Genomic DNA, 282500 nt, shown 5'->3' on the forward strand with positions numbered 1-282500 from the left:
CACCTCTAATCACTAGTATTTTGATAAAATTTGGTACAAATAAGTTTTATATGAATTAAAATCACACCCTGGAATTTTATGAGGATCGGTCCATATTTGACCCTAGTCGCCATATAACTCCAGTGTTTTATTTTTATCTATAAATTGCTTAAACATGTATATAGGTCGGCCATGTCCGACTGTACTTTCCTACTCCTTTTGATTTGTTGAAGTGTGTATGCATATATTTCCAAAATATATATTTTATAACCTAAAAAAAATCAAGAGAAAAATCTGTCACATACGATGTGTCACGTACGATATTTAAATATGTTCATTATAAAATTATATTAATTTATTTTTTTATTTAAAAATTATGGATTACTAATGAAAAATATGTCCCATAGTGTAAGAAATTAAAACAAAAAAGATACACCTACAGAATTCGCGCAGATTTTCGTAAATATTTACATGTACTTTAAAAACACTTCCGTTTTTTGTCACGTATGATATCGCCATATTTTAATCCATTTTGGAAAACAAGGTTCCGAATGGGATGATTCCTTTTGCAAATATAGTATTCTTTAAATGGAACAGAATGACAAAATTGTTTTCCAAGTACTCCTAATTTTACAAAATCTATACCACTCTGAAGGCGTGCGAATGTCACATACAATCGTATGGAATTGCCCATATGTATGTGTATTTTGAATTAGGTTTTTTAATCTTGAGACAAATTTTAAAAAAGAAATAAATTATGTAGCTACGATATGTTTTTAAGAATAAGTTAGATTGAAACTGTCCTTCATTATTTATAAATACTTTTTTTTTTAATTTTAACAAATAAAAAATATTCTAAATTGTGTGCATATTTAGACATTTAAAACATTTTTATACACGAACAGATCTTCCAGATCTTTCGAGTATTATATAACGAAAAATTTTGACTTCTATTATGACAAGATAGTGCTTTTAAAATTTACTCATATTTAATGTTGCCACCAAAGAATAAACTTTTACAGTCTGTTGGAATGTCCAAGAACTCTCTAGCTTACCTACTATTTCAAAACTTATCGCCATTTGTTAGAGGCAGAAAGCTGAAATTCCAAAGATTTTTTTTGTTATTTTCAAAAGTTTTTTTATTTATTAAAATTTTCAAAAAAAAATGCCAACTTAATCGGTTGTTGTATCCCAACATTGATAAACTTAACACGATGAAGCTTTACGTACACACGTAACTCCATAATCAGCCTCTTTTAAGTTGACAAAATGGTCTCAATTGTTTCACACACAATGTCGACCCAAATCATATAGTTCGAAAGACCAAAAATTTGAGCAGCATGTAGAGCGGCAGTCTTCTTTGGCAACCATCAAACGCGAATCACCAGCGGGCCAAGTTTCGCAATCAATGATATCGGCCAAGAGAATGTCTTGTCTGTGGGAAGAGTAATAATGAAATATTTAAAGGTTGTGCTGTTGTAAGGTTTTCGATTTTAAGGTTGGTAATAAACCGATCATAACTCCGGAATAAATTAATAAAATAAAACAAAATCTCCAAATCTCTAGTAGTAAATATTATTAATTAGTTTTTCAATTTAAAGTTATTTTAAATGTACCTGCTCATCAACATCAATTCAACCATCATTTATGAGTTTGGGGTATTTTTATGATCTCTACCAGTCAAAAGTAATCTCACTTTTGAGCTAAAATGAAAGATAACGACTACGATTGCTGTAGAAAAGCTACACCGGACATGTGCCGAGAAGATTTTAATAATTTATGTTCTATTTTTTCATGTTTTATATTATCAATTTAATAATAGTTCTGACCTGACACATGTCGATATGCGCATTTCCGATGCACAGTGTATAGAAATAAAAAAAATAGAGAAATATTCTGTAAATCTTTATGTATAGAGGTTTTCATTGAAATGTAATTGTATTTGTTATCCCAAATCCCTCAATTCTCAAAAAGTTTTGGAAATCACAAAAATTTACTTTTTAGTTTTTTAGCTATAATATCCATACCAGGGGCGGGGTTATCGAAAACCTTTACAGAATAATTAAGAACATATTGGGTCATCTAAAATGGGTTACTATAATTTGATATCGTCTATGCGATTTGAGAATTTTTGTCCTAAAGTTGATTATTAGATAAAAAAAATAGGCGTTTTTGGGATGGCACCTGGTCCCCTCCGTATTAAAAGTTTCGAAATATTTTTCATTTAAAATATTTCATGTAAAGTTAGTTAGCTTTTCAAAAAGTATAAATTCTTTATAAATCTTCTTAGAAATTTTTTGATAAGTTAAAAAGAGAGGTTAGAATGAGAAGTTAGTAGTGAAACACCATTTTACATTTTTTTAGCAATGAAAGCTTTGGATCCAGCTGGTTTAATATAGGCTGTGCTAATGCATTAATATAAATAACTGATTAGTAAGAAAACCCCCCTCATCAAGGTTATTTTCGATTTTTTAATAATCATGCATAAAAAGTTTTTATTTATTATTTATTTATTTTTTATTAAAAACTTATAAAAGACATGAAAAGACTTAAAATTATGTTTTGTTTTAAAACAAACCATTATCATCACTAGCTATAATACGATCTTTGTTCTCACGGTTTCATATACAAATGTTCATAAATTTCTCCATCACATCAGGTTTTTAAGATATTGTGTATAGGGCCACTGAATTAACGATACACTGTATTGCCGACAATATTACAGTTTTGCTTTATAACGTAGTTTTTTAAGCTTCACTTTGTTCCATTTTTCAAATTTTAGTTTAAATAAATAAAAACGTTTATTTCCAACTTGAAGCAATTACCAATTGGATTTAATTTCATTTGTCGATAAAGCCGTGTCTTACCTTATTCCCACTTTCTTGTTGCATTTACGTTCAACGTGGCAACTCCTTTTTACTTCATTTTCTCGCGCTATTTGTGATTTTCGCATTTCAATCGAATTTTGTGTAATTTTCAGTGGTTTTTTGTAAAAAATAATACAAGTATATGAAATAAGTGTAATATTAGTGAAATTTATAAAAAATTTGTTCAATATTTTGAGAAAATATGAAAAAAGTGAAAAAAATTTGTCACACGATGTGTTGTTGCCGAGGCTTCTTCCTCGAAATCGAAGCCTATAATTTGTGCTATACTAAATGGAAAATGACAAAAATCCATGGGACAAAATTGATACAGAGTTGTCCAAACTTATCAAGAAGCATTGGATGTGTGTAGGTAACAATAGGACAGGATGCAGGATATGTTTTCCTGTTTGTTCTCAACTGTTCCAAAAAGGAGAAACTTGTAAATGTGTCGGCGTTCTTTAATTGAAGTCAGTTAATGTTGAGTGAATTACTCATTTCTCGAACAATGGTAAGTCTATACTAAATTATTTCTAATGGATAAAGTCATTATACATAACACGCCCGAACTAAATTTTAAGGTTCGAAAATAATCTTAATTAATATTGGAATATTATTGAATGTAATTGGTTAGGGGCTGCAAAATGCTGTCAGCTTAAGGGGGTTTAAGACGTATGGTGATTCGAAACTTATTATCCAAATGAGACTCCTGGTTGTTTGGTCCTTAAAAAACGTTTATAACTTACCGCATTTGTTCAAACAGAATATCAAATTCCAACATCTTGTTTGTTATTTTAAAATAGTTTATTTTTTATTGTTAAAAATCTTCAAAACAAAGCAAATGGCAACTTAATCATACAAAATCATAAACTTAACACCTAAGCTTTACGTACACCACGTAACTCCTTATCAGCCTTCTTTAAGTTGATAAAATTGTTCAATTGTTTCACACGCAATTTCGACCAAATCATATAGTTCGAAAGACCCAAAATTTGAGCAGCATGTAGAGCGGCAGTTTCGGGATACAAAACGGTGGGACAACCCAAACCAGAGGGAACATTAAGACTAGACCAAACATCAACTTGCATATTTTCAGCCTTAAGGGGAGGACAATTGATGACAGGGTAGGTGGTGTTGCCCGAGAGGACAGGACCCAAACCATTGGAACGGCCAGCTACACAAATGAAAATGAGATTGTTCATAACACTTTCGTATTCACGCATAATGCGCAAAGATTCCTCGGGAGCTTTGTGGGCGGAGGTAACACGTAATTCGGTGTTCAAACCCAAACTCTTGCATTGATCGGCAATTTTTTCACAGTGAGCTTTATCGGAAGCACTACCCATAAGGATTACAACCAAATGATCATTTTTAGGAATAATGTCTTTAAGTTGTTCACTGACCCAAATGAAATTACGCTTGACGGTATCCAAATCGGATTGGGTGACTGAGGCCAAGTTACGGTAGACTTGTTTGTCAACCATTAAACGTTTGTCACCAGCAGGCCACAAACGCCAGGAGTCGGAATCAATGATATCGGCTAAGACAATGTTGCCTGTAGGGGAGAGAAATATAGATGAAAATATTGTAATATGAAATATTTTTTCTGATTTGAGAGAAGTTTTCTTCATCAGATTTTGAAATTCCAGTTGGAAATAAACAAAAATCTTACTAGTATAAAGAGAGCAAATCTCTTGGCGATATTATCAAGTAGTTTAACAATTTAAAGTTTGTTTTAAATGTACCTTGCTCATCAACACCAAATTCAACTTTCATATCGATTAAGGCACAATTTTTAGTGGCCCAGGCCTTTTCCAAAACCTCAAATACAGCCAAAGTCATTCTCTTCATAATATCAACTTCATCTTGACCTTTAAAAGGAATCACATACAAATTAAAACTTTAAAATATATTTCAAATTGTTTTTAATTAATCAATAACCTACCAATCAAGACACCATTGAAAGTGAATTTAGCGGAAATAATTTGTTCGTCCAACCATTGGGGATCATGATTGGCATCATCCTTAAAGAAAGTCTCTTGTTTGGGGGGAGAGAAACTATAAAATAAAGAAAATAAATAATTAATATTTGATATTGTTCGTTAAAATAAATCTATGCAAAAACAAGTAAGAAATTGCAATAGAATACCCTACCCACTAAAGTGGTGTAGGGTATAATAAGTTTCACAATTAGTTCATCCCAGTAGTCCAAAATCACTCTGTATTTTTATGTTTATTATCAAGAATAGCTTCTGGGACTAGTAGTCATTGAAGAATCTGAAATATTACATGTACACTTATTCCAGACTATCAAAATTCTAATTATATTTTGCTATTAAATGCTTGTTACTAATCGATTTTTTTATTTATGATTTTCATTATCAATTTGTTTTTGTTTTTATTGCATTTCATATTGATTGATGAGTTTATTTACTTTATTTTTTACATGTTTATTAAATTATTTCATCATCGTCATAATTGTTGTTTTTCTCATTTAAATGTTTTTAGCAATTCACCAATTGGGGGTAAATATTGCAAAAGGTCAGGAAAATTGATAATTTTATTAAATCTTATCAGGAATTTTTAATAGTTGTTTTTGTTTTTTGTTTAATAAAAAACAAATAAATATTTGTTTAGGCAAATTTACAATGTTTTTAAATAAGTAAATTTAGAAAAAATAATGAATTCTGATGGAAATGTGTTTAAAAGCTGAAATCGGAAATAGTTTCTAAAACAATTATTCAAAATCTAAAGTTTTGAAGTAATTTTGAGATTTTAGAAAACCAATTAAGAATTTTCACAAAATTCTGTTTCTATTGAACTTTAGTTTGAATTTAATTTCGATTTTTTTAGCGTATCTTAAAAATATTCCCTCTCCAGAATCATATCGATCTAGTGTCGGTTGTGACAAATTATGTCGATAGTCAAGCTGCTCTTAGAGCATTGGCAGAAAGATTGTAGAAATGCTCTTAGGGACATTATGAGACTGTTTACTGTTAGACTGTGTTGGGTGCAGGGGCACTGAAATGTGCATGTTAAAGAGGTTGCCGACGAATTAGCTTTACTAGGTTCGAACCTTGACATATATGATAGGGATAGAAGAGGGAAAGCTCCCATATGTCTCTATTATAGGTTCCAGTCCAGGAAAATATCAAAGTCCTTATGGCCAACACTTATGTGAGGCCTGTAGTGTTGTCGCAGTCTTCAGATTCTGGCAGGGATTTCATAGTTTTAAATAATTTTTGAATATACAATTACATATTTATATAATTATTAAGAAATCTCCAGAATCTAGAGATTATTTTATTAATTTAAAAAAAAATTATTGTATTTTAAAAAATTCGAACTTATGTTTGAAAAATTTTTAAAGGTTAAATAATCTTTTATTTATAAGAAATTATAAAAAAATTTTCGTTTAATTTGAGACCAATTTCAAACTCAGCATTTTTGCAAATAATTAAAAAATTTTAGTGTTTTCGAAAACTCGAACTTATGTTCGAAAATTTTTTACATTTTCCAATTTTGAATTTTAAAATTTTAAAAATTATTTTAAAAGTTTTTATGAATTTTAAATATTGTAAGGGAATATAAAGCTCTTTCACGATATTTTCGACAATTCGAACTTGTGTTCGAAAACTTTATAAATCTGTTAAAATAATCTAGAAATCATAAGGATTCAGAAAAATATTATTTTAGTTTTATTTGAGACAATATTTTTTTAAATTTTCTGAAATTCAAACTTATGTTCGAAAATGAGAACAATTTGATACATTTAACAATTTTGAACTTGAAATTGTTGTGAATTTTAAACTTGTTTAGTATAGTTTCGGAATATAAACTTTATGATATATTTTCGAAAATTCAAACTTATGTTCAAAAAATGTTTAGATATGAACTTCTAACGTGGGGTATCTTTGAAATTGAGACCCTCACAATCTATTGAGAAGTAAATTTTCCTTTTTTTCAAATCATTCTCAAACTTTCGCTATTTAAGAAAGACTTTAAGTTCAAATCCTTTTTAATATGATAATTTCACAAAGCTTGAATCTTAGGTTGTTGTTGGAGCAGCGAATCGTTCCGGTGCGAAGAAACGATTGTCGTGGGAACGTCAATCTTAGGTGGTTGGGTTCGTTAACGCCGTAGTTTTTGCGCGCAAACAGTTAAGTAGAATCGAAAGGACTCAGTTTTGACAGGACCACTCCATTATAGTATTATACAGTATTATATCCAGTCGATAGCAGTGAGATATTTGAGCAGGTTTTGGCCCAAATAACTCACCAAGGATATGAAGTAATTGCCAAAGGAATCTGTTTCTCTTGGCGGCTAGAGCAGGTCATTCGCAGATAAGATGAAAAACTGTTTCTTCCTCATAACTGTCTTTGCAATTGCGACAGTATTATTACTGCCAGCTATCTCCCGTCTATTTCGGGTTATAAGCTGCCTAGTGTGTTTCTCATTGAAAGAAGAGCACATTAACTTGGCCCCTCTACATGTGTACAGATTATTCCATATATTTTAAACTTTTTGGTTAAAGAACCCGAGGATACTACTTTTGATAGAACCCAAGGGAGTTGATCAGTATTCCCTATGCGCAGGAACCCATATTAGAGTAATATAAGACAAGCGACCCAGCCTTATGATAGTTCGTATCTATTAATTACTTTTTAAGGAAATTTAAGGAATAAGTGGATATTTAGCTTTTTGCTTTCAGATAATTTGTAGTCACTAAAACATTTCCAAATCTCTCACTATTTTTACACACAACTTAAATCTTTTACTTGATGTAGTTACTCAAAACTAAAATTTTCCATTTTGTACAATATGTTTGTCACACAGATAAACATACGATTGAATGAATAAGACAGACACACACATTATTAAAACTTACCGATAACCTTCTGGTACACCTGGGTTACGTTTTAAAAATGAACCAGTAGCCAAACGTCTGGTAACCCACTCAATGGGAACCATTTCACATTTTTTAGCAATGAAAGCCTTGGGTCCAGCTGGTTTAACGTAGGCTGTGTTAATACCTACAAACAAAATGCATAAAAATAAAAACAAATTAATCAGTTAAGTAATAAACACATTAACTTTTTATAAGTTTTCTTTACTCTACTTACCGGCTTCATTTAAAATCTGAAAAACTAAACCATTTGTGGTATTTGAAATTTCAGATTTGCCCTGCAAATCATGAGCCTTAACACCATCACCAGCTGTAATACGATCCTTGCTCAACAGCAAACATAAACCGGGATGTTCGGGTAAATCATAAACCTGTTTGGTTTTACCCTCAATAATAACTTTGCCCAATTTATAACCTTCAACTGTAAGAAGTTTTGTTTTTTTTTCAAATTTTGCTTTCCAAGATTAAAAGGAAAAAATTAACTTACTGCTGGTGGCCATGGTGTGTTAATTTGTTATTTATTTTATTTAAATTATTAAAAAAAAAAATACACGTGTTTTTCAACTTAACTCTTGTAGAGCACTTTTCAATATAAAACGTTCTAGACGATCGTTGAATCTGTACTGATTCCAGTTAGCACATGTGTATCTCTTTATTATTTACAATGTGTGTATATTTTTTTTAGTTGTTTCATTTAATTCATATGTTTGTTTTTGTTTATGTCTGGGGAAAGAGTTTAAGGTACATTTGTTGTTGATAAAGATGATTACTTTAGGTACTTTTTAATAGTAATTTTTTGTGTTAAAGATACTTTTGTAGATAATTTTTTATTTATAATGAAGATTACAAAACATTGCTATTTAAATATAATGGATTTAAATGAATATTAAGGCGTGTAAACCACAACTTGCCAATGAAATTTAATTTGGGATGAATTTTTATGTTTTTTTCAAATAGTACTTTTCGAAATAAATTTCATTAATAGATAAGGAAATGTACCTACCACTACTGGAATTTTCATTATGACTTTTTTATTCTCTTAGTTAAAATTATTCTCTTATTATGATTAAAGAAAGAGCACAAAAAACTTGTCTAAAAAATATTTTTAATGTTTTCTTGTTATTGTATGTATTGCCCCCTAATCGCGTTTTTAAAAAATAATGCGTATGTATATTTTTTTAATTACGTTTTTAATCATGAGACAAGTATTTAAAAAAAATGTTGAATGGAGAAAAATATACCATATGTGTTAAAGAAACTGAATAATCCGTTAGATTCAAAAGAAAATATAGACAGAAGAAACTATTGCCGATCTTTTAGGGTCTCGGAAATATTCTCAATGAAAGTCGAAAAGTAATTGGTCTACAATCCATCAAAATTTGAAATTAATTTTCATTAAAACTATTTTTAATATTAGTGAGTTAGTTAGTTAGTTAGTTAGTTAGTTAGTTAGTTAGTTAGTTAGTTAGTTAGTTAGTTAGTTAGTTAGTTAGTTAGTTAGATAGTTAGTTAGTTAGTTAGTTAGTTAGTTAGTTAGTTAGTTAGGTAGTTAGTTAGTTAGTTAGATAGTTAGTTAGTTAGTTAGTTAGTTAGTTAGTTAGTTAGTTAGTTAGTTAGTTCGTTAGTTAGTTAGTTAGTTAGTTCGTTAGTTAGTTAGTTAGTTAGTTAGTTAGTTAGTTAGTTAGTTAGTTAGTTAGTTAGTTAGTTAGTTAGTTAGTTAGTTAGTTAGTTAGTTAGTTAGTTAGTTAGTTAGTTAGTTAGTTAGTTAGTTAGTTAGTTAGTTAGTTAGTTAGTTAGTTAGTTAGTTAGTTAGTTAGTTAGTTAGTTAGTTAGTTAGTTAGTTAGTTAGTTAGTTAGTTAGTTAGTTAGTTAGTTAGTTAGTTAGTTAGTTAGTTAGTTAGTTAGTAGTTAGTTAGTTAGTAGTTAGTTAGTTAGTTAGTTAGTTAGTTAGTTAGTTAGTTAGTTAGTTAGTTAGTTAGTTAGTTAGTTAGTTAGTTAGTTAGTTAGTTAGTTAGTTAGTTAGTTAGTTAGTTAGTGCAAAAATCGAGTTATAGTGAAAAAAATAGATTTTAATAGAAAAATTGGTTTAATGAAAATTTAACATTTATTAAACTTAGTTCATTTTTTTAAAACATTTTCATCTTACACCTTACAAAATAGAAATAAAAAACTTCCCAATATTCTTAATGTTTTTGTATATTACAACATTTACATTGTAAATATTTATGTATTTTATTTAAATTAAATAACTTTATGTATATTGTAGTTATAACTACTATTATATTAATAATATTTTAAATATGTATAACAAAAACGTATATTGATAGAAATTTTGTATTATTTTTATGTATGTATATAATTATGTATAATTGTTTATATTGCAATAATAATAAATTTTAATTTAGCTACATTATTTTAGAACTACGGAAGATAGAAAATTTTGTTAACCAGAATTAATATTGCCTTTAAAATTTTGTTTATCTTTGATTTGTTTTTTTCTTTTTTTCAAAAAAATATTTTTTATATAATCTAAATGCTGCGTATAGATTTCCAACGTCTGAGTAGAAGACAGGAAGAGCTTAAACCCAAAGAAAATTGGCAAAATTCACTAATATTAATGTTGCGCGTAGGAATGTCTATTTTTTCTTTAATAATCTGAAATTATGATAGAAATATCATGTTAATAACATACTTTTTTAAGAGGAAAGCAATTGTTCATACTTTGTGCGATTCTGGAATTTCAGTAGGTGATCTGTGTACTAAAGTGCCATTGATGTATAACATATTGGCTGCATGTTCTTCGGGTAGCGTGATTTTTTGATATTTAAAACTAGCTTCTCGCTCCATACGTTTTAAAATTTCCACACATATTTTACTATTGCTAACGCATAAAACATCTGGGCCAGCCATGGTGACATAGTATTTAAGACATTTTGGACCACCAACCTATATTGAGGATGATAGTGGATGATAGTATTATGATTAAAAAAATTATTGAATTGCTCTGGTTCTAGTTCAATTCTAGTTGTGTTCTCGTTCTGTTCTGGTTCTGTTCTGGTTCTGTTCTGGTTCTGTTCTGGTTCTGTTCTGGTTCTGTTCTGGTTCTGTTCTGGTTCTGTTCTGGTTCTGTTCTGGTTCTGTTCTGGTTCTGTTCTGGTTCTGTTCTGGTTCTGTTCTGGTTCTGTTCTGGTTCTGTTCTGGTTCTGTTCTGGTTCTGTTCTGGTTCTGTTCTGGTTCTGTTCTGGTTCTGTTCTGGTTCTGTTCTGTTCTTTCTGTTCTGTTCTGATTCTGTTCTGATTCTGTTCTGAATCTATTCTGGTTCTGTTCTGAATCTATTTTGGTTCTGTTCTAATCTAGTTCTGTCTAATTCTCGCCCTCTTTGTCAAGATTTATAGAACATTCCGATTGTCATAGTTATTAACAATTATTGGTAATAGATCGAGTTTCCTTTTACCTTTATAGGCGTTACTGGATATTCGGGAAATGTCATAGCCACTGCTCTAGCGCCATCTTCATTTGTGTATTCGGAAATGCCCACAAAGAATTCTCTGCCTGAAAGTGAAAGATTTTAGCGGTATTAAAGATTAAACATTTTTAAATTCATTAATTATTCTATACCGGTAAATAAGACATCACCACCATCTAATTGTGCATTGGGATTGTCTATCACTTCTACTGGAATATCTAATTCTTTTTTTAATATTATCGCCATACTATTGGCCTGGAAATTGAAAAAGAAAAGATTTTAAAATATTTGTTTTGTTAATAAACAAATATACATACATATATTTCTTTAAATTATTAACTTACTTCTTTTTGTCTCATGGGATTATCAGACTTTCCTATTAAAGCCACACCATTACATATCACCGCTGACGTTTCCACGAAGACACTTTCTGGTAATTCATCATCGGGTGGTAATTCAATGACATCTAAACCGATTTCTCTTAATAAACTACAATATTGTTTGTGCTGTTCTTTAGCTAATTCAAGATTAAAGTCTTTTTTTGTTTTTAAAGAATCGGAGATTCTAAAAGTAAAAGAATGTAAGAATATAAACATTAGTAATTAAAACGTAACATAAAATACTTTAAAATTCGTGAAATTTTAAGATGATTTTCGAAATTAGAAAATGATAGAACTTGATAGATCTGATTTTTGACTAAAATTAAGAATTGTCACAAGAAATTTTGAAACTAAGATAAAAATGAGTCAAAAATATTCTGGAAATTTTGTTTTTTTTTTTACCGATATTAAATGCCACTGATCTAGTTTGTTTGGAAGATTAATTGGCACAAATTTACTGCAGGGTTAAGCTAAAGAATTATACATACTAATAATAGTTCAATTCAAAATTTTAACAAAGCTTTTATTATTGAAGTCTATTTATTCAAATATTATTTACTTATTGAGGCAACAACAATTGCTGCATTCAATTACTGTCTATGTGTTAAATAGATTTCTTTTTGCACACAATTTGAAATGAACCACATACAGACAGATACATTACTACAGTGTAACAAATAATTATTAATACTACTCTATATTTTTCATTACGTTCTAAAACTAAATGCAGTAAAAAAATAAATTTGTATGGAAAAACTTTTTATTTCATGTACCCGTTCTATTTTGACATTAAGACCAATGGTTTTTGTTTGAAATTGTCACCTTCTACTGATTCTGTAAAAGCATTTTGGTGTCTACAGATTATTTCAACAGTTATAAATCTAATGATCTATTCCAAAGATCCCAAACATTTGTTGTAACAGTTCAGTTCTAATTCCGTTCAAGTTCAGTTCTAGTTCAGTTCAAGTTCAGTTCTAGTTCAGTTTTAGTTCAGTTCTAGTTCAGTTCTAGTTCAGTTCTAGTTCAGTTCTAGTTCAGTTCTAGTTCAGTTCTAGTTCAGTTCTAGTTCAGTTCTAGTTCAGTTCTAGTTCAGTTCTAGTTCAGTTCTAGTTCAGTTCTAGTTCAGTTCTAGTTCAGTTCTAGTTCAGTTCTAGTTCAGTTCTAGTTCAGTTCTAGTTCAGTTCTAGTTCAGTTCTAGTTCAGTTCTAGTTCAGTTCTAGTTCAGTTCTAGTTCAGTTCTAGTTCAGTTCTAGTTCAGTTCTAGTTCAGTTCTAGTTCAGTTCTAGTTCAGTTCTAGTTCAGTTCTAGTTCAGTTCTAGTTCAGTTCTAGTTCAGTTCTAGTTCAGTTCTAGTTCAGTTCTAGTTCAGTTCTAGTTCAGTTCTAGTTCAGTTCTAGTTCAGTTCTAGTTCAGTTCTAGTTCAGTTCTAGTTCAGTTCTAGTTCAGTTCTAGTTCAGTTCTAGTTCAGTTCTAGTTCAGTTCTAGTTCAGTTCTAGTTCAGTTCTAGTTCAGTTCTAGTTCAGTTCTAGTTCAGTTCTAGTTCAGTTCTAGTTCAGTTCTAGTTCAGTTCTAGTTCAGTTCTAGTTCAGTTCTAGTTCAGTTCTAGTTCAGTTCTAGTTCAGTTCTAGTTCAGTTCTAGTTCAGTTCTAGTTCAGTTCTAGTTCAGTTCTAGTTCAGTTCTAGTTCAGTTCTAGTTCAGTTCTAGTTCAGTTCTAGTTCAGTTCTAGTTCAGTTCTAGTTCAGTTCTAGTTCAGTTCTAGTTCAGTTCTAGTTCAGTTCTAGTTCAGTTCTAGTTCAGTTCTAGTTCAGTTCTAGTTCAGTTCTAGTTCAGTTCTAGTTCAGTTCTAGTTCAGTTCTAGTTCAGTTCTAGTTCAGTTCAGTTCTAGTTCAGTTCTAGTTCAGTTCTAGTTCAGTTCTAGTTCAGTTCTAGTTCAGTTCTAGTTCAGTTCTAGTTCAGTTCTAGTTCAGTTCTAGTTCAGTTCTAGTTCAGTTCTAGTTCAGTTCTAGTTCAGTTCTAGTTCAGTTCTAGTTCAGTTCTAGTTCAGTTCTAGTTCAGTTCTAGTTCAGTTCTAGTTCAGTTCTAGTTCAGTTCTAGTTCAGTTCTAGTTCAGTTCTAGTTTCAGTTCTAGTTCAGTTCTAGTTCAGTTTTAGTTCAGTTTTAGTTCAGTCTATTATGTTATTCCAAAGGCACCAAACATTTGTTATCACTCTGTTGCTTTTGTAATTTTGTACACAGTATGTCTAGTGCCATTATCATTATTAAACACTTATCTACTCCCACAACAAGTAAAGGTGATGATGATATTAATGTTTCTTCTACACACCAAACACACTTGTTTATTGTAAATTAAGTGAAATATAAACTGAATGAATGAATTAATGTATAAAAAAAGATAGAAAACGTACAAACACCACACCCAAACTATAAAAAAATTCAGTGCGAATTAAACTACAATAAGAAAATCTAACTAAAATTTGAAAATCAAACAAAATGACAACATAAACATGCACACACACACACAAGCAAAAAGGAAATTGAATTTGAACTTAAATAGAATTAAACAAGGAAAAGTATAAATTGCCACCCCATGTGTGTATCTAATAACAATAACAAAAACTATAAATATCCTTATAAAAAGGGAAATAAACAACAACGCCCTATTGGCCTAGTTTAACTAGGAGCCTGGTACATATACTAACTAAAGTTAGAGCTTCTTCACTTAATACCAAAATAAAGTATGTCAAAATTGAACTTCTTGCCAAACTCTACCATAAAAAATCAATTTTTTAGTGAGATACAAACACACTAAAGGAAATTTTAACAAATATTATAACAATTTACCCAAAAAGTTTTTAGATTTTGTTAAAAACAGCAAAATGTTTATTATTTTTTATTTAAAAAACTTTTATTTAATTACGCACCTGGTCACTATGGCATGACTATATTTAAGCGTCATTTTTTTACACTGTTTAATATCTAGTTTATATTTTTTTTGGAATTTTTTTCCACACTTTTAACAAAACACTTGAAATCTAATTCTTTTTTTATAGCCCTTTTATGTTAATGTGTTTTTAGCTTTTAATTTAATAATTTTATAAAAATTTTAATTAAGAATGTTAATAAATATCTATTTGTATGTGGTATTTTTGCAATAACAACACAACGTATTTAAATACTTGTTATTTTAGTTAGTTTTTTAGCTCTGAGCTTAGTAAAATAAACACAACAATAATTCGACTGTCATCAGACATTTCACACAAATACTTTTGCAATTACTCTGTAAAGAGTATAAAAAATCTTGTTTATTTTCTCTCTTTTTTATTATTGGAGTGGTTGTATGTCTAGCTACTACTAAAGTACTTAGTGCTCACAGTTGTAAACAAAGTGTATACTTAGTACTAAATTTAGCGGAAATAGGAAATAATTTTGATTTGGTTAAAATTCAGTAATAAATCAAAATTTATTTTCTTAACTGAATCTAAAGTAATTCTTACAAAAATTTAGTAATCATTTATGGTTTTCTCATTATAAAATTTCAAATTCACTTTGGCACGGTCTACTGGCATGGACGTTAGTCTGTGTATAGACCTTAAATAAACCAAAAAAGTGAAGACTTTTCAGTGAATTCTATTAAACTGATGCGGGAAAGAGAACCTGAATATTCGATTCTATCTTTTTCTAGTTTTAAAAACTTCTACCGAATTCGTGATTTTAGATGATTTAATCTCTTAACATAAACCAAAATGATGTGAATCGATGAACTCTGGACTCAATCATTTCTTCTCGAACACCAACCGGTGGTTCATTCTAGGACATAAAGTGTGTATTAGACACGACATTTGGCGTGCTAAACCTCCTAACTGTCGTCTAACACAAAGCTTCAAATCTTTAATACCAATGTATGGATTCCAGGTTCCAGAGGTCTTTGTTGTTGTAGCAGCGTGGCTGGGTTGACAATCCTTGGTCGTTGTTCGTTGAACTCCGAGTCGTTCCGGTGCGAAGAACCGATTGTGGGAACGAGAAGCTCTTTGTCGTTGTTATTGTTAGGCAAGAGTATTCTGCATATCGAGGGACTATATTCAATAGTCTCTATCTAAAATAATACAAGTTTTCAGGAGAGCAAAAAAACTGTTTATTTCGCTAGTTCGTGAAGATTTTTTAATTTTTTCTTTTACAATATATTTTTACGACCATATTCTAAACCATTATATAAAAAGAATTTTAATTTTTGCATTATTTACAAAATTATTCACAAATTTATATCAGATAGAGCTTATTTTTCTACGAAAATGTTCATTCAACCAACAGATAGAGAGTTTTTCATGGAAACATAAAATTTTTATTTGAATTAAAATCAATAAATATTATATTTTATACAATTTAATGGAGGAAAAGAAACCAAATTGTTGAAAAAGCAACAGATTATAATGTTTTGGTCCAAAATCAATGTTATATGGTTAAACACGACAATAAAATTGATTTAATTAGTATCATAATGAGCGATATCTCAAAAACTATTAGACCGATTTTAAATATTTTGACGGATTTGTGTTCAGCATGTCCAAATTATTAAGAAGACTTGTTTTGCAACAGAAAATTATCCAAAGGGATCGAGTTTGAAGCAATTTTTGGATAAGATAGAGAGTTTTGCATTCAGAATTTTTCTTTTTTTTAAGATAGAGAAATTTAAAAAATGCTATAAAATTGCCAAAAAATATTTTTTTTTCTTTGAAATGTATATCACTGATGCGCGATAGTTTGCTGAATATTTTGCCATCAAAATCTCATTTTCATAAAAATGAGAGATAGCGACTATTGAATATAGTCCCTCGATATGATTCTGAGGCACTAACTCAACCATTTCTTCTCGAACACCAACCGGTGGTTCATTACAGGACATAAAGTGCACATTAGACACGACATTTGGCATGCTAAACCTACTAACTGTCGTTCAACACAAAGCATAAAATCTTTAATACCAATGGATGGATTTTAGGTTCTAGAGGTCTGTGTCGTTGTTCTAAGGCACTTGTTGATAAAAACCTGTAGTTTTTGCGTGATTGCGTTTGACATTTACCAGGTCGTCTTTCCTAAATCTTATCAGATCTGTCTCCTCGACTCTTTGTGCAATAAACTAATACCTATAGTTACACCTATTATATCATATTTTATTTATTGTCCTATTCAGAAGTAAGTCTGGATTGTGTTATTGTAACCCTTCCTATTGGATATCACTGGTGAGAAACGGACTAAAAACCCAGTCCTAATTGTGCTAGGTTTTGTATAGCTGACGTCTGAACTTCATGCGGATGTTTCAGGAAAAGTGATCTGATGATTGGAAAGAGTTGGCAAAAGACATATCAAAAGGAAGTTTAATAAACAACAATCCCAATACATGCCATTGGGTGTCGCTGAAGAAATTGGTCCATACATGGGTACTCGAGCAGAGAAGAACATGCGGATGTATCAGGAAAAGGGGTTTGGATAGTTGCAATGAGTTGGCAGGCTATATGCTAAAAGGAATTTTCTAGTCAAAAATATAATGTCACCTGAAATGCAAAAGGGCGTAACAACCAAATGCATATCATATAATCTTAGGGAGATTTTTCCTATAGAATTTCTGTATGCATAACGAGCAAAGGGATATAAAGGAATATGAATTAGAAAAGAATACGATCAATCTATGATCAGAAAAACAATATTTTTAATCAAAATGAAGAGTAGGATGACTCAAAATAATGATATTTTATTTTAATTAAATTAACTACAACTTACAGATAGATAAATTAAATTAAAACTTGATTCTTAACTCCACTGCTATCCACTTGTTTCATAAAACGATTCTTTCTTCCCTCTGCCCATTCCACAGGATGTACTCTCTTACGATGATGATGCATATTCGAACTAACTTTAAATCTTTGAGGGCAATGTGGACACTGATACAATTCTACACCGGTGTGCGAAGCTATATGTTCACGCAATACTTTAGGTTCTTTAAATGCCTTATCACAATATGTACACTTGTGTTTACGTTCCTTTTCGTGAACATTTTTCTTATGAGCTAAGAGAGTACTCTTGCTGGCCGATACTTTACCACATATGCTACAAACATATTCGTTTGAACTATCGTGTAATGCTAAAAAGTGACGTTTTAGAGAGCTGCGTGAATGAAGTTCAGCACCACATTGATCACAGGGAAATTTGGGTTTCTTATAACCAGTATGTTCCAATAAATGTTGCTTAAGTGCCGCTTTGCCATGTATTGTCTTGCCACACTGATCACATATCCAGTCATTATTATGTACGGCACGTGTATGTTCTTTCAATTGAAATTCCGAGACAAAAGCCTTGTCGCATTCTTGGCAAGCGAAATCTTTACTACCCGTTTCATGTTGTAGCATATGACGTTTTAAGGAGGGTTTCAGCGTAAACAATTTGTGACACACCTCACATTCATATTGTTCGGTATTTTCGTGTATGGTTTTCTTGTGTAGCTTAAGATTAGTTAGACTAGAACTAGTTTTGCCGCAAATATCACATTTATGTGTATCGGGATCTAAATGGAAACGTATGTGATCAACCAGCAAATAACGACGAAAAAACCTTTTCCCACAGCATTTAATATAACATCTAGTATTGTGTGTAGTTTTGAAGTGTGTGCGTAATTTTAAAAAGTCAGTTTCAAAAACACCACACAAGTCACATTCCAACTCTGGTTTCCATTCAGCTATAAGCATATCGGCTTCCTTACCTTTTTTATCATTTTGATTATCAGATTTTTCTGTAACTGGTTTGGGTTTTCGGCCTCTGCGGGATTTAGTTTGTTTTGTCTTTTTGCCAGATGATTTCAAGTCATTGCTTTCGTTATCTTCAGAACTATCGGATTTTATTAAAAATTCTGCAATTTCAACATGATGATCATCATCATAATTTATGGACATGGCATTATCTTCAAAGTCGTCATTATCACTTTCAACTTTTTCGTTTTTGATATTAGCAGCGTCATCACTTTTAAAGATAACATCTTCTTTAACCCTACATAAAGGCTCATTATCCAGCTCATCTTCCTCTTTAATTTCCACCGTTAATTGAATGATATTACATTTCTCTTGTAGTAGATTTCTTGTGTGTACAACAGTGGTCTGGAATTCATGGAAATCTTTGATGTGTAGCCAACATTCCTGGCAAAGTATCTTTATTTCATCGATGTCATTGCTTCCGACTTTATTTTCTGCAATTAACTTTATAAAAACATAAGTTATTTTTATTAAAATATTTCCTTTTTCTTTTAAGTTATAAATAAAAACTTACAACCGGATCAAAGTATTTAATTGTAATTTCGTAAATTTCATTACTTCCACCGGTTTCATTTTGCAAACTTTGATATTTATCGCAGGGACTACAACATAAGCTGCAGGATTTTTCTGCAGACATTTCTTAATTTTATTTATTACACTTATTTTTTTTTAGAGAATTGTAATTGTTTTGTATAATTGCAATTTTTCTTAATTTTTTTTGTTTATTACTTTTGTAAACAATTAATTTTTTATGATGTCAGTGATGACATCTCTTAAATCAGGCAGAGGTGGTGACTTTATTATACATAAAATCACCAATTGCCAAAATCGCTAGAATCGCTTAAAAAGGCCTAATTCTCAATTCTACAAAAAATCCATAAAATTCTTTATTTATATAGAAAATTTTTGATAAAATTTTATTTTATAGAAAATTTTAGATAGATCAAAGATTTTCAATAAATTTTCTTTTTTATCAGAAAATTTTAATAAATTTTCTTACAAAATTTTCGATAAATTTTCATTTTAAATAGAAAATTTTCGATAAATTTTCTTTTTTATTAAAAATTTTCGATAAATTTTTATTCCCTAGATAATTTTCGATATATTTTTTTGTTAGAAAAATTTCAATAAATTTTCTTTTTAATTAGAAAATTTACAATAAATTTTCTGTTTTCTTAGAATTTTTTTGATAAAATTTCTTTTTTCTTAGAGAATTTTCGATAAATTTTCATTATTATAAAAAATTTTCGATAAATGTTGTTTTATTTGAAAAATTTTCAATAAATTTTCTTTTTTTAAAAAATTTTCTTTTTTTATAGGACAATTTTCTTTTTATTAGAAAATTTCGATAATTTTTAGATTAGTAGATGTTTAAGTTTAAATTATTAAAAAAATTATCATTACTTTTTTAAAATACTTTTTCGGTACTATTTTATTCACGAACTAATTATAAGACAACTTGATTTTTAACTTGATTAATATTAACTTTTGGTACTTGTAAACGATTCTTTCTACCCTCTTCCCATTCCACCGGATGTACCTTCTTGCGATGATGATGCATATTGGCACTAACTTTAAATGTTTGCGGACAATGAGGACACTGATACAGATCCTGACCCGTATGTGTCGCTATATGTTCGCGCAATACCTTAGGCCTCTTAAATGCCTTATCACAGTAGGTGCACTTATGTTTTCGTTCTTCTTCGTGGACATTTTTCTTGTGTGTTAATAGAGCAGTTTCACTGGTAGCAACTTTACCACAAATACCACACACATAAATAGTCGTACCATCATGATGGAATGCTTCAATATGACGTCTTAAGGAATTACGTGAATTCAGTTCGGTGCCACATTGATCACAAGGAAATTTTGGTCTTTTAATACCGGCATGTTCCATAAGATGTTTCTTTAGAGCAGCTACACCGTGTATAGTTTTGCCACATTGATCACAGACGCGATCTACGTTATGTACTGTCTTGATGTGAGATTTTAGCTGGACTTCAAGTACATAGGCTTTGCCACATTCTTGACAAACAAAATCTTTACTGCCAGTAACATGCGTCAACATATGGCGTTCCAAAGTAGGTTTTTGGTTAAACATTTTATGACACACCTCACACTCGAATTGCTCTGTACTTTCGTGCATAATTTTCTTGTGTAACTTAAGATTGTATTGACTCGAACTGGGTTTACCACAAATATCACATTTATGCATTTCAGGATTTAGATGCAAACGAATATGATCCACTAATACATAACGACGGTGAAATTTACGCTCACAACATCTAATGTAGCCTCTCGTTTTATGCTGCTCTTTAAAATGCTGTCGTAATTCTTGAAAGGATTTACTAGTTTTACCACATAGATCGCATTCTAATTCTGGTTTCCATTCTGCTATAAATTTATCCGATTCTATACCTTTTTCTATATTACTGATTGTATCTTTTTTGCCGTCCTGTGATAAATTTAGTTTTTTTCTTCTTTTGCTAGGAAGTTTTTCATTTGTGAGATCATCTTTTAAGGCGTTTTCCGTATAATTTTTGGTTTTTCTACCTCTACGCGTTTTAGGTTTTTCTTCTTCCAAATGATTTTCCTCATTATTTGAATTATTCAGTCCATTTTCACTAGTTTTATTTTGTTCATCGGCTATTTTTGTTAGTGTTGTTAAGGGCTGCTCATCATCATCAATCTCATAATTATTATCTTCATTTATTGAGCCAGTATTATCTGCTGCCAAATTATCATAATCATCTTCTTCATTTATGAAAACATCTTCAAAACTTCTTTCTTCCTCCTCCTCGTCTTCACTGTTATCAATATTTTCTTTTCCAGCCCAGTGAGTTGTATCATCTTGAATATTTTCTGTTTTTATGTCCAATTCCAATTGCTTTATCGTATGACTTGTTTCTAGAGAATTTCTGGTGGTAATAACATTTTGTTGAAATTCATGAAAATCATTAATGTGTAACCAACAATCCTGACAGAGTACTTTAATTTCTTGTTCATATTGAGGGTTTGTTTCATCTGTAAGCAGCTATTGAAAGATTTTTTAATAATAAATAATGTAATTTATTTGTCTTCCATTTACCACTTACCATGGGATCAAAATATTTGACTGTAATTTCATAGATTTCATTACTATCTCCCACTTCATTTTGCAATAATTTATATTCACTGCATGCCGTGCAACACAAACTGCAACATCGTTTAATGGACATTTTTTTTTAACAATTGTTTATTTATAAGAATTTAATACAAAAAATGCATTAATTTGTTTTGATGTTATTTGTAAACAAATATTTAGTCAGTTTACCGGATTTACGAAAGTTTTACTGAGTTGCTGTAAAGTGTAGTAATGAATAGTTGAATTTAGTTGGATGTATTGTTACAGTGGACTATGTGGTTTAAAATTAGAATTTTAAGAAAATTCTTATTTTTAAAAAATTTTCGATAAATTTTCTTTTTTATGGAAAAATTTCGATAAATTTTCTTTTTTATGGAAAAGTTTCGATAAATTTTCTTTTTTATGGAAAAATTTCGATACATTTTCTTTTTTATAGAAAATTTTCGACACATTTTCATTTTATGTTTAAAATGTCTTTGAATTATATAGAAAATTTTCAATAAATTTTCTCTTTGTATGAAAAATTTCGATAAATTTTCTTTTTTATAGAAAAATTTTAAAGAAATTATCTTTTTTACAGAAAATTTTAATTTTTATAAAAAAAAAAAATTCGATAAATTTTCATTTTATATTTAAAATTTCTTTAAATTTTCTCTTTTAGGGAAAATTTTAGATAAAAGTCCTTTTTATATAGAAAATTTCGATAAATTTTCATTTTTATAGGAAATTTTCAATAAATTTTCTTTTCTATTTTTTTAGAAATTTTTGGATAAATTTTCTTTTTTATAGAAAATGTTTGATAAATTGTAGATTTTCGTTTTCGATAAATGGTATTTTTGAAAAAATTGAACATTTTTGGAACAATTCTCAATTGAAAATATGCCCAAAATTAAATTTAAGAAATATTAATACAATTGTATGTACATATACATATATTTATTTTTATTAAAATGCTTTTAAGTTTACGTTCATGAAAATAATTTTTGAATACTTTTTCGACACAATTTTATTGATGAACTAATTATAAAACAACTTTATATTTAACTTGATTACTATTAATTTTAGGCACTTCTAAACGATTCTTTATAACCTCTTCCCATTCCACCGGATGAACTTTCTTGCGATGATAAGTCATATTATGAGTATTTTTAAATGTTTCCGTACAATGAGGACATTGATAAAGATCCTGGCCGGTATGAGTTGCTATATGTTCACGTAATAACTTCGGCTTCTTAAATGCCTTATCGCAATAAGTACACTTATGTTTTCGACACTCTTCGTGGACATTTTTCTTGTGTTTTAATAGAGCCTTCTCATTAGTAGCAACTTTGCCACATATACTACACACATAAATTGTATCATCATTATGGAATGATTCATTATGACTTTTTAAGTTATAACGCGAATTAAGCACCTTGCCACATTGGTCACAAGGAAATTTAGGTCTTTTAATCTTACCATCTACGTTGTGTATTGTCTTGATGTGAGCTTTTAGCTGGACTTCATGTACATATGCTTTGCCACATTCTTGACATACAAAATCTTTACTACCCGTAACATGTCTCAGCATATGTCGTTCTAAATTGCATTTTTGATTGCAAATTTTGTTGCAGATATTGCAGATAAACTGCTCCGATTTTTCGTGCATAATTTTCTTGTGTGCCTTAAGAGTATATTGATTCGTAGTGGTTTTACCACAGATATCACATTTATGCATCTCGGGATTTTGATGCAAACGTATGTGATTGACCAATTCATAACGACTATACAATTTACGCTTACAACATCTAATATAAGCTTTAGTTTTGTGTTTCTCTTTAAAGTGTTTTTCTAATGTCTTAAAGGTTTTACAGGTCTTACGACATAAGTCACATTCTAAATTTCGTTTCCATTTTTCTATAAATTTATCCATTTCAATGCTTTTTTCAATTTTACTGATTGGGCCTTTTTTTGCATTGTCTGCAAATTTTTCTTCCTCCGAATCATTTTTCTCATTATTTAAATTATTCAGTTCATTTTCACTATTATTATTTTGTTCATTAGTTACTTTTGTTATTAATGGCATAAGAAGACCGTCATCATTATTATCATCTTCATTTATTGTGCTGGTATCTGCTGTCAAATTATAAGAATTATCTTCATAATTTATGAAAACATTCTCAAAACTTTCCTCCTTCTCACTGTTATCAATGATTTCTTTATCAGTCCAGAGAATTGGTTCATCTTGAACAATTTCTGGTTTTATATCCAATTCCGATTGCGTTATCGTATAACTTTTCTCCAAAGTAATTCTGGTGGTAATAACAGTTTGTTTAAATTCATGAAAATCATTAATGTGTAACCAACAATACTGGCAGAGAACTTTAATTTCTTCTCCATATTGAGGATTTGTTTCTCCTGTCAAGAGCTATTGAATATTTAAATTATTTAATAAGTTTTGATTTATTGTTATTCCATTTACCACTTACCATGGGATCAAAATATTTGATTGTAATTTCATAGATTTCATTTCTATCCCCCACTTCATTTTGCAACAACTTATATTCACTGCATGCCTTGCAACACAAACTGCAATATTGTTGTATGGACATTGTTTATTTAAAAAGAATTTAATACAAGAAATTCAATAATTTGTTTGGATTTTATTTGTAAACATTATACACGATATGTAAATATTTAGTTATCAGTTTGCCAGATTTACGAAAATTTCACAGAGTTGCTGTAAAATGTAGTAAGTAATAATTGGATGTATTTTTATGGTAGACTATGTTGTTTAAAATTTCTCAGTTTATAAAAAATTTTCAATAAATGTAGAATTTTAAGAACATTTTCTTTTTTTATAGAAAATTTTCGATACATTTTCTATTTTACAGAATATTCGCTATGCATTTTATTTGGATAATTTTCGATAAATTTTCTTTTCTATTGAAAATTTTGTATACATTTTCTTTTTTATAGAAAGCTTTTCTTTTATGAATAGAAAATCTATTCAAAATTAAAAAAATTATAAAAAAGTTGATGAGAAATAACAATACATTATCAGATTATAAGAAGAAAATTATAGAAAATGATGTATTTAAGAAATGTTTTAGATAAATTCTATATTTTAAAATAATTGCTAAATATACATATTTTTATTAAAATTGGTTTTAAGTTTACGTTAATAAAAATAATTTTTCAATACTTTTCACCACAATTTTATTCATGGACTAAAATTATAAAACAACTTGATATTTAACTTGATTCATATTAATTTTAGGCACTTCTAAACGATTCTTTATAACCTCTTCCCATTCCACCGGATGAACTTTCTTGCGATGATAAGTCATATTGCGACTCTTTTGAAATGTTTTCGGACAATGAGGACACTGATAAAGATGCTGGCCGGTATGAGTGGCAATGTGTTCACGTAACAAATGCGGCTTATTAAATGCCTTTTCACAATAGGTACACTTATGTTTTCGTTCTTCGTGGACATTTTTCTTGTGGTATAATAGAGCCTTCTCATTAGAAGCAACTTTGCCACATATACCACAAACATAAATTGCCGTACCATCATTATGGAATGATTCAATATGACATTTTAGATTATAACGTGAATTAAGCACCTTGCTACATTGATCACAAGGAAATTTAGGTTTGTTAATATCATCATGTTCCTTTAAATGTTTCCTTAGAGCTACGGCGCCGTGTATAGTTTTGCCACATTTGCCGCACATATGATCTTGTGCGTTGTGTAAAGACTTGATGTGATATTTAAGCTGAATCTCATGTACATAGGCTTTGCCACATTCTTGACATACAAAATCTTTACTACCCTTAACATGTCTCAGCATATGTCGTTCTAAATTGGATTTTCGTTTGCAAATTTTGTGGCAGACATTGCACACAAACTTCTCTGAGTTTTCGTGCATAATTTTCTTGTGTGTCTTAAGAGTATATTGATTCGTTGTGGTTTTACCGCAGATATCACATTTATGCATCTCGGGATTTTGATGCCAACGTATGTGATTGACCAATTCATAACGACTGTACAATCTACGCTTACAACATCTAATATAACCTCTAGTTTTATGCTTCGCTTTAAAATGCTTTTCTAATACCATAAATGTTTTACAAGTTTTAAGACATAAATCACATTCTAATGTTCGCTTCCATTTTGCTATAAATTTATCCATTTCTATGCTTTTTTCTATTTTACTGATTGGGACTTTTTTTGAATTATCTGCTAATTCTAGATTTTTGCTGCTTTCACTTGGGATCGATTTATTTGTGATGTTATATTTTAAAGCCTTTTCCGAATAATTTTTTGGCTTTCTATCTCTAAGTGTTTTTAGAGGTTTTTCTTTCTCCAAATGATTTTTCTCATTATTTAAATTATTCAGTTCATTTTCACTATTTTTATTTTGTTCATTAGTTCCTTTTGTTAGAGTTATTAATGGCATAAGAAGACCGTCATCATCATTATTATCTTCTTCATTTCTTATGCTAGTATCTGCTGTCAAATTATAAGAATTATCATCATTTATCACATTTTCAAAATATTCCTCCTTCTCACTGTTATCAATGGTTTCTTTATCAGCCCAGAGAATTGTATCATCTTGAACAATTTCTGCTTTTATATCCAATTCTAATTGCTTTATCGTATAACTTTTCTCCAGAGCACTTCTGGTGGTAATAACCATTTGTTGAAATTCATGAAAATCATTAATGTGTAACCAACAATCCTGACAGAGTACTTTAATTTCTTGTTCATATTGAGGATTTGTTTCTTCTGTAAACAACTATTGAAATATTTTTTAATAATAAATATTGTAATTTATTGTTATTCCATTGAGCACTTACCATGGGATCAAAATATTTGATTGTAATTTCATAGATTTCATTTCTATCTCCCACTTCATTTTGCAACAATTTATATTCACTGTATGTCTTGCAACACAAACTGCAATATTGTTGAATGGACATTGTTTATTTAGAAAGAATTTAATACAAGAAATTCAACAATTTGTTCGGATATTAATTGTAAACATGAAACATAATATGTAAATAAATATTTAGGTTTCAGTTTGCCAGATTTATAAAAGTTTTACAATTCAGAGTTGCTGTTAGATTGTAATAAGTAAATTTTGAATAATGTATTCAAGGTACCAAGATATATTAATTATAAGGTAGTGTTATCAGAACAGCTGATCGTTTTTTGCTATTATGTTCATTTTTCGCCGTGGTGTATAATTAATGTCAAACTTTGTTTTCATTTTGTTAATGTCAAACTGGTTTCATTTTGTATATGTGAATTTTGTGATTAAAGTGAAATTGTGTGATTAGGGCATATTTTTGTGTTTTTAATCTTTAAAAGATAAAACATCAGAATAAATTATAAACAGATTCAAATTTATAAACATTTTTTGTTTAATATAAATTCGCTTTGATTTATTTGTCAGCTGTTTTTGAAATTTTTCCCTTACAGCAAATTCGCCTTCAAGTGCAGGCACAATGTCAAACTACATATAAAAAAAATATAACCAATTCGCTTGGTATTCTGAATTCGCCGATGACACTACCTTATAAAATTAATATACCTTGCAAGGTACCATCATGGATGTATTGTTAAAGTGGGATTAATTTTCTCAATTTACAACAAATTTTAGTTTTTTTACAGATTGTATTTTCTATACAAAGAATATTGAAAAATCTCGATAAATTTTCCGTTTGTAGAAAATTTTCTTTTTTTAAAGAGAATTTTCTATAAATTGTCTTTTATATAATATTTTCGATAAGTTTTTTTGTTATAGGAATTTTGCGATAAATAAAAGAAATAAAATGTTATTTTTTGTAAATGTTTTAGATTTATTCTCTATCAATTGCAGATTTTCGATAAATTTTCTCTTTGACTAATACTTTACCCAGACTTAAATTAATTTTAATTTAAATAAGTGAAAAAGTATTTTACACTATTTTATTTGCTTTTACATAAAGTACATTTTAAATTAAAAATGACAAAGAATAACTTATACTTTCCGCTACAGAATATAATAATGTCGAATCTCCGTAAGCATAGAAAAACGTATACATATTAGTAAATAAGTTTTTCTATAAATTTAAAGTTAAGTAATTAAGTTTTCCCTCATCGGTAAATTAAAGTGTAATTATCTTAATTTCTATGTCTGGATTTTTAAAAATTATAATACAACTTGTTTCTTAACTTGACTAATATTAATTTTAGGTATTTGTAGACGATTTTTACGTCCCTCTTCCCATTCAACCGGATGAACTTTCTTGCGATGATGATGCATATTGGCACTCACTTTGAATGTTTGCGGACAGTGGGGACACTGATAGAGATCTTGTCCCGTATGAGTTGCTATATGTTCGCGCAAGGATTTCGGACGTTTAAATGCCTTATCACAATATGTACACTTGTGTTTACGTTCCTCAATGTGTACTAGTTTTTTATGATTATACAAAGCATTTTCACTAGAGGCCACTTTACCGCAAACACCACAAACATATATCGTCGAACCATCATTATGATAGGCAGCCTTGTGACGTTTTAAACCATTCATTGACTTTAATTCAAGGCCACAAACATCACAAGTAAATGTGGGACGTTCAATACCAGCATGTTCCATAAGATGTTTTTTGAGAGCCTGAAAACCATGAATAGTTTTGCCACACTGATCGCAAACACGATCAACATTATGTACATGTTTAATGTGTAGCTTAAGTAATTGTTCTGCAACGTAACCCTTACCACATTCGGTGCAGACAAAATCCTTGCTGCCGGTGGCATGCGTAAGCAAGTGTCTATCTAAGGTAACTTTTTGTTTGAAGAGCTTTTCGCATATATCACATTTTAATTGTTTTGTGTCTTGATGCATGACTTTTTTATGCAATTTAAGATTATGTTTTGTTGTGCTGGACTTGCCGCATATATCACACTTGTGAGTTTCCGGATTAAGATGCAATTGTATGTGATTGACGAGAACGCAACGACGAAAGAATTTCCGTTCACAGCATTTAATATAGAATCTTGTTTTGTGTTTCTCCCTAAAATGACTGCGTAGTTTATCGTAATTTGTAGCGGTTTCACTGCATAAATCACACATTAGTTCTGGTTTCCATTCGGCTATAAAATCATCCGACTTTTTAGCTTTTACCATATTAAAGGCCGAGCTGCCTTTCTCTTTCGTAGCGTTATCCTTTGATGGAGATTTTTTTCTTTTTTCCTTTTTTCCATCTATTTCTGTTAGGTTTTTAGGTTTTCTGCCACGTCTCGGTTTGGCAGGTTTTCCTAAGTCCTCCTTATTGTTATTTTCCCCTTCCTCAGTTGCTGCATCTTGAGTTACTTTAGATTTATCTTCAGCTGGTTTAGTATCCTCACTGCTTGTTAAGGATTCTGTATTGAAATTAACATTTTCCATTTCATCACACTGGTCTTCGTAGTCTTCATCATCATCATCATCGTCTTCGTCTTCATTGCTGTAGAAACGTTCTTCATCTTTATAGTTTGTACTAACATATGGCTGTTCATCTTCTTGTTTTACTTCTAAGGGTAATTGTTTTCCCATTACTACCGTGTCTTCCCATAGCATACGCGTTTTCAATACAGTTTGTTGAAATTCATGAAACTCTTCGATGTGAAACCAACAGCTCTGACAGAGCACCTGATTATGTTGCGAGTCGGAAGCGATTTCTTCTGTGAGTAGCTGTTTAAAATAAAAGTTTATGAGCCTTACATTTTACTGGAACATATTGTATTCTTTTATTTACCATGGGATCAAAATATTTTACTGTAATATCATAGATTTCATTACTTTCGCCCGATTCATTTTGCAATAATTTATATTCTTCACAAGTATTACAACACAAACTACAACATTTTTTTATAGACATGTTAAATAAACTCTAAATTTTGTTAAAAATAATTATAAAATGTTTAATATAAAGTACTTTTTATTTGTAAACAAAATTATTTTATGATATTGCCAGATGAATGATATATGTACATTGTAAATAGAACCAGAGTTGTTTTAGTTTTTAATACTTAAATCGACATGGCCACACATCACTAACAACACATTTAAGCGACACGGCCACACATCAAATTTGTTTGACTCAAACGGTAAGTTTTTTGATTGTGTTAGTGAAAAAACTCACATGTATATATGCGGTGTGAGTTTTTTACTAACATAATCAAAAAACTTACCGTTTGAATCAAACAATTTGATGTGTCGCCAAGGCGCTTTAAGCGACATTGCCACACATCAAATTTGTTGACTCAAACGGTAAGTTTTTTGATTGTGTTAGTGAAAAAACTCACATGTATATATGTGGTGTGAGTTTTTTACTAACACAATCAAAAAACTTACCGTTTGAGTCAAACAATTTGATGTGTCGGCAAGGCGCTTAAAAGAGGTTCAAAATGCAATTTATTTCAATACAAATTTTCGATAAATTACTTTTACTAGACAATTTTAAATATTTTTTTATAGGAAATTTTCAATAAATTTTCTTTTAATATACAAAATTCGATATATTCTGTATTTTTCTAGAAAATTTTCGATAAATTTTCTTTTTATAAAAAAAGTTCGGTAATTTTTCATTTTATCGACAATTTTAGTATAATTTCTCAATATACATAATAAAGTTTTATTTTATTAATTTTTCTGTTTAAAAAATGTTTCAAAATCCTAATTAGAATATTTTTGACTTCTACTAATAAAATTCCTCCTTTGATATTTCTTCCCAAAATGGATTATTAATACATTGTACCACTAAACACAACATGTGGTAACATTATTTATTATTTTTGTTTACAAACAAAAATGTTTCAGAAATTTTCCTACAAATGAATTGTTAATGAAAAAATACAAAAATTGCAATTTGTAAATTAAAAAATGTCTATAAAATTATGTTGCTGCTTGTGCTGCTCACCTAGCAATGAATATAAATCTTTACAGAACGAGCTGGGGGAATGCAATGAAATCTATGAAATGACAGTCAAATATTTTGATCCCATGGTAAGAAAGGACTAAATTTTCCTAAAAAAAGTATTTAATAACTTTTTGTGGGATTTCAGCTACTCACAGAGTATAATAATACAAAGTGTTCGAGTGATAATAAAATACTTTGCCAGGACTGTTGGTTGCATATAAAAGATTTTCATGAATTTCAACAGACCGTAATAAAAACACGGACATTGCTAGAAGAGACTGAAATTAAGCAGTTGCCATTGCAAATAAAATTAGAGGAGGAACAGGTTTGCTCTGTAACAAATGATAAAAATAAAGATGTGGCTCAAGGTGATGAAGAATTGAGACATTTTGAAGATATGTTAATAAAAAATGATTCAGAAGATGATGAAGACGCCCTAGGCGATAATGATGTTGGAGTATTTGATAATGAAGAAGATTATGATGACGATGATGAGGATGAAGATGATCAAAAACCTTTAATTGAATTAAGAAAACCTAAAAAATCTGTGAATACAACTGACGAAGACAACAATCAAACAGAAGATAAAAAACAAAATGTGGCAGAGGATGAGAAACCTAAAGCACGCAGGGGTCGCAAACCTAAAGATTTTAATAAAGAACAAGCGGTGGGCGAAAATGTTGACAATTTGGAAAAACCACCTAGAAAAAAGAGGAAACTGAATGATGCAGAAAAACCTAAAAAGAATTCTCGCATTAATTCCGGCTTAGAGAAAGGTCGAGAATCTGATGAATTCATAGCGGAATGGAAACCTTTACTGGAGTGTGATATCTGTAATGAAACATTTCCTGTTTTCGATTTGTTAAAAGGACATTTTAAAGATAAACATAATGCAAGATGTTATATTAAATGTTGTGAACGTAAATTTTATCGACGTTGTGTGCTAGTCGATCACATACGTCTACATATTAATCCGGAAACCCATAAATGTGACATATGTGGTAAACCTAGCTCTAGTAAATACAATCTGAAACTTCACAAGAAAGTTGTACATGAAGAAACTGAACAATTTGAATGCGAAATTTGTCATAGGTCGTTTAATCAAAAACCCAATTTGGAACGTCATTTATTAACACATGCTACGGGCAGTAAAGATTTCATTTGTAAGGAATGTGGTAAGGGTTATGTCCTAGAAGTTCAACTTAAATCACACATCAAGACGGTACATAGTGATAATCGTGTATGTGATCAATGTGGTAAAACTTTGCATGGCATTGGAGCACTCAAGAAGCATTTAATGGAACATGCTGGCATTGAAAGACCTAAATATCCTTGTGATGAATGTGGTGCCCAGCTAAGATCTCGCGGTAATTTAAGACGTCATAAAGCAGCGTACCATAATGATGGTTCTACCATTTATGTTTGCAGTATTTGTGGTAAAGTGGCAGCCAGTGAATATGGCCTATTGACACATAAAAAACATGTCCATCAAGAAGAACGTAAGCACAAGTGTACATATTGCGATAAGGCATTTAAACGTCCCAAATTTCTTCGTGAACATATTGCCACACATACCGGCGAGGATCTGTATCAATGCCCTCATTGTCCACAAACATTTAAGGTTAGCTCCAATATGCATCATCATCGTAAGAAAGCTCATCCTGTAGAGTTTGAAGAGGGCAGAAAAAATCGTTTACAACTGCGTAAAGTCGATATAACACAAGTAACTAATCAAGTTGTAATATAATTTATTTTAGTTTTTAATTATCATTTTTGTCATAAGAACCTTTTGCAAAAGGTTATTATTTGTATTTATATTAAGCCTAGTCTTAATTAGAATTATTTTTTAAATCTCTTTTAGTTTTAAAGAAATAAAAATTGAGAGTAATCAATTGGATGTTTTATATTCTGTTTTATGGATAGATAGATAGATAGATAGATAGATAGATAGATAGATAGATAGATAGATAGATAGATAGATAGATAGATAGATAGATAGATAGATAGATAGATAGATAGATAGATAGATAGATAGATAGATAGATAGATAGATAGATAGATAGGATAGATAGATAGATAGATAGATAGATAGATAGATAGATAGATAGATAGATAGATAGATAGATAGATAGATAGATAGATAGATAGATAGATAGATAGATAGATAGATAGATAGATAGATAGATAGATAGATAGATAGATAGATAGATAGATAGATATAGATAGATAATGCATACATACATAGGTATATTATAAATCAAGAAACAATTTAATAATATGCATATTGTCAAATTCTCACTTTTTGCATAATCAAAATCTGGCCACTCTGGTTGTTAAGTAAAAGTGACAGCTAAAGGCAAATGAATTGTTTACAAACAATATTTTTGTTTTTTAGAAAATTGAACACAAAATTCTCCTTATTTATATTTTTAATAAAAACTAAAATTTTCCAAATATGTCTATAAAATTATGCTGCAGCTTGTGTTGCTCTCCAAGTAGCGAATATAAAACATTACAAAATGAAGTGGGAGACAGTACAGAAGTATATGAAATTACTGTGAAATATTTTGATCCCATGGTAGGTAAATAAAATGTTTATTTAAAAGTCCTTACTATAAATCTGTATGTATTTGATACTTCAGTTAATTACCGACGAAGAATTCCCTAAATGTTCACAAGAACACAAAGTTCTTTGCCAGGACTGTTGGGTGCCCATTAAAGAGTTCCATGAATTTCAGCAGAATGTTATAAAGACACGTACACTGCTGGAGAAATCGGATATAAAACAATTGCCATTGATTATTAAAACGGAAAATGAAACTGAGCTGGATGAGGACAAAGAATGTGATGATGATAGATATTTTGATAAAAGTGACGATGATAAAGATGATGATTATGATATTGGTTTAGATGATATAAGTGTTAAAAATGATTTAAAAGAGAACTCAGTAAGTACAGATGAAGATGACGAGAAACCTTTAATAAGCTGGAAAACAACAAAAGTAGTTAATAATAAAACAAAAAATGATGCGAGTAGTAAAAAAACAGATTCCGACAGCACCATTCAAAAGCCTAAAGGAAAACGAGGCAGAAAACCAAAAAATGTAGCTAAGACAAGGGGAAAACGAGAGCAGAATGATAATGAAACTGAAAATACAGACCAGGAAGGAAACAATAATGATATAAAAACGAAAAAAACTAAATTGGATAATAATGTTGTGGACAATGGTGATGATGATAAACAAGAAAAGAGTAATTCTAAATTTAATTTAGAAAAGGCACGTGAATCTGATGCTTTCATCAGGGAATGGAAACCCATATTAGAATGTGATTTATGCGAAGAGTCCTCCACAAGTTTTGATAAATTGCGTACACATTTTAGAGAAAAACATAAAACTAGATTCTATATAAAGTGTTGTGAGCGTAAGTTCTATCGACGTTATGTATTAGTTAATCACATACAGCTGCATCTCAATCCGGAAACACACAAATGTGACATATGCGGAAAAGTAAGTGCTAATAAAAATAATCTTAAACTACATAAAAAGTTAATGCACGAAGAAATCGAACAACTGGAATGTGAGGTTTGTCATAAATTATTTAATTTAAAAACCTCATTAGATCGTCATTTACTCACCCATGTAACGGGCGATAAGGACTTTGTGTGTCAAGAATGTGGCAAGGGTTATGTGCTGGAAGTTCAACTTAAGTCGCACATCAAAACTGTACACAATGTGGATCGTGTATGCGATCAGTGTGGAAAAACTATACATGGTATACAGGCTCTGAAAAAACATTTAATGGAACATGCTGGCATTGCAAAACCCAAATTTCCCTGCGACGAATGTGGTGTCGAGTTGAATTCTCGTAATGGCCTAAAGCGTCATAAGGCTGCCTTTCATCATGACGGTTCAACGATTTATGTTTGTGGCGTTTGTGGTAAAGTAGCGTCCAGCGAAAGTGCTTTACTAAATCATAAAAAATATGTCCATGAAGAGGAGCGTAAACATAAGTGTACTTATTGCGATAAAGCCTTTAAACGTCCAAAAAATCTACAAGAACATATAGCCACTCATACAGGCCAGGATCTGTATCAGTGTCCTCATTGTCCACAAACATTTAAAGTTAGCGCTAATATGCATCATCATCGTAAGAAAGTACATCCAATAGAATGGGAAGAGGGTAGAAAGAATCGTTTACAAGTACCTAAAGTTGATATAAATCATGTAAAGAATCAAGTTGTACTTTAAAGATTGAATGTTAATTTTAATTTAAATATTTTATTATCTTTGCACTATAGTGCTAAAGTTTTGTAATAAAATTTAATAGAACATGTTTCAAATATTTTTAAAAAATTTATTTTATTTCACACTCTCATGATTATGAGTTCAAAAAAAAAAAACTAAATTTTTGACATTGAAATATAAAATTCTTATACATATGTATACCAAAAACTTTTTGGGTAAGTTCTAGGTCTTCGACTGCTTTTTCATTTTACAGATTCCTAATTGGGATTTAATATGTATTAAAAAGTACGGCATGCCTTAAAATGTAAAATAAAAATGTGCACCCTGTATTCATTCATTCTTTTCCTTTACGCTCCTATACGTAAATACAAAATTGTTTGTCATCATTCTAAAGTGAATAACACAAACACAATAATAAAAGGAAATAAAAAAATATACATTTTAGAAAAACTAATTTATTAAAATAAATGTAATTATTAAAATAGAAACCTAATAAAATATAACAGCAATTTATAATGTCCACAACATCTTTGTGTCGTTTGTGTATCTGTGACTATACGGAATGTAAAAGTTTATTCGATGAATTTGGTCAGGGAAATGAAGTCTACGAAATTACTGTAAAATATTTCGATCCCATGGTAGGTGTACAATTTCACATAGTTATTATAAGGAATCTCTTATGGAACAAACATTTCTTCCAGTTTCTTAACTCACAACAATATCCGCAACTCTCTATGGTTATTTGTATGAAATGCTGGCATCATATCAATGATTTTCATAGTTTCCAACAGACGGTACTCAATGCTCAAACAAAACTAGAGCAGGAATTTAAACAGATTGTTACCAGCATTAAATTGGAAGAAGATTTGTTAAATGGCTCTGAACAACCCTTAATTATAAATTCCCAAAATACTGAGGAGCAGGCTTTATATCATAATGTCTTTAATAATGTTTGTGTCGATGTGGAGGAGAAAAATGAAATATTTCTACCGGATTTAGATGTGGACGATATTAAGGATGATAATCCCTTTTCAACAGATGATGAAAAGCCTTTGTTAGATAGTTTACCCTTAAGCACAAGAAAAAAGCGCGGAAGAAAACCTAAAAAAGAAGAAGATATTGATAAGGATAACTCCAGTGTAAAGCGCACAAGAAAACCCAGAAATAAAAACAATACAGAAAATAAAACCCAGGCGAAAACCACCTTAAAACGCAAAGCAAAACCAAAAGATACAAATGATAAAATTCCTGCAGTTAAAACGGAAACTGAAACAGAAAATTCTCTAAAAAATGACGAAATCAATGAGCAAGATACTCATATCTCTTCAAATGAGGATGAAGACGATGATTATGATATTGAACATGATGATAATGATAATGATGACAGCGATAATAATCATCATCAAGATGATCCAGATGCCTTTGTTTCATCCAATGATAAACAGAAGCCGGGCAAACAAAAAACTAAAGAAATCGATGCATTTATTGCGGAATGGAAACAAGAATTGGAATGTGACATATGTAATCTGGCTTTTACAAATTTAACTTTTCTAAGAAAACATTTTAGCATAGAGCATCCGAAGCAGAAATGTTATGTTTCCTGTTGTCAGCGTAAATTAAAACATCGTTTTGATATAGTCGAGCACATACGCTACCACATAGATCCTAACACTTTTAAATGTAAGCTATGCGATAAGGTTTCTACCAATAGTCGTAATTTGAACAAGCATATGCACGAGAAACATACAGCCGAAGGTCAAGAGCGTCCTTTTGAATGTACGATATGCCAAAAACGTTTTGCTAAAAAGTGCACTCTCAAAACGCATATGGAAACACACGATACAGGCAAAGATTTTAAGTGTAGCGAATGTGGAAAAGGCTTCTCTACCGAACAACGCCGCAAGATTCATGAACGTATGGTCCACAATGTTGATCGTGTTTGCGACCAATGTGGCAAAACTATACATGGTGTTTATGCTCTAAAGCAACATATACTCGAACATGCTGGCATTAAAAAACGTAAATGGCCCTGTGATCAGTGTAATGCTGAACTAAATTCTCGTTCCAGTTTAAAACGTCACAAAACGGTGGCACATCATGATGGTTCTACGGTGTATGTGTGTAGTGAATGTGGTAAAATTGCTCCTACCGAGACGGCGTTACGTAGTCACAAAAAATATGTCCATCAAGCAGAGCGTAAATTTAAATGTACCATTTGTGACAAAGGCTTTAAAGTTGCCATTGTATTGCGCGAACATATGGCTACTCACACGGGAGAAGATTTATATCAGTGTCCTCATTGTCCAAAGACATTTAAAGTTAATGCCAATATGCATCATCATCGAAAGAAGGCCCATCCCAAAGAATGGGCTGAAGGAAGAATGAATAAACCGATTATCACAAAAGTAGACGTTAATTTGGTATCAAATGAAGTTGTTATTTAAAATAAAGGAACGCGACTTGATTATACTTAAAAATATATTTAACAAAAATAGCAAATAAAAGTAATTTTAATCTAAAATCCATGTTTTTTCATGTATGTGATTTACCCTTAGCAGATGAGATTACATCCGATAGATAGATAGGTAGATAGATAGAGAGATAGATAGATAGATAGATAGATAGATAGATAGATAGATAGATAGATAGATAGATAGATAGATAGATAGATAGATAGATAGATAGATAGATAGATAGATCGATAGATAGATAGATAGATCGATAGATAGATAGATAGATAGATAGATAGATAGATAGATAGATAGATAGATAGATAGATAGATAGATAGATAGATAGATAGATAGATAGATAGATAGATAGATAGATAGATAGATAGATAGATAGATAGATAGATAGATAGATAGATAGATAGATAGATAGATAGATAGATAGATAGATAGATAGATAGATAGATAGATAGATAGATAGATAGATAGATAGATAGATAGATAGATTAGATAGATAGATAGATAGATAGATAGATAGATAGATAGATAGATAGATAGATAGATAGATAGATAGATAGATAGATAGATAGATAGATAGATAGATAGATAGATAGATAGATAGATAGATAGATAGATAGATAGATAGATAGATAGATAGATAGATAGATAGATAGATAGATAGATAGATAGATAGATAGATAGATAGATAGATAGATAGATAGATAGATAGATAGATAGATAGATAGATAGATAGATAGATAGATAGATAGATAGATAGATAGATAGATAGATAGATAGATAGATAGATAGATAGATAGATAGATAGATAGATAGATAGATAGATAGATAGATAGATAGATAGATAGATAGATAGATAGATAGATAGATAGATAGATAGATAGATAGATAGATAGATAGATAGATAGATAGATAGATAGATAGATAGATAGATAGATAGATAGATAGATAAGATAGATAGATAGATAAGATAGATAGATAGATAGATAGATAGATAGATAGATAGAGATAGATAGATAGATAGATAGATAGATAGATAGATAGATAGATAGATAGATAGATAGATAGATAGATAGATATAAATATAATTGTTGGTACTTTAAAATAACAAGTATTAAATTTGTTCTTTGAAATATGTAGGTACCTCCTAATGTACATAATCTATAAAGATTCATTACAACCGACAGTAGCATAAGTTTTTCGTTTTTCCTTCCTACTAGTAATCGTAAACATAATATTTCTGTTAACAGTCCAGGGTGAGTGATTAACAAAAAAACAAACAAACTTAGTTCATTCTACTTCTAGTAGTAATTTTCCTTTAATTAGATTGGAATACTTAGAGGAATTCAATCCATTTTCGTAACTACAATGGCATCAACAGCATTATGTCGTTTGTGTATTTGTGCCCACAGTGAATTTAAGAATCTCTATGATAAAATTGGACAGGGGAATGAAATTTACGAAATTACTGTAAAATATTTTGATCCTATGGTAAGAAAAATGTTTTTATAGTTGAAGATTGCTTTAAAAAAACTTAAATATTTTTTAGTTCCTTAACTCCCAGCAATACCCGCAACTGTCTACGGGTATATGCATACAATGTTGGCAGCATATCGATGATTTCCATAATTTTCAGCAGTCCGTGCACAATGCACAAATGAAATTTGAACAGGACATTAACGAAATCGCAACTAATATCAAATTGGAAAACGGTTTAGCGGCAGAAATGGAAACCTCAAATGACAATATAAGTTTTAACGAAGATGGAACAAGAGAAATCTGTTTAACACAGTTAGATATAATAGAGGTGAAAAACGAAGATTCTTTCGCACTTGAAGAGAACATGGAAGATGACAACAACCTGAAAATGGATTTGTTGGAGGTGTTACCCAAACGAACAAGAAAAAAGACCAAACTAACGGAAATAAAAGATGAAAATAAAATAAATGTAAAACGTGTAAGACAAGAAAAAGTAGCAGCCACTCCAAAAAGAGGTCGAACAAAATTATCACGCAAAGCCGCAAAAATTTGTCAGGAGAAGTTAACAAATAATACTAAACCAAAAAACACAAAAATTCCAAACCATTCACAGAATTTTTCATTAAATTGTAATGAAAATGATAATGATATTAACATGGAAGATTATACAAAGATAGTGAACAAATAAGCAGTGAAAATCAGAACAATAATTCCAATTCATCAATTACATACAATGATGGTAATGAAAGCGATGATCCTAATTATCTTGCTGATCCGGATGCTTTTGTTTCTTCTAATGATAAACAAAAATCAGTTAAAGAAAAGCGACAAGAAATTGATGAATTTATTGCAAATTGGAGACCACTCTTGGAATGTGATCTTTGTCAAAAAAATTTTAAAGATCTTACCTTGTTACGCAAACATTTCATTTCAGAACATCCGAAGCAAAAATGCTACGTTACCTGTTGTCAACGTAAGTTAGTACAACGTGTACAAATTGTTGAACATATTCGATATCACTTAGATCCGAATACCTTTAAATGTAATATATGTGGAAATGTTTTTCTAACTAGCCGTAATTTAAATTATCACATGCATGATAAACATACAGACGAAGGTCAAAAACGTTCATTCGAATGCTCGATTTGTCAAAAAGGTTTTACGAAAAAAGGTGCTCTCAAAAAGCACATGGAAACACATGATACCGATCAGACATATAAATGTAGCCAATGCGAAAAGGGATTTTCCACCGAACAACGACGAAAAATTCATGAGCGTAATGTACATAATGCTGATCGGGTGTGTGATCAATGTGGAAAGACTTTACATGGAGTGGCTGCACTTAAACAGCATATGCTCGAACATGCTGGTGTTAAGAAACCAAAATGGCCCTGTGATCAGTGTAATGCAGAACTGACATCACATTCTAGCTTAAAGCGCCACAAAACTGTTCATGAAACATCAAAAGTTTATGCTTGTGATGAATGTGGTAAAATTGCTCCCACCCAAATGAGTTTGCAAAGTCATATACGTTATTCTCATAAGTTGGAGCGTAAATTTAAATGTACCATTTGTGATAAAGCTTTTAAGGTTCCTCATGTTTTACGCGAACATATGGCTACTCACACTGGAGAGGATTTGTATCAGTGTCCACATTGTCCTCAGACATTTAAAGTTAATGCCAATATGCATCATCATCGCAAAAGAGTACATCCGGTAGAATGGGAAGAAGGTAGAAGAAGGTGGATATATACTGGCAAATGATGCTAAATAGTAGTGGTGTGGTTTTATGTACATAAATATGTATGTATTTGTGTTAATTTTTTTCTTTGTAAAGAAATAAAAGGAGTTTAAATTAAAATGTGTAATTAATATAATTTTTAGTCGTTAGATTAGATTAGAGAGAGCCCTAAGCACTGCGACCCTATTTTGGATGCAGTTTTTTTGTCGTTAGTCTGTGTATAATATAGGCTAGGATCTAGTCTATAAAGGATTTTACATATAGTAAAGTCTGTTAAGAAGTTTTAGTTTATAGTCTAGTCTATAGTTTAGTCTGTAGTCTAGTCTAGTCTGGTCTATAGTCTAGTCTATAGTTTCGAAATTCGGAGCAACTCCATGAGGAACCACGTATGTATAATACCAAATTCCTTCTTTATTTTTACACCACATATAGTGTGGCATCTCCATATAGAGAATATGGCAACTTTGTGTTGTAACTTTTTGCATATAAATTAGGAAAGTGGAAAAATATTTCTTAAACACAATAAATTTCGATTTCTGCAAAAAATAAAAGAATGTCAATTAAATTATGTTGTTGTCTGTGTTGCACGCCATGTAAAGACTATAAATCTTTACAAAATGGTTGTGGAGAATGTAATGAAATCTATGAAATTACAGTAAAATATTTTGATCCGATGGTAATATTTGTCAATTTACTTGTGTTGTCTTTTTGTTTTGTTAACAAACTTGTGAAAACAATTTGTGTCTTTCAGTTAATCAGTGAAGAATACCACAGTAATATGTGTTCCAAAGAGAGGAATAGTAGGGTACTTTGCCTGGACTGTTGGCAACACATAAATGACTTTCATGAATTTCATGAAACAGTTATAAAAACGAGGTCAACGCTAGAGGACACTAGTTATATTCAGAATTCTCCATTGCACATCAAGCTTGAAAAAGAACAAGTGACTAATTTCGATACAGGTGATAGTGAGTTAATGGAATTTAAAGAAGTAATAATTAATAATGATATAGAACGTATCGAGAATCCCAAAGAGGAAGAAACAGAATTGGTTGATGATATAGATGACGAAGAACATGATAAAATTCCTTTAAGTGAGTTATTAAAAGAACAAACCTCTTTAAAATATAACAAAGAAAAGGATGCTTTAGACAAGGAATATAAAGATAAAGCTCATAGATTGCGAAACTCAAAAGTTAAAGCTAAAGAAAGCTCAAATTTAGAGTCTCAACCTAATGAAGAAGATGATACGTTAAGTGAAAAAAGGAAAAAATCCAAAGATTCTGAACATATTAAACGCCTTCATCCTGGCTTAAAGAAATTTCGTAAACATAATGAATTTATAGCGGAATGGAAATCCCAGTTAGAATGTGGTAATTGTAATGAATCATTTGACAATTTCGATTTATTAAAGATACATTTTAAGGAGCAACATAATGCCAGATGTTATGTCAAATGCTGTGAACGTACATTTTATCGTCGTTGTGCTTTGGTCGAACACATACGTCTACATATTAATCCGGAGACCTATAAATGTGATATTTGTGGTAAACCAAGTTCTAGTAAATATAATCTTAAACTCCATAAAAGAGCTTTACACGCAGAAACACAACAGACATTTGAATGTGAGATTTGTCAAAAGATTTTCAAGCAAAAGCAAAATTTAGAACGTCATGTGTTAATCCATGCTACGGGCAATAAAGATTTCAAATGTGAGGAATGTGGTAAAGCATATGTACTAGAAGTTCAACTCAAAGCTCACGTTAAATTGGTTCACAATGATAACCGGGTTTGTGACCAGTGTGGTAAAACATTGCACGGTATTGGAGCTCTCAAAAAACATCTAAAAGAACATGAGGGCATTGAAAAACCTAAATTCCCCTGTGAGGAATGTGGCGCCATACTAGCTTCAAGTACTAATTTAAAACAGCATAAGGCAGCTTATCACAGCGATGGCTCAACCGTTTACGTTTGCAGTATATGTGGCAAAGTATCAGGCAGTGAAAGAGGTCTAATGCATCATAGAAAATATGTTCACGAAAAAGAAAGAAAATATAAATGTCCTCATTGTGATAAGGGATTTAAACGACCGAAAGATTTACAAGAACATGTTGCCACACATACAGGTGAAGCTTTGTATCAGTGCGCAGATTGTCCGAAAACATTTAAAAAATCCTCGAAATATCATCATCATCGTAAGACTGCACATCCGCTGGAATGGGAAAAGGGTAGAAAGTGTCGAGTAGAAAAACAAAAAATCGATTTTGAACAGGTTGTAAAACAAGTGATAGTTTAAGGAATCATTTTAATAATATGTTTTTGTTCATTAATCAACATAATAATAACATGGATAAGCGTACATTTTATGTATTCTGCACTATAAACGATCAAAAACATTCCATTTAGAAAGTCTGAGAGTCCTGATAATTTTCAATAAAGCGGAATAAATATATCACTCTAAACTGCTTTTAAGTTTAAGATTATTTATTTGGAATTAAACAAATATTTTCTAAACTATTTAAAAATATAACTTGTACTAGATTTCAATCGGAATGATAATCTTGTATAATATACCCTAAACTGAAGTGAAATAGAACCGAACATGAAGTGAACTAGAATTGAGCTAGATGAGAACTAGAACTGTATTAGAACAGAACTACAACTGAACTAGAACTGAACTAGAACTGAACTACAACTGAACTAGAACTGAACTAGAACTGAACTAGAACTGAACTAGAACTGAACTAGAACTGAACTAGAACTGAACTAGAACTGAACTAGAACTGAACTAGAACTGAACTAGAACTGAACTAGAACTGAACTAGAACTGAACTAGAACTGAACTAGAACTGAACTAGAACTGAACTAGAACTGAACTGAACTAGAACTGAACTAGAACTAGAACTGAACTAGAGCTGAACTAGAACTGAACTAGAACTGAACTAGAACTGAACTAGAACTGAACTAGAACTGAACTAGAACTGAACTAGAACTGAACTAGAACTGAACTAGAACTGAACTAGAAACTGAACTAGAACTGAACTAGAACTGAACTAGAACTGAACTAGAACTGAACTAGAACTGAACTAGAACTGAACTAGAACTGAACTAGAACTAGAACTGAACTAGAACTGAACTAGAACTGAACTAGAACTGAACTAGAACTGAACTAGAACTGAACTAGAACTGAACTAGAACTAGAACTGAACTAGAACTGAACTAGAACTGAACTAGAACTGAACTAGAACTGAACTAGAACTGAACTAGAACTGAACTAGAACTGAACTAGAACTGAACTAGAACTGAACTAGAACTGAACTAGAACTGAACTAGAACTGAACTAGAACTGAACTAGAACTGAACTAGAACTGAACTAGAACTGAACTAGAACTGAACTAGAATTGAACTAGAATTAAACTGAACAAAGACTGAACTAGAACTGTTTTATCACGAATTGTACAATAAATTCTTGATGATTAAACTAACATAATTTTCACAATTTATTCACAACTTTCAATGGCACAATTCACTCTTATATCATAAAGTATTTCACTAAACATCGACCATTCATCATTAACAGGATTTGCTAGATCTTCTACAATGTTATATACACACAATTCACCATTATCAGTACCAACTGCAATGTGTTGTCCATCCTTATGCCATTTCAAACGATTTATAGCTGTATCTCCTTTAGTAGTTATCGATTTTGTGGGTTCTTGAATATCTTCATTAAGATTATATAAATCTATATGACCAGCACCATTGGCGGCAGCAAAAAGGGCTGGATGTATGGGTGACCAGGCCACATCCATAACATAATCATAGTTATTTTTAAAAGTGTGTAAAGGTAGCTCACCATCTAGTGACCACAATTTAATTGTACAATCTAAGGATGAAGTAAGAAATAAATTGCTAAAGTTCGTCGATGTAGCTTGATTATAGTGCGTGGAGATGCTCGTAATGGGAGCTTCATGTTTTTCATAACAATTAGTAATGCCAGACGCATAGCCAAAACGAAAAGCTGTTTGAGAAATTATGATGATAGATTCTTTATTTAGTTATTGTCGAACTTACCCGAATATACACAACCATCTTCAGCACCCATTACCATATTATTTATGCCATTCAATGGAAAATCCATACAATTAACTGCTATAGATTTTTTTACTTTTTCCGAGACATCTAATTGCAATTGCATAACATCCAAAGGCAAACCCAACATATCCAAACTCCAAGAACACATTTTACCATCGGACGAAATAGATATTATATTATGCGAACTATCATCATTATCAATTACACGTAAACAATATATAGGTTGATTATGAGCTTTTGAATTTAATTTTGTGCATTGTACCGGTATCGAGGTTTTAACACGATTGTCCCACAACACAATTTGACCCGAATATGTGGCTCCTATTATTAAGTTAGGATTGAATTTTGTAAAACAAATCGACATAACTGAACTATGACAATGGAATACATGTTCTGCTGTTTCTGGCTTAAAATTTCGATTCCAAATTATAACATCTCCTTCAGCATTTGTCGGAGTATCTGGCTAATATATGGAAATAAAAAATAATATCATTGAAGACTTTTTTTAAATTTATAGTTTACCTCATTTTTATAATATGAGGCAGCTATTTGATCAGTATTATGGGAGGACCAGTCTATACATGTAATACAACGTTTATCCGTTATACTTTTATCATAGAAATTTTGATTTAAACTTATTGGCCCCTTTGAATTGTTTTCATAATCCCAATCATTCTTTGTCCCACCAATATAGTCAACATATATATTTTTGTTCGTGCTTATAACTTTCTCCATGGCAAGACTAACGCGTTTTAGAGAATTTTGAAAATCTTCCGATAAAACTATTTCTTCTGCTTTTTCCACCATTATTTCTTTAAAAAAATAAAAACAAATAAGAGAAATTCTAGTTTTACAATTAAAACTTACTTTTGCTCTTTTCCTTTAAATAATTCCAAGGATTTTCTTTATCTATAGGAGTTAATGCAGGTGGCATATCCATTACTTTGGGTAGGCCAGGACTTAAAATACCAGGTGGTAAATTTGATGAAAACTTACACATCAGCTTCAAAGGTGATACATCATCTTGATATTCTCTGTCGTGATCTTCATAAACATTTTTTAGAGAAACTTTTAAACCGTAAAATTAAACATTATTAATTTTTTTAAAATTAACCTTAATATTCAAATATGTACTTACGATCATTATGTCTATAAAGTCTTGAAATATTAGTTTGAGTCTCTTTTGAATAAGTTGCAATCTCAACTGGAGGAATTTCGGTAATAGGCAAATTGCAACATTTCAATTTAAGCAATTTATCACTTAAACTATTTTCAAAAAAAGAAATTTAAAAATAAAACAGATTTAACATTTGAAATGAAAATTAAAATACATATGGATTTATTAAATATGATCTTAACTAATGGAACTAGAACTGAACTAGTACTAGAACTGAACTAGTAATAGAACTGAACTAGTACTAAAACTGAACTAGTACTAGAACTGAACTAGTACTAGAACTGAACTAGTACTAGAACTGAACTAGTACTAGAACTGAACTAGTACTAGAACTGAACTAGAACTGAACTAGAACTGAACTAGAACTGAACTAGAACTGAACTAGAACTGAACTAGAACTGAACTAGAACTGAACTAGAACTGAACTAGAACTGAACTAGAACTGAACTAGAACTGAACTAGAACTGAACTAGAACTGAACTAGAACTGAACTAGAACTGAACTAGAACTGAACTAGAACTGAACTAGAATGAACTAGAACTGAACTAGAACTGAACTAGAACTGAACTAGAACTGAACTAGAACGAACTAGAACTGAACTTAGAACTGAACTAGAACTGAACTAGAACTGAACTAGAACTGAACTAGAACTGAACTAAACTAGAACTGAAACTAGAACTGAACTAGAACTGAACTAGAACTGAACTAGAACTGAACTAGAACTGAACTAGAACTGAACTAGAAGCTGAACTAGAAATGAATGTGAACAAGAAAGTGAACAAGAACTGAACTAGAACTGAACTAGAACTGAACTAGAACTGAAAACTGAACTAGACTGAACTAGAACTGAACTAGAACTGAACTATAACTGAACTAGAACTGAACTAGAACTGAACTAGAACTGAACTAGAACTGAACTAGAACTGAACTGAACTAGAACTGAACTAGAACTGAACTAGAACTGAACTAGAACTGAACTAGAACTGAACTAGAACTGAACTAGAACTGAACTAGAACTGAACTAGAACTGAACTAGAACTGAACTAGAACTGAACTAGAACTGAACTAGAACTGAACTAGAACTGAACTAGAACTGAACTAGAACTAGAACTAGAACTGAACTAGAACTGAACTAGAACTGAACTAGAACTGAACTAGAACTGAACTAGAACTGAACTAGAACTGAACTAGAACTGAACTAGAACTGAACTAGAACTGAACTAGAACTGAACTAGAACTGAACTAGAACTGAACTAGAACTGAACTAGAACTGAACAAAAACTGAACTAGAACTGAACTAGAACTGAACTAAACTGAACTAGAAGTAAGCTAGAACTGAACTAGAATCATGATTTGTACAATAAATTCTTGATCATTAAACTCAAATAGTTTTCACAATTTATTTACAACTTTTAATGGCACAATTCATTATAATACTCACCTTATTTTCTCTTCAATCGTTTTTACTTTCAATTCCTCCAACTGTTCACTGTTAGGACTTTTCGTTAATTTATTTATTTCCTCCTGGATTTTATCAATTTCTCTATAAAATTTAAAAATTAAAATTTATACAAAATATTTTAGAGGTTTTAATAATAAACCTACAAATTATTTATTTCTTTAGCTTTTTCGCGTGTTTCTTTTTTTAAACGATTTTCTTCCAAATTTTCCTGAACTGACATTTCACGCATCAACTTATCATACTGTAATATTTGTCTTTCTTTACGCATTTTTTCTAATTTAGCTTTTCGTAGTTTTATTTGATTATCATATTTGCCAGTATATTTTGTCGAATTCGAATTATTTTCCATTTTATAATTGCTATTAGATTTATCGGAATAATTGTATTAGAAATTATTTACTTCCACTTGCAGCCACCTATAAACTGAACTTATATTATATACAATTTTATAAAATACTAGCTATACCCAGTGTGCTTCGCTACCCTCATCGTAATGAAATAAAATAAATATTATTGTAAATGTATATATATATCTGCAATATCAAAAAGTCCCCTATTTAAATTTATGTTTATATATTCAATATTTTAGAAAACTCAAAAAGTACCAATGAAGTACGAAAAAGTAACAAAAGACCTCTTTTATTTAATTTCATGTTCCTAAGTTCAATATTATAGAAAATTAAAAAAGTACCAGTTGAAGAACGAAAAATTACCAAAGGGTCCCCTTTTATAGATTCTCATTAACTCCGGGCTCCACATGGTTAATTTCATGTTATAAAAAACACAAAAAGTACCTTTTGAAGAACGAAAAATTACCAAACAGTCCTCTTTTATATGTTCTCACTTACTCCGGGCTCTACGTACTTAATTTCATGTTTCTAGGTTCAATATTATAGAAAATTCAAAAAGTACCTTTTGAAGAACGAAAAAGTGCCGAAAAGTCCCCTTTTATAGGTTATCACTTAATCTTGGCTGTACTTGCTTAATTTCATGTTTCTAGGTTCAATATTATAGAAAATTCAAAAACTACCTTTTGAAGAACGAAAAAGTACCAAAAAGTCCCCTCTTATAGATTCTCATTTACTCCAGGCTCTATATGCTTAATTTCATGCTTCTAGGATCAATATTATAGAAAATTCAAAAAGTACCTTTTGAAGAACGAAAAAGTACCAAAAAGTCCCCTTTTATAGATTCTCATTTACTCCAGGCTCTACATGCTTAATTTCATGCTTCTAGGATCAATATTATAGAAAATTCAAAAAGTACCTTTTGAAGAACGAAAAAGTACCAAAAAGTCCCCTTTTATAGGTCCTCACTTAATTCGGGCTCTACATGTTTAATTTCATGTTTCTAGGTTCAATATTATAGAAAATTCAGAAAGTACCTTTTGAAGAACAAAAAAGTACCAAAAAGTCCCCTTTTATAGTTTCTCACTTAATCCAGGCTCTACATGCATACTTTCATGTTTCTATTTTCAATATTATAGAAAATTCATAAAGTACCTTTTGAAGAACGAAAAAGTACCAAAAAGTCCCCTTTTATAGATTCTCATTTACTACGGGCTCTAAATGCTTATTTTCATGTTTCTAGGTTCAATTTAATAGAAAACTCAAAAAGTACCAGTCGAAGGACGAAAAAGTACCAAAAAGTCCCCTTTTATAGATTCTCATTTACTTCAGGCTCTACATGCTTAATTTCATGCTTCTAGGATCAATATTATAGAAAATTCAAAAAGTACCAGTCGAAAGACGAAAAAGTACCAAAAAGTCCCCTTTTATAGATTCTCATTTACTAAGGGCTCTACATGCTTAATTTCATGTTTCTAGGTTAAATTTTATAGAAAACTCAAAAAGTACCAGTCGAAAGACGAAAAAGTACCAAATAGTCCCCTTTTATAGATTCTCATTTACTAAGGGCTCTACATGCTTAATTTTATGTTTCTAGGTTAAATTTTATAGAAAACTCAAAAAGTACCAGTCGAAGGACGAAAAAGTACCAAAAAGTCCGCTTTTATAGATTCTCATTAACTAAGGCCTCCGCATGCTTAATTTCATGTTTCTAGGTTAAATTTTATAGAAAACTCAAAAAGTACCAGTCGAAGGACGAAAAAGTACCAAAAAGTCCCCTTATATAGATTCTCATTTACCAAGGGCTCTACATGCTTAATTTCATGTTTCTAGGTTAAATTTTATAGAAAACTCAAAAAGTACCAGTCGAAGGACGAAAAAGTACCAAAAAGTCCCCTTTTATAGATTCTCATTTACCAAGGGCTCTACATGCTTAATTTCATGTTTCTAGGTTAAATTTTATAGAAAACTCAAAAAGTACCAGTCGAAAGACGAAAAAGTACCAAATAGTCCCCTTTTATAGATTCTCATTTACTAAGGGCTCTACATGCTTAATTTTTTGTTTCTAGGTTAAATTTTATAGAAAACTCCAAAAGTACCAGTCGAAGGACGAAAAAGTACCAAAAAGTCCCCTTTTATAGATTCTCATTTACCAAGGGCTCTACATGCTTAATTTCATGTTTCTAGGTTAAATTTTATAGAAAACTCAAAAAGTACCAGTCGAAGGACGAAAAAGTACCAAAAAGTCCCCTATTATAGATTCTCATTTACTCTGGGCTCTACATGCTTAAATTCATGTTTCTAGGTTAAATTTTATAGAAAACTCAAAAAGTACCAGTCGAAAGACGAAAAAGTTCCAAAAAGTCCCCTTTTATAGATTCTCATTTACTCCGGGCTCTACATGCTTAATTTCATGTTTCTAGGTTAAATTTTATAGAAAATTCAAAAAGTACCTTTTGAAGAACGAAAAAGTACCAAAAAGTCCCATTTTATAGATTCTCATTTACTCCGAGCTCTACATGCTTAATTTCATGTTTCTAGCTTTAATTTTAAAGAAAACTCAAAAAAGTACCTGTGTAGAACGAAAAAGTAGCGAAAAGTCCCTTTATTATTAATTTCATGTTTCTATTTCAATATCATAGAAAACTCAAAAAGGACCAGTTGGAGAATGAAAAGTACCAAAAAATATCACTTGATACCGGGGTTCCAAATAACACCCCATTAGGATATTTAGTGTTTCTAAATTTAAAAATTTTATCTAAATTGGATCATTGTGGTTGAATAAAATCAAATTTCCCGTTTTTACCCCTTTTGGTACTTTTTTCCTCCCCATTAACGAAATAAAAATTCTATTCCAAAAAGTTGCAACATCGTAGTGGGAGCCTGTTATTATGTATTCATATGTATAAGTTAATAAACCAAAAACAATGTTTTATGAAAAAAGTACCAAAAATAGGTACAATTTTAACCCCTTAAACGTCCGAATATCCAAAAAGTACTAAATTCATATTTTTATTTTTTCGTTAAGTTATGAAGGAGTCAAAAATATTTTTTGAATGTGCACTGGTTTAAAAGATACATGGGGTGCGAAAAAAGTACCAAAATACAGTTTTTACCCGTTTATTCCATAAAGGGGCCGAATTTTAAAAAAGTACCAGACACCTGTCCGTTTATTTTTTAAATGAACGGCGATAAGCTTTAAACTGTTTTTGTATCTTTTCTAGTTTAGGAGATATAAGGTTACCGAATTTACCCGTTTTTACCCTTTTTTACCCCCTAAACATTCGAATTTCCAAAAATCCCGTCTTAGTGGATCTATTTGGCGGGAGACCAACCTCCTGTCCAAATTTCAGCTCTTTAGCTTCAACCGTTTAGGCTGTGCGATGATGAATCAGTCAGTGAATCAGTCAGTCAGTCAGTCAGTCAGTAACGTTAGAATTTTATATATATAGATAATGCAAAAACACTTGACTCAACGATTTTTAAATTTAGTTTTAAATGTGGTAAACATGTTCGTTATTTTCTCTTTTGTATTTTATTTATACGCGTATGAAATCTATTTTGCATTCAAGTATTGAGTTTGAAAATCGTTTGTGGTTTTCATAATTATGAAAAACTTCATACTTTTTAAATAATTTAAATTTTAATTAATTGTGATTAATAAATAAAATAAATTTGAAATGAAATCTACACATCTCTTTAAAAAGTTATAAGAGAAAATGTACGTTTTTGTAGAATTATTAATTGTATTTTTAGATAAATTACATTTGGTTATTCCAACTCAACTACTCGTAGTTTACTGAAATTTTTATAGTTTTCGGGGAAAATCGTTTTTGATGGGAAATAAAAGTGATCACAGATTTCGCTTGGTTTGTCTCTATCTCTTATCGTTACCGAGAAAAATGGACTTTTATGTTCTCACCTATAAAATTGGGGAAATAAAAGTGATCACAGATTTCGCTTGGTTTGTCTCTATCTCTTATAGTTACCGAGAAAAATGGACTTTTATGTTTTCACCTATAAAATTGGGGAAATAAAAGTGATCAGAGATTTCGCTTGGTTTGTCTCTATCTCTTATAGTTACCGAGAAGAATGGACTTTTATGTTTTCACCCATAAAATTGGATTTTTTCACTCAAAAACTTTATTTTTGGTGGGAAATAAAAGTGATCACAGATTTCGCTTGGTTTGCCTCTATCTCTTATAGTTACCGAGAAAAATGGACTTTTATGTTTTCACCTATAAAATTAGGGAAATAAAAGTGATTACAGATTTCGCTTGGTTTGTCTCTTATAGTTACCGAGAAAAATGGACTTTTATGTTTTCACCTATAAAATTGGGGAAATAAAAGTGATCAGAGATTTCGCTTGGTTTGCCTATATCTCTTATAGTTACCGAGAAAAATGGACTTTTATGTTTTCACCCATAAAATTTGATTTTTTCACTCAAAAACTTTATTTTTGGTGGGAAATAAAAGTGATCACAGATTTCGCTTGGTTTGCCTCTATCTCTTATAGTTACCGAGAAAAATGGACTTTTATGTTTTCACCCATAAAATTTAATTTGTTCACTCAAAAACTTGATTTTTGGTGGGAAATAAAAGTGATCACAGATTTCGCTTGGTTTGTCTCTATCTCTTATAGTTACCGAGAAAAATGGACTTTTATGTTTTCACCCATAAAATTGGGGTTTTCACTCAAAAACTTGATTTTTGGTGGGAAATAAAAGTGATCACAGATTTCGCTTGGTTTGTCTCTATCTCTTATAGTTACCGAGAAAAATGGACTTTTATGTTCTCACCTATAAAATTGGGGAAATAAAAGTGATCACAGAGAAAAATGGAATTTTATGTTCTCACCTATAAAATTGGGGAAATAAAAGTGATCAGAGATTTCGCTTGGTTTGCCTATATCTCTTATAGTTACCGAGAAAAATGGACTTTTATGTTTTCACCCATAAAATTTGATTTTTTCACTCAAAAACTTTTTTTTTGGTGGGAAATAAAAGTGATCACAGATTTCGCTTGGTTTGCCTCTATCTCTTATAGTTACCGAGAAAAATGGACTTTTATGTTTTCACCCATAAAATTGGATTTTTTCACTCAAAAACTTTATTTTTGGTGGGAAATAAAAGTGATCACAGATTTTGCTTGGTTTGTCTTTATCTCTTATAGTTACCGAGAAAAATGGACTTTTATGTTTTCACCCATAAAATTTGATTTTTTCATTCAAAAACTTGATTTTTGGTGGGAAATAAAAGTGATCACAGATTTCGCTTGGTTTGTCTCTATCTCTTATAGTTACCGAGAAAAATGGACTTTTATGTTTTCACCCATAAAATTGGATTTTTTCTCTCAAAAACTTGATTTTTGGTGGGAAATAAAAGTGATCACAGATTTCGCTTGGTTTGCCTCTATCTCTTATAGTTACCGAGAAAAATGGACTTTTATGTTTTTGGTGGGAAATAAAAGTGATCACAGATTTCGCTTGGTTTGCCTCTATCTCTTATAGTTACCGAGAAAAATGGACTTTTATGTTTTCACCCATAAAATTGGATTTTTTTCACTCAAAAACTTGATTTTTGGTGGGAAATAAAAGTGATCACAGATTTCGCTTGGTTTGCCTCTAACTCTTATAGTTACCGAGAAAAATGGACTTTTATGTTTTCACCTATAAAATTGGGGTGATCCCTCAAAAACTTTATTTTTGGTGGGAAATAAAAGTGATCACAGATTTCGCTTGGTTTGTCTCTATCTCTTATAGTTACCGAGAAAAATGGACTTTTATGTTTTCACCCATAAAATTGGATTTTTTCACTCAAAAACTTGATTTTTGGTGGGAAATAAAAGTGATCACAGATTTCGCTTGGTTTGCCTCTATCTCTTATAGTTACCGAGAAAAATGGACTTTTATGTTTTCACCCATAAATTTGGATTTTTTCACTCAAAAACTTGATTTTTGGTGGGAAATAAAAGTGATCACAGTTTTCGCTTGGTTTGTCTCTATCTCTTATAGTTACCGAGAAAAATGGACTTTTATGTTTTCACCCATAAATTTGGATTTTTTCACTCAAAAACTTGATTTTTGGTGGGAAATAAAAGTGATCACGGATTTCACTTGGTTTGTCTCTATCTCTTATAGTTACCGAGAAAAATGGACTTTTATGTTTTCACCCATAAAATTGGATTTTTTCACTCAAAAACTTGATTTTTGGTGGGAAATAAAAGTGATCACAGATTTCGCTTGGTTTGTCTCTATCTCTTATAGTTACCGAGAAAAATGGACTTTTATGTTTTCACCCATAAAATTGGATTTTTTCACTCAAAAACTTGATTTTTGGTGGGAAATAAAAGTGATCACAGATTTCGCTTGGTTTGTCTCTATCTCTTATAGTTACCGAGAAAAATGGACTTTTATGTTTTCACCCATAAAATTGGATTTTTTCACTCAAAAACTTGATTTTTGGTGGGAAATAAAAGTGATCACAGATTTCGCTTGGTTTGTCTCTATCTCTTATAGCTACCGAGAAAAAAGGACTTTTATGTTTTCACCCATAAAATTGGATTTTTCACTCAAAAACTTGATTTTTGGTAGGAAATAAAAGTGATCACAGATTTCGCTTGGTTTGTCTCTATCTCTTATAGTTACCGAGAAAAATGGACTTTTATGTTTTCACCCATAAAATTGGATTTTTTCACTCAAAAACTTGATTTTTGGTGGGAAATAAAAGTGATCACAGATTTCGCTTGGTTTGTCTCTATCTCTTATAGTTACCGAGAAAAATGGACTTTTATGTTTTCACCTATAAAATTGGGGAAATAAAAGTGATCACAGATTTCGCTTGGTTTGCCTCTATCTCTTATAGTTACCGAGAAAAATGGACTTTTATGTTTTCACCCATAAAATTGGATTTTTTCACTCAAAAACTTGATTTTTGGTGGGAAATAAAAGTGATCACGGATTTCACTTGGTTTGTCTCTATCTCTTATAGTTACCGAGAAAAATGGACTTTTATGTTTTCACCCATAAAATTGGATTTTTTCACTCAAAAACTTGATTTTTGGTGGGAAATAAAAGTGATCACAGATTTCGCTTGGTTTGTCTCTATCTCTTATAGTTACCGAGAAAAATGGACTTTTATGTTTTCACCCATAAAATTGGATTTTTTCACTCAAAAACTTGATTTTTGGTGGGAAATAAAAGTGATCACAGATTTCGCTTGGTTTGTCTCTATCTCTTATAGCTACCGAGAAAAAAGGACTTTTATGTTTTCACCCATAAAATTGGATTTTTCACTCAAAAACTTGATTTTTGGTAGGAAATAAAAGTGATCACAGATTTCGCTTGGTTTGTCTCTATCTCTTATAGCTACCGAGAAAAAAGGACTTTTATGTTTTCACCCATAAAATTGGATTTTTTCACTCAAAAACTTGATTTTTGGTGGGAAATAAAAGTGATCGCAGATTTCGCTTGGTTTGTCTCTATCTCTTATAGTTACCGAGAAAAATGGACTTTTATATTTTCACCCATAAAATTGGATTTTTCACTCAAAAACTTGATTTTTGGTAGGAAATAAAAGTGATCACAGATTTCGCTTGGTTTGTCTCTATCTCTTATAGCTACCGAGAAAAAAGGACTTTTATGTTTTCACCCATAAAATTAGATTTTTTCATTCAAAAACTTGATTTTTGGTGGGAAATAAAAGTGATCACAGATTTCGCTTGGTTTGCCTCTATCTCTTATAGTTACCGAGAAAAAAGGACTTTTATATTTTCACCCATAAAATTGGATTTTTCACTCAAAAACTTGATTTTTGGTAGGAAATAAAAGTGATCACAGATTTCGCTTGGTTTGTCTCTATCTCTTATAGCTACCGAGAAAAAAGGACTTTTATGTTTTCACCCATAAAATTGGATTTTTTCACTCAAAAACTTGATTTTTGGTGGGAAATAAAAGTGATCACAGATTTCGCTTGGTTTGTCTCTATCTCTTATAGTTACCGAGAAAAATGGACTTTTATGTTTTCACCCATAAAATTGGATTTTTTCACTCAAAAACTTGATTTTTGGTGGGAAATAAAAGTGATCACAGATTTCGCTTGGTTTGTCTCTATCTCTTATAGTTACCGAGAAAAATGGACTTTTATGTTTTCACCCATAAAATTGGATTTTTTCACTCAAAAACTTGATTTTTGGTGGGAAATAAAAGTGATCACAGATTTCGCTTGGTTTGTCTCTAACTCTTATAGTTACCGAGAAAAATGGACTTTTATGTTTTCACCCATAAAATTGGATTTTTCCACTCAAAAACTTGATTTTTGGTGGGAAATAAAAGTGATCACAGATTTCGCTTGGTTTGTCTCTATCTCTTATAGTTACCGAGAAAAATGAACTTTTATGTTTTCACCTATAAAATTGGGGTTATCCCTCAAAAACTTTATTTTTGGTGGGAAATAAAAGTAATCACAGATTTCGCTTGGTTTGCCTCTATCTCTTATAGTTACCGAGAAAAATGGACTTTTATGTTTTCACCTATAAAATTGGGGTTTTTACTCAAAAACTTGATTTTTGGTGGGAAATAAAAGTGATCACAGATTTCGATTTTTTCACTCAAAAACCTGATTTTTGGTGAGAAATAAAAGTGATCACAGATTTCGCTTGGTTTGTCTCTATCTCTTATAGTTACCGAGAAAAATGAACTTTTATGTTTTCACCTATAAAATTGGGGTTATCCCTCAAAAACTTTATTTTTGGTGGGAAATAAAAGTGATCACAGATTTCGCTTGGTTTGCCTCTATCTCTTATAGTTACCGAGAAAAATGGACTTTTATGTTTTCACCTATAAAATTGGGGTTTTCACTCAAAAACTTGATTTTTGGTGGGATATAAAAGTGATCACAGATTTCGATTCTTTCACTCAAAAACCTGATTTTTGGTGAGAAATAAAAGTGATCACAGATTTCGCTTGGTTTGTCTCTATCTCTTATATTTGGTGAGAAAAATGGACTTTTATGTTTTCACCTATAAAATTGGGGTTTTCACTCAAAAACTTGATTTTTGGTGGGAAATAAAAGTGATCACAGATTTCGCTTGGTTTGTCTCTATCTCTTATAGTTACCGAGAAAAAAGGACTTTTATGTTTTCACCCATAAAATTGGATTTTTTCACTCAAAAACTTGATTTTTGGTGGGAAATAAAAGTGATCACAGATTTCGCTTGGTTTGCCTCTATCTCTTATAGTTACCGAGAAAAATGGACTTTTATGTTTTCACCCATAAAATTGGATTTTTTCACTCAAAAACTTGATTTTTGGTGGGAAATAAAAGTGATCACAGATTTCGCTTGGTTTGTCTCTATCTCTTATAGTTACCGAGAAAAATGGACTTTTATGTTTTCACCCATAAAATTTGATTTTTTTCACTCAAAAACTTGATTTTTGGTGGGAAATAAAAGTGATCACAGATTTCGCTTGGTTTGTCTCTAACTCTTATAGTTACCGAGAAAAATGGACTTTTATGTTTTCACCCATAAAATTGGATTTTTTCACTCAAAAACTTGATTTTTGGTGGGAAATAAAAGTGATCACAGATTTCGCTTGGTTTGTCTCTATCTCTTATAGTTACCGAGAAAAATGAACTTTTATGTTTTCACCTATAAAATTGGGGTTTTCACTCAAAAACTTGATTTTTGGTGGGAAATAAAAGTGATCACAGATTTCGATTTTTTCACTCAAAAACCTGATTTTTGGTGAGAAATAAAAGTGATCACAGATTTCGCTTGGTTTGTCTCTATCTCTTATAGTTACCGAGAAAAAAGGACTTTTATGTTTTCACCCATAAAATTGGATTTTTTCACTCAAAAACTTGATTTTTGGTGGGAAATAAAAGTGATCACAGATTTCGCTTGGTTTGCCTCTATCTCTTATAGTTACCGAGAAAATGGACTTTTATGTTTTCACCCATATAATTGGATTTTTTCACTCAAAAACTTGATTTTGGTGAGAAATAAAGTGATCACAGATTTCGCTTGGTTTGTCTCTATCTCTTATAGTTACCGAGAAAAATGGACTTTTATGTTTTCACCCATAAAATTGGATTTTTTCACTCAAAAACTTGATTTTTGGTGGGAAATAAAAGTGATCACAGATTTCGCTTGGTTTGTCTCTAACTCTTATAGTTACCGAGAAAAAATGGACTTTTATGTTTTCACCCATAAAATTGGATTTTTTCACTCAAAAACTTGATTTTTGGTGGGAAATAAAAGTGATCACAGATTTCGCTTGGTTTGTCTCTAACTCTTATAGTTACCGAGAAAAATGGACTTTTATGTTTTCACCCATAAAATTGGATTTTTTCACTCAAAAACTTGATTTTTGGTGGGAAATAAAAGTGATCACAGATTTCGCTTGGTTTGCCTCTATCTCTTATAGTTACCGAGAAAAATGGACTTTTATGTTTTCACCCATAAAATTGGATTTTTTCACTCAAAAACTCGATTTTTGGTGGGAAATAAAAGTGATCACAGATTTCGCTTGGTTTGTCTCTATCTCTTATAGCTACCGAGAAAAATGGACTTTTATGTTTTCACCCATAAAATTAGATTTTTTCACTCAAAAACTTGATTTTTGGTGGGAAATAAAAGTGATCACAGATTTCGCTTGGTTTGCCTCTATCTCTTATAGTTACCGAGAAAAATGGACTTTTATGTTTTCACCCATAAAATTGGATTTTTTCACTCAAAAACTTGATTTTTGGTGGGAAATAAAAGTGATCACAGATTTCGATTTTTTCACTCAAAAACCTGATTTTTGGTGAGAAATAAAAGTGATCACAGATTTCGCTTGGTTTGTCTCTATCTCTTATAGTTACCGAGAAAAATGGACTTTTATGTTTTCACCTATAAAAGTGGGGTTTTCACTCAAAAACTTGATTTTTGGTGGGAAATAAAAGTGATCACAGATTTCGCTTGGTTTGCCTCTATCTCTTATAGTTACCGAGAAAAAAGGACTTTTATGTTTTCACCCATAAAATTGGATTTTTTCACTCAAAAACTTGATTTTTTGTGGGAAATAAAAGTGATCACAGATTTCGCTTGGTTTGCCTCTATCTCTTATAGTTACCGAGAAAAAAGGACTTTTATGTTTTCACCCATAAAATTGGATTTTTTCACTCAAAAACTTGATTTTTGGTGGGAAATAAAAGTGATCACAGATTTCGATTTTTTCACTCAAAAACCTGATTTTTGGTGAGAAATAAAAGTGATCACAGATTTCGCTTGGTTTGTCTCTATCTCTTATAGTTACCGAGAAAAATGGACTTTTATGTTTTCACCTATAAAATTGGGGTTTTCACTCAAAAACTTGATTTTTGGTGGGAAATAAAAGTGATCACAGATTTCGCTTGGTTTGTCTCTATCTCTTATAGTTACCGAGAAAAAAGGACTCTTATGTTTTCACCCATAAAATTGGATTTTTTCACTCAAAAACTTGATTTTTGGTGGGAAATAAAAGTGATCACAGATTTCGCTTGGTTTGCCTCTATCTCTTATAGTTACCGAGAAAAATGGACTTTTATGTTTTCACCCATAAAATTGGATTTTTTCACTCAAAAACTTGATTTTTGGTGGGAAATAAAAGTGATCACAGATTTCGCTTGGTTTGCCTCTATCTCTTATAGTTACCGAGAAAAATGGACTTTTATGTTTTCACCCATAAAATTGGATTTTTTCACTCAAAAACTTGATTTTTGGTGGGAAATAAAAGTGATCACAGATTTCGCTTGGTTTGTCTCTATCTCTTATAGTTACCGAGAAAAATGGACTTTTATGTTTTCACCCATAAAATTGGATTTTTTCACTCAAAAACTTGATTTTTGGTGGGAAATAAAAGTGATCACAGATTTCGCTTGGTTTGTCTCTATCTCTTATAGCTACCGAGAAAAATGGACTTTTATGTTTTCACCCATAAAATTAGATTTTTTCACTCAAAAACTTGATTTTTGGTGGGAAATAAAAGTGATTACAGATTTCGCTTGGTTTGTCTCTATCTCTTATAGTTACCGAGAAAAATGAACTTTTATGTTTTCACCTATAAAATTGGGGTTATCCCTCAAAAACTTTATTTTTGGTGGGAAATAAAAGTGATCACAGATTTCGCTTGGTTTGCCTCTATCTCTTATAGTTACCGAGAAAAATGGACTTTTATGTTTTCACCTATAAAATTGGGGTTTTCACTCAAAAACTTGATTTTTGGTGGGAAATAAAAGTGATCACAGATTTCGATTTTTTCACTCAAAAACCTGATTTTTGGTGGGAAATAAAAGTGATCACAGATTTCGCTTGGTTTGTCTCTATCTCTTATAGTTACCGAGAAAAATGAACTTTTATGTTTTCACCTATAAAATTGGGGTTTTCACTCAAAAACTTGATTTTTGGTGGGAAATAAAAGTGATCACAGATTTCGCTTGGTTTGCCTCTATCTCTTATAGTTACCGAGAAAAATGGACTTTTATGTTTTCACCCATAAAATTGGATTTTTTCACTCAAAAACTTGATTTTTGGTGGGAAATAAAAGTGATCACAGATTTCGCTTGGTTTGCCTCTATCTCTTATAGTTACCGAGAAAAATGGACTTTTATGTTTTCACCCATAAAATTGGATTTTTTCACTCAAAAACTTGATTTTTGGTGGGAAATAAAAGTGATCACAGATTTCGCTTGGTTTGTCTCTATCTCTTATAGTTACCGAGAAAAATGGACTTTTATGTTTTCACCCATAAAATTAGATTTTTTCACTTCAAAAACTTGATTTTTGGTGGGAAATAAAAGTGATCACAGATTTCGCTTGGTTTGCCTCTATCTCTTATAGTTACCGAGAAAAATGGACTTTTATGTTTTCACCCATAAAATTGGATTTTTTCACTCAAAAACTTGATTTTTGGTGGGAAATAAAAGTGATCACAGATTTCGCTTGGTTTGTCTCTATCTCTTATAGTTACCGAGAAAAATGGACTTTTATGTTTTCACCCATAAAATTGGATTTTTTCACTCAAAAACTTGATTTTTGGTGGGAAATAAAAGTGATCACAGATTTCGCTTGGTTTGCCTCTATCTCTTATAGTTACCGAGAAAAATGGACTTTTATGTTTTCACCTATAAAATTGGGATTTTTCACTCAAAAACTTGATTTTTGGTGGGAAATAAAAGTGATCACAGATTTCGCTTGGTTTGTCTCTATCTCTTATAGTTACCGAGAAAAATGGACTTTTATGTTTTCACCTATAAAATTGGATTTTTTCACTGAAATACTTGATTTTTGGTGGGAAATAAAAGTGATCACAGATTTCGCTTGGTTTGCCTCTATCTCTTATAGTTACCCAGAAAAATGGACTTTTATGTTTTCACCCATAAAATTGGATTTTTTCACTCAAAAACTTGATTTTTGGTGGGAAATAAAAGTGATCACAGATTTCGCTTGGTTTGCCTCTATCTCTTATAGTTACCGAGAAAAATGAACTTTTATGTTTTCACCCGTAAAATTGGATTTTTTCACTCAAAAACTTGATTTTTGGTGGGAAATAAAAGTGATCACAGATTTCGCTTGGTTTGTCTCTATCTCTTATAGTTACCGAGAAGAATGGACTTTTATGTTTTCACCCGTAAAATTGGATTTTTTCACTCAAAAACTTGATTTTTGGTGGGAAATAAAAGTGATCACAGATTTCGCTTGGTTTTCCTCTATCTCTTATAGTTACCGAGAAAAATGGACTTTTATGTTTTCACCCTATAAAAGTGGGGCCTTCACTTAAAACTTGATTTTTGGTGGGAAATAAAAGTGATCACAGATTTCGCTTGGTTTGCCTCTATCTCTTATAGTTACCGAGAAAAATGGACTTTTATGTTTTCACCTATAAAAGTGGGGCCTTCACTTAAAACTTGATTTTTGGTGGGAAATAAAAGTGATCACAGATTTCGCTTGGTTTGTCTCTATATCTTATAGTTACCGAGAAAAATGGACTTTTATGTTTTCACCTATAAAAGTGGGGCTTTCACTTAAAACTTGATTTTTGGTGGGAAATAAAAGTGATCACAGATTTCGCTTGGTTTGTCCTCTATCTCTTATAGTTACCGAGAAAAATGGACTTTTATGTTTTCACCCATAAAATTGGATTTTTTCACTGAAAAACTTGATTTTTGGTGGGAAATAAAAGTGATCACAGATTTCGCTTGGTTTGTCTCTATCTCTTATAGTTACCGAGAAAATGGACTTTTATGTTTTCACCCGTAAAATTGGATTTTTTCACTCAAAAACTTGATTTTTGGTGGGAAATAAAAGTGATCACAGATTTCGCTTGGTTTGCCTCTATCTCTTATAGTTACCGAGAAAAATGGACTTTTATGTTTTCACCTATAAAAGTGGGGCCTTCACTTAAAACTTGATTTTTGGTGGGAAATAAAAGTGATCACAGATTTCGCTTGGTTTGTCTCTATCTCTTATAGTTACCGAGAAAAATGGACTTTTATGTTTTCACCTATAAAATTTGATTTTTTCATTCAAAAACTTGACTTTTGGTGAGAAATAAAAGTGATCACAGATTTCGCTTGGTTTGTCTCTATCTCTTATAGTTACCGAGAAAAATGGACTTTTATGTTTTCACCTATAAAATTGGATTTTTTCACTGAAATACTTGATTTTTGGTGGGAAATAAAAGTGATCACAGATTTCGCTTGGTTTGCCTCTATCTCTTATAGTTACCCAGAAAAATGGACTTTTATGTTTTTCACCCTATAAAATTGGGCTTTTCACTCAAAACTTGATTTTTGGTGGGAAATAAAAGTGATCACAGATTTCGCTTGGTTTGCCTCTATCTCTTATAGTTACCGAGAAAAATGGACTTTTATGTTTTCACCTATAAAATTGGATTTTTCACTTCAAAACTTGATTTTTGGTGGGAAATAAAAGTGATCACAGATTTCGCTTGGTTTGCCTCTATCTCTTATAGTTACCGAGAAAAATGGACTTTTATGTTTTCACCTATAAAATTGGGGATTTTTCACTTCAAAAACTTGATTTTTGGTGGGAAATAAAAGTGATCACAGATTTCGCTTGGTTTGCCTCTATCTCTTATAGTTACCGAGAAAAATGGACTTTTATGTTTTCACCCATAAAATTGGATTTTTTCACTGAAAAACTTGATTTTTGGTGGGAAATAAAAGTGATCACAGATTTCGCTTGGTTTGTCTCTATCTCTTATAGTTACCGAGAAAAATGGACTTTTATGTTTTCACCCGTAAAATTGGATTTTTTCACTCAAAAACTTGATTTTTGGTGGGAAATAAAAGTGATCACAGATTTCGCTTGGTTTGTCTCTATCTCTTATAGTTACCGAGAAAAATGGACTTTTATGTTTTCACCTATAAAATTGGATTTTTTCACTGAAATACTTGATTTTTGGTGGGAAATAAAAGTGATCACAGATTTCGCTTGGTTTGCCTCTATCTCTTATAGTTACCGAGAAAAATGGACTTTTATGTTTTCACCTATAAAATTGGATTTTTTCACTGAAATACTTGATTTTTGGTGGGAAATAAAAGTGATCACAGATTTCGCTTGGTTTGCCTCTATCTCTTATAGTTACCGAGAAAAATGGACTTTTATGTTTTCACCCATAAAATTGGATTTGGTGGGAAATAAAAGTGATCACAGATTTCGCTTGGTTTGTCTCTATCTCTTATAGTTACCGAGAAAAATGGACTTTTATGTTTTCACCCGTAAAATTGGATTTTTTCACTCAAAAACTTGATTTTTGGTGGGAAATAAAAGTGATCACAGATTTCGCTTGGTTTGTCTCTATCTCTTATAGTTACCGAGAAAAATGGACTTTTATGTTTTCACCTATAAAATTGGATTTTTTCACTGAAATACTTGATTTTTGGTGGGAAATAAAAGTGATCACAGATTTCGCTTGGTTTGCCTCTATCTCTTATAGTTACCGAGAAAAATGGACTTTTATGTTTTCACCTATAAAATTGGATTTTTTCACTGAAATACTTGATTTTTGGTGGGAAATAAAAGTGATCACAGATTTCGCTTGGTTTGCCTCTATCTCTTATAGTTACCGAGAAAAATGGACTTTTATGTTTTCACCCATAAAATTGGATTTTGGTGGGAAATAAAAGTGATCACAGATTTCGCTTGGTTTGTCTCTATCTCTTATAGTTACCGAGAAAAATGGACTTTTATGTTTTCACCTATAAAATTGGATTTTTTCACTGAAATACTTGATTTTTGGTGGGAAATAAAAGTGATCACAGATTTCGCTTGGTTTGCCTCTATCTCTTATAGTTACCGAGAAAAATGGACTTTTATGTTTTCACCTATAAAATTGGATTTTTTCACTGAAATACTTGATTTTTGGTGGGAAATAAAAGTGATCACAGATTTCGCTTGGTTTGCCTCTATCTCTTATAGTTACCGAGAAAAATGGACTTTTATGTTTTCACCCATAAAATTGGATTTGGTGGGAAATAAAAGTGATCACAGATTTCGCTTGGTTTGTCTCTATCTCTTATAGTTACCGAGAAAAATGGACTTTTATGTTTTCACCCGTAAAATTGGATTTTTTCACTCAAAAACTTGATTTTTGGTGGGAAATAAAAGTGATCACAGATTTCGCTTGGTTTGTCTCTATCTCTTATAGTTACCGAGAAAAATGGACTTTTATGTTTTCACCTATAAAATTGGATTTTTTCACTGAAATACTTGATTTTTGGTGGGAAATAAAAGTGATCACAGATTTCGCTTGGTTTGCCTCTATCTCTTATAGTTACCGAGAAAAATGAACTTTTATGTTTTCACCCGTAAAATTGGATTTTTTCACTCAAAAACTTGATTTTTGGTGGGAAATAAAAGTGATCACAGATTTCGCTTGGTTTGTCTCTATCTCTTATAGTTACCGAGAAAAATGGACTTTTATGTTTTCACCTATAAAATTGGGGTTTTCACTTAAAAACTTGATTTTTGGTGGGAAATAAAAGTGATCACAGATTTCGCTTGGTTTGCCTCTATCTCTTATAGTTACCGAGAAAAATGGACTTTTATGTTTTCACCCATAAAATTGGATTTTTTCACTGAAAAACTTGATTTTTGGTGGGAAATAAAAGTGATCACAGATTTCGCTTGGTTTGTCTCTATCTCTTATAGTTACCGAGAAAAATGGACTTTTATGTTTTCACCCGTAAAATTGGATTTTTTCACTCAAAAACTTGATTTTTGGTGGGAAATAAAAGTGATCACAGATTTCGCTTGGTTTGCCTCTATCTCTTATAGTTACCGAGAAAAATGGACTTTTATGTTTTCACCCTATAAAATTGGATTTTTTCACTTAAAAACTTGATTTTTGGTGGGAAATAAAAGTGATCACAGATTTCGCTTGGTTTGTCTCTATCTCTTATAGTTACCGAGAAAAATGGACTTTTATGTTTTCACCCATAAAATTGGATTTTTTCACTGAAAAACTTGATTTTTGGTGGGAAATAAAAGTGATCACAGATTTCGCTTGGTTTGTCTCTATCTCTTATAGTTACCGAGAAAAATGGACTTTTATGTTTTCACCCATAAAATTGGATTTTTTCACTCAAAAACTTGATTTTTGGTGGGAAATAAAAGTGATCACAGATTTCGCTTGGTTTGCCTCTATCTCTTATAGTTACCGAGAAAAATGGACTTTTATGTTTTCACCTATAAAAGTGGGGCCTTCACTTAAAACTTGATTTTTGGTGGGAAATAAAAGTGATCACAGATTTCGTTTGGTTTGTCTCTATCTCTTATAGTTACCGAGAAAAATGGACTTTTATGTTTTCACCCGTAAAATTGGATTTTTTCACTGAAATACTTGATTTTTGGTGGGAAATAAAAGTGATCACAGATTTCGCTTGGTTTGCCTCTATCTCTTATAGTTACCGAAAAAAATGAACTTTTATGTTTTCACCCGTAAAATTTGATTTTTTCATTCAAAAACTTGACTTTTGGTGGGAAATAAAAGTGATCACAGATTTCGCTTGGTTTGCCTCTATCTCTTATAGTTACCGAGAAAAATGGACTTTTATGTTTTCACCCATAAAATTGGATTTTTTTACTCAAAAACTTGATTTTTGGTGGGAAATAAAAGTGATCACAGATTTCGCTTGGTTTGTCTCTATCTCTTATAGTTACCGAGAAAAATGGACTTTTATGTTTTCACCCGTAAAATTGGATTTTTTCACTCAAAAACTTGATTTTTGGTGGGAAATAAAAGTGATCACAGATTTCGCTTGGTTTGCCTCTATCTCTTATAGTTACCGAGAAAAATGGACTTTTATGTTTTCACCCATAAAATTGGATTTTTTCATTCAAAAACTTGATTTTTGGTGGGAAATAAAAGTGATCACAGATTTCGTTTGGTTTGTCTCTATCTCTTATAGTTACCGAGAAAAATGGACTTTTATGTTTTCACCTATAAAAGTGGGGCCTTCACTTAAAACTTGATTTTTGGTGGGAAATAAAAGTGATCACAGATTTCGCTTGGTTTGCCTCTATCTCTTATAGTTACCGAGAAAAATGGACTTTTATGTTTTCACCCATAAAATTGGATTTTTTCACTCAAAAACTTGATTTTTGGTGGGAAATAAAAGTGATCACAGATTTCGCTTGGTTTGCCTCTATCTCTTATAGTTACCGAGAAAAATGAACTTTTATGTTTTCACCCGTAAAATTGGATTTTTCACGTCAACAAACTTGATTTTGGTGGGAAATAAAAGTGATTCACAGATTTCCGCTTGGTTTGCCTCTATCTCTTATAGTTTACCGAGAAAAATGGACTTTTATGTTTTCACCATAAAGTTGGGCCTTCACTTAAACTTATTTTTTGTTGGGAAAGAAAAGTGATCACAGATTTATGGATTTTTCACTGAAAAACTTGACTTTTGGTGGGAAATAAAAGTGATCACACATTTCGCGTGGTTTGCCTCTATCTCCTTATAGTTACCGAGAAAAATGGACTTTTTTGTTTTCACCCATAAATTGGATTTTTTCACTGAAAAACTTGATTTTGTGGAATAAAAGTGATCACAGATTTCGCTTGTTTGTCTCTATCTCTATAGTTACCGATAAAAATGGACTTTTAGTTTTCACCCGTACAATTGGATTTTTTCACTCAAAACTTGATTTTTGGTGGGAAATAAAAGTGATCACAGATTTCGCTTGGTTGCCTCTATCTCTTATAGTTACCGAGAAAAATGGACTTTTATGTTTTCACCCATAAAATTTGATTTTTTCACTCAAAAACTTGATTTTTGGTGGGAAATAAAAGTGATCACAGATTTCGCTTGGTTTGTCTCTATCTCTTATAGTTACCGAGAAAAATGGACTTTTATGTTTTCACCTATAAAAGTGGGGTTTTCACTCAAAAACTTGATTTTTGGTGGGAAATAAAAGTGATCACAGATTTCGCTTGGTTTGCCTCTATCTCTTATAGTTACCGAGAAAAATGGATTTTTATGTTTTCACCAATAAAATTGGATTTTTTCACTGAAAAACTTGATTTTTGGTGGGAAATAAAAGTGATCACAGATTTCGCTTGGTTTGTCTCTATCTCTTATAGTTACCGAGAAGAATGGACTTTTATGTTTTCACCCGTAAAATTGGATTTTTTCACTCAAAAACTTGATTTTTGGTGGGAAATAAAAGTGATCACAGATTTCGCTTGGTTTGCCTCTATCTCTTATAGTTACCGAGAAAAATGGACTTTTATGTTTTCACCTATAAAATTGGAGTTTTCACTCAAAAACTTGATTTTTGGTGGGAAATAAAAGTGATCACAGATTTCGCTTGGTTTGTCTCTATCTCTTATAGTTACCGAGAAAAATGGACTTTTATGTTTTCACCTATAAAATTGGGGTTTTCACTCTGTGATCACAATAAAAGTGATCACAGATTTCGCTTGGTTTGCCTCTATCTCTTATAGTTACCGAGAAAAATGGACTTTTATGTTTTCACCTATAAAATTGGGGTTTTCACACAAAAACTTGATTTTTGGTGGGAAATAAAAGTGATCACAGATTTCGCTTGGTTTGTCTCTATCTCTTATAGTTACCGAGAAAAATGAACTTTTATGTTTTCACCTATAAAAGTGGGGTTCACTCAAAAACTTGATTTTTGGTGGGAAATAAAAGTGATCACAGATTTCGCTTGGTTTGCCTCTATCTCTTATAGTTACCGAGAAAAATGAACTTTTATGTTTTCACCCGTAAAATTGGATTTTTTCACTCAAAAACTTGATTTTTGGTGGGAAATAAAAGTGATCACAGATTTCGCTTGGTTTGCCTCTATCTCTTATAGTTACCGAGAAAAATGGACTTTTATGTTTTCACCCATAAAATTGGATTTTTTCACTCAAAAACTTGATTTTTGGTGGGAAATAAAAGTGATCACAGATTTCGCTTGGTTTGCCTCTATCTCTTATAGTTACCGAGAAAAATGGACTTTTATGTTTTCACCCATAAAATTGGATTTTTTCATTCAAAAACTTGATTTTTGGTGGGAAATAAAAGTGATCACAGATTTCGTTTGGTTTGTCTCTATCTCTTATAGTTACCGAGAAAAATGGACTTTTATGTTTTCACCCGTAAAATTGGATTTTTTCACTCAAAAACTTGATTTTTGGTGGGAAATAAAAGTGATCACAGATTTCGCTTGGTTTGCCTCTATCTCTTATAGTTACCGAGAAAAATGGACTTTTATGTTTTCACCCATAAAATTGGATTTTTTCATTCAAAAACTTGATTTTTGGTGGGAAATAAAAGTGATCACAGATTTCGTTTGGTTTGTCTCTATCTCTTATAGTTACCGAGAAAAATGGACTTTTATGTTTTCACCTATAAAAGTGGGGCCTTCACTTAAAACTTGATTTTTGGTGGGAAATAAAAGTGATCACAGATTTCGCTTGGTTTGCCTCTATCTCTTATAGTTACCGAGAAAAATGGACTTTTATGTTTTCACCCATAAAATTGGATTTTTTCACTCAAAAACTTGATTTTTGGTGGGAAATAAAAGTGATCACAGATTTCGCTTGGTTTGCCTCTATCTCTTATAGTTACCGAGAAAAATGAACTTTTATGTTTTCACCCGTAAAATTGGATTTTTTCACTCAAAAACTTGATTTTTGGTGGGAAATAAAAGTGATCACAGATTTCGCTTGGTTTGCCTCTATCTCTTATAGTTACCGAGAAAAATGGACTTTTATGTTTTCACCTATAAAAGTGGGGCCTTCACTTAAAACTTGATTTTTGGTGGGAAATAAAAGTGATCACAGATTTCTGGATTTTTTCACTGAAAAACTTGACTTTTGGTGGGAAATAAAAGTGATCACACATTTCGCTTGGTTTGCCTCTATCTCTTATAGTTACCGAGAAAAATGGACTTTTATGTTTTCACCCATAAAATTGGATTTTTTCACTGAAAAACTTGATTTTTCGTGGGAAATAAAAGTGATCACAGATTTCGCTTGGTTTGTCTCTATCTCTTATAGTTACCGAGAAAAATGGACTTTTATGTTTTCACCCGTAAAATTGGATTTTTTCACTCAAAAACTTGATTTTTGGTGGGAAATAAAAGTGATCACAGATTTCGCTTGGTTTGCCTCTATCTCTTATAGTTACCGAGAAAAATGGACTTTTATGTTTTCACCCATAAAATTGGATTTTTTCACTCAAAAACTTGATTTTTGGTGGGAAATAAAAGTGATCACAGATTTCGCTTGGTTTGCCTCTATCTCTTATAGTTACCGAGAAAAATGGACTTTTATGTTTTCACCCATAAAATTGGATTTTTTCACTCAAAAACTTGATTTTTGGTGGGAAATAAAAGTGATCACAGATTTCGCTTGGTTTGTCTCTATCTCTTATAGTTACCGAGAAAAATGGACTTTTATGTTTTCACCTATAAAATTGGATTTTTTCACTCAAAAACTTGATTTTTGGTGGGAAATAAAAGTGATCACAGATTTCGCTTGGTTTGTCTCTATCTCTTATAGTTTGATTTTTGGTGGGAAATAAAAGTGATCACAGATTTCGCTTGGTTTGTCTCTATCTCTTATAGTTACCGAAAAAAATGGACTTTTATGTTTTCACCTATAAAATTGGGGTTTTCACTCAAAAACTTGATTTTTGGTGGGAAATAAAAGTGATCACAGATTTCGCTTGGTTTGTCTCTATCTCTTATAGTTACCGAAAAAAATGGACTTTTATGTTTTTACCTATAAAATTGGATTTTTTCACTCAAAAACTTGATTTTTGGTGGGAAATAAAAGTGATCACAGATTTCGCTTGGTTTGTCTCTATCTCTTATATTTACCGAAAAAAATGGACTTTTATGTTTTCACCTATAAAATTGGGGTTTTCACTCAAAAACTTGATTTTTGGTGGGAAATAAAAATGATCACAGATTTCGCTTGGTTTGTCTCTATCTCTTATAGTTTCTGAGAAAAAAGGACTTTTATGTTTTCACCTATAAAATTGGGGTTTTCACTCAAAAACATGATTTTTGGTGGGAAATAAAAGTGATCACAGATTTCGCTTGGTTTGTCTCTATCTCTTATAGTTACCGAAAAAAATGGACTTTTATGTTTTCACCTATAAAATTGGGGTTTTCACTCAAAAACTTGATTTTTGGTGGGAAATAAAAATGATCACAGATTTCGCTTGGTTTGTCTCTATCTCTTATAGTTACCGAGAAAAATGGACTTTTATGTTTTCACCCATAAAATTGGATTTTTTCACTCAAAAACTTGATTTTTGGTGGGAAATATAGTAAAAGTGATCACAGATTTCGATTGGTTTGTCTCTATCTCTTATAGATACCCAGAAAAATGGACTTTTATGTTTTCACTTTTGGTGGAAATAAAAGTGATCATAGATTTCGCTTGGTTTGTCCGTATCTCTTAGAGTTACCGAGAAAAATGGACTTTTACGTTTTCACCCATAAAAAATTTGTTCCTGATACACACTACAATTAGTTTTGGATCACATTCGATTTTATTGTGATTCCTAATGTTTTCCACTGATATTTTAAGTAATCTATTAGATTTTGCTTAAGCCCACTTCAGAATTTTGTGTAGAAGAGATCGGATGGGATGGTCTAAACGCGATATGTAATAAAACCATCACACATTAAGAGAAAATACGGATGGACAATTTGACAGTTGTATGGCTCTCTTCATTTTTTGAAATGATTCAAAAAACAAGCAAGTCGCATTAGATCAGGTATGTATTTTTATGTAAACACATACAAAAAAAGTGAAACAACTGTTTCCATCTTACTTTGTTATTGTTTTATGCCAATCGTGTAAACACAAAAAATATAAATCATACGACTTTTATTCTCTTTTTTGTCATATGAATGGAATTTCATTTTACTTTTTCATTAGACTTGTCGTACGTAAAGTGTAATCGTCTGAAGGGCCCTTTAAAAATAGTGAATTCTCTCCTTGCATTTTCCTTGATTTTCAGTATTCAGAAGACTATGCTTTTCTAATCATTAACAAAAACTATACAAAAAGCTTAAGACTTAATAACATTTTGACTAGTTGTGATTTTTTTTTTATTTAGATCTTAATAATACGTAAATTCATAAAGTAAATATTATTAATAAATTTGCATCCTTAACTTAAAAGGGCCAATTATAGATTGCGATGTATGTATATTAAGTCATGCTCTAGTAGTATCTATTGGATTTTTTATTTATTAAATAAATAATGCACGAGTTTATTATGCCTGTCATGCTTTTATTAGTTTGTTTGCATTTTTTGTTGTGAATTGGTAGCAAATTTTGATAAGCTTTGAATATTCAACTAAATACTTGAAATTAAACTTATATTTTTTACGATCTGATAATTTGAATTAGGAATTTTTTTTAATTTTTATTAAAAATTAAGATATGCGCATATATGTATGTATATACGTATTATTGGTTATTATATCTATGATTTCTGTATACAAATATTAATGATTAAATAGTACTTAGTATAAATTGAAACGTAATCACTTGATCTGCAAAAGTGTTTGAATGAAAACAGGTTAATGAGCTATATTAAGCTATGACGAATCTTAAATACCCTACGTCACGTTAAAAGAACTCGGTTTTTATACCTTTCATCGTAAGAAGGGTATGAATGTCGAACTACATGAACACCTGCTATGTCGTCATTATTCCACGAAAGTCTTTTTCACACACAGGATGAGCTTTTGTGACGACTCACCAACTCACTTTGCACTCGAGCTAACTAACCTCTGACCATTGCTGAGATGTAAAAACATCACGCACATGGGATGCCTCTTTTGAGTTGACAACAGCACCTAGAGACGTATTCGGTAGTCCAAATACAAATCCATCAAATAAGCCGACGACTTTTTTCTTACTCACAGAGAACACACTGTGGTAAATCTGGTATAAACAGATTTTTCTCTGATCATACCCGGACAAGGAAGGAAAATTCAATGGTATCACTTGTATTACATTCAACCCAGCACACTTCTCATTCATCCAACACACTCATAGAGAACAACATCCGAGTGTTGAACCTAGGATCCACACTTTTTTTTGATTGCTTTAATCTCGAGATAGGCCCCACCCACAGTCATATGAATGACCAAAATGTTGTCTACAAAATTGTATGTGATATAAAGAGCCGTTATATCGATGTATTTTTGAGATAACTATGCTTTATGCTCTTAATGGGTTAAAGATTACTTTAAGCATAAATAACACTTCCGATTGTGCTGATATTTGTAAAACTCAAAAATATTCGTCCTAAATACATTCCTTAAACTTAAACTATACCAGTCGGTTTAGAATCACTGTTTGATTCGTTTAAGCTATGTTGTACGTCTATGTGTCCATGTAAACCTTGGGCGCACGCTCCAGGTCGCAATTTTTAATATTTTCCTCTGGATAAAGTTGAAAATGGTTGATATCGATTCATTATTTAACCTAGCCCCCCACCGTATATGACTTTTGAGCTCATCTTGTATCTAGCCAAATAGTGCCTCAACTATGTAGGTTGACCTTACTGAGTTTCATAATAATTAAGTCTCATTTAACCTTAGCTCTCATACAAATTCATCAGTAAATTAGTTTTTCGTCAATAAATTTATTAAATATCTTGGAACCATGATAAAGTTCGTATTTGGTATAGGGTTTCATATGTTCGGCCACGCGCGACTATAGTTTCTTACTTGCTTTTCTAGTAATTTTTTTTATTTAATGGACAAAACAACATTCAAATTAATGTATGAAATTATTACTTCAAATGTTATTTCAAAGAAGTAATAACAACGCACTCGTTTTTCCATTTTGAACAACTGGACGGATTGAAAAATTGGCTGATGGATTTTTGTTTTCTAACAACTTTAATTTCCTGCTATTTCCTTAACTTACTTTTATTTGTTAGATCCAAATTCAATCTAAAAGATAGAATTAAACTCTTTTTAGGAAAAAAAGAACTGAACTTAAGAATCGATAACTGAGTCTCATGCTGATAATTTCAAAACCGTGGAATAATTGTGCCATATTGGGATACCTTCGTCCTCCTCGAAATAAATTATTTTGCTGTAAAATTGTATTAATTCAATGTATCCGGTTTAAACTTTATTCAAGCTAAAGTTATCATTAAATTCATGTCTAACATCGACTTCTTAGAGCGGGTTTTTGAGATGGTAATCAAATGCCAATTAATAATTAGATTAGTTAATCTAAAAATAAATTGAATCTTATGTTAATCCCCTTTGATGTTTTTGAGTACAAGATTAAACTTCGCAGTGTTGCCATACAAAACAACAGAAAACTTCACTGTTTGTTATCAAAACAATGCATATTTTATAAAAAAAGAAGAAGACAATTATAAATTTAATATGAAAATTAATGAAAACTTAAATTAAAAACAAAAAAATTTATTTTGAAGTGTCCATAATTTATACTAATCAATAAATAGAACATTTTAATGTTTATATTTATAAAAATTTTATTAATTTTTTTGCATCAGCTGTTTACACTTTTGCATTTCGTGCTTAAGATTAAACCACCTCCATTGGGCGCTTAAACTTGCAAACAAAATTAACTAATTGAGTACTCAAAAACATCTTTCGAGGATTAATTTTAATTTAATCGCTAATCTTTCACCGAAAGATTGGCCCTTACTTGTTAAAAAATCGGTTTTAGTTTTTAATTATTTTCAACAAAATAAGAATGAAATAATTCCAAGTGAATACAATATCTGACAGGGTTTATTTATGTTTAGTGGCATTCTTTTGTATACCCTGTACCCACCCTCCCATACTGATTACACAATGTTGGGTAAATAAAAGCATTAACAACATTAAAAACGACTTAAATGTTCGGTACGTTTAAATTAATATCAAATTGTTTTAAACAAGGTGTATAAATAATGCAATAATTTTGTGCTAAATCTTATTTTTATTAATTTCTTAGTGAAACATATCATACATACATATCTATAATATTTTTAATTTTTATTAATAAACAACATATACATACATATAAAAATATACTCCCCATAGGGCACTACCAACAGCTGACTAAATGTTTTGTTTGTGTAAACTTATCAAAAAAAAAAAAAAAAACAAAAACTAACAAACAAACAATTTGTATACTTTTTCTAATGATCAACTTTGCCATTAGAATTCAGTTTCGCTAAACAACTCAACTCGAACACTTATAACGCAAAACAAGTTTTGTTTAAAGAACTGATAATGGTTTTAACAAATCAAACTACTTACGATAAAGTTAATAAAATATGGTGCGGTAAAAAAACTAAATCACGTTTTGGTCCGGAATCGTCTGTTGGTTCAGTGATTTATGAAAGTTTACAAAAAGATCCAGATCATATAGCTCAGGTATAATAAAAAGTGAAACATATCAAAATTCTAATTAAAGATAATATAAAAAAAATTTAATTTCAATAGATTTGTTATCCCTCGGATAAAAAATACACTAATAAAGATATATTAACATTATCCATACGTGTTGCTCAACATTTGGAACAACTGAAACTAAAACAAACTGAAGTAATTGGTATATGTGCGAGTAATAGTGATTTTCTAGCACCACTGGTATTTGGTTGCATGTTTAGAGGTTTAACTATCAGCACTTTAGACCCCAGTTTTGATAAAGGCAAGTAAAAAGTTTCCGTTAATGAAAATCTTAAAATGATTTTGATAAAAATAAAAATTTCTTAATTATATAATTAAATGAAAACTAAAACTAAATTACTTTCCACACAAGTTTGCTATTTATGAAAAATTAATGATTATTTTTGTTTCCAATTTAGTTACCTTTAACGGATTATGTATAGCAATTCTATTTTTATATTCTTCTTTAATGTAAACATATTTTTAATCGCAAATTTTTATTTTCTTTCTTGCAGATGGTATTAAACATATTTATTCTATTACAAAACCAAAAATTATGTTTTGTGATGGTTCGGCTTATCATAAAGTGAAAGAATCATTTGCTGAATGTGGTTTGACTTCGAAAATTGTTACGGTACGCGATCACATTGAAGGTGTTCCTAGTTTGGATAGATTTTTAAAAGAAACTGGAAATGAAAATGAATTTAAGTAAGTTAATCTTTTTTACACGACTGAAAAAGTAAACAACATTATAACATTTGTATTTTTGAAAATAATTTAACAAAATTTGGCATATGTTCTTCCATTGTACCAAAGACCAAAGGCCATATAAAAAGCATAACCCTTTCTAACCTAAACCGGTGAACGTAAAGTCCATTGTCTTTCACTACATAAAAAGTGAAGATAGATCAATGTTAGGGAACTAAAACACTAGAAAAACAAGTAAGAAAGTATAGTCGGGCGTGGCCGACCATATGATACCCTACACCAGTTATGAATATTTTATGTGATTTATTTTTCATAATAAAGCATTTATCTTCAATATTCCCTTGTTCCGATACATTTAAGCAATTTACGGAAGACAAACTAATTTTCTGAAAGGGGCTTTATATGGGGGCTAGGGGCAAATATGGACCAAGCCCGATAAAATTTTGTGAATATATTTATATTTACATAATATTTTATTGTGCTGAATTTCATCGCGATATTTGTGTTTATAAGTTAATTTGGGACATTCAAGTAATTTTCAGAAGGGGACTTTGTATGGGAGCTAGGGTCAAATGTGGCCCGATCTTTATGAAATTTGGCAGGGTCATCAAGACTTCTATAAAACTTAGTTGTGCCGTATTTTATAGGTATATATGTATATTTAACATAATTATGAGCTCAGAAGCCCTTTTCGGGGGTCCTGTTCTATGGGGGCTAGGTGAAATAATGGACCGATTTTAACCATTTTCAATAGGCTTCGTCCTTAGGTCAAACGTGCGTGCCAAATTTCATCCAATTATCTTGAAAATTGCGACCTGTACCTTGCGCACAAGGTTTTCATGGACAGCCAGCCAGACAGACGGACGGACGGACGGACATAGCTTAATCGACTCAGAAAACGATTCTAAGCCGATTGGTATACTTTAAGGTGGGTCTAGGACGAATATTTTTGTATGTTACAAACATCAGCACAAATCCAATATACCCTCCCCACTAAAGTGGTGTAGGGTATAATAAGAAAGAATACATAGGTTCTTTCTTTTTTTTCTAGTAGAATAGGAGAGATGAATGGAAACGATAGATTCCCAAGGGTTTTCAACCCTGAAGATTTATCGAGTCGTTTCCCTAAAGAATGAAATATTAGGAAACCTGAGCCTCTCTATAAAAACCAGTCCATGAAATGACTAATTCATCTGACAAAATCTAGAAGACTGCTAAAGTTAAGTCTCGCAATTTCTCTCAGTTCCTCATGTAACCTATTTCCTAGCCATTTCAAGCTGAGATTCTACATTCTAGGACAAATTGTATGCAAATTAAATTGTCACTACCGACCCTAGATCGATAGGATTCCGTATCATCCTTATCGGTATCCATTTTGGAAACTCGGTGATAACTACACATACTTCAAACAGTCTATTGAATACAAACCAGTCGTCCCTAGTTGGAAATTCCATCAGAGATGTTTCCTCGAAGTCTAGAATCGTAATACCATAATTTGTAATTCCGCCAGGGGAGTTACCATGATCAAGTAGACCTAATTTGTACATAATTTTTTGTATGATTGTGATTGTATAGAGTCTTAGTAGAATCTTAGCCGCCAAACCCGCTATAAAATGTTCTATAGATGACAGATACAGAACGATTTATAAAATTTGTTAATTATTCCAAAAGTCCTGTCTGTTGGCTTCAAAAGAAATTTTTAATCTCTGATATATCTTCTTCCGTCTTTGAGATATCTTAAACTATAGTTTAAAACAATTATTAATTCCAAAAATTCGAGTTAATGGCGAAAATGTGTTTTTAGCTGTTAGACTAAAAACAGTCCATATTCGGTTTCAGCTCAATTGTTTCAAAATTTATATTCTCGTCTCTAAGTTAAAAAGTTGTTGAACTGTGTAATTTAGAGGATTGTAAAGACTAGAGAATAAGGCTTTCTAAGATTTGATTAAAATTATTTTTTCTCCTTTTAGATGTGTGGAATTAGAAGATGGTTATGATCAAACGGCTGTAATCATTTGTTCATCTGGCACAACGGGACTGCCTAAGGGCGTATGTGAATCTCATGCCAGTATCTTAAACACACTGTAAGTATAATAATACTTTCTAGTTTTGAAATTTCAATTAAAAAAAGTGTCCATTTAAAATTCTAATGATTACTATTATTTCCACACTTTCCAATTATTTTTTTAGCAAACTACCTCCTAGTGCCAGTATACTTTCCTTTAGCACCATTTACTGGATATCTGGCATATTTGCTCTCATCACCGGCACCATTGAGAATATGACACGTGTTATAAGTTATCAAGCTTATAATCCTGAAGATGCTCTAGAGATGATTAAACGTTATAATATTGAGCTGTTTCTGGGACCACCAAATCAATTGGCTTTAATGTTAGCTTCGCCGAAATTCGACAAAGACTATTTGAAAAGTGTAAAATTATACTTTATGCTAGGTAGTCCACTGCCCTTCCAATTAGTGGGTAAATTAAAATCACACATACCGGATGCTTCGATTTATGTGGGTTACGGCATGAGTGAAACCTGTGGCGGTATTGCGGGAGGAATAGCTGTTAGCAAACGTAACTGTGGACAGTTATTTGATAATCTGGAGATAAAAATAATCGATGAAAATGGTAGACATGAGGAGGAGTTGGTAGTTGGTGAAATATGTGCTCGCACTCAGTATAAGTGGTCGGGTTATTATGGCAATCCTCAGGCAACATCTGAAATATATGACTCAGAACGTTGGGTTCATACTGGAGATCTGGGCTATGTAGACAATGGCTGTGTTTTTGTGGTTGATCGTAAAAAGGATATTCTAAAGTACAACAACTTCCATTTCTTTCCCAATGAAATTGAAAATGTTATAATGGGACTACCAGATGTCGTGGAGGTATGTGTTTGTGGTATACCCGATGTTGTAACAAACAATTTGCCAGCTGCTGCGATAGTCAAGACCGCCAATAGTACATTAACAGAGGAACAGGTCTATAAACATGTCACTGTGTTGGCACATTATAAACACTTGCGTGGTGGAGTTTATTTCGTTGACCAACTTCCGAAAACAATGTCTGGAAAAGTTCTTCGTCGTAAAGTAGCGGAATTGTGTACAGAGTTGTATAGAGCATAGAGCATATAGATATGTTTATAAATTTTTAACTAATTAAGATTTATTAATATTAAATTGTTAAATATAAATGTTGATTTTCTATCTTTATTGAAAATGTGTATAGGTGAATCGTTAAAATGTCAGGTTTGTGTTATATTTAGGCTAAACTCAAGATATTTCTTTTGCATTTGAAAATTTTAAATGAGTTTATTGGTAGCCCTGCTATTTATTTCTATTTTAAAAATAGTTTATATCGGTTCAAAAATTTTCACTAAAAGATGAGATGTGGCAACCCTACCAAAATAAGTCTTATAAAAACTACAAATAGTTACTAATTGTAAGACCAAGCTTATTTAAATCAGTTCACTGTGACAAAGTAATAGTTATATCAATAAAAGAAACTTAAAAACAATAACTGATATATGGCTACCCTGTCAACATAGCTTTTTTACAAATATATATGAAGAAATAACTATTTATAGAATTTTCGATTATTAAAAACGACATGGAAACCCTGCTAAAATGAGTTTACAAAAACTAGAACCAATTTGCAACCATATGACACCAATATCATTAAAACGGTGGAGTATAAAAGGATATACATATGTATAACAATTTGCAAGTTCTAACAACAAAAACATATAAAATATAATGAAGATCACATTTTAAAAAAACTAATAATATTGGTGTCATATCATTTAAATCGGTTAAATTAAAACAAATTTAAAAAGCAAACATTATGTCAATAAATGACATGGTAACCATGTCGATATAAGTTTAAAAAATTTCCTAACATACGAGTCCAAAATTGTCAAAATCGTTTCAGTATATACGGAGATATAGTAATTTATAAAAAACTCTAATGTTATATCAACAAAAGTAAGTTAAAAATAATAGAAAAGACATGGAAACCCTGTCAAAATAAGTTTTACAAAAACTAGAATGAATTTCCAATCATATGACACCAATATCGGTTAAGTATTTACGAAAATATAACAATTAAAATAAGTTGTAAAAGTTATAATATTAAACGACTTGGCAACCCTGTCGATATAAGTTTAAACAATTTCCTAAGGTATGAGTCCAAAATTGTCAAAATAGAAAACTTTAAAGATATATGTACCAACAAAAGCGAAATAAAAATAATAAAAACGACTTGGTAACCCTGTCAAATTAAGTTTTACAAAAACTAGTACCAATTTTCAATCATATGACACCAGTATCATTAAAATCGATTCAGTGTATACGAAAGTATAACAATTGAAATAAATCTTAAATGTTATAACAACAAACAACTTGGTAACCCTGTCCAAATAAGTTTTATAAAATCCAGTAACAATTTCCTAACGTACGAGTCAAAAATCATTTAAATCGGTTCAGTATATACGGTGATATAGTAATTTGTAGAAATCTTTAAAGTTATATCAACAAAATCAAAATAAAATAATTAAAACGACTTGGTAACCCTGTCAAATTAAGTTTTACAAAAACTAGAACCTATTTCCAATCATATGACACCAATATCATTGAAATCGGTTTAGTATATACGAAAATATAACAATAAAAATAAATCTTAATAGTTATAACAATAAACAACTTGGTAACCCTGTCCAAATAAGTTTTATAAAATCCAGTAACAATTTCCTAACGTAAGAGTCCAAAGTTATTTAAATCGGTTCAGTATATACAGAGATATAGTAATTAATAGAAAACTTTAAAGTTATACCAACAAAAGCGAAATAAAAATAATAAAAACAACTTGGTAACCCTGTCAAATTAAGTTTTACAAAAACTAGAACCAATTTCCAATCATATGACACCAGTATCATTGAAATCGGTTAAGTATATACGAAAATATAACAATGAAAATAAATCTTAAAAGTTATAACAATAAACGACTTGGTAACCCTGTCCAAATAAGTTTTATAAAATCCGGCAACAATTTCCTAACGTACGAGTCCAAAATTATTTAAATCGGTTCAGTATATACAGAGATATAGTAATTTATAGAAAACTTTAAAGTTATACCAACAAAAGCGAAATAAAAATAATAAAAACAACTTGGTAACCCTGTCAAATTAAGTTTTACAAAAACTAGAACCAATTTTCAATCATATGACACCAGTATCATTTAAATGGGTTCAGTATATACGAAAATATAACAATTTAAACAAATCTTTAAAGTTACAACAATAAACGACTTGGTAACCCTGTCCAAATAAGTTTTATAAAATCCTATAACAATTTCCTAACGTACGCATCCAAAATTATTTAAATCGGTTCAGTATATAAAGAGATATAGTAATTTATAGAAAACTTTAAAGTTATATAAACAAAAACAAGTTAAAAATAATGAAAAGGACTTGGCAACCCTGTCAAAATAAGTTTTACAAAAACTAGAATCAATTTCCAATCATATGACACCAATATCATTGAAATCGGTTTAGTATATACGGAGATATAGCGTTTTAAAGAAATCCCGAATTTTCGGGTATTTCGTGAAATGTGGCAACCCTGGTAAGGTATTGTGTCAGCGCCATCTATTGGTCGACCTGGTTTTACTTTGTACAAACAAAATTAGGCCGCTCAATAGATGGCGCTGATCGGACATCATTGCAGTGTTGCCAGCCTCGAAAAATTTCCCCCACATTGGTATACGGCATTGCCAGAACAAAATCAGTAAAAAGCCGTTAAATTTAAATTGAATAAAATGAAAATTTAGCATATCTTGGACTTTTTCAACCAATTTTATTAAAAATGGTCTCATTTGAAAGCTATTTAAATAGGCTTTCTAATGAGAATAATTATTGCTATTAAAATGTTTCCAATAAATAATTATATGTATATTTATTATAATTTTGTTGCAATAAATATTTATGTAGATCTGTTAATACATAATTTCAGTTTTTTTTATACTTTTTTCATACAATATAAGAGTGTTATTTCTTTTTTTAATTTGGTGACATTTAATTGTATTTTTTATAAAGATTTTGTCACTACATTTTCTTAGAGAATAACTGCCATTAACCGATTTTTTTTTTAATTTTCCGATTATAATATCTTTTTTTGTTTGAAGAGTTTTTAGTATTTAGAATATTTATATTTAAAGACGTACATAATGTAGTAATACCATAAAAAATAAGATTGTTATAAAAAATAATTGATGTTAAATTTTGTTTTTAAAAAATGTACAAAAAAATTGAATACAAATTAAAATTGTTTAACAATTTATTATTAGTTTGTTTTTTTTGAGTAAATTTATGTAAGAGGGGAAAAAACTTTCATTTTTAATGAACTTATAATAATACTTTAAAGGGGAAATTAAATAAGGGAAAAATAAAGAGATACAATTTGAAACTGAAATTTAAAATACCAAAAAATGGGAGGGAAAGGAAATAATTAAAACTTTAAAAAGATTTGCTTAATAAGAAAAGAAGTAAATTGAAAGAAGTAGAAAAAAAATAAAGGATAATAATGCTAAATAATTGTAAAATTGCCATTTGAAACAACTTTATATAAAAGTCTTTTTTTAAAGCTGTATAAATATAATTCATCATGCTTTGTTCGTTTTCTTTTTTCAACTTCTTTAACGTTACTTTTTCTCATTTCAACTACTGCTTAAACCTCATCGTTTTGATTCATTTTGAGCTCATTGAGAGTAGCATTAAATCTAGACCATTCATCCCTTGATGGTTGTGCTAAATGCTCGGCCACATCGTAGACATACAAATGGCCAGCATCGTCACCAACGGTGACATGTTGGCCATTTGGCATCCACGAAACACGATTCAAAGCTGGAGCACCATCAACTACAACAGATGCTGTGGGTACTTCGGTGTCTTGATTTAGATTCCATAAATCAAGACGGCCACTACCATCGACAGCAGCAAAGAGAGCAGGATGAATGGGAGACCAGGCTACATCCATAACATAATCGGAGTTGTCTTCAAACGAGTACAAAGGTTTTGTATCCTTCAATGACCACAATTTAATGGTCCAATCGATGGAAGATGTAAGGAACAAATGGCCAAAATCAGGTGATGATTGATTGTAGTGTGTTGAAATGCCAGTCACGGGACCAACATGTTTTTCAAATGTTTCATTGACACCCGAACGTAAACCATGACGGGAAGCTGTAAGAAATATGTTAATTTCTGTTCTTAATACCATATATTACACAAACTTACCCGAATAGACGTAACCATCTTCACTGCCCATCACTAAACTATTAATCTCATTGGCCGGGAATGCCATGCAGGTAATGGCAATGGCCTTCTTTTGACTCTGTTGTAATTCTAAAGTATCTTGCGGTTGTGACAACATATCCAAACTCCATGAACATAATTTGCCATCGGACGAAATCGAGATGACATTATGAGCATTTTGTGTACCAACCATTTGTAGACAATAAACGGGATGGGTATGAGCTGCAGCTGAAAGTGGTGTACGTTGTATGGGTGTACGTTTCTGTACACGATTATCCCATAAAACAACTTGACCGGAATAAGTGCCGCCCAAAATCAGATTTGGATTGAACTTGGCAAAACAAGTCGACATGACAGCACTTTGACAATGGAATACATCTTCGGGGGTGGTTTTCTTGAATTTTGTATTCCAAACCATGACAACGCCATCCGGTTCATTGGGGCTTTCCTGAAAAGGGCATTTTAAATATTAAATTTTTGATAACATTAGTATTAAAATGAAATTACCTCATTATTATGATAGGAAGCCACTACCAATTCGGGAAAATGTGTAGACCAATCCATGCATGTAATACAGCGATTTTTCGACCAGCGATCATCATAGAAAACACGATTTAACGAAAGACGTGCATGAGATTTTTCATCGTTTGCCTCCTCATTATCACCGCCGCCAATATAATCCAAGTAAATGTCAACATTTTCGGATATAGCACGCTCCATAATGCGACCAGCACGTAATACAAACCTTTGGAAGTCCTCAGATAAGATAATCATTTGCTTTTGCTCCTCCGACAGTTCCTTAACTGCAACAATTAATTTATTTAATTTCTTATAATTTTTACATATTTAGCTGGAATTGTTTAAAAGAAAAAACGTACTTTCTTTCTTTTCCTCTTGCTCTTTCTTTTGTTCCATGGGCGTGATGGCTGGTGCTACATCCTTCACCGTGGGCAAACCATGTGTCAAATAGCCGGGTGGCAATTTTGAAGTGAATCCATCCAAATGTGGTAGAGAACTCTCTTCGTCATCTCCTTGGGCATCAAATGCAAGCACTGTTTAAGGTATAAAAACTAACACAGCTAAAGGAACATGACAATCGACAGAACAGGAACAAATTCTACTACTGTTTTTATTTTTAATTATTTTTTGTTTCGTTTTTGTTTTTTTAGTTTTTTTTTTTTTTTTAATTAATTAATTACACTTTTAAGTAACAGTATCTTTTCGTTTCGTTTTAATTGTCTTGTTTTAGACAAGAACATTTGTTGCAAGTTTTTTATTGGAATAAAATTGTGTGCACTGTGTTTTTAGTAACAAAATTATTTTATTTAAAGCTCTGTATATGTGTTGCAGCAAAGCTTTTTTGTGAAAAAGCTATTGTTTGAGTTGTGTGTTCAGTATGATCATATATTTTTTTACATAATAAAAGATTAATAAATATAAATATTATACAAGAACCGTTCTTTTCAAGGGGTTTATTCCGTATTTCGATTCCAAAACGAAAATGTTCAAAATAAAAAAAATGTAGTAGGAACTAGAAAGCGGAAATTTTGACAGAAGTACTTCATAAGGTATGATGTTTAGTCTAAACATGAAAATGTGGTCAAAAATGTAAATGTAAATATAAAGTGGAATTCATTCTTCAGTCCTAAAATTGGAGAATGTCTCATCTTCTACGATACATATGAATCGTGACTTTGAAGGAAAAGTGTGCTGTTTGAACATTTAATATCCAAATAGTTGCCCTCGGTACAAATGACTTCGATAGTTTTGTAGTGAACAAAAATGTTCGTCATTAATATATCAATCTCGTAGTCTAGGTAAAGGTTGTATAAAGTAGAAAGGACCCATGATATGGTATTACTTTCGGACGATGAGATTGATATTACTCTGATATTCTGCTTTTAAGGACAACGGGGACCAAGTGATTGGATGAGCAAGGAAATTAAACACTATATTATAGTGCAGTTACCTGCAAAAGTTGTTGGATAACATTATTGGAGTCCATGAACCGTTTAGAAGGCCTATGTAATGCAGACAGGGACCATGTTTATTGTATTTGAAAAGAGAATGGTGGTACATAGCCAGCGTAACATAGGGTCATGTTGTGAATCATGGACTCCCATAGTAAACAAGCAATTTTGAGATTAGTCTAATGTAATGCATTTATGGGTTACATATTTTTACTTAAGACATCGGAACTTTAAATGGAACATGTTTTTTTTTTTTTTTTCAAATATTTTAGTTAGTTTTGGACCAATTCTAGTCCTTGGTGGAGAACTGTTTTTAATAGTGTAAGCAGTAGTCTCAATATTCCATTGTAGATTATAGATCAAGACTATAAACTAAAACAAAAGGTTCTTTCTCACATTTTTTTATGATTCCACACTATTAACAGGACTATAGTCTAAAAAGTATTAGTGTTGAGAAATTTCAAACTGGTTTCTAAAAGAGAATTTTGTGATGAAATTCCTGCATTACAAGAAGTTATGGAAAGAGGCAATTTATGGTAAATTTTGGTCAAGTCTCAGAATTTTGATCGTATTTTCTTTATCTGATAGAATTAATCAATCTGATAGATCTATTCAAGATTTGGATCCCGCTGAAATCTGTGACCTTCAGAAAATTGTTTTCAACATACACACAAACGACAATAGACATAATTCGGTACCAAAATTTAAATTTTAAACGGAATGCCAAAGTCATATATACATATCGTAACCTGAAACGCAAACGGCCCTAACTAACCAAAAACTTAAAATCAATTTTATTATTGATTCTAATGTATTGCCTCAAAAAAAAAAAAATGTCCATACCAAAAATTGGACTACTCCGACCAAAATTATGGATTTTATTGAGAAAAACAAAAGGCCCTATCTACAAAAACATTTAAATATTAAAGGTAAAAAGTCCAATTTCAGGTGACGATATACTTCATTGTCAACTATCATAACAAGTGATAGGTTTCACTATTAAATAAATCGCGTTGATTGAAACACAGTTTTCAATATAATTTGCTTTTTGCTTTTGCATTTTAGGTGACGATATATTCTTATCACAAAGACGAAGAGCTTATATATAAAAGAAGCAAAGGAAACAGCACGAAATTAAAGAAGATCTGGGGGAATTAGCTTTCTTATTGAAAATAAATTTCGATATTGAAATTAAACTAAAAGTATAACATTTCATGTCGATATCGAATGCCACCCTTTAACCCTTTCCGTGGTTTTGTCGAATATATTCGACATTAGAATAGACTCTGTTTTTAAGCATTTTTTGGGTATAATATTTAATTTTAGTTTTAATTTTTTTCTTTTAGATGAAAATGAAGACTTTATTATATTTATAATTGAGATTTTGAAAGATCTTCCGTATTTTAAAAGTATTTAAAAATCAGATTTTAAGAAATTGTCACTTATGACTACTTTTTAAAAAGTGCTTTTTAACAACGTTTAAAAAACAGCTTCTTTAATGGCCAAAAAATTGTATTTTAGGAGATCGGACTATGCAGATTTAAATTGTATTGTATTGAAAGAAGTTTAAGAAGACATTTTACAGAAAAGAAAAAAAACATAAAAAATATTGGTGGTGCTTTTTGGAGACTGTTTTTCGAATGTCGAATATATTCGACATTTAACTTTGACCTTCTATAACTCACTAGGGAAAACTCAAATTCAAAAAATATTATTTTTCCCGGATTCAGCATACTCAAATTATCTTAAATATAATTTTTTAAGTTTTTTTCTAGACATAAATTATTTTTGACCCTGAAAGGGTTAAAAAAGGAAAATTGCGATCAATTTTACTCGATCACTTATGCGACCGAATTACAGCATGCCATGATGTGGCTAAGCATGATCTATCATTTTAACATTAAAGGAAAATTTACACATTTTAGTTGTTTTGGGTCTGACAAACATACAATATCTTATCTTTTAAAAAAAGTACTAGTTTTGAGGAAGACAAAATCAAAACTATATAGAGAGTTTTGAAAAATAAACCCAGATGTTTCTCAACTTAACTTAAACTAAATATTATCAAATGAAATGAAAGACTTTAATATGACACATATTTTCTAGTGCTCAGTTCAAAAAACACGAATTTTGGAATAATCCAATCTTAGTAGTAAGGCCATAGGAACATGCTGGGACCTAAATCCAATGAAAGTTCACTGGCTCTTTGAGGCAGTTATTAAACCTATTATGCTATATGGGGTTGTTGTCTGGTGGCAGGCGCTTGAAAAGGCTTCACTCAGACAACAACTGGAAAAAGTCATGAGATCTACTGCGCTTCTTATCACAGGCGCTCTCAGAACAACTCCTTCGAAGGCGTTGTTCACTATGCTTAACTGGCTCTCGGTCGATCTTCTTGCCAGGAAATTGGCTATGTCAACTGCGGCCAGATTAAGTGTAACTGGCAGGTGGAAACAATGCTCCATAGGCCATGCTAGGATCATATATCTTATACCGAATAATCAGTACATTGTTGATTATTGTATTCCGGTACCGTCTCTAGTGAGAAAGTTCCAATATTATATCTCTTCGGAGTCTGAAGAATCTCTCCTTCCGCCAAATAATTGCTTCCGAGTGTATACAGACGGATCCAAGACGACGAAAGGAGTTGGTGGTGGCATTTTCATTGAGAAATTTGGAACGAAAATCTCCTTCCGACTTAATGATGAATGTACAATGCTTCAGGCTGAAATATCGGCGATAAGGAGGGCGGTAAATTGGCTAAGGTACTATCGGATATCTAACAGGGATATCAGAATTTATACCGATAGTCAAGCTGCTATTAAATCCCTAACTGGTGTGTTCTCCACATCCAAAATTGTCCATGAATGCCGGGCGTCTCTCAATGAGATGGCGAGACATTCGGACATCACCCTAATTTGGGTAAAGGGACATGGGATTTCGTATGGCAATGGTATTGCTGATACCTTGGCAAGAGCTGGCACTATGCTTAGCAGACTGGATATAGATCAGTTCTGCGGTATACCACAACTTGCAATAAAGAGGCAGATCACTGAAAACTGCCTCTGCATTGCTCGCGACAAATGGTCGCGTGAACACACGTGCTCAATATATAGAGTACTGTGGCCACAAATGGATCCATACAGGTCTAAATATCTTCTTGGTCTCCAAAGACCGCAGTTAAGTAGGCTGATATCGATTATCACTGGCCACTGTAAATTTGGTAACCATGCTAGACGCATTGGTCTCCCGTTCAACGATTACTGTAGGAGTTTTCATAACGAGGATGAAGAAGAGACTATTACTCATCTTCTCGGCGATTGTCCTGCTTTGGCGGAGGCCCGTTTTCGGACGCTTGGATCGATCTATTTTGGTGATCTATCCGAATTGTCAAACATTCAATTAGAACGTCTTCTAGAGTTCATTAATTTGTCAAAATGGGTGTGAATCCTATTACTCACTCTATTCATCCACGGCAGCTGTTACCGTTACCTGGCTTTCTTATTTCTCATCCTCTCCTTCTCTTTGCTACTGTCTCTGTTCTTCCACTCTTCCCTATCTCTCCTTCTCTTTTCTTTTTCTTACAGGTATTTTTACAAAGGGATCAACATGGACCCAAGTAAAGCCGAAATCGGCTACCTGTGAAAACCTAACCTAACCTAGTAGTAAAAACTATGCAGAAATTAAGAAAATTAAGTTAAATAATTTCCTGGGTATAAAGAAATTGTTTTCGATCTTAAAGTGGTTTCAGTTTTTTTAATAACCTCCAATTACCATTACATATACAAGTAAATAATGCCGCCCAAAGAATAAGATGATTTTGTAAAAACTTTTTTTCTAAAAAGTTATTTTTCTATACAAATCTAAAAACAGATCGAAAATTCTTGTAATATTTTTTGTAAATCAATGTTAAATACAAATTAATATGTAAATATGTATTTTAAAATTGTTGCTATTATTTTTAAATGCGTGCATAAGTGTTAAAACGTAAAATATGAACAGAATATACAAAATGATTTTCAATTGAATTTCAATTAAAAGCTGCAAAATGTTAAAAAATTTTATGTAATTCATAAATATTAAAAAAAAAATAAATAAAAACAAGCTGCAATAAAATTAGTGCCAAAAAAAATAATAATAAAAAAATGTTAAAACAATTTTTTTTTAATGAACACAACAAACACACACAGTTTTTAAGTAGTAGAAGTATAATTTTCGATGACTTTTCTTTGTCTTATTTATACAAAATTACCTTTACGAGTGCATGATTTTTTTGTGTTTTTTTTTTTAGAATGCTTGAGAAAATAACAAAAAGGTATTAGAGTTATAGTTTAACAAATTTGTTGCTTAAAATGTTAATTTTTTTTTAGACACACACACACATATATATAAAAAAGAAGTAAGTTTCATTGAGTTTTAACACCTAGAGTAGTAAGACCTAGAGAAAAAAAGCCAATGTTTACAAAAATTGTTAAAAATTCTTAAACAAAACACCAAAAACAAACCAAAAAGGATAAAATTTGGAAAAGAAAAATAAATATTAAACAATTGTAAATTGATTTTTTTTAATTTAGAGCCAAATTGTACAGAAAAGTAATTAGTTATTACGGGAAATTTGGTTGGTTGGTTTAGTTTAATTTAATGCTTTTGGTGCAGTGCACATGTTTAAGCCAATATGTACATAATGTGATAATTTTAAGTAACAAATTGACTTTTTTTTTTTGTAAATATTAAACAAAATTGTATTTAAAATTAAATGTACGTTTTGTTTTTGTATGTATATAAAAAGAATTTTCTCCACCCAATTTTTTAATTTCAATAATTATTACTGTTGTTTGGTTGATGTTTTATTATTATTTTTTAATAGCTTGTCTGTAGTATTTTATGTAAAAAACAATATATAAAATGAATATTTTCTTTTGTTGTTGTTGTTATTTTATAATAAAATTATTCTAAATAGAAATTACTTAAACAATAAAAATACACAATTTGTATGCTTTAAGTGCTAGAGAAAAAATTTCCATTTTTATTATTTTATAAAAGAAAAAGTGGTGGTGTTTCGTTGAAAGAGTATTATAGAGAGCTATTTATATTGGTAATATGAAGAAGGTCGGGGGCATTATTTTGTAGAATTCATACACCGATCAATGAATACAAATTAGGAACATGTAATTAAATTTGTAAACAATTTAGAGGTGTTGCCAAAACTAATTTAAATGTTATACATTTACTATACAATTGGACTAAAGTGTTGTTTCTATAAGATAAATTCGTTGATTGGTTTTAAAATTTAGACTTAAAAGCAATTTGTAACTTAAAGATTAAACGCCAATTAAAACGAGTCAAAATCCAGAGACAAAAGTAAAGTTAAAAATATGGTGCTGTACTGAATCTTTCCATCACATCCGGTTTTCGAGATACCTTTGCCAAAAGTTTGAACAAACCCCGCATTTTTGAGATGTTATTACAGCGCAAAGTCATTTTTATTTTAAAACTTTCTTATTTATTCTGAAAGTTTTAACTATTGGCTTTAAAGGTTTAACCTCTGTTATATCTTGTCTCTTCTTTAATATATATTAACCTAAAGTTTTAAGAGAGGTATAAAAAAACTAGAATAGACTGTAGATTATACTATAGACTAGACTAGTCAAGACTGTAGATACTATAGACTAGAATATAGACTATAGACTAGATTATAGATTGAACTATAGATTAGACTATAGACTCAACGATAGACTATACTATAGACAAGACTATAGACTGGACTATAGACTAGACTATAGACAGGACTAAGACTAGACTATAGACAGTACTATATACTAGACTATAGGCTAGACAATAGACTAGACTATAAACTAGGCTATAGACTATACTATAGACTCGACTAAAAACTAGACTATAGACTCGAGTATAGACTAATCTATAGACTAGACTATAGACTAGACTATAGACTCGACTATAAACTCATCAAAGACTAGACTATAGACTAGATTATAGACTGGACTATAGACTAGACTATATACTTTACTATAGACTAGACTATATACTTTCTTATAGACTAGACTATAGACAAGACTAAAGACTCGACTATAGACTAGATTATATACTGGATTATAGACTGGACTATAGACTAGACTATATACTCGACTATAGACTAGACTATTGACTAGGCTATAGACTGGATTATAGACTGGACTATAGACTAGATTATAGACTCAACTATTGACTAGACTATAGACTAGACTATAGACTAGACTATAGACTAGACTATAGACTAGACTATAGACTAGACTATAGACTAGACTATAGACTAGACTATAGACTAGACTATAGACTAGACTATAGACTATAGACTAGACTATAGACTAGACTATAGACTAGACTATAGACTAGACTATAGACTAGACTATAGACTATAGGAGACTATAGACTAGACTATAAACTCGACTGTAGACTCTACTATAGACTAGACTAAACAAATTTTCTTTTAGTATATGAACTTAACGAGAAAGAAAGTTATTACTATACTAATCAACGAATATATCTTATGATTAACTTTAGTTTAGTTTGGAAATATTTACTTTTCCTTAAATAGGTAAATATATAAATATTTTATGTTTAACAACTAATGAATGGGGTGGATAAGAAGTTAAGAAAAAGCAGCTTTTACAATTTATACAATTTTTTTTAATTTTCAATGATATTTATGCTTGAAACACATGAATTTGATAAATTAGTTTCGAAAAATGTTAAAAGGGTTAAGAAATTTAGTTTTTTTTTTGGTTTATTGCTGAAAACGTTTGTTTTTAGGTGTTATTGACAATTGAAATAATGAAAACTGTGTTAATGCATGCTTTGACATAAAATATGGAAGAAATTATGAAGCATTTTTAAATTTCCTAAATAAAACTTGTGTTTTTTTTCTCAGACACTAATATAAATACATACAAGAATTTTTACCTTAATCCTAGTTGATTTTGAAGGGTTTAACTGGTAGTTATATGCTTCCGTTAAATTTATTACAAATGATTACAATTCATGTTGCTATTGAAAAATTCAGCACTGTCGCAATTTTTTACATCGAAAAATACCACAGTATCCTCACGGTGTATTAATATTTTTCTATATTATAAACTTTTGTCCATATCAAAAAAAGTAATTCATGGACTTGTCAATAGATTAGTCTATATATTAGACCATTGCTTAGTTTATTGACTAATCCATGACCTAGTTTATTGACTAGTATATTGCCAAATCCATAGACCAATTCTTAAATACATACATACATTCCAAAATAATACATAGTTTTGTTAAGGAGACCATATACATATTTCGGTGCTTGTTTCAAATAGTGGTTCATTTTTAATAATAAATATCGTAATAATAGCAAAACAGTTATGAGTAACGCTTTAGAGGACAAGTATTTAAAGTCGCTAGAAACTGCAATAGATAGAGACCTCAAATTTGGACATTTGAGGACAAAACAAGTGGCCTAGGTACAGTGGGCGTGGCAGCTCCCATATAAAGAAAATATTAAATTAATACATCTGAGGAAAAATAACAGATCGAGTATTAAATTGTTTTCGGAACCGCTTTCAATATGAATATTAAGGAAAATATTGGTGGGATATCAAAAGGAGCGTGGCACCTCTCATGCGTATCAAATACAAAAATTCCTATAACTGAGGAACTTTTTGAGTTATAATCCTCAAAAGAAAAACTTTAATATTCATATGAACATTTAATACACAAATTCGTATATCTGGTTTCTGTTAGAGCTAGAATCCTCAAATTTTGCAAGAATAATTTTGTCATTTGTGCTGTTGTGACGCCTCAAATATGCCGAAAAATTGGGTGATGTTAAGTTCTGACCATAACCTTTTTCGTTATACCCGGAAATATTTAATAACAGTTCTTTGTCTTTTTCATTTTACAATTTTTCAAATGATTTACAAATTAATACGAAATTTGGTCGTAGATTTAACAAAAATATTTTACTTATGCTTAAAAAAAAATCACTTAAAATAACGAACCTACTGTTGAAAAATGCTTCATATTCTGTAGCAAATATTTTGCGTAAAACATACATTGTACAGAAAGTGAATTAGAAGTTAAATTACATAAAATATCGTAAATGATTTTAAAGCAAGTTCAATAATTAAAATACACACAAATTAATGTATATTATAAAGAATTAATATGAATATACAAGTATTTAAATAGATAAATTAATATGTATGTTATAGTATTTATATATGAAAAAATAACATTTACAAAAGCATTAACACATATAATTATGAATTTATTAATTTTTTATATGAATTTATAAACGTAACAATCGAAAGAAAGTTAAAGAGAGAGCGAGAGACAAAGATATAACTTTTACAAATTTCGAAAAAAGAAAGAGGAATATCAAGTGCATGTTAAAATATTTTATTTAACTTAGGTTTCTGTTTTGTTTTATATTTTATTTGTAAATTCTTGATAAAAATTGTAATAAACGCCTAAGTTTTTTACCAGTATTTTAAAAGTTTAAAAGAATTTTGACGTTCCTATTTTGCTTCATGTCGATTCCGTCACTGTTTGCAAAAATTCAAAGAGTACCTACCTGTGAATTCATCCTCCCATTCTAAACCCGGATTAAGATTGTATTCATCTTGAAAAATAGAAAATTATAATCACATTGCGGTTTTGATTTTTGTTTTGTTTGTTTTACATTATTTTTTGTAGAGTCATTTTTTGAATTAAAAAAAAAGAGTAACAATTTTATAATTAAACCCCAAAAAAAGTTCTATAAAAATATTAAATTAAAATAAAAGATGAGGTTAAAAAATAAAAAAAAAAATATCTAGCATTTTTTCTGGGAGTTTGAGAATATTTAAAACATGCAGTAGTGAAATTCACCCCTAAATTTTGTTTAATGACTTTGGTGGTTAAAAAAAAAACTTTAAAAAGGGTTAAACACAAACTTAAGGTGTTTAAAAACGTAAATAATAATAATAATTATAAATGTTAAAAACTTAATAATGAATGATATTTGAAACTTAAAACTTTTAAATTAAACTTAAACTATTTTAACAAAAAAAAAAAAAAAAAAAAAAAAAAACAATTAAATTTATAAATAAAAAATCTAATAGAAGAAATTTATAAACAATTTCACAATTCAACACTTTGTGTGCAAACGATTATGAAATTGCTGTTTATTTAACTGCTAAAACTTCTGTTTAAAACTAATAACGAAATTAAATAGTTGTTTATATGTTAATTTGTCAATTGAAATTATAAAAAAAATGGGTGGAGAAAAATATAAATCTTTGTTGGTGACTTTTTGTTTTCTATACGTTTATGCATTTTATATTATATACAAAATTAAAAATAATTATATTTATAAAATTATTAAGAAAATTTGTTTAAATTGTTAACATTGTTGCTGTTAACAATATTTAGAAGAAGTTTAAAAAAAAATTAAAACGAAACAAAAAAACAATATTTATATTATAAACATTTTACTAAGCTAAGGAAATCAAATTTGTATAGAAACTAAAAGAAGTATTTGAAAACAAATAATATTTGCTAAAAGAAATCAAAACTAATAAACTACACACATATTGATAAACAAAAAAAAAAAATCAAACAAACTAAACTAAATTAAACAAAAAATCTACATAAATCTACAATCGTTTACAAATTTACACAAATCAAACTCACCATAATAATCCGTAGCATGAGCTGGAACACAGAAACAAAACAGAAGAAAAAGAAATAATTTTCAATTAGTAATTAATTTATAACAAAAAGAACAATTATTGCAAAAAAAAAAACATAAAATTACTTTCAGTGTACTTTTAGTATGTACAAAAATATATTGTATTATTTGAACAATAAACCAAATTGGCAAAATTTCAAATTTATTAAGTTGAAAATATCTTAAAACCCAAAAGATTTTGAATGAAAATTTACATAGTTGTTATTAATATTAATCTCAAAAGTCTTTAAATATTATTTTTCTTTAAAACATAAAAGTATATTTGACTAGAGAAATATTCGAGTTGAAAAGAAAACTAAATGGAAGGAACTTCCTGTGAACAAAAAATATTTTGTGAAACATTTACTGCTTCTGTTCTTGCAGCCTTCTTTAGATCTAATTTCTTTCAAAAAAATAAATGCTTCGAATTAGAATAGGAGTTCAAATTTCTTAACTAAATTTATTTACTACCAAACCTAAATAGATTATAATTCGGACTGTAATTCATAAGAGTACATATAGATCATAGTCTTTAGTTCAGACTATAGTTCAGACCATAGAACAGTTACCATAGATATCTAACTATAGTTTAGACTATATAATAGTATATAGTTCAGAATATAGAACAGAACCATAGATATCAATCTATAGTTTAAACTATATAATACTATATAGTTCAGAATATAGACCAGTCTATAGTTTAGGCTACACAACAGTCTATAGTTCAGGCTATAGACCTATGTATAGATGAGATTATAGACAAGTCTATAGCTCAGACTATAGACCAGTCTATAGCTCAGACTACAGACCAGTCTATAGCTCAGACTACAGACCAGTTTATAGTTCAGACTATAGATCAGTTTATAGTTCAGACTATAGATCAGTTTATAGTTCAGACTATAGATCAGTTTATAGTTCAGACTATTGACCAGTCTATAGTTCAGACTATAGGCCAGTCTATAGTTCAGACTATTGACCAGTATATAGTATATAACTCAGACTATAGACCAATCATTAGTTCAAACTATAGATCAGTCTATAGTTTAGACTTTAGACATGTCTATAGTTTAGACTATAGACCAGTCTATAGTTCAGACTATAGACCAGTCTATAGTTCAGACTATAGACCAGTCTATAGTTCAGGCTATAGACCAGTCTATAGTTCAGACTATAGACCAGTCTATAGTTCAGGCTATAGACTAGTCTATTGTTCTGACTATGGACTAGTCTATAGTTAAAACTATAGACCAATCTATAGTTCAGGCTACACAACAGTCTATAGACCTATGTATAGATGAGATTATAGACAAGTCTATAGTTCAGACTATAGACAAGTCTATAGCTCAGACTATAGACCAGTCTATAGCTCAGACTATAGACCAGTCTATAGCTCAGACTATAGACCAGTTTATAGTTGAGACTATAGATCAGTTTATAGTTCAGACTATAGATCAGTTTATAGTTCAGACTATGAACCTGTATATAACTCGGACTATAGACCATTCAATAGTTCAAACTATAAATCAGACTATAGTTTATACATGTCTATAGTTTAGACTATAGACCAGTCTATAGTTCAGACTATAGACTAGTCTAAAGTTCAGACTATAGACCACTCCATAGTTCACACTATAGTTCAGACTATAGACAATTCGATAGTTCAGACTATAGATCAAGCTGTAGTTCAGCCTATAGACCAGTTGTCTATGGTTTCAATTATAAAATTATAATTAAAAAAAAGCCCAACTCTTTCATTTAGGTTTGGTAGTTACAATACTTTGAACTACTTGAACTAGTACTATATCCAATAAAACAATCAGTACATCTACACAATTAAATCAACACGACAAAATGTCAGAAATTAATTTTAAGCAACACATCATGTTAGTTAAGGTTTATTATAAAACAGAAATATTTTCAAAATAAAAAGCTTTCGAACTTAAGTTCGAATTTTGGAAAATATCACAAATTACATTAAAAAAATACTTTAAATTTCATGAAAGTTTAAAAATAATTTTCCAAAAATTTTTGTTACTGTTGTTACTGTAAAATTAAATCAAAGCTTCATTATTAAGAAAAATCCAAGTCCAGTAAGATCATCTCTTTGTTGAGTAATTTATTCGAATAATATCTATTGTAATTATATTTGCTTTGGAAAAGGATGAAAAATTTAGGGACTTGTTCCCATTTGTACATAGTTGTGTTTGTTATTAATATTTGATATAATCTGTTAAGATAATAATTCTATGCCGAGGCTAAAATAACAATGATATCATGTCTTGGGAGTAATGAAAAGAAAACTATCTACAATAAAGAGGAGAAAATCTGGAGTGGAGTTAAAACAAATCTACAATATGGCAAATACAGCTCAATAAGAAAAGTAATATTAGAGTGTTTACAAAGAGATCCGGAAAGTATAGGACAGGTATTTAAAAGATTTGTATAGAAAACTATAAAATATTTAGCATTAATTGTTGAAAATTTCTAAAGATTTCTTATACTACAGACAAAGAGCATAGGAATAAAGACATACTATTATTATCCATATGTGAGGCTCAATATTTAGAGGAATTAAATATAAAACAAGGTGAAATTGTGGCTATACATATGTGCTGGAAATAGTGATTATTTGGCATGTTTAGTATTTGGTTGTCTATTTAGAGGTCTAGTTATAAGTACAACGGATTAATTTGAGTTCTATTTACAGAAGATATTAAACATATTTATTCAATAACAAAACCCAAATTAATGTTTTGTAATGGTGATATTTATGGTAAAGTAAAAGCTGCCTTGGAAGAATATAGTCTACAGTGATTTATACAACTAACGATTATTTGCTAGGGGAACCAAAATTAACAGAACTTTTTAAAGAAATTCAAAGAGAACAGCAGTTTAAATGAGTAATTGGTTTAAATATAATAAAACTATTTACTAATGATCAAACTCTTTAAAGATGTGTAAATTTGAAAAAGGTGTCAATCAATTTCTAAATGAATTGCCAAAAACCGCTTCTGGTAAAGTTTTAAGACGTAGCTGAATTGTGTAAGAATAATAAAAATTTATTGTTAAATAATTAATTTAACGATTTCCTTATTTTTGTTAACTAATGAAATCCCTTTTGGTTTATTGTCCTTTTAGAAATAGTGTTTATAATACTTAATAAAGAAAATGTCAAGCTTTTTTTTTTAAATATGTACTTAATAAAATAAATGAATATTTGTGCATTTAATAAAAGTAAATCTATATAAAAAAGATAATAAAAGAAGTTAACTTCAAAATAAATGCCGGTAACTTAAAAAAAAAAAAAACAATTATAATAAATAGTGTATTAGTAGTTATAGTAGTATGTTTTTATATTGATAATTAATTAAAAATAATTATTAGTATTTTTACCAGTACCTTTGCGTGGTCTCCACCAATCCTCCATATATCCTGACAGAGGTGAGGAGTGGCAAGAAAGAACTGTATTTGTTATTTTATTTCACTACGTTTTTCATTTAATTTTAAAATAATTTTTGTTTGCTTAGATAATATTGTTAGGCGAAGGAGGGAAAAGGTTGGTAGGTTTTAAATAGAAATTTTAGCATTTAAATCCAACAGCTACAATACAAAACTTACTTTACTTGGTTATAAACTAAAGTTGTTAGAAAGGGAAATTATAGGAAAATAATATATTTTGGAAAAAGATCAATAATATTTAAATCAAATCAAGCATTGCCTTTCTTTGTCTAAAACTATTCCATATTGTTATCATTATTATAGAGTAATAAATATTTTAGTAGTATTCTAGTATTCCCTTTTTAACAACTTTGTTGTTTTATAACATTATTAATATTAAACATTTTGGACTTATAGGTTATTAATGATTATAAAAAAACATGCTAAACATTTTCATACATAAATAATGATTAAAATTATGGGATAAAAATTATTACTAGACGAAGTAAACTCCCCCGAAAAAATTTGTTGTTTCAAAAATAACACGTTTATAAATTGCATATATGTAGCTTAACAGAAGCTATTGGATGGCGACGTGTTGGTTAAAAAATTTTAAAGAAGGGCAAACCACAATCCAAATTCTAGCTTAAGGAACAAGAACAGAAATAGAACTAAAATAGAACTAAACTATAATAGAATTTGAACTGAACTACAACGGAAATAGAACTAAACTATAACAGAAATAGAACTAAATTATAACTGAATTAGAATTGAATTAGAACTGAACTAGAACTAAACTAGAACTGAACTAGAACTGAACTAGAACTGAACTAGAACTGAACTAGAACTGAACTAGAACTGATCTAGAACTGAACTAGAACTGAACTAGAACTGAACTAGAACTGAACTAGAACTGAACTAGAACTGAACTAGAACTGATCTAGAGCTGAACTAGAACTGAACTAGAACTGAACTAGAACTGAACTAGAACTGAACTAGAACTGAACTAGAACTGATCTAGAACTGATCTAGAACTGAACCAAAACTGAACTAGAACTGAACTCGAACTGATCTAGAGCTGAACTAGAACTGAAATAGAACTGAACTAGATCTGAACTAGAACTGAACTAGAACTGAACTAGAACTGAACTAGAACTGAACTAGAACTGAACTAGAACTGAACTAGAACTGAACTAGAACTGAACTAGAAACTAGAACTGAACTAGAACTGAACTAGAACTGAACTAGAACTGAACTAGAACTGAACTAGAACTGAACTAGAACTGAACTAGAACTGAACTAGAACTGAACTAGAACTGAACTAGAACTGAACTAGAACTGAACTAGAACTGAACTAGAACTGAACTAGAACTGAACTAGAACTGAACTAGAACTGAACTAGAACTGAACTAGAACTGAACTAGAACTGAACTAGAACTGAACTAGAACTGAACTAAAACTGAACTAGAACTGAACTGGAACTGAATTAGAACTGAACTAGAATTGATATAGAATAATGATTATATGAATAATGACTAAAATAGAACTAAACTTGAACAGGACTAGAAATGAACTAGAACCTTACTAGAACTGTAGTAGAAATGAACTAGAACTGGACTAAACATGAAATGAACTAGAACTGGACTAAACATGAAATGAACTAGAACTGGACTAAACATGAAATGAACGAGAACTAGAACAAGTTCCAAAGGTGTCGATTTTAAACAACAATCATTTATCCTAGCGTTACATAATTTATATTATATAGTAAATAATAATTGTAAAAATAATATAAAATTTCTAGGGATTTAAATAAATTCAAAAATTTTTTCAACAAATAAAAATAAATCGATGAACTTTTATGATTTCTAAACTGCAGCAATCAGTTGTTATAGAAAAACATTTTTTTCAAATTAAACAACGATATGCAAACAATCCCTAACATTTGTATGAAGACATTACAAAATCAGAGCAACTGGTATTAAAATGTTAAAAACAGAGCAGCTAAATTGTTCAAATTGGCTTATAATTCCATAATAAAGACAAGAAAAGGGATAACTTTTAGATGGAAACTAATGTTTTGTAATTGAAATTAACTGTTTCATACAAAAGATTTGAAAACGAAAAATTACATATTTTCTAAAAAGATTCCATTTATAATAGCCAATGCAGTTATAAAAAATCATTTACATATTAAGCAAATCATATTCAATTTAGAAGTGTACGTGTACTCATTTCTAAATATAGAATTATGAAAATGCACAAGGAATATGAATATGAAAACATGAGCAATAATAAGAAATAGCATTACATAAACAGGTCAAAACGAAAAAAAAAAACACATTCCATATTTTAAAAAAGTTAGTATGTATATAAAATACTTAATAAAAAGGGAACTTGTTAAGAAAACATAAATTTAGTAACGAAACTCTATATAAAGGAAAACAAAGAATAATATAAAAATACGTACCATCACGTTCATGACCACCACTACTATTGGTTTGGGTTTGTTTTGAATAGGTAAGAGTTTCTTTTGGTGGAATGTTAGTAGCTTGAACACTGTAAACACTCAAATTTAATGGTTTTTTGCCGGCACTAAAACAAACAAAAATATTCCATATAAATATTTATTTTCAAAAAAATATAAAAAATAAGTGATAAATTATACCTGGGACCATTCATATTTGTTTGCAAACTAGCATCGGGTGTTTGAGTATTTGAATTATCCGAATTTAATGAATTAACTGATGACAAAGAGGTGAGCACTTCGGAAACGGGTGCAACACCCAAAGAAGAAAGCATTTCATCTAAATCTCTGTAAATTATTAAAATATATAGTGATATTTGTTTTGCCTTTTAATAATTGTACTTACTTTCTTTGATCTTTATCAGCTCGTACTGATACTTCTTCCATATCTTTCATTTCCTTTTCACGACGACGCCTGTCCTTTTCTTCACGCAAAGCTGCCAAGCGTGCTTTTTTACGTTCTAATTCTGCTTTACGATCCATTTTGTTGGTAACTGTTTGTGTTTTGTGACAATTGGTGGTAATGATGAAATTAGAATTTGTTGGTTTTCTTTTTTACAGGCTTTGTGTGTAGAAGTTAGTTAAGAGGATTTTTATAATCTGAAATTATATTAAATAAATTTTTGATTACAAAGATTTCTTTATTATAATTAAGTCTAAATTAGTTAAAATATATCCGAGAAGAGACTTCTAGTCTAGTAATAAATAAGCTATTTTTGCTAGTGATATCACCTTAATTTCTAGAACTAGTTTTTAGGTACATTGTTGGGTTTATCAAGTGCTTTAAAGCTTTAGCTGCAAAGTACTTTGGGGCACGTTATACATCAGTTTAGGAATACAATTTAATTTCAAAACAGCTTTTTTAACCAATCATTTCACTTTATTGATATAGAAAAAGGCATAAAAATATTGATATACTTATGTAGACAACAGACCTCTAAGGAATTGAATATCGAAAGTACCGGAAGAATGGTTCCCTAAAGGTTCAATAGAGAACTGGGTCTATGTATATCGAAATTAAAAAAATTAACAGTTTAATTAAAGTAATAATTCCGAATAAAATGTTTAAAATTTTAATGTAAGAATATAACTGTTTTAATAATATCGCGATCCAATATAATTAATTCACAAATTTTAATTTATACAAACAAAAAATAAACATTTATGTTCTTAACAATTTAAAGGCGTAACTTTAAAATGGGTTAAATAAGGCTTTAATGATGATGTCATCATTGTATTACAAAAACACTTTTGTTACCAATATTTTCTCCACTTGTTTTTGATCATTAATTAATCACACAAATTTGAATAAAAAACTATTCTCAAATAAATTTCTTATAAAGCAAAAACCTTTTCTTTTAACATTTTGAAAAACATTTTCTTTGACTTTTTTTATGAGAATACCAAGAAAAATAATCAATAACTTCTTCCTGTGTTGGTGGTGTTCATTACAGCGCTGTTTGTGCGCAATGCAGTTTGCAGCAAAGGCTGTCTGTTTCTACAAATCTTCATTTATTCCATGTCAATATAATGTAAATTTTCCTATAAGAAATTGATAACAAAAATGGGACTGCCTCTAATAACTGCGTCAATACCATTTAACATATTCAAGTTTGTATGTAAATTTCCTATATGACAAAAGAAAAACGTTGACGTCAACTTCACTGCCGCAGCATTGATTGCCCTGCTGCACCTTTGATATTGTACATATGCAATTTTTTCACACAAAGAAAATTCACTTTTTCTCGTTAAATTTTTTGTTCAACATTAAAATTTCTATTCACCGAGGTGCTATATACCTTCTTTTAACTATTTATTATAAAATTATAAATTTTTTCGAGGTTTTAAGTACTTAAATTAACATATTTTTATGGGAGCACACAAAAACTACAACTTTTTCTAACTTTTTGCGAGTTTTACAATTAATCATTAAAATTATTGTTGTCTCTATTAAAAGTTCCTATAGCTGTCTCTTTTCAGACCATTTGATGACATCTCTCAATAGTGTTGTTATGTTTTTAGTAGCAAAAACCACTAAATTAAAAGTTAAAAATTCATAATTGTAGCGATTAAAAACACAGTACAACAATATTGGTACAACATTAACATTTTCTGTTTAATTTTTTTATTTAATTTACTAATTAAATTATAGATAATGAACAAAATGGAAGGAGTACTAAATAATTTTAATATAACACCATTAAAAAAATATAGATTTTAGTCAAAAAGCTGAAAAACGCTTGATTAAAAAAACACAAATTGTTAATGTTAGATATGATAGATCGCCGATAACAAAAACGATGACAAGCACCTTTTCGAGCGTTATATTTTTTCTTCTTTAGAAGAAAATTTGTTTGCATTTCAAGAAACATTTCCTTTTACTTGCATAACAAGCCAATTTTCTATAGAAAGGTGGTTGCATAACAAACCTATTTTCTATAGAAAAGTAGCTTGCATAACAAGCCAATTTTCTATGGAAAGTTGCATGCATAGAAATCCAATTTTCTATAGAAAAGCTGCTTATATACAAAGCCAGTTTTCTATAGAAAAGTTGGTAGAATACCACGCCAGTATTCTATAGAAAAGTTTCTTGCTTTTAAGACAGTTTTCTATAGTTTTTCTATAGCTGCTTACTCATTAAGATAGTTTTTCATACAAAAGTTGATTGCCTATTAATTAGCACTCAAGTGTGTACTAATAATAATACCCACGGTTTGAAAAAGGAAACGGAACTGAATGTGTATAATAATAATAAAAATTTGTCTATGTTGGCAAGGTGATTTAAATTTGTTTACTAATCTATCAAATGGTAATAGAAATGTAACAAATCAATAGAAAATAATAATTATAAGAAAATCTAAGAAAAATAAAATTGTTATTTAATAAATATGGCCGAGGTAACAAATCCTGAGGAACCGCCAGCGGAACCAGTAGAAGATGAAAGGACTAAGTAGACGACATATACATAGTGTTTTTTTTTAATAATTTTATAACTAATAACTGTTTTAAAAAATTTAAGATTCATACGAACAAATCGGCAAGTTTTACAATGGACACCGCCGGAAAATGAAAATGAATTGACGGAATCTTCTTACGATATCAATATGGCCTGGGATGCTTTATTAACTTTACCGACTTGCCAGGAAATGTTTATAAAAGAAGCTAATCAGAAACTACTTAATCTAGTAGTGGGCATTAATGTTACACAAGAATTTCCCTGGAAACAGATACCATATAAAGAATTGCGTGACAATCTATTTGATGATCTGTCAAATGGTCAATTGTTGCATAATGCCTTTCAGGGTTATGATCTCGACAGTCATGTTCTTGTGGGTTATGTGCCCATAATCACTCAAGATATGGAAGAACCTCCGGCAGGTGACCCTTTTGTTTTATATGTTAATCCAGCTGATGCTAAGTTGGCTTTGGCGATAATACGTAATTTGGAGACATTTGAACGTTTAATCATTAATAAACGACTGTTGAGACAGCCTCGTAGATGGGTTTCCTTTGGCAGTGAAGATGAGGTTAATTTAACCATTGCTCAACGTTATCACGAGCCAGTTGATGTTGAAATACAATCTGTCTATCCCTTGACTATACCGGCTGATAAAGAATTTTCTTTTCGCTTAACAAAAGATGTAAGAGATGGTTATGTTGAATTGATACCTGCTGAGAATGCACGTTTCGAAAATGTCTCACGACGTCGTATAACCGTAGGCATACAATCATCATTTCCCCGCATTGATATAGAACAACAAACAGATCCTACGTTTCCCACAAATGCTTGGGCTCAATATCTGTATGAGATAGACGAGGAGGGTGAGTAAATAATATATTTTCGGTTGCCGTGATTTTTTATTAGGGTTTTAATATATAGATGATTGTTTGGATGAGGAATCTGAAGAAGAAGAAAGTAAAGAGAAGCCTATAAGTAAACCTACTACTCCAGAGCCGTCAAAAGAATCAAAACCACCGCCGGAAGTTTCTGATAATGTTAAATTGTTACTGAAGACATTGGAATTCAATCAAATTGATATGTATCGGTAAGTTAAACAATAATATAGATAGATAGAGATATATATATATATATATATATATATATATATATATATATATATATATATATATATATATATATATATATATATATATATATATATATATATATATATATATATATATATAGATAGATAGATAGATAGATAGATAGATAGATAGATAGATAGATAGATAGATAGATAGATAGATCGATAGATCGATAGATCGATAGATCGATAGATCGATAGATCGATGGATAGATAGATAGATAGATAGATAGATAGATAGATAGATAGATAGATAGATAGATAGATAGATAGATAGATAGATAGATAGATAGATAGATAGATAGATAGATAGATAGATAGATAGATCGATAGATCGATAGATCGATAGATCGATGGATAGATAGATAGATAGATAGATAGATAGATAGATAGATAGATAGATAGATAGATAGATAGATAGATAGATAGATAGATAGATAGATAGATAGATAGATAGATAGATAGATAGATAGATAGATAGATAGATAGATAGATAGATAGATAGATAGATAGATAGATAGATAAATAGATAGATAGATAGATAGATAGATAGATAGATAGATAGATAGATAGATAGATAGATAGATAGATAGATAGATAGATAGATAGATAGATAGATAGATAGATAGATAGATAGATAGATAGATAGATAGATAGATAGATAGATAGATAAATAAATAGATAGATAGATAGAAAATCATATGTTCGATCATTCGGCAAATTATCTTATAACATATTCTTTCAGCAATGACTATCCCTATATATCGGACAAATGTGTTATGCACTACACGTCTACCTATCTAGAAGAAACTCTATGTTTTGCCAATATAGCTAAAAGTCATCAGAGATATGTATGCGGTTACGATTGGTATCCTGCTCTAGCAGGTCTAATTGTAACCTCTTATACCTTTAGTACGGCCGCCACCATAGAATCGAGTAAGTCTAATAAAACTGTATAAGAACATTAAAACTCTTAAAAACTATTTTAGAACAGTTAGCACCCAGCATGACTACATACAGCGAGCCGTTTTAGAAGCCAAACCCATTTTAATGTGGAGCTTTAGTGATAATCTAAATTATAAACTGGAATTTGAATCCCCTTTGGAAGTGATTACTCTATCATTTTGTCCCTATGAACCGAATATTTTGTTAGGAGGAGCCATTAATGGTCAAATTATTTTATGGGATTTACAAAATCGTGCCGAAAAATTAGATAATGAAGAAATGCTCTCGTCTTCTCAGATACACTACCGTGTCTTAATGAATGAATTTCTGAAATGGACCATACAAATCAATGAAAAAATGCTAGTAACACCGGCTACCGTATCAAATTTGGAGAATTCTCAAAAGGGCTGTATAACAGCAATATACTGGCTGGCTAGTCATTGTTTCATTAATACGTTTGGCAAACTTTATACTGACCCGGGAAAATCAGCTAAATATCGTTATTTTATGACTAGTTCTATGGATGGTACTATAGCATTTTGGAATCTAGATTCTCAGGCGGGTAAAAAAGTTAGCAGTGGCTTAAGACGTGATTTACCAAAAGAACTAACACAAAGTGAATCTGCCTATAAGGGCAAATTTTTGGCGCCTATTTTTACAGTGGCCTTCAATGAACCATTGACAGCGGTATTAGCGGATACGCCAGTCTTTAAATGTCTTTTAAAGGAGAGAGAAGGAAAGTCGGCTAAATCACTTTATAATTATGCTATAGAATCCGAGGAATTGGAAGTGCCTGAAATAAGGCAAACTTGTATAACTGCTTCTTACTATGGCCGCATAGAACGTTTAAACTGGTTGGGTCTTTACGCCGATGCCGATGGTCGTGAGGTGGTTAATACTTCTTTGAATTTTGCTCGAGTTCATGATGGTCCTGTGATTTCGATGAAACGAAATCCTTTCTTTCCTTGGCTTTTTGTTTCGATTGGTCGTTTTGTATTTGCGGTTTGGAAAGAGGACTACAATTATTCTCCGATATTTTGGCGTAAATGTCAGAGTGACTTGACGGCAGTGGCCTGGAGTGAATCAAGACCCTCGGTTTTGTTTCTTACACGTATCGATGGTAGTTTGGAGGCTTGGGATATATTGTGTAAGTTGGTTAGTTAAAAGGAAGATTATTTAAATAATATCATATTGAATTAATTTCAAGCCCGAGATGATGAAGCCTGCTTAAACGATACCTTGGGCGGGGGTATTGTTACCAATATCTGCGAACATAAACCTTCTGAACCGGAGAAGTTATTAGGCATTGGAGATTACAATAGCAGTTTGCGCATGGTTAAATTACCCAAAAGTTTATATCAAGTTATGAACCAGGAAGTGGAGGTAAATTGGGCTTATAAGAAAGCTTTCCAATATAAATGATTTTGTTTTAATTTTAAGGATATGAAGCAATATATATTGAAGGAAGAATCACGCAAAAAGGAAATACAAGCTTGGGAACACAAATACTATGAAAAGAATAAAGATTTCATAGAAGCAAAACTGCAAGCAGAACGGGAGGCCCATAAAGAAATGGAACGGATTGAAAAGGAAGCTGTACTAATGGCGAATCGTAGAGCCAAAGAGGAAGAGGAGGCTAAAAAGTAATTTTAATCATATTGAAGTTCAACAAAAAATTAAGAGAACGTAGAATCAATGAATTCAGACGACATCTCTGATCTAGTTTCTATGCTCATCTATATATAGAATCGTTTTGATTTCAATTATAATATTTATTTTATTTATGAATAATTTCAGAGCTGCTGAACCTGCCACCCATACCACCTACACGGAACGCATGAAAAAACAATGGTACGAATTAAATCTTAATCGTCTCCTGGGTATTCTAATGTCCCGAAAACGTGTCAATGAAAAACAACTAAATGAACAAACTGCCTTAGAAAAAGAACGTTTAGCATACGAACTAGCCAAAAAACAATCCTTGGCGGATGTTCTAAAACGCGTTGGCGACGAAGTAGCAGCAGTACGTTTACGTATATATCCACAAGAAATTCCAGACCTACAACGCAATGATATGATTCAATCATCGGTGGAGAACATTATGCAAACAGTGGAAACTTATGAACTTATCGAAAACGAAGCTAATGATATGATGAATGATTTTGATACTTTTGATGATATAGACTATGCGGAATTCTTACATCGTGGTCAAGAACGTCGTAAACATCTGAATAAATCTTTGGGTGGTAATACAGAACGTTGGTATTGGTATGAAACGATGGCGGAAGAGAATTTAATCGGTGATTGTGATTGGGGTTTAGAAACATATGCTGATCTATTGCAGAACACCGAAGTGGGTTCATTACCACCTTCGGAGTTAAGTCTGCTGCAAAAGCAAGAAGATGAAGGTGATCAGGCGGATGGGGAGGGAGAAGGAGATTAGTAATGTTGGACTGATGTTTTGTAATTTTTCAAAATTTGATTTTCTTAATAAAATTTTTGTTCTGAAAATTAAATCTTTATAAAATTCTATTCGAAATATAAGTCTTCCTTAACGACGTCAACTAGAGATTTTCCATATGAAAACTTTTCTCGAAAGACTAAAGATTTTCTATACGAAAACTCTAAAGATTTTTTATATGAAAACTTTAGTCAAAATACTAAAGATTTTCGAATAAAGTTTTCTTTTATTAAACTTTTAGTCAAAAGATTATCTTAACGAAAACTTTAGTCGAAAGATTAAGTATATTCTAAACAAAAACTCCATACGAAAACTATAGTCGAAAAACTCAATATTTTCTATGCGAAGACTAAAGATTTTCTATACGAACGTAAGTTGAAAGACTTATTTTAATGAAACTTTATAAGGAACCAATCGTTGAAGTTGGGTGCAAATATAGTCGGCCATGTCTAACTATAATTTATTACATGTTTTATTCTAGGATTATGATCGTAAATATGTGTCATTCTTTAAGAAAGTAAATATTTTTGTAAAACTACAAAACGATAAAAAACACGCTTTTGCATAATAAAGGTAACTTGTTTGACATTTGACGTAAATAGAATCTAACTTTTATTGTTAATATGTTTGCGGTTAAATATTCCAGGAAATGTTTTCTTAATCAAGTCAATATGTAATTAAGCCAATAGAAACTAACACTTATAAATACATTCTTAATAAAAATATTATACATATAAATTCTTTTCTTTAAAAACTCTAAACTTATGTTTAACACTGTTTTCTTCAGTCTCCCCGCTTTTGTTAAAGCCAGTTTAAAACACGCAAGAAATCTTATAAAGATATTTGTATTAACGATATTTTACTGGGAATTTAACAAATTGCACAAAAAATGCAATACCTAGAGGTGAAATACACACTTTAATAATTTATTATTTCTTTTAAAAAAAACCTTATTCAGCAGCTGCCGGCAGAAGCAGCAGCAGCAACCGCAACCAATAAATATGTTGCAATTGTAATCACCTTTATCTGCTTTATAGCAGAGAGTTAAATGTCCTTGAAATTTAAAAAAGTAAAACCGGCATAATTTTAAATAGGTTGATAAACGGGTGTATATTTTAAAACAAATAAAAATTGTTTTAAACTTTAAACAAGTTTGACTAAAATTGAATTTATGAAAACGCAAAGAAACAACACTTTTACTCTCAATATTAAAAAATCTTAAATTATAAACAGGTATTAAACGAATTATTTGTAAACTACTTTTCATAAAATATTGCACTTGATTTGGAAATACCGGTGCTAAAGGTTAAAAGTTATAAAAATTTGGTCCAAGGGCTTTTTGCTAGAATTTTTTTCAAATGAAATTATGGTGAAATATCGGAATTTTTGTAAAAATTCGAATTTTTGGAGGAAAATCGAACATTTATTGGAAAACTAGATTTTTGCTGAAAACTAAAATTTTAGCGGAAAATCAGATTTTTGTTGAAAATCAAATTTTTGGCGAAAAGTCGGATTTTAAGAAGAAATTTAGTTTACTGCCGAAAAGTCAGATATTTTGAACAGAATTTCGCTTAAAAAAATGGAATTTTAGTGGAAAATTGGATTTTTTTCTGCAAAATAAAATTTAGGGTGAAAAGTCGTGGGATTTTAAAAGAAAATTTAGAGTTTTGCTAAACCGTCAGATATTTGAAACGGAAATTTGCGATAAAAATCGAATATTTAATAACGACTAAACTAAAAAAAGAAGAGACTAGTCAATAGACTAGAATATAAACTAGACCACAGATCAGATTATAGACCAGGATTTATACTAGGCTATAGACTAGACTATAGACTAGACTATAGACTAGACTATAGACTAGACTATAGACTAGACTATAGACTAGACTATACACTAGACTATAGAATAGACTATAGATTAGACTATAGACTAGACTATAGACTAGACTATACACTAGACTAGAATAGACTATAGACTAGACTATAGACTAGACTATAGACTAGACTATAGACTAGACTATAGACTAGACTATAGACTAGACTATAGACTAGACTATAGACTAGACTATAGACTAGACTATAGACTAGACTATAGACTAGACTATAGACTAGACTATAGACTAGACTATAGACTAGACTATAGACTAGACTATAGACTAGACTATAGACTAGACTATAGACTAGACTATAGACTAGACTATAGACTAGACTATAGACTAGACTATAGACTAGACTATAGACTAGACTATAGACTAGACTATAGATAGACTAGACTATAGACTAGACTATAGACTAGACTATAGACTAGACTATAGACTAGACTATAGACTAGACTATAGACTAGACTATAGACTAGACTATAGACTAGACTATAGACTAGACTATAGACTAGACTATAGACTAGACTATAGACTAGACTATAGACTAGACTATAGACTAGACTATAGACTAGACTATAGACTAGACTATAGACTAGACTATAGACTATAGACTAGACTATAGACTAGACTATAGACTAGACTATAGACTAGACTATAGACTAGACTATAGACTAGACTAGACTATAGACTAGACTATAGACTAGACTAGACTATAGACTAGACTAGACTAGACTATAGACTAGACTAGACTATAGACTAGACTAGACTATAGACTAGACTAGACTATAGACTAGACTATAGACTAGACTATAGACTAGACTATAGACTAGACTATAGACTAGACTATAGACTAGACTAGACTTGACTATAGACTAGACTATAGACTTGACTATAGACTAGACTATAGACTAGACTAGACTAGACTAGACTATAGACTAGACTATAGACTAGACTATAGACTAGACTATAGACTAGACTATAGACTAGACTATAGACTAGACTATAGACTAGACTATAGACTAGACTACAGACTAGACTATAGACTAGGCTATAGACTAGACTATAAACTAGACTATAGACTAGACTACAGATTATTATAAAATTATATTTTTAACTTTTTTGCAAAAAAATGCTAAAAAAATCTCGTAATCAATTTTAAATATCAAAATATTTATTTTAAAATTTTTAATTTAAATTGCCTAACATAGGGTTCATCCATCCATTAAACAAGTTTTATTGAAAAAAAATGTGTTTTTATCACCAGATATTTTTGCAAATACTAAGAATATTCTAAATTAAGTAGATGCTAATTTAAACCGAATATTAAAAAATTCTAAAATCTACATAATACATTTACGCAAAAAGCAGCATAAAATTTTAAGAAAATACGCAATCGTCTAGAATTTGATTAAACATTTTTATGATAATGAATTTATTAATAATACATAAGTAGGAAGGAAATAAATAATGATGTACATATGTATGTAGATTCCATGAAATAAATAGTGACATAAAATTTCTTTAAATATTTTTAATCAGTTAAAATATTAACTTAAAGAAATTACATAAACTAGTAACTTGCAAAAGATTTTGCTTAAACAATTGTGTAAATTTACTTACATATTGATCAATCAAAATAACTAATCGATCATGGAAATTTTGTGCAGTCATCATCCATCAAGTATTGAAACGAAACCCTGCAAAATTTTAAAGACATTTTTTGGATTATTTTGTATTTTTGAAATCTGTTTAGAGAGGTGTGCTGCCGGTGGCTGCTTTTAAACCCCCACATTCATAAATATTATTATCATTATGTTGTTTGTTATGAATAAATGTTTAAAAATGTATTATTAATGATAACTATATTTTTTTAATTAAATGTTAACGAGTACAACACAAACGTTTATAGCTCTGCAAAGGTTTTTTTTTTTTAATTTTGTAAATATATTCGAACCCGATTTTTGTAGGTTTTTGGAATATGCACATTTTTAAACACATATAGTAGAGATAAAGACAAATAAGTTTGGGTTTTACAATTTTGTATTTGTAATATTTGTTGTTACTGTTTTTTCTTGGTTGCCAAACGAGAGTGAAGTTGTAAACCTTGAAAATTATTAACTATAACAGATAATTTTTGTAAAAGTTATAGGTTTTTATTTTATTGCTGTATTTGTAAATAATATGCATCAATTTATAATGATCAGCATAATGATGTTGGCGTTTGTTAATTGTGTTTGTTGTCTGAATTGGAAGATGCACACATGCGTAGTAATAGTCTTTTAACATAATTCATTAATCTGAATTGATTACTGGCAAACAGACAGAGCTGTTAATGGATGTAGACAAAACTGTTTTTATTATAACATAAAATATACAATTTAATACCTTCAAACTATATTCATTCGAAATTACGAAGGATTTTATAACATTTGTCAGAACCATAGACTAGACCACAAACTAGACTAAAGACTAGATTACATATTAGAATGTAAAATAGACTAAATTATAGAATCCATTGTAGACTAAACTATAGGCTGGAATATAGACAAGACTAGACTAAACTATAGAATAGACAATATACTATAGACTCCAGCCTGGAGTGTAGACTAGACTATACAATAGATTAGACTATAGACTAGGCTATAGGCGAGACTAGTCTAGATAATATACTAAACTTTAAAATATACTATAGCATGGATTGTAGACTAGATTGTAGAATATACTATAGAACAGACTGCAGACTAGACTATAGACTAAACTATTGACTGAACTATAGAATAGACCATAGAATAGACTATAGACTAAACTATTGACTAGACTATAGACTAGACTATAGAATAGACTATAGACTAGACTATAGACTAGACTATAGACTAGACTATAGACTAGACTATAGACTAGACTATAGACTAGACTATAGACTAGACTATAGACTAGACTATAGACTAGACTATAGACTAGACTATAGACTAGACTATAGACTAGACTATAGACTAGACTATAGACTAGACTATAGACTGGACCATAGACTAGACTATAGACTAGACTATAGACTAGACTATAGACTAGACTATAGACTAGACTATAGACTAGACTATAGACTAGACTATAGACTAAACTATTGACTAGACTATAGACTAGACTATAGAATAGACTATAGACTAGACTATAGACTAGACTATAGACTAGACTATAGACTAGACTATAGACTAGACTATAGACTAGACTATAGACTAGACTATAGACTAGACTATAGACTAGACTATAGACTAGACTATAGACTAGACTATAGACTAGACTATAGACTAGACTATAGACTAGACTATAGACTAGACTATAGACTAGACTATAGACTGGACTAGACTATTGACTAGACTATAGACTAGACTATAGACTAGACTATAGACTAGGACCTATAGACTAGACTATAGACTAGACTATAGACTAGACTATAGACTAGACTAGACTATAGACTAGACTATAGACTAGACTATAGACTAGACTATAGACTAGACTATAGACTAGACTATAGACTAGACTATAGACTAGACTATAGACTAGACTATAGACTAGACTATAGACTAGACTATAGACTAGACTATAGACTAGACTATAGACTAGACTATAGACTAGACTATAGACTAGACTATAGACTAGACTATAGACTAGACTATAGACTAGACTATAGACTAGACTATAGACTAGACTATAGACTAGACTATAGACTAGACTATAGACTAGACTATAGACTAGACTATAGACTAGACTATAGACTAGACTATAGACTAGACTATAGACTAGACTATAGACTAGACTATAGACTAGACTATAGACTAGACTATAGACTAGACTATAGACTAGACTATAGACTAGACTATAGACTAGACTATAGACTAGACTATAGACTAGACTATAGACTAGACTATAGACTAGACTATAGACTAGACTATAGACTAGACTATAGACTAGACTATAGACTAGACTATAGACTAGACTATAGACTAGACTATAGACTAGACTATAGACTAGACTATAGACTAGACTATAGACTAGACTATAGACTAGACTATAGACTAGACTATAGACTAGACTATAACTAGACTATAGACTAGACTATAGACTAGACTATAGACTAGACTATAGACTAGACTATAGACTAGACTATAGACTAGACTATAGACTAGACTATAGACTAGACTATAGACTAGACTATAGACTAGACTATAGACTAGACTATAGACTAGACTATAGACTAGACTATAGACTAGACTATAGACTAGACTATAGACTAGACTATAGACTAGACTATAGACTAGACTATAGACTAGACTATAACTAGACTATAGACTAGACTATAGACTAGACTATAGACTAGACTATAGACTAGACTATAGACTAGACTATAGACTCTAAGACTAGACTATAGACTAGACTATAGACTAGACTATAGACTAGACTATAGACTAGACTATAGACTAGACTATAGACTAGACTATAGACTAGACTATAGACTAGACTATAGACTAGACTATAGACTAGACTATAGACTAGACTATAGACTAGACTATAGACTAGACTATAGACTAGACTATAGACTAGACTATAGACTAGACTATAGACTAGACTATAGACTAGACTATAGACTAGACTATAGACTAGACTATAGACTAGACTATAGACTAGACTATAGACTAGACTATAGACTAGACTATAGACTAGACTATAGACTAGACTATAGACTAGACTATAGACTAGACTATAGACTAGACTATAGACTAGACTATAGACTAGACTATAGACTAGACTATAGACTAGACTATAGACTAGACTATAGACTAGACTATAGACTAGACTATAGACTAGACTATAGACTAGACTATAGACTAGACTATAGACTAGACTATAGACTAGACTATAGACTAGACTATAGACTAGACTATAGACTAGACTATAGACTAGACATAGACTAGACTATAGACTAGACTATAGACTAGAACTATAGACTAGACTATAGACTAGACTATAGACTAGACTATAGACTAGACTATAGACTAGACTATAGACTAGACTATAGACTAGGACTATAGACTAGACTATAGACTAGACTATAGACTAGACTATAGACTAGACTATAGACTAGACTATAGACTAGACTATAGACTAGACTATAGACTAGACTATAGACTAGACTATAGACTAGACTATAGACTAGACTATAGACTAGACTATAGACTAGACTATAGACTAGACTATAGACTAGACTATAGACTAGACTATAGACTAGACTATAGACTAGACTATAGACTAGACTATAGACTAGACTATAGACTAGACTATAGACTAGACTATAGACTAGACTATAGACTAGACTATAGAAGACTAGAGACTAGACTATAGACTAGACTATAGACTAGACTATATACTAGACCTATAGACGAGACTATAGACTAGACTATAGACTAGACTATAGACTAGACTATAGACTAGACGATAGACTAGACTAGAAGACTAGACTATAGGACTAAACTAGACTAGACTATAGACTAGACTATAGACTAGACTATAGACTAGACTAGGAGCTAACATGGAACAACTAATAGACTAGCATAAGACTAGACTATAGACTAAGACTATAGACTAGACTATAGACTAGACTATAGAACTAAAGACTACATATACTAGACTAGAGACTAGACTATAGACTAAGCTATAGACTAGACGATAGACTAGACTATAGACCAGACTATAGACTAGACTATAGACTAGACTATAGACTAGACTATAGACTAGACTAGAGACTATACTATAAGACTAAACTATAGACTAAACTATAGACTAAACTATAGACTAAACTATAGACTAAAATATAGAACTAAACTATAGACTAAACTATAGAATTAAACTATAGACTAAACTATAGACTAAACATAGACAAAACTATAGACTAAACTATAAACTAAACTATAGACTATACTATAGACTAAACTATAGACTAAACTATAGACTAAACTATAGACTACATTACAGACTAAAGTATAGACTAAACTATAGACTAGACTATAGAGCGGACTACACTATTGATTGGACTATAGTCTACTATATGCAAGACTATAGACTAGGCTATTGATAAGAGTATAGACTAGATTACAAACTAGACTAGCGACTAGATTACATACTAGATTGTAGAATAGACTATTGACTAAACTCTAGGCTAGATTATATACTAGACTAGAAACTAGATTACATACTAGATTGTATAATAGACTATTGACTAAACTGTAGGCTAGATTATAGACTAAATTATAGAATAGACTATAGACTAGGCTAACTACAAACTAGACTATATACTAGAGTATAGATTATATTATAAACTATAGTATAAACTAGGTTATAGACTAAACTATTGACTAGACTACAGACCAGACGATAGATTAGATTATAGACTGCACTACAGATTTGACTATAGTCTAGACTGGAATCGACAGGAGTAGACTGTACACTTGTCTAGACTTAACTATATACTATAGACTACACCAAACTAGACAAACTAGAATATACTATACTCTAGACTAGTATACATGCTAGACTATAGTCTAGTGTCAGGAATATATAGTCTGCACTATATAAGGGCTGCAGTTGAAACTATTGACCAAACTGTGGTCGTTACTACATATTAGAACATAGTAAGGACTATAGACTAGATAAAAGACTGGAATATATATTAGAACAAACGATTTGTTTCTGTGTGATTAGCCCAAAATATTAACAATTCGCTTCGGTTTCAGTCGAAAAATAAATCAAATTCAAAGTGTGTAAAAATGTACAATTTATTAATATCGTTAATACTATTTGAGGTTAAATGAAAATGTATTCAATGTCTTAATTGTTAACAAAAATTAAAAATTTTTGTAGCTTAAAACTTTCTTTTAACATAAATACATAATTTTCATTACCACTGTACATATTAATATATTAGAATTCTATGAAAGAAACATACACATTCTTACGATTATTCTGACAATATCAAAAACATACGATCAGGTGGTGAATATTTAGAATTTAAAAATTATTAAAAAATTATTATTATGGGCACGTTTATGGACATTGAGTATTTTTCCATTTTTAAAAAATATTCTTTTTTTTAGGTTTTAATTATAGGAGTTGGTATATGGTTTGTGTTGTTTAAAATTGCACTTTACTTTTATGCATTTAATATGACTAATTTATTTTGTGTTCAGACGTGAAAGTAACTTATTCACACAGAAAGAAGTTTCAAAACAAAGTTATGATTAATAAGAATTGATAACAAATAGAGGGCGTGCATTCATAAAGAATGATTAGCATGGTGTAACAAATTGCGTATAACGGTAATATATTGAATGATTACAATGTAAACTGAGACAGACTTGCAAATGAGTTGTTAAAATTGACACGATTTTATATTTTATTTTAATGAAATAAATTTTCATTTATATAGATTCTCAATAATTATGCCGAAATTTGGTTACTTTTGTTAATTCTCAATTAAAAAGCTTTAAAATCAGCACATTTTTATTACCAATTAGAAAGGTTCAGCGAACAGCCTCTGGTTATATTTATAACACAATGGGCTCCAATAAAAAAGTTTCAACTTTCTTTGTTCAGGACAGTTTATTTTTAACAAAACTTGCACACCCACCACAATCAACAATTATATAAGAAAATATATATAAAAAGTATCAAAAATTTAACTTCAAACTAAATTTAACCAAAACATTTGAGAAAAACTTATAAAAAATGCAATACGCATTTCAAATATACAAACAAACTGAAATTAACTATCACACACGTTTAATTGAAATGAAGGGAAAGAAATCAATCTCTTTCTATTTTTTTTTTTTACAAAACTATAAAATAAACTAATTTCTTGTGAATTAAAAATGTTTGTAGGAAATTTTTACTTTAAATGCATTTCATTCAATTGAGTTACACTTAATACCAAAAATGAAATGACATTTAAAGTTAATTGTCATGCTTAAAGCATCGCATAAAAATAATATTAAATGAAGAAAATTAAAAAAAAAAAAATAACATAAAAATCATAACAATTACGAGTTAGTTTTTTAAAAGAGTTTATACAGAAATTCATACGAATATTATTATATCGCCAAAGATCTTAAATAAACTAAGTGATGACAAGTCCGCTGTTCAAAGCTTAATGGTAAAAAAAAGTTTTAAAAAAGTGCTTAGTAATAAAGGACTTACTTAGATTTACGTGATTTTTATAAAATATTATCGTTAAGTATTTGTAAATAAATATTTCACATAAGATACACACTATATTTTCTTTACTTGGACTTCTACATGTGTAAACAAACTTTGAGTCGAGTTATTGCAATTGGAACAGTGTTTATGGAGAACCAAAAATTTAAAATTCAATTAAGAATTCGAAGGATGACCGAGATTTAATTAATACATTTAGACTATAGATTAAGGCATTGACAAGACTAGACTATAGACTGGACTAGACTAGACTATAGACTAGACTATAGACTAGACTATAGACTAGACTAGACTATAGACTAGACTATAGACTAGACTATAGACTAGACTATAGACTAGACTATAGACTAGACTATAGACTAGACTATAGACTAGACTATAGACTAGACTATAGACTAGACTATAGACTAGACTAGACTATAGACTAGACTATAGACTAGACTATAGACTAGACTATAGACTAGACTATAGACTAGACTATAGACTAGACTATAGACTAGACTATAGACTAGACTATAGACTAGACTATAGACTAGACTATAGACTAGACTATAGACTAGACTATAGACTAGACTATAGACTAGACTATAGACTAGTCTATAGACTAGACTATAGACTAGACTATAGACTAGACTATAGACTAGACTAAGACTAGACTATAGACTAGACTATAGACTAGACTATAGACTAGACTATAGACTAGACTATAGACTAGACTATAGACTATATAGACTAGACTATAGACTAGACTATAGACTAGACTATAGACTAGACTATAGACTAGACTATAGACTAGACTATAGACTAGACTATAGACTAGACTATAGACTAGACTATAGACCAGACTATAGACTAGACTATAGACTAGACTATAGACTAGACTATAGACTAGACTATAGACTAGACTATAGACTAGACTATAGACTAGACTATAGACTATAGACTAGACTATAGACTAGACTATAGACTAGACTATAGACTAGACTATAGACTAGACTATAGACTAGACTATAGACTAGACTATAGACTAGACTATAGACTAGACTATAGACTCTATAGACTAGACTATAGACTAGACTATAGACTAGACTATAGACTAGACTATAGACTAGACTATAGACTAGACTATAGACTAGACTATAGACTAGACTATAGACTAGACTATAGACTAGACTATAGACTAGACTATAGACTAGACTATAGACTAGACTATAGACTAGACTATAGACTAGACTATAGACTAGACTATAGACTAGACTATAGACTAGACTATAGACTAGACTATAGACTAGACTATAGACTAGACTATAGACTAGACTATAGACTAGACTATAGACTAGACTATAGACTAGACTATAGACTAGACTATAGACTAGACTATAGACTAGACTATAGACTAGACTATAGACTAGACTATAGACTAGACTATAGACTAGACTATAGACTAGACTATAGACTAGACTATAGACTAGACTATAGACTAGACTATAGACTAGACTATAGACTAGACTATAGACTAGACTATAGACTAGACTATAGACTAGACTATAGACTAGACTATAGACTAGACTATAGACTAGACTATAGACTAGACTATAGACTAGACTATAGACTAGACTATAGACTAGACTATAGACTAGACTATAGACTAGACTATAGACTAGACTATAGACTAGACTATAGACTAGACTATAGACTAGACTATAGACTAGACTATAGACTAGACTATAGACTAGACTAGACTATAGACTAGACTATAGACTAGACTATAGACTAGACTATTGACTAGACTACTTATTAAATTGACATAAAAATTCTTAAAAAATTGTAATAAACAAATTTGTTTAAAAATTGCTTGTTAGTAAATTATTTAAATTTTAAGATATTAAAGGTTAAACAGATTCTGTTGTGTATTATGATACGAAAATTTAAAAAATATACACAAGTAAGCTTGGTTTTGACTAAAGCTAAAAAAAATCATAATTTTTAGCAATTTTTAATTTGTACCCAATAAAACTCTACAACAACCAGTGTCTGAAATTTTGATATTGATCAATTATTTAGCATTTACAAACACTACACACCTTTATACTTATGTTTAATTTTGCAGAATTTGTTTTTTTTTTTCTTATTTCTTCTTATTTCAATATTAAAATTTTCAACATACATCTAGTATACAAATTTTGTTTTTGTTTGCTCACTTCTTTGTGTCTCTTTCTAAATAATTTTCTTGTTATTTAAACCAGGCTCAAAAACATCAACAACATCTGCAGCAAGAAAAAAAGAAAAAACAAACAATAACAAAACCGCAATAATACAACAGTGCTGCAGATAGTGTGAGTGACAACAGCAGAGCAGAGTTAATAATTAAACCCGGTATTTGTGGTTTTTATTAAGCGCACGCGCAAACTCAGCAACTTATACTAACAATTAACCACGTTTCGAACAACAGCGCTGAAAACCAACACTCAGCAGCAGTTAGTTGGCAGCGCACAAAATTTAGTCTTCAAAAGTAAGAGACATTTTCGTTTGGACGATAGTTTAAGTTTAACTACCACTCAGTTTAGTCGCTTAAACTGAAAAACAACCACTACTAGTGTTTAAAATACCAATTCAATTAATTTTAAGGATTTAATTTAATTTAAAGAAAATAAAAACAAATAATTAAAAAAATGAGGCAATTTGTAGTGTGTGCCATTGTTGCAGCTTTGTGTATTTCCAGCGCAAGTGAGTGTTTAAAATAAATTTTTTTAAATTTATAAATATTAACAAAAAGAAAGAGTGTTTAAAATAATTAAAACAATAAAAGGAAACTGTTGAAAATATGAAATATTAAAATATTGATATTAATTAAACAAACTTTTGGATATTAAAAACTTTGAAAGAAGAAATTTTATTTAAATTTCTTTAAAAAAATTTTTAAAAATTTTTTAACTTTTTCCTGGATTTTTTTAAACTATGTAAAAATATTTTAAAAAATCAAGAGCCTGTTCAATATAAAATATTTTTTAAAATTTTCCATAATTTGTTATAGTGTTTTTTTTTTAAATTAAGCTTTTAAACAAAGTTTAAATTTAAACCCAGCTTTAATAATCTACTTAGTTTAATTTTAAACTCAATTAAATATTTAGAGAAATTCTAAAATTCCTGATTACATTTATAAGTTTTCTTTCCATAAACTTAGTTTAATTTTAAACCTAGTTTTAAGGAAAAATTCAATGACCAAAGTTTAAATTAAATTAAAAGAATTTATTCTAATCTTAATCTAAGTTTAAAAACTGTTTAAAAGAAAGCAAAATGAAAATAGTTTAAACTTTTTTAAACCAAAAACTTTCCATCAGTAGACAAAGCAAGCTAGAGCTTTTAATTTTTAAGTCATTTTTGAGAAAATTTTAAAAATCTGTAGTTGAGAAAAGCTTGTGTAGCTGAAATTCGAATAGATTTTAAAAATACCAAAGAGATTTCTGATAAGGGATCTACTTTTTTTAAGCCGTTATTAGCTAAAGCTTTTTATGATAAATAAAATTTTCGGAGAAATTAAGAGATTAGTGCTTGAGAGAAGCTTGTGAAGTCAAATTTCGAATTTTTTTTTATATTTCATGATATTTTTACTAAAATATCTGACTTATTATTAGTAGATTTCATATACGAGAACCACTTCTTTTTAAAGCTACATTAGCTAAAGCTTTCAATTTCAAATTATTTGTTTTAAGAGAAACTATACGAGATGTAATGGAGAGTAGTCTGTAAAGTTGAATTCAGTATAATTTTTCACAGAAACATCTTACATTTAAGCAATAGAGACTTTTAGTAAGGGGACCACTAATTTTTAATCAGTTATTTGCTAAAGCTTTTAATTTCGAATAAAGTTTTTTGGAGAATTAAACAATAAGTGGCTGAAAGAAGTTTGTGAAGTTGAATTTTAAATATTTTTTCACATCATTTCGTGATAATTTTTCTAAAATATCTGATATTTAAAAAGTAGAGCTTTAAAATAAGGGAACCACTTACTTTTAACTAGTTATTGGGTAGAGCTTTTCATTTTAAATTAATTTTTCGTAGAAATTAAATGATAAGTGTTAAAAAAAAGTTTGTAATATTGTATTTCGTATACTTTTTGATATTTTTATACTACTTACTTATATTAATGAGTTAAAAATGAACTACTTATTTTTAACAAGGTTTTCATTAAAGCTTTTAATTTAAACATATTTTTTTTTAATAAAACGAGAAATGCTTGAGAGAAGTTTGTGAAATTGAGTTTTTTTACATTTAGTAAAATTTTTACTAAAATATGTGATATTTTAAAAGTAGAGCTTTTAACTAAGAGAACCACTTATTTTTAAAGCTTTTCATTTTTAATTAATTTTTCAAAGAAATTAAACTGGAAGTGGTGGAAAAAAGTTTGCGAAGTTATAATTTGAATATATTTCAACTTATGTGACGTCGAGATGTAAAGTAAGATCGGCATTTTACCTAAAATAGTTTACATTTTTCTGATTTAGAAGAATTTCTCTACTATAAATAAGAATTGCAAAGTCAAAATAAAACAAAATTGGTAAAATTCCCAAAAATTTTAACAAATTATTTCAAAATTACACAATGGTAATTAATAAGATTTGTTTTAGAAGGGGGACTAAATGCCAGTGGGATACTTTTGTTAACTAACATTAACTTGTTATTTTTTCATCAACAGCTTCTGTTTATAATTTCCGAATATATTTCAAAATTTAAACTGTTAAATTTAACATATTAAAGAAGATTGGAAAAAAGTGGCGCGTGGTCCCCCTTATGATTAGAAATCAATTCTTTACAACTTTGTCATCAACAAAAACTAGTTTTTCTTAAAATTCCATTTAAAATAAAAACCTTAAAATTCAAAATAAAATTTAAATTTATCTTAAATTGTTATGATAATTTTGTTTACAAAACAATATAAACAAATTTCACCATAATGAACTTGAAATTTTTTTTATTATTTTTATTACTTTTATTTAGATTTTGAGCTAAAAATCACATAAAGAAATTTTATGTTAATTAAATTGACATTGGCCTCAAATGTGTAAAAGATTAAAAGATAAACATAAATTAAGTTATCTTATAAAAATTTAAAAAAATACAGCCCATTGTGTTATTAAATAAATAGTAAAAGACAAATTGCTATTAAAGCTAATTATATTAATAAGAAATTAACAACAACAACAAAAAAGAAACAAATAGTAAAAGTTAATATTTTGCAATTAAAATTCTGTTTTAAATTGTTGCTGAATTGTATTACTTTTCCAAACATTTGCCATTTAACTTAAATATCATAGTTCAAGTAACGTTTTAACATTTTCAAAAACTGGTTGTAGCAGCAGCACAGCACAGCAAAAAAAAAAACGTGTGTGTCTCTGGCCGGTCTAGCTGGTAGCTTTCCTAACCTATGTATACCAACCATCTCAATAGACCTAACAACAACAGTCTTTGAACAAAAATAAAACTTGTCTTTGTTGTCTGTCTGTACGACTTGCATATTTCTATGTTTTTTTTTCTTAATATTGTTTGATTTCTGGTTTAAGCTTTTTAGCATTTTAAAATTGTCATTATTATGCAATTTAAAATATGCAGTTTTAAATTAAGTATTTGCCAACAAAAAAAAACCCACCTTTAAAGTTCAACTTTAAGAGAAGACAAAAAATAACTAACTAATTGTTACTTAAAGTATATTGTAGGTATTACTAATAATCAAGTAATTAAAGTAATTAAATAGAAAAAGTAACCATAAGTTAAATTTAATTTACCTACTTTAGTTTTTCAATCATTAGTTATTCCAAAGCGGAATTATTATTAGTCATTTTTGAGTGTATGTATAACTTATAAAAAAAAATTGGGGCTTGGCTTAGCTTGTGTTCCATGTTATAGCTTGTAATTTATGCCATTTTTTACATTTTTGTACAATTATTATTTTTTTCTTTACTTATTTTTTTGTTTGTTTATAATGTTTTCCTGGGCTTTTTCTTTGAGTTTAAATGAGTACGCTGATATGTAATTGAAAATATTTTAAGTGGGGTTATTGTACTGTAATGTGTCTGGAATTGGTGTTAGACGTAATGAAAGTGAAATTTTTTGGTTTGCATAGATTTGTATGTGATAGATGGGACAGTGGGTTGGAGAAAACTTTTCAAGAAAATACATACTTATTTCATACAGAGGCCGTATTGCCGCATACTTGATAGAATTAGCTTTCGTTATCAAACTTAAGCTAGACTTCTTGTTTGCTATCGAATGCCATCATCTAAGTGGACAATTACGATCAATTGTACTCTATCACCTATGCGTTCATTCGGTGCTAGCTTTTAAACTCTCTTTGTGCTTTTGTGACTTGTTTGACATTACCGAACTAAGAAAATTTAAGTTTCTTTACTCTCGGCGGAGAGTAATGCGATCAATTATACTCGATCACGTATGCGGTAATTCGGTGTCAGCTTTCAAACTCTCTTTGTGCTTTTGTGACTTGTTTGAGATTACCGAACAGAGAGAATTTAAGTTTTTTTGACAAACTTCATGAGCTAACTCACGACTAGTTCGCCTTAAAAGATCTAGTGCATACACGGTGTCAGCTTTCAAACTCTCTTTGTGCTTTTGTGACTTGTTTGCGATTACCGAGCAGAGAGAATTTAAGTTTTTTTAGACAAGCTTCATGAGCTAACTCGCGATTAGTTCGTCTTAAAAGATGTAAAGCATACATCGGCAGAGAGTAAATGAGAAGTTATCTGACTAAATGTACTTAACGTCTTGTTTGGTATCAAATGCCATGATCTAAAAGAAAAATTGCGATCAATTATACTCGATCACGTATGCGGTAATTCGGTGTCAGCTTTCAAACTCTCTTTGTTCTTTTGTGACTTGTTTGAGATTACCGAACAGAGAGAATTTAAGTTTTCTTTTGACAAGCTTCATGAGCTAACTCACGATCAGTTCACCTTAAAAGATCTAGAGCATACATCGGCAGAGAGTAAATGAGAAGTTCTCTGCCTAAAAGATCTGATCTAAAAGAAAAATTGCGATCAATTATACTCAATCACGTATGCGGTAATTCGGTGTCAGCTTTTAAACTCTCTTTGTTCTTTTGTGACTTGTTTGAGATTACCGAACAGAGAGAATTTAATTTTCTTTGACAAGCTTCATTAGCTAACTGTATGTACGGGACGTCTTGTTTGGTATCGAATGCCATGATCTAAAAGGAAATTTTACTCGATCGCGTATGCTTTAATTCGGAGCCAGCTTTCAAACTCTCTGTGCTTTTGTGACTTGTTTCAGATTTCCAAATAAAGAGAACTTAAGTTTTTTTTTTTTGGAAATATTCATAAGCGAACTATCTATCAGTCCATCTTAAGAGATCTATAGCATATGTATATCGGCAGAGAGTAAAAGATAAGTTCTCTGACTTTTCTTTGAAAAACTTCAATATGAAACAACAAATGTTGAGTTAAGCTGAATTTGTGAAAGTAAACTAACAAAAAAGCTTCATCCTGAAACAATTTATATTGTATTTAGCTGATCTTAATAGATCTATAGACTAATTTGGAGCATAACAACTGTATATTTCTTTACAGTCTTTCTTTAAAAAGCGTCAATCTAAAACTAATTATGTATGATCTTGAAAGATCCCGAATAATTTGAATCATAACGACTGAATATTTATTTGCAGTTGATGATTGCAAACAATAGTATGATCTCAAAGCAAATGATCAAAGATCGAAGAGATTCGTTTCCGAACCACTTATCTTGGATTTGCCAGATTCTGTTAGATTTAGACAGAGATTTTTATTGTCACAGTTTAAGTTAGATTTGAATAATCTTTAGAGAACTTGCGAGTGGTTTGACGCTAAGAAATGAATTTAAAATTTTAACTTGATACTCCAAATCATCTACGATCATTTGCTTAGCGATTAGCTTCGCGATTCAATAAGTTGTTCTTAATCTATCTCTTTCTGAAATAAATACAATTAAAATTGGAGTTCTAATCTCTCACTCTCTCTAATCACATTACTAATGTGTATCTTTTTTTCCATTAATTTTCAGGCGCTGCTTTCGAATGTCCCAAACCCAATGGACAATTCGAACATGAAATACAATGTGATAAATACTATGAATGTGATGACGGTGTAGCCAAGGAGAAATTATGTCCCGATGGTTTGGTATTCGATCCCTTGAACCGTAAAATCAACAAATGTGATCAACCCTTCAATGTAGACTGTGGTGATCGTGTTGAATTGCGTAAGTTAATAATGAACAAATTTTTTTAGATAAGAAAAAATTTTATATAAATTTTCTTTTATAACATTTTACAGAGGAACCAAAATCCACCAAATTCTGTCCACGTAAAAACGGTTTCTTTGCCCATCCCGATGAAAGTGTTTGCGATATCTTCTACAATTGCATTGATGGCGATGCCTTGGAAATGAAATGTACCGTTGGCTTGCATTTCGATGAATACAGTGGCACCTGTGTCTGGCCCGATACTGCTAAACGTGAAAACTGTGGTGTTGTTGTTAGTAAGTATTAAACTAAATTTTAGATTTTAGACAAAATAAACTAATCATAAATGTATTTCTTTTTGCAGAGAAATCTAACAGCGGTTTCGAATGCCCCAAGGATCAACCCAAGACCGACAAACGCGGTCAAGTTGTCACTCATCCCAGATATCCTCATCCCACCGATTGCCAAAAGTTCTATGTCTGCTTGAACGGTGAAGATCCCCGTGATTTGGGTTGTCAAACCGGTGAAGTCTACAATGACGAAACTGAAATGTGTGATGCTCCCGAAAATGTACCCGGTTGTGAAGACTGGTACAAAGATGTTGATGAAAAGAAAAACTAAATGAAGTGATTACTTTTCAACACATGCACACACACGCACACATTTACTCTCTTATAGAAGAGTTTTAAGCTGTTTATTAATATTTTTTTTTTTAACAAATTCTAGTAGTCATTTAGGTTATTCCTATAGTTTATAATTGTTTAAAGAAGAAAGTGAAAAAAACACATTACTGTTTCTATTGCTATTCAAAACTCATTTAGGTTGTTTTCAATCTTCAATTGAAAATATTTTAATTGTTTTTTGTTTATAATGTCATAATTTTTTTTTCTAATTGTAAACTAAATTCAATCGTTTGATTGAATTGTGCTCTGACTGATTAAGATGTTTTACGTAAAAGTCGAAGCTGGTGTTAACATTTGTTTTGAAACTTTTTGTAAATATTTAAAACAAACAAAAAAATATGTATCATTAAACTATTTAAAATTAACATTTTAATTGTCTTTATCTTTTTCATCTATTCTCCTAAACTGTTCTCTTTCTTTTCCTTGGCTTTTTTGGGTTAGTTTTTACTTTTTATTTGGCGTAATGATTTGGTTTCTCCTTTTACTTAGGAGTTCTTAATCAGCTGTAATCTTTGAATACTTTTCTGCTAACATTTATTGATCTTTTGTACTAAACTATTTATTTTTCTTTAATCTTTCTTTCACTTCCTCTTTCATTTATAATTTACCTTCTTGGTTGTATTTCATTTACTCTCATCTTATTTTCCTGTATTTCACTTCCTCACTAGCTGTCTCTTTAGTTTATTACTTCTCTCTCCCTCTCTCTCTCTCTGCTCATCTTAATTACATTCTCTCATTTCTCTTTTCTATCGTTAAACGTCAGTTTATTAACTAAAACTTTAACTATAGTTAAGTCTTAATAACTTTTATTAAACTAAAGTTTAAACTTTGATGAGTTTTTTCTAAAATTTTATAAATATTTTTTAATAATTTAGTTTTTAAAAAATTTGTCAAACTTTTATTTTATTCTTTACTTTTATCAATTCTACTTTGTTATTTCAATTACTTGTATTTTCTTCTAAATTCTCTCTTATTCTATCTCTAAGTATTCAAAAATCTTAATTTTTATTTATCTCAATTCTCACTTTTCTTTAAATTTTATATAATTTGACTAAATAGTCTCTTACTTGTTTTAATTTTCTACGTTCTTATTCTTTCTAAAACTTTTTACTTAATTTTTCCCACTATTACTCTCACAAAATTTCAAAACCTTTAAATATTTCTATTTCTGCTTTATTTTCTAAAATTTAAGTTTTAATTCTTCTTTCTGTTTCCATTTTTTTTCTTTAAACTTTTCTCTTATGTACAACTCTTTCTCTCTCTCTTTACTTCTTTCTATTTTAAACTTCGTATTTTTTTGCATTTCGAAACTTTTTTCCTTAATTTTACTTATTTTTCCATCTTTCGATCTTTATCTTTCTTAACTCTGTTGAAGTCTTTCTTTATTTACTTAATTCGATCTTCAAATCTTTAACTTTCGATCTTCTTACTTTTCCTTTCTTAACTTTGTCGAACTCTTTTCCTAATTTACTTCTTTCTATCTCTAAATCTTTAACTTTATAATTTCTATATTTTGAAAACCTTTTTCTTAAATTTTTTACTCTCTTTCGATCTGTTTACCTTTCTCTTTCAAAACTTTGCTTTTAACTTTTTCTTTGAGCATTCTCCTCTATCCTACAATCTGTAAACTTTCTTTAATTTTTTTCTTTAACTTTCCTTGTTGAATATATTCTCTTTCTTTTATTCTATTCTCTCATATATTTTCTCTTTTATACGACTTTCTCTCTATCTTAACTTTGTTAAACTCTGTCTTCAACTACTTCTTATTACATTAATTTCCTTATCATTCCTTGATGATATTTCCTCACTATCTCAAAATTTCTCTCATATATTCTCATAAATCTTCTTAAGTTTAACTTAATTTACCGAAATACATAGAGTTTTAAGATTACATTTTTTAATAAAAAAAATAACATTTTAATATTAATTTAAAATATTTTTTAGCAAATGTTTATATTGGATATACACTGTGTGAAACACAACCTCTTGATAATGTAAATAAAACACCCCCATTCTCCGTCTGTCTGCTACAGTTTCCCCGATATAAAAAACTTCTTATTTACTCTATATAGAAGAGGTTACATCCATAATTGCAAGTCCGCTCATAAGGCGAGAAAAACTGTTACAAACTTAAGGCTCTCTATGTTATACCAATTTTTAACTTTACATATGAGGTGCCCCTTCTGTTCTAATTTGAGGAATATTGTTGGTAAATTTATAACATTTACTTCATATGGAAGATGTAAATCTCTTCAAAATTTCGGGACTGCAGCAGTTGTAGTTTTGTTATAGTAAATATAGAATTATGATAACCTCCTTGGAACAAGTTTAAATTCAAAAAGATATTCATACTCTCCCCTATCGCCTATATAAGTAACATTTTCATTCTCCTGGAAGGAAAAATTGCTATCACCAACTTGGCATTAACAACTCATTCACAATAGTAGATTTTATTCACAAGAGCTGTTTATTGTTTATAAAATTTCTTAAAAAAATTCACAAAGATTTTCGAAAAATCGAAAACATAAAAACATTCAGAAATAACAAATTTTTGGTCGAATATATGAAAGTGTTTGTTGTTTTTATATTGGTAGTCAAGGATTTAAACTAAAATTATTGCATTCAACTCAAAAACATGAATGAACAAAACAAAAGACTTAAGACACAAACCTTAATATAATGTATTGAAAACTCATTCAATATATGAAATGCATTTATAATAAAACATAGTATATCTTAAGGCGAAAGCAAAATTGTGCAATTATGCACTTTTAAAAACAACAAAATCAATACACTCAATATACAGTAAACATACAGTATTGTTTAAAACCTTAGCAAGACCTATAAAACAAATTTATTTAGCTGTCGTTATGGAATATATTTGTCACCACTGCTGTGGACCAGACTATAGACTAGATTATAGACTAGAATATATACTAGACTATAGACTAGACTGTAGAGTAGACTATATACTAGACTATAGACTAGACTAGACTATAGACTAGACTAGACTAGACTAGACTAGACTAGACTAGACTAGACTATAGACTATAGACTATAGACTATAGACTATAGACTATAGACTATAGACTATAGACTATAGACTATAGACTATAGACTATAGACTATAGACTATAGACTATAGATTATAGACTATAGACTATATATTAGACTATATATTAGACTATATATTAGACTATATATTAGACTAGACTAGACTAGACTAGACTAGACTAGACTATAGACTATAGATTAGACTAGACTAGACAATACTAGACTAAACTAGACTAGATTAGACTAGATTAGACTAGATTAGACTGGACTAGACTATAGGCTAGACTATAGACTAGACTATAGACTAGACTATAGACTAGACTATAGACTAGACTATAGACTGGACTATAGACTAGACTATAGACTAGACTATAGACTAGACTATAGACTAGACTATAGACTAGACTATAGACTAGACTATAGACTAGACTATAGACTAGACTATAGACTAGACTATAGACTAGACTATAGACTAGACTATAGACTAGACTATAGACTAGACTATAGACTAGACTATAGACTAGACTAGACTATAGACTAGACTATAGACTAGACTATAGACTAGACTATAGACTAGACTATAGACTAGACTAGACTATAGACTAGACTATAGACTAGACTATAGACTAGACTATAGACTAGACTATAGACTAGACTATAGACTAGACTATAGACTAGACTATAGACTAGACTATAGACTAGACTATAGACTAGACTATAGACTAGACTATAGACTAGACTATAGACTAGACTATAGACTAGACTATAGACTAGACTATAGACTAGAGACTAGACTAGACTAATAGACTAGACCTATAGACATAGACTATTAGGAACTAGACTATAGACAGACTATAGACTAGACTAGACTATAGACTAGACTATAGACTAGACTATAGACTAGACTATAGACTAGACATAGACTAACTATAGAACTAGACTATAGACTAGACTATAGACTAGACTATAGACTAGACTATAGACTAGACTAGACTAGACCTAAGACTAGACTAATGAGCTAGACTATAGGACTAGACTATAGACTAGACTCTATACTCAGACTATAGACTAGACTATAAGACTAGACTATAGACTAGACTATAGACTAGACTATAGACTAGACTATAGACTAAGACCTATAGACTAGACTTAACTAGACCTAGGAGACTAGACTATAGACTAGACTATAGACTAGACTATAGACTAGGACTAATAGACTAAGACTATAGACTAGACTATAGACTAGACTAATAGACTTAGACTATAGACTAGACTATAGACGAGACTATAGACTAAGACTATAGACTAGACTATAGACTAGACTATAGACTAGACTATAGACTAGACTATAGACTAGACTATAGACTAGACTATAGACTAGACTATAGACTAGACTATAGACTAGACTATAGACTAGACTATAGACTAGACTATAGACTAGACTATAGACTAGACTATAGACTAGACTATAGACTAGACTATAGACTAGACTATAGACTAGACTATAGACTAGACTATAGACTAGACTATAGACTAGACTATAGACTAGACTATAGACTAGACTATAGACTAGACTATAGACTAGACTATAGACTAGACTATAGACTAGACTATAGACTAGACTATAGACTAGACTATAGACTAGACTATAGACTAGACTATAGACTGGACTAGACTATAGACTGGACTAGACTATAGACTGGACTAGACTATAGACTATACTAGGCTATAGATAGACTATAGACTAGACTATAGACTAGGCTATAAATAGACTATAGACTAGACTATAGACTATACTATAGACTAGACTATAGACTAGACAATAGACTATACTATAGACTAGACTATAGACTAGACTATAGACTAGACTATAGACTCGACTATAGACTAGACTATAGACTCGACTATAGACTAGACTATAGACTAGACTATAGACTAGACTATAGACTAGACTATAGACTAGACTATAGACTAGACTATAGACTAGACTATAGACTAGACTATAGACAAGACTATAGACTAGACTATAGACTAGACTATATACTAGACTATAGACTAGACTATAGACTAGACTATAGACTAGACTATAGGCTAGACTATAGACTATACACAGTACTGAATTTTCCATGCCTTGTCTTCACTGTAATGCACCATTAATTTAGCTCCATAATACCTTTAAAAAAAGCTTTTAATATTAAATGTTGCATTTAAAATCCCAATACACAATAATAAAAGCTCATGTGTCAAATGGGATAGTCGTGTTGAAACCAATTAAACTATAGTATTACAATTTATTTCGAAATATTCGCTTTACACAAAAACCCAAAATCTCAAGTCTTGTTGGCTTAACAGAAAAAAATCGGATGTAAGCTCACACAAACGTGTCAAATGCAGATAACGCATAAATATTTGAATCAATTACTTTATACTCTAACGATATAAGCAAAGCAATTATTACAGCGAAAGACAAAAAAAACATAAAACCTAAACTATTTATTGGTACAGCGTAATAAAGCTTTATAGTTAAAAGCCAATTTATCAAACTGAATATTATGTAACATGATCGTTATATGTGAATTTATATGTTTTAGGTTTTATACACAATATATGTCAATCAAACTTCCAGTCAAAAACATACAGACATAAATAAGAAACCATTAATGTTTATGATCAGAGTGCACAATGTATGTATGTTTGTAAGTAGTACAAGTAATAATGAAAAAATAAAAACTTTTAATAAAATTTAACAAAAGTTAAACAAAACAAAGAAACTATGAACCAACCAACAACAGCAGCAAAAACAAAAAAGAAACAATAACAACTTGGTCATTACTTTGATATTATTACATATTATTTTGCAATAGGTGAATGAATGAATTAATGAATGAGTAACCAGCAAAAACAAACAACCAACTACCAGACCAAACCAAACAACTATCAACAGATCGATCGACCGACCAACCCATTACCTTAGGCTAGATAATCAATGCAACCTTTGAAAGTTATACAAAAAATATTATAACGTTACAATGTGTGCTGTTGTACGTCCTACTACCATTTAATGGAGGCAACTAGTGGCCACTCCACTTTTTTCTACTTCTACACATGCGTACCAACAATCGAACATGTTTTCACTCTCATTTCGTATGCAACATGCTGCGGTCTGAAAGAATTAAGCCAAGAATGTCATCCAGTGTTAAGAAAACCTTCAAATTGTTTTACTAAAAAAAAGCTTTTACTTTCAATCATACCAATTGGAAGTTAAGCTTTAAGTTGTTTTGTATATGACTGTGTTATTTTTTGTTAGGTGAATTCATAAAAAATTATATATTTAAATAAAAAGTACTTTGCTAATGGAAAAAAGTACCAATCGCGGTATATTTAAGGAGTTTTTCTTTGTCGAATATTTGAAAATTGAAAAGAATAGAAGATTGGAAAGAATAAGCTATTGTCCTTAATTGAAAACTTCAAAACTACAAATATTCCGAGTCCTTATGGCCTCTTACATCCAAAATTTGTAGATCGAAATACGAATCCATTAAATAAGCCAAAGACAAGTTTTTACTCCCAAAAAACAGAACCGAGCCCGAAAGTATAACCTAGACAAAGAAGAAAATAATGTCGTGACATCCCAACAAGATACCATGCATCCATCATCATTCAACGCAGCAAACTTCTCATTTATCCAATACATTCATATGAGTATATGGGAAGGGCCAGAACAATATGCCATCGATTCATTCTGTATCTTATTCATTTAACACCATTTAGTCCCACAGTCAATCCTGAACTAAAGACTAGACTATAAACTAGACTATAGACTAGACTATAGACTAGACTATAGACTAGACTATAGACTAGACTATAGACTAGACTATAGACTAGACTATAGACTAGACTATAGACTAGACTATAGACTAGACTATAGACTAGACTATAGACTAGACTATAGACTAGACTATAGACTAGATATAGACTAGACTATAGACTAGACTATAGACTAGACTATAGACTAGACTATAGACTAGACTATAGACTAGACTATAGACTAGACTATAGACTAGACTATAGACTAGACTATAGACTAGACTATAGACTAGACTATAGACTAGACTATAGACTAGACTATAGACTAGACTATAGACTAGACTATAGACTAGACTATAGACTAGACTATAGACTAGACTATAGACTAGACTATAGACTAGACTATAGACTAGACTATAGACTAGACTATAGACGACTATAGACTAGACTATAGACTAGACTATAGACTAGACTATAGACTAGACTATAGACTAGACTATAGACTAGACTATAGACTAGACTATAGACTAGACTATAGACTAGACTATAGACTAGACTATAGACTAGACTATAGACTAGACTATACAGACTAGACTATAGACTAGACTATAGACTAGACTATAGACTAGACTATACTAGACTATAGACTAGACTATAGACTAGACTATAGACTAGACTATAGACTAGACTATAGACTAGACTATAGACTAGACTATAGACTAGACTATAGACTAGACTATAGACTAGACTATAGACTAGACTATAGACTAGACTATAGACTAGACTATAGACTAGACGTATAGACTAGACTATAGACTAGACTATAGACTAGACTATAGACTAGACTATAGACTAGACTATAGACTAGACTATAGACTAGACTATAGACTAGACTATAGACTAGACTATAGACTAGACTATAGACTAGACTATAGACTAGACTATAGACTAGACTATAGACTAGACTATAGACTAGACTATAGACTAGACTATGACTAGACTATAGAACCTATACAGGGAGGGGACATACTATAGACTACTACTATAGACTAGACTATAGACTAGACTATAGACTAGACTATAGACTAGACTATAGATAGATAGACTAGACTATAGACTAGACTATAGACTAGACTATAGACTAGACTATAGACTAGACTATAGACTAGACTATAGACTAGACTATAGACTAGACTATAGACTAGACTATAGACTAGACTATAGACTAGACTATAGACTAGACTATAGACTAGACTATAGACTAGACTATAGACTAGACTATAGACTAGACTATAGACTAGACTATAGACTAGACTATAGACTAGACTATAGACTAGACTATAGACTAGACTATAGACTAGACTATAGACTAGACTATAGACTAGACTATAGACTAGACTATAGACTAGACTAGACTAGACTATAGACTAGACTATAGACTAGACTATAGACTAGACTATAGACTAGACTATAGACTAGACCATAGACTAGAATAGACTAGACTATAGACTATACTATAGACTAGACTATAGACTAGACTATAGACTAGACTGCTAGACTAACCTAGCATAGACTAGACTATAGACTAGACTATAGACTAGACTATAGACTAGACTATAGACTAGACTAGACTAGACTATAGACTAGACTATAGACTAGACTATAGACTAGACTATAGACTAGACGATAACTAGACTATAGACTAGACTATAGACTAGACTATAGACTAGACTATAGACTAGACTATAGACTAGGACTATAGACTAAGACTATAGACTAGACTATAGACTAACTATAGACTAGACTATAGACTAGACTATAGACTAGACTATAGACTAGACTATAGACTAGACTATAGACTAGACTATAGACTAGACTATAGACTAGACTATAGACTAGACCTATAGACTAGACTATAGACTAGACTATAGACTAGACTATAGACTAGGACTATAGACTAGACTATAGACTAGACTATAGACTAGACTATAGACTAGACTATAGACTAGACTATAGACTAGACTATAGACTAGACTATAGACTAGACTATAGACTAGACTATAGACTAGACTATAGACTAGACTATAGACTAGACTATAGACTAGACTATAGACTAGACTATAGACTAGACTATGACTAGACTATAGACTAGACTATAGACTAGACTATCGACTAGACTATAGACTAGACTATAGACTAGACTATAGACTAGACTATAGACTATAGACTAGACTATAGACTAGACTATAGACTAGACTATAGACTAGACTATAGACTAGACTAGAACTAGACTATAGACTAGACTATAGACTAGACTATAGACTAGACTATAGACTAGACTATAGACTAGACTATAGACTAGACTATAGACTAGACTATAGACTAGACTATAGACTAGACTATAGACTAGACTATAGACTAGACTATAGACTAGACTATAGACTAGACTATAGACTAGACTATAGACTAGACTATAGACTAGACTATAGACTAGACTATAGACTAGACTATAGACTAGACTATAGACTAGACTATAGACTAGACTATAGACTAGACTATAGACTAGACTATAGACTAGACTATAGACTAGACTATAGACTAGACTATAGACTAGACTATAGACTAGACTATAGACTAGACTATAGACTAGACTATAGACTAGACTATAGACTAGACTATAGACAACTATAGACTAGACTATAGACTAGACTATAGACTAGACTATAGACTAGACTATAGACTAGACTATAGACTAGACTATAGACTAGACTATTGACTAGACTATAGACTAGACTATAGACTAGACTATAGACTAGACTATAGACTAGACTATAGACTAGACTATAGACTAGACTATAGACTAGACTATAGACTAGACTATAGACTAGACTATAGACTAGACTATAGACTAGACTATAGACTAGACTATAGACTAGACTATAGACTAGACTATAGACTAGACTATAGACTAGACTATAGACTAGACTATAGACTAGACTATAGACTAGACTATAGACTAGACTATAGACTAGACTATAGACTAGACTATAGACTAGACTATAGACTAGACTATAGACTAGACTATAGACTAGACTATAGACTAGACTATAGACTAGACTATAGACTAGACTATAGACTAGACTATAGACTAGACTATAGACTATATTCGGAAAATATATGTAGACAAATTTCATATGAAAGATATCCCTTATCGAATCAGCTTTATATTTAAAATCAAAAATATTCAAATTAAAGTACCTTTTTGCTTTAAAGTAGCACCAAAAATTTGATAAATCATCAGACATTTATGTGGATTGTAATTTAAGCAAACAAAAACAGCAACAACAATAAGATTTCCAAACACACACGCTAATATTTATAATAATAATATTTAAAACAAGCAGCAGCATTTGTGCAAAGTATGAATTTTAAATTTGGAATAAAAAAAGCCAAACGTATAATACGTTGGGATTTTAAACAGGGGGAGAATTCAAATAAATAAATAAATAACAACAACAATAGCAACACAGAGAAATAACAACAAATAAACATAAAAAAGCATTCAAAAAAAGTACTCGTACAGGCAAATGACAAGCTTTGCAAACTTTATTTAGTTAAAAACCAATGTTTAGTTAAGTTTGGAACGTGTAACCGTTAAAACGTACTTTTTCGCACGGAAGTAAAATAAACAAAGTAGAAAACAAAAAGAAAACGACAACACTAAACACTCGCTCGAACAACGGTAACTTCTGCTTCCAACATAAGTGTTTTTGTTACTGACTTAACGTGTAAACGTATGCAAATTTTGGAAAAAACAAAAATTAAAATAAAAAATCAAAAAAAAAATAAATATCATAAAGGTTAAAGTAATAAAACTTTTAATTTCATAAAGACAAATACAAATAAATAATAACAACAATAGAATTTAAACACAATATGGCTTTTAAATTTATTATTTTGGCCCTTATGGTGTCTTATGGTAAGTACTGCCCTTCTTCCCTGCCATTAAAACATACATACATATTAACTGAAATTCTTTTAAGGCAAAGAGAAAAATGTTATAAAAATAAATAAAATTTTTAAAATATATATCTTAAAGAATAATATTCGTCTAGTGTTATGGTCAATTGGTTTAAGGCAATTGACTTAGAGTTTTACTTTCAAAATTACTCGTACTAAACTGCTAAACAAGCCAGCAGTAAAACTCCACTACAAATTCCATTCAAAAAACCAACAAAATTTATGACTTAATTATGCCAATATTGTGTGGCCAGGCAGTGGTAAACCAACAGTAACTGCAGTAGCCAGTATTTGTTAACTATGTTACCAATTCTTTTTTTTCTTTTTTGTCTGTATTAACAATCAATTACCGAATCATATCAATTGTTAAGTTACCTACTTTCGAGTAAGCATTATTATGCATTTATTTTTTTTATATCTATTTTTTCCAATTTGTTACATATTCTTTTTGGTTTTTTTTTTTTTTTGCGTTTGAAATTAGATTGTTCGCTTTAGTGCAAGAAGGCGGGGTATTTTGCTTTTTAATAGCAAAACTGCTTACATTATTTAGTTACTTTTTTTGTTGTTTAAAATCAAACATTCTATTTTTTATGAATAATAAATAAGACTGGGAATAATTTAGTAGATTGTAAAATTATAACATATTTTTGTGAAAAAAAAAAATTGTACGGATTTCTTTTGCATATGAAATTAATCTTGTTAAGAAATTTGTTTTACATTTGTTATGGAATGATTGGTAATTTTAATAAATTACTCCAAATACATTAGTTATAAACTGATTTTAAATTACTTTAAATAGAAGAAGTTTGTTGCTTGAGTCTTTTGTTTTTATAAGATTAATCTTAACACATGTGTTGTCATGTAAGCAATATTCCTCATCTTACTGTCCAAACGTGGAATCATAGAATGTTTATACATCTTCTCCTAAAAAGTGTAGATAAGTGTCTAATACTTGTTATACCCTACACCATTCTGCATTGGACTTGTGCTGATGTTTTAAGCTTAGAGTCATTTTCTAAGTCGACTAAGCCATATCATTCAATACTTTAGTTTCAAAATTTTAACAATTTTGTTAAGCAAATTTTAAAAATTTTGAGAAAATCTTCATAAGTCATATGGACAATAAAGAAGAGAATAAAATATCAAAGAAATTAGGTCGATATCTCTTACAGATTAGCCGTACCTGCGATTTGAATTTCGGAGAAAATAATTTTTTGTTAAAATTTTTTGAAAACATGCTTAATTCTTTACTTTTATGCATTTTATATAAAATCTCTTCAGTATATAAAATTTCAGATAATAGGAAACATACATCTGAAGTTTTAGTAAAATCGAATAATCTTAACCCATAAACTGTGAAGGTTATACTTCAGCTATGCAATTTTGGGAAATTTTCTTGAAATCATAGTGAAATATTATCGTATTTTCAACCGATTTAAATGTAAATTAGGAAAAAATATATAATGAAGACCCGTTTTTAAGGTGAAATCGAAAAAATTTAAATTAACCCTTAAACGTTAATTTTTTTATAATTATATAAAAAGTCCCTAATATATAACATGCGAGAAAATTGTGCGAGTTCGAGAAAAACAGATAGCCGGTTCAGTTTCAGCAGCTAAAAATACATTAAAATAAGTCGTATTAGTTTTAAAAGTTTTTACAAACCATCATTTCGTTGGCCTGTGTAATAAACTGAATTTAAATTACTTTAAATAGAAGAAGTTTGTTGCTTGAATCTTTTGTTTTTGCAAGATTAATGTAAACACATATGTTGTCATGTAAACAAGAAAGATACAATTTTGACAAATCTTCATATTCTTTGAAAAGGTGTAGATAGATGTCTAGTACTTTATATATCCTACAGCATTATGCATTGGACTTGTGCTGATGTTTAAAGTTTAGAGTCATTTAATACTCCGATAAAACCATGTCAGCCAGTTCTTCTGTCTAGAACGGACTGATACATTCTATGAGGATCAGTCCATATTTGCCTCTTAACCATAGCTTCAATAATTCAGAAAATCAAAAAAAGTAACATTTGAATGACGAAAAAGTTCCAGAAATTCGCTTTTATGTTTTAATAAAAAACTTAAAAAGTACCACTAAAGAACAAAAAGTACCAAAGAATTCACTTCATTCATTCCATCAGAATCCTATATGTCTGATTATATGTTTCTACGTTCAATATTGCAGAAAACCCAAAAAGTTCCAGATGAAGAAAAAAAAAAGTACCAAAAATCCTTTCCAAAAGATTTTCAATTACTAACAGGACCCTGAATATTTAATTTTATGTTTGTAGGTTTAATATCAATTACTCCGGGCTCTACATACTTAATTTCATGTTGCCTAGGATCGGTATTATAGAAAACTGAGAAAGTACCAGTTAAAGAACTAAAAGTACCAAAAAGTCCCCTTTTATAGGTTCTTATTCACTCCTGGCTATACATGCTTAATTTTATATTTCTAGATTCAATATTATAGAAAATTCAAAAAAGTACCTTTTGAGAAGTTCCTTATCAATAGGTTCAATATTATAGAAAATTCAAAAAGTACCTTTTGAATAACAAAAAAGTACCATAAAGTTCCCTTTAATAGGATCTCATTAACTCTGGACTCTACAAGCTTAATTTTCTAGGATCAGTATTAAAGAAAACTGAAAAAGTATCAGCCAGAGAACGAAAAGTACCAAAAAATTCCCTTTTATAAGTACTCATTTACGGACTCTACTCAATATTCGACTCAATATTATAGAAAATTCAAAAAATACCTTTTAAAGAACGAAAAAGTACAAAAAAGTCATCTTTTATAGGTTTTCATTTACTTTGGGCTCTAAATGCTTAATTTTATGTTACTAGATTCAATATTATAGAATACTCAAAAAGGACCAGTTAAAGAACGAAAAAGTACCCAAAAAGACTAGAGTTACAAACAACACCCTATTTAATTTCTTACACACAATTTTCCATCTCTGAATTTGGCATTATTTTGTTTTTATAAATAAGTACATATGAAACTGTATGTTATTGTTTTTTCCTTATTCTAATTTTTTATGAAATTTTCAAAGGTTGTCTCGGATTTTTGCTCATATCCCCATTATTTATGAACCGATTTTGCTGATTTTATATAGCTATCTTCTTGAAAGCTTGCCTGATAGAATAATCGAAGATTTGAATCCCGAAGATTATGTGGGATCTTCAGAAAATCTCAATAAACATACAGACGGACAGACATTCAGACAGACGGACATAGCTTAATCGACTTCGCTATCTATAAAGATCCAAATGTACCTTATGGGGTTGGAAAATTTTATTGTAGAAATTAAAAACGGAATGACAATCAATTAGATAAAATAGTTTTTAACTGTTACACATAAATTCGATGTAAAAAGGGTGAGGTATCACACCTGGTACGCCAAATTTTAATGTAAAAAGGTTTAGTTTGATATAACAATTTTTAATGGGTCTCGCCCTTGGTACAACATCAAATATCAATATTTTATTATTCATTTTCAAAATTGCGAAAAGAATTGACGTCATAATTATGTATATGTATATCATTATATACGTATGTATATGTATATTCAAAAATATCTTCCAGTATAATATAAAACATCGGTATTACTTCTAACTGAAAAATAAAGCTTAATTTCAGCTCATAAGTCTTTGTCTGATCCCACAATTTGTAACTATTAATTTCAAGTATGTTGCTTAAGTCTTTTGTTTTTTCTAGTCTTTTACAACAATATCAGGTAAACACACAGTTGCTAGTCTTTTTTTCGAAAATAAAACAAATATAAAGTCAATTGAACTCTCGAAATGTGTTGAGTTTTAGTTCAATATTATTTTCATTCTTAATTCTTTAGAGTTATACCTACCACTTTGATTAAATATTGGACTTTATTAATATATGTATATCATAAAAAGCTTTTGATTTTATAATAAAAACAAACTTGTTTGTTTTTTTATATATACAAAATAACAGGCTGTGGTTATATTTTTACATAATTTTTGTCTTAGTTATTGTTCTTTGGTTGGAAAAAAAAAATCAAAAAACAAAAACGTTAAACCACTTTTTTTCTCCACTTAAAATTAATAATATGATCTGGTTTCTAATGTTGTGGTGGTTGTGTTTTATTTTTTTCTAAACGGCCTTTACTTGTTGCTAGAGAATAAATTTGAGCCGCGAATTTAAAATGTTTATTGTGTTTTAAACTTAATCTAGTTTTTTTTTTAATTCAAATGTTAAAAGACTGGTTTCTTTTTGATTTTTCCTTTCGATTTTAAAAACAGTGACAGTGTTTAAAAATTTAGCAAAAAAAAAAAAAAACAACAAATAACTGTGCTAATTAAGGCTATAACGACTTATATATACCCTTCTAACTAAAGTATAATTTAATATAAATATATTAGTTGTATAACTTGAAAATAAGGAGTAGTTTTTGTCTTTTGTATAATTTTCAATAATATGGAATCAAAAATATATAAAACATATACGACTTTATCTGAATGATTATCTATAAGAGAGAAGTTTTTGGTACTTTTTCATTCTTCAAAAAGTACTTTTTGAATTTTTTTATACTTTTTTAAATTTTCTATAATATGGAATTAAAAAAAGCATGAAACCAAACATCCTGATTTAATGAATTTCTATAAGAGGGAGTTTTGGGTACTTTATCATTCTTCAAATCAGGCATCTAAAATTCAGTACTTTAATACTTTTTTCACAACTTTTTGAAATTGAAAAAAAACTAGATACCCCCACGACATTTTCGGTACTTTTTCGAACTAGTCTAGTCTATAGTCCAGTCTATAGTCTAGTCTATAGTCTAGTCTATAGTCTAGTCTATAGTCTAGTCTATAGTCTAGTCTATAGTCTAGTCTATAGTCTAGTCTATAGTCTAGTCTATAGTCTAGTCTATAGTCTAGTCTATAGTCTAGTCTATAGTCTAGTCATAGTCTAGTCTATAGTCTAGTCTATAGTCTAGTCTATAGTCTAGTCTATAGTCTAGTCTATAGTCCAGTCTATAGTCTAGTCTATAGTCTAGTCTATAGTCTAGTCTATAGTCCAGTCTATAGTCTAGTCTATAGTCTAGTCTATAGTCCAGTCTATAGTCTAGTCTATAGTCTAGTCTATAGTCTAGTCTATAGTCTAGTCTATAGTCTAGTCTATAGTCTAGTCTATAGTCTAGTCTATAGTCTGGTCTATAGTCTAGTCTAGTCTATAGTCTAGTCTAGTCTAGTCTATAGTCTAGTCTATAGTCTAGTCTATAGTCTAGTCTATAGTCTAGTCTATAGTCTAGTCTATAGTCTAATCTATAGTCTAGTCTATAGTCTAGTCTATAGTCTAGTCTATAGTCTAATCTATAGTCTAGTAGTCTAGTCTATAGTCTAGTCTATAGTCTAGTCTAGTATAGTCTAGTCTATAGTCTAGTCTATAGTCTAGTCTATAGTCTAGTCTATAGTCTAGTCTATAGTCTAGTCTATAGTCTAGTCTATAGTCTAGTCTATAGTCTAGTCTAGTCTAGTCTATAGTCTAGTCTATAGTCTAGTCTATAGTCTAGTCTATAGTCTAGTCTATAGTCTAGTCTATAGTCTAGTCTATAGTCTAGTCTATAGTCTAGTCTATAGTCTAGTCTATAGTCTAGTCTATAGTCTAGTCTAGTCTAGTCTATAGTCTAGTCTATAGTCTAGTCTATAGTCTAGTCTATAGTCTAGTCTATAGTCTAGTCTATAGTCTAGTCTATAGTCTAGTCTATAGTCTAGTCTATAGTCTAGTCTATAGTCTAGTCTATAGTCTAGTCTATAGTCTAGTCTATAGTCTAGTCTATAGTCTAGTCTAAGTCTAGTCTATAGTCTAGTCTATAGTCTAGTCTATAGTCTAGTCTATAGTCTAGTCTATAGTCTAGTCTATAGTCTAGTCTATAGTCTAGTCTATAGTCTAGTCTATAGTCTAGTCTATAGTCTAGTCTATAGTCTAGTCTATAGTCTAGTCTATAGTCTAGTCTATAGTCTAGTCTATAGTCTAGTCTATAGTCTAGTCTATAGTCTAGTCTATAGTCTAGTCTATAGTCTAGTCTATAGTCTAGTCTATAGTCTAGTCTATAGTCTAGTCTATAGTCTAGTCTATAGTCTAGTCTATAGTCTAGTCTATAGTCTAGTCTATAGTCTAGTCTATAGTCTAGTCTATAGTCTAGTCTATAGTCTAGTCTATAGTCTAGTCTATAGTCTAGTCTATAGTCTAGTCTATAGTCTAGTCTATAGTCTAGTCTATAGTCTAGTCTATAGTCTAGTCTATAGTCTAGTCTATAGTCTAGTCTATAGTCTAGTCTATAGTCTAGTCTATAGTCTAGTCTATAGTCTAGTCTAGTCTAGTCTATAGTCTAGTCTATAGTCTAGTCTATAGTCTAGTCTATTAGTCTAGTCTATAGTCTAGTCTAGCTAGTCTAGTCTATAGTCTAGTCTATAGTCTAGTCTATAGTCTAGTCTATAGTCTAGTCTATAGTCTAGTCTATAGTCTAGTCTATGAGTCTGTCCTAGTCTATAGTCTAGTCTATAGTCTAGTCTATAGTCTAGTCTATAGTCTAGTCTATAGTCTAGTCTATAGTCCTAGTCTATAGTCTAGTCTAGTCTAGTCTATAGTCTAGTCTATAGTCTAGTCTATAGTCTAGTCTATAGTCTAGTCTATAGTCTAGTCTATAGTCTAGTCTATAGTCTAGTCTATAGTCTAGTCTATAGTCTAGTCTATAGTCTATCTATAGTCTAGTCTATAGTCTAGTCTATAGTCTAGTCTTAGTAGTCTATAGTCTAGTCTATAGTCTAGTTCTATATAGTCTAGTCTATAGTCTAGTCTATAGTCTAGTCTATAGTAGTCTATAGTCTAGTCTATAGTCTAGTCTATAGTCTAGTCTATAGTCTAGTCTATAGTCTAGTCTATAGTCTAGTCTATAGTCTAGTCTATAGTCTAGTCTATAGTCTAGTCTATAGTCTAGTCTATAGTCTAGTCTATAGTCTAGTCTATAGTCTAGTCTATAGTCTAGTCTATAGTCTAGTCTATAGTCTAGTCTATAGTCTAGTCTATAGTCTAGTCTATAGTCTAGCTATGCTAGTACAGTCTAGTCTATAGTCTAGTCTATAGTCTAGTCTATAGTCTAGTCTATAGCTAGTCTATAGTCTAGTCTATAGTCTAGTCTATAGTCTAGTCTATAGTCTAGTCTCTAGTCTAGTCTATAGTCTAGTCTATAGTCTAGTCTATAGTCTAGTCTATAGTCTAATCTATAGTCTAGTCTATAGTCTAGTCTATAATCTAGTCTATAGTCTAGTCTATAATCTAGTCTATAGTCTAAGACGTTATATATAGTCTAGTCTATAGTCTGTAGTCTAGTCTATAGTCTAGTCTATAGTCTAGTCTATAGTCTAGTCTATAGTCTAGTCTATAGTCTAGTCTATAGTCTAGTCTATAGTCTAGTCTATAGTCTATAGTCTGGTACTCGTAACTTCTTTTTGAATTTTCTATAATATTGAACAGAGAAACTTAGTGAGATAAAAGTATTTTTAAAGTACTTTTTAAATTTTCTATAAAAACGTTCTAATTGTATCCCTTATATGGTCGTGGAATAAAATTGTGCAAATTACAAACTGATAGACAAACATATTGTATATACACTTCTCACAAAGGTGAAGGGTAAAACAAGACACAAATTAGCTGAATAAATATTAGATTGTTTTTTTTTAATTTATTTCAATACTCGTTAGAAAAACGTCACAATTTTGTGTTACGTACATACATACATATATTAATATTTTTATAATAAATTATTAAATTTCAAATAAATATGAAAAGAAAAGTGTTAATACCATGACATTTTTTTCGCTTTTTACCATAAATTCTGTTATCTGTTACCTTATATAAAACTGAGTATTTTGAAATTCTTTTAGAAAAAAAAAAAAACATTTTAATAGACATAAATTCAACATGCAACAAACACGAACAAAATAAACCATAATATTTTATGGTTATAACATTCACTTGACCATAAATGGTATTCTCGGTCGGAAATATTCATGTTTGTGTGTGTTTTTTATGTGCCGAAAAGTTATTAAAAACTTAAAAAAAACTACAGACCAATAATATTATAGATTTCAGATTTTATGACATTTTTGTTTTCAATTTACACACTGTTGTATAGAATATTAAATATTTATAAGTATTTCTTGTTTTCTGTGTACTTATTTTGCAATAAATATTCAACTCTAGTTAATGTTTACTATTTTTTTTTTTTTGCAAATTGTTTAAATTAAAACTAAATAAATTCCCATGACTAATAATTTGTTTGCCCTTCATTTGAAATGCTTAATTTATTACTTTAATAGTAAATAAAACTTGTTTAAATATGAGCAATTGTTTAAAAAATAAATAAATAGAAATTAAAATTGTTAAGGATTATACAGACATTGTATAAATTGATTTATAACAACTAATTGGCGGAATCTGATGCTTTTAACAAGAAATCATAAAATCCTACCTTCAGTTATTGTCAAGTTATAATAATGGGCCTTAAAGTACTAAACTAATTATCCGCTAGACTACAAACTAGACCAAGACTAGACTATATATTATAGTCTATAGTGCAGTTTGTAGTCTAGTATATAATCTAATATATAATTTAGTCTGTAGTGTAGTAAATGGTTTAGTCTAGTAAATAAACTAGTCTATGGTTCAGCTTATAGGCTAGACTATAGACTAGACTATAGACTAGACTATAGACTAGACTATAGACTAGACTATAGACTAGACTATATACTAGACTATAGACTAGACTATAGACTAGACTATAGACTAGACTATAGACTAGACTATAGACTAGACTATAGACTAGACTATAGACTAGACTATAGACTAGACTATAGACTAGACTATAGACTAGACTATAGACTAGACTATAGACTAGACTATAGACTAGACTATAGACTAGACTAGACTAGACTATAGACTAGACTATAGACTAGACTATAGACTAGACTATAGACTAGACTATAGACTAGACTATAGACTAGACTATAGACTAGACTATAGACTAGACTATAGACTAGACTATAGACTAGACTATAGACTAGACTATAGACTAGACTATAGACTAGACTATAGACTAGACTATAGACTAGACTATAGACTAGACTATAGACTAGACTATAGACTAGACTATAGACTAGACTATAGACTAGACTATAGACTAGACTATAGACTAGACTATAGACTAGACTATAGACTAGACTATAGACTAGACTATAGACTAGACTATAGACTAGACTATAGACTAGACTATAGACTAGACTATAGACTAGACTATAGACTAGACTATAGACTAGATGACTATAGACTAGACTATAGACTAGACTATAGACTAGACTATAGACTAGACTATAGACTAGACTATAGACTAGACTATAGACTAGACTATAGACTAGACTATAGACTAGACTATAGACTAGACTATAGACTAGACTATAGACTAGACTATAGACTAGACTATAGACTAGACTATAGACTAGACTATAGACTAGACTATAGACTAGACTATAGACTAGACTATAGACTAGACTATAGACTAGACTATAGACTAGACTATAGACTAGACTATAGACTAGACTATAGACTAGACTATAGACTAGACTATAGACTAGACTATAGACTAGACTATAGACTAGACTATAGACTAGACTATAGACTAGACTATAGACTAGACTATAGACTAGACTATAGACTAGACTATAGACTAGACTATAGACTAGACTATAGACTAGACTATAGACTAGACTATAGACTAGACTATAGACTAGACTATAGACTAGACTATAGACTAGACTATAGACTAGACTATAGACTAGACTATAGACTAACTATAGACTAGACTAGACAAAACTATAGACTAAACTATAGACTAAACTATAGACTAAACTATAGACTAAACTATAGACTAACCTATAGACTACATTACAGACTACATTACAGACTAAAGTATAGACTAAACTATAGTGCGGACTACACTATTGATTGGACTATAGTCTACTATATGCAAGACTAGACTATAGACTAGACTATAGACTAGACTATAGACTAGACTATAGACTAGACTATAGACTAGACTATAGACCAGACTATAGACTAGACTATAGACTAGACTATAGACTAGACTATAGACTAGACTATAGACTAGACTATAGACTAGACTATAGACTAGGCTATAGACTGGACTATAAGCTAGAAAAAGAATAGACTATGGGCTAGAATATAGACTAGTCTATGGCTAGAATAAAGTCTAGACTATAGACTAGACTAGCCTATAGACTAGACTATAGGCTAGAATATAGACTAGACTATAGATTAGACTATAGACTATACTAAATGATATATTAGATTATAGACTACTGAGGCAATAGACTAGACTATAGGCTAGAATATAGACTAGACTATAAGCTAGTATATAGACTAGACTATAGGCTAGATTATAGACTAAACTATAGATTAGACTATAGGCTAGACTATAGACTAGACTATTAACTATTCTTTATCCTATAGACTGGTATATACTTATCAAAAGTTTATAAATTCGAAAAAGTACTGAAAATGTCACAGGGGTACAGCGGTATTTTTCGGGATTTCAAATAGTACTGAAAAAAGTACTAAAGTACTGAAATTTTCAACTTTTTAGAATAGACATTTTTTTGTCATCAATAATCTGTCATTCCATTTGTAACACATTGAAATATTAGTCTTAGGTATTAATTTTATTTAAAAACTTACCGATTTATATGAATGCATCAACACTAATATATAATTTCAAGATTTTTCTGAAATGAAAAAAAAAAATCAAGAAGTGTTATAAAAATAAGATTTTTATTGTTAATAAATAAATTTTAATTAAACCTAAACTTTATCAACATACATACATATGCATGTATGTACATTAGGATGGCCCCAAAAACAATATTTAATATGAGAGTTTCTCAATATTCGTGGTCTTGTGTGAGTATTTGTTTAAGTGGATTAATGTATAAAAAGTTTTTTAGAGGTTAATAAAAATTGTATATCATATGAAAGGTCTTTGAAAATAAAATTTTATTGTAAATCGAAAAATATTCAAAATTTAGAAAATTTGTTATTTTTTTTTAAATTTGAATATTTTTGGACATATGTAAATATATGAATTATAGTTTTATATTATGTATATGTCGTTGAAAACAATTTTTTTGCTTCATTTTTTAATAAAAAAAATTAATTACTGGTGAAAAATTAATTGTAAAATTTCTTTATATTTAAACTTTAACAATTTTTGTAATAATTATCTGAAAAGTCATTAGGCGTGCTGACCTTCGGCTAAATACATAAGAAGTCATCAGGTTTTATCCCTACTGTTGACAATGTGCAGATTTTGTGTTCAGGAAATTTGATAAAATATATGAAAATGTCAGGGGATGTCATAAAGCTATATAAACGCGTTAAGTCCCATACAAATTTTACGAAACCAAAAACAATTTACAAGCGCATTGCTAAAGTTTCATTCATGGATTTCAGTATAAATTTTTTGTTCAACTCCTAAAACCCACAACATTTTCAAATAGTTACGTCACTTTAAAATGCAAAAAAAAAAAAAAACACACACACACAAACTTGTTTCACTTTCGTGCATTTAACTGTAAATAAAATTAAATAACTGTTTAATACTTGATAATAGCAATTGTGAAGATGAGCAATTTCGAAAACCCGTTTAACATCTTGCGGACTATGTATAATGGTAATGGGTGTCTGTCTGGGTGTTTGTGTAGACACTGCATTGAATGACATTTTTTTATAGTAGTATTTCTCATACCGATTTATTAAGGAAACCAAAACTAAAAGAAATGTAAGAAGATGCTGATGACAGTCGGGATTTTTCGTAGTATATAAATGTATGTTAACGAAGACAAAAAAATACTTCCGATATTATTATTTTGATTGTAAAATTTTCACACACAAAAATTGTCGACTTAAAAATTAAGTTCCTGTTTGTAAAGATGAGATTAAATTTTATATTTAGTGGGTTAGTTTGCTGAAGTGTTTATACAAGATTTAACAGTTATATGTACATGTAGGTATATGGTATATAGGTATTACATGAATTTTAAAAGTCCTTGACCTTATAGAGAAATTGAAAATAAATCCAAAAAAATGTATAAACTTTCAAATATATTCAATTTTCTCTTTCTCTCTTCAGTGCACTGTGTACCCGTCGAATCGATTGAATGTCCCGAGAAATATGGCGTTCAGGCTTATGCCCATACCGAACATTGTGATCAATTCTTTTTATGCACCAATGGCACTATAACTTTGGAAACGTGTGAAAATGGTTTGTTGTTCGATGGCAAGGGAGCTGTACACAATCATTGCAACTACAACTGGGCTGTGGACTGCAAGGGCAGACAATGGGATCGTATGTTGTTAAAAACAATTTCATTAAACTTTGCAATAATAATTATTTTCTGTTATGTAATAAATTTTTTTAGCTACACCCATTTCAACACCTGGTTGTGAGTATCAATTTGGTATTTATCCCGTTTCGAAAGAATGTTCAACCACCTATATTAAGTGTGCCCATGGTGAGCCAATTGAACAAGAATGTGATGCTGGTTTGGCTTATGATGAACGTATACATGGCTGTAACTGGCCCGATCAATTGTTGGAAACTTGTAATCCAGAAGGTAATTTCTTTTAGGGTTATTTAATTTTGTTATCAAAAAAAATTTGCTTAATTCCAGATCAGTATTATCTCAGTTCTGCTTCGGTTGTAATTCAGTTATAGTTAAGTTCTAGTTCAGTTCTAGTTCAGTTCTAGTTCAGTTTCTAGTTCAGTTCCTAGTTTACAATTCTAGTTTCAATTCTAGTTCAGTTCTAGTTGCAGTTCTAGTTTTCAGTTCTAGTTCAGTTCTAGTTCAGTTCTAGTTCAGTCAGTTTCTATCATTTCAGTTCAGTTCTAATTCAGTTCTAGTTCAGTTGTAGTCAGTTCTAGTTCCAGTTCTAGTTCAGTTCTAGTCAGTTCTAGTCAGTTCTAGTTCAGTTCTAGTCAGTTCTAGTTCAGTTATAGTTCAGTTCTAGTTCATTCTAGTTCGTTCTAGTTCATCAGTTCTAAGTTCAGTTCTAGTTCAGTTCTAGTTCAGTTCTAGTTCAGTTCTAGTTCAGTTCTAGGGTTCAGTTCTATTTCAGTATATGTTACAGTTAGTCAGTTCTAGTCCTTTTAGTTCAGTTCTAGTTAAGTTTAGTTCAGTTCTAGTCATTTCTAGTTCAGTTTTTAGTTCAGTTCTATTCTAGTTCAGTTCTAGTTCAGTTCTAGTTCAGTTCTAGTTCAGTTCTAGTTCAGTTCTAGTTCAGTTCTAGTTCAGTTCTAGTTCAGTTCTAGTTCAGTTCTAGTTCAGTTCTAGTTCAGTTCTAGTTCAGTTCTAGTTCAGTTCTAGTTCAGTTCTAGTTCAGTTCTAGTTCAGTTCTAGTTCAGTTCTAGTTCAGTTCTAGTTCAGTTCTAGTTCAGTTCTAGTTCAGTTCTGGTTCAGTTCTAGTTCAGTTCTAGTTCTAGTTCAGTTTTAGATCTTTCCGTTAAAGTTCTGATTACAAAAACTAGTCTTTTTATTTCACCCCCAACCAAAATAACATAAAAACTAAAATTTTCTGTTTCAAAAATTAAATTTCAGCTGTTGTCGGCTTCAAGTGCCCAACTAAGGTTGATGGTCCAGCTGCCCGTTTCTGGCCTTTCCCACGTTTCGCTGTACCCGGCGACTGTCATCGTTTAATCACTTGTGTCGAAGGACACCCACGTCTTATTACCTGTGGTGAAGATAAAGTATTCGATGAAACCACATTAACCTGTGAAGATCCTGAAGAGGCTCATTCAAAATGCGGTGGTGGATTTGGAAAATAAAATTCTTACTCTTTGAAAACTTTTACTTTTTTTCTATAAAAAAATTTAACAACAGCACATGTCCTTTAAATAATCTCCGTTTTATTTTTGTGTAAATAGTTTATCAATTGTTTATTATATGTATGTAAATCTTTTTTTTAATATGTGTATTCCTATTGGTTAAGTCCCTTAATTAAATTGTTGAAATATTTGCCCTTAATTGTAAAAAGACCTTAAAGAAAAATATGAACAAATAAGCAATAATAATAAAAATGATGTTTTATTTATTAGTAAAAAAATGATGGCTTTAAAAAGCGGTGTTTTACATTTAAATCATCCCAGAAATTAAAAAATAACGACATTAAATTTAAACACTACAACATTTGTTTTAATTTGGGACAAAATTAAAAAAGAGCAAGAATAATATAAAAAGGAATTTTAAACCTATTAATGGAAAATCTCCTAAAATCAAAAATTATACATAAATGGATCAGTTAAGGTTTCAAATAAACAATTAAAACCATTCAAATAAAAGAAAATACACTTTAAAGAAAAAAATATTTATTTATGAGAGACCCAAATTAATACTTTATAAAAATAAAACTTAAATTACAATTTGCAAATTTCATTTAAAAAATACAGTATAAAAAGAAGAAAAATACTTTTTTTCCAACAAATTGTGCTTATATATTGCCATAAAGTCTTCTTTACTCCTAAACTCACATCCAACTGGCATTTTACTCCAGTATATTTCTACTATTGTCCTGTGGCGTTGAAAAGACAATGGCGCGTATCAGTCCATCACGTACCGACTCACCAGGATCACCAACATTAAAACGAAATTTAACACGATTACAGATGACATCCGGCACAGATGTATACATGGGATACCAACCGATTTTATTAAATACTACAAAAACTTTGTAGATCTGATTGCGGTAGATATAGACGGGACGATCGAATGAGATTTCTAGCAGGGAATCATAGCGGACGCGGGATGTCCAATGTGTGTAGCTGAGTCGAGATCCTTGTACGTCTTGTATATGGGCGTAGAGAATTTCGGTGTAACGTTCGGAAAAACCAGCGGAATTCATGAGTTCACCACAAAGTACCTGGGTGGGTACTTGGACACCTGAAAATGCGAAATAGTAAAATATTCCAAAAATACGATGTAGTTTTGCGACTGAGATAATTGCAAGTATTTTAAAGATACACTGTGAAAGCAGTATTTTTTAAATTCGACATTTTTTAGGAAACTTTAACTTTTTGTAAACTTTTTTTGCTAAAACTTGTATTCTTTTTTTAATGAACTATATACTTTAATAACTGAAGTTGTAGTTCAGTTCTAGTTCAGTTCTAGTTCAGTTCTAGTTCAGTTCTAGTTCAGATCTAGTTCAGATCTAGTTCAGTTCTAGTTCAGTTCTAGTTCAGTTCTAGTTAGTTCTAGTTCAGTTCTAGTTCAGTTCTAGTTCAGTTCTAGTTCAGTTCTAGTTCAGTTCTAGTTCAGTTCTAGTTCAGTTCTAGTTCAGTTCTAGTTCAGTTCTAGTTCAGTTCTAGTTCAGTTCTAGTTCAGTTCTAGTTCAGTTCTAGTTCAGTTCTAGTTCAGTTCTAGTTCAGTTCTAGTTCAGTTCTAGTTCAGTTCTAGTTCAGTTCTAGTTCAGTTCTAGTTCAGTTCTAGTTCAGTTCTAGTTCAGTTCTAGTTCAGTTCTAGTTCAGTTCTAGTTCAGTTCTAGTTCAGTTCTAGTTCAGTTCTAGTTCAGTTCTAGTTCAGTTCTAGTTCAGTTCTAGTTCAGTTCTAGTTCAGTTCTAGTTCAGTTCTAGTTCAGTTCTAGTGTTTTGTCCATCTGAAATCCAATTTTCACTAAAAATTTATATTTTGTTTAAAACTCCAGTGTCATTAAAATTTTTAATAAAAATATTATAGAGCCCCCCGCCTCTATATATCAACGAATCAATCCTTTATTTTGTTAAATTTAACAATTACGAATTTGGCACATTACCTGTTATCCAAATATTTGTATCAACTTGAAATGTTAAACCGCAATCGGTTACACTTGTATTACGATAATCAAATTGAGGATTAACCGTGCGTACACAATACGAACGACGTGTATCGTGAGTAGCACCATCTCCAGAATCTCCAGCACCCGTAACCAATGACATGCCAACATTTTCTCGCGGTTTGTGACCATAATTGAGCATTGAATTACGATTTGAGCTAAGAATTTGTGGTTGAATATGAACCACTGGTGCGTCCAAAGAAGGAAAACTATTTGCACTTACAACACCAACACCAGTTCCACCGCCACTACTGCTGCTAGCAGCAAAAAAGTTGTTCGACGGGTGTGTATTTAGGAATGTTGATAAATCCCGTTGATTATTACGCTGTTCATAGTAGTTGCGACTGCAACGTGAACTACAAAAACCCTCCGGCATGGGACAGTCATTAATGGAAGGACTAGAAATTTTTATTAGAATGGCCAAAGCTTCATGTTGTTGCAATAGTTTAGAGCGCGCGGGACCCTCAGCAAACTGCTGTGGAGTCATGGTAAGAAAACGTATTTTTCTAACTGCTTTTTTCAACATTTCCTCGTCTACAACAAAACGTTGAGCATCCATCAAATAATTGAGATTAGCAGCTGCCCCAGCTGCGGCCGAAGTTGCAGGTTGACCATATGAAGCTGAAGCCTCTTCATTTTCTTCAGCATCTGCCACAGATGCATCACTATCTACTACCACTACAACATCCGGGGAAGGTGCATTATCATGATAAGAATTATTATCGCCATTGCCTTCCATATAATGCTCATCATGACCCTGCATCATGGCATTTACATCTGGTTCCATTTTAATTTCTTCGACACTTAGCAAACCGCCCTCACTAGCACCCTGCTCATTTTGTGGCCCAGCCTGTTGCACTCCACGTTCATTGGCAAAACGCAAAAGAGCATTAAATAAGTCCAATTCAGAGTCTATATTTAATTTATCTTGATCCAAAATAGCCATTAATGTGGACATTTCAATATCCATAAAACTGGGATCAGCTAGAACTTCTCGTGTATGATCAGCAATTAACTTAACGAGAAAACAACAGTAATCATATAAAATCCCAAACGTCACTTTGCATTTGCAACTTACCTCCATACTTTTTTGCATCAAACGTGACTCCTCAAAAAGCTTGGCAAACTCATATGCCCGGCAGGCATTTCTCGGACTCAAGTCCGACCACAAAAAATGTGTGCACTGACCCACCACATGGGGTAATTTATATTTTTTTGCCACATAGCATAGCTCACAGGCCTTATCAAATGAACTGATATTTATGCGATCTGAGTAAATGTATTCCAACATCGCCTGGAAAGCATCTGGCTGTACATCTGGTATAACAATCGGATCATCTTTAGCTGCCGACGGACCAAAAAACATTCTCTCAAATACTGGCGAAGCCATAGCCAAGATTATTTTATGACCAGCAATTATTCTTTGATTGGGCGGTGCACCACCAACCAAGAAACGACAATCCGCCCATTTTTCTGTCTGCAACAAATTTAGGGCGCGATCTTTAATTTCGTGAAACTCATGTTGCCAATCTAATTCCATTGTTAAAACTTATATTTTCACTTCACTTTGTACGCACTTAATAATAATATTTTTGATTTTCTTTAAAAAAAATTTCCCACAAAAATTAAAATTATTTTTTCTCTATTTTTTACAGAATAAATGAACGCGAAAATGCAAAAAGAAGGAATTGATGAAAAACATTGAAACAGAGTTGCCATATAAATCACTTATAGGTTGGTTATATTGTTTCAACGCTGCCAGTTTGTTAAAATTTATAAAAAAAAAGCACGATTGAGAAAAAGTCGAAGTTTTTGTCGACCTTTTTTATAAAATATAAAATAAATCTGTGAAAAAAAACGAAAATAGTTTTTATCCCCTTCAGCTTCGTGAAAAGGATATAGTACATATATAAGTTTATCATTCCGTCTGTAATTTCTACAATATAATTTTCCGACTCTGTAAAATATTTAATACTAAATTTTGCAGATATAAATCTAATATTAATAGAAATTGTATTAGCAACTAAAACTTGGATCGGTTCAAACTATCAATTGATATACATATTGATAAGTTTATTTTATGTTATTCACATGTGAAATTAATTGGCGAATAGTTTACATCTCATAGTATAATTACTACCTATTAGCGCAATTCATAATTTTGTGTATATTGATTTTTAGAAAAGATCTTCAACTGGACTATTATATTCCACAAATATTTCTTCCTGTTTAGTTGGTTCTCTCTCACAATGACTTCTACGGCAACTACTAAAACCTTCGGGTATAGGTAAAAGTGTATTGGATGTACTCGAGATTATTAAAAAAATCGAAAAAGCTTCATGCATTTTAATGAATCGACAGTTTGCAGGACCTTCTGCAAACTCTTCTGGTGTCATTGAAAGATAACGAATTTTTTTAAATGCCTTTTCTAATGCAACAATTTCTTTATCCTCAAGTTGTTCGACATTTTCCGTGACCGCAGTAATTGATGATGACAAAGTAATGTTGTTTTCCTTTTCAGCTTCAGATAGGTTTTCATCCATTATTACGACATCAGCATAAGTCTCATCGCTTTTACATAGATTATTATTATTATTATCCAGATCACTAACTTTGTTATGAAGAAAGCGTAATAAAACGCGATATAATTCCAATTCAGACTTAATATTCAACCAATCTTCATCCAAAATGTCCAATAAGGTAGACATTTTAATGTTGGCAAAATTACTGAGAGAAAAAATACGTTGAGCTTCAGCCGCTATTATCTGCAAATGAAATTAGTATTTAAATTTCCTAGTTTTTATTATTTCAAAAAATTCCTTAAATATGTACTACTTACAGCCATACTTTTACGCTTCAAATTATCTTCGCCGTAAAGTACTGCAAATTCATAGACTTCGCATGCATTTTTCCAATTTAATCTTGAAAACATGTAATCGCAACAATGTTTTACCATATCCGATAATAGATATTTTTTACCTGCATAGCACAATTGAACGGCCATATAACTTGAACTAATATCAATGTAGTCCGAATAAATAAATTTTAACATTGTTTGAAAAATATCTGGCTGAATATCCGGTATAAGTATGGGATCATTTTTCTCTGCTAGATCACCATAAAACATTGTTTTAAAAACAGGGGAAGCTACTGCAAGGACTAGCTTATGTGCTGAAATTATTTTTTGATTAGGTGATGCATCACCAACTAGAAAACGACAATCGGTTAATTCCTCCGACTGTAGCAAGCACGAAATATTTTCCTTAATTCCTTTAAATTCCATCGCAAGAAATGTTTAATTTTGTACGACAATTTTTATTTTATTATATGAAGTTTTATGCAAATGTATGTAATTTGTATTGTTTTTCAAATTTTTATTTTTATCATGAAATAAACCGTTCATTTTATTTGTATACCCTATCCCTTTTGAGAGTGGTATATATAATTTATCATTACGTTTGTAATTTGCAGAATTTTATTTTGCCATAACTTTTATTTTATTATTTTATGTAAAACATAAAAATGAAAAGAAAAGTTAAACTTTTATGGCCAATCTTTAGGTGAAAGATTAGCGATTAAATTAAAATTAAACCTCGAAAGATGTTTTTGAGTACTCAATTAGTTAATTTTGTTTGCAAGTTTAAGCGCCCAATGGAGGTGGTTTAATCTTAAGCACGAAATGCAACTTTTGTAAACAGCTGATGCAAAAAAATTAATAAATTTTTTATAAATATAAACATTAAAATGTTCTATTTATTGATTAGTATAAATTATGGACACTTCAAAATACATTTTTTTGTTTTTAATTTAAGTTTTCATTAATTTTCATATTAAATTTACAATTGTCTTCTTCTTTTTATAAAATATGCATTGTTTTGATAACAAACAGTGAAGTTTTCTGTTGTTTTGTATGGCAACACTGCGAAGTTTAATCTTGTACTCAAAAACATCAAAGGGGATTAACATAAGATTAAATTTATTTTTAGATTAACTAATCTGATTATTAATTGGCATTTGATTACCATCTCAAAAACCCGGTCTTAAAGTTTTTCAAGTAAACATAAGTAAAGATAATTTTTAAACAATATATACTATCGAATTCGACATTGCCGAATATAGTACCATTATTTTTTTAATTAATCGTTGTGTAAATACCAATAGTCTAGACTTTAGTTTAGTCTAGAATATAGCCTAGGCTATAGTCTAGTCTAAAACGTAAAATGTTCCATTTTATGGCTTTTTGACCTTTTTCCCGATTTTTTTCGACTTTTGTCTTCATTGCACCGATCAAATGACTGTCACTGTGTTGCAGAGTTGTATTTTTCGTCGTTACAAATTAATTGTTTCTGCGAAAGCCAAAGATCAAGAAGCGAAAAAATAAAAAAATTACAAAGTCTTTAAATTATTAAAAATAAAGAGAATTATTATAAACTAAATTTTAAAAAAGTTCAGGAAGTGGATCAGAAGATAAACAATTCGGAGTTTAATCAATCAATGGTAACATAAATATGTACTTAGGATTTTTATATTTCGATATTTATAAATACTTATGTATTTCTTTACAGACAACTTATTTCCACAAATTAATAGGAGCATCAGAGGACTTAAGATTCTGCGAGATATGTAAAATGGTGAAAAGACTGGTAATTTATGTATATGATTACTATATTAATAAAATTAACAATATATATATATATATTAAAATATCAATAAATTGTGTTTTATTATAAATTGGTATAGCCGTCAGATTTGACGGATATATTCATCAAGTGTGATTAGTCAACAATGACCGATTAATGCATCATTTTTTTATTTGTTAACTGTGATGGATATATCCATTAAGCATGATTAGTCAATCATGACTAATATTTATATCATCCATGATTAGTAAACAACAAAAGTGTGAGCAGCTCAAATATATGTTTTAAAGTCGATAGAATTCATAAGTGCGAGGGTGATGCAACATCACATGTACACAAATGTTTCCATCACTTTTTACATATTGCCCTTAAGAAAGTGATGGGAGCTTTGTTCTACGCAATGATGGGTATATTCTCAGTAGTGACAGTCAATTGACCGGTCAAATGACTGTCACTGTTCTTATACCCTATAAGAACAGTGACAGTCATTTGACCGGTCAATTGACTGTCACTACTGAGAATATACCCATCATTGCGTAGAACAAAGCTCCCATCACTTTCTTAAGGGCAATATGTAAAAAGTGATGGAAACATTTGTGTACATGCGATGTTGCATCACCCTCGCACTTATGAATTCTATCGACTTTAAAACATATATTTGAGCTGCTCACTCTTTTGTTGTTTACTAATCATGGATGATATAAATATTAGTCATGATTGACTAATCATGCTTGATGGATATATCCATCACAGTTAACAAATAAAAAAATGATGCATTAATCGGTCATTGTTGACTAATCACACTTGATGAATATATCCGTCAAATCTGACGGCTATACGAATTTATAATAAAACACAATTTATTGATATTTTAATATATATATTGTTAATTTTATTAATATAGTAATCATATACATAAATTACCAGTCTTTTCACCATTTTACATATCTCGCAGAATCTTAAGTCCTCTGATGCTCCTATTAATTTGTGGAAATATGTTGTCTGTAAAGAAATACATAAGTATTCATAAATATCGAAATATAAAAATCATAAGTACATATTTATGTTACCATTGATTGATTAAACTCCGAATTGTTTATCTTCTGATCCACTTCCTAAGCTTTTTTAAAATTTAGTTTATAATAATTCTCTTTATTTTTAATAATTTAAAGACTTTGTAATTTTTTTATTTCTTCGCTTCTTGATCTTTGGCTTTCGCAGAAACAATTAATTTGTAACGACGAAAAATACAACTCTGTAACACAGTGACAGTCATTTGATCGGTCATTTGGCTGTCATTGTTGATCAAAATATAAATTTTAATACATTTTAATCAAAATGTAGTTGTTTCATTCTTTCATATGCAAATTCAACCCTATACCACACATTGGGTCCAGTAACGGTCATTTTACCGTCATTGTTGATGGAATTATCCATTAATTTTTTTTTCGACAATTCTATAAAAAAAATGTTGCATGTGTGTTAGTAAAATCATTTTGTATGTGTTAGTTTCGGTCATTCATTTCTTATAGGGTAGGGTTCATATGCAAATGAAACGTTTTACCCAGTGCCTCGTTTCTGTAACTCTCGCAATGTGTAATTGAAACAAAATATCATTTCTCACATGCAAGTGTTTCTGTAAGAAAATTTTGTGAGAACTATCTGTCATTTATGTTTTTTGAAGTAAGTTATTGGAAATTTGTGAGTAAAAGTGTTTCTGTAAGAAAATTTTGTGAGAAGTTTCTCCAATAAAAACGTAATTCGTGTAGCCTCTTCTCACTTTAAGTTACAGAAACACTTTTTACTCACAAATCGAGAAACGATGGAATTTTTTGTTTCACACTTCTCGATGTGAGAACTTCTCACTAAAAGTTACAGAAACGGGGTACAGGATGCACTTATAAGGTGATGTCAATTCTACAAAAACAACAAAAGTAGATACTTCTGTCAAAAAATTTACATGTTGCCACCGTGTTTTTTTTAATTTGCCTTACAAAAAGACAATCCCACATGCCCAAAAATCTCTTCACGTAAAGTAAATATGTATTATAAGATAAAATTTATTAAAAATTATACATGAATTGAAAAATTATTCACAAACAAAATTTTTATTTTATAAACGGTATTTTGTATGGAAACCTTTTATAAAATAAAAATGTTGTTTGTGAATAAGGGGGTAGAATATTATTTATTATTTACTTATTAAAAAAGTAAATAAATTATCAATTAAAATAACAAAAAATTAGTATTAGATTACAAAATTGTAAGTAGTAGCAAAAATACAAATTACATACATATTATTTTTTATGAGTCAATATTGGGAACTTATAATACCGTGTAGGTCTCTACTATTGTCGTATAAGAAATATATAATGATCTTTTTAGAATTGTGACCAAACCACCCATGGAAATTTGTTAAAAATTAAGATATCTATGATAAAATCGAGTTTTAATAATTTTATTTACAATTTGTACTCTCAATTGATTAGTAAAAAGTTCCCTATAATTGATAAAATAGATGCATATTTAAGACAAATAGTTTGTGCAATTTTTGAGTATTTCGCATAAATTTACTACGGATTAAAATGAATATAAAATTTATTTATTCATTTTTTGTCCTAAAAATATAATGCATCCCCAGATAGATGTACATATTTTTTCGGATTGTGGCAACTCTAAATGGTGTACTTTGACAGTTGTATCTACCTCAAATAAAAAAAATTGTGATCAGCTGTTGAATTGACTTCACCTTATAAGTGCACCCTGCCTTTAACAAACATTAGGTACATCAACAGTCATTTTATCGGTCATTATTGATGGAATTATTAACTATTAATTATTTTTTCTTACCAAATTAAAAAAATGTGTGTTAGTATAATCATTTTGTATGTGTTAGTTTCGGTCATACATTTGTTGTAGGGGAAGAAGTCAATGCATATTTATTAGGTGAATGCATCTGAGAGAAATCCAATTGCAGTCGTTTTTTATGTGTAGTTTGACAGTAGTATAAATCAAGCTAATATATATTACATATCACTTAAGGGCCCTTCACACGGTCACACTTTACGTACGACAAGTCTAATGAAAAAGTAAAATGAAATTCCATCCGTATGACAAAAAAGAGAATAAAAGTCGTATGATTTATATTTTTTGTGTTTACACGATTGGTATAAAACAATAACAAAGTAAGATGGAACAGCTGTTTCACTTTTTTTGTATGTGTTTACATAAAAATACATCCCTGATCTGATGCGACTTGCTTGTTTTTTGAATCATTTCAAAAAATGAAGAGAGCCATACGACTGTCAAATTTTCCATCCGTATTTTCTCTCAATGTGTGATGGTTTCATTACATATTGCGTTTAGACGATCCCATCCGTTCTCTTCTACACAAAATTTTGACAGATCATATTACTTGTGTGCTCGTGTGAAGGGGGCTTTAAACACCTGTATAAATATGCAATGAACTTTGTGGAGGGCAAAGTAAATTAATAAAGTAGCGACACGAGTTGTTGTACAACAAAAGTCTACAAAAACCACAGGCAATTTGTTTTTGTTCGAAATACTCACTTGTCAAAATTTGTTTACAAAAATGAACCAATAATTAATGGAAAATATGGCATTATTGTTGTACCTTCCAAAAATATGTTGTTATTTATATTAAAAGTCACTGAGTTTTCTTTATTTTTTAAAAATTAGAACATTTTTAAAAATATTATACACTTAAAATACACTTTTTCACATTAAATACAACAAATTACTCAGAAATTTGTACAAAAGCAAGCGTTAAAATGAAAACAAATATGGCAACATAAACATTTTTGACAAGTAAGTCCACAAATAGCAAGTTTAAAAAAATAGTCAGCTGTTCAAATGAGTCTAGACTCATAGTAGATCTACTTTATAAATTTACTTTGGTGGAGGGATTCCCCATTTTTTAATTTGAAAAATATATGTATGTATGTACATTTATAAATTAGCATTGTATAAAGTGATGTGTTATATGTATACATATATGTGTAGTTTAACAGATAACACAGTCATCTGCCACCATACCGCATCTAAGAACTATTTTATTTATACTTTAATAAAAGTTATTAACTTTGTGTTAATTAAAATAAACAGAATTAAACATTTCTTTAGCAATGGACCTTGAAGGAATAAAAAAACGCAATTGGGATATGTTGCAGTCGGAGAAATTTTCGGATTGTAGTTTTTTAGTTGGTTTGGAAACATCAAATCAAAAAATATTTGCAGCACATAAACTAATATTGGCAACGGCTTCACCTGTTTTTGAAGCAATGTTTTATGGTGATCTAGCTGAAAAAAGTTATCCCATTCCTATACCAGACATTCAGCCGGACATTTTCCAAGACATGTTAAAATTTATTTACTCGGATTGTTTTGATATTAGTTCATCCAACGTGGCTCTTCAATTATGCGCCGTAGGCAAAAAATATTTATTGGTAGATATGGTAAAAAAATGTTGCGATTATATTTATTCCAAATTGAATTGGGAAAATGCCTGTGAAGCTTATGAATTTGCAGTACTTTACGATGAAAAGAATTTGAAGCGTAGAAGTATGGAAGTAAGTGTTTAGAACGTTAATTAAATATTGTATGTAAGATTAAAAATTATTTTTATTTCTATATTCCTTTTGTAGAATATAGCGGGTTATGCTGGTAGAGTTTTAGCTGGACGCAATTTTACAAATATTAAAATGAGCACCTTGTTGGATATTTTGGATAAAGATTATTTGAATATCCCTGAATGCGAGTTATATAACGTTGTATTACGTTTTCCTTATAAAAAGAAAACAACTGTTATTATTAATAAGGAACTATGTGATGATTCTGATAATGATTCAGACATTGATGGCGTGTTTGAAAATGAAAAAAAAATTAAAGAAGATTTCAGTCATCTTGAAGGTGAGGAACTTGATCTTTTTACGAAGGCATTGAAGAAAGTTCGTTATCTTTCAATGACACCTACGGAGTTTGCTGAAGGTCCTGCAAATAGTCCACACATAAAACCGCATGAAGGATTGGCAATTTTTAAAATAATCTGTAGTCCATACAATGATCATTTTCCTGTACCAGAAGGTTTTTGCGGTTCTCGAAGAAGACACAATGCAAGAAATGATAATAATATTCGATTCTGTGTTGCATGCAATTTGAAACATTAGTGTGCGCTCTTTTTTAATTGAAAAAATAAATTCCAATTTATTAGGAAATGTATTATATAATCGCATTCATAGATAAGCGTGAATTAAAAAATATCGGTCCTTTTAGTTTTAGTAAATATGTATTACACTAAAGAATATACCATTTTTGAAAGAAAAGCTATAAATGAAATGGCAATTTTTTATACACCTCACGAAAAATAATATATGTAATTAATGGACATTGTAAAACAAAACATTTATTTCTGAGATTCCAATTCTATAATACTTCTTAAAATAAAACAAAACCTAAAACATAACACATGCATTTCTTTCATCATAAGCATGAATTTATTTTTTTTTTAACAAATTGTGCATATATTGCCACAAAGTCTTCTCCTTTTCTATACTAAAAACTTGAATATCATATTTTTTCGTTCGTTATATAATACTTTTTACTCCAAAATATGTCTACTATTGTCTTGTGGCGTTGAAAAGACAATGGCACGTATTAGACCATCACGTACCGACTCACCAGGATCGCCAACATTAAAACGAAACTTAACACGATTACAGATGACATCCGGCACAGATGTATACATGGGATACCAACCGATTTTATTAAAGACAACAAACACTTTGTAGATTTGATTACGATAGATATAGACAGGACGATCGAATGAGATTTCCAGCAGAGAATCATAGCGAACGCGTGATGTACAATGAGTGTAACTAAGACGTGATCCTTGAATGTCCTGTATGTGAGCATATAGAATTTCGGTATAACGTTCAGAAAAACCAGCTGAGTTCATGAGTTCACCACAAAGTACTTGGGTGGGTACTTGGACACCTGTAAATGTAAAAAAATTAAATAAAATTAAAAAATAAAAGATCCATACAGGCATCGAATACATGAGATTGGTAATTAGTTCTGCTCTAGCTCAGTTCTAATTCAGTTCTAGTTAAGAAATTGTTCAGTTCTAGTTCGGTTCTAGTTCAGTTTGAGTTCAGTTCTAGTTCAGTTTGAGTTCAGTTCTAGTTCAGTTTGAGTTTAGTTCTAGTTGAACATTATTCTGTATAAATTTACACATTACCTGTTATCCAAATATTCGTATCAACCTGAAATGTTAAACCACAATCGGTAACACTAGTATTACGATAATCAAATTGTGGATTAACAGTGCGTACACAATACGAACGACGAGTGTCGTTCGTAGCCACATCTGAATCTCCACCACCAGTTGCCAAAGACACACCTGTATTATCACGAGATTTATGGGCATTGCTATTATTTGCTGGTAAATTGCATGTTCGATTTGAGCTTAAGATTTGTGGTTGAACATGATCGACAGATGCATCCATGGGAGCATAATTACATATGTTACCACTGCCCTGTATGAAGCTATTATTAGGCGTATGAATATGTAGAAAACCAGATAAATCACGCTGACTACTGCGTTGTTCATAGTAGTTGCGACTGCAACGTGAACTACAGAAACCCTCTGGCATGGGACAGTCATTAATAGAAGGACTGGAAATTTTGATGAGAATAGCCAAAGCTTCATGTTGCTGCAGCAATTTAGAGCGCGCAGGTCCCTCAGCAAACTGTTGTGGTGTCATGGTGAGAAAGCGAATTTTCTTCACGGCTCTTTTCAACATATCTTCGTCTATAATTGAATGTTGAGTATCCATAAAATAATTAAGATTAGAAGCATTTGCATTTGAGGCTGCTGCAGCAGAAGTGGACGGTTGTTCATATGAAATGGATGAGGCGGGTGCTGATATTGCTCTGCCACCACTTTCATTTTCCGAAGCATCTGTTGCAGATGTATCACTATCCACTACAACAACATCGGGAGAGGGTACATTATGATGGTAATTATCTTCATTATAATCATCATCATGACCCTGCATCATAGCATTAACATCGGGTTCCATTTTTATTTCTTCAACTTGCAACATACCACCACCACTACCACCATTATTTGCAGTATTTTGCTCAGCATTTTGGGCATTGTTTTGCAAGGATTCATCTCTAAACATGCCCCTTTCGCTGGCGAAACGTAGCAAAGCATTAAATAAATCCAATTCAGAATCTATATTTAATTTGTCCTGATCTAAAATGGCCATTAGAGTAGACATTTCAATATCCATGAAACTGGGATCAGCCAAAACTTCTCGGGTATGACCAGCTATTAACTAATTAAATAATTAAGTATAAACAGGTTAATCATAACTATCGCTTTACTTTCTTGTACTTACCTCCATGCTACTTTGCATCAAACGGGGCTCATCGAAAAGTTTTGCAAACTCATAAGCCCGGCAGGCATTTTTCGGACTCAAATCCGACCACAAAAAACGCGTACATTGTTCCACTACATGCGGCAACATGTATTTCTTAGCTACATAACACAACTCACAGGCCTTGTCGAATGAACTGATATTAATACGATCAGAGTAAATATACTCCAACATGGCCTGAAAAGCATCAGGCTGCACATCGGGTATAACAATAGGATCATCTTTATCAGCCAACTGACCATAAAACATACGCTCAAAGACCGGAGAGGCCATGGTCAAGATAAGTTTATGGCCAGCAATGATTTTTTGATTTGGTGGTGCACCACCAACCAGGAAACGACAATCGGCCCATTTTTCAGTCTGCAACAAATGCAAACCACGATCTTTTATTTCATAGAATTCATGTTGCCAGTCTAATTCCATTTTATATTTCGATTTTGGTACAATTTTTTTTGATTAAAACAAGTATTATTTTAAAATATTAAGTTTAATATAAGAAAAAATCACGTATTTTTTATAATTGTTGTTTATACTGGGTGCATTAACGAAATGCGTAGAAAAACGCGAAAACACAAAAAGGAATTAAAGAAAAACATTGCAATTAAGAGATGCCAGATGAAAAAATATTAACTGAGAATTTTGATAATGCCAGATGGTAAAATTATTTTTTTTGCTAAACTTAAAAATTTTAGTTTTTTGATGTAAATTAGTTTAAAATTATTAAAAATAATAAAAATATATTTAACAAATAGGAGTACTATATTCGGCTATGTCGAAGCTTAAATACATTTCGAATATTTATGTATATAAATATACACTTTATAAATTTTGAAAATTTAAATAATGAACAAGTAATGGACCGTTCTGGATAAGGTGTTGCAGAATGACATGTATATATACAAAACATAATCGAGTAAAATTTGATCCCGATATCATTATTAATTCGGTTGTTATTTACGAATAATTCATTATCGGAAGAGAACTTTATATAGGAGCTATGCTAATTATGGACCGATCCAGTTTTAATTGGAAATACAATTTTAATTGATATTAGATTTATATGGGCAAAATTTTTCATAATATTGACATTCTAGAGGGACCTATTAAAAATATATTCATTTTCCGAGAGTAAATTTGAAGATTTGTATGGGAGCTTTATGAAATCTAGTCAAGAAATCAGCAAATATAGAAATAAATCAAACTGCTGTCATACAAAAAATTTACAACCCTGAAAAGTACTAAATAATATACTACTTAAATTAACACCAATGAATCTAGAATAATTTGACATAAATGAGTCTATTGAATTTACTTTCACGAAGCCGGTTAATTATAAGGAAAAACTGGTAAGGATACGCATAAAATAACTGATTAAATAAATAAAATAATTACTAATAAGTTTTCTTGTTAAGTCTTTATAATTTGCCAACCATTTGCAAGGTCGGAATGGCAAGTGAAGTTGATAAGGCCCAATCGGCCGCACCAGCCGAAGATACAATTTTCGGTAAAATTTTACGCAAAGAAATTCCATGTAATTTCATTTACGAAGACGATAAATGTGTTGCGTTCCACGACATCAATGCACAGGCACCGACCCATTTTTTGGTTATACCACGCAAACCCATTGTAATGCTGTCGCAGGCGGAGGAAGCCGATGCCAATTTATTGGGACATCTGATGTTGGTGGGCAGTAAGGTAGCCAAGCAGTTGGGTTTGGAGGACGGTTATCGTGTGGTCATCAACAACGGCAAACATGGTGCTCAATCAGTGTATCATTTACATTTGCATTTCTTGGGTGGTCGTCAAATGCAATGGCCACCAGGCTAAAAATAGCTAACTGTTGGATAGTTTATTCTTGAACAATTTATGTGAAATTTTTTATTAAATAAAAAATTCGATTGAAATGCTCCAGGGGAGTTAAAAAGCTTTAAATTGCACACAAGTAGTTTAATTTACAAAAGTACAAAAATTCTAAAGTTTATTGTCTTCAAGAGATAAATAATGTTCATAAAACTTTTCCATCAATTTTAGATAAGTTGAGTGGTAATCAGATAAGTTTTATTACGTTTTTACTGTAGTATAGGTACATTTATTTTTATAAATTTAGCAAAAATTAAAAAAATGGAATAACATTTTACTTTAAAACTAAGAATTTGAATCCATTAAGACATTTCCATAGGCTGGTTGCATTTTTGCTGTAGGTCTAATATCTCCCACGGGAGAACTATAATTACTGCCGCTGCCACAAATATTCGCAGTTGCAATTATGGTGGGACTACCTTGGGGCGATGATGACGAAGCCGTATTATAACGACGACGATCGGTTAATGAGCCGGAGCTATAAAATCCTGTTTCTCTAGTTTGTTGCTTTTTTTCGATGACCATATCGAAAAATCGAGAAAGTTTAACGGCGTCGGTAGTACCAGCAGCGATGCTGCGGGGATCACGACAATTAAGCCAAATTTCTTCGGCACCACATTGTTCGGCTAAAAATACATGTACAAATCTATTATTAATAAAAAAATTTACTAGGTATATAATAATTTTTTGTAAGTAGCGGTTATTGTTATATAGATATTTTCCCATTCTTTTATCTTCCCCAGCAATGCTTAAAAACTATTTTTTGTTAATTTTGGGTTAAAAATAGAAAAACTATATTTACTTTTACCTATGCCGCCGGCTTTTTGCACTGTTTTCGGTTGCCTTCTCTCATCGACCAAATCCAGTTTTGTGCCCATTACTAAAATTGGTATTTGAGTAGCTCCCACAAATTCCTCGGGATCAAAACCGTTGGCATCATTTATTAAACATGCCGTTTGTCCACTATTACCAGCAATACTGCTGCCTCCCTTATAGGTATCTTTGCCTTCTTTATTCAAGATTTCAAATAGCCATTCCCGTAAATTACTATGACTTTTACGATTTGTTAGATCATGTACCAAAATAATGCCATGGGTGGGTGTATAAAAAACACTTCTGGTATTCTTGTGGCTCAACGAACCACCAATATCGAATAATTCTATAAAATAGGGCTTCTGTTGAGCAGTACCTTCTTTATATTCATGTAACTTGATTTCTATATTGCAACCCACCGTCCAGCCTGGCCGGGTAAGACTTTCGCCGTGAGCTATAAGATGAGTAAGACAAGTTTTGCCCACACCTAAGAGTTTCAAAATTATAAGAATATTTTGTGTCTAAATAAATATTCGACTCACCTGAATCTCCCACTATAATGATGCGTACTTTATCTATAGTATTTGCCATATTTTGTTTAATTTTTATTGGGTTTATTCCACTTTTTTATAACAAACAAATATAAATTAATACTGGGCTTTGTGCTGAAGAAAAATGCAAAAACAAAAATGTAAACAAGGGTTTCTTCCTCTTGTTCCACTTGTCATTCACCATAGGGTTGATAGCAGTTTTCTTATTATTTGAAGGCTGCCAGATTTACTAGAGTTTATCAGTACTTTGAGGGGTTTTAACGGATTTTTAAATTTTCTTTATAGACTGTTATACAATCGAACTTAATCTGAGAAAAGTCCAAAGGGTTTATTAAGGGTAAAATATTAAAATAGCGATGAAATATATTTTTTATTAAAAAATATATATATATAACTAAAAAAGTAAAAAAAATCATAAAATTGTGAAATTTAAAAGTAGACTTTAGTAAATTTTTTATGTTTAAAGTTTCAAATAGCGCCTTTTTATTGAGCCGTTGCTGAACGTTCAGATCTGTCTCAAATTTAATAGAACTGACTCAGATTATTACATTGTTTAATTAAGATTTATTCTCTGCATCTCTTCCTTTACAAATTTGCTTTAAATTTGTCTTTATTGCTCCTCAGCAATATAATTATGATGCTGCTGCTAATGCATTTCTTGCTGTTGAGTCTGTCTCCTAAAGCTGTCATTTCCTGACAAATGCAATAATTCAAATCTGTGTCGTCGTGCTTTGTTTGCGCTGCATATAATTGTTTGTTTTGTGAATTTATTTGAGATTTTCTGCATTCAAATGCAGAAAACAGCATCAATAATTTTAATACATTTCCAGTGTGTGCTTGGCGAGAGAGAGAGAGAGTGGGAGCAATTATTTTAGCGCAAGTCAAAGATTTCTAAAAGGCCTTGCAGATGAAAGGCCACTCGCAGTCTTATTATAAATTAATTTCAAATTGATGAGTAATTTTTAAGCTGTCAAAATCACGTAAAAATACAAATTTTACTGATTTAAAACATTTTTCAAAAACTAGAATAAAAGAACTAGTTAATACATTAGTTATTTTTCGCTTCATTTATTCAAAATTATTTCGAATAGATTTTCTTTTAAAAAAAAACTTTTAATACATTAATAAAATTATAGAGGCCTTCCATGATTCCGCCTTAAAATAAGTTTTTTTATTGCAGTCTTTTTATGAATATTTTAAGGGTTTACAAAATAATATTTAAAGGTGTGATATTCATGTCAATATTTGTGACAAATCGTTGCATTTAATATGAACAATGTCAACAGTAGAATTTGAATGCAATAACCATTAAATTTTTGCCAGTCCTGACTATAGTCTATATATAGACTGAACTAGTGAACGAAAATGTTTTGAAATTTTTGTAACACCTACTTTAAACAGTAATCTAGTCTATACTCTCGTGCAGTCTGTAGTTACTACTATATTTTGATCAATAGTCTAGACTCTAGACCAAAGTCTTGTCTATAGTCTACACCGTAGTCTGGTCTATAGTTTGGACTATAGTTTATTCTATAGTCTAGACTTTAGTCTGGTCTATAGTTTGGTCAACAGTATATAGTCCAGATTATTGTCTGGTCGATAGTTTGGACTATAGTATGACCTCTAAACTTTAGTCTGGTGTATAGTCTATACAGTATAGTCTGTTCTATAGTCTAGACTATTGTCTGGTCTATAGTCTAGAATGCATACAAGAGTATAGACTGGTCAAATGTAGGTTGGTCTACGGTTTACAATATAGTTTGCCCTATTGTCCACACTGAATTCAAAGAAACCATATCCGGTCTGTGGACTAGACTATAGTCCAGTCTATAGTCTATAATATAGTACTACCTCTAGCGCAGTGAGGTTTATAGGCCTGTCTATGTTGTAGACAATTGTCCGGTTTGTAGAATATACTGTTGTCTTGTCTATAGTTTTGTCGATAGTCTAGACTTTAGTCTGGTCTATAGTCTAAACTTTAGTGTTCGAATCTATAGTCTAGAAAATAGTTTGATCTATAGATTAGAATCTAGATTATTGTCTGGTCTATAGTCTAGACTATTGTCTGGTCGATATTCGATACTATAATTTGGTTTATAGTCTAGACTATAGTTTAGTCTATAGTGTACACACTACACTTTAGGCTGGTCTATAGTCTACATTTTAGCCTGGTTGGATATATAGTCTATAATATAGGCTAAGCTTTAGATAGTGTGGTCTATAGTTTTTCGCCTATAGTATTGACTATCGTCTAGTTTATAGTTAAGACTATAGTTTAGCACATAATCTAGACTATAGTTCGTGTAGACTTGTTTATAGTCTAGACTATACACCCGACATAAGTTTAGATTATAGTCTACACTATACGCTATACTCTAGACTTTAAACTACAGTTTAGATTTAAATCTAGACTATAGACCAGTATAGACTATACACCAGACTTAAGTCTAGATTATAGTCTACACTATAGGCTATAATATAAGTCAAGAGTGTAGAATAAACCATAGTTCACTTTGAGATCATTTGAATGTTTAATTATAATTTAAATTAAAGACATTTTTATATTAAAGACACATGTTATACAAAATACATTCCCCATGGCTTATGTCATAATATCAAAAGTTCCGCTTTTATCCTTTTAAAAAGATTAGTTCATATGAATAAATATCCTGTACAACAATCACAAATATATAAAAAAAAAAAACAAAAACTTTAAAACTAGCAATATCGTAAAACAAGAAAACCAACAAAAATATCACATTACTTTGTATTTCCGATTTAATTCGGTCTTCCTACCTAATCGTCATCAGGCCCTCTGTCTCTTTATCGTTGCGGTATTATAGCCAAAAGGTAATTACTGTGAAATCGATATCGCTGTTTCGAAAATAGTACGTTGTTTTTGCGATTTTCACATAAGAAATGTTTGAATGAAGGAATAAAATACTACAAGAACTAATTCCGGGTTAATTACCTTTGTAAGCATTAAGTTTTTTTTGGTCTTTTAAAGGTATAAAAAGTGAATGAATTAAATTCTTTTGTAGGTTTTCAATCATATATATTTTTTTTGTTTTTCGTAATTTGTACTTTGAAATATGATCGTTTTGAAATTGTATTTAAGCAGTAGTAAAATTGTATATAAAGAAAAGGTCTTGTTAATTTTAAGAAAATTTTTTGATATTTTCAAGATTTTTTTTGTTAAATAATAGATTTTTATTTGTCTATATATATGATAATCACCATTTTTTAAAGCTGTGCTTTTAAGTGCAAATAATAAATAATATTTTTTTTTACTTAAAATCTACCCTTTAAAAAAACTGCAGCTGCATTACCAAAAACGCCCTTTTTATTTTGCATTCACTCAAATTAAATGCAAAAAATTGCAAATTTGTTAAAGAAAAAAAAATTTACAAAACATGAATTCAAAGAAACCATATCAATTTAATTTTGTACAAGTACGATTGAGTATAGTATTATTGCACCAAAAACCCCTTTTAATAGAATTCATCATTTTGTTTTTAACACTATATAGCAGTAGAAGGTATTGTGAATTTATGATAATGTTTGTAACAATTACTTTTAACTACATATAATCTAGTCTATACTCTCGACTATGGTGCAGTCTGTAGCTACTACTATAGTTTGGTCAATAGTCTAGATCACACCATAGTCTGGTCTATAGTTTGAACTATAGTTTAGTCTAGACTATTGTCTGGTCTATAGTCTAGACTATAGTTTGGTCTTTAATATATATCTGGTCAACAATATATGTAGTTTGTCCTATTGTTCAGACTGAATTTACAGAAACCATATCCGGTCTATAGTCTAGACTATAGTCCGATCTATAGTCTATAATATAGTCCTGCTTATAGCTTAGTTTATAGGCCAGTCTATAGTGTACACAATAGTCCGGCCTGTAGAGTATACTGTTGTCTTGTCTATACTTTTGTCGACATTCTAGACTTTAGTCTGTTCTATAGTCTAAACTTTAGTGTTCGGATCTAGTTTGGTCTATAGTCTAGATTATAGTCTGGTCTGTAGACATGACTTTTTTCTGGTCGTTAGTCGATGCTATAATTTGGTTTATAAATTAGACTAATGTTTGGACTATAGTCTAAATTCTAGACTTGGTATATAGTTTATAGTCTACTTATAATATATAGTATAATATAGCTATATATTCTATAATATCTAATGATATCTAATCTATAGTGTGTTCAATAATATAGACTATAGTCTAGATTTTAATCAAAACTATAGGCTAGATTATAATTTAGTCTACAGTATAGATTATAATCTGATCTATATTCTAGACTATAGTTTGGTCTACCGAAAATATTATAGTTTGGTCGATAGTAGATACTTTAGCCCAAACTATAGTTTTGTCTATAGTCTATACACTAGACTTTACTCTGGTCTGTAATCTATATTTAAGTTTGGTCGGAAAAATAGTCTAGACTATAAACTGGTCTATAGTCTAAACACTACACTTTAGTTTGGTCTATAGTCTATACTAGAGTCTAATAGTTAGTCTAGTATATACTCAATTGTCATGTCTATAATCTAGTCAATTGTGTAAACTGTAGTCTGGTAGTTGGCTTTTTAGTCTATAATATATAATGGTCTACAATCTAAACTGTTCAATTATCTAGACTATAGTCTGTTCTATAGTCTAGACAATAATCTGGTTTACAGTCGAGTGTAAAGTCAAGGATTTAGTCTGGTCTTTAATCTAAGCTTCAGTCCGGTCTATAGTGTCTATAATATAGTCTGATCTAGATTCTAGTCTTGGCTATACGGTTTGAACACCTAATATACTGTGTTGTACGGTCGGCTATATCTGATACAAATTTTTTACTTGAATATTTTCAAAATATCCTATAGTTAATTAGCTTAAAGTTTATTGAATGACTTTACAAATCTTTTGTGATTGGTATGACAAATTATGTATGAGTTCGTTTTTTTGTTTGCCTTGCACCACTTTAAATGAAAGGAAAGGAACTGTTTTTTTGTAGTGTCCTTTATATTTCATTTGGGCTAATTTGTCCACCCTAAAATTTTAATGAAAATGAAAACCAAAGGTTGTCAAACATTTCATATTATAATGATTATTAAATTCAGCCATATTGATTTCAGTTCTTTTGTTTTCAATACTATATTATACATTTTGCATGTATGTATATTTTTACAAAGATATTTTCCTTAGTATGAATCTCCTAGAGTTGTATGTACTAAATAAATATTGATCACAAAAGTGGATTGAATTCACTTCAAAGATTCAAATCTTTAGTAAATCATTAATATTCTGAGTTGAATTCACATCTAAATATTCTGCAGTTCATATAAGCATTTGCATTTTTTCCTCTTACATTAACATTCTTTGAAATAAAATGCTCCACTAATACATATAACAAAACAAGTGTAAAAATGAAGCCAAGTACAAATAAAATCACATCATCAATGATGAGATATTTCCTTATAAATTTTATACATGAAAATTTTTATTATTTATTTTAAATAAGATTTATGGTTTTTAAATTAATCAACTCTATTTACAGGGCAGTGCAATTCAAGTACAATAAATAATGATAGTTGTTGTTGACGATGATGGGTGGGTGATTTTTAAGAGGAAATAGGTAAAGTCATATGGAGATTTCATGTTTAATTCATACACATTTGACATGCATACAATTATAGGAGACTATAGACTGGTCTATAACTCCAGACTAAAGATTGGTCTATACTCCAGACTATAGATTGGACTATACTCCAGACTATAGACTGGTCTATAATCCAGACTATAGACTAGTCTATACTCCAGACTATAGATGGGTCTATACTCTAGACTATAGACAATAATCTATAATAGTATGTAATCTAAAGTCTGTTATATAATCTAGACTATAGTCTATAGACCAGTCTAGACTATAATTGTGTGGTCTATAGTGGTCTTCAGTCTCGACTTTGGATAATTCTGGATAAATGGCTAGTCGATTTTTGAAGAAAGTAATACTGATATTCTGATTTGTGGTCTGACCTATTCTATAGTCTTGAATATAATTTGATGTATATTCATTACATCAGAACTATGCTATAAATCTAGCCTATTTTCTTAGTAGAATCTCTATTTAGACTAGGGCTGATTTTGGATATTTTATATAAAAAAAAATATTTCTTGTTGATTTTAAGTTTTGCTCTTTATCGTTTTCCATAGATACATTTTTTCCGAACGTTAATTAAGATTTTAATGTAATCGATGACAAATTAAAAAAAAAACTAATATTTTTCCAGATATACGAAATTTTGTATTTAATTCATATAGGGGGTGCCAAGACCCCATTGAAAGTCCGCCCGTTATTCTCTAAATGTTCACATTAATGTCAAAGATCTTCATGTAGAATTTGAAGATTCTAGCTCTAATAGTTTCTCAGATATACGAATTTTTCTATTTAATTCATATGGGAACTTACAGCCCCCAGATGAAAGTCCGCCCTTTTTTCTTCAAAATGTTCATATGTATAATAAAGTTCTTCTTGCAATATTTGAAGAATCTTGTTCTATTAGTTTCCCAGATAAGCGATATTTACTTCATATGTGAGGTGCCAAGCCCCCCATTGAAAGTCCGCCCGTTATTCTCTGAATGTTCACATGAATGTCAAAGTTCTTCAATTAAAATTTGAAGATTCTAGCTCTAATAATCTCTCAGATATAATAATTTTCCTATTTAATTTATATGGGGGCTCCAAGCACCCCATGACGAAAGTCCGCTCTTTTTTCTCCAAAATGTTCAGATGAATATTTAAGTTCTTAGTGCAAAATTTGAAGAATTTAGTTCTATTAGTTTCCCAGATAAACCAATTTTTGTATTTTATTAATATGGGAGGTGCTGCTCCCCTCATGGGTAGTCCGCCAATTTATTTCCCAAAATGTTTACATTGATGTTAAAGTTACTCGTGCAAATTTTTAATATTCTAACTGTAATAGTTTCCAAGATAAACGAATTTTTGTATTTAATTTATATGGGAGGTGCCACGCCCCCTAATGCTAATCCGCCCACTTTTTGTCTTAAATAATTATATTGATACTAAAGTTGCTCCGACAAAATTTGAAGACTCCAACTATTATATTATCTCAGATATACTAATTTAATATTTTCTTAATATGGGCGTGGCACGTCGCCCACATGAAATTTCAACATAAAAAGTAGCCTATAGTTCCTTCCAGACATACAGGAAGAAACTGTGAAAATTTCAGGAAAATCGGTCCAGCCGTTTAGCAGTCTATAAAGCACAAACAAACATACATACATACAAACACACTTTCATTTTTATATATATAGATTTCCCAGATATAGAAGTTTTAAATTTAATTCATATAGGGAGTACCACGCCCCGTTTTCTTAGCCAGCTTATTTTTGTCTAAAATATTCATATTGACACTTTAGTGGATTCGACAAAATTTTGGGACTCTAACTTTTATATTTTGTTAGACATATTTATTTAATATTTTTATGGAAGGTGACACGCCCATTACAGCAAGTCTGCCCATTTTTTCATATAGATGTCAAAGTGTTCCATACACAATTTGAGGAATCTACCTGTTGCAGTTTATTAGATATGCGACATTAAATACCTACTGGGTATGTGGGCGTGGCAACTCGCCTACTTGAAATTTTAAAATAAAAAGTAGCCTATAGTTCCTTCCAGACATACAGGAAAGTACTGTAAAAATTTCAAGAAAATCGATCCAGCCGTTTAGCCGTCTATAGACTTCAAACAAACAAATAAACACACATTCATTTTTATACATATACTTATTATTTAATGTTAATGTAAAATTAATGCATTAAATTCAAAAATATTTAATGTTAATGCAAATTTAATGCATTAAATGTACCCATGTTAATGTTAATGCAATAAACTTTCATTAACATTAATTTTTTTTAATGTTGAAAAAATTGTTAATGCATTAACATATTTAATGCACTTATCCCAGGTCTGTCTAATAGTTTGTATTGCTAGTCCGCCAATTTATTATCCAAATATTCACATTTATGCCAAAGTTATTCGTGCAAAATTTGAGTATTTCAGCTCTAATAGTTTCTGAGATATACAAATTTTTGCATTTAATTCATATGGGAGGTACCAAGCCCCCCTAAAGAATGTCCGCCCGTTTTTCCCCCACATGTTCACATGGATTTTAAAGTTCTTCCTGCAAAATTTGAAAATTCTAGCTCTAATTGTTTCTCAGATAAACTATTTTTTTATTTAATTCATATGGGAGGTGTCTCGCCCCCTATTGCTAGTCCGCCTATTTTTTGTCCTAAATATTCATGTTGTTAATAAAGTAGCTCCGAAAAATTTGAGAACTCTAACTGTTATATTTTTTCAGATATACTAATTTAAGATTTTATTATATGGGAGGTGTCACGCCCACTATAGATAGGCCGCCCATTTTTTTCCACATCTGTTCATATGGATGTCAAAGTTGTCCATACAAAATCTGAGGACTCTAGCTGTTGCAGTTTCTGAGATATGCAACTTTTAATTATTATTTTGGATGTAGGCGTGGCACCTCGCCCACTTAAAATTTCTAAATAAAAAGTAGCCTATAGTTCCTTCCAGACATACAGGAAGGCATTGTGAAAATTTCAAGAAAATCGGTCCAGCAGTTTAGCCGTCTATAGACTTCAAACAAACAAACAAACCCACAAACAAATAAACACACATTCATTTTTATATATATAGATGTAAAGGAAGTTTTTTCTAGCATGACATCAGAGATTTCGAGGAGAAATTGTAAAAGAACTCATTTTTTTGCAGAGTGTAAAATAAATAAAATGAGCAAAATTTTAAGATAGGGGTAAAAATGTAAGAACTCTGCATTTAACTGTTATTTTGCTGTTTAATAAACATTACTTTCCTTTCGCAGAAGCTGTAGATAACTGTTTGAAGGAGAAATTTATTTAACAATTAACATCAATGTAAATGTAAAAACAGACTGCTAAATATTTAAACTTACACTTATTTTGCAGAAGTGAGCTAAATTTTACATTTTTAAGGAGAACTTTCTGTTTCTATTTGAAACAAAAACAAAAGATGTTTGTTTTTTATAGCATGAAGAAAAATAAGTTTAAAATCCTGTATTGATTGATGGATTTTATGCCATGACAGTCGTTAAACGAAATCGTCATAAACACCTTAAATAAAATAAAATTTAAGGATTTTCCTACACCTGCTGTTAACATATCAAAACAATAAACTAAACCGTAAGAAAAAAAGAAACAGTTTTTTTTATGGATCTTAAAAGAAATACAGAAACCACCTTTATTTTTCAATTTACACCAGCCAATTATGATGATGTGCTGCAGGCAACATGCCACCATGATTGAATGCATCGAATTCATGAATGTATTAATGACAGAATGTGTCTTTTTTTGTAGGATTGTCTGTCTATCGGTATGTAGTTAATATAGACCACATGTCTATTTTATTTTCCCCATTTTGTTTATGTTAAAAAGTAGAAGACAGTTTTTACAACCATTCAATTGATTTTATGTTTTCTTTGTTCTGCTTGTGTTTTTAAATAAATTTCAAATGTTTAAATTTACAAAATCTAATAATTCCTTAAAATTTTATTGCTTCCAGTTGTATTTTTAGGAAATGCATGTGTTTTGTTTTAAAAGCAGAAAATCTTTTGAAGTGTTTATTGGTTTAAAAGGGGAGTTTTGCAGTTTTTGGCATTTAGAAAGATTCATTACATTTACTAAAATATTTTATTTTTATTTGAATATCATCTGTAAATAGTTCCTCCTCTTACTTTCTACTTAACTTATAGTGTTCCTAAAACTTTGTATAATATTTAACTTGAATAATGCAAGCTAGTCTTTAACTATAGCAGTTTTGAAGAGAATATGCAACTCAAATTAAACATTTTGGAGAAACTTTCATAGAACCAACCTTTATATCAAAATAAATATTTATTCAGCAGGAGATTTTTTTAATACTCACTTAATACTTATCGATTAAAATTGATTTACAATTTCAAAGTAAATATCCCCTTACTTGTGTGGCACGTGGAAAAGTAAAATGTTGCATCAACACTGATCGTTGAAACATAATGCAGCTGTGTATGGGATAAGAGTGAAGGCAACGGTACGTGTCTCGCTGACAGATCTTAAAATCATACACAAATCTATAATAACAATAAAATTCTACACAAATTGTTAAGAATTCAAAAATTAAATCTAAAACGAACAAAATATACCCTACTCTGTTTAAGCTATAGCATTTATTCAGTTTATACTTTACATTCTAACGACTATAGTCCAGTTAATCGACTATTGACTAGTCAGTCTATTGATCATATTTCTGTTATATTCTAGCTAGTCAATTGACTTTAGTCTAGTTAGTCTATATACAGTATAGTCAGTCTATCTATCGACTGCAGTCTTGTCAGCCTATCGACTATAGTCCAGTCAGTCTATCGATTATAGTCTTGTAAGTCTATCAACTATAGTCTAGTCAGTCTATTAACTATAGTTTAGTCAGGCTATCGATAATAATATAGTCTAGTCAGTATATCGACTACAACTTGGTCAGTCTTTCGACTATAGTCTGATCAGTTTATTGAGTTTAATTTAATCAATCTATCGACTATAGTCTGGTCAGTCTACCGACTAGACAGTACATAGTGTAATTTTCAGTTATAGTCTAGTCAGTCTATCGACTATAGTCTGGACAGTATTTCGATTATAGTCTCATTATTCTATAGACTATAGTCTAGTCAGTATATCGATTTTAATCTAGTCAGTCTATCAATTATAGTTTAGTCAGGCTATTGCTAATAATATAGTTAGTTTACCGGTTATAGTCTAGTTAGTCTATCGACTATAGTCTAGTTAGTATATCGAATATAGTCTAGTCAGTCCATTGGCTATAGCCCGGTTCGTCTGTCTTCTATAGACGGGACAGTATTTGGCCTAAAGTCTAATCATCCTATAGTTTAGTTAGGCCATTGACAATAATCTAGTCAGTTTATTAGCTACAGTCTAGCCAGTCTCTCGACTATGGTCTATTCAGTCTATCGACTATAGTCTATCTACTATATTCTTGTCAGTCTATCGACTATAGTATAGTCAGTCTATTGACTATAGTCCAGTCAGCCTATCGACAACAGTCTTTTTAGTCTACCGACGATAGTCTAGTCAGTCTATCGACTATAGTCTTGCCAGTCTATCGACTATAGTCTTGTCAGTCTATCGACTATAGTCTTGTCAGTTTATCGACTATAGTCTAGTCAGTCTATCAACTATAGTTTAGTCAGGCTATCGACAATTATATAGTCAGTTCACTGGTTATAGTCTAGTCCGTCTATCGACTATAGTCTTGCCAGTCCATTGACTATAGCCTGATCAGTCCAACGACTATAATCTAGTCAGTTTGTCGGTTATAGTCTGGGCAGTTTATTAACTATAGTCTGGGCAATCTATCGACTATAGTTTGGTTCGTCTATTGATTTTACTTTATAGTCTTGAATAAACCATAGACTATAATACAGTCTGTATGGTGTAGGGTGTAAAAACGTACGAAAATTGTCATCTTTAAACATGTGCATAGAAAAGGCGTTAATTTGAATTGTCAATAAAAACATTTGAAAGACATCAAGACAGACAATTCAGACCGACTAAGGGGAAATTCATATATACATAAATGTCGTTAATGTAAATTGTCTGTCTCATTGACTGTTTGGGATTTGCCTGTCTTTCTGTCTGCCCATCAAACATTTGGATGTCACGTGTAATTATTATTTCTTCCACATGTTGACATAATTTGTGTGAAGATTATTATTGTTCTTGTTGTTGGATAGATTTGTGTAAGAATGCTTACTATCCAAATGGTATTTAATCTCTAAGTGTCGGTGCTAAAGAAGGGTGCTGAAATACATAAAAGAAAGAAACTAAGACACAAGACAAGTTGTACAATTTGTGTTGGAATTAGGGCGTTATAAAAATAATTTTTCTTATATTGTCATTCTTATGTCATGTCTAAGAAGACAATATTTTTTCTTTTCCCAGTTAATTAGGTGTGTGTGTGTTGTTTTTTTGTTTTTCTTTAATTTTGGAAATTGCTAAAAAACATTAACATAATACCCATATTTCCCGTAATTTTTTGGGAAATTCATTTACGAAAGCGTGCTCTTTGTATTAGCATACATTTAATTTCTTTTGGATATTTTAAATTTCTCAAAAAAAAACTCTTCAAAATCAATTAATTTAAATTTGTATGTAGTAAACTATGGGTAGTACTTTGTGTTCGTACGATGTCAGTGTAAATTCATTGATGATTTGACATGTAACTCGAAGTGACACGTTACTAGTGAAAACGTTTAACAGAAATTAATCAAAATCTTTAATTGGCACACATTGGAAATGTATAAGAGGGTAGATTTAAAAGGATTTTAAATAGCTATAAGACTCATTATTGTCTTGGGCAACAAAACATTCAGTTTATATTAACAGTGGTGTAATAACGATTGAAATCGAAGTCTTTAGTTTATCTACAGTCGATAGATATACAGACTGACTAGGCTATAGTCGAAGAACTGAGTAGAATATAGCCGATAAACTGGCCAAATTATAGACTACATTGTAATCGGTTAAACAAAGCCTATATTATAGCTTATAGACAGACTAAACTACTGTCAATTAAGTGGTTAGAAAATTGTTTATAGACTGACTAGACTATAATCAATACATTGACTATATTTTAGAGGGTGACAGGACTAAACTGTTTTAAAAGTGTCTCCTATAGCTGGAGTTGTTTGGTCACAAATGGAAAGATATTTGTTTACACAATAATCTAAGAAAGACCAAAATAACTTCAATGATAGTTCCAATAACTTTTCAATCTAACTACTCACAATAAAATGTGTTTGCATACATCACATCAAACAAAAACAATTTCTGCGACAACATTCCAAAATTACAGTTGGACGCAAACAGGAAAACATCAATATCAGTTTGTTGAAAGATGTCGTAAATTACAAATCGTTGTTCATTACAATCATACCACTATAAAGGGCCTTTTGGCAAACAACTACAACAATATGCAGTGTTAATGATGTATTAAGTAAAGAAAAAGAAAGAAATATTGAAAATCGCAATGTTTAGATGTGATGATCTGTATCCATGCTAATATCCAGGGAGTGAGTTTCAACGTCATCCACAGACTCTCTAGAGACATTTTCGTTTTTATGTATGTTTGTTTGTATGTGATACAACCAGCAATGTGATAAAGTGCTACAAATGTCAAATTTAAAACTTGTTCCGTTTTTTTGTTTAATTATACCCTACACCACTTTAGTGGGGAGGGTATATTGGATTTGTGCTGATGTTTGTAACGCACAATAATATTGGTCCTATACCCACCTTAAAGTATACCAATCGGCTTAGAATCATTTTCTGAGTCGATCTAGCTATGTCCGTCCGTCTGTCCGTCCGTCCATGTAAACCTTGTAATCAAACTACAGGTCGCAATTTTGAAACTTGTTCCGTTTTTTTTGTTTAATTATACCCTACACCACCCTAGACCCCGAATAGGGCTTGTAAACCTTGTAATCAAACTACAGGTCGCAATTATGAAGATAATTGAATGAAATTTGGCACATGTTCTTCTATTATCCCAGAGACGAAGCCTATTGAAAATGGTTAACATCGGTCCATTTTCTCATCTAGCCCCCATACAACTGAACCCCCGAATAGGGCTTGTAAACCTTTTAAACAAACTACAGGTCGCAATTTTGAAGATAATTCAATGAAATTTGGCACATGATCTTCTATTGTCCCAGAGACGAAGTCTATTGAAAATGGTTAACATCGGTCCATTTTCTCATCTAGCCCCCATACAACTGAACCCCCGAATAGGGCTTGTAAACCTTTTAATCAAACTACAGGTCGCAATTTTGAAGATAATTCAATGAAATTTGGCACATGATCTTCTATTGTCCCAGAGACGAAGTCTATTGAAAATGGTTAACATCGGTCCATTTTCTCATCTAGCCCCCATACAACTGAACCCCCGAATAGGGCTTGTAAACCTTTAATTCAAACTACAGGTCGCAATTTTGAAGATAATTCAATGAAATTTGGCAGAAGACGAAGCTTATTGAAAATGGTTAACATCGGTCCATTATTTCACCTAGACCCCATACAACTGAACCCGACGAATAGGGATTTTAAGTTTATAATTATGTTTAATATAATCGTATCTCGACAAAAAGCTGCAAAACCAATTTCTATACTAGCCTTGATGACTCCCATGAATTTTATAATTATAGGGTCTCATTTGACCATAGCCCCTATACAAATCCCCCTTCAAAATTTGACTTAAATGTCCACAATTTTATTCAACAATAAATGGCTTAAGTATAATTCAAGGCATGGTGCAATTCAACTTAAATGCTTTATTATGAAAACTAAATCACATTTTATATTTGTAACAGGTGTAGGGTATTATATGGTCGGCCTCGCCCGACTATAATTTCTTGCTTGTTTTAATTTTGTTTCTGTTATTATTAAGAACAAACATATAGTGAAATACCAATATTGTTTTTGTTACAGCAGAAATTCTTTAGAGAAATAGGTATAAGATGTTGTTATTGTTCAGTTTGTTTTTTTCCTGATGACAATTCGTATTGAAATTGACACGCGTCACTTGTCCTCAAGTTGGGCGCTAAAGAAAACAAGAATAGAGTGTAGAAGTAAAATCAAGTTTTATCTTTTGTAACGGGCAAAATGAGTGATGATGGACTTGAATGTTTTGGTTCTGGTGGGGCTGGTTGTTTTGGTTGGAATGTCTTGTTATTTTAGTTGTTCTTGTTGTTTTTAACCAAGAGTGACAATTAAAAAAGAAAACACTAAAGAATGTTGTAAAAACGATCATATGCTTGAATTCTGTCAGGCATTGATCCTTGAAATTCTGGTTTTAGTTTAAATATTGAGAAAAAAAGCCGTTATGATGAAGGACTATAGTCGGTGGGCTGAGTAGAATACATTCTTATTATACTATATTTCAGATAGACTGGAGCAAAGTCGATCTATTGACTAGACTATTTTCCACCAAAACTATAGTTTTGTATAAAAAAACCAAAAATTAACCCTAGATCGCCAAATAACGCTCCAATTGAGAAAATGGTAAAAATCTGTGATCATTAAAATTTCATATCAAAAGTCGATTTTTATATGAAAAACATAAAATCCGTCCGTAGGTCCTCAAATAACGTTCCAATTGGTAAACTAGTAAAAATGTGAAATTTCCAACCAAAAGTCAACTTTTATATGAAAACCCCAAAATCGGTCGTAGATACTTAAATAACGTTACAATGAGAAAATAATTAAAATCTGTGAAATCGGCTCTTTGACACAGATCGCTTGGACTATCGGTGGACTGACGAGACTATAATTGTAGACTATATAATATAATATAATCTGGCTAAACTATATTCAGCAGATTGACTGTAAATATAGTACTAAATTCGAGTGTTCAAATCGTAACGTTAACGTTGCAATTGTGTTCTTGCACATCGACTTCAAATGAAATATTTTCAAACATAAATTGAATTATTAAATTCTATTTCCATAATAAAACAACTTTTAATAAAATAACAACCCAAATGTTTCTTTTAAATTTAAAACAACCAAACCGATATCCTGCTATACTCAAAACCCTGTATACGCGTTATTTATCAGCTACGAAAACTGGAAAACCAACTAAAAAAACTCCCCCCGCCAAACCGGTACCACCAACAAAAAAGGAAAAGCCAATTGCCACAAAAGATGCACCGCCAAAGGAAAAGAAACCCCAAATTAAAACTGTACAAATATATCGCTGGAAACCGGGTGATAAACCTAAAATGCAAACTTATAAAGTAGACCTAAGCACCATAAATCCCATGGTTTTAGATGTATTATTGAAAATCAAAAACGATATAGATCAGACTTTAACTTTTAGGCGATCTTGTCGTGAAGGTATTTGTGGTTCTTGTGCCATGAATATTGGTGGTCTTAATACTTTGGCCTGTATACATAAAACTGATACAAATCTCTCAAGACCCTTAAGGATTTATCCCCTACCGCATATGTATGTTATCAAAGATTTGGTAACTGATTTTTCACAATTCTACGAACAATATCGTTCCATACAGCCTTGGCTGCAGCGCAAGGATACGGAGAATGAAATTCCCGGTTGTGCCCAATATTTGCAGCATCCCAAAGATCGTGATGTTTTGGATGGTTTGTATGAATGTATTTTGTGTGCCTGCTGTCAAACAGCCTGCCCTTCATACTGGTGGAATAGTGATCGTTATTTAGGTCCTGCTATTTTAATGCAAGCCTATCGTTGGGTTATCGATTCGCGTGATGAGGCAACCGAAGAACGTCTGAAACGTTTAACAGATCCTTATAAACTATATCGTTGTCATACTATACTAAATTGTACCAATACTTGCCCGAAAAATTTAAATCCTGCCAAAGCCATAGTTAAATTGAAGCAATTATTGTCAGGTTTAAAGACTAAAGAGAAACCTAAGTTGGAGACGGACAAATTGTTCAAGGAATAAATATACAAAATACCTACATACATAATATGTATATTTTTTTAAAATTAATTATATCAAAACTTTCATTTGAAATACAACTAAACTTTATTTTATTTTTAACGGTACTTCTTGTTATTCAAATATTCTCTCTATGTAGTTTTTAATTTTAAGGAAAAATCTAATCATTTCTATTCCCGCTATTTCTGATGTTACAGTAAGTTTTTCTGTCTTTGTAGAAATATTTTTTGTTCAGTTCTAGTTCAGTTCTAGTTCAGTTCTAGTTCAGTTCTAGTTCAGTTCTAGTTCAGTTCTAGTTCAGTTCTAGTTCAGTTCTAGTTCAGTTCTAGTTCAGTTCTAGTTCAGTTCTAGTTCAGTTCTAGTTCAGTTCTAGTTCAGTTCTAGTTCAGTTCTAGTTCAGTTCTAGTTCAGTTCTAGTTCAGTTCTAGTTCAGTTCTAGTTCAGTTCTAGGTCAGATCTAGTTCAGTTCTAGTTCAGTTCTAGTTCAGTTCTAGTTCAAGTTTCCTAGATAACTGGTCTAGGGAATTTTATAATTAATCTTTCTAACTATTTTTCTATTAAAATCTGGATTTTCTTCTTTATGTTAAAAATAATTTGACCTCTATTTGGTGGCAGCAAATATTTTCCAAAAGAAATTATCTAATTTAACTAGTAAATTAATGAACCAACAATTGCCATGCTCATCATCATGAACGAAAGCGGTCACTGGATTAAAAACAATTACTTTTTATTTTTTTTTAGCTTCAAGATTTGATTCCACAACAAAAATGTAAAATGTAAAAAATTTTTGTAATGTATAAAATTTAATTTTATTTTTTTCGATTTCCTGTTTTCTTCGCTTTAAAGGCAACTTAATACAATCGAAAAAATATTAAAAGAAAAAAAATTGGCCACAAATCGTAAACAATTCCATATTATCAAAGATCACGATATTCATTGAATTTTTGTTTTCTTCTTCTCATTTTTACGTTCATGATTTTAGCAAATTAAAAAAATAAAACTTATTTATTTGTTAAAGAATTGTGTTTGGTTGTCGGTGGGTTTTGTTGAATTTTAGTTTGTGACTATTGGTTGTTTTAGCCTAATCATTATTATCTTAATAATCATCTTCTTCAACAGTATGAGCCTTCTCTGGTATTAAACCGTAAAATATTTCTATTCTCCTATTCGCTCCCTCATAACTTTAATGTAATTTATGACCAAACAATTTAGCTGTTGTTGTTGTTGGGTCATGTACGGGAAATAGTCAAGAAGGAAAATATTAGAAAAAATTGTAATCAGAAAAACCAACTGCAAGTTAAGTTTATTTGAGTCTTAACTGCAAATGAATTTAAAATAAATGTAAAATACACACACATAACCTAATATATTTGTATGTACGTGAGTCGGTCTTATTTATTTAAATTGACCATATCGCCAATTTGCTACAAGAACTGAACTAGAACTGAACGAGAACTGAACTAGAACTGAACTAGAACTGAACTAGAACTGAACTAGAACTGAACTAGAACTGAACTAGAACTGAACTAGAACTGAACTAGAACTGAACTAGAACTGAACTAGAACTGAACTAGAACTGAACTAAAACTGAACTAGAACTGAACTAGAACTGAACTAGAACTGAACTAGAACTGAACTAGAACTGAACTAGAACTGAACTAGAACTGAACTAGAACTGAACTAGAACTGAACTAGAACTGAACTAGAACTGAACTAGAACTGAACTAGAACTGAACTAGAACTGAACTAGAACTGAACTAGAACTGAACTAGAACTGAACTAGAACTGAACTAGAACTGAACTAGAACTGAACTAGAACTGAAACTAGAACTGAACTAGAACTGAACTAGAACTGAACTAGAACTGAACTAGAACTGAACTAGAACTGAACTAGAACTGAACTAGAACTGAACTAGAACTGAACTAGAACTGAACTAGAACTGAACTAGAACTGAACTAGAACTGAACTAGAACTGAACTAGAACTGAACTAGAACTGAACTAGAACTGAACTAGAACTGAACTAGAACTGAACTGAATGAGAACTGAACTGAACGAGAACTGAACTAGAACTGAACTAGAACTGAACTAGAACTGAACGAGAACTGAACTAGAACTGAACTAGAACTGAACTGAATGAGAACTGAACTGAATGAGAACTGAACTGAATGAGAACTGAACTGAACGAGAACTGAACTAGAACTGAACTAGAACTGAACTAGAACTGAACGAGAACTGAACTAGAACTGAACTAGAACTGAACTAGAACTGAACTAGAACTGAACGAGAACTGAACTAGAACTGAACTAGAACTGAACTAGAACTGAACTAGAACTGAACTAGAACTGAACTAGAACTGAACTAGAACTGAACGAGAACTGAACTAGAACTGAACTAGAACTGAACTGAATGAGAACTGAACTGAATGAGAACTGAACTGAACGAGAACTGAACTAGAACTGAACTAGAACTGAACTAGAACTGAACGAGAACTGAACTAGAACTGAACTAGAACTGAACTAGAACTGAACTAGAACTGAACTAGAACTGACTAGAACTGAACTAGAACTGAACTAGAACTGAACTAGAACTGAACTATAACTGAACTAGAACTGAACTAGAACTGAACTAGAACTGACTAGAACTGACTAGAACTGAACTAGAACTGAACTAGAACTGAACTAGAACTGAACTAGAACTGAACTAGAACTGAACTAGAACTGAACTAGAACTGAACTAGAACTGAACTAGAACTGAACTAGAACTGAACTAGAACTGAACTAGAACTGAACTAGAACTGAACTAGAACTGAACTAGAACTGAACTAGAACTGAACTAGAACTGAACTAGAACTGAACTAGAACTGAACTAGAACTGAACTAGAACTGAACTAGAACTGAACTAGAACTGAACTAACTAGAACTGAACTAGAACTGAACTAGAACTGAACTAGAACTGAACTAGAAACTGAACTAGAACTGAACTAGAACTGAACTAGAACTGACTAGAACTGAACTAACTGAACTAGAACTGAACTAGAACTAGAACTAGAACTAGAACTAGAACTACTGAACTAGAACTGAACTAGAACTAGAACTGAACTAGAACTGAACTAGAACTGAACTAGAACTGAACTAGAACTGAACTAGAACTGAACTAGAACTGAACTAGAACTGAACTAGAACTGAACTAGAACTGAACTAGAACTGAACTAGAACTGAACTAGAACTGAACTAGAACTGAACTAGAACTGAACTAGAACTGAACTAGAACTGAACTAGAACTGAACTAGAACTGAACTAGAACTGAACTAGAACTGAACTAGAACTGAACTAGAACTGAACTAGAACTGAACTAGAACTGAACTAGAACTGAACTAGAACTGAACTAGAACTGAACTAGAACTGAACTAGAACTGAACTAGAACTGAACTAGAACTGAACTAGAACTGAACTAGAACTGAACTAGAACTGAACTAGAACTGAACTAGAACTGAACTAGAACTGAACTAGAACTGAACTAGAACTGAACTAGAACTGAACTAGAACTGAACTAGAACTGAACTAGAACTTAACTAGATCTGAAATAGAAGTGAATTATATAAAGAACTAGCTACACCCAGTGTGCTTTGCCACCCTAAAAGGAATATGTATAAATAAATACCAGATTTATTATATGTTACATATGAAAGATGTCAAGCAAATTATTGCAAGTTCGCCAGTTTCTATCTATCGCCAATTTCTATCTATCTATAAAAAATTTTAATAATATAAGAGTTTCCAAAATGCACGAAATTTTGTATTTAATTCATATATGTTGTGCCAAGCCACCCATTGAAAGTCCGCCCGTTATGCTCTAAATGTTCACATGAATTTCAAAGTTCTGTAAAATTTGAAGATTCTAGCACTAATAGTTTCTCAGATATACGAATTTTTCTATTTGATTCATGTGGGGGCTTCAAGACCCCCCAGATGAAAGTCCGCTTTTTTTTCCTCCAAAATGTTCAGATGAATATTTAAGTTCTTCGTGCGAAATTTGAAGAATTTAGTTCCATTAGTTTTCCAGATAAACGAATTTTTGTCTTTAATTAATATGGGAGGTGACGCTCCCCTCATGGGTATTCCGCCAATTTATTACCCGAAATGTTTAGATGGATGTTAAAGTTTTTCGTGCAAAATTTGAAGATTATAACTGTAATAGTTTCCAAGATAAACGTATTTTTGTATTTAATTTATATGGGAGGTGCCACGCCCCCTAATGATAGTCCGCCTAATTTTTGTCCTAAATAATTATATTGACACTAAAGTTGCTCCGACAAAATTTGAGGACTCTAACTGTTATATTATCTAAAATATACGGATTTAATATTTTCTTAATATAGGCGTGGCTCCTCGCCTACTTGGAATTTCAAAATAAAAAGTAGCCTATTACCTATTCCAGACATACAAGAATACGCTGTGAAAATTTGAATAAAATCGGTTCAGCCGTTTAGTAGTCTATAACGTTCAAACATACAAACAAACACACATTCATTTTTATATATATAGATACTTTTCATGAAAATTATCAATTTCGATTTTCGTGAGAAATTTTTCTTTTCATGAAAAATTGCCAAATGACATATTCATAAAAACATGGGTTATATTATTTGAAAATGAAGTACTTACCTTATACAATAATCTGTAATTGTAAAAAATAAATTACTGTTAATAAAACTTGCTAAATTTATTAAATTAACACAAAATATAATATTTAATCCTTAAAAGTTAAAAAAGTTATTTTAATAATGATTTTTTTTTAAACATCCTTATAATTTACGCCATCTCTGTGATAAAATATTTGTCATAATTAACGCAAAACTGTCACACAAGAAAATGAGCAGATAAAATACATGCAACTTGAACTTCTCATGAGAAGAAGATGTATTTTTGAAGAGCAGAGTCCTATACCAACATAAACACACACATAACAATGCAAAGAAAACAATGTCAGTGGCACAACTCGTTGACGCCGTAATCTGACACGAACTAAATCAATATAAGACAACAATAACAGCAACAATTTTGGAATATAGACAACAAAATTTACATGGAGAAAACCTCCAAAAAGATAAATAGAGAGAAAAAGAGAGCTTAAAGCAAACGAAGGACATTAAGTGAAAATGAAATAAAAAATCATGAATGATGACCATGAAAAAGCAAATAAAAACAATAATATTAAAAAAAAAAACACTTAAAAAAACAAATAATTAAAAAAAAAAAAACAACTGAAAATACATACATAAATAAATGTGAATCATGCTGAATAATAAATAAATAAAAACCAAAAGAAAATAATGAAAAATTATGAGACGACAAAAACACATCAACCACAATGACAACAACTACAACCTTGTACGAGTACAGTGTGACGTATAAGTAACATCAATTTGTTTCAAAAACGATAGAAAAGAAATTAAAACAAAATATTCTTCACTGTGGATTACGACGCCTACAGTATTTTTCTAAACGCTTAGCGTTTAGTGTACACGTTTGTTAGCCTGTGTGTATGAAAGAAATTTTGTTTAATAAAAGCTTCACTAATGGCGAATCGCAAAGCTTTTTTTACTTTACTTGTTGTAATAGAAACAGCTTTACAAAGCTAAAACACGTGGATATATACTAAATACTGGTCGGTTGGTTCGGCAAATGTGCAAAAAATTATTGTAAACTGAAACAGAAACAATCAACAATTTAGAGGAGACACAGAGAGAGTCTGGGAGGTGAATGAATTTAAAAGCTTTCTACCATAAACAAACTACGTCATAACTTTTGTGTTTGTAAAAAAAGTACATCAAACTCCTCTATACGATATACACTTTGTTCGAATTGAAACAAAACATATTTAAGGGGAACAGTGGTCTTCCAGTACGAACTAGAACTGAACTAGAACTGAACTAGAACTGAACTAGAACTGAACTAGAACTGAACTAGAACTGAACTAGAACTGAACTAGAACTGAACTAGAACTGAACTAAAACTGAACTAGAACTGAACTAGAACTGAACTAGAACTGAACTGAACTGAACTGAACTAGAACTGAACTAGAACTGAACTAGAACTGAACTGAACTAGAACAGAACTGAACTAGAACTGAACTAGAACTGAACTAGAACTGAACTAGAACTGAACTAGAACTGAACTAGAACTGAACTAGAACTGAACTAGAACTGAACTAAACTGAACTAGAACTGAACTAGAACTGAACTAGAACTGAACTAGAACTGAACTAGACTGAACTAGAACTGAACTAGAACTGAAACTAGAACTGAACTAGAACTGAACTAGAACTGAACTAGAACTGAACTAGAACTGAACTAGAACTGAACTAGAACTGAACTAGAACTGAACTAGAACTGAACTAGAAACTGAAACTAGAACTGAACTAGAACTGAACTAGAACTGAACTAGAACTGAAACTAGAACCTGAACTAGAACTGAACTAGAAACTGAACTAGAACTGAACTGAAAACTGAACTAGAAATGAAACTAGAACTGAACTAGAAACTGAACTAGAACTGAACTAGAACTGGAAAATAGAACTGAACTCAGAACTGAAACTAGAAACTGAACTAAGAACTGAACTATAACTGAACTAGAAAATGAACTAGAACTGAACTAGAACTGAACAGAGAACTGAACTAGAACTGAAACTGAGAACTAGAAACTTGAACTGAACTAGAACTGAACTAGAACTGAACTAGAACTGAACTAGAACTGAACTAGAACTGAACTAGAACTGACTAGAACTGAACTAGAACTGAACTAGAACTGAACTAGAACTGAACTAGAACTGAACTAGAACTGAACTTGAACTAGAACTGAACTAGAACTGAACTTGAACTGAACTAGAACTGAACTAGAACTAGAACTGAACTAGAACTGAACTAGAACTGAACTAGAACTGAACTAGAACTTAACTAGAACTGAACTATAACTTAAACTGAACTATAACTAGAACTGAACTATAACTAGAACTGAACTATAACTAGAACTGAACTAGGACTGAACTAAAACTGAACTAGAACTGAACTAGAACTGAACTAGAACTGAACTAGAACTGAACTAGAACTGAACTAGAACTGAACTAGAACTGAACTAGAACTGAACTAGAACTGAACTAGAACTGAACTAGAACTGAACTAGAACTGAACTAGAACTGAACTAGAACTGAACTAGAACTGAACTAGAACTGAACTAGAACCGAATTAGAACTGAACTTTAACTTAAGCTGATCTAGAATTACATACCGCAATATTGCAATAAGTAAAATATTGTTTTGAAAAATATATTCTATTACGCATTTAGTCTCATGCAAACCACTGTACCACACTGTGGCCACACAACAAATTTTCTATATGTATGAGGAAAAAGTATATTAAACTTTCATAGAAAATGTATAAATGAAACAAAACATGCAAAATCGATAAATAGAGAGCGTTTGCAAACAAAACTCAAAAAGTAAAAATAAATGAAAGCAAAAAAATAAAAAATCGAAAAGCTCTGATGGTGGGCGCACTATAAACCAGCAGCAACAAACGTCGTCGTCGTCGAAGCTAAACGCCAAGAGTTAAGCACCAAAACCCTACGTACGTTCTATCTATACAGCCGCCAAGTAAATCAGTTTTCAGTCGCAAAAAGAACGTCACGCGAAATTTAAGTAGAAAAATCTAATCAAATCAAATTTATTTCATTTTAAAAACATTTTCTTATTTATATTTTTTAAAATTTGAAAAATATTAAAAAACACAATCAAAAATTAAAGTTTTTAAATTTTTTCCACAATAAAAAATTTTTATTAAACAGATTTTAAATTTTATTTAAGAGTAAAAAGTGCTAAAATTTTTTTGTATTTTTTTTACGTTTTTATATATGCAAAAAAATAAAGAAAACTATAAATTAAAGCAAAACACAACAACGTATTTGAAAAAGTGCATTAAACAATAAAAAGCAAAAAACTATTATTTATTGATATTTAATAAAGAACGTAATTAAACAACGAATCGAAAAAGAAATTGCGCGTTTTTCACACCAGGAAATTGACGGGTTATTATTTTAACAACCTAACAAACCAAGGACAACCAAAACTAAGGCGTTTTTTATTTGTTTAAAAAACAAATTGCCAAAATTTTATAAATTTCAAACAGCAACAGAACAGCAAAAACTTTAAACAAAATGTCATGGAGATATGCGGTAAGTGTTATCCTCACCACTTTATTTACAACTTTGAATATCCCTGATTTTTAATCTCCAGCTAAAAATAACCTGTCAAATTTCTTTACCTTTCCTCAATCTCCTTCTTTTAGACTTGAAAAATAAAATTCCTGTTCTTAAATCTCTACCACCATTTCCTGTTAATTTTCTTTTTTTATTCTAAATAAAAAAATATCTGATTTTTATCTTTTCCTAACAAAATTTCCTTAAATATTTACTTATTCTAAGCTAAAAATAGCTTTACAAATATTTGCAAAGTGAAAATTTTGTATAAAAATAAATTTTCCAATTTCAATAAATCATCAACAGCAAGCACAGCTGTGTTTTATATACAACAATTTAACTTATGTACTTTATGTACTTTACACAAAAACACATACAATTTGTATATACATATGTTTGTATTTATGTTCTTATATACATCTATATAAATTTTTTGCCATTATATACCTTCAAAAACTGCTGATGACCTTGATTTTCTTTACAATTTCGTTGTTGCTGTTCTGATGACCTAAATTTTCTTTTAAATTATTATTATTGTTGTTGTTGCTGTTTTTATATACAACAACAGAAATGTGTGCACTTGCAACATGTGCAATTTATGTTTAAAATTTCTCGAGAGTAGTTCATTAGAACAACAACTTTAAAATATTTTTATATAAAATGCATTTTATTTCTCAAATTATCAAAATTTTATGCATCATAGAACTAGAACAGAACAAGAACGTAAAAAACAGGACTAGAAAAAAATAGAACAGAACTAGAAGAGAAGTAGAAAAGAACTAGAATAGAACTCGAACAAAACTAGAACAGAACTAGAGCTGAACTAGAACACAACTAGAACAGAACTAGAACAGAACTAGAAAAGAAATAGAACTAGAACTGAACTAGAACACAACTAGAACAGAACTAGAACAGAACTAGAACAGAACTAGAACAGAACTAGAATAGAACTAGAACAGAACTAGAACAGAACTAGACAGAACTAGAACAGAACTAGAACAGAACTAGAACAGAACTAGAACAGAACTAGAACAGAACTAGAACAGAACTAGAACAGAACTAGAACAGAACTAGAACAGAACTAGAACTAGAACTAGAACAGAACTAGAACAGAACTAGAACAGAACTAGAACAGAACTAGAACAGAACTAGAACAGAACTAGAACAGAACTAGAACAGAACTAGAACAGAACTAGAACAGAACTAGAACAGAACTAGAACAGAACTAGAACAGAACTAGAACAGAACTAGAACAGAATTAGAACAGAACTAGAACAGAACTAGAACAGAACTAGAACAGAACTAGAACAGAACTAGAACAGAACTAGAACAGAACTAGAACAGAACTAGAACAGAACTAGAACAGAACTAGAACAGAACTAGAACAGAACTAGAACAGAACTAGAACAGAACTAGAACAGAACTAGAACAGAACTAGAACGGAACTAGAACAGAACTAGAACAGACTAGAACAGAACTAGAACAGAACTAGAACAGAACTAGAACAGAACTAGAACAACAGAACTAGAACAGAACAGAAATAGAACAGAACTAGAACAGAACTAGAACAGAACAGAACTAGAACAGAACAGAAATAGAACAGAACTAGAACAGAACTAGAACAGAACAGAACTAGAACAGAACAGAAATAGAACAGAACTAGAACAGAACTAGAACAGAACTAGAACAGAACTAGAACAGAACTAGAACAGAACTAGAACAGAACTAGAACAGAACTAGAAAAAAACAGAACTAGAACAAACTAGAACAGAACTAGAACAGAACTAGAACAGAACTAGAACAGAACTAGAACAGAACTAGAACAGAACTAGAAACTAGAACGAACTAGAACTACTAACAGAACTAGAACAGAACTAGAACAGAACTAGAACAGAACTAGAACAGAACTAGAACAGAACTAGAACAGAAACTAGAACAGAACTAGATACGAAGTAGAACAGAACTAGAACAGAACTAGAACAGAACTAGAACAGAACTAGAACTAGAACAGAACTAGAACGGAACTAGAACAGAACTAGGGCAGAAACTAAAACAGAACTAGAACAGAACTAGATCTGAACTAGAACTGAACTAGAACAGAACCAGAACAGAACTAGAACAGATCTACAACAGAACTAGAACAGAACTAGAACAGAACTATAACAGAACTAGAACAGAACTAGAACAGAACTAGAACAGAACTAGAACAGAACTAGAACAGAACTAGAACAGAACTAGAACAGAACTAGAACAGAACTAGAACAGAACTAGAACAGAACTAGAACAGAACTAGAACAGAACTAGAACTGAACTAGAACAAGAACAAAATTTATTTTTTTCCGATTTTTTTTTATTTAAAATCTCACTCAGCAATTTCTATTTACTGTCTATACGTATGATTTATATTAATTTATTTATAACACTCATACGCTTAGTATGTCTTTGACTCTTCTTCAATCTCTTTGCAATTTCTTTTTCTTTTCGGAGAAAATTTTAAAAATAAAAAAAGATATCAGTACTATCTGGTTAGTCGATCCGTGTGGATTTTTGGAACTCAATATAGTATTATCTCCCGGAAGCCCGTAAATGATTTTGTATTAAAATATATCATTTTTGTATATGTTTTATCCTTAAATTGGTAGCATTTTGTTTATTTTGGATTCTTAAAAAGAGATAGAAATAGAATAATTGGCATATCTACATATATTGCCCTTTTGTTGGATAAGATTAAAAGCAACAAAGTCAAAAATATTTCGATTTCTCTTCACTCTTCAAAATATTTTATTTATTTTATAATTTAATAACAGATTTTCTGTTTGATTTACTTTTATATAGAGAAGCAAACCTTAAAAATATGTCTTTAAATCTCTGGAGTCTTTATAACGAAAACTAAATAAGAAACAATTTTCAATTTCAAACACTGTGTAATTTTCTTGCAAAGATCTTGAACTACTTTCGATAAAAAAATGTGGGTTACAAAGCATACAAACACAAATAAACCAAACAATTCGGTGGCTTCAAAACACACTTCCATCAATTTCACATACAAAGCAAGTTCTCAAATAAAGAAAAAGAACTGAAAAAATATTTAGAAAAATATGGCAACACTGATGCTGTAAACGTACACTCATGTTGTCACCGTTATTTTACCCTTTTTTATTTTCGAAAAATAAAAATTGAAACAAAAACTACATCTCTTTATTATTTTTACCTTTTTTCCTTCTTTGTAGTTTTATTTACTATTTTCCTATTGTTGTTATTGCTATTATGCATCATATACTGGTTTTTTGTTGTAATCAATTTCCTTTTTTGAATTCTAAAATAATGCAAATTCAAAAAAAGTGTAAAACAATCTCTAGAGAGCAAGTGAGACAGTGTTATAAAATGACAATAAATATTGTTCTTGTTTGTTTTACAATAAATAAAAAAAACTTTTTCGTTGTTGTAAATTACAAAATCGAGGGAACGAGTGTAAAGTATTGTATTGATGACAGGGTTTATTGTTACTGAATTGCTGTAGAGTCGTTTGTCTATTCAACTTGTAGTACAATGCTGATGTTTTGTTAGTAGAGTCAAATTGATGTACCAAGCAGTGGGCAAAATAATGGGATATTAGTTCTGTTTTATTTCAGTTCTAGTTCAGTTCTAGTTCAGTACTAGTTCAGTTCTAGTTCAGTACTAGTTCAGTTCTAGTTCAGTTCTAGTTCAGTTCTAGTTCAGTTCTAGTTCAGTTCTAGTTCTAGTTCAGTTCTAGTTCAGTTCTAGTTCAGTTCTAGTTCAGTTCTAGTTCAGTTCTAGTTCAGTTCTAGTTCAGTTCTAGTTCAGTTCTAGTTCAGTTCTAGTTCAGTTCTAGTTCAGTTCTAGTTCAGTTCTAGTTCAGTTCTAGTTCAGTTCTAGTTCAGTTCTAGTTCAGTTCTAGTTCAGTTCTAGTTCAGTTCTAGTTCAGTTCTAGTTCAGTTCTAGTTCAGTTCTAGTTCAGTTCTAGTTCAGTTCTAGTTCAGTTCTAGTTCAGTTCTAGTTCAGTTCTAGTTCAGTTCTAGTTCAGTTCTAGTTCAGTTCTAGTTCAGTTCTAGTTCAGTTCTAGTTCAGTTCTAGTTCAGTTCTAGTTCAGTTCTAGTTCAGTTCTAGTTCAGTTCTAGTTCAGTTCTAGTTCAGTTCTAGTTCAGTTCTAGTTCAGTTCTAGTTCAGTTCTAGTTCAGTTCTAGTTCAGTTCTAGTTCAGTTCTAGTTCAGTTCTAGTTCAGTTCTAGTTCAGTTCTAGTTCAGTTCTAGTTCAGTTCTAGTTCAGTTCTAGTTCAGTTCTAGTTCAGTTCTAGTTCAGTTCTAGTTCAGTTCTAGTTCAGTTCCAGTTCAGTTCTAGTTCAGTTCTAGTTCAGTTCTAGTTCAGTTTTAGTTCAGTTCTAGTTCAGTTCTAGTTCAGTTCTAGTTCAGTTCTAGTTCAGTTCTAGTTCAGTTCTAGTTCAGTTCTAGTTCAGTTCTAGTGCAGTTCTATTTCAGTTCTAGTTCAGTTCTGGTTCAGTTCTAGTTCAGTTCTAGTTCAGTTTTAGTTCAGTTCTAGTTCAGTTCTAGTTCAGTTCTAGTTCAGTTCTAGTTCAGTTCTAGTTCAGTTCTAGTCAGTTCTAGTTCAGTTCTAGTTCAGTTCTAGTTCAGTTCTAGTTCAGTTCTAGTTCAGTTCTAGTTCAGTTCTAGTTCAGTTCTAGTTCAGTTCTAGTTCAGTTCTAGTTCAGTTCTAGTTCAGTTCTAGTTCAGTTCTAGTTCAGTTCTAGTTCAGTTCTAGTTCAGTTCTAGTTCAGTTCTAGTTCAGTTCTAGTTCAGTTCTAGTTCAGTTCTAGTTCAGTTCTAGTTCAGTTCTAGTTCAGTTCTAGTTCAGTTCTAGTTTAGTTCTAATTCAGTTCTAGTTCAGTTCTAGTTCAGTTCTAGTTCAGTTCTAGTTCTAGTTCAGTTCTCGTTCAGTTCTAGTTCAGTTCCAGTTCAGTTCTAGTTCAGTTCTAGTTCAGTTTCTAGTTCAGTTCTAGTTCAGTTCTAGTTTAGTTCTAGTTCAGTTCTAGTTCAGTTTAGTTCAGTTCTAGTTCAGTTCTAGTTCAGTTCTAGTTCAGTTCTATTTCAGTTCTAGTTCAGTTCTAGTTCAGTTCTAGTTCAGTTCTAGTTCAGTTCTAGTTCAGTTCTAGTGCAGTTCTATTCCAGTTCTAGTTCTAGTTCTGGTTCAGTTCTAGTTCAGTTCTAGTTCAGTTTTAGTTCAGTTCTAGTTCAGTTCTAGTCAGTTCAGTTCTAGTTCAGTTCTAGTTCAGTTCTAGTTCAGTTCTAGTTCAGTTCTAGTTCAGTTCTAGTTCAGTTCTAGTTCAGTTCTAGTTCAGTTCTAGTTCAGTTCTAGTTCAGTTCTAGTTCAGTTTAGTCAGTTCTAGTTCAGTTCTAGTTCAGTTTCTAGTTCAGTTCTAGTTCAGTTCTAGTTCAGTTCTAGTTCAGTTTCTAGTTCAGTTCTAGTTCAGTTCTAGTTCAGTTCTAGTTCAGTTCTAGTTCAGTTCTAGTTCAGTTCTAGTTCAGTTCTAGTTCAGTTCTAGTTCAGTTCTAGTTCAGTTCTAGTTCAGTTCTAGTTCAGTTCTAGTTCAGTTCTAGTTCAGTTCTAGTTCAGTTCTAGTTTAGTTCTAATTCAGTTCTAGTTCAGTTCTAGTTCAGTTCTAGTTCTAGTTCAGTTCTCGTTCAGTTCTAGTTCAGTTCCAGTTCAGTTCTAGTTCAGTTCTAGTTCAGTTCTAGTTCAGTTCTAGTTCAGTTCTAGTTCTAGTTCAGTTCTCGTTCAGTTCTAGTTCAGTTCCAGTTCAGTTCTAATTCAGTTCTAGTTCAGTTCTAGTTCAGTTCTAGTTCAGTTCTAGTTCAGTTCTAGTTCAGTTCTAGTTCAGTTCTAGTTCAGTTCTAGTTCAGTTCTAGTTCAGTTCTAGTTCAGTTCTAGTTCAGTTCTAGTTCAGTTCTAGTTCAGTTCTAGTTCAGTTCTAGTTCAGTTCTAGTTCAGTTCTAGTTCGGTTCTAGTTCGGTTCTAGTTCAGGTTCTAGTTCAGTTCTAGTTCGGTTTCTAGTTCAGTTCTAGTTCAGTTCTAGTTCAGTTCTAGTTCAGTTCTAGTTCTAGTTCAGTTCTAGTTCAGTTCTAGTTCAGTTCTAGTTCAGTTCTAGTCAGTTCTAGTTCAGTTCTAGTTCAGTTCTAGTTCAGTTCTAGTTCAGTTCTAGTTCAGTTCTAGTTCAGTTCTAGTTCAGTTCTAGTTCAGTTCTAGTTCAGTTCTAGTTCAGTTCTAGTTCAGTTCTAGTTCAGTTCTAGTTCAGTTCTAGTTCAGTTCTAGTTCAGTTCTAGTTCAGTTCTAGTTCAGTTCTAGTTCAGTTCTAGTTCAGTTCTAGTCAGTTCTAGTTCAGTTCTAGTTCAGTCTAGTTCAGTTCTAGTTCAGTTCTAGTTCAGTTCTAGTTTCAGTTCTAGTTCAGTTCTAGTTCAGTTAGTCAGTTCTAGTTCAGTTCTAGTTCAGTTCTAGTTCAGTTCTAGTTCAGTTCTAGTTCAGTTCTAGTTCAGTTTCTAGTTCAGTTCTAGTTCAGTTCTAGTTCAGTCTATTAGTTCTAGTTCTAGTTCTATCAAGTATATATTCTAGTTCATATTCTAGTCTACAGTCTAGTCTATAATATGGAATATAACCTAATCTATATTATATCAATTAGAAATATTAAATTGATAGAGTTCAACGGGCCCATTGTGCAAAGTGTGTTGTAACTTGTAATAATGATTGTTGACAAATCACACTTGTTTTCTTTACACAATGACATACATTCGCACTTTTACACATTTACACTCATGTGTGTATGTAATCATTTACATCTAAACATTTTCTATTGTAGTTGTTTGAAATGTTTTTCACTCTGTCGTTATATGAACTAACATGCATAAGTTTGTTGAATGCTTTTAAGTTTGTTTTAATGAAACTTTTAATTGAAAATTAATTAGACATTTATTAGAATATAATAGAAAATAGAAAAAAGAAGAGGAAAACTTTACATGTAGTACAAGTGAGTGCATGTGAGTGACACAATTTGTACTTGTTAGTTTTCCATTTTGACCCTGTGGAAGTTTGTGGGATTATGGAGGTGGAAAATGTTTTTTGAACCAAGGATTTTGTTACTGATGTAAATTAAACTTGTAGTTTTGTAATTTAGGGTCAAGGAAATTTGCCAACATAATTTTATGTTGTACGGAATTTTTTTTTTTCTTCTCTTTTTATAAATTATTCTATTTTTTGTTGTTAGAATATAAAATAAAATATATTTTCTATATTTTACGTTAGCAGGAAATGAGGCTTTGAAAAATTATCACAAAAGCCTTGAAATTTCTTTAGGAATATTTATCTTGGAGGATAGAATTTAGGCATTTTGGCACAAAACCAAAAATAATAAAATGATAGGTGTTGTAAAGCAATATTTTACAATTTAATTAGATTTCAATAAATAGATTTAGTTGGGTTTACAATAAAAATGAAATTTATTACTTTGAAATTTTAACACATATTATTGACAAGCAAACTAAATTATACATTGTCTGTTAATTTTCCCATTAGACATAAGACCATCTGCAATATTAACTCCATAATTTACTCATCCATATATTAAAGAAAGTGGTTGCCCCTTCAATACAAAAAAATTTCAAACAACATTTTCAATATTATTGGCATGTTCACTAGCGGGGTAATCAATTTAAAAGAAAAACAACTGCAGCAAAACAAATTATTGCATATTCATATGCAAACTGTTTAATCAATAATCCAAGACATGAAGAAAAAAAAAAACTTAATAAATATTGCAAGTATGTTGAGACATTTTTTCATACACATCGAATACTCGACATATTTACAAGCATTTTTACAACTTTGTAAAAAACATGAAAATGTTTGCATGTGTATGAGTAAGCATGCAAATGTATGCATAATCGTGTTCTATTAATTTAAAAAAAAAAAAAATAAATAATTGACAATTCTGTCATTTCATATTCAACGACTAACGAATGTACCAATGCACATTGGGTTTATAATTTGTATTATTATTTGGGTGGTTCATGATTTCTACTCTAGTTTATAGTCGAGACTAAAATCTAGTATATATTCTCGAATATTGCCTCATTTATTGTCTTTACTATAGTCAGTTTTATAGACTCGACTATATTCTGTTCCATCGACTGTTGTCTAGACTCAACTATAGTTCAGAGTAGGTTTCTATAGTTGAAACGAAAAGTCGAATTTTCGATTTTTCGACTTTTTGCATTTAGTTAAAAGTCGACTTTTCGACTTTTTGCATTTTATGAAAAGTCGATTTTTCGACTTTTTGCATTTAATTAAAAGTCGACTTTTCGACTTTTTCTAATTTTTTTCGATTTTTTTTACTATTTTTGACTTCTTTTGACTTTTTTCGAGTTTTTCCGACTATTTTAGAGTTTTTTACTTTTTTCCACTTTTTTAAAATTTTCGACTATTTTTTACTTTTTTCTACTATTTTCGAGTTTTCGACTTTTTCCAACTTTTGTCGACTTTTTCCGACTTTTTTCGACTTTTCGATTTTTTACGACTTTTCGACTTTATTCGGCTTTTTTCGACTTATCGACTTTTTTCGACTTTTCGATTTTTATTTACAAAGTCGACTTTTCGACTTTTTTCAACGACGATAGTCGAGTTATCGACTTTTTTGGAACAAAATAGTCGACTTCGACTTTTTTCGACAAAAAGTCGATTGTTCGATTATTCGAAAGTCGATTTATAGAACCCTAGTTCAGAGGCTTAACAAATTTAATCTGGTCTGTTCTAATGAGTTGTCAATAGTCCATTGACTAGTCTCGACTATAGTATTGACTAAGTTCTAGTCCCGTATATAATCTGGTTTATAGACTTGACTATAGACAGTTCTAAGGTCTCAACTACAGACAATCGATTATACTATTCTCTCATCCATAGTATTGCGTATAGTCTGGTCTTTTGACTTAATAATAGTCTATTGAATTTACTGTAGTCTGGTCTTTAGTCTCGATTATAGTATTGACTTAAGTTTAGTCTATTGTCTCGGTTATAGTCTGGTTTATAGACTCGACTATATTTATGTATAAAGTCTGTTCTAGAAACTCAACTATAGTTAATAGATTCTGCTGTTCTGTAGTCTATAGTCCCCATTAAGACTGGTCTAAAAACACAACTATAGTCAATTTAAAGGACTCAACTATTGTCATTAGATTCTACTATTATGTGGTCTATAGTCTAGGCTAAAGTCTGGTTTATAGAATCGGCTAATATCAATTGCACAGCCTCTTCTAAGCAGTCATCTAGTCAGTAGTTACGGCTATAGTTTGGTGTATATTCTCCACTGTAGTCTAGACTATAGTCTCAACTGTAATTCTCGACTGGTCTATAGCCCCGCCTACATACTCGATCATAGTCTGGTCTATATTTATGTTTGTAGTCTGGTATATGGTGTCGACTTAAGTGTGGTCTAAAGCTTCAATTATAGTCGAATACAGTCTATAGATTCGACTATAGTTTGGTCTATAGTCTGGACTATAATTTGGTTTATATTCTCGAATTTAGTCTGGTCTATAGTCTCGACTATATTCTCAATCATGGTTTATATCGATGTCTGTAGTCTAGTATATAGTGTAGAGTATAATCTGGTCTATAGCTTCCACTATATAGTGTCGACTATAGTCTGGTTTATAGCTTCTACTACAGTCTGGTATATATTTTTGACTATAGTCTGATCTATTGCCTTGACTATAATCTAGTCATTAGTCTCGATTATAGTTTAGTCCTTAACTTAGACTTAGTTCTTGTTTATAGCCCATACAACAAAACCCATTATGATTCCTGTAAACAAACTTCACCCTAATAATATTAGTATTCTTGGCGAAATCTTTTGCATATTTATAGCAATATTTCTCTACATATGTTCTTCTGAATTAAATAAGCTCATTACAGCGAAATGCAAATAAAAACTACAAAAATACAGAAATTAAAATAAATTGCTATTTATATACAAAACTGTTAACATGCTACCATACATTGGCGAACCAAAACAAAAAAACAAAAATAATGTCAATGTCAAAACTATGATTTTTTCTTTTTAAACATTTGCAGCAAATGTCAAAATTAATACATGTCAAAAGTCGTTTTTGAGAGCTATTTAATAAAACAAACAAATTATTGTTACTAATTATAATAAATAATTTTCTATTTTTTTCCAACAAGGCCTTCTGAGTAATCAAAATTTATAAGTTTTTGGAATATTTTAAATTGTTTTAGTTTTTTTAAAGGTTATAAAACTGTACATGTTTTTTATAAAAGTGTCTGTGTTTTATATAAAAAGTTGTGCTCTAAATTTAACTCAAACTATAAATATCTGCTTAGAAATAAAAAACAAGCTTCAAGGATTAATATTTTATAGTTTGTTTGAAAATTATGTTTAGAAAACATGTCCTTTTATTGAGTTTACCTGCTAATAATTTCTTGCAAGTTAGTGAGTTTATTACTGGCATATATGCATACACTTACAAACATATATACATACATACATATGTTTGTATATATACATACATATTTAAAGAAACAAATTTCTATTTCCTTTTTTAGTAATTTGGAATGTAAGTCATAGTAGTACAGTAAAATCTTTATAGTCGAGACTATAGTTTGGTGGGTAGTGTAAACTATATTAATGTCAATACTCTGGACTATAGTTAGGCCTATAGCTACGACTATAGACTGGTCTATAGTCTCGACTACAGTTTGGTCTATAATTACTATAGGACAGATTATGGACTGATTAATATCATAGTCTCTTGACTATAGTCCGGTCTATGGATTCAACTACAGTGTAATCTATGTTAGTGGCTATAGTCTGGTCTATTGTCTCGACTATAGTCTGGTGTTTAGTATGGTCTATGGTCTCGACTATAATTTAGTTTACAGTCTTGACTGCAGTCTGGTTTAATGCTTTGACTATAATCTAGTCTTGACTAAGTACGACTTGGTTTAAATGCTCGACTATAATCAAGAGACTATAGTATAAATCAGTCTCATGACTATAGTCATTGGAATGGAAGTCATTGTAGTACAATAAAAACTATATAGTAGAGACTATAGCTTGTTCTGTAGGCTATATTCTTGTCAATAATCCGGACAATAGTCTAGCCTATATATCGACTATATCTGATCTATAGTCTCGAATATAGACTGGTCTTTAGTCTTGACAATAGAATTGACTAAGGTCTAGTCCCGGATATAGTCTGGTTTATGGACTCGACTATAATCAGGTCCATAGCCTATTCTAAAGACTCAATTATAGCCAAGGATTCGACTACTATCTGGTCCATTGTTTTGCCTATAGTCTGCTCTATAGACTGTACTAAAAGTCTGGTCTATTGATTTTACAATTTCTTTCTATTGATTGTACTGTAGTCTGGTCTTTAGTTTCGGCTAGAGTATTAATTAAAGTAAAAGAAAACTATAATCTGGTACATAGCCTGTTCTATAAACCCAACCATAGTCAATAGATTCTTTTATTCTCTGGTCTCCACTATACTATGGTCTATAGCCTCGACTAAATTCTGATCTACTGACTTCAAAATAGTATATAGTCTCGACTACAGTTTGGTCTATAGTTACGACTCTAGACCAAACTATGGACTGATTAAAACTGTAGTCTCTTGACTATAGTCGGGTCTATGGTTTCAACAACTGGTCTTTGTATCGACTATAATCTGGTGTTTAGCTTGATTCTATAGCCTGGTCTATTGCTTTGACTATAATCCAGTCTTGACTATGTATGACTTGGTTTAAATGTTCGACTATAGTTTGGACTATAGTCTGGTCTAGTTTGGACAAATGTCTCTACTAAAGTTTGAAGGTTAGTCTTGATTACAATTTAGTCTATAGTCTCGACTATAGTTAGCTCTATATCCTCGACTTAAATTTTCTTGATAGTCTCGACTATAGTTTTTTCTATAGTCTCGCCTATAGTTTGATCAATTGTCTAGGTTATAGTTTGTGCTATAGTCTCGACTATAGTTTGCTCTATTGTTTCTGCTATAATCGAGTATATATAGCCCTATACTTGGGCTATAGCTTCGACAACAGTTCACTTACTATCTGATCTACAATCTTGTCTATAGTCTCTGGTATAGTCTGGTCTATTATCTCGACTATTTTCTGGACCATAGACTAGTTAATTATGGGTTGTTGAAACTAATCTTACAATAGTCTCGACTATAGTTTTTTCTATAGTCTCGCCTATAGTTTGATCAATTGTCTAGGTTATAGTTTGTGCTATAGTCTCGACTATAGTTTGCTCTATTGTTTCTGCTATAATTTTTCTGCTATAGCCCTATACTTGGGCTATAGCTTCGACAAAAGTTCACTTACTATCTGATCTACAATCTTGTCTATAGTCTCTGGTATAGTCTGGTCAATTATCTCGACTATTTTTTGGACCATAGACTCGTTTATTATGGGGTCTATAACCTCGTCTAATATTCGGTCTATAGTTTCTGCTATAGTCTACTATATAGTATGTTCTATAGTCTGGCTTGATTTACAGTCTGTACTATATTTTTGGTTATTGCCTTGGGTACAGTTCGGTCAAGTAAATATTGTTTATACTTTGGTCTATAATATGGTCTAATCTACTGTGCCGACTGATCTGTGGTCTTGACGTTATTTTGATTAATAGTCTAGACTTTAATTTAGTCTATAGGCTCGTCTATAGTTTGAGCTATAGTTTCAAGTATAGTCGCGTCCATTGACTGGTCTATAGTTTTGTTTACTGTCTTGACTATAGCCCACAGTTTAGTCTATAGTCTTGTCTATATAATAAGTGAAGTCTTGATTCCTTTTTTCATGGTTATACTGTTCTTTACAACAACAACTACCACTACTACTATCAAATAAATAATGTTTGTTGTTGGCCAGGTAAATCAGTTACACATACATACATATATTAGTTATTTACTAAATCAACTTGTATACAAAGAGCAGTAACTCTACTCTATGGGGGCCCTTAAACGACGTTGTCATTTGAATGTATGTAGGTTAACAAGTTTATTCACTTATCGAGTTAAGGCTCTTTTTTTTTTTGCAATATTACAAGTGCTTTTTTTTTGGAAAAATGTTGGTCAGTAGAGCAACAGCGTTTGATATAAAACTACATTAGACAAATTTATTGGCCAAAAGAGTGATTCAGCTAAAGGAAAAGAAAAAAAAAACAAGAAGGAAAGAACTAAATTACAGTATGTAGTAAATGTTTTTGAAATTTTTTGGGCCTTATATGCAAATGGAAATGTTTTGAGTTTTTTTACGTAAAAGGAAATAAAGTAATTTTTATTTAAATTGAATTAAATGAAATGTTATTTTTAGAATACAACAACTTAATTGTAATAAATTTTATTTTTATTCTACATATTTGGTATATATCAACAAATGCGCATTTGTTTTGGTGTTTCCAAAAAAAATTGCATTGTATTTTACTCTTGACTGATTATCGATTATGGGCTGGTTGTTCGGCTGACTAGATATAAGTACAATTGAGTGTAAATGCATTATTAAGGGTATTCACTTACGCTAGCAAATTTTTAAAAAGTTAGAAATTAAGTAAATTTATTTTGAGAAGTGAAAAAAAACAAATATGTATTTTGATTTGTTTGTATTAAACATTTTTGCTGTCTTAAGTAAACACCTTTATTATTAGAAATAAAAACTGTTCTAACAAGTTTAGTTTTTTTGCATCAGCAAAAAACCATATAATGACAACAACACAACTACAACTACAGTAAATAACTACACGTTTAAGACGCGCCCACAATCATCGATTAATTTGTTTTTCAAATTGTTTAGTTTTATTTTTGACGTTTTTCTACAGCAATTTTTCTCCTAAAAACTGCAAACACGACTGATGTTTTCTAGTAATTTTATTGGAAAAAAACTAATGTTTTTGGTTTGCTTGCACTGACATTGACATTCACTAATTAGTGACAATAGTACGATTGGTATTTAACTGTCAATATCTGTTACACTTCCCTGCCGCTACTGTCATTGTAAACATATGTACATACAAATTTTCCTCGCTTTATAGAAACACTTAAATCTGTTAATTAACGTTATTATTATTATATTGTTGCATTACAAAAAAGGTAAAAAATAATTCATTATAATTGTGTAAAAAATGCCGCCTTTATTTTGTTAAAATAACAAATAATAGCAAGAATATTAATTTCTATTTAACAAGCCGACAATTATTTCGAAGGCATTTTTAAATTGTTTTTGAATTTAAATTTTTAATTTATTTATATTTATAAGAGCATACTCATGCATTCAAATAATTTATAAACAATTGCAATGTGAATCAGTTTTGAACTTTGGAATGGGAGTGTTACTATAGAAAAAAAAGCATTTGAAAATTATTTTCCAATTCTTGCTAAACTCTGAACATAATAGAATTTGTATTTAGAGGAAAATGGAAACCAGAATCTTAAATCCTTAATGATTTTTAAATCTATTTTGTTTTCAAATCATTAATCGTTCTAAATACTTGTTTTTTTTATAAAATGAAAGACTATTTAGCTAAACAACAAAAAATGTTGATACAATATTTATATTTAATTTATATGTGTGCTCAGAGATCAGATAAATAAAATTAAACTTGACATTTACTGCAAAATGACAAATTATATGTTAAGAAACAACGTCAATACAGTGAATTATAAAAGTAAATGTACAAATGCAAAATATTATAAAAATTTTCTTTATAAATTCTTTTCTTAAAAATATTGAACAATTTTCTATAAAAAATCAAAAATCTTGAACAATTTTCTAGAGAAAAGTAAATATATTGAAAAATTTTCTATATATTAAAAATTTTTCTGTAAAAAAATTTTAAATATTGAAAAATTTTTTACAAAAAATTAAAAATATTGAAAATTTTTCTAAAGAAAATTTAAAATATTGAACATTTTTCTATAGAAAATTGAAAATATTGAAAATTTTTCTATAGAAAATTAAAAATATTGAAAAAATTTATTAAAAATATCGAAAAATTTTCTATAGAAAATTACAAATATTGAAAAATCTTTTATAGAAAATTTTAAATATTGAAAAACCTTTTATAGAAAATTTTAAATATTGAAAAATTTTCTACAGAAAATGAATAATATTGAAAAATTTTTTACAGAAAATTAAAAATATTGAAAAATTTTTACAGAAAATTAAAAATATTGAAACATTTTTTACAGAAAATTAAAAATATTGAAAAATTTTCTATAGAAAATTTAAAGTATTGAAAAATTTTCTATAGAAAATTGAAAATATTGAAAAATTAAAAATATTGAAAAATTTTCTATAGAAAATTAAAAATATTGAAAAATTTTCTATAGAAAATTAAAAATATTGAAGAATTTTCTATTGAAAATTAAAAATATTGAAAAATTTTCTATAGAAAATTAAAAATATTGAAAAATTTTCTATAGAAAATTAAAAATATTGAACAATTTTCTAGAGAAAAGTAAAAATATTGAAAAATTTTCTATTGGAAATTAATAATATTGAAAAATTTTCTATTGGAAATTAATAATATTGAAATATTTTCTATAGAAAATTAAAAATATTAAAATATATTCTATAGAAAATTAAAAATATTGAAATATTTTCTATTGAAAATTAAAAATATTGAAAAATTTTCTATAGAAAATTAAAAATATCGAAAAAATTTCTATAGAAAAATAAAAATATTGAAAAATTTGTGTAGAAAATTGAAAGTGCTGAATAATTTTCTATAGAAAATTAAAAATATTGAACAATTTTGAATAAAAAATTGAAAATATTGAAAAATTTTTTATAGAAAATTGAAAATATTGAATAATTTTTTTAAAAAATTAAAAATATTGAAAAATTTAACAATTTTCTACAGAAAATTGATAATATTGAACAATTTTCTGTAGAAAATTACAAATATTTAAAAATTTTCTATAGAAAATTACAAATATTGAAAAATTTTTTTACAAAATAAAGACATTCAAAATTTTTATACAGAAAATAAATAATATTGACAAATTTTCTTTAGAAAATTGAAAATATTGACAAATTTTCTTTAGAAAATTGAAAATATTGACAAATTTTCTATAGAAAATTGAAAATATTGACAAATTTTCTATAGAAAATTGAAAATATTGACAAATTTTCTATAGAAAATTAAAAATATCGAAAAATTTTCTATAGAAAATTAAAAATATTGAAAGTTTTTCTATAGAAAATTGAAAATATTGAAAAATTTTCTATAAATAACTCAAAATATTGAAAATTTTTCTATTGAAAATTGAAAGTATTCAAGCATTTTCTATAGAAGCTTAAAAACATTGAAAATTTTTCTATAGAATATTCAAAATATTGAAAAATTTGCTATAGAAAATTAAAAATATCGAAAAATTTTCTATAGAAAATTTAAAATATTAAAAAATTTGCTGTAGAAATTTAAAAATATTGAAGCATTTTCTATATAAAATTGAAACATTTTCTATAGAAAATTAAAAGTATTGAAACAGTTAATATAGAAAATTAAAAATATTGGAAAAATTTTTATAGAAAATTAAAAATATTAAAAAATTTTTATAGAAAATTAAAAATATTGAAAAAATAGAAAATCAAATCTATGAAATTTTAAAAAATTTTGTATAAAAAATGTTAAATTTTGCCATTACTGTTTCTCACTTGCATTTCTATATAATTAAAAAAAATTAAATAAATTTATAACAAATTATGAGTCATCAAAACTGAAATATTTCTATATGCAGGCAATATACATATAATAAATACAAATATGAATAAGAAAAATAAACAATATTAATATATATGTACTTTATAAATGAAATAACAATTTAAAAAATATATTACCTACGTTTTTGCAAAAACACAAAACAATTATTTCACTTTCAAATATTTTAACAGATGATGAAATTTATATTAAATTTATTTGTTTATAGTTTCAACTAAAAAGTGATTATATCAACATAAACATATTTTGCATATAAACAAAAGAATTTTTTTCAAAATATTAATGAAAACATTTTAAATTTTGCTAAATATTAAAGAAAAACACACATACTTGCAAACATAAGTATATAACGGCATTTATACTTCGTAATTTAGAAAAAGCAGCAGAAAAAAATCTATTTAACAAAATGTTGAATATTTTCTCTATGGCGGGCTAATTATAGACAGTTGAATAGCCACACAAAAATAAATAAATAATTAAGAAAAAAATTCTATAGAAAATTAAATAAAATGATTCAATCTTTTGCCTGCCAACAACAAATAACATTTTGGTTTTTTTATTTTGGCCGTCGACGCGTACATTCACACCAACGTGAAATTCTTTCTTTAGCATGAAAATTAAGGTGAAAAAATATAAAAATTTAACCCATTAGCATCGTTTAAGAAAATTTATTTTAATTTTGTGCAAAAAAGAAAGAATTTTTTTTGTTAAATAGTTGCGGGTTTTATTTTCTGTTTTTCATGTTGTTGACTTTTGAGACAAAATTCTTTTCATGTTGAAATGCGAAGATTTCATGTTTAATTATATTTTTATTTAGTTTTTAGTGTGTTTGAATGCGATTGTTTGTGTGTGTGTGTGAGTGTTTATTTTTATTTTTTAACACCTTTGAGAAAAACAAATTCAAGGTTAATTTGTTGTCGTGTAAAATTGTCACTGTCTGTACAGGTGTGTGGTTATTTATAGCAGGAATTGATAAGAATTTGAAAAAAAAACTTCCAAATTTAGGAATTTCTAAAGAAAATTCGAAAATTTTAAAAATTTTGTAAAGAAAATTCGAAATATTTTATATAGAAAATTAAAAATATTGAAAATATTTCATTAGAAAAATCAAAATATTTAAAATTTTTCAATAGAAAATTAAAAATATTGAAAAATTTTTTATAGAAAATTGAAAATATTGGAAATTTTCTATTAAAAATTGAAAATGTTAGAAATTTTCTATAGAAAATTGAAAATATTGAACATTTTTCTATAGGAAATTTAAAATATTGAACATTTTTTTATAGAAAATTGAAAATATTGAAAATTTTTCTATAGAAAACTTAAATTTTGAAAAATTTTCAATAGAAAATGAAAAATATTGAAAAATTGTCTATAGAATATTGAAAATATTTAAAAATTGTCTATAGAATATTGATAATATTGAAAATTTTTCTACAAAAACTTAAAATATTGAAAATTGTCTATAGAATATTGATAATATTGAAAAATTTTCTATAGAAAACTTAAAATATTGAAAAATTGTTTATAGAAAATTAAAAATATTGAAAAAATGTCTATAGAATATTGATAATATTGAAAATTTTTCTATAGAAAACTTAAAATATTGAAAATTTTTCTATAGAAAACTTAAAATATTGAAAAATTGTCTATAGAAAATTAAAAATATTGTAAAATTGTCTATAAAAAATTAAAAGTATTGAACAATTTTCTATAGAAAATTAAAAATTTGGAAAAATTTTCTATAGAAAATTAAAAATATTGAAAAATTTTCTATAGAAAATTAAAAATATTGAAAAATTTTTTATAGCAAATTAAAAATATTGAAAAATTTTCTATAGAAAATTAAAAATATTGAAAAATTTTATAGAAAAAAATAAAAATTTTGAAAAATTTTCTATAGAAAATTAAAAATTTTGAAAAATTTTCTATAGAAAATTAAAAATATTGAAAAATTTTCTACAGAAAATTAAAAATATTGAAAAATTTTCCATAGAAAATTAAAAATATTGAAAAATTTTCTATAGAAATATTGAAAAATGTTCTATAGAAAATTAAAAATATTGAAAAATCTTCAATAGAAAATTAAAAATATCGAAAAATTTTCTATAGAAAATTGAAAAAATCGAAAAATTTTCTATAGAAAATTGAAAAAATTGAAAAATTTTCTATAGAAAATTGAAAAATTGAAAAATTTTCTATAGAAAATTAAAAATATTGAAAAATTTTCTATAGAAAATTGAAAATATTGAAAAATTTTCTATAGAAAATTGAAAATATTGAAAAATTTTCTATAGAAAATTGAAAATATTGAAAAATTTTCTATAGAAAATTGAAAATATTGAAAAATTTTCTATAGAAAATTGAAAATATTGAAAAATTTTCTATAGAAAATTGAAAATATTGAAAAATTTTCTATAGAAAATTGAAAATATTGAAAAATTTTCTATAGAAAATTGAAAATATTGAAAAATTTTCTATAGAAAATTGAAAATATTGAAAAATTTTCTATAGAAAATTGAAAATATTGAAAAATTTTCTATAGTAAATTGAAAATATTGAAAAATTTTCTATAGAAAATTGAAAATATTGAAAAATTTTCTATAGAAAATTCAAAAAATTGAAAATATTTCTATAGAAAATTTAAAATATTGAAAATATTTCTATAGAAAATTCAAAATATTGAATTTTTTTTATAGAAAAATCAAAATATTGAAAAATTTTCTATAGAAAATTAAAAATTATGAAAAATTTTCTATAAAGAAGTATTAAATTTTGAAAAATTTTCAATAGAAAATGAAAAATATTGAAAAACTTTCTATAGAATCTTAAAAATATTGAAAATTTTTTTATATAAAATTTAAAATATTGAAAAATTTTGTATATAATGTTGAAAATATTGAAAATATTATAGAAAAATCAAAATATTGAAAATTTTTCTATAGAAAATTAAAAATTATAAAAAATTTCCTATAAAGAAGTATTAAATTTTCAATAGAAAATGAAAAATATTGAAAAACCTTCTATAGAATCTTAAAAATATTGAAAATTTTTTTATATAAAATTTAAAATATTGAAACATTTTCTATATAATGTTGAAAATATTGAAAAATTTTCTATAGAATATTGATAATATTGAAAATTTTTCTTAAAATATTGAAAAATTTTCTATAGAAAATTAAAAATATTTAACAATTTCCTATAGAAAATTAAAAATATTGAAAAATTTTCTATAGAAAATTGAAATTATTAAAAAGTTTTTTATAGAAAACTTAAAATATTGAAAAATTTTCTATAGAAAATTAAAAATATTGAAAAATTTTCCATAGAAAATGTTAATTATTGAATAGTTTTCTATAGAAAATTTAGAATATTGAAAAATTTTCTATAAAGAAGTATTAAATATTGAAAAATTTTCAATAGAAAATGAAAAATATTGAAAAACTTTCTATGGAATCTTAAAAGTATTGAACATTTTTATATAAAATTTAAAATATTGAAAAATTTTCTATATAATGTTGAAAATATTGAAAAATTTTCTTTAGAATATTGATAATATTGAAAATCTTTTTATAGAAAACTTAAAATATTGACAATTTTTCTATAGAAATCTAAAAATATTGAAAAACTTTCTATAGAAAATTAAAATTATTGAAAAGTTTTCTATAGAAAACATAAAATATTGAAAAATTTTTTATAGAAAATTAAAAATATTGAAAATTTTTCGATAAAGAAGTATTCAATTTTGAAAAATTTTCAATAGGAAATGAAAAATATTGAAAAATTTATAATGTTAAAAATATTTAAAAATTTTCTATAGAATATTGATAATAGTGAAAATTTTTCTATAGAAAACTTAAAATATTTAAAATTTTTCTATAGAAAACTTAAAATATTGAAAAAGTTTTTATACAAAACTTAAAATATTGAAAAAGTTTCTATAGAAAATTAAAAATATTGAACAATTTTCTATAGAAAATTAAAAATATTGAAAAATTTTCAATATAAAATGAAAAATATTGAAAAATTTTTTATAGAAAATTTTAAATATTGAAATTTTTTATGGACAATTGAAAATACAGCAAAAATTATATAGAAAATTGAAAATATTGATACATTTTCTATAGAAAATTGAAAATATTGATACATTTTCTATAGAATATTAAAAATATTGAAAAATTTTCTATAGAAAATTGAAAATATTGAAATTTTTTATGGACAATTGAAAATACAGCAAATTTTATATAGAAAATTGAAAATATTGATACATTTTCTATAGAAAATTAAAAATATTGAAAAATTTTCTATAAAAACTTGAAAATATTGAAAAATTTTCTATAACATTTCAAAATATTACATAATTTGCCATAAAAATATTAAAATTTTAAAAAAGTTTTATAGAAAATTTAAACTTTTGAATTTTTTATAAATTTCCTTAATTGTTACTATTATTTTACTCTTAAGTGTAACACCACCTGTATGAAACATCAACTAACCTCATTCATTGCCTTTTAGCAACAATGATTTGTTTCAGTCAAAAGATTAAATTTCATTTATTTTTACCACAAAATTTCAAAGAAATTATTTTTTGTTTCAGGATGATATTTTAATTTGTTATTTAGTTTATAAATTGTTGTTTACAAAAATGACATATTTTATTTTTAAGTTATTTATTATTTAATTGTTAACTATTTTTAAAACAATTGGTATAATTATGATGTTTAATTTATTTATATTACAGCTTGGCAGTGATAGATACTCCGCTGATAGATATTCTACAGCCAGTAGTATTGGTGATAGATACAGTTCTTTGTATTATCAGGTTGGAAATGGAAATTTGTTTTAAAAATATTAATTATAATTAGAAAGTAAAATTAAAACCTTGATAAGTGTTGGGTGTTTACTACCTTTACTACTATTGTTGTTGTTGTTATTTTGAGACTTATTTTGTTTTAATTGTTGTTGTTATTTTTAAATGTCTGCCATTTACAATTGCTGCTGCTTGAATACATTTGCATTTGTGTTGTCTTTTAACTGCTGCTTGTTCGTTTGCTCGCTTGCTTGCTTTTTATTTGTTTAGCCTATTATTAGGCTTAAAATATTAAAAATAACTAAAGTCTACTTTTAGGCGCTAAATATATAACTAAATGCAAATAAAGACTTGTAAATGTGTAAAAACAATACTCATGTCTAACCTACACCGTTTTCTTTTTTTGCTTTACCATTTACCTTGTCTAAATGTCAATTGTATTTGTTTGCTGTAATCTTTTAACAGTTCTTTTTTTTTGTATTGTCTACCCTCCCACCACCACCACCACTAATTGGCTTAATAATATCTGGCCTTTTGTCTAAAAATTCAAGGAGATGTTGGTGACTTGTACAAATAATACAACACATGTCTTTTTGTCGCTTTTTAACTTTTTTACCGTCAGGGTCTTTTTTTCGGTTTAAATAGAATTCTTTTGCATATAATTAACTAACTATGATTGTTGTAATTTCGTTGTTGCTGTAAGTATTTGTCACATGTTGGCTTTTAGCCAAATAATGCAAAACCAAAAAAAAAAAAAAAAAAAAAAATGTTTCACATAAATTGTCGCATTAAATAAAATCAGATTCTTTAAATGCCACCAAAAAACACGAAGAAAATAACACAACTTTTATTTACGTTTTGATTTTTAATTCAAAAAGTTTTTTTTCTACGTGTTTGTTTCTGCCATAGAAATTAATTTGCAATAAAACAAAAATAAAAACCAACAAATTAATGTAGTTTTTTAATGTTAAAAGCACATTAAAATGCTCTTCAGGGTCAATTGCACACAAAAAGAAAATATCACAAAGGAAAGTGAAAGTGAATGCAATTTTTACGTGTGTTAAATTTAGAAAAAAAAATTTTTACATTTTTTTTCTATAGCAAAATTTGTAAGTTCTTTTATTGTTATAGTTTTTTTTTTCAAATAATCGATACATTTTCTTAAGAAAAAGTTCAAATTAAGATTAAAATCAGATGAGAGGCTAAAATATTGAAAAATTTTCTATAGTGAATATAAAAAAAATATATAAAAAATCGAAATATTGACAAAATTTCTATAGAATTTTTTTAATTTTGAAAAATTTTTATAGAAAGTTCAAAATATTGAACAATTTTCTATAGGAAGTTCAAAGAATTGAAACATTTTCTATAGAAAATTCAAAATTTTGAATGATTTTCTATATAAAATTCAAAATATTGAACAATTTTCTATAAAAAATTATAAATATTAAAAAATTTTCTATATAATAAAATATTGAGGAATTTTCCATAAAAAGTTGAAAATATTAAATATGTTTCTAAAGAAAACTTTAAATATTGAATAACTTTCTATAGATAACTTTAAATATTGAACAATTTTCTATAGAAAACTGAAAATGTCAAACAATTTTCTATAGAAAGTTTAAAATTTTGAACAATTTTCTATATAAAGTTCAAAATATTTAAAATTTTTCTAAAGAAAATTCAAAATATTGAAAAATTTTCTATAGGGAATAAAAATATTGAAAAATTTTCTATAGAAAACTGAAAATATTGAACAATTTTGCATAGAAATTTATAAATATTGAACAATTTTTCATAAAAAAAATTATAAATATTAAAAAATTTTCTATAGAGAATAGAAATATTTAACAATTTTCTATAGAAAACTGAAAATACTGAACAATTTTCTATAGAAAACTCAAAATATTGAACAATTTTCTATAGAAAACTGAAAATATTGCATATTTCCTATAGTAAACTTCAAATATTGAAAAATTTTCTATAGAGAACTTAAAATATTGAACAATTTTCTATAGAAAACTGAAAATATTGAACAATTTTCTATAGAAAACTAAAAATATTGAACAATTTTCTATAGAAAACTGAAAATATTGAACAATTTTATATAGAAAATTTAAAATATTGAACAATTTTATATAGAAAATTTAAAATATTGAAAAATTTTCTATAGAAAACTGAAAATATTGAACAATTTACTGTAGAAAACTGAAAATATTGAACAATTTTCTATAGAAAACTCAAAATATTGAACAATTTGCTATAGAATACTAAAAATATTGAACAATTTTCTATAGAAAACTCAAAATATTGAACAATTTTCTATTGAAAATTATAAATATTGAAAAATTTTTTATAGAAAATTGTAAATATTGAAAAATTTTCTATAGAAAACTGAAAATATTGAACAATTTTTAATAGAAAACTGAAAATATTGAACAATTTTTAATAGAAAACTGAAAATATTGAACAAATTTCTATAGTAAACTGAAATTATTGAACAATTTTCTATAGAAAACTAAAAACATTGAACAATTTTCTATAGAAAACTGAAATATTGAACAATTTTCTATAGAAAACTGAAAATATTGAACAATTTTCTATAGAAAACTGAAATTATTGAACAATTTTCTATAGAAAACTTTAAATATTGAACAATTTTCTGTAGAAAACTGAAAATATTGAACAATTTTCTATAGAAAACTTAAAATATTGAACAATTTTTAATAGAAAACTGAAAATATTGAACAATTTTCTATAGTAAACTGAAAATATTATAAAATTGTCTATAGAAAACTGATAATATTGAACAATTTTTAATAGAAAACTGAAAATATTGAACAATTTTTAATAGAAAACTGAAAATATTGAACAATTTTCTATAGAAAACTGAAATTATTGAACAATTTTCTATAGAAAACTGAATATATTGAAAAATTTTCTATAGAAAACTGAAAATATTGAACAATTTTCCATAGAGAAAATAAATATTGAAAAATTTTCTAAAAAAAGTTCAAAATATTGAACAATTTTCTATAGAAAACTGAAAATATTGAAAAATTTTCTATAGAAAATTATAAATATTGAAAAATGTTCAATGGAAAATTATAAATATATTGAAAAATTGTCTATAAAGTTCAAAATATTGAACAATTTTCTATACTATTGAAATATTTTCTATATAAAATTATAGATATTGAAAAATTTTCTACGGAAATTAAAAATATTAAAAAATCTTTAATAGAAAATTTAAAATATTCAAAAAAATTAAAAAAAATTTTCGATTTTTTCTCAAGTTATCAACATTAATATGACATTTAAAATATCTGTCGCCTTGTTTCAAAAATATCAACTTATCCCTATTCCAATTGTATCCCAAAAAGATAATGTTAAAACTTTGCGATCTATAAAAAACCATTAATAAGTTAAAATTATTCATTTAACTTTTATTTTAATTATAATAGAAACCCACACGCGTCCCGCATAATGACAAGTATTTAATGACAGGATTCGTGTTGTAAACAAAAAATGGCGCCATTAAATATTGTTTTACTTGCTTAAACATGTTTTTCTTACTTTTTATACCATAAAAACACAGGCTATGAAAACAAGTTTTCTTTCTGCCCATAATAGTTCAAGGACTCAATATTTATAGGAAAAAAATCTTGAAAACTTTTAAAATGACATTTTAAAAGAAAACTACTTATAAGCAGAAAAAAAAAATAATGGAAAATATAAATAAAACAATCACAGTAAATATTATCGTCAGTCACTCAGTCATTAATTACTTTCAAGTACAATGGTTTTGAAATCTCAACCACTAACATTGAATTTATAAATGAAGGGCTTAAGACCGCATTATTTTTGTTATATTAAGGAACTATGTATGCTATGTATTGTTCTTGTTATTGTTATTGTTGCTGCTTGCTTCGGCATGTTTGTTTTAGTATGTGTGTGTGTGTGTGAAAATCCTTTTATTGTCCTGGCTGGCATTCATTCATATTTTCTCTAAACAACAAAATTCACATTTTCACACATTCATTACTTAAAAGTCAAGGCATTTCGCAAGACCACTAAAACTATATAAATAACTAAACAATAAGATAATAATGAGATTCTATTTATTTTACTTGGATTTATTACTAATGTGTGTTTGGTATTTCTATATGTATTTTTTTGCAGTCGCCCAGCCGTCTGGAGTCAGCAGCCTCTTCAAGTGAACACACCACAGGACGTCAATTGCAACGTGTATTGCACTATACGATGACACCCTGCCGCACATTGCCCGGCCTCAGAAGGTCAGAATGCGCCATACACGATGTGGATTGTGATGAAGTTTATCCAGGCATCTATATTGGTGATGCGTAAGTTAAAGAAGAAGGCCAACGTGGCTCTGAACTGAAGGTTAATTAAAATGTTAAAATGTTTATTTTCACCTTCCTTAGAGCTGCTGCTAAAAATAAAACATACCTGCGTATGATGGGCATTACACATGTTTTAAATGCCGCCGAAGGTTGTCGTTATGGTCAGGTCGATACAGGGCACAGTTACTATCGTGATATGCCAAGTATTAGGTATGACATTCATGCACCCATCTCCATTCATATTGTTCATTGCATATCCAACCCATTCCATGTTCAAGGATTTATTTATTTATACATTTTCACATTGCAACGCATTTAATAATCAAATAGAGGAGTTATAGAAGAAATGAAGGGGAAGTATAAATTTTAATCGAAGAGGGACTTAAGAGACTTAAAGTTTTCGATAACTTTTGGTATAGAATCTAAAAGTTATTGCAAACTTTTCTATAGACACTAAAAGTAATCGATAACCTTTCCGAGAAGAGAAGAGACTGAAATTTGTTGCTAAATTTTCATTAAAGACTAACATTGTCATTACTTTTTTTACATATACTAAAAGTTATCGATAACTAACCTAAAAGATGCAAAATGCATCGAAGTCTTTTCTATAGACACTGAAGTTTATCGGCATTTCTTCAATGGAGTCTTAAAGCCATCGATTCCTATTCTAAAAAGACTAAAAGTAATTAAAGACTTTTATATAGAGATAAGAAGTTATCGGAAACTATTTTATAAAGAACACAAGTTATCGATTACTTGTCTATATAAAATAAATGTTACCAATAACTTTTCTATTAACAATACAATTTAAAGTTATCGATTTTCTGTAAGGATTAAATGTTATCGCAGACTTTTCTATAGAGACAAAAAGTTATCGAGAGCTTTTTTACACAGAATAAAAATTATAGACAAAAAAAGTTATTGAACTTTTCTATTGAGAATAAAATTTTGCGATATGATTTCTATAGAGAATAGTGATTATCTATAACATTTTTAAGCAGAATAAAAATTATCGAGTTTAGAAATTAATAATAACTTTTTTCTTATAGAGAAATAGGAAATACAAGTTATCGATAGCCTTCCTACATAGATAACATGTTATCCATAAGTTCCCCATAATATTTAAAAGTTATCGATACATTTTCTGCACAGATAACCAGTTATCGTTAATTTTTCTGTAAACAAGGTTATCGAAACAAATGTTATCGATATCTTTTTCTGTATAGAAAGTTATCGATAATTTCTGATCTGTATAGAAAAGTTATCGATCATTTTTGTTCAAGTTTATAGTCTAGTCTAGTCTATAGTCTAGTCTATAGTCTAGTCTATAGTCTAGTCTATAGTCTAGTCTATAGTCTAGTCTATAGTCTAGTCTATAGTCTAGTCTATAGTCTAGTCTATAGTCTAGTCTATAGTCTAGTCTATAGTCTAGTCTATAGTCTAGTCTATAGTCTAGTCTATAGTCTAGTCTATAGTCTAGTCTATAGTCTAGTCTATAGTCTAGTCTATAGTCTAGTCTAGTCTAGTCTATAGTCTAGTCTATAGTCTAGTCTATAGTCTAGTCTAGTCTAGTCTATAGTCTAGTCTATAGTCTAGTCTATAGTCTAGTCTATAGTCTAGTCTATAGTCTAGTCTATAGTCTAGTCTATAGTCTAGTCTATAGTCTAGTCTATAGTCTAGTCTATAGTCTAGTCTATAGTCTAGTCTATAGTCTAGTCTATAGTCTAGTCTATAGTCTAGTCTATAGTAGTCTAGTCTAGTCTATAGTCTAGTCTATAGTCTAGTCTATAGTCTAGTCTATAGTCTAGTCTATAGTCTAGTCTATAGTCTAGTCTATAGTCTAGTCTATAGTCTAGTCTATAGTCTAGTCTATAGTCTAGTCTATAGTCTAGTCTATAGTCTAGTCTATAGTCTAGTCTATAGTCTAGTCTATAGTCTAGTCTATAGTCTAGTCTATAGTCTAGTCTATAGTCTAGTCTATAGTCTAGTCTATAGTCTAGTCTATAGTCTAGTCTATAGTCTAGTCTATAGTCTAGTCTATAGTCTAGTCTATAGTCTAGTCTATAGTCTAGTCTATAGTCTAGTCTATAGTCTAGTCTATAGTCTAGTCTATAGTCTAGTCTATAGTCTAGTCTATAGTCTAGTCTATAGTCTAGTCTATAGTCTAGTCTATAGTCTAGTCTATAGTCTAGTCTATAGTCTAGTCTATAGTCTAGTCTATAGTCTAGTCTATAGTCTAGTCTATAGTCTAGTCTATAGTCTAGTCTATAGTCTAGTCTATAGTCTAGTCTATAGTCTAGTCTATAGTCTAGTCTATAGTCTAGTCTATAGTCTAGTCTATAGTCTAGTCTATAGTCTAGTCTATAGTCTAGTCTATAGTCTAGTCTATAGTCTAGTCTATAGTCTAGTCTATAGTCTAGTCTATAGTCTAGTCTATAGTCTAGTCAGTATAGTCTATAGTCTAGTCTATAGTCTAGTCTATAGTCTAGTCTATAGTCCTATAGTCTAGTCTATAGTCTAGTCTATAGTCTAGTTTATAGTCTAGTCTATAGTCAAGTCTATAGTCTAGGCTATAGTCTAGCCTATAGTCTAGTCTATAGTCTAGTCTATAGTCTAGTCTATAGTTTAGTCTATAGTCTAGTTTATAGTCTAGTCTATAGTCTAGTCTATAGTCTAGCCTATAGTCTAGTCTAGTCTAGTCTATAGTCTAGTCTATAGTCTAGTCTATAGTCTAGTCTATAGTCTAGTCTATAGTCTAGTCTATATTCTAGTCTATAGTCTAGTCTATAGTCTAGTCTATAGTCTAGTCTATAGTCTAGTCTATAGTTTAGTCTATAGTCTAGTCTATAGTCTAGTCTATAGTTTAGTCTATAGTCTAGTCTATAGTCTAGTCTATAGTCCAGTCTATAGTCTAGTCTATAGTCTAGTCTATAGTCTAGTCTTTCAAGAGCTTTTCTATAAAGAACAAAAATTATCGACAACTTTTCTAAATAGAACAAAAGTTATCGAAAACTTTTCTATACTGAATAAAAGTTATCGATTACTTTTTTATAAGGAACAAAAGATATCGATAACTACATAATAATCGATAATTTTTTTTTTTAAATATCGATAACTTGTCTATATAAAAAGGTTATCGATTTCATATAGAAAAATTATACATAAATTTTATACGTAACAGAAAATTTATAAATAACTTCCTTCAGATAAACTATTCTTTAAAAAATAATGATTAAAATTAATCGATAACTATTCAACAGAGACCAACACAGTAACTTTTCTAAGGAGACTAACATTTGTCGATAACTCTTTTTTGACATTTCAGAAAACATTTCACTCTGCTTATCATTTTACATCTGTGTTCAGCGCTTCTTTCCCCTCTTATTTGGCTTTAATTGATTTTTGATTGAAAATTTACAAACACAATTTCTAACATTTTTTTCAAAATTACTTTGTCTGCGGATTTTCACCATCACTACACCAAAAACGTTTGAAATAAAACTTTTATTTTCATTTCGAAAATTTTCATTTGCTTTGTAATTACGGCACTTGAGAACATTTTTCTTTTTGATTTTATTACAACATTTGCACCTTTAACATCTGTGTAAAACATTCATAAAATCAAATTTTATAAATAAAAATGTGTGTAGAAGGAAAAACAAAGACACTGTTTTCAGATATATGGGCTTTCCAATGATTGATGCTCCTACAACCGATATTTCACGTTATTTCTACGTGGCGGCCAAATTTATTGACAGTGCCATCAGTGGTGGAGGTGAGTTTAATGAAAAAGAAAATTAGTTTTTCTTAAATTTTAATTTTCTTCCCTTTTTCCAGGCAAAGTCTTAGTTCATTGCTTGGTGGGCGTGTCCCGTTCAGCCACCTGTGTTTTGGCCTATTTGATGATCTGTCGTAAAATGTCAGCGGTTGATGCTATACGCACTGTACGCATGCGCCGTGATATTCATCCAAATGATGGTTTCCTACAGCAATTGGCTGATTTAGACATGGAACTGAGACGTAAAAATCTATATCCATTTTAAGAACCCGAACAAATCATAATAACATTATATAAAACAATAACAGCAACAACAATAACCAAAGAAACCAACTCAATTCAATTGAACCATATATTCAGAGAAACAATATTATTAAAAAACAAAATCAAACTAGGTTTATATATTTAAATAAAAAATAAAACTGAAATTTATATAGTGATAATAAATATAGAAATCAGTAATCAGAGACCATTTATAAAAAGTAGAGACAAATTCTAAATAATCTAAATAGACTTTTAACGACGGACTTACGGACTGCATAACTGGACTGCTACTTAATTGAACCGTTAAACAAAAAACGATCTTTTGAACTTATTTTATAAATCTTAAGAAGAAAAACAAAAAACCAACAAATCTAATAAAAAACAAAATTTTTCTTTGTAGTATATTATATATGAGTATATACTTATTATATTATTATAATTAATATTAATATTATTAACAATAAAATTCTTTTTGTATTATTATTATAATTTAATGAAAAAATCAAAAATATGAAAAAGAAAATAAAAAAACCAATAAAATTATATTAATTATATACTAATGGAAACATTTAAAGAAAAAGTTATCTATTTATTTGGTTACAAAATTATTAATTTGCAGACGTTTTTTTTTTTTTGGTGCTGCAAAATGGGGGAATATAAAAATCTGGAAAATTTCTTAAACTTAAGTTAATTAATTTTTATTGTCCATAGAAAGATCAACATTTTAATTTTCTGTAGAAAAAAAAAATTGTCGATGTCGAAACCAATAACTTTTGATTAACTTTATATAGAGACTAAAATTTAACGATAACTAAAATGATATTGTTATAACTTTTCTATAGAGCCTAAAAGCCATAGATAAAGTTTCTAACTAAAAGTTATTGATAAATTTTCTATAGAGACTAAATGTTATCGAAAAGTAAACTACCAACAACTTTTGAATCTCGAATCAAAGTTATTAATAATTTTTTATAGAAAAGTTTTCAATATTTTGAATTTTATATAGAAAATGTTTCAATATTTTAAATTTTCTATAGAAATATTTTCAATATTTATAAATTTCTCTAGAAAATTTTTAAATATCTTGAATTTTATATAGAAAACTTTTCAATATTTTTAGTTTTTTCTAGAAAATTTTTCAATATTTTTAGTTTTCTCTAAAAATTTTTCAATTATTTAAGTTTTCTCCAGAAAATATTTTAATATTTTAAGTTTTCTCTAGAAAATTTGAATTTTTTTAATTTTCTATACAAAGTTTTCAATATTTTTAATTTTCTATACAAAATTTTCAATATTTTTAATTTTCTATACAAAATTTTCAATATTTTTAATTTTCTCTAGAAAATTTTTCATTATTTAGAATTTTCTATAGAAATACTTTCAATATTTTTAAATTTCTCTAGAAAATTTTTCAATATTTGGAATTTTCTATTTTTATTTTTAATTTCTATAGAAATATTGTCAATATTTTTAATTTTCTCAAGAAAATTTTTCAATATTTTTAATTTTCTCTAGAAAATTTTTCAATATTTTGAATTTTCTATAGAAAAAATTTTCAATATTTCAAATTTTTTATAGAAAATTTTTCAATATTTTTAATTTCTATACAATATTTAAATTTTCTATAGAAAATGTATCAATATTTTTAATTTTCTCTAGAAAAATTTTCAATATTTCGAATTTTCAATAGAAAATTTTTAAATATTTTTAGTTTTTTTTTTAAATTTTCAATAATTTTTGTTTTCTCCAGAAAATTATTCAATATTTTTAATTTTCTCTAGAAAATTTTTCAATATTTTAGAAATATTTTCAATATTTTTAATTTCTATAGAATATTTTAATTTTCTATAGAAAATGTTTCAATATTTTTAATTTTCTATAGAAAAATTTTCAATATTTTGAATTTTCAATAGAAAATTTTTCAATATTTTGAATTATCTACAGAAAATTTTTAAATATTTTTAGTTTTTTTTTTTAAATTTTCAATATTTTTTATTTTCTCCAGAAAATTATTCAATATTTTTAATTTTCTCTAGAAAATTTTTCAATATTTTGATTTTTCTATAGAAATATTTTCAATATTTTTAATTTCTATAGTATATTTTAATTTTCTATAGAAAATGTTTCAATATTTTTAATTTTCTCTAGAAAATTTTTCAATATTTTGATTTTTCTATAGAAATATTTTCAATATTTTGAATTTTCCCTAGAAAATTTTTCAATATTTTGAATATTCTATAGAAAATTTTTCAATATTTTTAATTTTCTATAAAAAAATGGTAAATTTTTTTAATTTTCTCTAGAAAATTTTGCAATATTTTTAATTTTCTATAAAAATATGTTCAATATTTTTAATTTTCTGTAGAAAATTTTTCAATATTTTTAATTTTCTCTAGAAAATTGTTTAATATTTTGAATTTTTTATAGAAAATATTTCAATATTTTGAATATTCTATAGAGAGTTTTTCAATTTTTTTTAATTTTCTATAAAAATATGTTCAATATTTTTAATTTTCTGTAGAAAATTTTTCAATATTTTTAATTTTCTCTAGAAAATTTTTCAATATTTTGAATTTTTTTATAGAAAATATTTCAATATTTTTAATTTTCTATAGAAAATTGTTCAATATTTTTAATTTTCTATAGAAAATTTCAATATTTTTAATTTTCTAAAGAAAATTTTTCAATATTTTTAATTTTCTATAGAAAATTTTTCAATATTTTTAATTTTCTATAGAAAATTTTTCAATATTTTTAATTTTCTATAGAAATATTTTCAATATTTTTAATTTTCTATAAAAAATTTTTCAATTTTTTAAATTTTCTATAAAAATTTTTCGGTATTTTTTAGTTTTCTCTAGAAAAATTTTCTATATTTAGAATTTTCTATAGAAAATTTTTAAATTTTTTTAATTTTTAATAGAAATTTATTCAATATTTTGAATTTTCTATAGAAAATTTTTCAATATTTTTAATTTTCTATAGAAATGTTTAATTATTCTTAATTTTCTATAGAAAATATTTCAATATTTTGAATTTTCTTAGAAAGTTTTTTAAAATTTTTAATCTTGTATAGAAAATTTTTCATTATTTTTTTAATTTTCTCTAGAAAATATTTCAATATTTTTAATTTTGTATAAAAATTAATATTTTTATTTAATAATTATTCCATTATTTTGTTTGTTTGATTTCCATGGATTAAGTTTTTTAAATTTAAAAAAATTTAAAAATTCTGCTGAATATCTAGAATTTATTTTAAGAAAAAAATTATTTAAAATTAGTCAGTAAATTTTAAGCATTTTTAATTTTAAACAAAATGACAGCTTTCAAACCAAAAAAACTTGAGATCAAATTTTCTTATGAACTTAACAAACGAACAAAAAGAGTTTTTTTAATCTCAAAATAAAACAATGAAAGCCTTAATTAAGTATTTAACAATAAAGAAAACAAAATGCATTAAACTTTTAAAACTAAAATCAAAAAATCCTGTACACAAAGTATTTACTCATGGTAGTGTTTCTAAACAAAAAAATCTAAACATTTTCAACAAATTAAACAAAATTAAATGCAATAATTAAAGAGACAAATAACATTTTAAAGGCATTAAATAATAATTGAAAAAAAACTATTTATAACTGAGCATCACTTAAAAACTAACTGAATTATAAAGTCAAAAAAGATTTAAATGTTTCATATTTTATAAATAAAAAAAATTAAAAAAAAAAATTATATATCTGAAAAAAAAAAATCAAAAAAAGAACCAAATGAAAAAACCTAATGGAGTTTTATTTCAAAATCTTGTTTAAGAATTTTATAGAAAAAGAAAATTATTGATAGTTATAGAGTTTAAAGGTTATAGAAAACTTTACTCTAAAGACTAAAGGAAGTTAATAAGTTTTCCATAGAGACTAAAACTTATAAATAACTTCTATAGAAACTAAAAAGTTAGGTTGGTTTGAAAGGAAAACCAATATAAACTGTATTAGCTCAGAAAGAAATAGTAACTGTTGTACCTATCCACCAACAAATGCACTGTGTTATCATCCTCAAACAAATATAAGCTGTATTACCCAAATATTACTGCTTTATCTCGTTGTTGTTGTTTTTTATGCTTTTATTTATAATTTGTTGAGGAAATTTTCAGAGGTAGTCTCAGATTTTTGCCCATATCTTATCGTTATTTATGGATCGATTTTGCTGATTTTCAATAGGAAACTTCTAGAAATTATGTCTGACAGAATTATTGAAGATTTAGATCCGGAAGATATCTGGGGTCCATACCATCTGAGTGGTTGTAAACGGAAGTGATGTTTTTGCATCTCGGAAGTTAAGCAACGGGACAGCAATGGTCAGAGATTAAATAGCTCAAGTACTTGAGCAAAGTGTACGTATACTGGACCGAAAATTCCATATACGTAAGTAAATTGCCACCTGAATGTAAAAACACAATGGGGCGGTGGTGAGTCGTCACAGAAGCACACCCAGTGGTTGAAAAAGACCAGCGTGAAATAGGCCAACATGGCAGATGTTCACGTAAAGCACACGACATTCATACCCTTTTCACGAAGGTGAAGGGTATACACCTAGACCGCTATCTGATGTTCCATTTCATAGCAAAAGTTTGTGAAAACCCTTTTATATCGATCGATTTATATCGCATATATTAAGAAATATCATCCAATGCTCAATATTTTAAATTTTCTATAGAAAATTTTTCAATATTTTAAATTTTTTATAGAAAATTTTTCAATATTTTTAATTTTCTATCGAAAATTTTTCAATATTTTTAATTTTCTATCGAAAATTTTTCAATATTTTAATTTTCTATCGAAAATTTTTCAATATTTTAAATTTTTTATAGAAAATTTTTCAATATTTTTAATTTTCTATAGAAAATTTTTCAATATTTTTAATTTTCTATAGAAAATTTTTCAATATTTTTAACTTTCTATAGAAAATTTTTCAATATTTTTAATTTTCTATAGAAAATTTTTCAATATTTTTAATTTTCTATAGAAAATTTTTCAATATTTTTAATTTTCTATAGAAAATTTTTCAATATTTTTAATTTTCTATAGAAAATTTTTCAATATTTTTAATTTTCTATAGAAAATTTTTCAATATTTTTAATTTTCTATAGAAAATTTTTCAATATTTTTAATTTTCTATAGAAAATTTTTCAATATTTTTAATTTTCTATAGAAAATTTTTCCATATTTTTAATTTTCTATAGAAAATTTTTCAATATTTTTAATTTTCTATAGAAAATTTTTCAATATTTTTAATTTCTATAGAAAATTTTCAATATTTTATTTCTATAGAAAATTTTCAATATTTTTGATTTTCTATAGAAAATTTTCAATATTTTTGATTTTCTATAGAAAATTTTCAATATTTTTGATTTTCTATAGAAAATTTTCAATATTTTTGATTTTCTATAGAAAATTTTCAATATTTTTGATTTTCTATAGAAAATTTTCAATATTTTTGATTTTCTATAGAAAATTTTCAATATTTTTGATTTTCTATAGAAAATTTTTCAATATTTTTGATTTTCTATAGAAAATATTTCAATATTTTTAATTTTCTATAGAAAATATTTCAATATTTTTAATTTTCTATAGACAATTTTTCAATATTTTTAATTTTCTATAGAAAATTTTTCAATATTTTTAATTTTCTATAGAAAATTTTTCAATATTTTAATTTTCTATAGAAAATTTTTCAATATTTTAATTTTCTATAGAAAATGAATCAATATTTTTAATGTTTTATAGAAAATGAATCAATATTTTTAATGTTCTATAAAAATTTTTCAATATATTTTATTTTCTATAGAAATTTTTTAATATTTTAATTTTTTTATTTTAAATTATTAAATATTTTAAATTTTTTATAGATAATTTTTTATATTTTGAATTTTTTATAGAAAATTATTAATATTTTTAATTTTCTATAGAAAATTTTTCAATATTTTTAATTTTTAATAGAAATTTAATATTTTTGATTTTCTATAGAAATTGTTTGATATTTTTAATTTTTTATAGAAAATTTATCGATATTTACAATTTTCTATAGGAATTTTTAAAATATTTTTAATTTTCTATGGAAAATTTTTCAATATTTTTCAATTTCTATAGAAAATTTTTCAATATTTTTAATTTTCTATAAAAAATTTTTCAATATTTGTTATCTTCTATAGAATATTGTTCGATATTTTTGATTTTCTATAGAATATTGTTCGATATTTTAAATTTTCTATAGAAATTTTTTCAATATTTTTAAATTTCTGTAGAAAATTATTCTATACTTTTATTTTTTTATAGAAAATTTTTCAATATTTTTAATTTTCTATAGAAAATTGTTCAATATTTTTGATTTTCTATAGACATTTTTCAATATTTTTGATTTTCTATAGAAAATTTTTCAATATTTTTAATTTTTTATAGAAAATTTTTCAATATTTTTTAATTTTCTGTCGAAAAACTATATTTTTTTAAATTCCTCCTAATATTTTTACATATTTCTTTAATAACACATTTGTAAATCTATTTTAAAAGTGATAAATTTTTCACAGGAAAATTAAAAAAGAAAACACTAATAAAAATTTAATTATAATGCATTTAAGAAAGCACTAATTAACAAAAGAAGCCGAACAAGCGTTATTTTCAAATCATAAATTCAAAAATGTTTGTAACAAAAATTTCAAGCATTTAATTAATAAAACATTTAGAAATTTATTAAACAAAAAAAAAGAGGCTTAAAAACACCAACAACATTAATTGGAACTTTGGGAAAAAATTTAATAAAACCACCACAAAAAATATATTAACGCCTACCAATTAATAGTGACTACAATATTTGAAAAGACACACTTGTCTCAAACAAAATTCTTGTTTGACTCAAGTTTACCCAGCCATGTCAAAGTCCAGTCTAAGAAAGGCCTTCTTTTATATTAATTTTATTTTTTCGAATTCTCAACTACAGCTCAGCGAAGCGTTATAAATGATAAAGAAAACATTTTACAATTCTTGATAATTTCGTTTTTTCTTTCACATTTTTTTGATAAATTTTAATTTAACTGTCAAAATTCCTGTAAAACTTCATTAATCATGTAAGAAAAGAAATAACAACCACATCAAGAGCACTAAACAAATGACAGTTGACAGTTGACTACTAACCACCACTGTCTCAAGCAGACAAACACACACACTCATATGATCAACATTTCAAAATTCACCTGTCAAATTGACTTTGTTTTTTTTATCGTTTTTAAAAATCTTTAAATAAAAAACGACAAATACAAAAATTCCCCTATGTGCTAATGAACTTTTATGACAGTTTGTTTTAATTTAATATTTTTAATTACTTGTTTAAAAAAAAAAATTTCGAGATAAAATTAGAATTTTATTAAAATAGTTTTCTAGTTAAATTTTATTACCAGCATTTTACTATAAATATTATTAATAATTCTTAACTATTTAAGCCAAAATAACTCAAAATCATTAAATTTCTATATGTGTTTATCGTAATGAATTTTATGTAATTTTTATTTATCATAAATGTCATAATAAAAAAAAACTACTTTATGAAATAATTTTTTTATTACAAAAGTTTTAATGCTTCATCATGATGACAAAAATGTTGACACATTAAATTGCCAGTGAATTCCTTTATATACGAAATATTTGTTCCAGAAAACAAGACCACCTTTAGTTTTTAGGGGTTATAAAAGTTGAACTGTCATTTAGAGTGGAGAAAGTAAAAGTTTTATAGATTTCTTCTGGTAAAAGGTTTTATATAAAACAAAAACATACATCTTTGGAATGTTTAATAATTAATAAAAAAAATTTAACTAGAAATTAAACTACAAAGAAAACAATTTGACTATTGCCCGAGTCCGAATTACCGTTTACGTGAGAGTAAAAGCTTTTGAATCGAATGCAAAAAACGAAAATCGATTGTAAGCCAATGTTAGTTAGTTAGTGAGTATGTGAATGAGTATGTGAATGAGTGAGTGTTAGTTAGTTAGTTAGTTAGTTAGTTAGTTAGTTAGTTAGTTAGTTAGTTAGTTAGTTAGTTAGTTAGTTAAGTTAGTTAGCTAGTTAGTTAGTAGTTAGTTAGTTAGTGTTAGTTAGTTAGTTAGTTAGTTAGTTAGTTAGGTTAGTTAGTTAGTTAGTTAGTTAGTTAGTTAGTTAGTTAGTTAGTTAGTTAGTTAGTTAGTTAGTTAGTTAGTTAGTTAGTTAGTTAGTTAGTTCGTTAGTTAGTTAGTTAGTTAGTTAGTTAGTTAGTTAGTTAGTTAGTTAGTTAGTTAGTTGTTAGTTAGTTAGTTCGTTCGTTAGTTAGTTAGTTCAGTTAGTTAGTTCGTTAGTTAGTTAGTTAGTTTTAGTTTTTAGTTAGTTATTCTTTAGTTTCGTTTAGTTGTTTTGTTAGTTTTCGTTAGTTTAGTTAGTTAGTTCGTTAGTTAGTTGTTAGTTCGTTCGTTTAGTTAGTTAGTTTTCGTTAGTTCGTTAGTTTTTAGTTCGTTAGTTCGTTCGTCGTTAGTTGTTAGTTCGTTCGTTCGTTAGTTCGTTCGTTTCGTTCGTTCGTTCGTTCGTTGTTCGTTCGTTCGTTCGTTTTTCGTTCGTTCGTTCGTTCGTTCGTTCGTTCTTCGTTCGTTCGTTGTTCGTTTTCGTTCGTTCGTTAGTTCGTTCGTTCGTTCGTTCGTTCGTTCGTTATTCGTTCGTTCGTTCGTTCGTTCGTTCGTTCGTTCGTTCGTTCGTTGTTCGTTCGTTCGTTCGTTCGTTCGTTCGTTCGTTCGTTTTCGTTTCGTTCGTTCGTTCGTTCGTTCGTTCGTTCGTTCGTTCGTTCGTTCGTTCGTTTTCGTTCGTTCGTTCGTTCGTTCGTTCGTTCGTTCGTTCGTTCGTTCGTTCGTTCGTTCGTTCGTTCGTTCGTTCGTTCGTTCGTTCGTTCGTTCGTTCGTTCGTTCGTTCGTTCGTTCGTTGTTCGTTCGTTCGTTCTTCGTTTTGTTCGTTTGTTCGTTGTTCGTTCGTTCTTCGTTCGTTCGTTCGTTCGTTCGTTCGTTCGTTTTTCGTTCGTTCGTTCGTTTTCGTTCGTTTCTTGTTCGTTCGTTCGTTTCGTTGTTCGTTCGTTCGTTCGTCGTCGTTCGTTCTTCGTTCGTTTCGTTCGTTCGTTCGTTCGTTCGTTCGTTTCGTTCGTTCGTTCGTTCGTTTTTCGTTCGTTCGTTCTTCGTTCGTTCGTTCGTTCGTTCGTCGTTCGTTCGTTCGTTCGTTCGTTCGTTCGTTCTTCGTTCGTTCGTTCGTTCGTTCGTTTCGTTCGTTTCGTCGTTCGTTCGTTCTTCGTTCGTTCTTTCGTTGTTCGTTTCGTTCGTTCGTTCGTTCGTTCGTTCGTTTCGTTCGTTCGTTCGTTCGTTCGTTCGTTTCGTTCGTTCGTTCGTTCGTTCGTTCGTTCGTTCGTTCGTTCTTTCGTTCGTTCGTTCGTTCGTTCGTTCGTTCGTTCGTTCGTTCGTTCGTTCGTTCGTTCGTTCTTCGTTCGTTCGTTCGTTCGTTTCGTTCGTTGTTCGTTCGTTCGTGTTTTCGTTTCGTTCGTTGTTCGTTCGTTGTTCGTCGTTCGTTCGTTCGTTCGTTCGTTCGTTCGTTCGTTCGTTCGTTGCACGCACTTCACCCCATTATATTAATTACTTAAACCAAGTAAAAAGTTAGTCGGGCGAGGCCGACCATATAATACCCTACGCCTGTTACAAAATTAAAATGGGATTTAGTTTTCATTATAAAGCATTTAAGTTGAATTGTACCTTGTCTCAGATGTACTTAAGCCATTTATTGTTGCATAAAATTGCGTACATTTAATTCAAATTTTGAAGGGGGCTTTGTATAGGGGCTATGGTCAAATGAGACCCTATAATTATAAAATTCATGAGAATCATCGAGGCTAGTATAGAACTTGGTTTTGTAGCTTTTTGTCGAGATACGAGTATATTAAACATAATTATGAACTTAACAGCCTTATTCGGCGGGTTCAGTTGTATGGGGGCTACGTGAAATAATGAACCGATGTTAACCATTTTCAATAGAATTCGTCATGTGCCAAATTTCATTGAATTATTTTTAAAATTGCGACCTGTAGTTTGATTAAAAGGTTTACAAGTCCTGTTCGGTGGTTCAGTTGTATGGGGGCTAGGTGAAATAATCGACCGATGTAAACCATTTTCAATAGGCTTCGTCTCCAATACTATAGAAGATCGTGTGGAAAATTTCATTGAATTATCTTCAAAATTGCGACCTGTAGTTTGATTACAAGGTTTACAAGCCCTATTCGGAGGTTCAGTTGTATGGGGGCTAGGTGAAATAATGGACCGATCTTAACCATTTTCAATAAGCTTCCTCCCTGTGACAATAGAAGGTCATGTACCAACTTTCATTGAATTATCTTCAAAATTGCGACCTGTAGTTTGATTACAAGGTTTACATGGACAGACGGACAGACATAGCTAAATCGACTCAGAAAATGATTCTAAGCCGACTGGTATACTTTACGTATAGGGCCAATATTATTGTGCGTTACAAACATCAGCACAAACCCAATATACCCTCCCCACTAAAGTGGTGTAGGGTATAAAGATCCACTTAACAAAAAAAAATTAAAAAATTTTATTCTTAAAAAAGGCGTCAAAATAAATAATACCTTTTTTATTAAAATAAACGACTAAAAAAAATCAAGCCGACATTTAAAAAAAAAAAAATCAAATGTATTTCCATAATCTATAAATGATGGCTGTTAAAGAGTTCACGAAGAAAAAAAAAAACAAAACCCAACAAACACCTACGCGGGGGCGTTAAAAGCTCTATTCTGTCCAAATGTTAAGGTTTGAAAATTTCATTGGTATTATTGTAGTCAGTAACGTTTAACCACCGTTCTTCATTCGTTCATCTGTATTTAGTGGCAAAAGTTAAGCGGGAAATAACCACCATAATCAGCGACAGCAAAAGACATAAGTACTCATACTCCATCAAACAATAATTTCAAGAAGTGCAGGAGGCAGACATTAGCAGAAATGGTAAATTGAAATTCGACCAACGTACGAATTCGTTTGCATCTTTGTGGGTTCAGAGACGCTCAGAAGTTTGTTCGCTTCGTAGTTCGTAGTTGTGTTGGAAACGTGTTGCTTTTACTTTGTATGAAAATTATGTTGTTGATGGTGTTGTAGATGACTTTGATGGTGAATGAGGAAAATATGTGTGTGTGTAGAGTTAAATGACTGTCAGAATTACATCTGATGTGGTACAGTACGCGGCGGTGTGCGTTATGGTCTGCCATAATAATAGTCAAATCTTCTCTTTAGGTTGTCAGCTAAAACTGCACAAGACACTTCTATGAGACACACTGGTTGACAGGCAGTCAGTACGTTTGCTGCCAGCTTGACTTTGGTAAATAGAAGACGAGGAAGACTGAAGGGTGTTGCAATTAGATACAATAACTCTACCAAATAAAACGTCTAAGAAACTGAATCATTCATAGTAATCATATTTCGAATATGAAAGTGTAGCCATCAATAGCAGATATTTAAAGGAATTGGACTAGTTTTGAACATTTTGTTAATCCACCAAATTTTTAGACTTGATCATTAATCTCTCAAACGCACGCTCACTCATTAACTTACTCACAAAGTATCTATCTATCTATACATAAAACTTGTCAATCTATCTATCTATCTTATCTATCTATCTATCTATCTATCTATCTATCTATCTATCTATCTATCTATCTATCTATCTATCTATCTATCTATCTATCTATCTATCTATCTATCTATCTATCTATCTATCTATCTATCTATCTATCTATCTATCTATCTATCTATCTATCTATCTATCTATCTATCTATCTATCTATCTATCTATCTATCTATCTATCTATCTATCTATCTATCTATCTATCTATCTATCTTCTATCTATCTATCTATCTATCTATCTATCTATCTATCTATCTATCTATCTATCTATCTATCTATCTATCTATCTATCTATCTATCTATCTATCTATCTATCTATCTATCTATCTATCTATCTATCTATCTATCTATCTATCTATCTATCTATCTATCTATCTATCTATCTATCTATCTATCTATCTCTATCTATCTATCTATCTATCTATCTATCTATCTATCTATCTATCTATCTATCTATCTATCTATCTATCTATCTATCTATCTATCTATCTTCTATCTATCTATCTATCTATCTATCTATCTATCTATCTATCTATCTATCTATCTATCTATCTATCTATCTATCTATCTATCTATCTATCTATCTATCTATCCATATTTAAGATGTAATTCCTTTTAAGACCTGTCAACTTCCAAGTAATGTGAAGCAAAGAATGAAGCAATGTGATGTGAGTTTGTGTTGTTGACGCGTGATAAATGAAACAAATTATTAAATATAACTTTTTTCACATTCTATTATGCTGAAACACCCAATGGACATCCAAACAAAAGCAAATACTTCAAGAATCTCTGATCCATTTCTGTATAACCATGTACGTATGTAATCAAACATTAAAACTTTTTGTTTGGGGAAAACAAACCCTTCATTTCATTCTTTTCATTGGCAGTAAATTAAAAATGGATTAATTTTCTTCGAAAATAGAAATGAAAAAAAAAAACAACGTTAAGAAAAAGAAATTGAGCAATTATCAAAATATATTGTTGCTCATTGTTGGTTGTTTTTTGTGGTGGTTTTAATTTTATTTTTCACTTTTCCCCCCTATTTCAAACAAAATTTTGGGGATTATTTTTTATGTTTTTCAGAGGGCAAACGGAAAATAATGAGTTTAAGTTGCTTTTAGAAAAAGAAACATTAACAATGAATTTGGTAAAGGAAATAAACAATTTGAGGGATTAGAAAATTGTTTTTCTATTCAAATATTTGTCTACTTAATTGTTTTCATAGGGCGAAAAAAGTGTTAATGATGCATGCAACATTATGTGTTTGATGCAGGGAATATAATCTATTAGAAAGGAAAAGATTTATTATTAGAAACTTTTATTTACCTTGAGTTATTTTAAGAAGCCAGGAAAAGGTTATCGAATATATCTGAAATGAAAAGAAACATATTTAAAGTTTTATTTATAAAAATATAATTTTGGTTAATTTTAAACATAAATTTATATTACAACTAGAAAAGTATTAGATGTATTATAAGGTAAATACAAGTAAAAGCAAAATTTTTATTAAATTAAAAAAATTTATGATAAAAAACTAATAATAGTAAAATTTTAGAATAGCAGTCATTCTCTATGCATTTCTAACTTTAATTTGTTTCTTAGAATTATCAGACAACCTTAAAAAACTCACACACCAATTCTCTAGAATTGAAGTCCATCATCATTTATTTTCATTTGTGATCATTAGTGATTTTTATAACTTTCATTAAATAAACATAAAAACTTAGCACGAGTTCATTAAACCACATAAAAATTTGAAATAAAATTAGAAACGGACAGAATAAGAACAATAACAAATGAAACAAATTCTAATTAATTAATGGCCCACTGTTACAAAAGCAAAACATGACAATTGAATGAAATTTAAGAAAATACATGAAATGGCTAAAATTAAGAAAAAAGCTAAAAAACATTTTAGACGTACAAACGCAGTAAGTTAACAACACACAAATTCAGACTTTAGGACGATAAAGGACGATACTAACTAACTAACTACTAACTAACTAACTACTAACTAACTAACTAACTAACTAACTAACTAACTAACTAACTAACTACTAACTAACTAACTAACTACTAACTAACTAACTAACTAACTAACTAACTAACTAACTAACCTAACTAACTAACTAACTAACTAACTAACTAACTAACTACTAACTAACTACTAACTAACTAACTAAACTAACTAATAACTAACTAACTAACTACTAACTAACTAACTAACTACTAACTAACTAACTAACTACTAACTAACTAACTAACTAACTAACTAACTAACTAACTAACTAACTACTAACTAACTAACTAACTAACTAACTAACTAACTAACTAACTAACTACTAACTAACTAACTAACTAACTAACTAACTAACTAACTAACTAACTAACTAACTAACTAACTAACTAACTAACTAACTAACTACTACTAACTAACTAACTAACTAACTAACTAACTAACTAACTAACTAACTAACTAACTAACTAACTAACTAACTAACTAACTAACTAACTAACTAACTAACTAACTAACTAACTAACTAACTAACTAACTAACTAACTAACTAACTAACTAACTAACTAACTAACTAACTACTAACTAACTAACTAACTAACTAACTAACTAACTAACTAACTACTAACTAACTAACTAACTAACTAACTAACTAACTAACTAACTAACTAACTAACTAACTAACTAACTAACTAACTAACTAACTAACTAACTAACTAACTAACTAACTAACTAACTAACTAACTAACTAACTAACTAACTAACTAACTAACTAACTAACTAACTAACTAACTAACTAACTAACTAACTAACTAACTACTAACTAACTAACTAACTAACTAACTACTAACTAACTAACTAACTAACTAACTAACTAACTAACTAACTAAACTAACTAACTAACTAACTAACTACTAACTACTAACTAACTACTAACTAACTAACTAACTAACTAACTAATACTAACTAACTACTACTAACTAACTACACTAACTAACTAACTAACTAACTAACTACTAACTAACTAACTAACGAACTAACTAACTAACTACTAACTAACTAACTAACTAACTAACTAACGAACTAACTAACTAACTAACTCACTAATAACTACTAACTAACTAACTAACTAACTAACTAACTAACTAACTAACTAACTAACTCACTACTAACTAACTAACTAACTAACTAACTAACTACTAACTAACTACTAACTAACTAACTAACTAACTAACTAACTAACTAACTAACTAACAACTAACAACTAACTACTAACTAACAAATCCTCTATCGGGCCTGTTGTGCGCTCCGTAACCAGTGCCTCAGGTGGGAATCGAACCCACCACCAGCGGTCTACCAGACTAACACTAAACACTAACCTACCGGAGGCCACTAACTAGCTCATATCTCTTAATTATGGACCGATATTGTTGATTTCATGCAGCTAGCTTTTCGAAAGCGAATATCTTCTGACATTCAACGGACTTAATCGACTGAGCTATCTATTAGGATCCACATTACAAATATGTTTTTTAAGGACGTGATATTCTCTCCGCCAAGGTTAACCTATTGACTAAGTATAAAGGTGATGACAATATCGAATATGGAAAAACCTAATCTTGTTGCAGTAGTGAAGTTACGATGACCTATTCGACATCATAACAAGAAATACATATAAATACTTTCGATGCCATGTGGAGAGAAGATGGATACAAAACAACTAGCAGCAACAATTATAGATCGTCCATCACACATACTTAACAACAATTTCAGTTAATACTTGACCTTAATAACAAACTATCAATAATTAACCCAAAAAAAGATTTATATCAAGACTTGTGAAAAATGAGCCTTTACTGTATGTATGTATGTACCCAGCCAGACGTAGACACTTTAGAAGTCCAGTGGAGAACTACAACAATGTTGCTAAACATTTAACCGAAGTAAAAAGTAAAGTAAAAAACAGGTAGCACAATATTAAACAACATTATCGTCGTTCACATCATACAAATAAAACATTTAACTAAATGATGTTTTCTTTTAGAGGAAGAAAAAAAAATCCTAAATGACCACCGACCGAACGACCTAAGAAACTACATTAATTTTTTTGTGTTGTAGTAGTTGTTATAAAATAAGAGAAATATGAGTACATATTATTTATAATTGGGATAGAGAAAAAGTTAAGGGAATAAGAGAGGTAAGAAATCAAGGAAACCAGATGTTATTTTTTTATATTTAAATTTGCCGAAAATACTTTTGCTCCCACCGAATACTTATATTAAAAGTTTGTTAGTTTAATTTTTTGTTCATTGGATTGTTGTATGTTTTTTTTTTTGGGAAAACATTCATTTAATATACATAATCTGACAAGGTAATTTATTAAAACAACATTGTTTTTATTTTTAATTTTTAGTTAGTGTTAATCCATAACCCAGTATCAAGTAAAAAACAGAAAATTTGTCTGGAACTCCACAACACAATAAAAAACACATGGAGTTCACATTCACTTTACTTTTGAAAAAACAAACTGTCACTGTTGTGCTTAGAGGGTTTCCAAATTACAAAAAAATGTTTTCCAAAACTACACAAGTCATTTCATAATATTATGAATTATTACTATTAATTTTTTTTATAATCTTAAAAGACTTTTTTAATTATGCGACATGTTTCATTTAAACAAGAAAACAAACAAAATCTTAATATAATATGATCAAACTTTGTCTGTAGACGACGGTCCGTTTAATAGTAAGTGCAACATTCCCAACCTACTACGGTGCATTTTGACACATATCAATTTTTCATTTCATGATTAAGAAGTCTAATAATAATCGATTTTAGATTTTTGTTTTATATTTGGAAAATTTTATTTAATAAAAATTTCCAATTTAATTTGAACATCTGTCACCTTCTTCAGCAAGATAAGCAGACAGTTACATATGTATGTTTTTACATATTTCAGGTGAATTTTATTAATGGGTATTGATGTATTGATGAATGTGGGATATTTAATATAAGTAAAACAAAGTATTTCAGTAGCTGAAACTAATGTAATATAAACATAGATAGATAGATTGATAGATAGATAGATAGATAGATAGATAGATAGATAGATAGATAGATAGATAGATAGATAGATAGATAGATACATTGATAGATAGATAGATAGATAGATAGATAGATAGATAGATAGATAGATAGATAGATAGATAGATAGATAGATAGATAGATAGATAGATAGATAGATAGATAGATAGATAGATAGATAGATAGATAGATAGATAGATACATTGATAGATAGATAGATAGATAGATAATGATAGATAGATAGATAGATAGATAGATAGATAGATAGATAGATAGATAGATGATAGATAGATAGATAGATAGATAGATAGAGATAGATAGATAGATCGATAGATAGATAGATAGATAGATAGATAGATAGATAGATAGATGAGATAGATAGATAGATAGATAGATAGATAGATAGATAGATAGATAGATGTAGATAGATAGATAGATTAGATAGATAGATAGATAGATAGATAGATAGATAGATAGATAGATAGATAGATAGATAGATAGATAGATAGATAGATAGATAGATAGATAGATAGATAGATAGATAGAGATAGATAGATAGATAGATAGATAGATAGATAGATAGATAGTAGATAGATAGATAGATAGATAGATAGATAGATAGATAGATAGATAGATAGATAGATAGATAGATAGATAGATAGATAGATAGATAGATAGATAGATAGATAGATAGATAGATAGTAGATAGATATATAGATAGATAGATAGATAGATAGATAGATATAGATAGATAGATAGATAGATAGATAGATAGATAGATAGATAGATAGATAGATAGATAGATAGATAGATAGATAGATAGATAGATAGATAGATAGATAGATAGATAGATAGATAGATAGATGATATAGATAGATAGATAGATATAGATAGATAGATAGATAGATAGATAGATAGATAGATAGATAGATAGATAGATAGATAGATAGATAGATAGATAGATAGATAGATAGATAGATAGATAGATAGATAGATAGATAGATAGATAGATATAGATAGATAGATAGATAGATAGATAGATAGATAGAAAAAAGGAAAAAAGGAATCCTTGCAGTACCTCTCAATTTATCTTGAACTCGTTTGATGATATATCAAAACTTCTTTAGAGTAAACCTAGAGAAATGCTTAATATGAAACAAGGGAAGTAATTACCGACAACAATAGCAATAAGTTTTGATTGTACTCAGTAAACTTTGTACAAACTCAAACAGGAACAGGAATGAGAAAATATATATTACCGTTCACTATTTAACACTTAGGTTTCAATTAACAGCAATTAACTAAACATAACCTACATCCTCATTTGAAAATTAAAGGAATTCATTCATTAATATTACGAATATTAATGAATGAATTATAAGTAATTCATAATGTTGAATAAACAAGTGCACTCATACATATGTAGTATGTTTGTATTAATATTTCATTACTTTATTGTTCATTGATCACTTACACAATTTCTTACCCAAAATCTATTTATAGTTTAAATTCGTGTTATTTTTTCTGCTAGTTTCCACTTGTCAATTTCCATACATACCAACAAATCACCACAGTTCAATACCTTTAAACACCTGCTTGTAAAACGCCCAGTTCTGTTTTCTAAATTTAAAACAATAATAAAAATTGGAAAAAATGGGTATTAAAAATAAACAAAAAAAAAGTTAACTACTCAAGTTAACACATGTGGCCCAAACACAAAACCAGAAGCTTCGTAAACTACAACAAAACTGTTTACAAAAATCCAACTTAACTTTATTTTTTCCATAGACCAAATAAAATAGTTAAATTAAAAAAAACTCTACTAAACAGACCAAAATATTGAAAAGAGTTAGCAGAGGAAACAAAACGTGTGGAGGAAAAAGTTCTTAAAAGTTCACATACGCGAAGGTGCAAAGTGTAAACATCACACTTGTGCCTTAAATACACACAGACATTCATCCATCCATCCAAGCATTCGTCCAGTCAGCCAACCAACAAAACTAACCATCCATCTCTCTATATGAAAACTTTGTTAATTTTGTTTTTGTTGTTTGGCGAGATGGCAATGATGTTGTTGGTGGTAGTTGTATTATATAGTTAGTTGTGACCAATTGTTTGCGCGATGTCGGGGCAAGATATGTGGAGTGAGGGATTCAAGAAAAGTTAACTTTAGTTAGTTTTTAGTATTGGGATTTTTGTTGTTGTCGTAGACAACATATGTGTGATTTTTCCAATATGATGCTAACGAAATTAAACTACTGTACTGGAAAACAACAGAAATAACAACGCGAGATAAGAAACGGTTCTGATAAATTATGGATTAAAGCTGTTGGAACTGTAAGGAGTTTATAGAAATAAAAAATCTTAATTTTGCTAAAACCATTTCGGATTTCTAGAATTACATTGCGATTCTAAGGAGATCGTTCTATATTATTAATTTGGCGCATTAGAATAAATATTAATATAGTTCCAGTTTTAGTTCTAGTTCAGTTCTAATTCAGTTCTAGTTCAGTTCTAGTTCAGTTCTAGATCAGTTCTAGTTCAGTTCTAGTTCAGTTCTAGTTCAGTTCTAGTTCAATTCTAGTTCAGTTCTAGTTCAGTTCTAGTTCAGTTCAAGTTCAGTTCCAGTTCAGTTCTAGTTCAGTTCTAGTTCAGTTCTAATTCAGTTCTAGTTCAGTTCTAGTTCAGTTCTAGTTCAGTTCTAGTTCAGTTCTAGTTCAGTTCTAGTTCAGTTCTAGTTAGTTCAGTTCTAGTTCAGTTCTAGTTCAGTTCTAGTTCAGTTCTAGTTCAGTTCTAGTTCAGTTCTAGTTCAGTTCTAGTTCAGTTCTAGTTCAGTTCTAGTTCAGTTCTAGTTCAGTTCTAGTTCAGTTCTAGTTCAGTTCTAGTTCAGTTCTAGTTCAGTTCTAGTTCAGTTCTAGTTCAGTTCTAGTTCAGTTCTAGTTCAGTTCTAGTTCAGTTCTAGTTCAGTTCTAGTTCAGTTCTAGTTCAGTTCTAGTTCAGTTCTAGTTCAGTTCTAGTTCAGTTCTAGTTCAGTTCTAGTTCAGTTCTAGTTCAGTTCTAGTTCAGTTCTAGTTCAGTTCTAGTTCAGTTCTAGTTCAGTTCTAGTTCAGTTCTAGTTCAGTTCTAGTTCAGTTCTAGTTCAGTTCTAGTTCAGTTCTAGTTCAGTTCTAGTTCAGTTCTAGTTCAGTTCTAGTTCAGTTCTAGTTCAGTTCTAGTTCAGTTCTAGTTCAGTTCTAGTTCAGTTCTAGTTCAGTTCTAGTTCAGTTCTAGTTCAGTTCTGGTTCAGTTCTAGTTCAGTTCTAGTTCAGTTCAAGTTCAGTTCTAGTTCAGTTCTAGTTCAGTTCTAGTTCAGTTCTAGTTCAGTTCTAGTTCAGTTCTAGTTCAGTTCTAGTTCAGTTTTAGTTCAGTTCTAGTTCAGTTCTAGTTCAGTTCTAGTTCAGTTCTAGTTCAGTTCTAGTTCAGTTCTAGTTCAGTTCTAGTTCAGTTCTAGTTCAGTTCTAGTTCAGTTTTAGTTCAGTTCTAGTTCAGTTCTAGTTCAGTTCTAGTTCAGTTCTAGTTCAGTTCTAGTTCAGTTCTAGTTCAGTTCTAGTTCAGTTCTAGTTCAGTTCTTGTTCAGTTTTAGTTCAGTTCTAGTTCAGTTCTAGTTCTAGTTCAGTTCTAGTTCAGTTCTAGTTCTAGTTTAGTTCTAGTTCGGTTCTAGTTCAGTTCTAGTTCAGTTCTAGTTCTAGTTCTAGTTCAGTTCTAGTTCAGTTCTAGTTCAGTTCTAGTTCAGTTCTAGTTCAGTTCTAGTTCAGTTCTAGTTCAGTTCTAGTTCAGTTCTAGTTCAGTTCTAGTTCAGTTCTAGTTCAGTCTAGTTCAGTTCTAGTTCAGTTCTAGTTCAGTTCTAGTTCAGTTCTAGTTCAGTTCTAGTTCAGTTCTAGTTCAGTTCTAGTTCAGTTCTAGTTCAGTTCTAGTTCAGTTCTAGTTCAGTTCTAGTTCAGTTCTAGTTCAGTTCTAGTTCAGTTCTAGTTCAGTTCTAGTTCAGTTCTAGTTCAGTTCTAGTTCAGTTCTAGTTCAGTTCTAGTTCAGTTCTAGTTCAGTTCTAGTTCAGTTCTAGTTCAGTTCTAGTTCAGTTCTAGTTCAGTTCTAGTTCAGTTCTAGTTCAGTTCTAGTTCAGTTCTAGTTCAGTTCTAGTTCAGTTCTAGTTCAGTTCTAGTTCAGTTCTAGTTCAGTTCTAGTTCAGTTCTAGTTCAGTTCTAGTTCAGTTCTAGTTCAGTTCTAGTTCAGTTCTAGTTCAGTTCTAGTTCAGTTCTAGTTCAGTTCTAGTTCAGTTCTAGTTCAGTTCTAGTTCAGTTCTAGTTCAGTTCTAGTTCAGTTCTAGTTCAGTTCTAGTTCAGTTCTAGTTCAGTTCTAGTTCAGTTCTAGTTCAGTTCTAGTTCAGTTCTAGTTCAGTTCTAGTTCAGTTCTAGTTCAGTTCTAGTTCAGTTCTAGTTCAGTTCTAGTTCAGTTCTAGTTCAGTTCTAGTTCAGTTCTAGTTCAGTTCTAGTTCAGTTCTAGTTCAATTCTAGTTCAATTCTAGTTCAGTTTTAGTTTGACCTATAAACCAATTTCGTTCTCAAAGAAACTTGAACCTATGGACCAAAACGTATACCACCAACCGATAGTCAAAGATAGTAAGTTTAAGTTCAATAATATAGTGTCCATTATTCAGCGAACCGTTCTTAAAGATTTTTCTATTTTCATCATGTTTAAAGTGTCGTTAACAGTTGACTTGTGTGTAAGTAGTTCTGTTGCATCGTTAGCGAACAAGTTGAAAGAAGTGTATTAAAGTGGTAGAGCGAAACATTTAGCAAACAACTGCATGTATTTACAGTTCTTTAGCCAACGAGTTGTAGTAGCAGTTACAGAGGCAGTAACTAGTACCGCCAATAGAGCAAAGGCAATAAAAAAAAAGACTCCGACTAACGAATCAACAAAACTTTTAAGTTAACTAAACTTAACTTTTAGCATCATACTAACAAAAGACAACAACTATAAACAGCAGAAAACATCTAAAAGAGCGAAACCCAAGAAGAAATGGAAAAAAATGGTCTAAAAATCGTGACCAACGTGTTAGTAACTACTGCTCTTGTTGCAGTAGACTACCGCTTGCTGCAAGATGCATGTTACGTTTTCTTAGCTTGTGTGCTAAGAAGTTTAAAAGTTTTGTTACATTTCATTACAATTGTTGTTACAATTTAGCTTAAAGTGTTTGTTGTTGTTGCTGTTTTGTCATTTAACTCGTTCCATTAATACTCCGACAATGGTAATACATATTTTTTCTTGTTGTTGTTGTTTTTGTCCATTTTACTAGAATGTTGTTTAGTTTGAAACCAAACATTAGACTGCTCCCGTTTATTATTTGTTATGGTCGTTTTTGTTTATTACTTTTAACACACAAACGACTACATGACCGTACATGACAATTGTCAACATTTTATCCGAAAATGTAAAATGACATCTAGTCTTAAATGTAAATGGTCATGTTAATTTTAATGTATTTCTTGTTTTTTTTTTCTATTGTTTCTCTTATTTCCATAATTTGTAGGTGCAATTTTGTTTTAATTACAGGTGTCGTTTTGTGCTGTAGGTTAAATGTAATGTTACGGGTATTCAAGGCGTTAATTTTCCCTAGAGGTTTGCTTCTAGATCTGAGTAGACAGATATCATCTGCGTAATCAAGATTATTCAGACAGTCCTGCAATTTCCTACTGTTATGAAGGGCTCTACAAAGGACCATGTTAAAAATTATATTAAATTGAAGGGGTGAAAGCACACATTCCTGTCGGATCCCTATCCTAACACTCATGATTCCACTTGTGTGGGACTTTCAAAGGGATTCCCCTACATGCCAATGTACTCCAATTCACCTCGAAGTATATGAAGTGGTGAGCGCCTCTATACAGATATGTAGTTCAACAAAACTATATACAGATATGGTCGAAGGTGGACTTGTTGATTTGGAATCTAGCTTAATAAAATTTCTAAAAGGAGTTAATCTTTAATGGCAGAAAAAATATGTAGATTACAGATTTCCAGAGAATTGTTTTTATATTTTCACTTTAAAACTATTGATAATAAAACAAACATTAATTTGATACCTTACATCTCGCCCTCAAGATCAATTTATTTTATTACTATAAAATTAATTACAAACATTTCCGATAAATCACAGATTCTGACCAAATAAAACATCAATAAATTCAACTCTTTACATTCATAAAACACAAAATTAATTTTAAATTGACTTTATAGAAAAGATGTATTTATTATCAATTTTATACACAAAAGATAAAATACATACATATTTTCCTCCAAAAAAAAAAAAGTATTAATTCAATTCCCCAAATACATTTAAAAATAATTAATTATAGGAAATAAATTAGCTATACTATTAACTTCATACGGTTATAAATTATGTTTTATTTAACAGATAAGACTTCCTCATTTAAAATAGACTCGTAATAACTATGTGTGTATGTATATGACTATACAATTCGACAATGACAATGATGTTGATGTTCACAACGTTGATGATGAGATGGTGATGATATACGCCAACAAAAACGTAACAATGGCATGAAGTTAACTCCTCAACATAGACTCCTATGTGTACGAGTTGTGGAGTACAAGTCAGTTAGTCTTTAACTTTATGAAAACGAAATTCACAAGTAGTAGATGAAAGTATATAAATAAATGACCACCAAATACAACTATAATAAAATTTTAATTGCATAACAGATATCAACACATTAGCATTGATTGATTGACGGCAATCAATTCAAGTAGAATCCCAGAATACTCATCCAACCTAACAGCCAATGATCCAACCATCCATCCATCCATGTCTTGCTTACTACACACAATATGAATTTTATTCATAGTTCGAGAGTAGATAACAACCCTTTTTTTATTTTTTGTGCCTTTTTTGATTTGGTTTGTAAAGTAAAATAAAAAAAATAAAACATGAAAAATAAACTCAACTCAGTTTTCCATCCAGACGAGTAGAAGGAAAACAATGCAAGTAAAAACTGCATAGTTTGCACAGTGGTTTATTGAGTTTAAAATAATATCACTGATTCGCATATTCACCAATCGTCAATATAGTTCGGGATTGAATACTATCACTCATGAGTTTTCTAGTTCAGTTCTAGTTCAGTTTAGTTCAGTTCTAGTTCAGTTCTAGTTCAGTTCTAGTTCAGTTCTAGTTCAGTCTAGTTCGTCTAGTTCAGTTCTAGTTCAGTTCTAGTTCAGTTCTAGTTCAGTTCTAGTTCAGTTCTAGTTCAGTTCTAGTTCAGTTCTAGTTCAGTTCTAGTTCACTTCTAGTTCAGCTCTAGTTCAGTTCTAGTTCACTTCTAGTTCAGTTCTAGTTCAGTTATAGTTCACTTCTAGTTCAGCTCTAGTTCAGTTCTAGTTCACTTCTAGTTCAGCTCTAGTTCAGCTCTAGTTCAGTTCTAGTTCAGTTCTAGTTCAGTTCTAGTTCAGTTCTAGTTCAGTTCTAGTTCAGTTCTAGTTCAGTTCTAGTTCAGTTCTAGTTCAGTTCTAGTTCAGTTCTAGTTCAGTTCTAGTTCAGTTCTAGTTCAGTTCTAGTTCAGTTCTAGTTCAGTTCTAGTTCAGTTCTAGTTCAGTTCTAGTTCAGTTCTAGTTCAGTTCTAGTTCAGTTCTAGTTCAGTTCTAGTTCAGTTCTAGTTCAGTTCTAGTTCAGTTCTAGTTCAGTTCTAGTTCAGTTCTAGTTCAGTTCTAGTTCAGTTCTAGTTCAGTTCTAGTTCAGTTCTAGTTCAGTTCTAGTTCAGTTCTAGTTCAGTTCTAGTTCAGTTCTAGTTCAGTTCTAGTTCAGTTCTAGTTCAGTTCTAGTTCAGTTCTAGTTCAGTTCTAGTTCAGTTCTAGTTCAGTTCTAGTTCAGTTCTAGTTCAGTTCTAGTTCAGTTCTAGTTCAGTTCTAGTTTCAGTTCTAGTTCAGTTCTAGTTCAGTTCTAGTTCAGTTCTAGTTCAGTTCTAGTTCAGTTCTAGTTCAGTTCTAGTTCAGTTCTAGTTCAGTTCTAGTTCAGTTCTAGTTCAGTTCTAGTTCAGTTCTAGTTCAGTTCTAGTTCAGTTTTTCAGTTCTAGTTCAGTTCTAGTTCAGTTCTAGTTCAGTTCTAGTTCAGTTCTAGTTCAGTTCTAGTTCAGTTCTAGTTCAGTTCTAGTTCAGTTCTAGTTCAGTTCTAGTTCAGTTCTAGTTCAGTTCTAGTTCAGTTCTAGTTCAGTTCTAGTTCAGTTCTAGTTCAGTTCTAGTTCAGTTCTAGTTCAGTTCTAGTTCAGTTCTAGTTCAGTTCTAGTTCAGTTCTAGTTCAGTTCTAGTTCAGTTCTAGTTCAGTTCTAGTTCAGTTCTAGTTCAGTTCTAGTTCAGTTCTGTTCAGTTTTCAGTTCTAGTTCAGTTCTAGTTCAGTTCTAGTTCAGTTCTAGTTCAGTTCTAGTTCAGTTCTAGTTCAGTTCTAGTTCAGTTCTAGTTCAGTTCTAGTTCAGTTCTAGTTCAGTTCTAGTTCAGTTCTAGTTCAGTTCTAGTTCAGTTCTAGTTCAGTTCTAGTTCAGTTCTAGTTCAGTTCTAGTTCAGTTCTAGTTCAGTTCAGTTCTAGTTCAGTTCTAGTTCAGTTCTAGTTCAGTTCTAGTTCAGTTTTAGTTCAGTTCTAGTTCAGTTCAGTTCTAGTTCAGTTCTAGTTCAGTTCTAGTTCAGTTCAGTTCAGTTCTAGTTCAGTTCTAGTTCAGTTCTAGTTCAGTTCTAGTTCAGTTTTCTAGTCAGTTCTAGTTCAGTTCTAGTCAGTTCTAGTTCAGTTCTAGTTCAGTTCTAGTCAGTTCTAGTCAGTTCTAGTTCAGTTCTAGCTTCAGTTCTAGTTCAGTTCTAGTTCAGTTCTAGGTCAGTTCTAGTTCAGTTCTAGTTCAGTTCTAGTTCAGTTCTAGTTCAGTTCTATTCAGTTCTAGTTCAGTTCTAGTTCAGTTCTAGTCAGTTCAGTTCAGTTCTAGTTCAGTTCTAGTTCAGTTCTAGTTCAGTTCTAGTTCAGTTCTAGTTCAGTTCTAGTTCAGTTCTAGTTCAGTTCTAGTTCAGTTCTAGTTCAGTTCTAGTCAGTTCTAGTTCAGTTCTAGTTCAGTTCGAGTTCAGTTCTAGTTCAGTTCTAGTTCAGTTCTAGTTCAGTTCTAGTTCAGTTCTAGTTCAAGTTCATCGTTCAGTTCTAGTTCAGTTCTAGTTCAGTTCTAGTTCAGTTCTAGTCAGTTCTAGTTCAGTTCTAGTTCAGTTCTAGTCAGTTCTAGTCAGTTCTAGTTCAGTTCTAGTTCAGTTCTAGTTCAGTTCTAGTTCAGTCTAGTTCAGTTCTAGTTCAGTTCTAGTTCAGTTCTAGTTCAGTCTAGTTCAGTTCTAGTTCAGTTCTAGTTCAGTTCTAGTTCAGTTCTAGTTCAGTTCTAGTTCAGTTCTAGTTTCAGTTCTAGTTCAGTTCTAGTCAGTTCTAGTTCAGTTCTAGTTCAGTTCTAGTTCATTTCTAGTTCAGTTCTAGTTCAGTTCTAGTTCAGTTCTAGTTCAGTTCTAGTTCAGTTCTAGTTCAGTTCTAGTTCAGTTCTAGTTCGTTCTAGTTCAGTTCTAGTTCAGTTCTAGTTCAGTTCTAGTTCAGTTCTAGTTCAGTTCTAGTTCAGTTCTAGTTCAGTTCTAGTTCAGTTCTAGTTCAGTTCTAGTTCAGTTCTAGTTCAGTTCTCGTTCAGTTCAGTCGTCTACGTTCAGTTCTAGTTCAGTTCTAGTTCAGTTCTAGTTTCAGTTCTAGTTCAGTTCTAGTTCAGTTCTAGTTCAGTTCTAGTTCAGTTCTAGTTCAGTTCTAGTTCAGTTCTAGTTCAGTTCTAGTTCAGTTCTAGTTCAGTTCTAGTTTAGTTCTAGTTCAGTTCTAGTTCAGTTCTAGTTCAGTTCTAGTTCAGTTCTAGTTCAGTTTCTAGTTCAGTTCTAGTTCAGTTTCTAGTTCAGTTCTAGTTCAGTTTCTAGTTCAGTTCGAGTTCAGTTCGAGTTCAGTTCTAGTTCAGTTCTAGTTCAGTTCTAGTTCAGTTCTAGTTCAGTTCTAGTTCAGTTCTAGTTCAGTTCTAGTTCAGTTCTAGTTCAGTTCTAGTTCAGTTCTAGTTCAGTTCTAGTTCAGTTCTAGCTCAGTTCCAACTCAGTTATAGTTCAGTTCTAATGTAGTTCTAATTCTTCTTGCAAAATTAGTAAATTTAAAATATAGTATATCAGCTGTTTATTAACACCACTGTACATAATACTAGCAACTCTTGACTCAACTAGCCAATGAAACCAAAAAATTCAAGAAAAAACATGAAAACCTCAGACATTATTGTTGTACAAAAATTCATAGATTGATAGACTAAAGATTGGTTATTTTATACATACAGAAAACTACCAGTAAAGATATATAAAAAATATTGTATTCGTTATAAGATGAAGAAGACCTCACACTTTTTTCATGACGCTGAGACGAAATATTTTCTTTGTTTTAAAAAAGTCTGATGAAAAGAAGTTTTATAAAAGAAGAAGTGTTGAAAGTGCTAAAGTGCATGTTTATATTGGAGTATTGTGGACATCATCCATGAACAACTGTTACAGGGCTACTTACTACTGCAGCCAGCAATTGCTAGCAACTTCTATCATTATTATTTTTTATTATTTGTATTTTACACTCCTTCACATAATGGCATTGTTATCAAACCATAAAATAAAAACAAAAAAAGACACACACATACAAAACAATAAAACAAAAACCATTACAGCGAAAAACAAAAATAAAAGTAAAAAAATACAAAACCTTTTTAAACATTCAGACAAAGGACAGACGGACAGACACGCGGACATAATCACATACGAGTATTATTCGTATTCCCTGCAACATTATAAAAATAACACATTGAAATTTACTCGTTTAAATGAAATAAAAAAGACAAAAATAATTCCTACAAAGTTGAGAAACAGAAAAAAGTAACTCAAATGCACTTTGTCACTGTCAGTTCGCACAATAAATCTATGAGATATCAGCGAGTTGTCAGACATAGAAAAAATATAAAAAGCGAAAATGGAAAGAAAAAAAAAAATTAACAAAACGAAACTCTACGATTGGAAGAACAATTCTATGAAAAGTGAAGTAAAGGAAAATAGCACAAATAAATGGATTCCATAGGGTAAGTTTCAATTTCATTGGATTTATCGATTTTTGGTGAGAAAAAAAAATAAATTTTGACCCTAAACATTTTTTTATTAAACAAATAAATTATTAGATTGAAATTTTAATTATATGTGGAATGGACGATTTCAGAATGCAGTTCTCCTTGAATTCAAGTTCAGTTCTAATCCTAGTTCAGTTCTAGTCCATTTGTAGACCTGTCCAAGTTCAGTTTTAGTTCAGTTCTAGTTCAGCTCTAGTGTAGTTCTAGTTGAGTTATAGTTGAGTTCTAGTTCAGTTCAAGTTTAGTTCTAGTTCAGTTCAGTTTTCTAGTTCAGTTCTAGTTCATTCTAATTCAGTTCTAGTTCAGTTCTAGTTGAGTTCTAGTTGAGTTCTAGTTGAGTTCTAGTTAAGTTCTAGTTAGTTTAGTAGTTCTAGTTGAGTTCTAGTTGAGTTCTAGATGAGTTCTAGTTCAGTTCTAGTTCAGTTCTAGTTCAGTTCTAGTTCAGTTCTAGTTCAGTTCTAGTTCAGTTCTAGTTCAGTTCTAGTTCAGTTCTAGTTCAGTTCTAGTTCAGTTCTAGTTCAGTTCTAGTTCAGTTCTAGTTCAGTTCTAGTTCAGTTCTAGTTCAGTTCTAGTTCAGTTCTAGTTCAGTTCTAGTTCAGTTCTAGTTCAGTTCTAGTTCAGTTCTAGTTCAGTTCTAGTTCAGTTCTAGTTCAGTTCTAGTTCATTCTAGTTAGTTCTAGTTCTAGTTCAGTTCTAGTTAGTTCTAGTTCAGTTCTAGTTCAGTTCTAGTTCAGTTCTAGTTCAGTTCTAGTTCAGTTCTAGTTCAGTTCTAGTTCAGTTCTAGTTCAGTTCTAGTTCAGTTCTAGTTCAGTTCTAGTTCAGTTCTAGTTCAGTTCTAGTTCAGTTCTAGTTCAGTTCTAGTTCAGTTCTAGTTCGTTCTAGTTCAGTTCTAGTTCAGTTCTAGTTCAGTTCTAGTTCAGTTCTAGTTCAGTTCTAGTTCAGTTCTAGTTCAGTTCTAGTTCAGTTCTAGTTCAGTTCTAGTTCAGTTCTAGTTCAGTCTAGTTCAGTTCTAGTTCAGTTCTAGTTCGTTCTAGTTCAGTTTAGTTCAGTTCTAGTTCAGTTCTAGTTCAGTTCTAGTTCAGTTCTAGTTCAGTTCTAGTTCAGTTCTAGTTCAGTTCTAGTTCAGTTCTAGTTCAGTTCTAGTTCAGTTCTAGTTCAGTTCTAGTTCAGTTCTAGTTCAGTTCTAGTTCAGTTCTAGTTCAGTTCTAGTTCAGTTCTAGTTCAGTTCTAGTTCAGTTCTAGTTCAGTTCTAGTTCAGTTCTAGTTCAGTTCTAGTTCAGTTCTAGTTCAGTTCTAGTTCAGTTCTAGTTCAGTTCTAGTTCTAGTTCTAGTTCTAGTTCTAGTTCAGTTCTAGTTCTAGTTCAGTTCTAGTTCAGTTCTAGTTCAGTTCTAGTTCAGTTCTAGTTCAGTTCTAGTTCAGTTCTAGTCAGTTCTAGTTCAGTTCTAGTTCAGTTCTAGTTCAGTTCTAGTTCAGTTCTAGTTCAGTTCTAGTTCAGTTCTAGTTCAGTTCTAGTTCAGTTCTAGTTCAGTTCTAGTTCAGTTCTAGTTCAGTTATAGTTCAGTTCTAGTTCAGTTCTAGTTCAGTTCTAGTTCAGTTCTAGTCAGTCTAGTTCAGTTCTAGTTCAGTTCTAGTTCAGTTCTAGTTCAGTTCTAGTTCAGTTCTAGTTCAGTTCTAGTTCAGTTCTAGTTCAGTTCTAGTTCAGTTCTAGTTCAGTTCTAGTTCAGTTCTAGTTCAGTTCTAGTTCAGTTCTAGTTCAGTTCTAGTTCAGTTCTAGTTCAGTTCTAGTTCAGTTCTAGTTCAGTTCTAGTTTGCTATTCTTGTTAACACAACTGTGTATTTTGTTACCATATTGAACTTAAATTTGGAAAAGTTGCTTAAATGAATATAAACACATCGGTTATATCGACAGACGACAACAAAATGATGTAACGAAATAACAAACCAATAAGTACTTTATTATACTATATACTTATGTATGCAAATACAGAATGACAAATAGTAAGAGGAACAGTGGTACCGAGACGTCTGCAAGCTTAAAAGTGCGACAATTTTCGAAAAGCTGGACTAAGTTAAAACCCTTTATCAGATTCTTGAGGGAAAAATCTGTGTTTGTAAAAGTTTCACTTATTTCCTGTCACTCTTAACTATGCTATGCTCAAAGTATTTTCAGTTCTACTATTTTATATGTACATATTTACAAGTACCAGAGATTCCGTTGAAATACATATTTGATATATCCTTCCTGCCATTTTTGTTAACATTGTCTACGACTTTGTTGTCAACAAGCAAATACAGGAAAAAACAACCAACAATCGTTGCTGGTTGTTATATTGCATCAATATTATAGTTTGTGCAGCAACAATGTGCAACAAATTTTCTTGTGATGACATTGTAAAGTTTTCAATAAGTATTTGTGTGTGTGTCCAAATTTTGTTGGGTCAATTTCAAGGAGTTATAAATACAATACTTAATGTTTAATAATATGTTTTTTAGTGAACAAAATCATAAAAATCAAAGAGTGAGATAAGGAGAGTTTAAAATCAGAAATGCGATCACTACTTGCTTAGTCCAAAATAATCCAAGATCAATAAATTTTAGGTGCGATCACTCCTATTTAACTATTACCACAAAGCGAGTTTTGTATATGAATAATTAATATTAAGTAAAAGTACGATCACTTCAATCAAAGCTGTTTAAAAGAACTCCGCCAGCGACTAATTTTCTTGGATCTGTTAAAAAAGAATTTCATTCTTCGCAAACTAAAATCTGCTGAGCTCTTTACATGAAAAAGAAGATAATCTGTCATCGTTTTTGAATAATAATGTTTAAATACAAAGTTTTTTTTTTAAATTTCAATTAGTTTAAAAAATGCAACTGCCGTTGGTAGCCTTTAGAAACCCTTTTAAAACCAGTTAATTCATTCAACTTATTTTATATTCCTTTAGAGAGAGAGAAGAAAAAATGCATTCCTTCCTTCGTGCTCCCATGTCATTTGTAATTTGTTCACAAATCACCTGTGGCGTTAAATGGGCAGTTTGCAAACAGAAAAGTAACTCAAACAAAATGAATGAAAAAAACCCTAACTGAAAAACGCAAACGAATCAAATGTAATTTAAGTCAAACAAGATGATAATTTTAAAGGTCGTTTACACGCAGCCCCACATTCTGGTAGGTACTCGACGTCGTGGTAATATTCACTTTAGTTTTGGCTTTTAAAAGCCAATATTAAATCAGTCAAATGTCAGAGCATGACAAGAAAAGGATTCATTTTGACGGTACAAACGAAACGTAAGCAAATCAAGGAATACCGGACCACAAATGAATGCCAGCTATAGCTTAAGCAGGAAAGTTAAGTTTGTGGTTTAAAGTGACTTTGAAAGTACCCTTTAACACACTATAGTCTTGTAAAGACAAAAGCTGAAGTTCTTCTTGCAGATGTATATTTTCATTACTGCAAAGGATTATATTTTAAAAGTTTTTTTCTTCTTTTTCGTCCACCCGTGATCCTTAAATTGCAATATAAATTATATTTAATCTCTCAATAATTTCCTAACCTTATGACAAACTTATAATAACCACTAATTTAACAAAGTGCAGTTTTGCATGCTTAAACTAAATACTTATGCCTCAAACTTCAACTTAATGTTGAGTTATAGTTTTGTTCTTATGTTCTTTAGGAGAACTAATTAAGGGCGTCTTTAAGTAATTTCGTTAATCTTTGGTAATTGTTTTTAAAATTTATTTTTATCCAGCTCAAGATAAAAGAGCTTTAAACAAACTTTTGAGTATTTAATTTTATGAAAAGTGAATTTAAAAAAGTTGTCAAATAAATTTTGATGAAGGTTGGAAAATAAAAGATATCGTAATATTTTCAGCTTAAACGTGACCATATGGTTTCTACCTAAAAGCGGATTGGAGTTGGTCGAAAACGGCATTTTGAAAAATAGTATTTTAATAAAGTGGAATTTTAGAAACTGTTATATGAAAAGTGGGGAGTAAAAACAAAAAATTTGTTTAAATTATTGGTAGGAAAGCTTATAAATGGTTAAATACAAATCGGTTGTAGATCACTATAGTGATCGTTCGTTTAGTTTTCTATATAACATCGATCGATCGAGCTGTTTTCTGTAGCATAGTTATCGGTCAATTAGCTTTCTATAGAATAGTGATAAGAATGCTTGATTAAACCAATATATAGAAAAGTGATCGCTCATACAGATCACAGTAGTGATCATTAGTTTAGTTTTCTATATAACAGAGATCGATCGAGCAGTTTTCACTATAGTGATCATTCGTTTAGTTTTCTATATTACAGAGATCGATCGAGCTGTTTTCTGTAGCATAGTTATCGGTCAATCAGTTTTCTATAGAATAGTCAAACCAATATATATAAAATTGATCGTTCGTACAGGTCACTGTAGTGATCATTAGTTTAATTTTCTATATAACAGAGATCGATCGAGCAGTTTTCTGTAGCATAGTTATCGGTCAATCAGTTTTCTATAGAATAGTGATAAGAATACTTGATCAAACCAATGTATAGAAAAGTGATAGTTCGTACAGATCACTGTAGTGATCATTACTTTAGTTTTATATATAAAAGAGATCGATAAAGCTGTTTTCTGTAGCATAGTCAATCGGTCAATCAGAATTCTATAGAATAGTGATAACAATATTGAATAACTCGATCAAACCGATGTAGAAAAGTAATCGTTCGTACAATTTGACCAAAATATTGATTCCTTGTAATGATCACAATTTAACGCTCGATCAGTTTTCTATATGGATGGATGTGTTTTCTATGGAATAATGAAGAAAAGATCACGTTTGTATGGAATAATGAATACTCGATAAGTTTTCTATGGAATAGAAAAGTGATCAGTTTTCTATAGAAAAGTGATCAAATGATCAGTGATAAAACGTTTAGTTACTATAGAAAAGTGATCAAACGTTCAGTTTTCTATAGAAAAGTGATCAAACGTTCAGTTTTCTATAGAAAAGTGATCAAACGATCAGTTTTCTATAGAATAGTGATCAGTCGATCTGTTGTCTATAAAATATTTAGTGATCGTTAGATCAGTTTTCTATACTGTTATTTCGATAAGAATATAGAAGAGTTATCGTTAGATCAGTTATCTATAGAATAATGATCACTCGATCAGTTTCAGAATACATATTGTTCATTCTACAGAATAATGATAGCTCCTGGAGTTTTCTATAGAATAATGTTAGCACTTTTTTATAGATTGATCAGTTTTATACAGAATAGTGATCGTTCGATCAGTATTTTTTATAGAGTTGTGATGAATTGATCAGTTTATTATAGAATATCGATTATTCGATCTGTTTCTATGTTCACTCATATCTTTCATATATAAAACCCTAGATCGGTTTTAAGTCCGATTAAGAAAATCACGGAAATCTGCTGTAGATCCTTCACTAATGCTTTATCGAAAAATAGCACTGATCACTCGTATCTGACCATTACACATACTCTGTATTTGCTTTATCGCTAACGGAAGCAAATTAACAATTACTTTCTCTATTGGGTCTTCAAACCCAAAAAGTTTTTCTCTACTTCTGCTACAAATAAACATTTATCAAAACTGTAAAAATAGTTGGTATTAAATAAATCCTAAACCATTAGTAACGGATGAATGTGATGTTTACGAAATCATGAATGATGAGTAATAGAAGAATGAATTACAATTGCAGCAATTGTGAAATAAAATAAACATACACACTAGCATTAACTCTAACTACTTTAAGCTCTGTTACAAAAAAATCACAAAGTTTTTTTTTTTTTTGTTTTTTTTTTTTTTTTGCAGAAAAACGATTGAAAAGAAAATATTTTGTAAGTAGTTTCCCCGCTTAAAACTACTACTGATACCGATATCATCATAAGACCATTTATTTAACTATTTATTTAGTATTGTTGTTGGTGATATTGTTGCTACTGCAACAATATTTTGTTAAAATAACAATTGTATTAAATAGCAAAAAAGAAAGAAAGATGTACATTTCAGACAACAAAATCATGAAGCAAATCATAAGAAAAACTCTCCAACAAATCATGTAGGAAACCCCCAAATATGATTCCAAATGGAAAAAAAATTATAAATGAGAATTTAACTGATTGTGAACTGGTTGGTATAAAAGAGCAAAAAAAAACTAAAACATCAAGCAAAAGCGTTGAAGGGTTTTGTGATGGCGGCGATACGTATCTGTAAAATGAACACAACAGCAAAAAAGAAAAAAAATTAAAATCATAAAAGAAATGTTGTTTGAGCGAAAATAAAGCTCGAGTAATAAATAATGTGAATTAAATTTTTGACAGTGAAAATATTGCAGACAACTGTGAAATTTTAAAAAACGATTAAATATCTACATGAATGAAGAAAAGATTCAGGGTCGACCCAAATAAAAGCAACAAAAATCAAATATAAAACAATATTTTTTGCTTAGCTATATGATAATATAATGTTTTGGTAGGAAGACCATATCACAACTTATGATGAAGAGCAATTTGTTACTGGTTTCAGTTTTTTTTCAAGTTTTTGGAATTATTTTTGTGTAAAGATGTTACAATAAGTTTTCTGAAAACTGTTTTAAAGTTTTATCGATTTAATAGTCAAACTATGAAAAGTAATAAATAAAAACAAAAGTTGTGATTGGTGGGGGTATCTTGACAGTTTGCTTAGATTTGACAATTTTTAAAATGTAAATTTTAGTTGGATGACAAAGACTGTACCAAAAGCACAGGGGAAGAATGGCAAAAATATGGAAGAAGTAGATATAACGTAAATGGTGACATAACTAACTAACTAACCACTAACTAACTAACTAACTAACTAACTACTACTAACTAACTAACTACTAACTAACTAACTAACTAACTAACTAACTAACTAACTAACTAACTAACTAACTAACTAACTAACTAACTAACTAACTAACTAACTAACTAACTAACTAACTACTAACTACTAACTAACTACTAACTAACTAACTAACTAACTAACTACTACTAACTACTAACTAACTAACTAACTAACTAACTAACTAACTAACTAACTAACTAACTAACTAACTAACTAACTAACTAACTAACAACTAACTACTAACTAACTAACTACTACTAACTAACTAACTAACTAACTAACACTAACTAACTAACTAACTAACTAACTAACTAACTAACTAACTAACTAACTAACTAACTACTAACTACTAACTAACTAACTAACTAACTAACTAACTAACTACTAACTAACTAACTAACTACTAACTAACTAACTAACTACTACTAACTAACTAACTAACTAACTAACTAACTAACTAACTAACTAACTAACTAACTAACTAACTAACTAACTAACTAACTAACTAACTAACTAACTAACTAACTAACTAACTAACTAACTAACTAACTAACTAACTAACTAACTAACTAACTAACTAACTAACTAACTAACTAACTAACTAACTAACTAACTAACTAACTAACTAACTAACTAACTAACTAACTAACTAACTAACTAACTAACTAACTAACTAACTAACTAACTAACTAACTAACTAACTAACTAACTAACTAACTAACTAACTAACTAACTAACTAACTAACTAACTAACTAACTAACTAACTAACTAACTAACTAACTAACTAACTAACTAACTAACTAACTAACTAACTAACTAACTACTAACTAACTAACTAACTAACTAACTAACTAACTAACTAACTAACTAACTAACTAACTAACTAACTAACTAACTAACTAACTAACTAACTAAAACTACTAACTAACTACTAACTAACTAACTAACTAACTAACTAACTACTAACTAACTAACTAACTAACTAACTAACTAACTAACTAACTAACTAACTAACTAACTAACTAACTAACTAACTAACTAACTAACTAACTAACTGGTTTCTTATGAAATAAAAATAATGTGAACAAAAGAAATTTTCAAAAATTTTGTATTAAAAGTGAAATTGAAAAAAATAATTTTAATTTTTGATAAAAAGAGTGATTTTTTTAAATTTTCTATAAAAAGTAAAATGTTAGAAAAATGTCTCTATATAAGAAAATTTGCAAATTTTTGCTGATTAGTCTAATTCATTTGCTGGTTCATGTTCGAAACATTTGCGAAACATGTTCGGAAAAATTTTGTGACATACATTTGCGATTTTCTATAATTTCTTATTATAATATTATTTTATTTAGCGCAAGATTTTTTAAAAACTAAACTTGAAAAAGCTTTATACCTATTATAACAAAATAAAATAAGCACTCACCTTATTTAACACTTGTTTCCTTTCCGCAAACACCTTTAATTAAGTTTTTTTTTCTTAATTTTCAATTTGCTTATTTCACAACATTTCTTACTATATTTTTTCTTATTTACAGATTTTTCATTTGCTTTTTATATTTATTTCCTATTTTTTCTCAGCTTTTTAATATGCTCTTTTATTTCTGTAAACAATTTTTGTTATTTCCTTTAATTTTTTTAGCTTTTTTCTTGCAAAGATCTACATTTTATTTCCTCTTTATTTACTTAACTACATTTGAAAGCTTAATGCTCGTTAAACTTTATTTTATTTACACATTTTCTTTATTACACTTTTAAAAGCTTTTTTCCTCTTCTTTACTTCACACAAACCTTTATTCACTTCCCCCTTTACCAACTGTTGCATTTAACACACACCTCGCACATCAACACACACTAACCTATTAACAACGAATGGCCAAACTAAAGCAACAACCACACTAGCCGGCACAACATTTTATCTTTTTCCAAACAATTTTGTTAAACTATTTTAACTAATTTACACATTATTTTTGTGCAATATTTTTACACACAACGATTAAGAAACATTTAAATTTTATATTTATGCAAAAATATTAAAAATTTATTAACTTTTTACCGGATTTATTTATTAATTAAACGACCACTAATCACCAAACAACCGAACACTTGCGAAATTTCTAGAAAACTAAAAGAGGAAGATGCAAGTAACGATTCTCTTGCTATTGTTGTTGTTGCTGCAGCTGTCATTATTTGATTTGTACTAAATTGTATACATATGTATAATGTGTTATTATTTTATTGTGTTGGGTGGTGGGGGATAATACTTTAGAATGCGTTAATAGATTAAGAGCTCAATGTTAAGGGGGAGATTTTTTAGCGATGGTCAAATGGGATAAATTAGTAAAATGTTATTTAGTAAAGGAATGAAGCCAGGGTTGGGGGTTTGTCTTAAAGTAGTTTTTTTAAGTGAATATAATTGACCGGAATTTTGTTGCGGAAAAATTAAAAAAAAATAATAATAACAACAACCATGGAAAAATAAAATAGATGTGTGATTTACCTTTTCATAAAATGTGATATAAATCAAAAAAATGTAAAATGCATTTCCCATATTAATCAAATACTAGAATCCGTAAATCTGACAAACTTGTAACTTGTAACTTAAGTATTGATATGAATTTTTAGAGCAACAAATTGGCGGTCTAGAAACAGTGGTCCTGGAATTTTTCATATAAATAAAATACAAAAATTTTTATTTTTGGGAAACTATAGAAGCTATAGTCCTTAAAGTTTGCACTTAGACATCGATATGAACAGTTATGGAAAAGCATGAGCGAACTGTTAATAGTGGGCGTGGCATCTATTATATAAATATAAAATTCATATATCTGGGATACTATAGAAGCTAGAGTCTCAATTTTTGTGTCAGTATATTCATGTGAATATATACAACATCTGCATTTTGAACAAGTTACTTTAATATCAATATAAATATTTAAAATTTAAATGGAGGGCGTAGAAGTAAAAAATATGGTTAATTCGTAAATTTTAATATACTTGAACAAAACCCACTAAAATTTCTGTAAAAAGTGTAATTTTCAACAAAAAAGTATTAAAAAGTAATTTTTTTTTTAAAATTTCAATAATAAAAGAAATTTACGAAAATTTTCTAAAAAATTAGATAAATTTGACAAGTTTTCTATAATATGAGAATTTTTAACAAGTTTTTTTTTATAAAATTACAAAATTTTTAAGAATTTTATATAAAATGAGAAATTTTTAACAAATTTTTTATAAGATAAGAAAAATTTTAAAAATTGTCTATAAAATGAAAACATTTTAAGAATTTGTTTTAAAAAACGAGAAAATTTCTATAAAATTGAATTCATTTTTTTAAACTAATTCCTATACCAGAGGCAGAATGTTCAGTTTCTTGACATCGAAAAAAACCTCAATAATCACACGATGTACATTTTCTACTTTATTTGCTCGTCCATTGTCTAGCCCAGATTAAAAAATGTTTCTAGTCTAATTCATATTCTTGATAATAGACTGGTCAATAGTCTATTCTAAAGACTTGACTCTAGACTTGTCCATATATAATACGATAGATTAGTCACCTAATATCATCGATTTTTGGAAATTCGAATGTTAAGGGGTAAAAATGGTGGATTCTCCTAAACTAAAAAAGATACAAAAACATTTTAACGCTTATCGTTGTTCATTTAAAAAATAAGCGAACACGTGTCTGGTACTTTTTTCAAATACGACCCCTATAGGGCATAAACGGGTAAAATCTGTATTTTTTGCTCCCCGTGTATCTTTTAAACCATTGATCATACAAAAAAATATATTTAACTCCTTCGAAAAAATAAAAATACACAGTATTTTTTAAAATTCGGACGTTTAAAGGAGTAAAAATTTTACCTATTTTATGTACTTTTTGCGTAATACATACATTGTTTCCTATGCATTGATTTTTACATGTGAATGTATACTTAATGTTGGGCAGCCACTACGATTATGGCAATTTTTTGGAATAAAATGTTTACTACTTCAATAGGGAGAAAAAAAGTACCAAAAGGGGGGAAAATGAGAAATTTGATTTTATTCAAACTCACTCACCCTTTTTAAAAATAATTCGAGAAATTGGTGGTTTTAGTAACAACAAATATGCCAATGGGGTGTTACTTAAAACTATTTTAAAGGACTATTTTTTGGTACTTTTTCGTTTTTTAACTGGTACTTCTTGAGTTTTTTATAATATAGATCGTATAAACATGAAATTAAGCATGTGGAACTTAGAAATATAAAATAAACAGGTAGAGCACGGAGTAAATGAGAACGTATAAAAGGGGTCTTTTTGGTACCTTTTTATTCATTTTTGATTTTTTAACTGTTTTGTTTTTCTAGTTTTATATAATATTGAACCTAGGAACATGAAATTAAGCATGTAGGCCGCGGAGTAAATTAAAACCGGAGTAAATGAGAACTCATAAAAGGAGACTTTTTATTACTTTTTCGTTATTCATTTGGCACTTTTTGAATTGTCTATAATATTGAAGATGGAAACATAAAATTAGGACCCTTTAACATAAAATAAAACAAGCAGTGTTCTGATTGAACGAAAATTTATAGTTCTTTTAATAATACTTTTTGAATTTTCTGTAATATTAAACCTAAATTGGGAACACGGCTTCCTGATTGTATACCAATCTGTATGAGAGGCATTTCTCACTTTATATTTAATTTAAAATCTATAAAAACGGACTGATATTTTATGAATTTCCGATAATATTGAGACTTGAATCAATCATAATTGATTAAAAATCTATGAAATATTGAACCTAGGAACCTGTATGAACATCTATAAATTGGGACATAAATGTATGTATATGAGACTTGAATCAATCATAATTGATTAAAAATCTATGAAATATTGAACCTAGGAACCTGTATGAACATCTATAAATTGGGACATAAATAAATGTATATTTTATTCCATTACGATGAGGGTAGCGAAGCACGCTGGGTATAGCTAGTTGTTTATAAAATATAAATCAAATTTAATCATATAAAGGATTAACCTGTTAGCAGCAATATGTATTTTTCATTTTTTTATTACACTAACTTTTAAGTGACAACAACCTGTAGGATTTGATTATTTCACTCTTACATTACTCTTATTAGAAATTTTAAAGTTTACAACAACAACAGCGCAGAATTTCTTTACTCTCATATACACGCTCTCCCCCTAACACTCTTCTTTATTTATTTACTTTTCGTTTGCATTTTTTCTGTTTGCACTAAGCAACACAACGACTAGACCGGCACTAACTTCCATGCAATTTCATAAAAAACTTCTAACACATTTTTCACTAATTTACTCAACATTTTTCAACCAAATTTTTACACACAATTATTAACAAACATTTAAATTACATTTTTATGCAAAAATATTTAAACTTTCTTTATTATTTACGACGATTTTTTAAATTATTAAACGACACTAATCATTAAACAACCGAACACTTTTAAAATTTCCCGAAAACTAAAAAGGAATGCAAATAAGAAGAGATTATTACTGTCGTTGTTGTTGTTATTAGTTCTAGTATTACTCAAAGCAAAGGGTTTTTGTTGTTGCCATAACTATAAATGCATGTATTTGTGAGAGGAAATTTGTGGGAAATTATTGAGATGCGTAATGGTGTTAAATCAAGTAAATAAACAAGGTGTTTTGCATGCGTTTGAAAATATTTAACTGTCAATATTATTCTATGCATTTTGACAGTTTTAGTACACTTAACTTTATATGTAAAAAATAATAAATGATGATTAGCTAAACTCTTGCATAAATGCATTTAAATTTGCGCCTAAAACTTGAAAAGAATTTGGTACTTTTTCATGTTAATAATGGAAATGGGATATTTAGTGGGAGGATGCCAAAGTGGGTTAAATGTAATGCTGTTATAGGAATTTTTAATGGAAACATGTCGTTCATTTATTACAAAACTGGCATAACTCAAAAAAAGTCTCAAGGAAAATTGTTTTGAATGTTTTATGAAATTTTATTTACATTTTACATTTCGTCAGTATATTATTAGGTAAACTATAGAAAATATTGAAAGTGTACCCAAAAAACTATTTTTAGCTTCTTTGAATTTTCATCATAACACCATCCGACAAAAAGAGAACAAAATCATGAGCATGATGATATACGCCTGAAACATTTCATGGAGAAAAACTGCTTTTTTGGTTTTTCATTTCGTGACCTTTTGTCCTTTTTAAAGGACTTCAAAATTTAAAAAAAAATACATTTCACAAATGCCAAATTTGATGTCAAAAGAACAAGAAGAGTTGGGAAATATTTTGTATTATTTATCTGAGAAAATATAACAGCTAGAGTCCTATAAATTTTTGAGAGCCATCTTTTACTCTGGACTAAAAATGAGCGAGGCGTGGCACCTCCCATATGAATTAAATATAAAAAATCGTTTAGCTGGGAAACTATTAGAGATAGAATCTTTAAATTTTGCACGATTAACATTAACGTTCATGTGAACATTTGGAAGGAAAATAGACGGACTTTAATTAGGGAGTTTGGAACCTTCCACATGAATTAAATACAAAAAATCGTATATCTAAGAAACTATTAAGTGTAAACTGGAACCTCCCAAATGAATTAAATACAAAAATTCGTTTATTTGGAAAACTATTAGAGCTAGAATCTTCAAATTTAGCATGAAGAACTCTAGCGTCCATGTGAATATTTGGATAGAAAATGGGAGGACTTTAATTAGAGGGCTTGGAATCTGAATGAATTAAATAGAAAATCCTCAAATTATGGGGTAATGAATTAAATACAAATTTTTGTTTATCGGGAAACTATAAAAGCTAGAATCTTCAAATTTTGCACGAAGAATTTTAATTCACATGAATGAATATTTTTGGGAAAGTGGGCGGACTTTCATTAAGGGGGCTTAAAACCTCTCATACGAATTAAATAATAATCTGATTATTCAGATATTTTATAGGTTACATTAAAATCCAAATTATCGTTTGGAAAGCTTCCAATAGTTGGCGTGGCAGCTCCCTCATGAAATAAATTCAAAAAGTCGTACATACGTATATCTGAAAAATATTACAGCTCGAATCATAAACATTATAAAGATACGTTATATTGTTCTGAGGGTAGCATAGAGCATAGCTAGTATTCTATGAAAGAGAAATTTACAAACATCTTCTATCTTCTATATATATATATATAAATGAATGTGTGTTTCTTTGTATGTTTGAACGTTATAGACTACAAAACTGCTGAACCGATTTTCTTGAAATTTTCACAGCGTATTCCTGTATGTCTGGAATAGGTAATAGGCTACTTTTTATTTTGAAATTTCAAGTGGGCGAGGTGCCACGCCCATATTAGAAAATATTAAATTCGTATATTTGAGGTAATATAACAGTTAGAGTCCTCAAATTTTGTCGGAGCCACTTTAGTGTCAATATGATTATTTAGGACAAAAAGTAGGCGGACTAGCATTAGGGGGCGTGGCACCTCCCATATAAATTAAAAACAAAAATTCGTTTATCTTAGAAACAATTACAGTTAGAATCTTAAAATTTTGCACAAATAACTTTAACATCCATGTTAACATTTTGGGAAATAAATTGGCGGACTACCCATGAGGGGAGCGGCACCTCCCATATTAATTAAATGCAAAAATTCGTTTATCTGGGAATCTAATAAAACTAAATTCTTCAACTTTTGCACTAAGAACTTAAATATTCGTCTGAACATTTTGGATGAAAAAGATCGGTCTTCCATCTGGGGGGGCTTGGAGCCCCCATATGAATTAAATAGAAAAATTCGTATATCTGAGAAACTATTAGAGCTAGAATCTTCAAATTTTACTTGAAAAACTTTGACATTCATCTGAACAATTAGAGTATAACGGGCGGACTTTCAATGGGGAACTTGACAACTCCCATATGACTTAAATATAAAATTTCGTTTATCTGGGAAACTAATAGAACTAGATTCTTCAAATTTTGCAGAAATTACTTCAATAGAATCTTCAAATTTTACTTGAAAAACTTTGACATTCATCTGAACAATTAGAGTATAACGGGCGGACTTTCAATGGGGAACTTGACAACTCCCATATGACTTAAATATAAAATTTCGTTTATCTGGGAAACTAATAGAACTAGATTCTTCAAATTTTGCAGAAATTACTTCAATAATCTGAATATTTTGGAGGAAAAAGATAGAAATTGGCGAACTTTCAGTAATTTGCTTGGCATCACTAATATGTAACATATTGTAACTCTAGAGAACTATTGCAGTTAGAATCTTCAAATATAACGAGCAAATTTTGACAAGTTTTCTATAAAATGAAAAATTTTGGCAAAACATATTTAACTTTTTTTAAATAAAGAAAATTTTAAAAAATTGTCCACAAAATTTAAAAATTTTCTAAAAATGAGAAACGCAATTAATTTTTTAAACAATTTTTTATACCAGAGATAGAAAGTTCATTGCTGTCGTACATTTTTTAACATCGAAAAATATCTTAATATTCATACAATGTACTTTTTCTAGTTTATCTGTTGATCCATTGTCTAGTCCAGATTAATTTAATATATCTAGTCATAATCATAGTCTATTCCAAAGACTTGACTCTAGACTTTTAAATATACATATGTACATATAAGACGATAGATTAGTCACCAAATATCATCGAAATAGTAGTGAATCTGTTCGAAAAAAATAAAATAAACACTCACCTCATTTAACACTTGTTTCCTTTCAGCAGACAACTTCAATTTACTCTTTTTTAACAAATTTTCAATTTGATTTTTTTATACATATTTTTCTTTTATTTACAGATTTTTCATTTGATTTTTATATTTAATTTCTATTTTTCTTAGATTTTGATTTATTTTAACAACTTTTTTTATTTCCTTATATTTTTTCCTATTTTTCTTGAAAAGATTAACATTATATTTCCTTCACTACTTTTGAACGCATATTGCTTATTAAACTTTCTTTTATTTCCTCATTTACTTTACTACACTTAAAATAAAACATTTTTCCTCTTCTTTGCTTCATAAAAACCTTTATTAACTTCCCCCCTTTACCAACTGTTGCACTTAACACACACCCCGCACATAAACACTTATTTATTAATAACGAATGACCAAACTAAAGCAAGAAACCGAACGGCACAACATTTTATCTTTTTCCAAAAAATTTTCCCACATTTTTACTAATTTACACATTATTTATGTGCAATATTTTTACACACAACGATTAACAAACATTTAAATTGTATATTTATGCAAAAATATTAACAATTTATTAACTTTTTACCGGATTTATTTATTAATTAAACGACCACTAATCACCAAACAACCGAACACTTGCGAAATTTCTAGAAAACTAAAAGAGGAAGATGCAAGTAACAATTCTCTTTCTATTGTTGTTGTTGCTATAGCTGTCATTATTTGTACTAAATTGTATGCATTATGTATAATGTGTTTGTTGTAATGTTATTGTGATGGGTGGTGGGAGACAATATTTTAGATTGCGTAAATAGATTAAGAGCACAATGTTAAGCGGGAGAGTTTTTAGTGAAGGTCAACTGAGATATATTAGTAAAATGTCATGTAGTAAGTGAATAAAATCAGGGTTGGGGATTTGTTTTTTCTTAAGTGAATATAAACTGCCTGGAATTTTTTACGAAAAATTAAAATAATAATATGTAATAATTATTGTTTAACATATTGTCTAACTTATTTTCCTTTTAGTTTAATGGCATTAATTTATCTAAATATTGTATATGTATAGTACATTAGGTTGTATGGGGTACAAATATGGTATTGATAAGGTACTAAGAGGGTTCTATAAATCGACTTTCGAATAATCCAACAATCGACTTTTGTCCAAAAAAGTCGAAAAGTCGACTTTGTAAATAAATGTTGAAAAGTCGGAAAAAATCGGAAAAAGTCGAATATCGTCGAAAAGTAGAAAAAATAGAGAAGTCGGAAAAGGTTGAAAAGTCGAATATTTATAAAATACTACCTATAAGTCGAAAAAAAGGCTTAAGAAGTCGAAAAAGGTCGGGAAAAGTCGAGGATAGTCGCAAAAAAGTCGAAAAGTCGACTATTAATAAAATACTATAAGTCGAAAAGTCTAATTAAATGAAAAAAGTCGCTAAGTCGAAAAATCGACTTTTCATAAAATGCAAAAAGTCGAAAAGTCGACTTTTAACTAAATGCAAAACTATAGAACACTAGTACTTAGATACCGTTTCCCTAGATTTTCGTCCTGAGATTAATATTAAGAAAGAGAGAAAAGTTAATTTTTTAAGTTTTTTCCAATTATTATTTCACACAAAGGAAATTTTGATATCATCTAAAAGGACTTTTATAAACGTTTTCAATTGCGTATCAAAAATGATTGCGCTAGTTCAAAAATAAAAACTAAAAATAAGATTTATTGTAAATAATTGAAATTATTATATTATAATCATTTTTAAATTTCACCCAAAATGCTTTTTCGTATTCGAAATTCAATCTAGATTCTAGATTAAATTATATTTGAATTTTTCGATACAATTTGTGTTTCTGGCGGCACATAAAGGTAAATATGTAGGTATAAATTTTTTTTTAATTTCGAAAAAGTTCACAAAAAATATAATGCTTAATTATTAGGGTGATAGACTCGATTTTTCAACCGGTTTTAAAACCAGTTTTTTCTGCTTTACCAGTGTCGGTTTTTTCTAAATGTTGATTTTTCGAATATCAAATAACCCCGTTTTTTCACTTTTTAAAAACCGGTTTAGAATACTTTTATTTGCTTTGTATTCAAAGATTATTTAAATGAAATTTTGAAGTAAATAATACAGCCCGTTTAAATTTTAAAAATATTCGAGTCCAGGAACTAGGATATATTTTTCTAAAGCACCATTGGTTAAACTTTTTTGATTTTCCTAATTAATTAAAAAATTTTATTTGTAAAATTGATAACTGTTTAATAAAATTTGATTAATCTTAAGATTATATTCCAACTACAATAATTAATTTACCGCTGAAATATTATGGAAGTGTTGGAATGCCTATGAAAATTTCCTAAAAGGGCTTTAGAATAAGCTAGGATTACATAGTTTATTTATGTTTAACAGAAGTGTCCACTTTTTTCCAAATTTTTTTTTATATTAAAGAAATAATGTAAATCAGACGACTAGATCTAAAGTTATAATCTGTTAAACTGTTAAAAATCATTTCGGGCCATGTTTGATTAATCAAATTTAAACATAAACATTAATTTCTTCAAATTAACATATATTTTTTTATTTATTATGAAAAACCGGTTAACCGGTTTTTTCTGAATTTGAAAAACTGTTAAAAATCATTTCGGGCCATGTTTTATTAATCAAATTTATACATAAACATTAATTTCTTCAAATTAACATATATTTTTTTATTTATTATGAAAAACCGGTTAATCGGTTTTTTCTGAATTTGAAAAATATCAACCGATTTTTTTGAAATGTCAACTATTCGATCTATTCGAAAACCGGTTTTTGGAAAATGTCGAATAATCGATCACCCTATTAATTATACAATATCCATAAATGTGTTACCTAATACGAATTTTTGTTCAAATTGTTTAACGCTTACCCGGTTTAGTCTGTGGTCCAAAAAGGGTCATTATTTTAACAACATATCCAAAAAAACTAAATGGATTTAAAAAATACTCCGTACCTGCGATGTGAAGTTGAAGGATATCGGGAAAATGGCAATTTTGACCAACAATTAAGTAAAAATTACCCAGGAAAAACTTTCATTACCATGTAAGAAGTTAAATTGCTAAAATTTACTTACACAATATTTTAACACGGTGATGTCATTGAAGGTAAGTACTTACCGCAAACGATTACAAGTAATTAGAAAAAGTGGTCATTGTAACGCAGAGGAACAAAAATATACACGCCCGGTACCAAATTGACATAAAATTTTTTTAATAACATCCGTTGTCAACATGTAATATATACCACGCAACTTTGTCAACATTGTAACAATTCGTTGTCGCAATCTAAACTTTATGCACATACGTTGTCTAAATGTTAACAAACGTGGTAAGCTCACTATTTACAACACATTTTGAGCTTACCACGTGTGTTAACTTACCGACTTTTCCTTTCCTAGACCTGGCTCTACAGTTATTTTTTGTGTTTATTAATCTTTCCGCTTACTCAGTGTTCCATTAACAAGTTATTTTATAGTACATTTTGGAATAGTTTTTACATAAAAGAATAAATCAACGTTTTGTTTTTTAAATACTGATATCAACAATGATTCGTGCCACAAACTTTGGATATATGCTTTAAATAATTGGACTGATGCTCTAGATAATTGGCTACAAATCCCATTCAAAAAAAATTAAATAATATTATTTATAACGAATACCCATTATCAGCTAATGTATTAAATAACTTCGTTATCTAGATTACTCATTACCAAAATTTGAAGATTTTTCGCTGAGACATCCATTCTAAAGAGTTTCAATTGCAAAATATTGCAACATTGTTCGAAATTTGTCGTGGAAATCGAAATGTTTTCGATCTCTATGATGAATATTAATTAACTAATTTTTAGTAAATAATATGGTTTACGTAGAGCATTTAAAAATTTCAATGTAATAAACACTTTCTGCGAATAAGAACTAAAATTTTCTGTGTTATATTTGTGTCTTAGTAAAAATGTGAAGTAAAAATGTTCTTACAACTGGATTTTTCTTCAAAATAAATTATGTAATTTTATCATTCTCACTTTCACTTTCAAATTAACTTAAATTATACTATTTACATTCACCCTATTAAGTAGCACAAACAAAACAAAATCCCAACCCTGTCATTATTCCTTTATTAACATTTTACTAATATTTCCCATTTGACCATCACTAATAAATCTCCTTAAGAACTTGCTCTTAATCTATTTACGCACTCTAATATTCTCCCCCTTCTCTTCAATACAATAAAATAACAACAAACACATTACATATTTGCATAGAATTTAGTACAAATCAAATTATGACAGCAGCAACAACAACAGTAGCAATGGAATCATTACTCGTATTATTTCTTTTAGTTTTCTATCAATTTCGCAAGTGTTCGGTTGTTTGGTGATTAGTGGTCGTTTAATTAATTAATAAATCCGGTAAAAAGTTAATAAATTGTTAATATTTTTGCATAAATATAAAATTTAAATGTTTCTTAATCGTTGTGTGTAAAAATATTGTTAAAAAATAATGTGTAAATAAGTAAAAATAGTGTAACAAAATTGTTTGGAAAATATATAAAAAAAACTAAAGCAACAAGTGTTAGTCGGTTGCCTTAGTTTGGGCATTCGTTGTTAATAAGTGTGTGTTGGTTGGTGTGCGGTTAGGGGAATGTGTGCATTGGTTAAGTTAATGTGAAAAGAAAAGCTTTTATAAGTTTAGTAGAGAAAATGAAGAAAAAAATAATTTCAAAGAAGAAAAAGCTTTCAAATGTAGTTAAGGAAATGGGAAGGAAATCAATTGTTGATCTTTGTAAGAAAAAAAGCTATGAAAATAAAAGAAAATAAAAAAATATAAAAATAAATAAAAAGGTTTTGAAATAAAAGAGAAAAATAAAGAAATTGTAAAATAAAAAAAATTATTGGCGGAAAGGAAACAAGTGTTAAATAAGGTGAGTGATTTAAAACATAATTTAAAACATTTTAAAGGTTTTTTATATTTTTTTAAAGAAACATTTGAGAAAATTTTGTTCAAAATTAAAAGAAATTTACAGTTGAATAAATAATAAAAACTTACAATCACAATAGTTAGAAGTTTAGGATATACATACATACGTTTTTGCCAATCTATATATACATACATATGGGTAATTTTATGTCAAATGACCGAACACAAAAAATGGTTTTTGACGAAATTTGTACCTAGGTTAGTACTATTGGATAGTAGGTCAGAAGCAAATTTTAAGCTCTATCGGTCAAGAACTTAAAGAGCTTTGTGATTACTAAGTGTGATGCTAGTGGGATATACATATATTTATGTAAAAACGGCTGAACCTAGAATCATGAAATTTTGACAGTTGATGTATTTTTGATTGAGCAGGTCCACTAAAGAGGGACTTTTGGAAATTTGTACATTTTTATGGGGTTAAAAATGGGAAAACGGGTAAAACAAGTTTTCTTAATTATCTTCCACAATATTAGTGATACAAGAAAATTTTTAAATGTATCTACTCTTAAAATAAGCAGATGGGTGTCTGGTACTTTTTTGAAATTCGTACTTTTAAGAGGTGAAAATGTATAACAAAGGTAATTTCGGTACCTTTTTTGGCCCTTCATAACTTTTTAACTTATAAACTTAATAAAATTTTTGTAAATATTTTGGATATATCTTCCAAAATTATGAGACACCTGTTTCGTACTTTTTTAAAATTCAGTCCTTTTTGGGGGTAAAAGGGAGAAAACTGTATTTTTGGTACTTTTTTTTAGCACATTAAGAACAATTTTTCGATTAATTGACGAATACCTATTAAATTACTTACTAACTTTGTAATATTTATGAAAGACAATATTAGCTATTTCACTGGGGAAAAAATACTTTTTTTGATACTTTTCTTTCTTCAAATGATACTCTTTGTATGTTCTATGGTATGAGTTCAAAACACATGATTATTAAACATACTCGGTCCTTTTGGAATATGATTCTTTGAGAGAGAACTTTTTAATACCTTTTTTTTCCTCTCAAGTGGTACTTTTTGAATTTTCTAAAATATTCTACTTAGAAAGAAAAGTACCAAAGAGTGCTCACTTTCAGATTATTATTCAGTCAGGACCATGTATGTTAAATTTTATGTTTAATTTAACATACATGGTCCTGACTGAATAATAATCTGAAAGTGAGCACTCTTTGGTACTTTTCCATTCTTCAAATGGCACCTTTTGGATTCTCTGTAATGGGGAACCGGAACACATAAAAACACACGCTCCTTACTGAATGCGAATTTATTCACGTGATAAATTTCGATAAAATTGTATATAAAAAAGAGAAACGTTAAAAAAACGTTTTATCAATTAAAATTTTCTATAAAAGTAATAAATATTTTGTTGTATGTATTTAATTTTGGTTAAGGTAGCGAAGCGCTCGGGGTATTCCAGTTTTCTATAAAGTTGTATTCAAATGATGGAAACAATATTTCCTCATATCTCATGGGGATTTATGAACTCGGCTGATTTCGGGAAAATCGCATTTTTTTGTAATATTTTAGAGAATAGGTATTAATTATTTTCTGTTGTACATTTTAAACAAAATATTTCTGGAGTATTATGGACCAGATAATATAAAATATATTTCCAAGTTTTATTAAAATCAGACATTATTAACCCATTAAATTTGTATTAAGTATAAAATGTGTATTAAGTATAAAAAATATACTTTAACCCTTTTTGACTATGGAATAAACTTGAGGCGTATATTTTTAAAAGAAAAATTTTGTTTTTAAAACTTAATTTATGTAGTCCATTTTTTCGGTCAATTTTCGACATAATATATCTCTAAAAATACAAACTTTATATGTTCAAAATGGGTTAATTCATAAGTTTTTATAGCTAATATATAATTTATGGTTTTATTTCTATTATTCTTCTAATTACAAAGAGCATTATTCAAATGGATAGTGTTTTTACGATTTTTTTTTTTTTTTGAACATCGGTGTTAGTTTGTCCCATGTGTTTTAAAGGGTTAATTTTACTTTTTTCGCTGTTATTTTAAACATAAGACTTTATACTAAAAATTCCAGTTATCGTTATTAAATATGGTCGACAAATAAATAATATTTCGATATGGTACACTGAGAATTTACAAATATTGAAAAATTTGATCTTTGAACTTCACAGTTTATGGGTTAAGAAAGTTTAATTTGAATGAAACTTTGGATAAACTCTGGAATACTTGATCTAATTACTAAAAATTATGTACATATGTATTTATTTTTCAAAATTGTTAAATGGATCTAAAACTAAACCAATCAGAAAATAGTAATAACTAAATATAACCTTCATAACATTTTCCAATTCTTAAGGCGACCAGTTTGAAAAAGTGAAAAAATTAAACTGTTACATTAACCCTATAAGATATTTAAATATTAACTAAGAAACAAATTATTGCACCACACTAATTACAAGTAAATTCCTCATATGTAAATATCAAACATATAACAAACTCCCAACCCTGTCATTATCCCTTTATAAAAAATTTACTAATATTTCCCACTTGTTAACCATCACTTAAAATCTCCATTTTAACATCTTGCTCTTAATCTATTTACCCACTCTAATATTCTCTCCCCCCCACCCCTCTCAACAACAAAATAAAATAACAACAAACACACAATTTAGTACAAATCTAATAATGACAGCAACAACAACAATAGAATCATTAGTTGCAATTTTTCTTTCAGTTCTCTAGAAATTTCGCAGGTGTTCGGTTGTTTGGTGATTAGTGGTCGTTTAATTAATAAATAAATCCGGTAAAAAGTTAATAAATTGTTAATGTTTTTGCATAAATATAAAATTTAAATGTTTCTTAATCGTTGTGTGTAAAAATATTGTTAAAATATAATGTGTAAATTATTAAAAAAAGTGTAACAAAATTGTTTGGAAAAAAATATGAAATGTTGTGCCGGTCGTTTTTTGCTTTAGTTTGGTCATTCGTTGTTAATAAGTGTGTGTGTGTGTTGGTGTGCTGGTAGGGGAATGTGTTAAGTGCATTGATTAGTTGGTTGTTTGGAATATGGAAAAAAAAGGTTGTAAAGGCAAAGTTAAGGAGAAAAGAAAAGCTTTTCAAAGTTTAGTAAAGAAAATTAAGAAGTAAAATAATTTCAAAGAATTAAAAGCTTTCAAATATAGTAAAGGAAATGAGAAGGAAATCAAGTGTAGATCTTTGTAAGAAAAAAGCTTAGAAAATAAAAAAATGTATGAAAATAAATAAATAAGTCTTTGAAATAAAAGCAAAAAATAAAAAAAAAAAAAAATTGTAAATATGTATTAATAAAAATCTAAAATTTGTGAAAAAAAGAGGAAATAAAATTGTTGGCGGAAAGGGAAAAAGTGTTAAGTAAGGTGAGTGATTTTTTTTATTTTACTACAAAATATGTACTAGAATACCCTGGGTGCTTCGCTACCCTAACCAAAATTAAATACATACAAAAATTTAATTACTTTTATAATCAATTAAACGTTTTTTTAATGTTTCTGTTTTTTAAGATCAATATTATTGAAATTTATCAAGTGAATAAATTCGCATTCAGTAAGAACCGTGTATTTTTAATTTTATTCATTTATTTTCATTCATTCATTATAGCAAATTTCGAAATTACTTTTTGAAGAAGGAAAAAGTACAATATCTCATAGATTCTAATATAATCAAATGTTTCTGTGTTCAATATTATAGAACTTTGTTGAACCAAAAAGTACCAAAAGTCCCATTCTCTTGCACTCAGGTCCATACCTATTAAATTTTATATTTCTATGTTCAATATAGTAAAAAATTCAAAAAGTACCATCTGAAAAATGAAAAAGTATAAAAATTCTCATTTAATAAGGACCGTGTGTCATTTATTCCAGTTCCTCATTATAGAGAATCCAAAAGGTACCATTTGAAGAATGGAAAAGTACCCACTTACAGATTATTATTCAGTCAGGATGTTCAAATTTATGTTTCTTATTGAATATTTTAGAAAATTCAAAAAGTACCTTTTAAGCTATAAAAAGTACTTAAAAGTTCTGCCTTAAAATCATTTAAGAAGGAAAAATACATATATGTTTAATAATCATGTGTTTTGGATTCATATTAAAGAATATACAAAGAGTATCATTTGAAGAAAGAAAAAGTACTAAAAGTGCAATAAATTCTAGCTTTAAGGAAAGTACTAATAAAAAGAGTACCATTTTCCCCTTTTTCGCCTAGAAATATACTTTTTCGAGAATTAGGTTTACAAAATATTCCGTCTTTAAATCTATATATTACAGATAAAACTCAAACGATTTAAATCTGCATTCACTTGTTCCAGAAAAATTGTGCTTTCAAAAAGTACCAAACAATTTACCCGAATTTGGGCCTATATAGGCCTTAGTACTCGAATTTCAAAATAATATACCAATAGCTTATTTTGTGTGAGTAAATTTTTCATATAAATTTGTAATTTCTTTCTTTTGAAATGGTGAAAATCCTCTAAACTTTAAGGTCCTTCTACAGGGATATAAGAACGGATTATATATAACTGAGTACACAGAGTTAATTCAAATGATTCACAGTTTCCTGTACATATAGATTTTTTTACGTGTAAATTACTGTTACATGGTGTTTTATGTGGGTAGTTTTCTATAGAAAATTTATGGTAAAGCGGTTTTTTTCTATAAAAAATTATGTTTTCCTCTAACAAAAAATCTAATGCCGAAGTGCATTACGTATTAATTTTTCAAAATTGTTAAATAGATCTAAATTTTAGATTATAAAACTAAACTAATCACAGCTCTTAAGGAGATCAGTTTGAATAAAGAGAAAAGTTAAATAAATGCACCCCACTAATAACAAGTAATTGCCTCACATATAAATAAAAAATATACAACAATATCCCAACCCTGGCATTATCCCTTTATTAAAATTTCACTAATATTTCCCCATTATTTGACCATCACTAAAAATCTCCTTTTTACCAACTTGCTCTTAATCTATTTACGCACTCTAAAATATTATCCCCCACCACCCAACACAATATGTGTATACAATTTAGTACAAATCAAATAATGACAGCTGCAGCAACAACAACAATAGCAAGAGAATCATTACTTGCATTTTTCTTTTAGTTTTCTAACAATTTCGCAAGTGTTCGGTTGTTTTGGTGATTCGTGGTCGTTTAATTAATAAATAAATCCGGTAAAAAGTTAATAAATTGTTAATATTTTTGCATAAATATAAAATTTAAATGTTTCTTAATCGTTGTGTGTAAAAATATTGTTAATAAGGAATGTGTAAATTAGTAAAAATAGTGTAACAAAATTGTTTGAAAAAAATATGAAATGTTGTGCCGGTCGTTTTTATACCCACCATCAAAAAAGATGGGGGGTATATTGATTTTGTCATTCCGTTTGTAACACATCGAAATATTGGTCATAGACCCATAAAAGTATATATATTCCGGGTCCTTATTAAATTCTAAGACGATCTAGCCATGTCCGTCCGTCTGTCCGTCTGTCCGTCCGTCCGTCCGTCCGTCTGTCCGTCTGTCCGTCTGTCTGTTGAAATCACGATAGGGACCACATGAGAGGAGCTAGACAGTTGAAATTTTGCATAAATATTCTCTATTGTTAAGGTTTGTTTGGTATTGAAAATGGGCAATATCGGTCCACTTTTTCGGATAGCCCCCATACAAGTGGACCTGCAAAAAACAGCTTTAACGGGCATAACTGTTTTATAAGTAGGAGTATAGTGATGAAATTCGACATAAAGAAGTTTAATGTGGGCCAAAATCTTTCTACCAAAGTTTTTGAGGATCGGCCTATAAATGACCCTACCCCCCATATAAGGTCCCCTTATGAAAATTACTTTAACAATCATTACTGGTCCCAAAATGCAAGTATAGCGATGAAATTCGGTATAAGTATGTTTCTTACGAACCAAAATCTCTCTACCAATTTTTTTTAGGATCGGCCCATAAATGACCCTACCCCCTATATAAGGTCCCCTTTAGAAAATGACTTTAACACTCATTACTAGCCTAAAAATTCGAGTATAGCGATGAAATTCAGTATAAGTAAGTTTCTTACGAACCAAAACCTTTTAACCAATTTTTTTTTAGGATCGGCCCATAAATGACCCTACCTCCTATATAAGGTCCCCTCCTGAAAATGACTTAAACACTCATTACTGGCCCTAAAATGCAAGTATAGCGATGAAATTCGACATAAATAAGTTTCATGTGAGCCAAAATTTTTCTACCAAATTTTTTGAGGATCGGTCCATAATTGACCCTACCCCCCATATAAGGTCCCATTTAGAAAATTACTTTAACACTCATTACTGGTCCAAAAATGCGAGTATAGCGATGAAATTCGGTATAAGTAAGTTTCTTACGAACCAAAATCGCTCTACGAATTTTTTTTAAGATCGGCCCATAAATGACCCTATCCCCCATATAAGGTCCCCTTCTGAAAATGACTTTAACGACCATTACTGGCTAAAAAATATGAATATAGCAATAAAATTTTACACAATTAAGTTCTTCGCGAGCCAAAATCTTTTTAATAACTTTTATGTGGATAGGTCCATAATTGGCCCTACTCTCCCTATTGGGTCCACTTCAGGAAATAGCTTGAACGCTCATTACTGTCTTAAAAATACGAGTAAAGCGATGAAATGCTACACACGTAAGTTTCTTACGAGCCAAAACCTCTGTACCAATTTTTTTGGATCGGCCCATAAATGAGCCTTCCCCCATATAAGGTCCCCCTCTGCAAATAACTACATGCTCATTATTGGCTTAAAAATATGAATGTGACGAAAATTGACGCACATAAGTTTAATCCGTGCCAATATCTCTCCACCAAATTTAGGGAGGATCGGTCCATAATTTAATTTTCAGAAAATTACTTAAAAATATGAGTTATGAAATACGGTTATGAAATTCGCTCCGAATTTCATGTGGAATGTGTTGGTAATACACAAAAGGTTCCCTTCAGGAAAGAGTTTTGGTTAATAACTACGAGTATTCCTTATTTAAAATATACATAATCTATGTACAAAATTTTATGAGTATCAGTTCATAATTGACGCTCACGGTTTAAGAATTGAAATAAAATATTTGTTTTTTTTTTTTTTTTATTAATATTTTGGTAGTTCAAAAGAGCTCTGGCCATAATTGACTTAAGCCATATTCCAAATATCACGCTGAGGTTTATAGGGGAGCATTCCTTTTACAGCATACGGTTTGATGGTGGGTATATGAGATTCGGCACAGCCGAATATAGCACTCTTACTTGTTTGCTTTAGTTTGGTTATTCGATGTTAATAAGTGTGTGTATTGGTTGGTGTGTGGTTAGGGGAATGTGTTAAGTGCATTGGTTGTTAGTTGGTTGGTTGGAAGTGGAATGCTTGTAAAGGCAAAGTTAATGAGAAAAGAAAAGCTTTTAAAAGTTTAGTAAAGAATATGAAGAAGTAAAATAATTTCAAATAAGTAAAAGCTTTCGAATGTAGTTAAGGAAATGAGAAGGAAATCAAGTGAAGATCTTTGTAAGAAAAAAAGCTAAGAAAATAAAAAAGTTGTAGAAATAAATAAAAAAGCGAAATAAAGAGATTGTAAATATAAATAAAAAATAAATTAAAATAGGAAATAAAATTGATGGCGGAAAGGAAACAAGTGTTAAGGAAGGTGAGTGATTTTTTAATTTAATTATAATTCAATATATTAAAAAGGGTTTCTGGTTTTTTAAGAATAATTTGAGAAAGGTTTGTTCAAAATTAAAAGAAATTTACAGTCGAATAAACTTTCAATCACAATAGTTAGAAGGATATACATATACATATGTATGTATATAAAAGAGTCGCGTTACTGACTGACTGATTCATCATCACACAGTCCAAACTGCTGAACCTAGAACCATGAAATTTTGACAGTAGATGTGTTTTTGATTGTGCAGATCCACTAAGGAGGGATTTTTGTACATTTAGGGAAAAAACGGGTAAAACTGTTTTCCTAAATTATTTTACCCAATATTAGTGATACAAGGAACATTTTAAATGCGCCTGTATTTACTCTTAAAATAAGCAGAATGGTGTCTGGTACTTTTTTGAAATTCGTACAACGTGAAAATGTGTTAGAAAATTGATTTTGGTACCTTTTTTGGCTCTTTATAACATTTTAACTAATAAACATAATCACATTTTGTAAATATTTTGAATATACATATCTTTCAAAATTATGAGACACCTGTTTCGTACTTTTTTTTAAATTCAGTCCTTTTTGGGGTGTAAAAGGGAGAAAACTGTATTTTTGGTACTTTTCTAGCACATTAAGAACATTTTTACTTACTAACTTTGTAATATGTATTGAAACAAAATATTTGCTATTTCAATGGGGGAAAAATATACCAAAAAAGGGAAAAACGCAAAATTTGATTTATGCAAACTAATGGAGTCAATTTTTGTAAAATTTTAAAAAAATAGTTAATTAACCCACAAATATATGCTATTGGTATATTATTTTAAAATTTGGGTACTAAGTCCTATATAGGACAAAATTCCGGTAAATTGTTTGGTACTTTTTTTTGATACAATATATTTGGAATACATGAATGCATATTTGAATCGTTTGAGTTCTATCTGTAATATATAGATTTAAACACGGAATATTAAGTAAACTTAATTCTAGGAAAAGTCTATTTCTAGGCGAAAAGGGGGAAAATTGTTCTTTTTTTATTAGTACTTTCCACAAAGGTAGAATTAATTCCACTTTTGGTACTTTTTGTTTCTTTTCAAATTATACTCTTATGTATGTTTAATAATATGAATCCAAAACACATGATTATTAAATATATACGGTCCTTTTTGAATAAGATTTTTTATGAGAGAACTTGTTAGTACTTTTTTATCTCTCAAATGGTACTTTTTGAATTTTGTAAAATATTGAACATAGAAACATAAATTTGAACATGCATGGTCCTGACTGAATAATAATCTGTAGGTGGGGACTCTTTGGTGCCTTTTTTATTTAGATGGAATTTTTTTTTAATTTTTTACGATATTGAACATAAAAATATAAAATTTAACGCGTAGGGACCTGAGTGAATGAAGAATTTTATCGAGATACTAGTGTCAGATATAGACCGATGACTACGAAAATCGGGTGTATAATTAAGACCATGTTATGCTAATTTTTGTAGAGATACTAGAACATTTAACATAATTATGAGTTCAAAAGACCTTTTCGGCGGCTACGGTTGTATGGGAGCTAGGCGAAATAATGGACCGATTTTAACCATTTTCAATAGGCTTCGTTCCTGGAACAGAAAGAAGATTATTTCATCAAATTATCTCAAAAATTAGAAAGTGATTCTGATCATATTAAAGATTTTTGGGTGTTACATCAGCACAAATGCAAACTCACAAACAAACCCACTATAGTGGTGTAGGGTATAAATAATGGTTATTATCAATAGAGTACATTTTGGCAATTTTTCAGTTCTTTCTCCTCTGCATTCTAGTTTTGTTTAGATGAACAGAAATTTAAAATTTCCTTCCCCTACACTTTCCTTTAAACAGACAAACAAATTAAAACATATTTTCTGCTAAAACTTTTAAAAATACTCTTCAGTTCTTTTAAATTAAATTCATAATTTCAAATTTATTTCCCTTCAAAACTAATAATTATTATTCTGATTTTGCCCTCGAAAAATATTTAAATACATACATATGTATGTATGTTTGTGTGTAAATACTTATGTATTACCTTTAAAAGAAAGTTGTTCTTTATTTGGATTATTTGTCTTAATAATTAATTTAAATATATTGCAACTTTTACTGTTTTACTTGTAGCTGTCAAAAATTGTATTTTTGTTGAAATTGTATGCAATTTTTCATATAAATGTTTTAGTTCTTTTTTGAAGAGTTTTTCTCCCTAAGAATAATTTCTCATGTTTATTCAGTTTTAAACGTTGTGTTTACCTCATAATTTAGCTGATATATACCATATGCAAACAGAACTTCATGAGTTATATGATTGCAGCAACATG

General features: G+C 29.7%; 22 protein-coding genes across 43 annotated transcripts; 12 read left to right on the forward strand and 10 right to left on the reverse strand.

Moving 5' to 3' along the window:
- Positions 1 to 3635: 3635 nt before the first annotated feature.
- Positions 3636 to 8374, reverse strand: LOC119602720 (multifunctional protein ADE2-like). Its single transcript, XM_037954381.1, has 6 exons — positions 8237 to 8374; positions 7967 to 8170; positions 7732 to 7876; positions 4789 to 4901; positions 4589 to 4714; positions 3636 to 4398 (listed from the first exon to the last, which is right to left on the reverse strand). Exons 1-6 carry the CDS (start codon positions 8247 to 8249, stop codon positions 3722 to 3724), a joined length of 1278 nt encoding a protein of 425 aa, XP_037810309.1. The 5' UTR covers positions 8250 to 8374; the 3' UTR covers positions 3636 to 3721.
- A 1882-nt stretch (positions 8375 to 10256) lies between these two features.
- LOC119602718 (N(G),N(G)-dimethylarginine dimethylaminohydrolase 1-like) lies at positions 10257 to 14846 on the reverse strand. Its single transcript, XM_037954379.1, has 6 exons — positions 14517 to 14846; positions 11560 to 11779; positions 11368 to 11470; positions 11204 to 11301; positions 10471 to 10695; positions 10257 to 10404 (listed from the first exon to the last, which is right to left on the reverse strand). Exons 1-6 carry the CDS (start codon positions 14549 to 14551, stop codon positions 10279 to 10281), a joined length of 807 nt encoding a protein of 268 aa, XP_037810307.1. The 5' UTR covers positions 14552 to 14846; the 3' UTR covers positions 10257 to 10278.
- A 2457-nt stretch (positions 14847 to 17303) lies between these two features.
- Positions 17304 to 29504, reverse strand: LOC119602719. Its single transcript, XM_037954380.1, has 8 exons — positions 29290 to 29504; positions 27703 to 29225; positions 26362 to 26461; positions 24741 to 26300; positions 22562 to 23923; positions 21488 to 21610; positions 19852 to 21426; positions 17304 to 18836 (listed from the first exon to the last, which is right to left on the reverse strand). The coding sequence occupies exons 1-8, from the start codon at positions 29410 to 29412 to the stop codon at positions 17382 to 17384; spliced, it is 7821 nt and encodes a 2606-aa protein (XP_037810308.1). The 5' UTR covers positions 29413 to 29504; the 3' UTR covers positions 17304 to 17381.
- On the reverse strand, positions 22442 to 24203 carry LOC119602716 (zinc finger protein 429-like). The gene is made up of 2 exons (XM_037954378.1): positions 23985 to 24203; positions 22442 to 23923 (listed from the first exon to the last, which is right to left on the reverse strand). Exons 1-2 carry the CDS (start codon positions 24105 to 24107, stop codon positions 22538 to 22540), a joined length of 1509 nt encoding a protein of 502 aa, XP_037810306.1. The 5' UTR covers positions 24108 to 24203; the 3' UTR covers positions 22442 to 22537.
- Positions 29505 to 30313: 809 nt separating the features above from the next.
- LOC119602714 (zinc finger protein 708-like) lies at positions 30314 to 32339 on the forward strand. The gene is made up of 2 exons (XM_037954376.1): positions 30314 to 30539; positions 30599 to 32339. Exons 1-2 carry the CDS (start codon positions 30417 to 30419, stop codon positions 32198 to 32200), a joined length of 1725 nt encoding a protein of 574 aa, XP_037810304.1. The 5' UTR covers positions 30314 to 30416; the 3' UTR covers positions 32201 to 32339.
- Positions 32340 to 32808: 469 nt separating this feature from the next.
- LOC119602736 (zinc finger protein 91-like) lies at positions 32809 to 37221 on the forward strand. Its single transcript, XM_037954419.1, has 4 exons — positions 32809 to 33031; positions 33096 to 34700; positions 35207 to 35338; positions 35402 to 37221. Exons 1-4 carry the CDS (start codon positions 32909 to 32911, stop codon positions 37142 to 37144), a joined length of 3603 nt encoding a protein of 1200 aa, XP_037810347.1. The 5' UTR covers positions 32809 to 32908; the 3' UTR covers positions 37145 to 37221.
- A 1205-nt stretch (positions 37222 to 38426) lies between these two features.
- On the forward strand, positions 38427 to 39369 carry LOC119602715. Its single transcript, XM_037954377.1, has 2 exons — positions 38427 to 38657; positions 38716 to 39369. Exons 1-2 carry the CDS (start codon positions 38535 to 38537, stop codon positions 39331 to 39333), a joined length of 741 nt encoding a protein of 246 aa, XP_037810305.1. The 5' UTR covers positions 38427 to 38534; the 3' UTR covers positions 39334 to 39369.
- A 232-nt stretch (positions 39370 to 39601) lies between these two features.
- Positions 39602 to 42849, forward strand: LOC119602738 (zinc finger protein 91-like). The gene is made up of 2 exons (XM_037954420.1): positions 39602 to 40406; positions 41138 to 42849. The coding sequence occupies exons 1-2, from the start codon at positions 39738 to 39740 to the stop codon at positions 42680 to 42682; spliced, it is 2214 nt and encodes a 737-aa protein (XP_037810348.1). The 5' UTR covers positions 39602 to 39737; the 3' UTR covers positions 42683 to 42849.
- A 1017-nt stretch (positions 42850 to 43866) lies between these two features.
- Positions 43867 to 47549, reverse strand: LOC119602735 (cytoplasmic dynein 1 intermediate chain-like). The gene is made up of 7 exons (XM_037954418.1): positions 47267 to 47549; positions 47103 to 47204; positions 45623 to 45750; positions 45352 to 45552; positions 45007 to 45296; positions 44464 to 44947; positions 43867 to 44410 (listed from the first exon to the last, which is right to left on the reverse strand). Exons 1-7 carry the CDS (start codon positions 47470 to 47472, stop codon positions 43887 to 43889), a joined length of 1935 nt encoding a protein of 644 aa, XP_037810346.1. The 5' UTR covers positions 47473 to 47549; the 3' UTR covers positions 43867 to 43886.
- A 26578-nt stretch (positions 47550 to 74127) lies between these two features.
- Positions 74128 to 78653, forward strand: LOC119602721 (probable 4-coumarate--CoA ligase 1). Its single transcript, XM_037954383.1, has 5 exons — positions 74128 to 74409; positions 74479 to 74686; positions 74940 to 75132; positions 77103 to 77216; positions 77323 to 78653. The coding sequence occupies exons 1-5, from the start codon at positions 74266 to 74268 to the stop codon at positions 78260 to 78262; spliced, it is 1599 nt and encodes a 532-aa protein (XP_037810311.1). The 5' UTR covers positions 74128 to 74265; the 3' UTR covers positions 78263 to 78653.
- Positions 78654 to 81302: 2649 nt separating this feature from the next.
- Positions 81303 to 111139, reverse strand: LOC119602722 (cytoplasmic dynein 1 intermediate chain). 17 transcript variants are annotated; one of them, XM_037954385.1, is made up of 11 exons: positions 111121 to 111139; positions 100473 to 100726; positions 100268 to 100414; positions 100070 to 100194; positions 97561 to 97623; positions 94125 to 94145; positions 93025 to 93072; positions 83325 to 83477; positions 82954 to 83249; positions 82429 to 82894; positions 81303 to 82374 (listed from the first exon to the last, which is right to left on the reverse strand). In XM_037954385.1, the coding sequence occupies exons 2-11, from the start codon at positions 100607 to 100609 to the stop codon at positions 81860 to 81862; spliced, it is 1971 nt and encodes a 656-aa protein (XP_037810313.1). In that variant the 5' UTR covers positions 100610 to 100726; positions 111121 to 111139; the 3' UTR covers positions 81303 to 81859. The 17 variants fall into 17 exon arrangements, with proteins under 17 accessions (XP_037810313.1, XP_037810316.1, XP_037810317.1 ...); XM_037954388.1 differs by lacking the exon at positions 111121 to 111139 and adding an exon at positions 101926 to 102113 and having other exon boundaries at positions 97561 to 97593; XM_037954389.1 differs by lacking the exon at positions 111121 to 111139 and adding an exon at positions 101926 to 102096 and having other exon boundaries at positions 83325 to 83474; positions 97561 to 97593.
- Positions 102944 to 107602, forward strand: LOC119602739 (dynein intermediate chain 3, axonemal). The gene is made up of 8 exons (XM_037954421.1): positions 102944 to 103076; positions 103146 to 103948; positions 104007 to 104172; positions 104960 to 105150; positions 105209 to 106306; positions 106367 to 106542; positions 106600 to 106802; positions 106957 to 107602. The coding sequence occupies exons 1-8, from the start codon at positions 103015 to 103017 to the stop codon at positions 107600 to 107602; spliced, it is 3345 nt and encodes a 1114-aa protein (XP_037810349.1). The 5' UTR covers positions 102944 to 103014.
- Positions 111140 to 120221: 9082 nt separating the features above from the next.
- LOC119602732 (protein obstructor-E) lies at positions 120222 to 127054 on the forward strand. Its single transcript, XM_037954413.1, has 4 exons — positions 120222 to 120489; positions 125830 to 126024; positions 126099 to 126302; positions 126371 to 127054. Exons 1-4 carry the CDS (start codon positions 120435 to 120437, stop codon positions 126625 to 126627), a joined length of 711 nt encoding a protein of 236 aa, XP_037810341.1. The 5' UTR covers positions 120222 to 120434; the 3' UTR covers positions 126628 to 127054.
- A 10125-nt stretch (positions 127055 to 137179) lies between these two features.
- Positions 137180 to 151764, forward strand: LOC119602733 (protein obstructor-E). Of its 2 annotated transcripts, XM_037954415.1 has the most exons (4): positions 137180 to 137529; positions 149821 to 150036; positions 150110 to 150304; positions 151286 to 151764. In XM_037954415.1, exons 1-4 carry the CDS (start codon positions 137487 to 137489, stop codon positions 151510 to 151512), a joined length of 681 nt encoding a protein of 226 aa, XP_037810343.1. In that variant the 5' UTR covers positions 137180 to 137486; the 3' UTR covers positions 151513 to 151764. The 2 variants fall into 2 exon arrangements, with proteins under 2 accessions (XP_037810343.1, XP_037810342.1); XM_037954414.1 differs by lacking the exon at positions 137180 to 137529 and having other exon boundaries at positions 149775 to 150036.
- Positions 151765 to 152035: 271 nt separating this feature from the next.
- Positions 152036 to 155238, reverse strand: LOC119602726. Its single transcript, XM_037954402.1, has 3 exons — positions 154630 to 155238; positions 153492 to 154566; positions 152036 to 152623 (listed from the first exon to the last, which is right to left on the reverse strand). The coding sequence occupies exons 1-3, from the start codon at positions 155089 to 155091 to the stop codon at positions 152229 to 152231; spliced, it is 1932 nt and encodes a 643-aa protein (XP_037810330.1). The 5' UTR covers positions 155092 to 155238; the 3' UTR covers positions 152036 to 152228.
- A 313-nt stretch (positions 155239 to 155551) lies between these two features.
- Positions 155552 to 157023, reverse strand: LOC119602727 (BTB/POZ domain-containing protein 6-A-like). The gene is made up of 2 exons (XM_037954404.1): positions 156391 to 157023; positions 155552 to 156316 (listed from the first exon to the last, which is right to left on the reverse strand). Exons 1-2 carry the CDS (start codon positions 156832 to 156834, stop codon positions 155729 to 155731), a joined length of 1032 nt encoding a protein of 343 aa, XP_037810332.1. The 5' UTR covers positions 156835 to 157023; the 3' UTR covers positions 155552 to 155728.
- Positions 157024 to 161054: 4031 nt separating this feature from the next.
- Positions 161055 to 163673, forward strand: LOC119602728 (BTB/POZ domain-containing protein 6-A-like). The gene is made up of 3 exons (XM_037954405.1): positions 161055 to 161059; positions 162335 to 162780; positions 162856 to 163673. Exons 2-3 carry the CDS (start codon positions 162337 to 162339, stop codon positions 163375 to 163377), a joined length of 966 nt encoding a protein of 321 aa, XP_037810333.1. The 5' UTR covers positions 161055 to 161059; positions 162335 to 162336; the 3' UTR covers positions 163378 to 163673.
- Positions 163674 to 163677: 4 nt separating this feature from the next.
- On the reverse strand, positions 163678 to 166225 carry LOC119602725. Its single transcript, XM_037954401.1, has 3 exons — positions 165616 to 166225; positions 164448 to 165552; positions 163678 to 164203 (listed from the first exon to the last, which is right to left on the reverse strand). Exons 1-3 carry the CDS (start codon positions 166075 to 166077, stop codon positions 163809 to 163811), a joined length of 1962 nt encoding a protein of 653 aa, XP_037810329.1. The 5' UTR covers positions 166078 to 166225; the 3' UTR covers positions 163678 to 163808.
- Positions 166226 to 166867: 642 nt separating this feature from the next.
- On the forward strand, positions 166868 to 167586 carry LOC119602734 (histidine triad nucleotide-binding protein 1). Of its 2 annotated transcripts, none has more exons than XM_037954416.1 (2): positions 166868 to 167000; positions 167067 to 167586. In XM_037954416.1, exons 1-2 carry the CDS (start codon positions 166948 to 166950, stop codon positions 167479 to 167481), a joined length of 468 nt encoding a protein of 155 aa, XP_037810344.1. In that variant the 5' UTR covers positions 166868 to 166947; the 3' UTR covers positions 167482 to 167586. The 2 variants fall into 2 exon arrangements, with proteins under 2 accessions (XP_037810344.1, XP_037810345.1); XM_037954417.1 differs by having other exon boundaries at positions 166913 to 167000; positions 167054 to 167586.
- Positions 167587 to 167675: 89 nt separating this feature from the next.
- On the reverse strand, positions 167676 to 169021 carry LOC119602730 (rab-like protein 3). 2 transcript variants are annotated; one of them, XM_037954408.1, is made up of 3 exons: positions 168870 to 169021; positions 168323 to 168814; positions 167676 to 168140 (listed from the first exon to the last, which is right to left on the reverse strand). In XM_037954408.1, exons 1-3 carry the CDS (start codon positions 168916 to 168918, stop codon positions 167800 to 167802), a joined length of 882 nt encoding a protein of 293 aa, XP_037810336.1. In that variant the 5' UTR covers positions 168919 to 169021; the 3' UTR covers positions 167676 to 167799. The 2 variants fall into 2 exon arrangements, with proteins under 2 accessions (XP_037810336.1, XP_037810335.1); XM_037954407.1 differs by having other exon boundaries at positions 168317 to 168814.
- A 15490-nt stretch (positions 169022 to 184511) lies between these two features.
- On the forward strand, positions 184512 to 185557 carry LOC119602729 (succinate dehydrogenase [ubiquinone] iron-sulfur subunit-like). The gene has a single exon (XM_037954406.1). It carries the CDS (start codon positions 184548 to 184550, stop codon positions 185490 to 185492), a length of 945 nt encoding a protein of 314 aa, XP_037810334.1. The 5' UTR covers positions 184512 to 184547; the 3' UTR covers positions 185493 to 185557.
- Positions 185558 to 193064: 7507 nt separating this feature from the next.
- On the forward strand, positions 193065 to 224109 carry LOC119602731 (dual specificity protein phosphatase 13). Of its 3 annotated transcripts, none has more exons than XM_037954409.1 (6): positions 193068 to 193719; positions 215292 to 215372; positions 219543 to 219724; positions 219806 to 219934; positions 223375 to 223499; positions 223562 to 224109. In XM_037954409.1, exons 1-6 carry the CDS (start codon positions 193702 to 193704, stop codon positions 223765 to 223767), a joined length of 741 nt encoding a protein of 246 aa, XP_037810337.1. In that variant the 5' UTR covers positions 193068 to 193701; the 3' UTR covers positions 223768 to 224109. The 3 variants fall into 3 exon arrangements, with proteins under 3 accessions (XP_037810340.1, XP_037810337.1, XP_037810338.1); XM_037954410.1 differs by having other exon boundaries at positions 193157 to 193719; positions 223402 to 223499; positions 223562 to 223850; XM_037954412.1 differs by lacking the exon at positions 215292 to 215372 and having other exon boundaries at positions 193065 to 193719.
- The last annotated feature ends 58391 nt before the right edge of the window (positions 224110 to 282500 follow it).

Source organism: Lucilia sericata, unplaced genomic scaffold, assembly GCF_015586225.1.
Source record: "Lucilia sericata isolate MDLA Ls3-8-SP2 unplaced genomic scaffold, ASM1558622v1 Contig000250F_arrow, whole genome shotgun sequence".
Lineage (NCBI taxonomy): Eukaryota > Metazoa > Arthropoda > Insecta > Diptera > Calliphoridae > Lucilia > Lucilia sericata.

Coding starts and splice junctions, on each gene's coding strand:
- LOC119602733 (XM_037954414.1), top strand. CDS start 149,775: ATGTATAAACTTTCAAATATATTCAATTTTCTCTTTCTCTCTTCAGTG. Junction 150,037..150,109: donor CAAGGGCAGACAATGGGATC/GTATGTTGTTAA, acceptor AAATTTTTTTAG/CTACACCCATTTCAACACCT. Junction 150,305..151,285: donor GGAAACTTGTAATCCAGAAG/GTAATTTCTTTT, acceptor ATTAAATTTCAG/CTGTTGTCGGCTTCAAGTGC.
- LOC119602728 (XM_037954405.1), top strand. CDS start 162,337: ATGGACCTTGAAGGAATAAAAAAACGCAATTGGGATATGTTGCAGTCG. Junction 162,781..162,855: donor TGAAGCGTAGAAGTATGGAA/GTAAGTGTTTAG, acceptor TTCCTTTTGTAG/AATATAGCGGGTTATGCTGG.
- LOC119602722 (XM_037954385.1), bottom strand. CDS start 100,609: ATGGATCGTAAAGCAGAATTAGAACGTAAAAAAGCACGCTTGGCAGCT. Junction 97,624..100,069: donor TGGTGGTCATGAACGTGATG/GTACGTATTTTT, acceptor TAACAAATACAG/TTCTTTCTTGCCACTCCTCA. Junction 83,250..83,324: donor GCAAGAGGAAAAGAAAGAAA/GTACGTTTTTTC, acceptor TAATTGTTGCAG/TTAAGGAACTGTCGGAGGAG.
- LOC119602732 (XM_037954413.1), top strand. CDS start 120,435: ATGAGGCAATTTGTAGTGTGTGCCATTGTTGCAGCTTTGTGTATTTCC. Junction 120,490..125,829: donor TTTGTGTATTTCCAGCGCAA/GTGAGTGTTTAA, acceptor ATTAATTTTCAG/GCGCTGCTTTCGAATGTCCC. Junction 126,025..126,098: donor TGGTGATCGTGTTGAATTGC/GTAAGTTAATAA, acceptor AACATTTTACAG/AGGAACCAAAATCCACCAAA.
- LOC119602735 (XM_037954418.1), bottom strand. CDS start 47,472: ATGGAAAATAATTCGAATTCGACAAAATATACTGGCAAATATGATAAT. Junction 44,948..45,006: donor CCTCATATTATAAAAATGAG/GTAAACTATAAA, acceptor TCCATATATTAG/CCAGATACTCCGACAAATGC. Junction 44,411..44,463: donor AGATGGTTGTGTATATTCGG/GTAAGTTCGACA, acceptor TTTCTCAAACAG/CTTTTCGTTTTGGCTATGCG.
- LOC119602718 (XM_037954379.1), bottom strand. CDS start 14,551: ATGACGCTTAAATATAGTCATGCCATAGTGACCAG. Junction 11,780..14,516: donor AGTCATGCCATAGTGACCAG/GTGCGTAATTAA, acceptor TTTTACTTTTAG/AATCTCCGATTCTTTAAAAA. Junction 11,302..11,367: donor TGGTGATGTCTTATTTACCG/GTATAGAATAAT, acceptor TTTCACTTTCAG/GCAGAGAATTCTTTGTGGGC.
- LOC119602734 (XM_037954416.1), top strand. CDS start 166,948: ATGAGTCTATTGAATTTACTTTCACGAAGCCGGTTAATTATAAGGAAA. Junction 167,001..167,066: donor TTAATTATAAGGAAAAACTG/GTAAGGATACGC, acceptor TTTCTTGTTAAG/TCTTTATAATTTGCCAACCA.
- LOC119602716 (XM_037954378.1), bottom strand. CDS start 24,107: ATGTCCATACAACAATATTGCAGTTTGTGTTGCAAGGCATGCAGTGAA. Junction 23,924..23,984: donor TCAAATATTTTGATCCCATG/GTAAGTGGTAAA, acceptor AATATTCAATAG/CTCTTGACAGGAGAAACAAA.
- LOC119602720 (XM_037954381.1), bottom strand. Junction 7,877..7,966: donor TCAGATTTTAAATGAAGCCG/GTAAGTAGAGTA, acceptor TTTTGTTTGTAG/GTATTAACACAGCCTACGTT. Junction 4,902..7,731: donor GGTGTACCAGAAGGTTATCG/GTAAGTTTTAAT, acceptor TTTATTTTATAG/TTTCTCTCCCCCCAAACAAG.
- LOC119602729 (XM_037954406.1), top strand. CDS start 184,548: ATGTTTCTTTTAAATTTAAAACAACCAAACCGATATCCTGCTATACTC.
- LOC119602736 (XM_037954419.1), top strand. CDS start 32,909: ATGTCTATAAAATTATGCTGCAGCTTGTGTTGCTCTCCAAGTAGCGAA. Junction 34,701..35,206: donor TAAAGAATCAAGTTGTACTT/TAAAGATTGAAT, acceptor AAAATATAACAG/CAATTTATAATGTCCACAAC. Junction 35,339..35,401: donor TAAAATATTTCGATCCCATG/GTAGGTGTACAA, acceptor CATTTCTTCCAG/TTTCTTAACTCACAACAATA.
- LOC119602738 (XM_037954420.1), top strand. CDS start 39,738: ATGCATGATAAACATACAGACGAAGGTCAAAAACGTTCATTCGAATGC. Junction 40,407..41,137: donor GGTGGATATATACTGGCAAA/TGATGCTAAATA, acceptor TGTGTCTTTCAG/TTAATCAGTGAAGAATACCA.
- LOC119602730 (XM_037954407.1), bottom strand. CDS start 168,918: ATGGCAAATACTATAGATAAAGTACGCATCATTATAGTGGGAGATTCA. Junction 168,815..168,869: donor CATTATAGTGGGAGATTCAG/GTGAGTCGAATA, acceptor TGAAACTCTTAG/GTGTGGGCAAAACTTGTCTT. Junction 168,141..168,316: donor AGCCGGCGGCATAGGTAAAA/GTAAATATAGTT, acceptor ATGTATTTTTAG/CCGAACAATGTGGTGCCGAA.
- LOC119602726 (XM_037954402.1), bottom strand. CDS start 155,091: ATGGAATTAGATTGGCAACATGAGTTTCACGAAATTAAAGATCGCGCC. Junction 154,567..154,629: donor TGATGCAAAAAAGTATGGAG/GTAAGTTGCAAA, acceptor TTTCTCGTTAAG/TTAATTGCTGATCATACACG. Junction 152,624..153,491: donor TACAAATATTTGGATAACAG/GTAATGTGCCAA, acceptor TCGCATTTTCAG/GTGTCCAAGTACCCACCCAG.
- LOC119602721 (XM_037954383.1), top strand. CDS start 74,266: ATGGTTTTAACAAATCAAACTACTTACGATAAAGTTAATAAAATATGG. Junction 74,410..74,478: donor ATCCAGATCATATAGCTCAG/GTATAATAAAAA, acceptor TAATTTCAATAG/ATTTGTTATCCCTCGGATAA. Junction 77,217..77,322: donor GCCAGTATCTTAAACACACT/GTAAGTATAATA, acceptor TTATTTTTTTAG/CAAACTACCTCCTAGTGCCA.
- LOC119602731 (XM_037954409.1), top strand. Junction 215,373..219,542: donor ACAGTTCTTTGTATTATCAG/GTTGGAAATGGA, acceptor ATTTTTTTGCAG/TCGCCCAGCCGTCTGGAGTC. Junction 219,935..223,374: donor CGTGATATGCCAAGTATTAG/GTATGACATTCA, acceptor AAATGTGTGTAG/AAGGAAAAACAAAGACACTG.
- LOC119602715 (XM_037954377.1), top strand. CDS start 38,535: ATGGCATCAACAGCATTATGTCGTTTGTGTATTTGTGCCCACAGTGAA. Junction 38,658..38,715: donor TAAAATATTTTGATCCTATG/GTAAGAAAAATG, acceptor AATATTTTTTAG/TTCCTTAACTCCCAGCAATA.
- LOC119602725 (XM_037954401.1), bottom strand. CDS start 166,077: ATGGAATTAGACTGGCAACATGAATTCTATGAAATAAAAGATCGTGGT. Junction 165,553..165,615: donor TGATGCAAAGTAGCATGGAG/GTAAGTACAAGA, acceptor TTATTTAATTAG/TTAATAGCTGGTCATACCCG. Junction 164,204..164,447: donor TACGAATATTTGGATAACAG/GTAATGTGTAAA, acceptor TTACATTTACAG/GTGTCCAAGTACCCACCCAA.
- LOC119602727 (XM_037954404.1), bottom strand. CDS start 156,834: ATGGAATTTAAAGGAATTAAGGAAAATATTTCGTGCTTGCTACAGTCG. Junction 156,317..156,390: donor TGAAGCGTAAAAGTATGGCT/GTAAGTAGTACA, acceptor TTTCATTTGCAG/ATAATAGCGGCTGAAGCTCA.
- LOC119602714 (XM_037954376.1), top strand. CDS start 30,417: ATGTCTATAAAATTATGTTGCTGCTTGTGCTGCTCACCTAGCAATGAA. Junction 30,540..30,598: donor TCAAATATTTTGATCCCATG/GTAAGAAAGGAC, acceptor GTGGGATTTCAG/CTACTCACAGAGTATAATAA.
- LOC119602719 (XM_037954380.1), bottom strand. CDS start 29,412: ATGTCTATAAAAAAATGTTGTAGTTTGTGTTGTAATACTTGTGAAGAA. Junction 26,462..27,702: donor GTTAAGAAACAAGTTGTATT/ATAATTTTTAAA, acceptor ACAATATTGCAG/TTTGTGTTGCAAGACATACA. Junction 18,837..19,851: donor TTAATCAAGTTAAAAATCAA/GTTGTCTTATAA, acceptor GTTTTTATAAAG/TTAATTGCAGAAAATAAAGT.
- LOC119602739 (XM_037954421.1), top strand. CDS start 103,015: ATGGCCGAGGTAACAAATCCTGAGGAACCGCCAGCGGAACCAGTAGAA. Junction 103,077..103,145: donor GTAGAAGATGAAAGGACTAA/GTAGACGACATA, acceptor AAAAAATTTAAG/ATTCATACGAACAAATCGGC. Junction 106,307..106,366: donor GGAGGCTTGGGATATATTGT/GTAAGTTGGTTA, acceptor ATTAATTTCAAG/CCCGAGATGATGAAGCCTGC.